The sequence below is a fragment of the Petaurus breviceps genome, unplaced genomic scaffold (genome assembly GCF_028583685.1).
Source record: "Petaurus breviceps papuanus isolate PSGF00001 unplaced genomic scaffold, PetGlider_PUasm1.0 37, whole genome shotgun sequence".
NCBI lineage: Eukaryota > Metazoa > Chordata > Mammalia > Diprotodontia > Petauridae > Petaurus > Petaurus breviceps.
In genome coordinates, this window is record NW_027186296.1 from 25,318,247 (window position 1) to 25,524,447 (window position 206,201).

General features: G+C 36.5%; 1 protein-coding gene and 1 pseudogene across 6 annotated transcripts; both read right to left on the reverse strand.

Annotated features, from left to right (window-relative positions):
• Positions 1 to 12,642: 12,642 nt before the first annotated feature.
• Positions 12,643 to 168,592, reverse strand: NEDD4 (NEDD4 E3 ubiquitin protein ligase). 6 transcript variants are annotated; one of them, XM_069098108.1, is made up of 29 exons: positions 168,169 to 168,592; positions 158,528 to 158,601; positions 151,064 to 151,142; positions 150,937 to 150,975; positions 119,787 to 119,840; positions 79,706 to 79,756; positions 77,636 to 77,697; positions 75,220 to 75,322; positions 70,188 to 70,354; positions 63,527 to 63,644; positions 63,231 to 63,398; positions 56,957 to 57,022; positions 54,684 to 54,803; positions 47,218 to 47,424; positions 44,223 to 44,300; positions 43,913 to 43,967; positions 43,766 to 43,824; positions 42,503 to 42,568; positions 28,293 to 28,522; positions 27,663 to 27,784; positions 27,509 to 27,579; positions 25,661 to 25,756; positions 25,275 to 25,348; positions 22,814 to 22,874; positions 21,730 to 21,789; positions 21,535 to 21,642; positions 20,491 to 20,587; positions 18,084 to 18,156; positions 12,643 to 15,407 (listed from the first exon to the last, which is right to left on the reverse strand). In XM_069098108.1, exons 1-29 carry the CDS (start codon positions 168,211 to 168,213, stop codon positions 15,305 to 15,307), a joined length of 2,706 nt encoding a protein of 901 aa, XP_068954209.1. In that variant the 5' UTR covers positions 168,214 to 168,592; the 3' UTR covers positions 12,643 to 15,304. The 6 variants fall into 6 exon arrangements, with proteins under 6 accessions (XP_068954209.1, XP_068954208.1, XP_068954210.1 ...); XM_069098107.1 differs by having other exon boundaries at positions 75,217 to 75,322; XM_069098109.1 differs by lacking the exon at positions 168,169 to 168,592 and adding an exon at positions 158,876 to 158,979 and having other exon boundaries at positions 47,218 to 47,364; positions 75,217 to 75,322.
• A 21,816-nt stretch (positions 168,593 to 190,408) lies between these two features.
• Positions 190,409 to 194,219, reverse strand: LOC138168503 (splicing factor, proline- and glutamine-rich pseudogene; annotated as a pseudogene).
• Positions 194,220 to 206,201: the final 11,982 nt, after the last annotated feature.

Here is a 206,201-nt window from a genome sequence, read left to right on the forward strand (position 1 = left end):
CACCTCCTGGCTTCCTTCAAGTCTCAGCTGAAGCCCAAGATTTCCCCTGTCCTCCTGATTCTTTTTTTTTTTTTTTGCTTTTTGGAGGGGAGGAGGTAGGGCAATTGGGGTCAAGTGACTTGCCCAAGGTCACACGACTAGTTTTTGTGTTAAGTATCTGAGGCTGGATTTGGACTCAAGTCCTCCTGACTCCAGGGCCAGTGCTCTATTCACTGCACCACCTAGCTGTCCCCATCCTGATTCTTAATAAATTTTTCTTCTTCCTCTTTTATTTCTAAACCAATATATCCTGTATGTCTGACTCTGGCTAGGAGTATTTAATAGGAATTGTTGACCACAAGTTCAATTTCACTGAATATACAAGTATTTCTAAAACAACATTTAAAAGGAAAAGGATTTTGAAAGACAAGTACTCATTACTTTGGTTTTACATATTAGTTAATATCTTTATAGAAGAATGGAAGGAATCCCAAGTTGAGTTAGATCAAAATATTCCACGCAGCTCAGTATTTATTCTCTCTCTCCCACTTAATAATTCATTCCTGGGCAAAAGAGTCACTGCTTTCTGAGTGAGTGACTTGCCTCCCTCAACCCTAGACCACATCCAACCCTCTAATTTTATTAGTTGTGAACAAATGACTGTATCATACATGGAATTGATGAATTACAAATAAGGTGGATTCTACCAAAAGTCAGAAGACTTGGGGCCCAAATAGGGAAGAGCCTTGGGCTCTCATAGGGCTCCATGGCACATTGTAAAAACCAATTAGTAATTGAGATCTTTAGGAGCTATTATACATTTGAGTACTTTATGGTTAAGCTAAGATGACTGACCAGTTGAAGACTTTATCAGTGATATTCCTCAGCTGTATACAGATTGTAAACCTAAATCCCCTCACACAAGTTTAATTGTGCAACAAAACAATCTGAAAGTAGTACCACAGCACAAGCCAGAGGAGGTAGGGAAAAGGGGAAGAAAACTCCATGTGGGGGAAGGCAAATACATGTAGGGTCAGAAGACTTGGGTTCAAATTTCATTTCTGCTACTTACTTTTTGAGTGATCTTAGGAAAGCTGCTTTATCTCTCTGGCTAGCAGTGTTCTCATCTATGAAATGAAGGCACTGGATTAGGAGGCTTCTGAGTCCCCTTCCAGTTCTAAATCTATGATCCTATGATTTTTGGAGGAGTCTCACTCTCTATTCCATTTTGCCCTTGAAATGTGGCCCTGAAGAATTCATCTAGCACAAGATGAGACATGGAACCTTGTGGCTAGATTGTTGTGGTCTCATTTCATCAGGATTTCTTAGATTAATAAATTTGTGTAAAGACACACCTCATTTTATTTGCCCTGAAACCATCTCTTTCAAGTATCAATGGTTACTTATCCATCCATTCTAAGCTGGAAGAGACCTCATAAACCATTTAATCCAAGCTCCTCCTTTTATACATGAGGACAATGAGGTCCAAAAGGTGAAATTACTTGCCCAAGACAGCATGGATTAAAGTAGGAAGAGTAGAAAATAGAGAAATTTAACATTGTTTTTTAATTCTGATACAAACACAAATATTCATATAAGATTTCTACTGCTCATGTTTTAGGATCTACAAGTGTATGGGACCTCAGAGGACATTTAGTCCAAATCCTTTCATTTTACAAATGAGGTAAGTGGGGCCCAAGGAAGCAAAGTGACTTGCAGAAGAACACAGAGATAGTAAGCTCTTGGAAGCAGGATTTGAATCCAGGTCCTCTGACTCCAAAGTCTATACTTTGTTCACTGTACCTTATTACCTCCTGCTTCCATTTTCAGAAAAAAAAATGTTGTGGAGTGACTGACATTTATTAAGCACTTAAATTTTTTCCACTTAATAGTATTTTTTTTTCCCAATTACATGTAAAGATAGTTTTTAACATTCATTTTAATAAGATTTTGGGTTTCAGATTTTTCTTCCTCCCCTTCCCAAGACAGGAAGCAATCTGATATAGGTTATACATTGTACATGTATAACATGTACAATCATGTTAAACATAGCACTTTAAAATTTGCAAAGCACATTCTGTGCTTCTCTTACAGGCCTCTTACTAGAGCCTCACAACATCACTGTGCCCATTTTTATAGTTGGAAGAAACTGATCTCAGAGAGTTTAAGGGACTTGCCCCGGATAACTCAACTAGTAAGTGTCAGTGGTGGGATATGAACCCAGGCTTTCCTGACTCCAAATCCAGCACTCTTACTGGCTACACCATGCTGCCTCTCAGAAAACAGCATAATAAAAAATAGCAGGGGCAAAATTATATGAGAAAGACAATCAAAATTCAGGCTTATCATTTTTGAAAACTAAAGAAATTTTTTTTGGGCCCTGACCTGTAACTTTGTCTTTTGTTTTTTTTTTTTAATCCCAGAATGGAAATTCCTTCCACTGATATAGATCCATAACTCATGCCTAATTTAGTCTTAGAGACTTGCCTGGGGTCCTGAGAAGTTAAATCAAATAGCTAGTCCGCATTGGAGACAAGAGCTAAATTCAAATTTTCCTGATTCTCAGGCTGATCTCCTATCTATCACACTAGGCTGCTTCTCTAAATGCAACATATGCAAAGGATAAAAAGTAAACTTGTAGTGGTTGAATTAAAAAGAATACTATAGTATTATTTCCAGAAGAATCACCACTTTCTGAAATTCTGTATTTAAATAAAGATGATAAAATTTAACTGTCTTGGAATTCAGTATGATTTCATTGTTTTCACTTGTGTTATGTAAATATGAAGAAAATGCATATTAAAAAAATTCATATCATTGAATACTATCAGTTACAGGAAGATGAAACAAAGATACCTCCTGAATTATGCTTTGAAGAAAGCTAGGGGTTTTTCTCTGTTTTCTGCTCGTGCTAAATTCAACATCAACATTTAATACATTTCTCTCATGTCTAGGATTGAATAAAACCAGTAGGCAATTGAACATTTGCCTCATGACAATTAATACAATTGTTGCAAATGGAGGAATTTTAATCAATCCCCTTGGATGTTCTATTGCAGTTATCTGACATTTTCCAGGAAAGATTCTTAGAATCTGTCCATTTTGCCCTACGAGGTTATCTGTATCCTTAGCTGGCAGGCAACCAGTGTTCTGTGGTTCAAGGTAGAGAAAACAATCATTCTGCTGTTCCATTGTTTCACCTGGTAAGACATTCACATAAACTCTAGTATTTTCATGAAACAACACATTAAAAAAACAAACCTACTTATATCTTTTTAGATCATAAAAGTTTTCCACTGTATCCCTTCTCCTCTCCTCTCCTCTCCCAGGGAACCATTCCATATAACAAATAATTTAAAATAAGAAAAAGAGGAAGAAGGAGGGGGACAGTAAAATTGATAAATGTTTTTCAAAAACCTGACAATACAGATATCTTAAGTGCTAATAGCTTAAAGTTTCACTGAAACTTTTGGAATATCATCTATATACAATGTACCATAGCCACAGACAGCTCTGCAAAGAAATGGGAGAATCACATTTTCTCATAAATATGTGTGTATGCATATGTGTGTATTATACATATATGTATGTATATATGTATACATATATAATCTTTGGGGCAAAACTTATTTTGTTTGTAATTTTTTAACATTGATCTTCAATTGTTTTGTGATGTTCATCCTTTTCATTTACATTGCCATATTCATTGTGAAGCTAGCTTCACTCAATTCATGAAGCTATCTTAAAAAAGTCACAACTTTTTGACTTTGTCACTTGACTAATCATCACAAGGAGACAATTTCACCCATTTCTTGTTGCAAAAACTTTAAGGTTTCTTGAAGTGTTTTAGGACTTTCATCAAATGAGATTTTTCCAAAGAAAATTTTAAATTTATACACGGTTTTAGGACAAATGGAACAATGGAGATAATACTGTTCAGCAATATACTCAATATTGATATTAAGTGAAGTGTTAAAAACAGAGACATATGCTCACCTAATCTTACCAATGCCATGTAAGGAGTTCTGATTTGCTGTTTTTCAGTTGTTTCAGTCACATCTGTTGTTTCATGACCCCATTTGGGATTTTCTTGGCAAAAATACTGGAGTGGTTTGACATTTCATTCCCCAGCTCATTTTACAGAGAAGGAAACTGAGGCAAAAAGGATTTAGTGACTTACGCAGGGTCACACAGCTAATAAGTACCTGAAGCTGGATTTCAACTCAGGAAGATGAATCTATCCATTGTGCCACCTAGCTGCCTGAGTTCTGATTAAAGTCAAATAAAACTATTCTTTATTGATGAAGAATTTTTCCAAATGTTCCTATTTGAAGATGAATGAACCATACTGATTGTTTATTTATTTATTTTTTAAAGTAATCAGGGTTAAGTAACTTGCTCAAGTTTACACGGCCAGTTATTTCTGGGTGTGGTGCTAAGTATCTGAACCCGCATTTGAACCCCAGGTCATTCCAACACTGGAGCCGGTGCTCTTACTTGCTGAGCCACCTGGCTGCACCTGAACTGTACTGATTGTGTTGAGTCACAGAATACCATAAAGCCTATCCAGTGTAACATGCAATAGTACAAAAGAAATTAGTAACATGTCATCATCACTTGGAAAACAAAGTGACTAGGCATGTGGCTTAGGCGTGCAGTCCCTGCAGATGGGGAGGCTGAGGGGGGCAGATCTCTTGAGCTCAGGAGCTCTGGATTGGTAAGGTATCAGTAGGATCAGTACGGTGACCCCTCAGGAGCAGGGGGCAACCAGGTTGCCTAAGGAGAGGTGAACTGAACTTGGTCAGAAAAATTGAGCTAAATAGTAGTAGGAATGGGGCTATGAATGATTGCTGCACTTCAGCCTGGGTGAGACAGGAAGTATCAGCCTCAAAACAAACCAACCAAGGTGTGTGAAAAATACATATTCCCTGACTTGAAGTTGGATGGGCAGACTGTTGGTATACATTTCTGGCAGAAGCACTAAGGACAAAAGAATTGGTGTGTTCATCATTGAATGGTAGAAAATGCAGAGACACTGAAACTGGGAAGTTTCTTATGCTTTCAATGATTCCAAATTGTTTTGCCACAAAAGCTCATCTCTTTACCATTGGTAAATCTCCTGATGATGTCATTCATCTACAAGTCATGGAATGTCATAATCTTAGAAGAATCTAAGACAGATCAAAGTAAGGGTCATGGTGGGCAAAAATAGACTACAGCATATTACCATCAATTACTTGTACAGAAAAAGTGGCTTAACTTTCCAAACTTTAATCATGTCCCTTTTTACCTTTCCTGATTTATGAATCATATTTTTTGTCCTACTGAAACCATGATCTATGAAAGCTTTGAGCAATAGTTATTCATGGAAGGATATATAAAAGTACATATACTTTTAAATACCTGTCAATTAAGAATATTGACATTTGGTCCTTTTAAAGTTTTTTTTAGTTTTGTTATGTTTTGCAATACAGTGAAAAATGATCCAGATTAGTAGGGCAAGCAATTGGGACACAGTGGGGAGAATGATGAAAATGGCATTTGACAAAAATCATGCTGGTAAATTGGTATAGGATGAGTGGATCTGGGGAAGTGGATCTGGAGTTGGGAGGTCAGGGGGCTATTATGGTATGAGAGTAACACCAAGGTGGTTTTTACATATCTTATCCCCTATGACGGAGGTTAGTAGAAAGTCTAGTGTTCCATAGATACCCACAAATGAAAATTTCTCAGGAGATACCTTAAAGTCCTATAGGGTTCTTTCTGTTCAGAGGCAGGGTTTTTTTTTTGTAGATGGTGGTAATGAGGAAGGGGTAAAGAGGGAAATGAACAGTAGTCTTTGTAGCATCTTCCTTATGTTGGAATTAAGGGATCATCAGTTGTGGCCTCAATGGAAGAAAAATTCATTGCTTCTGTAGTGAATGCTTTCTCCATCTGTTGACTTCTGCTACCCTAAGTAGAATCCTAACTCTCTTTGAGAATGAATTAGAGCAGATGTAATAAGTAAGTCCTTTGACTTGATTGGTGGAATAGTATAAAGTGAGAGAATGGACTCACATTATTGTGTTAATCTAGCTATGTATGTTGCAGATTGTTAAGCAATGTGATTAACAGAAACGGGGAAGGCAGGACTAGCTTTTAGGGGGAAAATAGACTGCTTTAAACATATGAAATTTTGGTGCTAACAGGACTTCCAAGTGGAAATGTCTAGCCAGTATTTGGGGAGGCTGGAATAGAGTTCAGAATAATGATCCAAGTAGTTAAAAAATAAGGTCGTTCAGAAGGGAAGGAACTAGCACTTTGGAGATCTGGGGAAGACCTTATGCAGAAGATACTGCTTAGGCTACATTTTAAAGAATAGAGGGATTCAATGAGGTGGAGGCAAGGAGAAAGTACATTCCAGGCATGGAGGACTGGCAAGTAAAAAGGCACAAGGCAGTGTCCTGTATGAGGAACAGAAAGAAAGTCAATTTGGGTAGAGCACAGAGTGTGACAGGGGAAGCAATGTCCAATGAGGCTAGAAAGATGGGTTGGAGCTGTTGTGTAAGGCTTTAAAAGCCAAATAGAGTTCACATTTGATCCTAGAGGCGATAAAAAGCCACTGTAGTTTAATGAGACTCACATGGTCAGCTCTAGCTTAAGGAAAATCACTTTGGCAGCAGTGTGTAGGATGGATCAGAGTAGTGAGACAGTATACCCAGTTATGAGTATATTGCAATGATCTAGGTGAGAGGCGATGAGGGTCTAAACTAAGATGGCAGCTTTGAGAATGGAGAGAATGGGTAAAAAGTGCGAGGCATTACGAAAATAGATATGTAAAAATGGGAAGTGCTTAGATATGTGGGATGAAAATGAGTGAGGATTCCAGGCTAATGGAGGGGGGAGGGGAAAGAGGAGGCCCTAGAACAGAATCTCAGGGAACACACCTACAGTTATGGGGTATGATATGGATGATGAGTGAGCAAAGGAAAATGAAGAATAATCAGCTATGGAAGAGGAGAATCAAGGAGCAAATTCACAAAAAATCCAGAGTTTCCAGGAGGAAAGCATGACAAACAGTCAAATGCAGCAGATAGGGGAAGGGAAGGGAAGAAACATTTATTAAACACCCATTATGTGTCAGGCATTATGCTAAGCACTTTACAAGCTATCATCTCATTTTATTCAGACAAGTTCCCTGTGAAGTGTGTTACTGTTACCCCAATTTACAGTTGGGGAAACTGAGGCAGACAGCAGTTAAGTAACTTTGCCCAGTGTCACATAGAAATAAGTTTATTTTATTTAATCTAAGAAGATACCTCTTCTCTTTAAAAATGGAATTATTTATTTTTAGTTTTCAACAATCACTTCCATAAGTTTTAAATTTTCTCCCCCTCCTTCCTCAAGACAGCATGCAATCTGATATGGGCTCTACACATACATTCCTATTAAACACATTTTCACATCAGTCATGTTGCATAGAAGAATTATAACAAGTGGGAAAAACCATGAGAAAGAAAAAAAAATAGTCTGCTTCCTTCTACATTCTTAGACATAAGTTTATAAGGCTGAATTTGAATCCATTTCTTGCTGACTTCAGGCCCAGGGCTCTATGAACCTAGTTGCTTATAATTAAGAAACCTGAAAAGGACTGAGAAGACTATCACTTTGACAATTAAGAAACCACTGTTTACTATGAAGAGAGCGCTGTCAGTGTGTTGAAATTGGAAGCCAGATTTCAAAGGGTTAAGGAGTGAGTGGAGAGGAGAGAATGTGCAGGCAGTGCTTATAGACAGCTTTTTCAAAGAATTTCAAAGGCTTTTTAAGGATAGGGGAATCTTGTGCATATCTGAAGGCAAAAGAGAACAAAAGAATTGATAGGGAGAAGTAGGAGACAGTAAGAGGAGGAGGATGATCGAAAATGCAACCTTTTGGACAACAGGAACGGGAGTTGGAAATGATGCTAAGGGTTTTGAGATTAACAGAAGGAGCTCACATCAAATGTCCTCAAAAATTTTTTTTTATTTCTTACTAAATTTAGAGGTAAAGTCCTTTGAGGTGTGGGAAGATTTGAGGAGGAAAAGCATAGACTAGTTAGCCTCTGTGGGACATGAGACAGGGAATCAATTAGGGAGGAATACCAGGATTTTCTGCATGCAGTCAGAGCCCCCAGAGGTTGGATAACATGAACCTGTAATGTAACCAGTCAGCAGAGTGTGAAATCATCTCCACTTGTATTTAGCAGCTTGTGAGCAAGAACTGAGGGGGCAGAAGGTGGCAATAATCCAACATTAAAAATTTGGAAAAAAATTAAATGTTGATAGGAGTGGAGAACAAAGCATAGTATAGTGCTAAAATGGCTCTTGGATTGAGTTTGGAGAGGGAGGAAAGTTATGCCAGAACAGGGATAATAATGGCCTGAGAAGGTACCAAGGCAGTAGAAGGAATGAGGTCTCCATGAAGGCAAAGACGATTTAGGAGGGATGAGGAATAGCAAAAGGTGGAATTCCAGGGGGCCATATTGGAGAATGTCCGAGTTTCTAATAAGATGTGGAATACTTGTGGGTAATCGTGACATTTTTTCCCCTTGTTACTTTTTTTCTTTTTAATATGCTGTATGTCTCTTAGTAATAGATTAATTAGAAATTTACATACCATTTTGCATAATATTTATGAGAACTTTATTTTCAGAGTTCTGGGACATTTATAAAACAAGAAATATATAAATGAAGAAATGGGGATGGAAAACAAAATGTAACAAAGATTGATTTCAGTTGCTAGCAGAACATATTAGTTTTTAAGCACAATTAAAACTTTCCCATGTAACTAATTACGATACCACCATTAGAATTTTTTGTTTTATGTTATCATTCTCTGGAAGAGAGATGGATACCTGGGATATCTATGATGATATAAAGAACAAAAAGATATCAATAAAAACTTAATTTTTAAAAAAGTATGCTATGGATATAAACTTTTTATCTTGTGTAGCTAAGTAGACTTTGTGTTTTTGCACTGTACTGTCTTTCCCCTTATCTCTCTTTCTGACTCTCCAAACTCTGCTGCCTTTTCAACCTGGAACTCCTCTCTCCACACCCACCCCCAATCCCTGATCTTTTTTCCCATTGGTGAATGCCTCCCACAGAATCTTTTGGGGGAGAAGCCAGCCTTCCTTCATTTCTCCCCACTATGCTTCTGATTCTCTGGACCTTGACATTCTCCCTCCTCTCCCATTTTCAGCTTCCTTTTGTATACTGTCCTCCTCCATTAAAATGTAAGCTGCTGGAGAGGAGGGAATATATTTTTGTTCTGTTTTGTTTTGGGGTTTTTTGATCTGGTATTAGGAAGAAAGGAAGCAGTTCCAGAATATAAAACTTTTTAAATTTGGCCCAGATTTTTAAAAAAAATCCTTTTACTTGGCCTGGTTAGTGACAGACTTAGCTGTTGTCTGACCACAGTTCTATATTCTTAGATCACTTTAAGAAGTGTTGTGAAATGTATATTCCACTGGCTAAAATTATCTCCATGCCTACAATGGTCTGGAAAACGGACTAAGAAAGGAGGTCAGTTCCCACATTACTGGAAGAATAAGTGGAGAGTATGTGGAAAGACGTGGAGTGAAAGGAAAATAAAATAGTTTAGAAATTACCTTGTTGATTCCTAGTGGCATATAAAAAGTGTTTTATACATAGCAGGGATTTAATAGATGTTAGACTTAAGAAAACTGACTAGTCATAGTCCCTTTTGGTGGGATAATCTGTGCATATAGACTGAAGGTATGAAAATGATCACTAACTTTGCAGTCTCTAAACAACTCAGCAGAGTAGAAAATGCTATTTTGGGGAATAAAACTCTGCACTTCAAGTGGTTATATACGGGCAAAATAATTTCAATGCAAGCAAGACTGGGTGCTTCTAATCCCAACCAAAAATATCTTTGTACCTATAGCTCAGAATTGAAATCTGGGTTTACTCTGAGTTTAATTTTGAGATCTCAGCAATTATACTTTATTAAATTTATGGCTGTATTCAGGATTTTCCCTGGGAATGTTAATCTCTGACTCATTTCTAGATCTTCAAGTCAAAGGACCCCTATGCACTTGGACTAGTGAGTTACTGAATATAGGACAGACTTTATTTTTGCCTGACAAAACAAGCAAAATACCGAAGGATTGGCACCCAAAAAACATAAATGGTCAAGACAATCCTCTCTCTCCATGGTGTGCTCCACCTCCTCAGAGAACTCTTTAATACTCCAGTCTTAAAATTCTACTCCCTGCCAGAAAACATTCAGCATTGCCAGAGAATCAGAACCCACTTTCCTCTAGATGTGGTACAGTGGGAACAGCAGTGTTCTTTTTCTGCATAGCCTACTGAAGGCTCCAAACTGGGCTACTCAGATGTTTTCGTTTTAGCATCTGTACAGCATGGTTATCACCCTCTCTGAAGAATACTGGAATTGCTCAAAAAGATTTGGAATTCGCACTTAGCATGTTCTCATGTAATGATTCCCCATCCTGTCTTGCTCTTGCTATGGAATTGTTTTCAAATGAATAAAATGAAAGCAAAGTTCCTTAACGTGACAGCACTAGCCAATGCAGAAGCCCTCACATAAATGGTCATTCAGTTGGAGATAATCCTTTCTAGATACTTTAGTGAGATGGCGCTGGTCCTTGAAAGATCCGGCTTGAACTGAAAACCCAGGAACCAGGTGGTGTGGTGAATAACGTGGCCTTTTTTCAGTTCTCATTCTTCTTGACCGTGGTAGCTTATAACACTGTTGATCACCCTCTTCTGGATACTCTCTTCTTTGTTGTTGTTGTTGTGATGCTGCTTTCTTCTGATTCTTCTACCTATTGGACTGCTCCTTCTAAGGCTGCTCTGCTTGATTTCCATCTAGGTTGTATCCACTAACTGTAGGTGTCTCCCAAAACTCTGTTCTAGGCCCTTTTCTCTTTTCCCTCTATGCTCTTTGGCTTGGTGATCTTTGTCAGTTCCCATGCATTCAATTATCATCTCCATGCAGATGATTATCAGATTCAATCCAGGACCTTTCAAACGTTATGTCCCATAGACATCTCAAACTCAAAATACCCCCAAAAGAACTTAGTATCTCCTTCTCCAAACCGTCTCTCCTTCTGAGCCTCCCTATTACTGTTGAGGGTACCACTACCTTCCCAGTCATCCATGTTCCCAATATTGTTATCCTTACTTCCTCACTTACACTCACCCCACATATCCAATCTGTTGTCACATCTTGTCATTTCTAACTTTATAGCTCTATAGAGAAGGGACACCCTTCTCTCCACTAACACAGCCAACACTCTGGTACAGGACACCCTTCCTCAGGTCTTTTTCCCCACTCGCCATCCTCCATTCAGCTACCAAAATGATATTCCTACAGGATAAGTCTGACCATGTCAGCTCCCTGCCCTCCTCTCCCCCTCCAGTAACTCCCAGTTACATCAAAGTTCAAATATAAAATCCTATTTCTCTTTTAAAAGCCACACACAGCTTGGATCCTTGCTATCTTTCCAGTCTTTTTACTCTTCATTTCTCTCTGTGTACTCTATGATCCAGTGACACTGGCCTCCTCGCTGTTCTTCACATACACTGTATCTCCCAACTCAGTGTCTTTTCACTAACTGTCCTCCATGCTTGCTTGGAATGTTTTCCCTCCTCTCCTCAGCCTCTTGGTTTCTCTAAAGATGCAGCCCAAATCTTACATACTGTAACCGGTCTTTCCTAGCGCTTCCCTCAATGTTGCTAGTGCCTTCTCTCTGAAATTACTTCCCAATGACACTATCTAACATGTACATAATTGTTTTCATGTTTGTCCCCTATCAGACTATGAGCTTTTTGGTACAGGGATCGTGTTTTTGTCTTTCTTTGCATCCCTTGTACTTAGCATAGTTGCCGGGCTGTTGCATTTCCTCATCTCTTCTCTAGTAGCCTCATGATTTAGAGGAAGGCCTCTAGAATATTGTTTGGAACCATGGAGGACACCATCAGACAAAAGTCAAATAGTATGAGAAGCCAGTACTCATAAAGTTAGATCCCAGGCCCATTTAAGTAATATAATATATTTAATGATGCTATTACAAATAGTATATATAATAATACTATTCATATACAATATGAATACAATAGGATTCATTTCTAATATTTAAAGGCATGTAAGGCAGCTAGGTGGCACAATGGATAAGAGTGCTAGACCTGGAGTCAGGAAGACATGAGCTAAAATTCAACTTTACTAGGTATAAGACCCTGGGTAAGTCACTTACCCTCTGTCTGCCTCACTTTCCTCATATGCAAAATGGATCTGATAACAGCACCTACTTCACAGGGCTGTTGTGAGGACAAAAGGAGAGGGTATTTGTAATGTGTTTTTTAAACCTTAAAGCAAAATATAAATGCTAGCTATCAGTATTATTATTAATAATAATATAATCTTAATTTCAATCTGTTGGTTTGCTATCATGCTAACTTTTGTTACATAACCTATTTATAAATTGGGGAATACCTTTGTTTATCTAAATCTGTGCATTCATGGTAGCATAAATGTGTTGAAAGATAATGCTTTGGTGAGAACTTTTCTCAATAGTTTAGTTTACATTTTGACTATGTTAAACTTGATAATTACACATACTACAATATTTCTTTGATCATTTTTAACTGGTACAAATTTTTCATTAAAAACAAATTATGGTTTATTAGAACAAATCTTTATTTCTCACATTGGGATTGAAAAAACTTACTATTTTATGTCACAAGTTCTGCTATACCAACTGATAGAGCTTTGCCATATCCCCAAATAAAAAAAGTTGCACATCAAATATCATGCAATAAAAGTGGCAGTTATTGTGTTTATTTTGATAATATTCACATGAACTGTCATTATGACAGTAGCCCAAAATACAAGTAGCACTTACATTTGTAGTATAATTATGTATTAAAGGTGTGGAAAACCTTTGCAGAGAAACAGAGGAAAATATAAGCTAGCATTATGTGCTTTAAATTCTTGGGAAAGAATGTATAAAGATGAGCCTACTCACCCAACATCAGAAGGATATACATGTTCCAATTTTTCTTTTAGAGGTGATGAGCTACAAAAAATATACAGTCCTCACTGATCAAATAATATGTAACTTTAAGATGGTTACCCAGGATTAAAGATAACTTGTGACTGTGGAAAAGAGTTGTCTGCAGGGTATTAATTGCCTTTTAAGTCTTGTAAACCTGACACCGCAACCTCATTAACACCATGCTCTTACAAACTGAGCTGTAGAAATTTTTAAATAAAAATCAGTTGGATAAATAAACTTTCTTTTTTTTCAATTATCAGTTTTTGACAGCCATAATTTCGCCAAACTTACATTTAAACTATGACCCCAAAAGTTGGTAGAAAATAATTTTAACGAAAATAACATTCAGGTCTTTATAGTGAAGCTATAGCCCATACTAATACTGCTTTGCTGATGTATATGAAATGAATGGACAAATCATACACTACATGTGTTCACAACAATCTGCCAATTGGCAACCAGTTTATTTAATGAAAAATTTTCCTTTTGGTGTTCTACTACTGAGTGTCTAAGTGTGCATGGTTTGGTAAAGAGTGCTAAGCCCTTGATTCCTGACCTGAATGGGGGGTGGGAGAAGCAGGCTATAAAATGATAGCGGTGGTTAGTGCAGAGGAAGCAGCTTCACTGCTCTGTGAATGACTACTGAGTAATGACTGAGAGGACAGGGTAGTCTCAAAATAATTGGTGTTGTTTTTATAATATATACAGCTCTCTAAGTTTTGAACATCTCTTTCATGAACTGAGTGGTATACTACAATTTTACCATCCTATCAGTCCTCTTAAGCCAATAGGAACAAGCACTTTTCCACGCAGACCTCAGTTTATAGAATCCCTCCAAAATAACATAACATTTTGAAATATATATTTGGTATACTTGAGTTCACTCAAATATAACTTTGACATAAGGAACAGATACAGGTAAAACTCTACTTTCACAGAAAATACAAATATTCTCTGTGACCCCACAGCAACAAGTTCCTTGCACACAAAAGATGGTAAAAAACATTCTGGATAATTAAATGAATAAGTTCATAGTCTCTCTTCAGGTTCATTAAAATAAGATACTACTTATAAAAATGTTTTGTTTACAATAAAATATCAGCATATTTTGATAGGTTTTTAAAAAGCATAAGAAATTTGGTAAATAACATATCTAAAACAAATTATACATTCTTGACTATGACTTTGGTTATATAGGATTTTAACAAATATTTGGTTTGTATACTAAAGCGAAGAAACAAGAAATATAAAAATGCAATGATAGAAACTAATGCAATAATAGGAACTAATTTGTAAACATAAGAAACTCTGTAAACACATATTTACTATATCACTTTGCAAGACTAAAGAATGAATAGTGAAACAAATTTCACTTAATTTTCCAAGGAACACGTGAAAAATGCTGCTTTGTTAATTTTTCCTTGGATGTTTGGAAAAGTGAATTTTCAGTTTTTGTTTTCAATTGGCAATTATAAAATTTAAAAATATTGTTCTGACTATTCACATGAACCATAGGACAAAAAAATAATATTTTTCATTCAATGCAGTTGAGAATATTAACTTTATATGCTAACTTATAAAAATACTATGTTTAATAAACTATATATTCCCAAAAAGTTAAAAACATATGTCTGAAAGAGCTTTTAAGATGAATAAGTAAAAAATTTACAACCCCACTAAATAACTACAAAATATAGGTAATACTTTCTAAAGTTTTCCAAATATGTTGAGTAGTAAGGTGCTATAGGCAAGGCCTCTTTAATAATAATAAATAGCTGAAAGCAGCACTGAATATATTATAAAAAAACTTAATATATTTAAGTTTTCAACAATTTTTTGTTTTCCTTCTTAGAATGCATCAATTCTTTACACTTGACTCTCTTTATATGAATATTTTCACAGTTACAATTTCAGTAGTCTAAGAACTGCCTGAAGAATACTGTAAAAGAGGTAATTATTGAGGGGGAAAATATTTTAGGCACAGAGGATTTAAATCCTGTAATCACAACTCAAAAGATATACTTTATCTTTAAGATATGAATAAAAGACTCATACAAGAATACTGTGTGTTATATTACTTTAAAAGTGAAGTAATTTTCAATGTAAAATTGTTTCAGTATTTATAGCTTCTTATGGTTTTACATCATTTATTCAATATTTATGAATAGCCAAGTTTGAAGTAGTTCCCTGGAGAATTTTAAGTCAAGATTTCATTTGTAAAATTGCAGCTGTAAAACAATATAATATATTGTTATTCATATTCTAATCAACCCCATCAAAACCCTGAGTGTTTTCAATTGCTATCTGAAGTTTATCCCATAAGTCTTCGAATGATTCATATGGAGGCAAATCCAAACGGTTAAAGCTGAAAGAACAGACAATGATAACAAACATATAAGAAGTTAAAACGAGAGAGTTATACTTCTATCCAATATAGATGCTATGTTCCAGTGACAAATTTTATGATCAGAAATATCTGTCATTACCAGAAAAAGAAGGGTGTTCTATGACATGGAAAGCTGTATCCCAGCTGCATCTTGGTGGGATATTTCTTCCTTTTGTCCTGATAAAAGAATATGAACCTCCAAGGTTTTCTCTCACTACCTCTACAATAGGGGTGAGGTGTTCCTATCCTGTCCCTTTGCACAGGGGCAAAGAAGTTATATGTGCAGTGGCCCACCTAAGCCATTGATATCCATCTCACATAGAAATGGGGCCCACTAATCCATACATAAGGATACCTGCAGGGTGCATACCAACTTAGTTTTAAAATGCATTATTATCTATGTTTTACTGAATTTTTATTAATCTTGTTTAAACATTTCCTATTTACATTTTTATTTAATTTTTTTTATTTTTGCTTTTTGGAGGGCATTTGGGGTTAAGTGACTTGCCCAAGGTCACATGGCTAGTTTTTGTGTTAAGTGTCTGAGGCCACATTTGAACTCAGGTCCTCCTGACTCCAGGGCCGGTGCTCTATTCACTGTGCCACCTAGCTGCCCCCCTATGTATGTTTTTATCTTGTTTGGGCCACACTTAAGAGTGTTGAGGGTGCGACCTACAGGTTGTGAGTTTGACATTTCTGGCCTAGATGACTAGGTCATTTGAGTCCTGAAATATGGACCTACCCCACAGATGGGCATGGGCCCTGGTTCATTTTCAAGAGGCTCGTATATGAGACACCACCATTGATCTCTTCATTGGCCACACATACCAGTTACCTAAGACCAAGGAGACTAAAATGTCTGTCAAGTCTCTCTAAGTCAATAATATGGCAGAAACTGGGTATAGACGAATATCTTGTATACCAAAATAAATGGGTGCATGATCTAGGTATAAAGGCTGATACTGTAAGCAATATGGGAGAGCAAGGAATAGTTTACCTGTCAAATTTATGGAGAAGGGAAGATTTTAGGACCAAACAAGAGTTAGAGAGCATTATGAAGTGCAAAATGGATAATTTTGATTACATTAAATTGAAAAGTTTTTATACAAATAAAGCCAATGTAACCAAGATTAGGAGGGAAGTGGTAAATTGGGAATTTTTACAACCAATGTCCCTGATAAAGGCCTCATTTCTAAAATATACAGAGAACTGAGTCAAATCTATAAGAATACAAGTCATTCCCCAATTGATAAATGGTCAAAACAGGCAGTTTTCAAAGGAAAAAATTAAAGATATCTGTAAGCATATGATAAAATGCTCTAAATCACTATTTTTTTTTAAAGCAATTGGGGTTAAGTAACTTGCTCAAGGTTACACGGCCAGTTATTATTTCTGGGTGTGGTGCTGAGTATCTGAGCCCGGATTTGATCCAGGTCATCCCGAAACTGGAGCCGGTGCTCTTACTCACTGAGCCACCTGGCCGCCCTTATAATAATAATATATATTTTTTAAGCAATTGGGGTTAAGTAACTTGCTCAAGGTTACACGGCCAGTTATTTCTGGGTGTGGTGCTAAGTGTCTGAGCCTGGATTCGATCCCCAGGTCATCCCGACACTGGAGCCGGTGTTCTTACTCACTGAGCCACCTGGCTGCCCCTTCTAAATCACTATTGACTAGAGAAATGTAAATCAAAACAACTCTGAGGTACCACATCTCACCAGTCAGATTGGTTAAGATGACAAAACAGGAAAATGATAAATGTTGGAGAGGATGTGGAAAAACTGGAACACTAATGCATTGTTGGTGGAGTTGTGAACTGATTCAACCATTCTGGAGAGCAATCTGGAACTATGCCTAAAGGGCTATAAAAAAGTGCATACACCCAGCAACACCACTTCTAGGGCTGTATCACAAAGAGATCACAGAAGTGGGAAAAGCACCTGTATGTACAAAAATATTTATAGCAGCTCTTTTTGTGGTGACAAAGAATTGGAAATCAAGGGGATGCCCATCAATTGGGGAATGGCTAAACAAGTTGTGGTATATGAATGTAATGGACTACTAGTGTGCTATAAGAAATGAGGAGCAGATGGACTTCATAATAATCTGGAGAGACTTATATAAACTGATGCTGAGCAAGGAGAGCAGAACCAGGAGAACTTTGTACACAAATATAGACACATCATATCTGTGACGACTCACTTTGATAAACTGGGCTCCTCTCAGCAATGCAAGGTTATAAGACAACTACAAAAGACTCATGATGGAAAGGGATATCCACATCCAGAGAAAGAACTATACAGTTTGAATGCAGATTGAAGCAAACTTTTTTGTGTTTTGTTTTGTTTCATCTCTTCTTTCTCATTGTTCACTCCATTGGTTATAACCCTTCTTTACCAACTTGACTGTTTAATGTGAAGGTATTGGTAGAACCTATATTTGACTGCATGCCGCCATGGTGGGAGGGGGGGGAGGGAGAGGAGAGGGAGAGGGAGAAAATGTGAAACTCAAGGGACTGTGGAACTGAATGTTGTAAACCAAAAGTAAATAAATAATTTTTAAAAAAGTCTCTCTAAGTCTAGACCATTTTTGCTAAATGTAGCTTTACTTGTAAGGGATTTGTTAACCAAAATACCACTGTGATAAAATACTTACCAGGTATGCGCTCTTGGTAATTTTTCAGGAGTACCCCATTGTTCCACTGTAAAAAACTGTGGTCCATTTGAACCTAATAAGGAAGCATAATTTTTGGTTTCATTCATTCTATACAAGAATCTCTCATTATAAAAAACACAACTTATTTTAACAGGGAACTAATTTTGCATGTCACAGTAAGTTTGAATTTATGGAGGTCTGCACTAAAATGTCTGACCATACTTTTTTGCATAGAGACAGGTCATCAAGTTTGATGTGGGAAAACCATAACTTGGAGAGAGCAGTGAGTGAACCATGCTGAGTGATCTGACATAACTAGATAGGCCTACTCCAAGGGTATGCGTGGGGATGTAGGGAAAGTACCACTGCCTTTCTTGCCACTTAAAACAATGTCTTGACAGCCTCATAAGAACTGATGGACATTTGAAACTAGGCAAGGACCTTCACAGGGCAGTGGTCATGCCAGTTTATTCTGATGTGGTCCTAGGCTTGCCTTTTTTCACTCTTATGAAGGTAGTTCCAGTAGCTAGACACTGTACCTGCCATTCTAACATATTCCTCTTGTCATTTCAATGATTCTGACCTCTGTAGATTGGCAATTTACATTCACTTATGGTTTCCAGCTTTCTGGAGGCCTGGAAACGATAGCACTAGGCATCACCTCTTTCATGGTTATTCAACAACAATTCAGTGTTTTAAAGCAACTTCTACTTAAATTTTAAAATACTAGGGGGCTTCTGGATAGATGCCAGTGATGGCAGAGCAGGAGGATGGAGTGTCCAGGCTTCTTTCCTGCGTACTGAGAATCGTTTTGTAGCTTCTGAACTGCTTAGTGGAGAACTGACTGTAGCCTTGAATGGTGGAAAAGTACACTTTGTAGAGTTTTTCAAGATAATTCTAAAGTATCCAGGACCCAGAGAAGTCCGATGCTTTAGGAAAACTGCAAGGTTGTGTGGAAGTTAAGATACTACATGAAGAAAACAAGTATCTGGCTTTTATCAGGTTCACACCAATAACATCTATCCCATTGCTCTCTCACAACTCTTATTGAACTTTGTGTATGAGTAAAACTTCAGGGGTCTTTGCCTTTCAAACACAAACTGGAAGTCTACCTTTCTGGTTTGGGAAAATGTTCTCTTTTGAAAAATGCTTAGAGGTACAAATATTAAACATAAGACCAGTATTAAACCCTGTTCCACAGAAGAAGATTTAAATAAGCAAATCAATAACAAGGAGGGAATAGCAGCTGCAATGGAGAGCCCCAACTTATAAGAAATTTTTGAACAGTGTGTCACTAAGCCTTATTAGCAGTTATTCCTAAAGTCTGTTGAATAGTAATCATTTGAAACATTTGTTTAAATTCTGCTTTTTCTCTTTTTGGGGGCATTGGTTATCAATTACTAATTTCCTTATCTTATCTTTATTATTCTGAGTAGTCACTGTCTGGTTACTGAAGCAGCTGCTTTCCTATAAGCTTTGTACAAATATAAATGAAGACTAAATGAGGATGCTAAGCTTCTTGGGAGAAGGGGGAAGGAGAAAATTTCACCATGCAGTACTACTTTGACTCTGAAAACTTAAAACCTATCCTGTCCAAATCTAGTCATGACTGCCAGCCTTGGAACAAATTATAATCCTTTTGTTTGCTATTACTGAGAGTGGGTTCTAATCCTAGCTAGCTTTTTTTTTTTGTAAAGACATTTTTTCTTCTTTTCATCTGTTAATGTAAACCAAATGTCACAGTTGCACTTCTTCCAAGGAACAGAACAAGCAATGTGGGCAAACTGTAACCTCTCACAGATAGAATATCAGGGGTTGGCAAAGTGTGCCCTTATTTTTATATGGACCATAAGCTAGGAATAACTTTTACATTTTTAAGGAAAGTTAAAATGTAAAGACCATTCTTAGCTCTCAGTCATACAAAAACAGGTGGTGGTTAGTCCTTAGGCTGTAGTTTGCCAACGATGGATAATAATCAATGAGAAAATGGGTTTTGACCTGTAAAATTTCACATTCTAGAGCCACCTTTTTATTTATATATCTACTCCAAACTTCCAGAGATACCTGTAAATTTTTCCTCTAAAATTTTGCAACAGGATTTATAATAAGAATTTGAAGAATAGTAAATGATTTATGGCACTTCAAAGTTTTCAGGATTTTTCCATTCTCATTTTCAATACCAACCAGTATACACAGAAATGTATTTTGGCTTACCCTTGATGTCTTACCTACATAGACCAGGAAAAATACCTATTTCATTTTATAAGATAAGTGTATATAGTTAACATTGCACACTTGAAACTTAATGCAAGCAGTAAAAAACTCCATACATAGTAGACAATTCCTTTTATTACTAATATCACTTAATTTATGTTTTCTGCTTATTTTATAAATGGAAAACCCTTACCATATAGTTCAGCAAATCCGTTCATGGGTACACGTGATGTGCCAGTGACAAACTGAAGCAATCTTATTCTTTTCTCTGAATCCATCATTAAAACAGCCTGAACAAGATTGAAAAAGAAACTTGTTTTATGAACACTTGAAAACTATCTCAGCTGTCAACAAGTTGCTATAGTCATTTTTTCCATGTGTATGTATAGGTTTCTTATATTTGCACACTATGCTAGTTGGGGTTGGCTGCTTGGATTTCTTTTATTTTTCTTAGTTAAATACATGTCTCCAAGATGTTCAAGTGATGTAAGAATTCCTAGAAATTAGGTTATAAGGTGATAAGGCTGAAAAAAACTTCTTATATATTTATCTTCTACTTTCTTTCATGTAATAGCTTTCCTGAATACAATACAAAATTTGGTTCCTTGCAAAAAGAAGGAACTGGATGATGCAGGACAAAGAGCACCAGAGTAGAAATTGAGTGATTTGGCTCTAGTCTCAGCTCGGCTGTTTAATAACTTTAACCCTATTCAATTGAGCTGAGCTTAGTTTCTCTATCTGTAAACTGGAGATAATAACGTCTATCTTGCCCAATAGGGCTAGTGTGAGGGTTAAATGAATGACATGACATACATGAAGGTGTTTTGAAAACTATAAAGTAATATATAAATGTGAGGTGTTGTTATTATTGTTCTTTTACTAGTAAAAATTTTAAGCAAACAATTGAATACATAAATATTGCCCTCGTGTCATCAAATTTTCTTTCTTCTTTCTTTATAAATTTGTATGAAAAACATCTTAATCATCTGAAAGGATTTTCTGCCTGATAACACCCATTTTGGTTCTAGGATTCAGAGATGTAGTTGGGCCAAGCTAGGGGGAAAGAATTAAGGGCATGAAGGTTGAGGTCTGGAATATTCCTTTCTGCATCCCAAAACAGAAAGATAAATGATGTTTTAGTTAGTACTTTTCAGCAAGTATGAAATGGACTCTGATTGATCACCATTATAGTAGATATACTCCAGATTATCTTACAAAAATCAGAACTTTTACTTGCCTTCCAAAACCACTGGATGACCTGATGATTGATGCTGTAGCCATTTTTGTATTTTGTGTGTTCCCTCCAGTCATTCACATCCACATCTCCCAGTCCACACATAAGTAACTATATAAATAAGAAATGTTAAACTGTACCATATTAAAATAATATGTATGGAATTTCTACTTAAAATGAAAAGATAACATGTTTTACCTCTAGTTCATTTTCATCAAAAATCTTGATGAGATCTTGTGGTATAAGTTCAAAAAAACCCTTACAAATAGAAGACATTTAAAATTAAGTTAGACAAATAAGGGATAGAGGCAATTACAAAAAGCTTTTTCACAACTTAATTATCATAGCTAAAGGAAATCGTCAACCAGGAAAAAAGTCTTTATATAAAATAATTCTGATAAGAGTTTGATAATCTAAGACACATATAAATAACAAAAATAAATAAGACCAGAAATGATTCTTGAACAATTAGATGTTAAAAGAATATGAAAAAACAGTTCTCAAAAGAAGCCTTGCAAACTAATATATCACTGGAAAGAATGCTCCAAATCATTAAAAATAGGAGGAAATGCAAATCAAAATAACTCTGAAGTAAAATAACCTCCTGCCATGCAAACTGGCAAAAATGACAAAAGATGGGAATTAGTCAATATTGACAGGCTTGTAAAGAGCTCGTTAATGCAGTGCTAGTGGAACTGTGAATTGATATAACCAGTGTGGAAAGCAATTTGGAATTATGCAAATAAAATTACTAAAATGTTCACACCCTCTGACCAAGAGGTCACTGCTAGGTATATACTCCAAGGAGGTCACTGACAAAAAGAAAAAAGATTTCATGTATGCCAAACTATTTTTAGTGGTACGTTTTATGGTAGCAAAGAACTAGAAACAAAGTATATGCTCATCATCTGGAGAATCGTTAAGCTGTGTACCTATCTATGAGGGAATATTAATGTACTGTAAGAAATGACAAATATGAAGAACATAGAGAAGTATGGAAATACATAAATTAATGTACGAGATATCACACCATATTTAGGAAGTAACAAGAATATAATAAATGATTAACGTATAGACATAACTTTAAAAACTATTAGCCTATTGTCTTCTTCCAGATCATAGCATATTTTTCCCTAAACTAAATTTCACACAGAAAAAAAATGAAACATTAAAAAAATTAAGACATGTACTTGATTTTTGTGGGAGTGATCAAGAGCAATATTACTAGAACTTAAGATGCATTCTGAAATTTTAGAAGAGCAGGTGAAAGTAAAATGAATACCTCTTTAAAAGCAGACATTTGCTTCTGGATTCGGTCTACAAATCGCCATTGTATGACAAGACTAAAGGAAAATGTAAAATATCAATATTTTACAATTAGTGTAGTAAAGAATGGCAAGCACAGATAAAACAAGAAGAAAATGCATAATTATCTCAGTAGGCTACAAACTTATTATGAATTAATAATATAGTACTATTGCTATAAAGCTATGCCATACTGGGATGTATAGTAAGAAAATTATAGCCTGAAAAAACATCAGGAAATGATCCTTTTGCCAGAAATCATGGAATATTTTAAGAGCTGGGAATAACCTTAAAAATCATCGAGTCTAATTTCCTGCCTGATGTAAGGATCCTCTCAATAGCATCCATGATAAGTGACCAAGCCTCTGGTGTTTGAACAGCTCACTGTAGCACATCTACTAGTTCATTGCTTCACAAGAATGCTATTTTTTGGAAAGCTCTAAAAGTTTAATTCAATTGAATAGGCATTTATTAAGTACCTACTATATATAGAGAGGACCTCGTGCAATGTACCTGAGATGCAAAATGACACTAAGTCTTACATTCCACTGGTGAATAAAACATTTGTACAAATAAAAACGGAAGATTTGAGGAGGCAGAGAGGACTAAAAACTAAAGGGATCAGAGAGTCTCCTGGAGGAAGGATGTGGTGCCTGAGCTAAGTCTTGAAGGATGGGAGAAAAAGGTTGCAAGGAGCAGTAAAGTTACAATGTCACATATGGAGAGTGGGAAACTGAAAATTCAGCTGAAGTTGTGTGAAAATTAATGTGAAATATGTCTGAGCAGGTAGTTTAAATAGTTGTAAAATTCCTCCTTTTGACTGAACCAAAACTTGACTCTCTATAATTCCTACCCATTCTCCTCCTTCTAACTCTCTGGATTCTTGTTGCTGTTCAGTCGTTTTTCAGCTGTCTCCAACTCTGTGACTCCATTTGGGGTTTCCTTGGTAAAGATGCTGGAGGGCTTGTCATTTCCTTCTCCAACTCATTTTATAGAAGAGGAAACTGAAGCAAATGGGGTTAAGTACACCGCTCAGGGTCACACAGCTAGTAGTATCTGAGGCCAAATTTGAAGTCACAAAGAGGAGTCTTCTTGACTCCAGACCTGGCACTCTATCCACTGTACCACCTAGCTGCCCTGACCTCTGGATTACACAGACTAAATCTAATTGTTCTTGTATGAGAGTTTTTCACTTATTTTATAACACCTATCATCACACCATCACATCCCTTCCTTGATTCCCTCACCTCTCCTCTATGATTTTCTTTTTATTAACAATTTTCTCAATAAATCTTTAAGTGATTCTGTTTATAGACCATTAACTTCATCTCCCTCCTTTGGACAGGCTCCAATTTGTCAATATTCCTTTTAAAATGTGGTGCCCTAAACTGACTATAATATGTTAAAATGACTGTTTAGTACAGAGTATAGTGCTATTATGTCCTATACTAGGCATTGCTCAGGCTAGAATACTATGTCAAATTTCTCTTTTTTACATTTTGTGGAAAAACTGGAAAGGGTCCAAAGTAGAATAACTAAAATAATTCAGAAACTGTGGAGAAAGATTAAAAAGAATTTGGTTAATAAGTCTTGAGAAAGGAAGGTTAGAGGTGATTGATAACTTATCTTTAAGTATATGAAGAATTATTACAAAGTTACCTACCAGATATACCCCATATGAACAAGGGATTAAATAAGAAGAAATGGGCTTACATTATACTAGGATAGTAGCTCAATCCAATGGGAGAAAATTTTACAATGAACACAGATAAACATTATAGCAACTATTTACAAAAACCGGAGCATCCTTAATCCCTGGAGACCTCTACAAACAGAATGGTTTAGACAGGGGTTCTAGTGAAGCCCCTGGGACCTTTCTCATAATAAACTTCTAAATGCATAAAACAAAATATATAAGCTTGCAAAGAGAGCAATTATATTGAAATAGTTTCCAAATATTTTAAAATCACAAATTCATGGACCCCCTTAAATCTACTGGTTTATGGAACTCAGGTTAAGAAACTTGGTTTAGTTAATGAACTACTGGAGCTAGAGGGATGAATCGGATGACCTCCTGAATCCTTCTGGGTTAGCTCTCATATCTTCACACTTCCCAGGAGATTTTGTCAGAGAAGGAAGTTAATAATTATGATAGCTAAAAGGAAAAATAGGACAATCCCCAAAAATTAATTACATAGTTATTTCAAGCTATTCTTTGGAGAGTTTCATTCAAACTTAATAATACTGATGAAAGGCAGAAAGGAAATAACAATTTATCATTATAATAAATCACTGATGCATAAAAATAACACAGAAACTGTTAAGAGATAAGGAGAATCCTATCCACATATATCAGGAAATAGGAATAGAGAGGTTTCATTTTTCTAGTTTGGGTTATTTAAAAAGAAGGATATGATTTGTAATAGTAAAATACTTACTGAATATATTCTTTTTTGTTTTTATTGGTAACAACTATTTCAGATCCACCGTTTTTTAATTCATGTTGATGTGTCTAAAAATAAACATAGTATATCTAAGTAGATTTAATTTTGTAAGAAAACAGATCACAAAATATGCATTTTAAGCTACATTATAGAGCTTTAAATTACTTTTTAAAAGCCAAAACTAAAGAAACTTAAGGTGTTAGATAAAACAACTTTGTACTTTCCTTTAGAAAGCTCTTTTTTTCACCTAAGAAAAGATATTATTAAGTAAAGGGGAAGGAGATTCCACAGAACACAGAAATGAATAGTATGTGTATCTTTTACTCTCTCTATATTTATTTTACAATTCATATTGTTTCACTTAATTAATATTTACAAACCTGCCCAAAGAGTTCTTCATCAACTGTAAACCGCAGGTCCAGTTCTGCTGGATCATTCTCAAGAATCCATTTTAGTGAATTATAATATTCGCTGTCCTTAAAGACAAATGATTGAATATTTAAAATGTATGTTTAAGAAAGCTTATCTGAAGTAATATTGCATAAGACTACTGGAATCCACATATAGATGTATATATCTATATCTATACACATATATACTTATAAAGCTGGGTGACAGGGTACTGTAGTGTAGAAGAAGATGAGGATTTATTATCTTTCTGCTTTTTGAATATAAATGGTCAATTACCTACAAAGTGTAATAATAGTTATGTATATAAGTTGAAGATTACTAAAACTTCAAACACCTTATTAAAGAAGTCTTCAAGAGCTAAATTCATGGTGGCAGGGGCTTTTAGAAGTGGCAAGACAGTATTAGAAACCTCATTATTCAGTTGTTGTGATAAAAGGCACTGGATATGTGCATTAGTTCGAAAAATTTTCCTATATATAAGTAGCTATTGTAAAAATTCAGGATGCTGCCTAAGAATTTTTGCCCTGTTCTAAGCCAAATGCTGCAATTAAAAATAAAATTTCATCTTACACATCCCCCCCTCCCAATTACTATATGATCTTTTTACTTTTGGTGAATTTTTTTCACTTATACATAACACGAAAGTAACAAAAAATGTACTTCATTGACTACAAAGGTCTTGGGATGTATTTACATACACACACACACACACACATTTTTTCCCCTTAAATGGTTGGTTAGCTCACCTGGTTTCAATTATGTCAAGGATAAGAATTTTATTCTTATGTGTTTGTTTTTCTATTTATGTGCCTCCAGTCTCTCACCTCTTCAATCAACCATTCTCTTACCTACCAAATTAACTTAATATACAGTTCTGATTCATGATATTCCCTTGCTCAAAAACATTTAGCGGTTACCTATTGTCCTTTGGACAAAATACAAACTTTTAACTTATCAATCAAGGTTCTCTACTATCTGGAATAAATTACAGCTACTGGGAAAATTCAGATTTCTATGGATCTTAATGATTTCTACCCTATCTCAGCCAAAAATATATACAATGGGTTTATGATTTTATTTTAGCTGCACAAATCCCAACCTTTTAAACCTTACTTTATATACTTTTCCCCTTTAATTAACTCTACTTTTTAGTCAAACTTGACTGTTAGTCATCATTCCCTGTTTTGTCTTTCACTCTCCCAACTCAGTGCACCTATTCAGGTTACCTCCCACATTTTTGGAATGCATGTTCTTCACTATTTGTTGAAATATTCCTCTTTTTTCAAGGCCCAGATCAAGTGCCATTTGAACTACAAAGGCTTTCTTGATTTATCCCATCCCTACCCTGGCTCCTTCCCCCTCCCCCCCAAGATGAAATTTCTCTTCAAATTTTCTTATATAATTGTTTGGCTCTCCCATGGTATTGATAACATTCTACTTTAGGTCATACTTATTTGTGTGCCTGTAATATCCCACTTTCGCGAGAGCAACCTCCTTGAGGGCCATAAACTATACTGTTTCTTGCCTTCATAGTCCCAGTGCTTATCAGTGAGCCTTGTACATAGATAGCTCTTAACAAAGGTTTGTTGAACTGAATTTAAGGACACAACCTAATTTTCCATCTTAAAGATGTATACCAATTATAATAAGAAATGTGTTAACAGATATGTTAACAGGAACTTTAAACTCCAGTAACTCCAACTCCCTAAAAACAAAGAACCCTAATATTCTTCATAATGTTCCATTTAAAATTAGTAATTATTTTGAAACTACTGTTCCAAAATGACAAATGACAAAAATAACTAAAATAGACTTACCACAGATTCCATATCATGAAGAGTTATTGGCTTATGCAACATCATTTTGTAAAATGGACGAATGAAAAAACCTTTCAAATAAGAGATTTAAAATAATTACTAACATGGAAAGAATGACACATTTTCTCAATATCAGGGTATCAATTATACTAACCATCTAAAAGTTTGCCGTGATAAACTGCCATTCCCGCTACACGGCCTATGAACTTGAAGTAGGAGAGGTGATCTTCATTACACAATCCAGAATTTGGATTTATCTGTAAGGTATAGTTATCCCTGTAAAGAAAATAATATTTTATGTATCCCCTATTTAAAAAAAGTTAATGGTACAATTGGAAGTTTTTTATAGCAATTTTTATCACCTTTACAAAGTCTTTTTTTTTTTTTAAAAGAGTAGACCAATTCTAAAATAGATTTTGTTGTATATTTCTTCTTTTCTGGCTTACCATGATACATTCTTTCCTTGGATAAAAAAAGGATATGAGACTTTCATGCTGAATAACACTACCAGCAGCTCTACTTAAGAAAAAATGGTGATATGTTTTTCACAGTAGAATCAATAATTTTTCAATTTCCAATAAAATAAAGCTTTCATTGTAATCAACCTTAGAGATTCAAACCATTGTTCCTTAAAAGACAGTGGTAGTTGGTTATTGTGTGTGTGTGTATTTTACAGTAAAATAATTCCTTTGTGAGAACATTCTTAATCTAAAGATTTACATTTTTTCTTTAAGGTATTATAATAGTGATGTTTTTCCTGTTTGTTTATTATAATGACACTTACGTAGCAGAATATTCAAACAACCCATAATAAGGGTTAAACATTTCTTTTGATAGTAGGAAGAACCATTCTCTGGCTACTCCTCCATAATCTAATCCTTTTTCACCATCAAACTCAATCCATAGCCTAGCTTTGAGGAAGTCTGCTCTCTTCACAGCTATGATTCTTCTGTAAGAATCTTCAAGAACTGTATCGCGGCGAAGTTTCATTTCAAATCGATTTGGAATGTCATTCTGAAAATCCAGAAAAAGCAATTTTAGCTTAAACTAAAATAAACATGAAAATAAAATTGCTACCCATGGAATTTCATAACAATTTAGGGTTCTGTTCTACTCTTTGCATAAGTAATAATACTAATGTTAATGTTAAGTTAACCAGAAAGGAAGACAGTGCCAGCAACACCCCCAAAATGCATATTTGTCGTTCAGTTGTTACAATTGTGTCCAACTCTTCATGACCCTATTTGAGATTTTCTTGGTAAAGACACTGGAGTGGTTTGCCATTTCCTTCTCCAGACCATTTTACAGATGAGGAAATGGAGACAAATAGGGTTAAGCCCCTGTCCAGGGTCACACAGTTAGGAAATGTCTAGGGCCAGATTTGAACTCAGGTAAATGAGTCTTCGTGATTCCAGGCCTGGGGCTCTACCTATGTTCCCCTCAAAATGCATATAAATCTACAGACTATTGTTCTTTAAGTATGATGATGAGAATTATATTGATGGTGAGAACTACACAGCATGTATACTCAGGAATGTCACAAATAGTCCTTTAAATATTATGTACATAGATCTCACTATTCTATGTTGATTCATTGCTTTTGACTCTGCCTTTTAAACTTGGTTAAATGGTGGCCTCAACCCAAAATGAATTATTCATTCTTAGCTGCATACAATGTTGGTCTGTCAGTTATTTTCCAGTAGTCCATATAGAGAATCAGAGAATCTTAGAAATGGGAGAGACCTTAGGTCATCTAATCCAACTACTGAAAAACATTACAAGAAATTAAACAGTATCTTCGTGAACAATTCTAGTGATAGGGAACTTACTATTTTGCCTAGAAGCTCATTTCTGGACATCTTTAATTGTTATCACACTCTTCCTGGCACTGAACTAAAATATGCCTACCCATTGTTCTTTGTTCCATCAGAGATCAAGAGGAGTTAGTATAACACCATGTGACAATCCTTCACATAATTTGAAGAAAGTGATCATTTTCCTTTCCAACCTTTAAGTTTGGTCTTACTCAGGGCAAACATTCCCAATTCATCAACTAATATTTAAATCACATGGTTTTTATCTCCTCATCATCCTGGGAGCTCTTCTCTAGATATGCTGTAACTTGTCATAATTATTTACTATATACTCAGTACTATAAAAGGAACTCTGGAGGATTAAAAAAATATAATACTAGCTTTCAGTTCTCAAAGAGCTTACTAGTTGGAAGGAAGAAAAGAATGACAAAAGCATGATAAAATTACAGAATAATATGTAACAGAAAGTAGTTGAGTGGTAAACTGTCAACCAGGCATTAAAAACTATGATTTCAGAGAACAGACAGATTACTTTGGGGAGGAATGAACAGGAAAGGTGTTACAGGGCAACACTGAAGGATGGGTAGGAATTGGACCACTGGAATAAAGGAGTTACTCTATGCAGGAAAGTTAAAATTAACAAAGGTACAAAGTAGGGAATAAACATGAGTGCAAAAGAAAATGAGAGGATCAAAGTAATTGGAGCTGAGGTCATAAAACAGGTGGTGGTAAGAAGGTTGGACAGGTAAAGCTTAGACAGTCTACATTTAGGAGGACCTCAAATTCTCAGATGAGTTTAGACTTGATGAAATGGGCAATATTCTCAAATACACAAAGGGGAGGACTATGCTTTGTTCTTTTTTTAAAAAATGTTTTATTGATGTCTTTTATTTTTAAATTAATCTTTGTAGACAGGCCCTTTCCCTGTGAGTTCATAAGCTTAATTAAAATGTTATTTTTTGTTTGTTTATTTTTTATCTTTTTGGAGGGGGGAAGGAAGAGCAACTGGGGTTAAGTGACTTGCCCAAGGTCACACAGCTACTAAGTGTTAAGTGTCTGAGGTCACATTTGAACTCAGGTCCTCCTGACTCTAAGGCCCATGCTCTACTCACTGCGCCACCTAGCTGTCCCTAAAGACAGTCTGAAATAAGTATTCAAGATGGTTTAGAGATGGGTAAACACTGGAATCAGTAAGAGTAGTGCTGCAAAAACATGTGTATAAGATAACGAGGGCATTATTAGGATGTTGTCAGTAGGAAGGGAGAATAAAGACAAAATTTGAAAGCAATTTTGAAAGGATAAATGATATAAAAGAAAATAGTCCTGGTGAGTATAGTGATATAAAGAGCAAAGAGATAAGTCAAACTTTATTATAATGTTTCAATTCTGGGTGAAAAGGAGAAAAGTAGTGTCACATCACTGTTATAAAATAAGGAATCTGGCAAAGGAAGCTGGATTTCTGTTGTTTTTTGAAAGGGAGTAGAGAGGAAAAGTCAGGAGGGGAAGATAATGAATTAAATTATAGTCAGTTGAATTTGAGGTGATGGGTTTTACAAATTGAGATGTGCAGCTGGAAATAAAAAGAGCTAACATTTAATATAGCACTTTAAAGTTTGCAAAGCACTTTAACAATATTAGCAAATTTGAAAAGATTTGAAATAAAGGACTTAAGTATAGCTGAGAAGTCAGTTGTTGATAAGAGATTTGGGAATCTTCAGAAGAAGAAGTGAAATCATAAAAGCATATTTGAGGGAATAAATTTAGAGGAAAAAAGGAATAGAATATCAAGTAAGAGGAGAAGGAAGAGAAACCAGGAAGGGAGAGGGAGAAAGAAGGAATAGTGGCTTAACATAATTAGTGGCGATGTGCAACTAATATACTGAAAAAGGAAGAGGTAGCTCTAGGGTTCTCATTCCACTTTTCTCCTTGGAAGCAGCACAGTGTAATGGACAGAATACCAGACTCAGAATCTGGAAACCACGGATCCATATCTCACCTCTGACAGCTGCTGGCTGTGTGACTTATCTGGGAATAAGGAATAACAATAACAGAAGTACTTATCTAGCAGAATTGCAGTGAAGCCCAAATGTGATTAGATACATTACTCTGTGAACTTAAAAATCTATCATCAGTTATATCTCTCAGTTGAGAGGTAGCATAGCATAGTAGATAGAGAGCTGGCCATGAAGCTATGAGGTCCTGGATTCCAATACTGCCCCACAAACTAGGTGACATAAGGCAAGTCACTTAACCTCTCAATGTTAATGTTTGAACAATGTTCTAGTGTTATAAAATGAGGGAAAGGGGGGTGGCCAGGTTGCGCAGTGAGTAAGAGCGCTGGCCCCAGCGTCAGGAGACTGGGGATTGGTTCTGACCTCAGATACTTAGCACCCACACAAAAAAATAACTGGCCGTGTAACCTTGAGCAAGTTACTTAACCCCAATTGCTTTAAAAAATAAAAATGTAGGAAAGGAATCAATCTGCATTGGTGGAGGGATAGTTTACTCATCTGGAAATTTTCTGTACCAGTGAAATCACAGATCCAGCCTCTCTCCCTATCCTTTATTAGACCTACTGTATTTACTCTCATAATTCTCTTCCCACAGCAGGGTGAAGCATTTTTCTTTTGGCACCTCTGTGTCAAAGCCTGTCAATACTCTTATCAGTCTGGGTTTCTTTTTACCTGCCTTTTTGGAAAAGATTCCTCTTACTTCTAGTTTACCTTACTATGCTTTCAGAGTTATGTAGTGGAAAGAACCACAAACCGAGAGGATACTAAGTCCTGGCTCGAATTCTTGATAGCTATGTTTTGGACAAGTCACCTAACCTTTTTGTTACAATTTTGGTTTCTTCATCTGTAATTGGGGATGATATCTGCACTATTTCCTCATAGAATTGTTATAAGAAAAGCAAATTGTAAAATGTAAAGTGCTATATAAATGTGAATTGTTATAATTTTATTAGTCTGGCTTTCTCTACTCTCTCCTGAATTTCTCTTTCTTTGTTTATCACAAAATCTCAGAAAATTAAAGTTCTCTAGAGTTTTACAAAGATTTAAATTACAATTTTACACAAATATATTTGAAGGCCTCCTAGCAATATTTTTACTTTTTTTTTTCAAAGAAAGTTCTGGCCTATCTCCCTCCCAAGTCTCTGCCCTCTTCCTCTAGCCCTGGGAAAGTAAGAAAATTGAAACATTGTTTACAAACATTTATAGTCAAGCAAAATAAATTCACACATTGCCTAACAATATATTAAATGTAAATATGCCCTCTGAAACTTTCTAGCAGATAACAATATTGTAAAAAATATGCAATCAAAATAGTGCCACCGGCGTCGGGAGACCCAGGATGGGTTCCGGTCTCAGATACTCAGCACCCACACAAAAATAACTGGCCGTGTAACCTTGAGCAAATTACTTAACCCTAATTGCTTTAAAAAAAAAATCATGCCACCTCATGAAAAAGATGATCAGGCTTCTGACAAGATCAAATTTACTATATAAATAAGAATGACATGACAAAATCATTACAAATAGAGGAAATGTAAATATTTTCCCATCACTTCTGCAAAATAATATCTTAGAAATGGTAATGGTAATATATTTAAGTATACTGGACACTAGGTGGCACAGTATAGATACATGCAATAGGTTTTTATCTTTTACAGTTTTGAAATGTTACTTTTCATAAAATATTTGAGTTCATCTCTACCTCATTATGTGGATGGGGTAATGGCCCTGGGAAGTAGCACTGGATATTGTTTGGTTGAACGGATCTGTTGGTTAGAGAGGCGTTGCTCCAGAAACAAATGGTGCCAAGGTGATGGATTCAAGAAACACGAGGCATATATTTTTGGATGTGGCCAATGTGGAAATTCATTTTGTTTAACTAGGTATCCTTATTATGAGGATTTTGTTTTTCTTTCTTTTGCTTTCACATTTTTTAAGGGTGGGGTAAAGCAGAGAAGAAGGAAATTTAAAAAAAAAGAAATTGAGGCTGGAACAAATGAAATAAACCCAGTCATCTATAAGTTATTTGAATCTGGCCATGGTTGATCATTTTTTATGTTATCATGACTACTACTACACATGATCATATAATCACATAATCAGATCTTATTCATATGACTGATGCAATTTGTTTTTTAAGAATTCCCAAATTACAGTTTGACAACACATAAAAACTGGAAAAGTTCTATCAAATGAGCTAAAACCTCTTTAAGCCCTAAAATTATAATTCAAGCAATTTACCTGCTCTAATTAGGGGTAGGAAATAACAAAAATGTTCACAATGAATGACTACTTGTGAAGTAGGAATAATTTTTTGTTTTTAGTTTTTGTCATTCTCCTTTTCTAAGCTGACCTCTTTTTCTAGCCTCCCTGGTATCCAGTAACATCCAACATCTCTCTCTGTGAAGCCTTGTCTGAGTTTGCTCCCCGTAATAGTGCCTAACGTTCCAGACTTGTTCCCCTTCACTTTTTAAGCTCAGAACTTAAAAAACATGCACATGCACATATACACACACACAATTTTTATATACATAGAACACAAAAGAGGATTGTAGATAAAATCAGTAATTTCCATTTCATACTTCTTGAAAGTATATAATAAATTATACATTACCCCTATAATATATATGATATAATATAATAAATTATATAAGAAATTCTACCTTACTTTCAGAACTGTCCTGCTTATTTGTGCTTCCTCTGAACTTCCTTCTTCTGTGCATTTAAAAAAAATGTTTCAATGGTCCTTTTTGGGCATCACTATTGGTAAACTCCCTTTTTTCCCTCCCATCCTCCGCTCAATTAAAAACAAAGAGAAAGGAGGAAAAAACACTGTAACAAATAAACACAGTTAAGCAAAACGAATCTACACTGCAGTCATGTCCAAAAAAGTGTATGTCTCTTTTTAACCAATGATTTCATCACCTCTCTTGGGAGATTAGTAACATGCTTCATTCATAGGTCTTCTGGAAATTGGGTTGGTCACTGAATTGATCAGAATGAAGTCTTTCAAATATGTTTTTCTTTACATTGCTGTCTGGATAGTATGAAGTGATGCAGAGTGAAGTGGCAGAACCGGGACACCAATTTATACAAAGACATAAGTTTGCTCTGAACTTATCTATTTCTTATGGCATAATAATATTCCATTATTTTCACATAGCATAATTTGTTCAGCCACTCCTCAAATGATGGGTACTCACTCACATTCTAGTACATTTCTTTTTTCCTTTTAATGCTTTCTTCATGATTAGGCAGATGAATTTGCTTGAAACTATATGCTTTCCAATATTATCATCTCTTATGTGCTATAATGTTAAGGAAATTTGAAGATCTTCCCTGTCCCTTAATAGGCCCATGTGATCTGCTTTGAGTTCTGGCCCAGCCCACAGATGAGTCACATGGAACTCAGTGCTTGGGAGGAGTTTACCCTAAAGAGCATGAGCAGAAAGCAGAGAGTCAAGCAGAGCGGAGAGAGAGGAGGGAGAGAGGCAGAGCAGCTAGCATGGGTGAGAAAGGGGCACTTTGCCTATGGGAGCTTGTTTGTGGGGAGGCCTGATGGAGGGAAGGCTTGGGGGATGGCAGTGCTCCTTGCATTGGTAATGTGCACCAACTTCTTTTTTATCATAGTGGATTTGGCTTTCTGGTATATGAATAAATAACTTGGTTTTGTCTTTGAAGAAGAGTTTATCTTGTGATTCAAACCTGGAAATATGCCTGCATATTCATAGCAGCTACTGTGGGTATCTCATTGGCAATACATATGCCTTTTGGGTTTGATTTATTTTTGCCCCAAACTGTGAGCACTTTCACATCTATGTGTCTTGTTAAAAAGAGTAAAGTTCTTCTGATGCCTGTTCACCTTATTCTTTCCCTCTTTCTTTATACTATTCTTACCATTCAAATTATGAGAAAGAACAAGTTCTTCTACTTTCTTCCTCCACTCTACAATAGTTCATTCCTTTTTTCCTTCCTTCTTTTTCCTGTCTTAAACCCTAAGAACAGAACCAATCTCTCCCAGGCCCCCTTTTTCTTACTTAATTCCCTCAATACTCCATGAAGACATTAAGGCTCCAAAGAGATACTAAAAGTTAGCACTACATTATCTATCATAGAGTTCCTTCCGATTGTTAAAATAAATTTAGCTTTCTAAGTTTCTCTTGATTCTTGTATTTGCATTTCAAAGTCTCTAGTCATCAGAAAAGTTTCAAAGTCCACACTGAAGGTCAGTTTTCCACGGTAATTTAGTTGTTTTTTTTTTTTTAAAGCAATTGGGATTAAGTAACTTGCTCAAGGTTACATGGCCAGGTGTTTCTGGGTGGGTGCTAAGTGTCTGAGCCCGGGATTCGATCTCCAGGTCATCCCAACACTGGAGCCGGTGCTCTTACTCACTGTGCTACCTGGCTGCCCCTACGCGGTAATTTAGTTGTAAGCCTATGTCTTTTACCTCCTGGAATATTGTCTTCCTAGGTATCTTCTTGTTTTTAGCAGAAGCTGCCAGTTTTATGTGATCTAGGTTATGGTTCCTTGATACTTCCACTGCTTTTTTTTGGCTCCCTGCAATAATCTTTCTTTGATGTGGGAGCTCTGGATTTTGGCTATGACATTCCCAGGATTTTTCTCTTTGGGGTGGTAATGGGTGGATTCTATCTTCACTTTGTCTTCTGATTCTAAAAGATCAGAACAGTTTTCATTTATGACTTCCTGAAATACAGTGTCTATCTAGGCTTTTTAAAAAATCATGATTTTTGAGGAATCTAATCAATGAGTCTTAAATGTTCTCTCCTTGACCTGTTTCCAAGGTTAGTTGTTTTTGATAGAAAAGAGCTTACATTTTCTTATATTTTTTTTCAATGTTTTGATTTTGTTCTAATATATCTTGTTATTTCATGGAATCATTGATTTCTATTTGGTCTATTCTAATTTTCAAGGACTCCATTACTTGAGTGAGGTCTGCCACTTTCCCTTCTGTAATGGTAATTTGAATCTGAAGATCCATTTATATATTGGTAAAGGTAACAGGTACTTAGCATTTAGTAATTAATGAAGCCTCTGTTAAAGAAACAGAAGCTATGAACCCCTGTTGCTGACTTAACAGGAAGGGGTTGGTTTAAACAGGAAGGAGCTAATGCTGTGTGTGTATACAAGGAGAAGTACCTGCTGGGTCAGACATACCTTCTTGGAGTAAGCTTTGTGGAGGCAGAAGCTTCTGCCACTGGGGAGGCTGAAGAGGAAAGGCCCTGTGTACCCTTTTCCTATTACCACCCCTGAGGTTCTGGCTAACGAATTTCTCATTGCACTTCTTGATCATTATTTGTTCTGTTTTAAATTTCAAGTTTTGTTGGAGTAGGTATAGGGCATAAGGGAGCTGGGCACTCTGGTCTGACCTAGGGGAGCCATCTCGGCCAGGTGTCCCTCCCTTCCTTGTCCTTTTAATGAAAACATGCCTAAACCATGTCCTGTTTCCAATGCAAAATAGAGCCCTGCTTGTCAGTGTTGATATCCCACTGCTTACACTTACTAGTGAAAAAACTTACACATGAGCAAGTCACTTACATTCAGCCTCATCTGCAAAATGGAGAAAACAATACCGATATTACCATAGTGTTGTTGAGGGTTCAAATGAGATCATGTATAAAAATGTAAATCACTATGTTAATTTTATGCAACTATGAGTTACTATAAACTAATCAAGGCCACTGTGCTAATGACTAATAATGATATAATGCCATCTAAAACATTTTTTTTTTGCTTTTTGGAGGGCAACTGGGATTGTGATTTACCCAAGGTCACATGGCTAGTTTTTGTGTTAAGTGTCTGAGGCCAAATTTGAACTTAGGTCCTTCAGACTCCAGGGCAGGTGCTCTATTCACTGTGCCACCTAGCTGCTCAAACATTTCATTTTTAATAAGGTATATTATGAAATACAGTGTTTTACCTTGAGCAAGTAGTTTGAGATGTAGTTTTCTACTAATAGTGGAAAGTTCAGGCAGCATTTAGTAAAATAGTTTTGTTATTTTTGATCATCAGAAATTTTTTGTTTCTTTCAAATCATACCAAGAGAACAACTATCTATTCCATTTATGGGCTAATACAACTGTCTTATATAAAATTGTTTCACTGTTCATGAAAAGTCTATTACTGGACAACAGAGTATGTTAAAATATAGCCTATCTGCTGCTGCTCAGTTAGGCTACAGTTAATCAGGGAGCTAAAAATTAACACAAAAAATAGAGCACAATTTAATATAATAAACAGCGACAAGCTAAATTAAATATAATAAATGTACTAGCATGTAATTCATGGAGAAAATAGGACTTGACATGGTCCTTTTAAGATGAATTTTTAAAAAGTAAGAAAGGGTATGAATTCATTCCATTTAATGATAGCAGCATGAGTTAAAGGATAGTGGCAAGACAGGATGCCATGAACAGGAGATAATATAGAGACCAGGATACCAAAGGGGAAAAAGTTGGATAGATTACTTCTCCTCCTATTCTTACTCCTCCTCTTCCTATGCACTTTAACAAAAATTTATTGCAAGTTTAATGTTTGGAAGGCATTGTTCAATCACAATTGAGTTTAGTGTTTTCACTCCATTGTTTCTGTGTCATGTATGTGTATGTGTGTATATATGGTACTATTATATAGTGTAACCTAGATGAAAATAATTTTATTTTTAATTTGTTATCCTATTGGAAGTGATAATTTGGCTTTGAACTATGTGACTACATTAAATTTTCTGAAGAAGGTAGTTCCTAAAATTGTTAAAGGGAACAAGAAAACCAGTGAATTAATTAAAATAGCTTTAGAAGTAAATTAATATACTTAGCTCCAAATGCCTGTGACACATTGTTTTTAATTAGGGATTAGTGAAAGATGCAGATGTCACATCTTAGGAAAGGGGTTAAGAACCTTTGGCAAATCACTAAACGTCTCAGCCTCAGTTTCCTCACCTGTAAAGTGAATGGGTTGGACTAGATAATCACTGAAGGCTCTTCCAGTTCTAAATACAATTTCCTATGAATCAGGAGTCACAAGTCATAAACAGCTGTTTAAGCAAAATTAATGAATGAATTTGTACCTGGGTTTACTTATCTCATTAATGTGTAATAGGTTTTACAGTATGACTTATGAAGCCCTAGTCTTGAAGGATAACAGTGCTTAGACCTAAAGCTGTCATGAGCCTTCCTCTCTCCCCTGTCTCCTGACTAAAGCAGAGCCCCACTTGGCTCTCTTCTCCTTATATATGACTCATAGGTACAGGGGGTAATAAAGTGCTTGGTCTGAGGGAAGGCCTTAATTCATCATAAATCCCCAGCCTTAGAGCATAAAAAGCATTAGGGAGAATCACTGCTTCTAGGGACTCAAATATTGGGAACTGAGTACCTCTGCAATTTTCAAGGTATGTTCTGGGTGAGCCTCATCATTATTATCTTAGTATGAAGTTCCCAGAAGGGAATCTGAGGTAGTGAGGCCTAAAATTAACTCTGCTTAGTCATCTCAGTACCTCAGAGAAGCCCCTATCAACTGGTCATTCTTCTATGCTATGGTGGCCAAATTCCCTTTTCCTTTTCTCTCTTTATCCCTGTTGAGGTTAGAATTACCACTCCTATCTTTTACTATAATTCATCTGTACCCATCTAACCCTACTCCTTCCCCAGTCCCAAAAGCCTATATCCTTCTCTGCCCTCCCATTCAATTGCATCCCCCCAAATGACCACTCTATTATTTACAATTCTCTTTTGTCTCAAATATCTTCACTTTACATTCTCTCCCAGAAAACAAGGAGGAGTGTGGTAGAATAGAAGGGGCTCTATATTTGAAGGACCTGTTAAAAGTTTAAATCACTACCATAACACTACTGCTTTGATTTTGAGCAAATCAGTTCAACTCTCCGGGCCTGTTTCCTTATTTGTAAAATGTAAGGGTAAGATTAAATAACCTCTAAGATCCCTTACAGCTCCAAAACTAGGATCCTATAAGATGGGATCCATTTAAGCTACTTTTCTAGTACTAGGCATTCCCTCTTTCACACCTCTCCCTCCCCTCCCCCTGCCCCCCTTAAGCACTGGCCAAGAGTAAAAACAGGCATATTCCTATCCCTCACTTTTCCAGATTGTTCCTTTGCCACCAAGCCCTTTCCATTTGAGGTTCGTTCCATTCATTTTCATCACCTACAAAATTCATCACAATCATTTACTTCCTTTTTCAAGAAGTTCAGTATTCCCATCTACTTGGACTTCTGCTTCTTAGAGACTTCAATCTACATGATAAGTTCTCTTTGAAAACTACCAGGTCTGTCTATTCATCAAATTCCCAAACTTCTTTGGTCTCTATTTTTATTCCATTTTAGCTTAACAACTAACTGTTTTACCTACACAATCCAGAATTCTTAAAATCCTTACAACTTCCTTTCCTTTAATTTTTTCCTCTGTCTTGTTCCTTCTAAACTCCTTGTCTATCAGTCTCTCATCATCATCCTGATTTTACTTTTCTCTTCGTATTCTTGACAAATTCAACCATACACTATCAGTTTCCCTTTAGTCCCTTGCCTTCATCTTTTCAAAATTCAGTCCAGGGTTACTTATACCATCAGCCTTCTTAACTGTTGTTACTCATGCGCTTTTGAATGCTGCTTAGAGAAAATGAGGCAACAAAAACAATTAGGTTCACTACAAAAGTGCAATTAGGCTCACTGCTGAAGAGTAATTCTTGCCTCTGACTTTCCATTACATCTACCATATAACAGCTACTCTAAATCTCTCTTCAAACTTTTCAAACTACTCCCTATCTGTAAAATGAGAAAGTTGGATTAGATGATCTTTCGGGTCCTGTCAAAGTCTAATCTATGACAACTCCACTGCCTCCCTATCACCTCTAGGATCAAATACAAAATCCGATACTTGGTGTTTAAAGTCTTTCATAACCTAGTCCCTTCCTACTTTTCCAGTCTTCTTATATACTACTTCCTGTCACATACTCTTTGTTCCAGGGACATTGGCCTCCTTGCCATTCCACAAAAAAGATACACCATCTCTTGGTTTGGGGCACTTTCACTTGCTGTCCTACATACCTGGCTCTCCCTTCTCATTTCCACCTCCTGGTTTCCCTGACTTCCTTTAAATTCCAATTAAAAACCAACTTTCCTCAGGAAGTCTTTCTCAGCCCCTCTTAATCATAACGAGTTTCTTATTTATTTCCTATTTATCTTGCATGTAATTTGTTTGTATATATTTGTTTACTTGTTATTTCCCCCATTTGACTATGAGCTCCTTGATGGGAGGAACAGTCTTAGTCTTTTTTTTAATCTCCATTTAGGATACACAGTGCTTGGCACATAGTAGGCACTTAATAAATGTTTACTGATTGAATGAATGACCTCTTTGAAGTTCTACAATTGAACGCTAAGCCTAACTCTGTCTCTAACTAATTTGGGGTCTTCTGGTTTCTGTATCTTTCTTTGATGGTGAAGAATGGATAGGAATGCATATCCCCTCTGCTCACATGTTCATTTTTCCCATAGTTTCTTTGACACTACATTGTCTTGATTATTCTGATCCCTATTATCTGAACAATCATTCTCATTCTCTTTTCCTATCTTTCTCCTGCTCAATAGTGTGGGAGTTCTAAGCTCTCTTCTCTTCTCCCCTTCCTCTCTTGGTGATCTCATCAGCTGTCATAAATTCAATTATCATCTTTATATATAGAAATCTATGTGTTCTAAATCTATATATCCAGGTACTTACATATCTAGCCCCAATCTTTCTCTTAACCTCTAGTCCCACTTCTCCAGTTGTCTGATGGTTGTTTCTCCAAGGATGTGCCTTGGGCATCTCAGATTTTAAAAATCCGAAATAGAAATCATTATATTGCTCTTCCAGCTGCATCTACATTTTAAATTCCACTATTTCTATTGAGGGCACCACATCCTTGAGTTATGTAGATTTGCATCCTTAGTCATTTTTGAATTTTTACTCTCTCACTTTCTATATTTGGATAGTTGACAAGTCTGGTTGATTTTATTTCCACAACATTTTCCACAACTACTCCCTCCTCTCCATTCACAATAACTCTACAATTCTGGATTTTATCATCTCTCATCTGCACTACTGCAGTTTACCTAACTGGTCTCCCTGCTTCCAGCCTCTCCAATCAGCAATCCATTATCCACACAGCTGCCAAACTGATATTTCCAAAATATAAATTATATCATGTCAACTCACTACTCGAAAATCTTCAGTGGTTCCCTCCTGGTTCTAGGATAAAATAAAAAATTTTCAGTCTGTCATTTAAGTCCTTCCACAGACTTTCACCACTATTCTTTTTCTCATTTCATACTATTCTACTCTATGCCCTCTTAATTACCAACGAATTGGCCTGCTCCCCTATATATGACATACCATTGCTTCCTGTCTCACAAGTTGCACAGTATTCCCTTATGTCTGGAATGGTCTTAATTCTTACCTGCTTCTTAAAATACCTAATTTTCTTTAAAACACAACTCAGGTACTGCTTTCTACACAAGGCTTTTCTCTGACCCATCATTTCATTCCATGACCCTGCCCCCTTCCCATGCTATCTCCTCCCTTGTTTCCAGTCACTAGTATTTTTCCCTCTTGTATTATTATTTGTATGAAATTATTTTGTATTTACTTATTATTTGTGTACTTCTTGTTTCCTCCCCAGTAAAATGTAAGCTTTTTGATAGCAGGAACTGTTTCCTCATTGTCTCTGTATACAGCATGGAGAAAAGTGTTTTGCACACAGCAAGCATTTAATTAATGTTCATTGAATTCAATGGGTCAGGATAACTTTATGGATTTTTTCTGGGATGGGAATTGAAAATGAGAGAGCATGGCAGTCAACTCCTAATTCCTTTATTTTCTTGGGTTATCAAGCTCTTCCCAAGGAACCATTAGCACTGGTGATTCAGGAAGAAAAAGTACCTACCCAAAGTTTAAGTTAACTAACAAATGGGCAAACTCAAAGGAACAAAACGAACCCTCCCACAACACTGCTCTTTTCTTTTACTTTTCTTCTTCCTCTTTAAAAAAAGAACTTTAAAATTCAACAACTAAAATTGCACTGTTTTTTTTCTTATGTACTGCCAGTTCCCACAATGTTTATTCTAACAAATGCAAATATTTATTATATGTGTTACTAACCTGCTTCTTCATCTTCTTTCTGAAGAATTCATACTTTCGTTTATAATCTCTGGAATAGGGTACAGCCTTTGGTTGAAAAATTTGGGAAATTAAAGTAAGTTTCATAATGTTCTCCTTTGAAATAACTTAGAATTTTACTTTTCCCCTATATTTTCTTTTCATAAATTCTATGTATTACATGTGGAAATTAAATTTTAAGAAAACCAAATGTAAAACACTGGTTTTAAAAATTAATATTTCTTGGGGCGGCTAGGTGGCACACTGACTAGAGCACTGGCCCTGGAGTCAGGAGGACCTAAGTTCAAATGTGGCCTCAGACACTTAACACAAAAACTAGCCATGTGACCTTGAGCAAGTCACTTAACCCCAAATGCCCTCCAAAAAGCAAATAAATAAATATTTATCTGCTTAAGATACAGTTGTGACCAGTAATTCTTATCATATTACAGATTTAGTAATGTAAAATTCTTAAAATAGAATGGCTAGATCTCGGGACTTTCTTTCATGGGATAGAAGTCTTAGAAATTAACATTTCCATTTTTAAACAAACTTTCAAAACTATTTTTCTATTAAACAGAAAAACATTTTTAAACTTTTATTTTTCTGTGCTGAAATAACTGCCCTTTTCAGAGCATTACTTGAAAGAAATAAATATCAAAACAGCACTTTCAAAGAAATTGCAACTTCAAATTCTACCTTGTTTGGGCAGTTAAAATCATAAAAACTACAACTTAAAAAATAACTATTTACAACTAATTATGTCCTATCACCAATTTGATTATACAATGAATGAGATAGAGGTACTGCTAAAACTAAACAGAGGGCAATCCAACAATCATTACACATCTTCATATTTACATTTCAATATAGGTGTATTTAATGTGAGAATTCACAATATTTCAACCAAAATAATCAAGACATGACTCAGGGGGAGCTAGAAAGTTGCCTACCTCCCCCATCTTGGCCTCTGTTGAACTTCTCCCTGTTGTGGAGTATTTCCACTCAGACTAATGCAAAGCACCAGCCTGAGCTTAGTTGTTCTTTCTTAGCGTCTGTTTGCTTCATACCTTCCCCTGGCTGTTAGGGAAGGGTGGGGATAACTAAGTATTTTGGTTTAAAAGGCCTTGTCTGGTAGCTGAGACTGAAGGTAGAAGCAATTTCATTTTTTTTTCTCTTTCAATGCCTACTAAGCTGCAAACAGATAATTTATGAGAGGATCACTCAGGGTTAATTGTATTTAGAAAAGTACAGACACATACTTACTGGTCTAGTTGTTGCTACATTCTGCAATCGAGGATCTTCCCATTGTGTTCTTTTTATATCTGAGGGGAAAAATGTATTCTTTTCCTTTCTCATGCATAAAATTAAATATAACAAAAATGTAATAATTGAAGATAACAATGTACATACTGTGATTTATGTAGAAGACTCTTCCATCTGTGTGAACTCTCTCTTCCCATCCTGGCTATAAAAAAGAAAGGATTTCAGTATTATTTGGGGGAACTTAAAGCTGCTTAGATAAGGAAATGTCAGTGGTACTATATTACATCTGATATAGCATGTTACATTTTTTTTGCAGCAAGAAGTCAGAATTAGTAATCAGGATTTGGGAGCATATTTTTAAAATACTAAAAAAATACAAGTTGATATATTACCATACATCAAAATCGAACATGTTCCATAGAATAAAGTTATATCTACAAGAGTTCCCAAAACTTACAGGTAAAGGTCCTAGATCGGTGGTATCAAGGGATGTCTTTCTTCTCAGATGAGCTGGAATTTTCAATCTTGGATCTTCCTTTTTTTGGTAGAGCAACAGAAAGAACAAAACCAAAAACCATATTTAAGCATGATGAAAACGATACTTTATTTTACCATACTGAATAACATTTCCAATTCCTTCCTTTAAATAAAAAGTACATTTGTAATTATAATTCTTCATAATTTGTGGGCTAGGGATGATTACTTCTCTTTGTACCACTCTTGTCAAGTCTATACTATCAAAAGAAGGGCTGACGATAATTTTTTTTTTCAGAGTGAGATCAATATTAACTGTCATCTCTTTTACGGAAATTATCTAGATTTAGTTACTGCTTTTCAAATGTAGGTTTTGTTTTTGGTGTTTTTGTCTACGTAGTATTTTCTTCTACACACTAATTTATGGAGAATTTAAGAATTAAGACTGAAATTTCAAGTCTCAAAAATCTGAATAAGTAGTAGGAAAAAATACTGGTTTTGATGTGAAAAGTTTTAGGTTTGAGTTTTGCACGTGACATTCATTAGCTATGTGACTATAAGCCAGTCTCTGGGATAATCATTTACATTAGAAAAAACAAGTAGCTGGAGAATGTTTACTGATTGCATTATAAAATGCAGTTGTGTGGACAACTTATAGAGCTTACCCAGAAGTATGTATATCTTGGACAGACATTGTAAATGAATGGACCCAGAATTAAAAAGGAGGAAAACAGTTTGCACTACCTTTGGGAAACTGCAGATTTCTTTTAATAAAGAACCACATTTTTAATACCAATATTCTACCAATGCTGTTGTATGGTTTTAAGTCATAGAACAGTATAAAACAAATATCACTCTGAGGGCAATGGAGAGGCACATTCACGGTGGGAGGTGAGTTGCTGCACCATATAACAAAAAAACTCTAAATCCATCTAATACTGGTCTCAATTTTTAAACTGATTTTCCTAGGTAAATTCCTTCTATAAAACACACAAAGCAGATTTTCTTCCTGAATTTTCCAGAGGAAAATTAATTCTTATAATGGTAGATAAAATAAAATGACATTTTCTGGAGAACTTTCATAAACTGTAAATTCTTTTTGAAAGAAGGTTAAATAGCAGTATCACCCTAGCTTATTGATAACAATATGACAATATGTCACAGAATACTGAGTCCCCAAATAGAATTAAGACTTGGAAGAAATTTAAAGATCATCCCCTCCAAAATTCTCACTTTCCAGATGAGAAAAATGAAGTCTAGTGAGGTCAGATGGCAAGTCCACACTCAGAGACCTAGGGTTTAAATCTAGGTCTGTTGACTCTAATTCATTCTATGCTGCTTTTCCCAGTAGTGCATGTATTATTATTCATCCTTAAAAATGATGAAACTATGGCTCTGGGAGGGTAATAATGGGGCCAGAACTCAGTCCCAGATCTTCTTGTTCTGATTCCAGTGTTTTTTCCACTATGTTATGGTGCCTCAATTTATCTGCACTGTCAAGTTTATCTGGTATTAAAATGAAATCTTTATCAAAAGATGTATTTTAGAAGAGTTTAAAAAGTCACCAATTTATCTTATTTATGTTACTTGAACTATTTATTTACATAAATTTATTTTATATGAAATATATTCCAATAATATTTTAACTCTCCCTAATGTATGTTATCAAGTCTGAAGCTACAAATATACTGGAGATGACATTATTATGTTGCACTAAAAATAAATCCTGTTTAAAATTTCCTTCCATTAACAGAGGATCAGCCTGCTGAAGCAAATGGAAGTCTAATAATTTTTCAATGCTCTCTCCTGTTTCTATGTCTTTGCAAAAGCCTGTTCTCCCTTTGAGTGTCAAGTATTACCTCCTTCAAGTCCTCTCTTGATTACCAGTCACAGTTAGAATGCCTCTAATTCCTGAAATAAGTTTGTATTTATTTTGTGCATATCCTATATTTACTCGTCTGTGAACATGCTATATTCCCCTAGGAGAAGTATCTTAAAAGTAGGAATAACGATGCTTTTGTATTTCTATCCATAGTGTCTAACACTTAAATAATACTTGTTGCTTGGTAATTACAAAATGCTTGTTGATTTATTCCATAGACTTTGGATGAAAACAGTTAAAATTTCATTGAACTTTTTTAAACACTCCATAATTGATTAAAAATATAGCATAAGGATGATTAAAGGAAAATCTAAGTTTTACACAGTGCGATTTTAAAAGAAATGTCTTTTTCATACAATGGAAAAAAGATTTAAATGATGTTTAGAAATTTTTAATTTTTGTTAAGCCTTTGGTGCATTCATATTTATGAGAGGGAAAAGAAAGAATATTGGCATCCCTTTCCCCTCATTATTTAAATAAAAGCAAATGCTTGCTCAAAATCATGATTAGTATAGTGGAGAATTTTTACTCTTTTGAAAAGCCTCCTTTGGGGGTCAAGAATGTTGGTCTCAATTTTTTGACACTAATATTTTATTACTTTCTTTTGCAACAGGGTTTCCATGAAAATTATCCACTTTCATCTTCTTAACCATGCTTAACTAGTATATGAAAGACCAAATTATTATTATTATTATTATTTTGCTTTTTGGAGGGGGGAGGGCAGGGGACTTAGGGTTAAGTGACTTGCCCAAGGTCACACAGCTAGTAAGTGTTAAGTGTCCAAGGTCGAATTTGAACTCAGATCCTCCTGACTCCAGGGCTGGTACTCTATTCACTGAGCCACCTAGCTGCCCCAAGAACAAATTATTATTTAAAAATTATAATTATATATAACAATAAGTATTAAGTGCCATAAAGACAATATCAAAAAAGTTTCAGTGACTTTAAAATGATAATGTAAAATAGAATATGAACAGTTTTAAAATTATTAACGTATTATTATTATTGTTAATTTAAAACATCTCCAACATCCAGTACACAGAATGCAACTGGTTAATAAAGGCTTATTAAATCAACCAAAAGTTATTAAAATTACCCAGGTAGTAGTTTTGGTATTGTGGTCAATGAAGAAAGGTCTCCCATTTGGTGCATGTCGGACTTCCCAGCCTTTAGGAAGAAATTTTTGCTCAAGTTGAGATTGTTGATTTAAGGAGGGTTGTGATGAATCACTTGTAGCTATGAGCTGTGGAGCAGATGTAGAAGAAGTTTGGGGTGATGATATCTGAATGTTCTCTATTGTTGCCTATAATGTATTAAAAATAGATTTTGTGGGTTAACTCACACTGCTACAGGACAAAGTGTGTTTATTTTATTTTTTAATTAAATATTTTATTATTTTCCCCAATTACATTTAAGAACAATTTTTAACATTCATTTTAAAGTTTTTTGAGTTCCAAATTCTCTCTGTCCCTTCTTTCATTGAGAAGGCAAGAAGTTTGATATAGGTGATACAGGTACAGTCATGGAAACCATATTTCCATATTGGTCATGTTGTAAAAGAAAACAGAGACCAAAAAAAAAAAACCCAAGAAAAATAAAAAGTGAAGAAAAAGTATGCTTTGATCTCTGCAATAAAAATCTATCAGTCCTTTCACTAGATATGGATAGCATTTTTCCTTTTAAGTGCTGAAGAAATGTCTTGGATCAATGTATTGTGGAGAACAGCTAAGTCTATCAGAGCTGGTCATCACACAGTGTTGCTGTTATTGTGTACAATGTTCTCCTGGTTCTGCTCACTTCTCTCAGCAACTGTTCTCCAGGTTTTTCTGAAATCTCCCCACTCATCATTTCTTTTTTTTTTTTTTTGGAGGGGGGAAGGCAGGGCAATTGGTGTTAAATGACTTGCCCAAGGTCACACGGCTAGTAAGTGTTTAAGTGTCTGAGTCTGGATTTGAACTCAGGTCCTCCTGACTCCAGGGCTGGTGCTCTATTCACTACACCACCAACCCACCCCCTCTCATCATTTCTTATAGCATAATATTGCATTCATATACTACAACTTATTCAGTCATTCCCCAATTGATTGGCATGCCCTCAATTTCCAATCCTTTGCCATCATTAAAGAACTGCTATAAATATTTTTGTATCCTTTTCCTTTTTGTTTTTTATCTCTTTGGGATACAGACTTAGTAGCCATATTTCTTGGTCAAAGGGTATGCAAGGTTTTATAACCCTTTTGGGCATAGTTCCAAATTGCTTTACTGAATGGTTGCATCAGTATACAACTTCACCAATAGTACAGTAGGGTCTCAATTTTCCCACATCCCCTCCAACATTTCTCATTTTCCTTTTCTGTCATATTAGCCAATCTGGCAGGTGTAGAGTGGCAGCTCAGAATTGTTTTAATTAGCATTTCTACAATTAATAATGATTTAGAGTATTTTTTCATATAATTATAGATAGCTTTAATTACTCATCTGAAAACTGCCTGACCATATCCTTTGACCATTTATCAACCGAGGAATGGCTCATTTCTATAAATTTGACTAAATTCTCTATGTTTTAAAGAAATGATGTATTTATTAGAGAAATTAATAGAAAATTTTTTATCACAGTTATGATTACTATGTATTTCTCTCCATCCTATTTTCTGCCTGTTTATCTTACTCTCACTCTCTCACCTTTCACCTTGTCCAATCTCAAAAGTGTTTTGCTTCTGACCTTTACCTTCCCCAATCCACTCTCTCTTCTATCAGAATTTCCCCTTCTCTTACCCCATTCTCTCCCTACTTTCCTGTATGGTAAGACAGGTTTCTATACCCAACTGGGTGTGTATGTTATTCCGTCTTTGAGTCAGCTCTGATAAGAGTAAGGTTCACATGCCTCCCCCTGCCTCCATCTTCCCTTCCACTATTAAAGCTTTCATGTCTCTTTATGTCAGATAATTTACTCCCATTTTACCTCTCCCTTTCCCCCTTCTCCCAGTGTATTCCTCTGTCTCATCGCTTAATTTTATTCTTAATCAAACCATCCTATTCAACTCCCGCTCATGCCATCTGTCTATGTATACTCTTTCTAAAATGCCTTAATAATTTGAAAGTTTTAAGAGCTAGAAGTGTCATTTTCCTATACAGGAATGTAAACAGTTTAACCAGATTGAAATCCCTTATGATTTCTCTTTCCTGTTTACTTCTTTATGCTTCTTTTGAGTCTTTAATTTGAAAATCAAATTTTCTATTCAGCTCTGATTTTTTTCATCAGGAATACTTGAAAGTCTTCTGTTTCATTGAATATTTATTTTTTCCCCTTAAAGGATTATACTCAGTTTTGTTGGGTGGGTGATTCTTGGTAGTAATCCTAGCTCTTTTAGTTTCCAAAATATCATCTTCTACGATATCTGAATTGTTTCTTTTTGGCTGCTTGCAGTATTTTCTCCTTGACCTGGGAGATCTGGAATTTGACTGTAGTTTTCATTTGGAATCTCTTTCAGGAGATCAGTGAATTCTTTTAATTTCTATTTTACCCTCTGGTTCTAGAATATCAGAATGTCAGAACAGTTTTCCTTGATAATTTCTTGGAAAATTATGTCAAGTTTCTTTTTCTGAACATGGCTTTTAGGGAGTCCAATAATTCTTAAACCATTTTTCCTTGATCTATTTTCCAAGTCAGTTGCTTTTCCATTGAACTACTTCATATTTCCTACTTTTTCATTCTTTGATTTTGTTTTTTTCTTGATATTTCATCAACTCATTAGCTTCTACTTGCCCAATTCTAATTGTTAAGAAATTATGTTTTTCAGTAAGCTTTTGCTTCTCCTTTTTCATTTGGCCAATTCTACTTTAAAAAAAATACTAATTAATTTATTTTTAGTTTTCAACATTCACTTCCATAAGATTTTGAGTTCCAAATTTTCTCTCCTTCCCTTGCTGTGCACCCCCTCCATCTCAAGATGGTGTGCAATCTGATATTGGCTCTACATATAAATTAACACTAAACATATTTTCACATTAGTCCTGTTGTAAAGAAGAATTAGAACAAAAGGAAAAAGCAAAACAAAAAAAGAAAATAGTCTGCTCTGATCAGCATTCAAACTCCATAGTTCTTTTTTTAGATGTGGATAGCATTTTCCATCATGAATCTTTTAGAGTTGTCTTACATCCTTGCATTGCTAAGAAGAGGTAAGATAATTAAAGTTAGTGACCATACAATGTTGCTGTTACTATGTAGAATGTTCTCCTGGTTCTGCTTACTTCATTCAGTATCAGTTCATAGAAGTCTTTCCAGGTTTTTCTGAAATCTGCCTGGTCACCATTTCTTATAGCACAATAGTATTCCATTACATTCATATTCCACAACTTGTTCAGTTATTCCCTAATTGATGGGCATCTCCTCAATTTCCAGTTCTTGGCCACCACAAAAAGAGTTGCTACAAATATTTTTGTACATGTGGGTCCTTTACTCATTTTTATGATCTTTTTGGGATACAGCCCTAGAAGTGGTATTGCTATATCAAAGGGTATGCACATTTTTGTAGCCCTTTGGACATAGTTCCAAATGGCTCTCCAGAATGGTTGGATCAGTTCACAGCTCCACCAACAATGAATTAGTATTCCATTTTTCCCACATCTTCTCCATCATTTATAATTTTTCTGTTCTGTCATGTTAGCCAATCTGATAGGTGTGATGTGGTACCTCAGTATTTTGATTTGCATTTCTCTAATCAACAGTGATTTAGAACATTTTTTTCTATGACTATAGATAGTTTTAATTTTTTCCTCTGAAAACTGCCTGTTCACATTCTTTTGACCATTTATCAATTGGGGAATGATTTGTACTCTTATAAATTTGACTTAGTTCTCTATATAGTTTAGAAATGGTGCTTTTATTGGAGACACTAGTTGTAAAAATGGATTCCCAGTTTTCTGTTTCTCTTCTAATCTTGGTTGCCTTTGCTTTGTTAGTGCAAAAACTTTACAATTTAATGTAATAAAAATTATCCATTTTGAATTTCATAATGTTCTCTACCTCTTGTTTGGTCACAAGTCCTTCCATTTTCCATAAATCTGACAGGTAAACTATTCCTTGCCTCCTAGTTTGCTTACAGTATCAGCCTTTATATCTAAATCATGTACCCATTTTGACTTTATCTTGGTATACTATGTAAGATGTTGGTCTATGCCTAATTTCTGTCATACTATTTTCCTGCTTTCCTAGTAGTTTTTTGTTAAATTGTGAGTTCTTATCCCAGCAGAGTCTTTCTGTTTATCAAACAATAGATTACTAAAGTCATTAACTACTGTGTCTTGTGTACCTATTCCATTGACCCACCACTCTATTTATTAGACAGTACCAAGAAGTTTTGATGATTGCTGCTTTATAATACAATTTAAGATCTGGTATGGCTAGGCCACCTTCCCTTGTATTTCTTTTCATTAATTCCCTTGATATTCTAGACCTTTTGTTCATCCAGATGAATACTGTTGGTATTTTTTCTAGGTCTATAAAATAATTTTTTGGTGGTCTGATTGGTATGACACTGAATAAGTAAATTAATTTAGGTAGAAATGTCATTTTTATTATATTAGCTTGGTCTATCCATGAGTAACATGCTTTTCCAAGTTACTTAGATCTGACTTTATTTGTGTGAAAAGTGCTTTGTAATTGTATTCATATAGTTCCTGGCTTTCTCTTGACAGGTAGACTCCCAAATATTTTATAATGTCTATGGTAACTTTAAATGGAATTTCTATTTCTATCTCTTGCTGTTGGGCTTCATTAGTAATACATAGAAATACTGATGATTTATGTGGGTTTATGTTATATCCTGCAATTTTGCTAAAGTTTATTACTTCAAGTAGTTTTTTTTGCTAGATTCTCTAAGTATACCATGATATATATCATCTGCAAAGAGTGAAAGTTTTGTTTCTTCTTTGCCTATTCTAATTCCTTAAATTTCTTTTTCTTCTCTTATTGCTAAAGCTAACATTTCTAGTACAGTATTGAATAACAGTGGTGATAATGGACATCCTTGTTTCATCCTCAATCTTACTGTAAATGATTCTAGCTTTTCCCAATCATATATAATAATTGCTGATGGTTTTAGATAGATGCTAGTTACCATTTTAAGGAAAACTCCATTTATTCTTATGCTTTCTAGTGTTTTTAATGGGAATGGGAGTTGTGTTTTATCAAGTTTTTTCTGCATCTGTACTTTGTGTGATTCCCTCTACTTCAAATGTGTTTCTTATAAACAATATACTGTAGGATTATGGTTTTTAATCCATTCTGCTATCCACTTCTGTTTTATGGGAGAGTTCATTCCATTCACATTCATAGTTATGATTACTATCTGTGTCTTTCTCTCCATCCAATTTTCTCCCATTTAGGCTTTTCTCTTTCCTTTCTCCCTTTCCCTCCTCACTAGAGCTTTGCTTCTGACCATTGCCTCCCTCGATCTGCCCCCCCTTCTATCAGTCCTCTCCCTTTTCTTTCCCCTCCTACTTCTTCCCTCCCTTCGATCTACCCCCTCCCCTTTCTTTTCCCTCCTACTTCCTATAGGATAAGTTAGATTTCTATACCTGAGTATGTTATTCCCTCTTTGAGACAAATCCTATGAAAGTAAGATTCAAACAATGCTCTTCTCCCTCTCTTCTTTCTACTGTAATAAGTCTTTGTGGGGGAAAGCCAAGAAAAAAAGTCTAGAGTCATGAGATGGATGATGAATACAGAGAAGCACAGAAAGATTTCATAAACAGATAAATGTAAATCAGAGTAACAGAGCCAAAAATAATATATGTAATGATAACATAAATAGAAAATGCTAGTTGAATGAGTGAATATATGCATGTGTGTATGTATTTCTGAACTACTCAGTAATGAAATTTATTCTATTATCTAAATTTATTGTTTTCACAATCTTCTCTAGAACGTGGAAGGGTCGGACGACTCTAACTTGATTAGTAAACTATCTAGTTCCATTAATCTTGGTGTGGGTATATCATAGAGATAAAAATACAAGATATTTAAACCACACATCTCAGTTTCTAATACGTAGTCCTTAGTTTCCAGACTCCAAATAACATTTATAATATGGAAAAGATAATGCTAAAAGCTTTTTAAGCACTAATGATGGAATTAAAAGGACTAAAATAATAATAATGATATCTGACTTTTATATAGTACTTTAAGACTTGCAAAGAGCTATTTTAGAATAGTTTAAATTATTTGGGCAACAAATAGTGGGAAAATATGACAGAATGCATTCACTACTGCCAAAAGAGAAAGACAAAACATTACAAAAATCGCTGGTGTCTTAAATTGTTATATGTCCCTCTGATAATTATACTCTTCCTTCCATTCATGTAAAAGTAATATCCTCCATTCATTAGTCAACTGTTATAAAGTACTGTGAGCAGTCTTCTGATGAGTCTCTTCAAACTTAGGTTAATTTTTGGATTGTAGACATAAAAATCCATCACTGTCACACATTTGAAGTGTCTCTAGCTTAATATGGTCTGTATGAGAACTGGTACCACTTTTAGGAATCCAAAGTCACCTTCAGTGATTGATGAAATACCAAAGTAAGATTTTAGTAGATCAAAAATGAAGTTATAAAAAAATTCACTAATGCTAATATCATTTATTCTATTTCTCAAAAATTAACTTGCAGAAAATATAAGCTGATCATATACTCCTTTTTCACTGTTGCTAGTGCTTCTCCACCCAAATTTTCTTATACTTATGTGTTTTTCCTCTCTCTGTTCTGACTCTGATTTCCTGGAATTTGTAGCTATGACTCAGCTTCCATTTCACCCTGGAAGTTCTCTCAATGTCTGTGGCCTCTTTTCTCCAATTCTCTGGCTTTATCACTGTGGAACATCCTTCTGACTCTGGCCTGCTTCTGCCACTGATGAGTTCCAATCTGAGGAACTCTTTCTTCTCCCACACTCACTTCTGACTTTTCAGTCTTTGCCACCACATTCCAACAAAGAAGTACTAATTCAGGTCCATCAACTTGGCAAATAAAACTAACCAACCAGAAAATAAAAAGCAAACCAATAATGGAATGTGAGTAGGCCTATAGTGGAACAAAGACACTCAACACTGCAAGCTGTGTACCTTTCTCTCCACCGCACTCCCATCAGCTTCCTTTTATGTGCTGTTTTCCTAGTTAGAATGTAAGCTCCTTGATAGTAGCGACTGTCTTTTCCTTGTTTTCTACCCCCAGAGGTTGGTACAGAGCTGGTACATAAGTAAGAACTTAATAAATGTTTGTTGGCTGATTTATTTTACTTATGTACATGTATCCTTTAATAGACTGTAAAGTTCCTAGAGGGAAAGAACCATTTTTTGGTCTTCCCAAGTTCCTAATGCACATAGTGGGTGTTTAGTAAATAACTGTTGAGCAACTGATGTACTACCTGTGATTGTCAAAAGTAGTATTAGTTTTTAGCACCAGTGTCAGCACATCAATAAATAAAATATGAAGGAAATATGAAATATCTCCTCCAAAGGAAATTAAACTCAATTAGAAAACAATTTTATACATGTGCTACAGGGTACCTGTGTAACAGGCTTCATCCATGTTGTAGTTCTGGAATTGTGATCTATGTAATATGATCTTCCTTTATCATCTTGTTTTTCTTCCCAGCCTGGTGGTAATCCAGAAGAAGTAGGCAAAAACTAAATAAAACATTAATAGGTGAAAAAATTATAAAAAATTTAAAGCTATCATTAATTAGAAGAAATATTTATCTTACTGATAGTTTTCTTTAAAAGAAACACAGGAAATATTTAAAGTACTTAAAGCAGTATACCAAATAAAATAGTAATTAAATTCACTGATGTACCATCATATTGAGTCAGGCAGATAATTTATGAGTTAACTTCTAGGTACAGACCAACCAACACGCAGATTATAGGGCTGAAATAATATAGGTCAGAGAAGATAAGCAGAGCACAACTCTAGACAAAAGCTGAAGACCAAGATCTACTACAGTCTGAGTTATATGGAAATCAATTCTTCCTAGGTCTTCTGTAAAACAGGCACTGAAATAATAGGTAAAATAGAGGTGCCAAACACATAGCTCACAATATTCCCAAGTATGACCTGAACAAGATTAAAATTTAATTGGGAAATATATAATAAAATCAGCAAAAATAAAATATAACAGGTTAACGTGTAGTTTTCTTTTTTTTTAAGGCAATTGGGGTTAAGTAACTTGCTCAAGGTTACACAGCCAGTTATTTCTGGGTGTGGTGCTGAGCATCTGAGCCCGGATTTGATCCAGGTCATCCCAACACTGGAGCCGGTGCTCTTACTCGCTGTGCTACCTGGCCGCCCCAAACGTGTAGTTTCCTATGTCAATATATGGCCCACAGGGATCCTTATGTATAGGCATGTTTCTATTTGAGTTTGATACTACCACTGTATGGTACTTAATCTCCAATATATAGATAGTAAAAGAATATAAACAAACAATTCACAAAAGATTAAACACAAACAGCATATATAAACACTTGAAAATGATGTCCTTAATAGTTAAAGAAACACAAGTTATAAAAACAAAGAAGTACTAACTCAGGAATATCAACTTGGCAAAATAAATAAATAAAATAATGTAAGTTGGAGCACTGGGGCAAAAGAGCTCTTATATAATGCAAATTGTACAATCTTTCTTAAAGGCAATCTGCCAATACATAGCAAGAGTCACAAAACTCTTTGAAATAGTAATCAACTACTTAGGACAGGAAATACAGAAAAAAACATTAACTATATTTTATGTAATTTTTAAAACGGCAAAAAATCTAAATGCTAAACAGTTGGGGAATAACTAAACAAACTGGTACATCAATGCAATGGAGTACCTACATAGTGATAACGATTGACAAAGATAAGTTGTATAAAGAAGTATCAAAAATATAAAAATAAAGTGACGAACATTGTATAGCATACACTACAAACAGTATTCAGAGGCTTTCTGGCATAGTGAATAAAGTACTGGCCTCAAAGTTAGGACAACTTAAATCTCAGTCCTCTCTGGCCCTTGGGCCATACATATCCAAGAATCCAAGTAGTAGAGCAGGTGCTGATCTACTTTTTTGGAGAAAGTCCCTTAACTTGGAGCTTCCTACTCCAAATGAAACCATAGATCTGTTAAAAGCAAAATAAAATAGAGCATATGCACAGACTAGAACTAGGTTCAAACAAAAAATTTGCATTTATGCAAATACATAATCATAAGAAGCCAGAAAAGTTAGCATATACTACTGATAAGTCTGGATCCTCACTGCTAAGTGAGTCTGTCAGGTGGCTCAAGACATCATTTTGATTTATTTCTCCTGCATCTGCTCACTAACCACCTTGCAGTTGGTTAATTGCTTACTCTTTGCATCCCTTTCTCATCTCCATGACTTTTCAGTTCTGGAACCATAATCTAATTAATAAGGCCAATGTTACTAGAAAGGGTATGTCAATTTATTCCCCTAAGGCTCCACTCATTGTGAATTTCTAAACCAAAATACCCTTCTTGGCCACCACTACCCCTATAAGAATGGGATAGTCAAGACTATCTTTGTTTTTGTATCAGAGTGTTTGACACATTATAAGAGCTTAATAAACACCCATTCATTCATCCATCCATCCATCCATCCATCCATCCATCCATCCATCCATCCATCCATCCATCCATCCATGCTATATCCTAAAGCCAACTTGGCCATGGAATACATCTGACTTGTATTTAGCTGACAGACTTGGAGTAATAGCACAACCTTTCAGGCTCAGTGATTTGAATAACATTGTTTTTTAATGACTTAAGAGAGGTCAAACTTACCACAGGAAGAGCAGGTTGTTCCTCAAAAGTATATGTTTGCAGACTCCCTCTTCTTTTAGGGTGGTTCTTAGAGTAAACATAAACACCAAATAACTTGAGATTTCTGACAAATCTTTGGCTTTGTCATCAGTATGTAATCAGAATTTATAGTTACATTTACAAGATAATATTCATTAAAATATAATGCTTATAAAACTGGTTTACATTTACTTGGCTCATGATTTAGATTCCTCCCTTTTGAACCATCTTCCACATTAGGGGTTGCTATTTGCCTAATGTAATAGTTGTTTGAATAGATTCTTCCTCTAAAGCAAAGGGTGTGACTTTGATACTAATTGAGCACTATGGGAAAGGTAGGATGTTTCACCAGGATTATCCCAAGTTTTAAACAGTACAGTGGGAGCACTCCAAGGGTAGCCTGAATGACTTGGGCAGGGTGAAGAATAGCAGCAGAGGGTCAGAAAGAAGCACAGTGATAGGCAGTTTGCAGCAAAGATGGCATAAATGGAGTCCCAAAGGGTAGCCAGGTTCTTCTGCTCCACATAGATGAGACATCAGCAACTATATTGGAACATAAGCCTGGGTTTGTGGACTTTCTGCCTCCTACCTGGAGAATCTACTATGTTGAGACAATATATCTTCCTCTACTTTCATTTTCTCTGTCTTCTCTGTTTGAAAGAACAGAGATCAAAATTCAAATTTCCTGTTTATTTTTTAAACAGATCTGTATTACCTCACTTGGTTTCTCTTGATAAAAGAGATTGTTCTCAAATGTCTTCTGGGCATATATATTTAATTGTGAACCAAGAACCCAGTAGGCAATAGTCTTGTGGCCTTTGGGAGCTTAATGTACTGAAGATACTGTCTTTTTTTACACTAATAATCTGGACAAATCTCTAAATTTTCAATATAATCTTTCTCTAGTCAATGGTCACAGGTAAGTACTGCTGTGGACCTTGTCTTTGTGGTGCTTCTACAAGTGTTCTTCATGGTTTTAGACCTTGACTGTCAGTTTTGTAACTCAAGGGTATTATTGTCTTCTGGCTTTATCATAACCTTGTTTAGCAATTGCTCTCTTTTTTTCTTCTTCTTCTGGTTGGCTATTTCCAGAAACAAGACTTTTTATAACATTATCAACCTCTTGATTGCTGGTACATTTTGATAATCTTTCAGTGTCACAGAGAAAAGTAGGTTGTTCATCTGATGAGATGGGATGATTTCTCATCTACTTATGTGCAGGCAATCTGAAAGGGAAGCACTTCTTCTGTTGCTGCTGGGGGACCCTGAGCCCGCTGCATTAGCTGCTGGCCTGTGGTCTAGACTTGGCTACATAAGAGTGCTTTCTGCGCTGCTTACTGTCAGGGAATTATTTTGGCTTATGCTGTAAGTAGATGTTAAAATAAATTAACCTAATTCTAGAGTTTTACTAGAACCCTGGGAATTGGGGCCCTAAGGAAAGGGTACAAATATTTCAGTATCACAAACCTATTAAGTCTGAGTGCATTCAAATCAACATCTCTTCTAATGAATTTCTTTAGAATACAGTAGTTAGAAATTTGAATCAAAGGGGCAGAGGCAAGATGTCAGAGTATAAGGAAGCAATGTAGCCCAGTTCTCAGCCACAAAACTCCTCTAAACAGATATAGAAAATGCACCAAAGCAAATCCTAATAGGGAAATACAGAACAAAGTCACAGGTCTTTTTCTGACCTAGGTTAATATACAGAGACAGAGAGAGAGAGAGAGAAGTCTGTTGACAATGGGGACTGGGTTGGGGCAAGATGGACCTCAGTGCCAAGGGAGAACTTGTGTAACAGGACAAAAAGAGGTTCCAGAAAGAATACACTGGTCACCTTCTGAAAGAAATCCCTAAATAAAAACTCCCAGGAACATCCCAGCTCAAATTCAGATCTTCACGGGTGGGGAAACTGTGGTCCCGAGGCCACATGTGACCCTCTAGGTCCTCAAGTGCAGCCCTTTGACTCCAAACTTCACAGTAATAATAATTATATATTAATAATACATAATTTAAAGAATATACACATATATAACAATATCTAAAAATAAAGGGTTTGTTCTGTGAAGTTTGGAGTCAGTCAAAGGGCTGCACTTGAGGACCTAGAGGGCCACATGTGGCCTCAAGGCCACATGCTCCCCTCTCTTCTAGGTTAAAGAAAAATACTGCAAGCAGTCAAAAAGAAAGAATTCAAGTACTGAGAAGCCACAGTAAGATTTATTATCCATGGTTTAGCAGTCACCACTATAAAGAAATTAGGAACTTAGGATATGATATTCTCGGAGACAAAGAATATAGGCTTTTATAGTCAAGAATAACTTAACCCAGTAAAACTGAGTATAATGCTAAAGAAAAAAATGAATCATTAATGAAATAGAGCATTCCTGATAAGAAGACCAAAGTTCAAATATAAGTTAGGAAAAACATAAGGTAAACATGAATGAACAATGAAAATTTACTAAAAAGGAAAAACTGGAGGGTGGAGCCAAGATGGTAGAATAGAAGCAGGACTTCCATGTGGCTCTTGTTTCCACCTTCTCCAATACATGTAAAAAATGGCTCTAAACAAACTTCAGAGCTACAGAACCCACAAAATGACAGAGAGAAACAAATTTCTCTTCAGCAGGAAGCCTGGCAGGCCGGCAGGAAGTAGGTCGCTGGGAGTTGAGCGCAGACCTGACTGAGCTATGGTTTTAGCCCCAGGGCGGGCCTGACCAGAAGCAGCTAGAGTGGACTTCAGGAGAGTAAATCACCAGCAGCTGTGGCAATTTCCAGACTTCTCAATCCACAAATGCCAAAAGTAAAAGGTCAGTGTGGAACTTTGTTCAAACAGGGAGAGCGCAGTCAGGCTGCTACCTCCAGAGGGAGAAGCAGAGGAGGTGCAGTGTCTACAGCCGCCGCCCAGTGGCTGCTTCCAGAGCTCCTGGCCTGCAGAGAGGGGGGACAAGTGACCATCCAGAGGGTAATCGCTCGTGCTTTTACCTGCTTGGATCTGAATTGCGGTCTTGGGTGGTGGTCCTGGGGTGTGTGACCAGTGAGCCAGAGCATATGGGGGTTGTAGAGAGGGTACCCATCTAATAGCTCCGGAAGCTGCAAAAACCCCAGTGATTTGGGACATAGCTCTCTCCATTTTGGAAGCAGAGTTCTACTGTGGCAAAGAGCTTAAAAGTCAAGTAATTGGCTGCCAATATGAGTAAGCAATGGAAGCACAAACAGACCAAGGAATCCTTTTCTGGGGCCAAAAAGGATCAAGGCATGGAGCGGGAGGAAGACACCTAAGTCAGAACTCCTGCATCAAAAGCCTCCAAGAAAAATGTGAATTGGTTACAGGCCATGGAGGAGCTCAAGAAGGATTCTGAAAATCAAGTAAGAGAAGTGGAGGAAAAACTGGAAAGAGAAATGAGAATGATGCAAGAAAATCATGAAAAGCGAGTCAACAGCCTGCTAAAGGAGACCCAAAAAAATACTGGAGAAAATAATACCTAAAAAGGAAAAACTGCTTACATTCTAACCTTATCATCATCAGGGGTCATTGAAGGCATCTAATTAGAAAAGGCCTGTGAGCAGTTACGTTTTGTCTTAATGATCATAAGAGAAGAGTGTAAAGAGAGGAATACACTGGTGGAGGCGGAGAGATGGCAGAGATGGGAAAAGGTTAGAGAAAATGATGTCACATAATGAGGGTGCAAGTAGACATCCATACACATAAGGAGGAAGTGGTGGGGGAAGTAGCTGACATGTCAGCCTCTCTGAACTGGTTGGAGGAAGGAAAAACACACACACAGAGCTGGGAACAGAAATGCACTTCATTCAACAGGGAAATAGGAGGGAAAGGGTTAAAGGGATGAAGGAGAATTTGAAGGAGGGCAGATTAAGGGAGGGATTAGTCCTAAGCAAAACAAATTCTAAAGATGTAGAAAAAAATTTATAGCTCTTTGGAGATAACAAAAACTGAGAATATGACAGGGTATCCATAAACTAGGGAATGGATGAACAAGTTCTGGTAAATAAATTTAGATAAAATACTACTGTGTTGTAAGAAACAATGAATGAGATGGCTTCAGAGAAACCTGGAAAGACTTGTATGAACTGCTATAGAATGAACAAAATTTAGGAAAACAATTTACATAATGACAACAATATGGTAAAGACAACTTTGAAAGAATTAGGAACTTTTATCAGTGTAATGATCAACTACAGTTTCAGATGAATAATGACATGCAACCCACCTTCTAACACAGAGTCAAAGGACTAAATGTAAAGAATTTGTAATGGGATTTATTTTTCTTAAGTTCTTGTGTGTGTGTGTGTGTGTGTGTGTGTGTGTTGTGGGCGCAGGGGGGGGGGGGGGGGATGTTTGGGATGCAAATGTATGTGAGAATGCAGGTTTTTGCTGATAAGAAAAAAAGTTAAAAGAGAAGGCTGACTGAAAGGCCAAGTCCATAGTACCTGGATCCTAGATCTAAAGACAACATGGTTCTATGGATTAGTAATTCTGGTCCTAATTATCCTAATCAGCCTTTTATATTTTTTTCCACTTCTAGTGGAACAATTTACTTAAGGCTCAAAGTAACATTTCAATGCTTTCCTGGCAGAAAGAGGAGTGGATTTCCTTTAGTGTTCCTATAGCTCAGAAGTAACAAACTTGTAGCTTGCAAAACTCCCTGGTGTGGTGGGAACCAGATTAAAAAAACTTGGTCAACGTTTAACAAAATAAATAAAAACATAATACAACATAGATTATGTTAATTTGTGGTTTTCTAAATTAATAAAAATTTCTATTTGAGCTTGACACTACTACTATAGATAGTAGCTACCAGATTTTTTTTTTTTTTACTATGATGGAAACACTTTTTTTCTTTTTTTTGGCTAATGCCTCTTGATACCAGTTTGATGACCTTTACATGAAAAGATGATATAAAAGATCTGATAAAAGTAAGTGGATTGAATCCTACTAAATTCATTTGCAGAGGTAAAATGTGAAGCATCAGATCCTCTTTACCCTCTTTATACAGAATAGTCTGCCCCTTAGTTGGCTGACTTCATTATTTTCTGTTTGTTTCATTTGACTTTCCCCAATCCTTGGTACTTCTCCTGTCCTCCACAATATTACAAAGTTCACTAACGGTACTTCTCCTGTCCTCCACAATATTACAAAGTTCACTAACTATATAACTCAGCCATCACATCCATAAGTTCTTTCAGAAGCCTAGGAAATGTTCATTTGTGCTGGGTGAATTGAATTCACTTCAGGCAGCTAGGTACTCTCTTACTTGAGGCCTTTCCTAATGTCCCCAAATTGTTAGTACTATATTCTCTCCTCAAATTACATATGTATTTTTTACTTGTCTATGCACATGCCATATTTGCCCTTAAGAACAGGGACTATTTAAATGTTGTCTTTATAACCTTAGTGTCTAGCAGTATATTAATTTTTTTTTATTCTCAAGTTGAAAAACGAAAACAAAGCATCTTTATACACACGAGAACCAAAAACTCAAAAAACTCTCCCTGAAACTGGGAATCTCCATTTCATATGATTTTTAAAATAAGTAGTATAAAACAAATTTTACACGTTATTTTCAAAAGCCTATCTGTGTTTCCTTTCATTCTTTTTTCCTGCATTTTGAAAAAAATATTTCTATAGTCCTTTTATTTTTGATATCATTACTGATATTCTTCTCCTCCCTCCAACTCAAAACTAAAAGAAAGAAAGGAAGGGGAAAAAAAAACCCTTGTAACATATAAACCTAGTCAAGCTAAATTAATTCACACAATAATCATGTTCAAAAATGTATGTATGTTTCTTTCTGCAACTTTTGCCCCTTACTTCTCTGTCAGGAGGTGGGTAACACGCTTCATAATAGGTCTTCCAGAGACATGATTGGTCATTCCATTCATTAGAATTCTTATGTCTTTCAAAATGGCTTTTCTTTATAGTGTTGCTGTTCATGTATAAAGTATTCTCCTGGTTCTGCTCACTTTACTCTATTCATACCTCCCAGGATTCTCTGAAATGCTCTCTATTATTTCTTACAGAGCAATAACATTTCATGACATTCACAAATCACATTTTGTTCAGTCATTCCCAAAGCATCTGAAAGGCAGTCTAAGGGACCCACCCCTTATATTAACTCCCTCAGTCTTACTCCCCACTGTTAGTATAGTATGAAGAACAAATTGAAGAATATTTGGGTTCCAAATTGAATTAGAGAGTAATTATTAATAACTAACTAAATAAAATCTAAGATTTCCTTACACAGTTGAATATTTGTTGTCCTGTAGCTGAATTTCCAGAGGTAGAGGGTCTGGAATTTGGTTCTCTTACAAAGTAAGTCTCAATATCAAAGTTACTTTGTGGCAAAAGTGACTGGAGATTTTGGTTGCTATATATGGTAGCTTCATCTTCTGTTATAATTTCCCAGCTCTGAAACAAAAAGAATTAGTTTAAACTACAAACTATTTTAATCAAAACGAGTTGAAGCAACAAGTGCTTCGTTAGTCAAAATGAAAAATGCGCATAAGACAATAGAAAAAAAGGAAATTCTTTTAAACCTCTGTAGCATCTCTGTTTTCAGAATTTTCTGTTTCTTCAGATATTTGCCTCCGTGAAGTAAATGCATGTTGCCCTTGCTGGTGAATGTTAGCATTCATAGCATCTTCTGTGTTGTCCCTGTACCAAAAACATGAGTCAAAATCTGTATTTTATAGAACTGGAAGTAAAAATAATTACAATAGTTTAATTTAATGCAGTGCTTTAAGATTTCTAAAGGACTTTACATGTATTACCTTACTTGATATTAACAACACTCTGAAATAGTTAGTTACTACAGGTGCCACTGTGCCTGTTTTAAAAATGAGGAAACTGAAACTGAGAGGGATTAAATATTTTTTCCATGTTCACACAGCTCAATGTTGGAAGTGAGACTGACAGAGTAAGAAGGGACTCTGGAGGTCATCTTAGCCACCAAAGAATTCTCTTTACAACATACCTGACAGGTGGTCATCTAGCCTTTGCTTGAATACCTCAGGATGATAGTACTAGGGGAACTCACTACCTCCCACGGCAACTCTTTCTAATGTTGGTCAGTTCAATTAGTCAGTAGGATGTCTTCCCTCCTATCAAACACAAATCCTGACTCCACATCCAATACGCTTTCCACTATATAGACAAAACTAAAATAAGGATTTTAAAGTAGATATCAGATTAATCATACTAATAATTATACATTTTATAATCACAGAGTATTCAACTTTATTACCTTTGTTCAAAGGTTATGGAATAATCTAGATGGTAAAAAATAAGCAGTTTCATTTTTTTTAAAGTCTAATACTTCACCATGTCAATTTAACCCCTTGTTGTTAATATGTTCTCCCTCCTCAAATTATACTGTATTTATTTATCTGTGCAGGCTGTGTCTACCCAGGAGAATATAAAGCCCTCAAGGCATAGACTTTTCATTTTGTCTTTATATTCCCAAAGTAATATATGCTGAAATGATTTATACTGTATTATCTAAAATAACTTTAAGCTCTGATTATCTAAATCTCTTCATGAAATTCTTATTTACTAGAATTGATCCAGAATTAATAAAACTACCTAAGGAACTTCTGACATGGACTGAGAAAGAGAAAGCAGAATTAAAGATGATCTATAAGATTGTTTTAGGATTCTGGATGTAGAGCTGGAAGGATTATAGAGGCCATCAAGTCCAAACTGAAGCCCAGGGTATGAAGTGACTCAAGGTCACAAAGTTGAGAAGCAACAGCATCAGAACTGAAAACTTTAATGGGCATGGTTTAAAAAGGGAAGTAGCAGGAGGTCACCGATGAAAAGCATACTCCCCACTTCCTGACAGAGGGACTCGGAGCAGAATGAGATATATATTTTTTTGGATACGGCCAATGTGGGAATTTGTTTCTCTTGGCTATTTGTCTTCCTCCTTTTTTAAAAAAATTAATTTGTTTGTTTCCTTTTAGTTTACAGGATTCAATTCCACAATTCCTTGAGTTTCACATTTTGTCCTCCTCCCTCCCCTCCCCCCACCCATGGCGGCTTATAGTCAAGTATAGGATCTGTAAATACTTATATTATATAATTATACATTTTATATATATATATAATTATACATTAATCAGGTTATAAGGACTGATTGTACCAGCTGGAATGAAAAATGGTAAAGAGGACAAAAACCAAATAAGAGAACGAAAAAGATCAGGTATTTTGCTTCCACCTGGAAATAAACTTAGTTCTTTCTAGTTCTTTCTCTGGATGCACATATTTCTCTCCATCATGAGTCTTTTGGGACTGACTTATATCACTGCATTGCTGAGAAGAGTCTAGTCTATCAAAGTTGGTCATCACACATACGTTGTGTCTGTAATTGTATACAAATTTCTCCTGGTTCTGCTCTTCTCACTCAGTATCAGTTCTTTTAAGCCTCTCCAGGTAAATATGAAGACCGTCTGCTCTTGTTTCTTATAGCACAATAGTATTCCATAACATGCATATACCACAATTTGTTCAGCCATTCCCCAATTGATGGGCACCCCCTTAATTTCCAATTCTTTGCTACCACAAAAAGAGCTGCTATAAACATTTTTGTACATATGGGTCTTTCTCTCATTTCTATGATCTCTTTGGGATATAACCCTAGGAGTGGTATTGCTGGATCAAAGGATATGAAAGTATTTATAGCCCTTTGGGCATAATTCCAGATTGCTCTCCAGAAAGGCTGGATCAATTCACAACTCCACCAGCAATGCATTAGTGTTCCAGTTTGCCTACATCCTCTCCAGCATTTGTCATTTTCCTGTTTTGTCATCTTAGCCAATCTGACTGGTGAGATGTGGTACCTCAGAGTTGTTTTGATTTGCATTTCTCTAATCAATAGTGAATTAGAGCATTTCTTCATGTGCTTATAGATAGCTTTAATTTCTTTCTCTGAAAACTGCCTGTTCATATCCTTTGACCATTTATCAATTGGGGAATGACTTGTATTCTTATAAATTTGACTCAATTCTCTGTATGTTTTAGAGATGAGTCCTTTGTCAGAGACATAGGTTGTAAGGATTCTTTCCCAATTTCCCACCTCCCTCTTAATCTTGGTTACATTGGCTTTGTTTGTACAGAAACTTTTCAATTTCATAGTAGTCAAAATTATCCATTTTACATTTCTTGACTACTTGTCATGAGAGATTTGTTTTTGTTTTCCCAGTGATGGAGGAAGGGAAAGGAGAAACAAATATATTTTTGTTAATTGAAAATATAAAACTGAATTTTAAGAAATTTCAAAAAAGAAAAAGGAGGCAATTCAGGAAACAAAAGAATTAAAAATTGGGACACTTGGATTCTGGCTCTCATTCTTCCTCTAGCCAGTGGTGTGGCCTTAGGCAAGTTACCTGACCTCTAAAAATTCCCTATGTATCCTAAAATGAAATGTGTTATTTTTGAATGTGGGCTCCTCCTTACAACAGGTCTTCAAGAAAAGGCCAAAAGACCATTTTTTTTTAGTGACGTAGCAGAAGAGATTGTTATTCAGCTAAAGGTTGAATTAGATGTCCTCTGAATATATTTCCAACTCTGAAACTCTAGGCCTCACTTTTCTCATCCATAAAATGTGGAGACTGGATGAGCTCTAAGGTTTCTTCTAACTTGAAAGTTCTATGGCACTATAAAAAGACTATCATAAAAGTCTGGCTGGGTTTGGGGAAAGTTAAGAATGATCTCAGAGAACGAGAGTTTTTAACCTGAGGTTCCATGGAATCTCAAGGTATCTGTGACCTTTAACTGCAAAAAAATTATATTGTTATTTTCACTAACCTCTAAATGAAATTTGGTATTTCCTTCAATTATGAATTAAAAGTAAATGCTCTATATATTTAATGAGGCTGCAAAAGAGGCCAAATACATAAAACAGGTAAAAACCACTGTTCTGGAAAATTTTATTGTGACTGCAATTAACTAAACCTTCTACTACACAAAAAAGGTGTTTATAGGATATTGCCAGCCTACTATACCAAATATTTTGATCAGGGATTAATGGCAGTCTGTAGAATGACAGAAGTAGCAATCGAAGACTCTGTAATACTAAAAACCTGACAGTCAGAAAAGTGTATTTTAATCAGGGGCAGCTAGGTGTTAGAACAGAGAGAGTACCAGGATTGAAGTCAGAAAGACTCATCTTCCAGAGTTCAAATCCAGCCTCATACACTTACTAGTTGTGTGACTCTGGGCAAGTTATTTTTTACCAAATTTTCCTCAGTTTCCTCATCTGTAAAATGAACTAGAGAAGGAAATGGCAAACCATTCCAGTATCTTTACCAAGAAAACCCCAAATGGGGTCATGAAGAGTGGGACATGATTGAAAAACGACTGAACAACAACATGTTTTAATAATCAACATGAATAATGAATGCAAAACTTTGTAAACACACAGGGATGTTGCTAATGGTAAAGGGAAAGTCTCAGTAAAACAAATAGGTCATAGGATCATTTTCATTCTTTGTTGAGAAAGTCAAAGACTGTGTCTACACTAATAAAATTCAATGAAAAATAATGCATGTTATGTGAATATCTTTTCTAGCTAAAGGAAAATTGTTCTATTTTTCCTTTCTATTTAGTAATGAGACAGGAAATTAAAAGAAAAGGTAATGGTGAGAAAAGAACAAAAACATTTTTTAAAAAAGTTATCTAGGGGCGGCTAGGTAGTACAGTGAATAGAGCACTGGCCCTGGAGTCAGGAGGATCTGAGACACTAAACTTAATCTGGCCTCAGACACTTAACACTTACTAGCCATGTGACCTTGGGCAAGTCACTTAACCCCAATTGCCCCTCCAAAAAAAGAGGAAAAAATTTATCTAGGAAGGTATAAAACCATATCTTTTTTTTAAATCAATACAACCCTGGAAGTATTTGCTTATTTAAAAAAAACTGGCTCTGGCTAAACAGAATCAGGTTGTATAATTCACTATAAATAGATATTTAATATGAAACCCATATTATTTGCTTTTATCACATTTTTATAAAGTTCTATAGAAATAGGTATTCTATTAAGTTGCAATAAAAACTGAAAAATATACCATATTGTATATACATATAATTTAAATTTTAAGAATTATTACTAAAACAGCTAATTAAATGTATAGTTTAAGGCTATCATGAGCAGGAAAATATGTAATTTTATACTTCCTCACTGAACGGAAAAATATATTTTTCATTGGCTTCAATTATAAGGAAGGGAAAGTTTATGAATCAGATAACATTAAATATCACCTAAATCACCATAAATAAAAAAGTGAATAAAGATCACAGAATTACAGAAACTCAATGCTGAAAAGGGTAATCAGAAGTCATCAATTTTAACTCCTATATAAATAGGATATGCATTAAACTATATATGAGAACAAGATATGGGCTGGACTGCTTAATTTTTTTTTTAAGCCGGTGAAAGTGTAAGAATGAGCCTTTTTTTTGGAGAGGTGAAGGCAGGGCAATTGGGGTTAAGTGACTTGTCCAAGGTCACACAGCTAATAAGTGTTACGTGTCTGAGACTGCATTTGAGCTCAGGTCCTCCTGACTCCAGGGCCAGTGCTCTATTCACTGCGCTACCTAGCTGCCCCTGGATACTTTATTCTTGACAAATGATCTACCTTTCTTCCCTTGTAAAGCTTTAATAAGATCATTACATCATGAGGCAGTTGATTTTGCTTTTGGACAGCTCTGTTAGGAAGTTTTTCTTTTTCTTAAATGGAAATGTTTCACTGTTGAACTTCCACCCATTTTACAAAGTTCTGCCATCATCATTTGCAAAGTTCTGCTAAGCAGAACAAATAGAATCTGCCTTCCACATAACAGCTATTAAGTATGTGAAAGGACAATAATTTTATCATATTTGTTGGAGTAAATAACTGGATTTGGTGTCAAGACTCGGTTCAAATCTTGGCTCTGCTACTGACTGCTGCATGACACTGAGCAAGGGCATTTAACTGCTCTAGTTCTCAAGTTCCTCCTCTGTAAAAGGAAGAGGAACAAGGAAGGATGGACAAGATGACCTCTGAAATTCCTTCCAGGACTAAAGTTCTTGTGATCCTCACCCCCAAATATCCTATTCTCCATTTCTTTCAACTGATTTTTACACGACATGCTTTCCTTTCACTAAGCTGTCACCCTCTTCTGTATTCTCTCCAGTCTATCAATTTGTCTGCTAAAATGTGACATGAAGAACTGAACAAAAAGCTCCAGATATTGTATGACTAAGGCAGAGTAGGACTGGACTATTATCTCATTGGTTTTGGACTCTATACTTCTATTACTCTAGCCCAATTTTTCTTTTTAAATTAAAAATTACTTTTGCCATAATTCAAATGTACTTAAATAAACATCTTATTGACCTAGAAAATTAGCATGGACCTACAAGACCAAGGCCTGAAAGAAACGAAGTGTAGCCCAAGATGATAGGAGTTTTTGTGGCTTCCATGTCATGTATTGGGCTTACTGGATAAGACTAGAACTTTTAGATCTTTTTCACAGGAAGTACTAGTCATTCCTCCTGTGTTTTCTACTAGTGAGGTTGATTTTTTTCTTAAACTCAACAATATTACTTTACATTTATCTCCACTAAATTTTATTTTAGTAGATTTGGTCCCTCATTCCCAACTGCTGAGATCTTCCTGGATCATGATTATGTGATTCAGCAAAATCAACTGTCCTTTTCTGATTTCTGTAGAATCTATATAAAATATGCATGCCATTTATGCTACCATCCAAGTCACTGAAAAACAACGATGATGTAAGAGGGCCAGCACAGAACCCTTGAACTTAGTGGCTTCATTTCACATCAAGCTGCTAAGGATCCATTTTATTTTTTGGATCCAGGAGTTCAACCAGTTCTGAATCTATCTGACTCTGCTGTCATCTGGCCCACATTTCTCTATAGAGTTCACAAGTTATAATGAAACACCGTCAAATGTTTTGCTAAAATCCAGTTAGGCCTTATTTATGGCATTATATCTACCAATGTTTCAGAAAAGGGAAATGAACTTAATGATTTCATTAGTACTAACCTGATTTTACTCAACCCAGGAGCATATGTAAAAATTTCAGTAAGCCTAGTTATCAGTCTCCAAATTATTTTGTTTCAGTAGTAAACATCAAAATGACAATTTCTAGTTATAATTATCTACAGTACAAACAAGGATGCTATCACCACATACTGAAGGGTTGGTCTTCTCCACTGTGTTCTTCTAGAGTCATGGTTTACATAATAGGTCCTTCCAAGGACATCTTGCCTTTCTTCCCAGCCTGGAGGCAGAGGAGAGTATTCCTGTCGCTGCTGCAAATGAGAAGCAGCATCTGGATGGTCCACAATAATCCAGCCAGGCTGAAAAACATAAATGTTTAATTTAATTGATGAAAGTAGATTTTTAAAAAAATATTCAAACCTTACATATTAAACAAAAAAGGGAAATTAAAAACTACATTGAGTATACAGTATTTAGACCTAGAAGTCATTCATTGAATAACTGTTTTGTCATATGACCTATAAAACCATAACTAAGTGATTTTTTGGTATTTAACTTAAGGTAATTTTACAAAATGAGGGATTACTACATTTATTATATATATATATATATTACATATATGTATATGAACTTTTATATAATTACTTTAAATAATTCGATCATATTCAAAAAGGAAAAAAGGCTGATATCTGTAGGAAAATGCCAAAGGTCTATATAAATCAAGAGTCTATTTAAAGTACAATTCCTGACTTTTTAGTAGAGATTTTTGCAAATGTACAGACACAGATAGGAAAGTAGTGAGTGATTTAGATATAATTGCCAGAGGAAAAATATTCTGATTAGAAGAAACTTTTTGGGTTTCCTGTCTTGTTTATTTTAAGCTTCCTATCCTGTGGATGGATACAAGAGAGACAGAGGTTATAAAAGTTTGGTTAAGCCCTGAAGCAGAGGAAAAATCACACGGTTTTCTCTGCCCTTCAGGTACTAGGGCCTAGTAGGAGACTATAAAATCCAACCTAGGATAACATAATAAGCAAGAAATTAACTGGGGTAGCAGTTTCTATACTAGAGCCCTCGAAGCAGCTGCAGCAGCAGAAAGAAATTTAGATACTAAAGCTATTTACAAAGCAAGAGAAATAGAGTGAAATGGCAAATAATTTTGGGGAAGGAATATCTGACATCTTAGTAAGTTAAAGCAAAGACGTTTCTGAGAACAGAAAATAAAGCCTAGGTTTATTTAAGTAGCTGTGTCTAGAGAAAATATAATATACTTAGGTATTTGTATTTGACAATTGTTCAATAATGCATCTTAGTGTTTGATTATATAAACTATTTTAATAAAGAGCTCTGTCTGTAGAAAAGCATACTTAAGTGTGAAGTTTCTAAGTCTTTTGTTTATTCATGTCAGGGGAGAGCCTAACAAGAAGGATGATATATAGTAACTCTTTCCCTGGTGACAGGACCAGAATTGTAGTCTTAGTGACTAGGAATAAATAAATGGCCTCTATAGCATTGGCTAAATTTTAAAATCTAACCTTAATTATTAAATAATTGCAGTGGAATTATAAGATCATAAACTTAGAACTGAAAGGCACTTTAAAGGTCATCCAGTTCAACTCTGCATTTTACAGCTAAGGATTATGTTGATAAAAATAAAGGACATTTATATAGGCTTTAATTTAAAGTTTACAAAGCACTCTACAAACATGAGCTTATCTTATTCTCACAACTACTCTGCCAGATAGATGCCATTTTTACTATTGTACAGATGAGTAAGTCAAGACTCTGAAAGGTTAAGGGACATGCCCAGAGTCAAACAACTAGTAGATGTTTGAAGAGGAATATGAATCCAGATCTTTGTGCTCTAAATCCAATGTAATATCTATCTACTAAGATACACTACCTTGCTTGCCCAAAGTCACACAGGTACTAAGATGCAGGATTCAAATCCAAATGATCTGACTTCAAATTCAGTGCTCTTTCTGAGTCTGAGTATTAAAAAGAAAACCTTCCTGAATATGTCTAAAGAAATTTACTATCTATAGCAGAAGATCTTAATGTATTTTTATAGAACGTTTTTGGATAAGGAAGAGAAGAAAACTGTATTTCCTTCACAAATCTAAAAGAATAGAAAAGGAAATTTGGATGAAATTGTTTTCTGTGCTTAAAAAGGGGGAATTCTACAAACATGCCTTGAAATCTAAATAAAAAAGGAAAAGCACTGGTTAAGGTTAAAATAAATTAGATTCAAACTAGCTTTGTATACATTTTTCAGATAATTCTCCTTTCAAGTCAACTGAATACTGAAGAGCTATAGCATAGTCTTTGAGGGTCTGTAATGAATGTTCACTTTTAAACTAAAAACAGGAACAGTGTCATACTGTTATACTTGCCAGTTCTTCTGCAATTCATAATCTACTTGAGGCCCTGAGAAGTTAAGTGATTTGCCCAGGGCATACAACCAAGAATTGTTAGTAGCAGAATCTGAACCCAGGTCTTCTTGACTTACAAAGCTGGCTCTTTATCAACTACACTATGATACCTAACATACCTTGGCAAATAAAATAAAGTTCAAATTGCCCCCTCTTTAAAATTGCTACTCTTTTCTCTATAAAGCAATATAATCTGTATAGTAGGATAACATGAGCCTCTTTTATAACCTATAACTATTTTATTTTTTTTTTACACTAAAGTGTTATATTTGCAGTCATGAACGAGAGACCAGAGGAAATGGCAAATGCTGTTCTGGTTACTGATTACACAAGGAATGAATATAAGCAGATATGTTTGCTTGGAATTCCTGAGGCCTCTCATAAATAAATGCCAATATGTTTACATCCACTGAAATTATAAGGTGCTTTCTAAAGGAGATCAGATGTCAACCCCTAAGACCACAAAATGAAGTGAAGCAAATCTTACCCACAATGTCTGAACTATGAGTAACATACCTATGAAAAAATCTGTTTGTGGGTAAAACTTGGAGCAGATTACTAAGTAATTAAAAACTATTAGGAATCATTTTTAAAACTACCTAAATAAACAGTTGTCTTTATTTACTGAGTAGTCATGCCCTATTTCAGACAAGATTCCATTGTTCAAGACACTTTCTACATAAAACTACTGAAGAAAGAAATCACTACCTAGTGATAAATGTACATTATATGAATATCCTCTTTTAAAAAATGGATTCTATGAAAATACAGGCAGAAATAAAAAATGTGGAGATATGAATGTGGATTAGATAAGGTAACATATATTTGCCATAGTAACAGGTCTTTCTATTGTAGAAGTATGGCTAATTCATACATTATAATCTGGAGAGGAGAATATATGCTAATCTATACTTCTAAAATAAGAATACAGACCAACAGCTCTACAATTTTTAGGGAGACTAGTAGCTAGAATATATTTTAAACCTTAAATTGCTTTATCTTTTTTTTGTTTTAAATTATATTTTTCCAATTATCTGTAAAAAACAAATTTTTTTTTTGCTTTTTTGGAGGGGAGGAGGGCAGGGCAATTGGGGTTAAGTGACTTGCCCGAGGTTACAAGGCTAGTAAGTGTTAAGTGTCTGAGGCCGTATTTGAACTCGGGTCCTCCTGACTCCAGGGCTGGTGCTCTATTCACTGTAGCACCTAGCCACTCCAAATAGTGAGTTCCTGTTCCAAAAGCTTCGATATTTAGGCTTATCAAACACTAGATTACCATGGTCATTTTACTACTGTGTACTGTGTATTTAATCTATTCCACAGACCCATCACTATATTTTTAAGCCAGTACCAGACTGTTTTGATATTACTGCTTTATAATATAGTTTGACATCTGGTACTGCTAGGTCATCTACCTTCACATTTTTTTTCATTAATTCCCTTGATAATCTTGACTGTTTGTTCTTCCAGGTGAGTTTTATTATTTTTTCTAGCTCTATAAAATAATTTTTGGTAGTTTGATTGGTATAGCCCTTGGAAATTGAAAGCTGTGAAAACTGTTGGAATGGAAAATCCCTTTATAGGGATTCAGTACCTTGTATGTACATAGTAGGCACTCAAATATTTGTCTCTTCTTTTCTATTCCAGCTGTCAAAATTCTCAGTCAGGCCTTTATTCCCTCTTACTTATCCACTGCTACATCCTAACTTATTCTTGTCTTCAAGTGCATTCTATATAATGTTGTGAGATTAAAGTTCTTAATACTGTCAACAGGCAATCATACCATGAGACTTATGTGAAAACCAGGTTTATTACAAGAGAAATGAACATTCATGTGGAACCCAAAGGATACCCGTTTTTTCAGAAGTTTATATTTTTATAATAACAGTACAAAGGAAGGAGGGAATACCAGGAAGGGGCATGATATGGAAGGGGGAATGATGTAGCAAAGGTGGGGAAAAAAGACAATACCATTCCCCATAGGAAGGAGCCAGGTGATGGCAAAAATCTCATTCTTTTCTCTTAGGAACTACTAGACTACGAGGATAGGAGGGGTCTGCTTATCTGCAAAGGACACCAGCTGCACAAGCCTTATCCCAGCCTGACAGAGACTGGCTGGTGCCTGTCTTGCCTCCCAAGGACACACAGAGAGGACAGTTTGAAAAAATAAATTATGTCAGCTCAGGGGGAGCTTCATCTTTGATACATCCTGCATGCTCTGGGTTCAGTGTTTCTGAAAAATATGGAAACTCAAAAAGACAAGTTCAAGGGACCCCTTAACATCCCTTAACCCCATAAAAGAAGCCATTTTATTTAATATGATATATATTTTTTTTTAAAATAGCCTTAAATAAATTTGAGAAAATTAAAGGAATAATAAATCTTGGGAAATAACTTACAATTTGTTGTTCTTTAAAGAAAAACATACAACTAAGATATATTAGGATTTGATACTGTTTTAATATAAGAGAACAGCCAGTTATAAAAAACCTTTTATAAAAACAAAAAATTGAATGTAATTTTATTTTTATAACTTAATTTTGGTAAATATTTTCATTTACATCTACTAGACCTTTCCTCATCACTGCATTAAAAAATTTAATCAGCAATGGCCATTCATACCAAATGGTACGCATAAGTACTTTATGGGACTTATGCATATTCGGAAAAAGTAAATCTATTTTTCAGATTAACCAATTTTCTTTCACACAAATTAAACTACTATGGTTTTTCTTTCTTGATTATGTAAAAGAATAAGAAATCTTATATTTTAACAAATTAAAATTTCTCACCACCTCTAACTCTTCAATCTGTTCTGTATTTTCATCTTCAGATCCATTGGCTTTAGGTATATAAGTCATTTTTAATCTAAGATAACCTTTAACTTTTGATTTGTGACTGTTAAAAAAAAGAAAAACACAATTAGACTAGAATACTATAAAGATCACACTTATTATAACCTTGTGTTACACATCAAAAGAGTTGAATGACTTGGAAAATCTAACTAACATTTCATGACTTCAGGAGAATTATTAGTTTTTCCTTTCCTTGCAAATGTAAATATAATAAAACCTCACTAGTTCAGTTCAGACTAAAAGAAAGCTTATGTGAATCAGTGAGTATCTAATAAGAGTAATAACAAAAATGATTTTATTGCTCTTGTACATCCTATAATTGAAACTGTCAATGATGCTTAGCAGAGCATCTGCTTTACTGAATAATATTATCTCACAATTATTCAGCTGTTTTAGGTGTAAAAAGCATCTTCCTCACAACTAAACTATGAGGTAGGTAATGGAGGTAATATCTCCACTTTACAGATGAAGAAACTAAGGCACCGAGACATTAAGTGACTTAAATAGAAAAAAATGTTTTCACACACACATCCTTGCTAGCCTATAAATTTACATCTGCTAAATGTATGTAGATACTTCCCAAGGGAACAAATTGCTTCTTGTCACTCAAGTAGGGACATTTTTCTGGAAATGTTATTTACATTATCTTTACTAAAATTTTTAAAATATAAATTTCAGCCCACTCTAAAACAACTTAAGGAGAGAAGTCTGAAGCGTAGTACGCATTTCCTTTTTTCTCCTCCTTTGTTACTTGTATTTGGGAGGTGAGTCTTTTGGGGATATAACTAAAAATTCTCATCTCACATTCAACTGGGTATCTTACCCTACCGGAAAGCAAGGGGGAAGGGAATAAGGGGGGGTGGGAATGATAGAAGAGAGGACAGACTGGGGGAGGGGATAGTCAGAAGCAAACACTTCTGAAAAGGGATTGGGCCAAAGGAGAAAAGAGAATAAGTGGGGGGGCAGGATAGGATGGAGGGAAATATAGTTAGTCTTTCACAGTATGACTATTATGGAAATATTTTGCATGACTACACATACATAACCTATATTGAATTGCTTGCCTTCTCAATGAGAGTGGGTGGGGAGGGAAGAAAGGAGAGAATTGGGAACTCAAAGTTTTAAAAACAAATGTTAAAAATTGTTTATATATGCAATTTGGAAATAAGATATACAGGCAATGAGGTTTGAAATCTTTCTTGCCCTACAAGAAAGTAAATGGGAGGAGGACAAGATGGGGGACGTGATAGAAGGGAGAGCAGACTAGGGGAACATATGCCATCTTGGGGTGGAGGAGGGGAGAGATGGGGAGAAAATGTGGAACTCAAAATCTTGAGGAAATGAATGTTGAAAACTAAAAATCAATTGATTATTTTTTTTTTAAAAAGAACATTTTCATCTCCCAGCATTTCTGGGTTGATGGCTCCCCTTTGCCCAAAAGCAAAAAGATAAATCATAGTAGACATTGGTGGGGCAATGCTACTTTGGAGCCTTTTTCCAATGCAGTGCTTTGTTTATTTCTATTTTGCTTCAGTAATTGCATTTAACTTTTATGCTAAATGAGATAATTTTTTTAGGTTCACACAAAAACGATGACTAATCTGTAAATTAACAAGTTTTTTATGTAAACTTTGTACATTTCCAATACACAGCATAATGATAGTTTAGAAGTAAAAAGAATTCATATTTTCTAAATTCCACTTTTATAAGAAAATATTTCCTGGGTTCCAATAAAATTTTTCTGTAATATTTAGAAAAGGAAAAAGTGTTATTTTTTTAGAAATGATTTTTCTGCTACACTTCAATATTTTCAACAGTCAATCAGTATACATCTTGGCCATATTTGCCTATGTGGTATAGAATATTGAAAGTGTTATTGGGGGGTTTAAATATAACCTCTTAGAAGAAAATCAAGAAATTTGATTTAGCAGTATAGTTATTAAATATGCTTTTTGGGTTTTAAATTTCTCTCTTTGCTTATGTTGCCTTCCATTATTTAAAATACAGTCAAGAGAAAGTACATATTTATTCTAGAAGACTGGTCTTATATCACATCATTTATTAGTTTGAAGACAAGCTGGTAAATGTGTTTGAAATATGGTATATTTCATTAAATAAGATTTAAATGTCAAATATATATAAGCATAAAGAATAATCCACTTGTCTCACTCAAAAATAATTTCTTTTTGTATAATTAAAAAATACTTTTGTAAAATCAACAATTAAAAATTAAATTATTTTTTGAAACAGCTTATTTGAAAGGGAATAAGCCCTGAACTCATACAGAACTGAACTGAACTGCAAGCTACAATGAAGACATGACTTAGTAACGTTTTCCTATTTGATATCTACTGACCTTCTTGGATGAAGAAGAAAATCCTTAAATGTGTATGGTCTTTCCATATTTGGATTTTCTGTCTAGAATAAAACAGTGAGTTTTCAATATACAGCTGTTATATAAAAATGTGCTTAAAAAGTTTGTGAATTATAATAAAAAATACAACTATAGATTTTTATGCACAAATAACCACTCCCACCCCCCTACAACAAACTGCACTAACCCCTTACCCATGTCAATTATAAATCTGTGGCTTAAGAATTGTTGTGAGTTGGAAATTAAAGATGAGAAGAACAAGGAAAGGGGATGTTTGCTTCAAGTCCGACTGATAAGCTAATAATAACAAATCATCTGGTAAGGTGAGAAATTGGCCACACTAGGTTATACCTGGTATTATACTTCCATAATCTTGGCTGGTACCCCAGTTAATAAAAAAAACAGCTGGCTTGGGTTGGGAATGGAGTGAGAGAGGGAAGAAAGTTATGGAAAGGTCAGGCTGTGTGTCAGGTAAGATGTTGGTTAACAGACAAACTAATAAATAGTTATTTTTGACATGGAAAAATAAAGAAAACCTCAAAGCAAGCAGAAGTAGGTTGATTTTTCTAAAGCAAAGAGCCTATACAAGGGAGACATTGGCTCTGTAGGTAAAGAAAGAGACATGGTTAGATGGCAAGGAGCCCAGAAGGGCAGGTTAAGCAGAATTGTATGAAATAACACAGGCTACAGGAAGTTACTTTAGAATTTCAGGGGACAGATTTAGGGGAAATGGTGTATGAGGTTATGGATTTTTCTACTTCTTATCAAATCTAAAAGGTCTCTCTGCTACTTTATCCTTTCAGACATCCGAGGTTTTAGGGCACTACTAGTTCCTTGGTCTTAAAATTCTGTCCTGAATTTCTATATCACTACAATATCTTGATTTCCTCTCAACTTCCCCTTCTGTCTCTTCTTTCTTCTTATTCTTTAAAGTTCTTTTTTTCAAAATGCAGTCCTTGGCTCTCTACTTTTCTCTCTACTCTCTCCCCTAGGAGGTCAACCATTTTTACAGTTTTGAAAACCATTTCTTTCTTTGTTGTTGTTCAGTCATTTCAGTTGTCTGACTCTTCATGACTCCATTTGGGGATTTCTTAGCAAAGACACTGAAGTGGTTTGCCATTTCTTTCTCCAGCTCATTTTACAGATGAAAAACCAACTCAAACAGGGTTATATTACCTGTACAGGGTCACACAGATAGCTGATTAAGTACTGAGACCAGATTTAAGTTCATGAAGAAAAATCTTCCTGATTCCAGGCCTGACACTCTATCCACTGTGCCACCTAGCTGCTCCATTTTTTATCTTAGTAACTTCCAAATGTCTCTCTAGAATTCTGACCTCGCCCACGCTCAAATCTTCTGCTTATAAGAAATGTTCACTTTAGGGGCGGTTAGGTAGCGCAGTAATAGAGCACCGGCCCTGGAATCAGGAGAACCTGAGTTCAAATCCGGCTTCAGACACTCAACACAAAAACTAGCCATGTGACCTTGGGCAAGTCACTTAAACCCAACTGCCTTCCAAAAAGCAAAAAAAAAAAAAAATGTTCACTTGGATGTCTTGTTATCAATTAAATTCAGTATATATAATTTCAAATTTATCTGAAACCAGTAGTCATCCATTCACTATTAATGATAATATTAGTGACCTTTTTCTTAAACTGACTCAAAATTTTTTGACTCACTATTTTTTCATTTTCCAGTCAGTCAACAAATGCTATGAATTTTTCCATCTCTTTGTCTCTTAAATCTATTCCTCCTTAACTTCCATGGCCACCATTGTAAACCTAGAACCTCATGCTATTTTATTATAAAAGTCTCCTTGCTGTATTACCCAATTCCAGGCTCTCCCCATTTATTTTAATCCTGCACCTTGCTATTAAACTAAGGATCATATATTTAGATAAAATTGAGGAGGCAGGTTGAGTTAATTTTTAAATAAACAATAGGTTCAAAGATCCAAAGTGGCAAGCTATTCAATAAGGTATATATTTACATAGATGATATTACTGATATGCAAGTATTTATTAAATAAAATAATGAAAGTTTGTACTAACCGGTAACTGGTAAAGAGGTACATCTACTTGACCTAGGAAATTATCTCTTGTCTAGAAGAAAGAGAAAAAAAAGTCAGACATAAAATATGCCCAAACCCTTTAGCAATTTCAAAGTCAACTGAATTAATTTTTTTTCAGAGAAAACTCTAAAGTTTCTGTCCCATGGAACAATGATGGCAAAATAATAGTTGACAGTTATGTATACAAGTTGCTGTCTCTTATTATCCATCTTGTGGACCATCCCTTTTCCACAATTTTTCATTCTTAGTCTTCACCAGGTAAAGACCTCATTATGTGAGTGAGGGAAGGGGGAAAGAGATGGACGAGAGGAAAGGAGGGGGCATTGCCTTTGTGCTAGTGTGTGAACTGGGGTACATTGAAGATCTGCTTAACCTTGGAAAGACATAAATGTTAGGCTCAGGGAGCCCAGGAATTCAGGGAACCACACTTCTCATGGCTGTTATTTATTGTTCACAACACATCTTCTAGCTGTCCTGAGGGTTCATGGGTCTAGAAAAATGAGGTGGAATAGGGTGATTCAATTCTACTACCATAGCTTGGCATAGTTGGAACTGTTACAGAGCTAAATTACAGAGATCTGTTTTTATCAGCACAATCCTATGGAGGGTCAGTTCTACACATAAATAAAGCTGACCTAAAATTTATCACAGTGAATAGCTACCACAATGAGGCCTATACCCCAAAGAGATCAAAATAAAAAGAAAAGGACCCATAAGTAAACACACACACACACACACACACACAAAATCACAGTTGTTTTTGTAGTGACAAATGAGTAACAACTTAAGGGGGTAAGCATCAATTAGGGAATGGCTAAACAATTATGGTATACAAATGTAAAGAAATAAGAAATGATGAAAAAGACAGGTTCAGAGAAACCTAGGGGGACTTATGTGAATTGATGCAGAGTAAAATGAGCAGAACCAAAACTATTTATTCAATAACGACAATACAAGGAAAAAGAACTTTGAAAGACTTTATTGATCAATGGAATGACCAATCTCAATTCCAGAAAACTGATGACTACCTCTTGACAAGAGAGAAATAAGATGGTAAACTACAGAATGAAACAAAAAATTTTGGACATGAGCAATGTGAAAATCTGTTTTGCTTGACTTTGCATATTGATTAAAAGGCTTTTTAAAAAATTTATTAATTTGTTTGTTTCCTTTTAGTTTACAGGATTCAATTCCACAATTCCTTGAATTTCACATTTTGTCCCCCTCCCTTTTCCCCCCTCCCCATGGTGGCTTATAGTCAAGTATAGGATCTGTAAATACTTTGACATTATACATTGGTCAGGTTATAAGGACGAATTGTACCAGCTGGAATGAAAAATGGTAAAGAGGACAAAAACCAAATAAGAGAACGAAAAAGATCAGGTATTTTGCTTCCACCTGGATATAAACTAAGTTCTTTCTAGTTCTTTCTCTGGAGGCACATATTTCTCTCCATCATGCGTCTTTTGGGATTGACTTATATCACTGCATTGCTGAGAAGAGTCCAGTCTATCAAAGTTGGTCATCACACATACATTGTGTCTGTAATTGTGTACAAATTTCTCCTGGTTCTACTCTTCTCACTCAGCATCAGTTCTTTTAAGCCTCTCCAGGTAAATATGAAGACTGCCTGCTCCTCGTTTCTTATAGCACAATAGTATTCCATAACATGCATTACCACAACTTGTTCAGCCATTCCCCAATTGATGGGCACCCCCTTAATTTCCAATTCTTTGCCACCACAAAAAAAGCTGCTATAAACATTTTTGTACATATGGGTCTTTCTCTCATTTCTATGATCTCTTTGGGATATAACCCTAGGAGTGGTATTGCTGGATCAAAGGGTATGAAAGTATTTATAGCCCTTTGGGCATAATTCCAGATTGCTCTCCAGAAAGGCTGGATCAGTTCACAACTCCACCAACAATGCATTAGTGTTCCAGTTTGCCTACATCCTCTCCAGCATTTGTCATTTTCCTGTTTTGTCATCTTAGCCAATCTGACTGGTGAGATGTGGTACCTCAGAGTTGTTTTGATTTTCATTTCTCTAATCAATAATGAATTATAGCATTTCTTCATGTGCTTATAGATAGCTTTAATTTCTTTCTCTGAAAACTGCCTGTTCATATCCTTTGACCATTTATCAATAAATCCTCAGCATTCCTATATATTTCTAATGAAATTCAACAGCAAGAAATAGAAAGAGAAATCCCATTTAAAGTTACTGCAGACATTATAAAATATTTGGGAATCTACCTGCCATAACAAACCCAGGACCTGTATGATCATAACTACAAAACACTTTTCACACAAATAAAGTCAGATCTAACTAATTGGAAAAATATCAATTGCTCATGGCTGGGTCGAGCTAATATAATAAAAATGACAATTTTACCTAAATTAAATTATACATTTAGTGCCATACCAATTAATTTACCAAAAAACTACTTTATAGAGCTAGAAAAAATAGTAACAAAATTCATTTGGAAGAATAAAACGGTCCAGAATATCAAGGGAATTAATGAAAAGAAATGCTAGGGAAGGTGGACTAGCTTTACCAGATTTCAATCTCTACTATAAAGCAGCAGTCATCAAAACTACTTGGTACTGGCTGAGGAATAGAGGAGTGGATCAATGGAACAGATTAGGCACACGAGATTCAGAAGCCAATGACTATAGTAATGTATTGTTTGATAAACCTCCAGACCCTGGTTTTGGGGATAAGAACTTACTATTTGACAAAAACTGCTGGGAAAACTGGAATATAGTTTGGCAGAAACTGGGCATAGACCATTATCTAACACCATATACCAAAATCAAGTCTAAATGGGTTCATGATCTAGGTATAAAAGTTGATACTGTAAGCAGTCTCCTAAAACAAGGAATAGTTTACCTATCAGACTTGTGGAGAGGGAAAGACTTTATGACTAAATAAGAATTAGAGAACATTATAAAATGTAAAATGGATAATTTTGTCTACATGAAATTGAAAAGTTTCTGTACAAACAAAGCCAATGTAACCAAGATTAAGAGGGAGGTGGGAAATTGGGAAAGAATCTTTACAACCTATGTCTCAGACAAAGGACTCATTTCTAAAATATACAGAGAATTGAGTCAAAGGCTTTGTTTTGTTTATTAACCCCAATGTTTGGGGAAAGAGAGGAGCTATGGATAGCATTTCTCCTCCCACTACATAAGAAGAGAACAGAAGGCTAAAGGGATCATAAACAAGTAGGACCGATTTGAATTACATGCTGAATTTTTACTTAAAAAAAAATAAAAACCAACCCTATCATAATGGTTAAATCAACCAGAGAAAGTAGGCTAGCCTGGGGCCTTAACTTCTGACAAATAACTTCAATTCTATATATTAGTTTGTCAGCATAATAGAGCAATGAAGTTAATTACTGATTCAACAAGCATTTATTAAGCACTTACTTAGCTATTGTGCTAAGTTCTGGGAAGAGAACTAAAAGCAGAAAGAAAAATGGCTCCTGGCCACAAGTATTTGTGTATCTAATACAGGAAGCAACACATAAAAGAGATACAAAAATTGATGGTAGTGAGGAGGGTTTGGAGGGAGGTGCATAGGGAAGAGAAGAGAAACTACTCAAGATGGGGTATGGTAGAGAAAGTCCTGTGGAGAAGTGGCAATGCTGAAGGACAAAAACACAGTTGTCATGGGTCTCCTCTTTAAATTGGAGGTTCTGGGAGGAACCAGCCAATCAGATCTAAATGAGGCCTCAAAGGCCACAGTACTTCAGGTATAAGAAGTAATCTAAAGGTAGAATGGGCTTCCAGAGCGAAATGGTTTCTATCACATGGCAATGAAAGACCTGTAGAGATGAAACTGTAGTGAAGCCTTGGGCAAGATGAAGGTGAAGAAGGGAGAGGATACAAAAACTGGTCTGAGTACATGCCAACCTTAGGCTACAGTGCCCCCCAAGAGAAGGGTGTGTGTGTGTGTGTGTGTGTGTGTGTGTGTGTGTGCGCACATGCATGTGCACGTGCGTGTGTGTGTTGTTAAAGAAATACACATTCCCTTTTTTTAAAAAAACCTAAAATTTGAAGACTGAAGAGTATTTTAATTAAATGAGATCTCAGGTCCTCCTAGAGGAAAATTTTTTATAGAAGAAGAACAAAAAGGATATCACCAGAGATGTGTGACCAGAACAGAAGAAGGTCATGTAGCAACCTTGAGAGATAACTGATGGAGAGCCCAAGAGCTTCCCTAGGGTCCACACTAAGTCAAGAGGTCTAGACTCTAGAGGACCTACTCTAGAGTAAGACCACAGGACAATAAGTTGTATATATTAGAGAGCAGGTAGGTAGCACAGCGGATAGAGTGCTGAGCCTGAAGTCAGGAAGATTCTTTTATTTTTTTTTTAGTTCAAATCTGGCTTCATACACTTATTAGTCATGTGACCATGGTCAAGTCACTTCATCCTGGTTGCCTCAGTTTCCTCATCTGTGAAATGAGTTGCAGAAGGAAATGGAAAACCCCAAAAGGGGCCATGGAGAATTGGACAAAATCAAAAAACGATTTAACAACAAACATGTTAGCATCATTTTGTCAACAGAATTTCAATTTCTTATTATTTTATGTCATATTTCTTTTGTATCTACCACAGTCCTTAACATGGTTATAGTCATTAGTGATTTTGCTTTGAGTTGACCTTTTACTTCTCAGTTCCTCTGGTATAGGGCTGGCATACAGTAAATGTTTAATAAATGCTCTAGACAGACAGATAGAGCATTTATTAAGCACCTAATATGTGCCAGATATTGGGCTAAGCACTGGAAATACAAATACCTAAAAAAATAAAAACAGTCACTGCCCTCAAAGAGCTTGCATTAGAGTGGGGAGGGGGAGACAAAGCGTAAAAGGAAGCAGAAAAAAGGGAATGGGGGGGAGGGGAGGTGAAGGAGGCAGAGGAGCCATAGGCTAAGCTTCCTCAAATGGAGGTTCAGGGTGAAACTCATCAATTGAAGGAAAAGGCCAAAGCAGTAAAGGTGATGTCTGGGTGAGGAGAAAGCTTCTGGGGCAGGGTTGGAAGGGAATTTGAAGTCTTTTTTTTTTTGATTGACTGGTTGACTAGTATATGATGGTGTGTGTGTGAAGTCTAGGTTTCATGTTCCACATTTCAGTTTTTAAAATGAGCTATTAAAATAAATTTTCTAACATCAGTTCATACTGCTACTACTATTATCACCATGATCATCATCAATGATAACTCACATTTAAGAAACGAGATAAGCAACAGTCTATGTAATAAAGCACTTAACAATAATAATAATAATAATGCAGTTACATTGCACTTTAAGGTTTGTAAAGTGCTTTACAAATATTACCTCATTTTATCCTGTCAACATACCCTGGGTGGTAAGTGCTACTATTACTCCATTTTACAAATAAAGAAACTGAGAAGACCAATGTTCAAGTGACATCTACAGTCAAATAGCTAGTAAGTGTTTGAGGCTAATTTGAAGTCAGGTGTTCCTGACTTTATGGTCTGCATTCTACCCAATATGTTGTCTGGCTGCTGTGTGGTGAAGGTGAATTTCCTGGTGACAGAGAGTGAGCAATTACAGTCACTTTTCCATTTACAAAAAAAAGGGAAAAAGAAAGTCTTAAATTCATTCCTAACAATGAATGCCAGTCAGTCTGTAATGTTCATTTGTTTCTCTAGTCAACTAATTATTTCATATTCAGCAAATCAAGCATTATTTAATAACAGTTATATCCCATATTAGAACTACATGAGTTCCTTCTGTAAAAGCAATTCTGTAGTTGGTAAAGCTTAACCCATTCAGGAACTCTCCTAAAAAAAGGAATTCAAGAAGGTTAGGCAATTTTTATTTTATTTTTGTTATATTTGTATTATCATAAAGTGTATGATACAACAAGGACCAGATAAGAATTGGTTAGGCAATTTTAAAATCGTCTTCTTTGAGATAAATATTCTGGTCAATTCAATTCAATATTCAACAATAATTTTTTTTCAAGTGGGGGCAAGGAGTAAATTTTTACAAAATTGATTACAGAACAACAACAAGTTATGTGAAAACAACTGCTAAAATATTGCCAAATTTTACAAAATCTTGACTACAGATACTAGTATCTCTAACTTAATGAGGTGGAAACTTTCTTGCTATTTCAGGGAAAGCTCTAAAGGAAAGCCTTACTTAAAAAAAAAAAACTTACAAGATTCTAAATACACACACATTTATTTAAAATAAGTTAAGGGGTGACTACTCAAATTACTGGGTTCTTGGACTCTATAAAAAAATTCTTCTGAATATTAAGTTCTACTTTTATTCATTTTGCAACAGTTCGATTCATATACACTTTCCAAGAATATATCTTGTGAATAAACATATAAATACTTTTAGAAGATTTATATCTTTGAAACAAAAAAACTAAAGGCATATCCAGAATTTTCCACTGGAATCCCAAAACTTTTACTTCAATTGTGTTTCTTAATGCTAGGAAAAAATATTTAATTTAAAATACAGAACCTAAAAATGAATACTAGTACAATACTGGTCTGGTTTTCAACTTTTAGAATTATTTTCCAATTCTTTTCTCTTATTTCCTGATCCTTATGATTTCTATTTTATTGTGGCAATAAAGACAATAAATTAGTTTCATATGGAAACACAGCAAAGATCTTAATGATGAAACAATATAGTAAAGAAGAAAAAATATTAAAGTGGTTTTTTTTGAAAAGCAATCTGTCCATCTGTCCAAATTGTTTCTGTCCATCATAAAATTAAAAGGTAGGTTATATATGCACTGGTGGTGTCATAATGCATAAATAGGCTACTAGTAAGTACTTCATATCCATAATATGACTATAACAATATATTATCTATCCAAATGTTAAATCATTGAATTGAGCTAAAATGGAACTCAGAAATCATTTATTGACTCTTCTTTATAGGTTACATATTTCTAAAGGAGGATATTATATAAAGCAATTTTACTTTTGAAGTTACTCCATTAGTAATGTATATTAGGGATAAGAAAGGAGTCAAGAAGGGAGATAAAATAGGAAACTGAATAATTCAACAAAAAGTAATTTTTTAAATATATACAGATCAATTGAGAGACTGAATTGGATTAAATAAAAAGTTCCTGCAGAGGCCATATCAAATGAAACCAAAATGAACTTTAATATTTACAATTATTAATGTTCAGTGAGAAATTTGAATTAGTTGTTACCCTGGGCAAGTCATTTAACCTCCATCTGCCTTAGTTTCCTCAATTGTAAAATGGAGATCACAATAGCACCTATCTAGACGGTTTATTGTGAGGATCAAATGAGATAATATTTGTAAAGTGCTTAGCACAGTAACTTGCACATAGTGGGCACTTAATATGGCACTTACTTACCTCTTTTCCTACTCTATAATGAAGATGCATTGACCTTATTGTTCCTCACTCATGATAATGTATCTTCATTTCTATGTCTTTGTATAAGTCTCCTGGAATGCACTTCCTCCTTACCTCTGCCTCAAAGATTTCTGTTCTTCCTTTAAGATGCAGCTCAGACATCACCTTTTACATGAAACTACTCCTGATCTCCCCAACCACTAGTGCCTTTACAAATGCAAGCATGACACACACACACACACACACACACACACACAATTTGTATGTATGTGTACACATATATACATATTTTAATTAACTTTACTTTTTATAGATACTTGTCTCCCTCAACGGAATGCAAGCTCATTTCTAGGAAGGGCTGTTTTTTTCTTTATAAATTTGTATTCTTGAGTCAAGCACAGTACATGGCACACAACACACACTTATTAGTATTTGTTGATTGATTGACCATAGAGGTGAAGGTCTTGTAATCAGCCCATAATAAAATCTTACCTATATATGATCAAGTTTTCTTTATGGACAGAAAACGAAATTCTTTAATTTGGCAATATTTTTCTACTAATGTTATATACTGTCATTAAAAAAAAAAACCTTAAGATGGGTTTTGGTGCATCAGTTATCACTAAAAAAATGTTTTTTAAAGTTCAAGACCCTCACAATTGGTAAAGAAATTAGAACCTATCTAAACTTTTCAAAAGCTTAACACTCTAAAGTCTAGATAATCTTATTGAGTTTAACCTTCTATGTTAAATCAGATAATGGTTTTAGCTCCAAAATGAGGAACAACAAAATTACCTAGCCTGTTTTTAGACCCTAGGAGTTTTCTAATGTCTGATAACTTTAACTCTGTATTACAACAGGGCTAAGGGTTATATACTTCTAGAATGTCAAATATTTTACAGCTACATAGCCACCTCTGCTAAATATGCTGACAGGTGTAGAAAGAAGAACAAAGGCATACTAGCAATTTTCAGAGAAATCCCATCTCCAGAATTACTGATATGTAAAATGCCAGTGATCTTCAGGCTCCTCTGCCAATATTTCAAATGCTGGGAGGCTATTAACACAGTCCATGACAGCAACTGATCTGTTGTAAAGTTTTTCTGTAGAAAACTATTTCTTCCAGAATTAATCCTCTGTTTCTTCTATGAAATACTGTTTCTTGCCTCTAGAAAGAAAAGAGTTGTATCCTTGCTCTGGACATAAAATGGGGATCCAGTGTGATTTCCTCTTTCAGATATGAGGATACCTTAAAGCCTGCACTGTGTTCTTTTCTTTCTTTTACTCCTAATTCTTGCAGACCCACCCTCTGACCTCAAATGACCAGTTTCATTCCATCCTGAAGATCATGGGACTTATTTATTAAATAAGTTTCTACAATATTCACTTCACAGTCTTCCTTTTCTCCTTTTACCTCCAATACAGATACCTCATGGACATCAGCAGGCAATCTGAAGGGATGGCTCCTCAGACAACAGATTTTTTGATGTCCTTCCTGAATCAGAGCATTATAAAGGCTAATCAAATGAGACATGATATCTGTAAAGAAGCTTAGACTTTGGTAGAGTTAGGAGACTTGGTTCTGACACTAGTGATGTGACCATGGACAAATCACTTAACTTCTCTGAGCTTTAGTCTTCTCACCTAAAAAAAACAGGAATAATGTTTTCACTCTCATATAGCATTATTAGGACCTGACATGTGAGTTGTGATTTTCTTGGACCACCTCCTTACCCTTTACTTGCTTTCGCAGCAATGTACCACCCTGATGTATGTTTTATAAATTCTGCAGCCATGTTTATTGTCCCCTGCTTGATGACTATGGATGTACCATTGTCTAAGGAGTTTAAAGGAATCCTGGAGAAAATGTTCAGGTTACTCAGTCATTGCCATTTTTCTACACCTATGAACACCTCCAAATAAAAGTTGGAAGGATCTTTTCCATTACCCTTCTTTGCATGGCTCCTAAATAGACTTCCCTACTTTGAAAAATAATGGATAGGCCCTACTGTCCTGATTGATGGTTTTTTGTGTAGTTTGCCTCCAAACATCCTCCAAAACAGTCACACTACCATCCCCTGTGTACTGTTCCTCCCCTCCCCTACTTCAGTTCTAGAATTATGATCAAATCAACTCTGTCACTGATCCTGGTAAGGGTATGTCAATCCACCCTATTCTACTCACTATGCCTGCAAATTTCCAAACTAAAATACCTGTCTTCTTTGACCACTACTCTCCTACTACATGTGTTTCCCTAGTAGAATGTAAGCTTTGGGGTGGCTAGGTGGTGCAGTGAACAGAGCACCAGCCCTGGAATCAGGAGGAGCTGAGTTCAAATTTGGTCTCAGACCCGTAACACAAAAAACTAGCCATGTGACTTTGAGCAATTCACTTAACCCCAAATACCTTCCCCCTCCAAAAAAGCAAAAACCCCAAACAAACAAACAAACAAAAAAGATGTAAGCTTCATGAGAGCTGGGACTGTCTTTGCTTTTGTATTTTTATCACCAATACTTAGCACAATGCTTGGCACATCATAAATCATAAGTTGGATTCAATAATTACTTTTCTATTCATTCATTTCTGAAACAGGTAAATTCAGTCATTAGTTCCCTATAAAAGAGTACCCCAAATATAGCCCAGAGGTTTTAGGTCAGCCAGTCAATAGGTATTTATTAAGGGTTTCCTACGTGACAAGCACTGTGTTCAACTCAAGAGATACAAAGGTAAAACATGGCTCCTGTCTTCAAGGAGTTCACATTCCAATGAGAAAAATAACATATAATTACATACATATAAGATACATACAGTATACAGAAGGTATTATCAGAGAGAAGTGGAATGGTCAAGAAGGGGATGTTGCAGATGGACTCTGAAATACCACCTGATGAAGGTGATGTTGTAAAGACAAAAAAAAAAACCCTCTAAGAGACTTAGGAACTCTAATCAACAAAATGACGAACCACAATTCTCAAAAAGCAATAATGAAATATGCTACCCATCTCTATATGGAGAGGTGATGGGTCTTGGGGAACAGATTGAGGCACTTTTTTGTGGACATGGCTAATGGAGGATTTTATTTTGCTTGGTTATAAATGTTTTAAAGTGTTCTGTTTCTCTTGCTTTCTCAATGAAGGAGATGGGTGGAAGGTAGAGAATTCAGAGCTAAAAATAAAATAAAATCGAATTAAAAATTTTTTTTCATTTTTAAAATTTTTCAAATGCTTTGTTAACTTCTGATTTACATCATTCATTTCCACCAGATTTTGAGTTGCAAATTTTCTCCCTGTTTTTCCCCTATCCACTGCCCCAAAATAGCAGTCCCACAGGATATCCCCTCCTCCAATCTGCTCTCTCCCATATCTTTTCCCATACCCCTTTGGACTTTTCCAGTAGGGCATGGTGGATCTCTATGCCCCTGTGCCTGTATATCTTATTTCCCAATTACATGTAAAATAGTATTAATAATAATAATATATATATTTAAACATTTGATTTTAAAACTTTGACTTCCAGATTCATTCCTTTCCTCCCTTGTCACCCACCCTTACTGGGAAGATAAGCAGTTCAGTAAAGGTTGTACATGCAAAACATTAACATTGTAATGCAAAACATTAACATAATAGATATATTGTGAAAGACTGACTATGTTTCCCTCCCTCCTATCCCACCTCCCATTTGTTCTATTCTCTACTTTTATCCCATCCCTTTTCAAAAGTGGGTGCTTCCAACTTCCCTCCCCCCCCCAGCCTGCCCTCACTTCCATCATCCCCCCTCTCATCCCCTTCCCTCCTACTCTCCTGTAGGGTGAGATACCCTATTTAGTGTGTATTTCATTCCCTCCCCAAGCCAAATTCAATGAGAATAAGTTAGACCCATTCCCTTTTGCCTTCCTATTCTTCCCCTCCATTGTAACCATTTTCCCTTGCCTCTGCTATATGAGATAGTTTACCCCATTCTGTCTCCCCATCTCCTCTCATTATATTCCTCTCTCACCTCTTAATTTCACCTTTTAAGTATCATCCCTTCCTATTAAATTGGTCCTGTGCCCTCTATCTATGTATACCCGTAAACATATATACACACATTCACATGTGTATTAATATGCCCATATACCCTCTGATATAGACATATATATATATATATATATATATACATATACACACACATATATATTTCTATTCCCTTCAACTATTTTCATACTGAGTAAAGTTTCATCAGTTACAATTATCATTTTTCCATGTAGGAATGTTAATAGTTCAACTTTGATAAGTTCCTTATGATTTCTTTTCCCTGTTTACCTTCTCAAGCTTCTCTTGCTTCTTGTATCTGAATGCCAAATTTTCTATTCAACTCTGTTTTTTTCATCAAGAATGCTTGAAAGTCCTCTGTTCCACTGAATGACCATATTTTCCCCTGAAACATGATACTCATGTTTTGCTGGGTAGGTGACTCTTGGTTTTAATCCCAGCTCCTTTGCCCTCTGGAATATCATATTCCAAGCCCTTTGATCCCTCAGTGTAGAAGCTGCCAGATCCTGGGTTATCCTGATTGTGTTTCCACAATATTAAAATTGTTTCTTCCTGGCTGCTTGTAATATTCTCTCCTTGATCTGGGAATTCGGGAACCTGGCTATAATGTTCCTAGGAGTTTTCTTTTTGGGATCTTTTTCAGGAGGTGATTGGTGGATTCTTTCAACCTCTATTTTGGCCTATGGTTCTAAAACATCAGGGAAGTTTTCCTTGAGGATTTCTTGGAGGATGATTTCTAGGTTCTTTCTTTGATCATGGCTTTCAGGTAGTCTGATAATTTTTAAATTATCTCTCCTGGATCTATTTTCCAGGTCAGTGGTTTTTCCCATGAGATATTTCACATTGCTTTCTATTCTTTCATTTGTTTGGATCTGTTTAACAGCATCTTGATTTCTCATAAAGTCATTAGCTTCCATTTGCTCCAATCTAATTCTGAAGGAATGATTCTCCTCAGTGAGCTTTTGAGATTCTTTTTCCATCTGGCAAATTCAACTTTTTAAGGCATTCTTCTTCTCATTGCCTTTTTGAGCCTCTTTTGTCTTTGAGTTAGTCTATTTTTTTAAGGTGGTATTTTCCTCAGTCAGGCTGTTGACTCTCATTTCGTAATTTTCTTGCACCGTTCTCATTTTTCTTCCCAATTTTTCATCCACTTCTCTTATCTGCTTCTTAAGGTTCTCTATGGCCTGTAACCGGTTCATATTTTCCTTTGAAGCTTTTTTTTTTCAGGAGTTCTGACTTCACTGTCTTCCTCCTGTTCCATGCTTTCATCCTTTTTGTCCCCAAAATAGGAGTCTAATGTTGGATTGCTTTGCTTGGTTTGCTTCCTTTGCCTGCTCATGTTGCCACTCAATTACTTGACTTTTGGGCTTTTGACACAGTAGTTCTCTGCTACCAGACAGGGAAGCTTCGTACTAAATGTTGGGGTATTCTCAGCTGCCCTCTCTGAAGCCTCCACACACTCTGGCAAGCTGGTCACACACCCCAGGACCTCCACCCTAGACCACAATCCAGATCCAAGTTGGTTAAAGCAAGAGCAATTACCCCTCAGATTGATCGATTGGTCCCCCTACACTCTGTAGGCCAGGAGCTGAAGCTACAATGTGGTGGCGGCTGCACTGCAGTCCTCAGAAGCTTCTCTCCCCTGGGGGCAAAAGCCAACACACTCCTAGCTACTGTGTCCCAAAGTCCACACTGCATTGACCTCTCACTTTGTCCTTAGCATCTATGTGTTGATAAATCTGGATCGCCACTGCTTCTGGTGATCTGGAGTCCCTTGGGCCAGCGGCTGATCAGGCCCGCTCTGCGGCTAAAAGCTCGGTGTGGGGCTAGGCTTGGCTCCCAGAGTGCTGTGCTGGCCGCTACCTGCTGGCCTGCCAGGCTGTCCTCGGCAGGAGGTTAGCTTCTCTGTGTTATTTTGTGGGTTCTGTAGCTCCAAAGTTTCTGCAGAGTCCCCTTTTACATGGATTGGAGGTGATGAGAGCCAGAGCTGCACGGAGGTCCTGTTTCTACTCTGCCATCTTGACTCCACCCAATAAAATTGAATTTTTAAAAGTCTTTCCCTTCTCCAATCTATGCTCCATTAAATAAACAAAGCAATTTCCTTAAAGCCCCACATCACTCACTCAGATATCTTCAGTGGGGGGCAGCTAGGTGGTGCAATGAATAGAGTACCAGCCCTGGAGTCAGGAGGACCTGAGTTCAAATCTGACCTCAGATGCTTAACACTTACTAGCCATGTGACCTTGAGCAAGTCACTTAACCCCAACTGCCCTGCCCTTACCCCTCCAAAAAGAAAGAAAGAAAGCTCCAGTGGCTTCCTATTTCTACTCAAGATCAAATATAAACTCCAATGTTGGCATTTACATTTCATCACACAACCATCAATTAATCAAAAACAAATGTTACAAAATCACAAAAGCAAGCACGGCTATAAAGAATACATATAAGAAGACACTTGTTTGCGCAAGGCAAAGAAGGAGATAGAACACCTTGTATGTACAATGACATATGGGTCCGTCAGGCTGCAACACAGATATCACAACAAACACTAGGGATACAAAGAAAAGTGAAGCAGGTCTTCTTCACGAGTTGCTTATACTCTTAAAGGAGAGATAACATATAAGTATGTGTATAGTGCATATAAAATAAATGCAAGGTAGTATTTGTAGAGGTGGCAGCTCTCTAAGTATGGCACACTGCACCCATTTTAAGACTTTTTAAATGGATTGTTTTGCTTATTTTTAAAATTTTTTCATTAAAAATATTATTTGCTACATAGAACAGTTTCTCAGAGGAGGAGGGAAAGGATATGGGGGAAAACTTTAAGTAGGAAAAAAACAATTTTATTAAAAAAAAAACAAATCTCCCAATATTGTTCAATATTACATTAGAAATGTTAACTATGGCACTAAGAGAAGAAAAAGAAACTGAAGGAATGAGAATGAGCAATGAGGTAAAACTATCTCTTTCTGAAGATGATACAATGCTGTACTTGGAAAATTCTAAAGATTCAACTAAAAAGTTGAAACGATAATTTTAGCAAAGTAGCAAGATATAAAATAAACCCACATAAATCATCAGCATTTCTTTATATCACCAATAAAACCCTACAAGAAGAGACAGCAAGTAATAAAATATTAGCAATTTATCATGAGAATAATACACTATGAGCAGGTGGGATTTATACTAGGAATATAGGGCTGGTTCAATATTAGGAAAACTATCAACATAACTGACCATATCAATAACAAAATTAACAGAAATCACATGACTCAATAGATACAGAAAAAGCTTTTGACAAAATACAACACCAATTCCTATCAAAAACAATAGAGAGCATAGGAATAAATGGAGTTTTCCTTAAAATGATAAGTAGTATCTAATTTAAATGATCAGCAAGCACTATATGTAATGGGGATAAGCTAGAAGCATTTCCAATAAGACTGGGGATGAAACAAGGATGTCCATTATCACCACTCTTTTTCAGCATTGTACCAGAAATGTTAGCTTTAGTAAAAAGAGAAGAGAAATTGAAGGAATTAGAAAATGCAATGAGGAAATAAAATTATTACTCTTTGCAGATGATATGATGGTATACTTAGAGAATACTAGAGGAGCAAGTAAAAAATTACTTGAGATAAATTCAGCAAAGTTTCAGAATATGAAATAAACCCACATAAATCTTCAACATTTCTATATAGTACTAATAAAGCCCAGCAAATTACAAAACACTTTTCACACAAATAAAGTCAGAGCTAAATAACTGGATGAATATCAGTTGCCCATAGGAAGGCTAAACTAATATAATAAAAATGAAAGTTCTACCTAAATTAATTTACTTATGCTATATCAATCAAACTACCAAAAAAAACTTAGTTTATAGAGCTAGAAAAAAAATAACAAAACAGAAAAAGAGTTGAAAAAAAGGTCAAGAACATTAGGAGAAATAATGAAAAGAAATGCAAGGGAAGGTGGCATAGCCGTATCAGATGTAAAACTATAATAAAAGTAGCAACCATCAAAACTGCTTGGTACTGGCTAAGAAATAGAATGGTGGATCAGTGGAATAGGTTAGGTATACAAGACACAGTAATCATAGTAAACTACTGTTTGATAAACCCAAAGACTTTGGCTTCTGGGATAAGAACTCATTATTTGACAAAAACTGTTGGGAAAACTGGAAAATAGTGGGCAGAAACTAGTTACAGACCAACATCTTAAATTGTATACCAAGATAAAGTCAAAATGGGTATGTGATTTATACATAAAGGGTAAGACTATAAGTAAATTAAAAGAGGAAGGAATAGTTTACCTATCAAATCTATAGAGAAAGGAAGAATTTATAACAAAACAAGAGACAGAGAACATTATGAAACGTAAAATGGACAATTCTGATTACATTAAATTAAAAAGATTTTGCACAAACAAAGCCAATGCAATCAAGATTAGAAGGGAAGCAGAAAGCTGGGAAACCATTTTTACAACCAGTATCTCTGATAAAGGCCTCATTCCTAAAATATATAGAGAACTACATCAAATTTATGAGTATAAGTCATTCCTCAATTGACAAAAGGTCAAAGGATATAAAGAGGCAATTTTCAGATGAAGACATTAAAGCTATCTATAGTCATATGAAAAACTGTTCCAAATCACTACTGATTAGAGAAATGCAAATTAAAACCACTCTGAAGTACCACATCACACCTATCAGATAGGCTAATATGACAAAACAGGAAAAGATAAATGTTGGAGATGTGGGAACACTAATGCATTGTTAGTGGAGTTGTGAACTGATCCAACCATTCCAGAGAGCAATTTGGAACTATGCTCAAAAAGCAATCAAACTGTGCATACCCTTTGATCCAGTAATATCACTACTAGGTCTATATCCCAAAGAGATCATAAAAAAGGAAAAAGGCCTACATGTAAAAAATTATTTATAGCAGTTCTTTTTGTGGTGGCCAAGAACTGGAAATTGAGGACATGCACATCAGCTGGGAAATGGCTCAACAAATTATGGTATATGAATGTAATGGAATAGTATTGTTTCATAAGAAATTATAAGTAGGACGCTCTCAGAAAAACCTGGAAAGACCTACATGAATTGATGCTGAGTGAAGTAAACAGAACCAAGACATTGTACACAGTAACAGCAACACTGTGAGATGACCAACTTAGATGGACTTAGCTCTTCTCGGCAATCTAAAACAATTCCAAAACATTCATGATGGAGAATGCTACCCACATCCAGAGAAAGAACTATGTAGTCTGAATTCAGATTGAAACATACTACTTTCTCTACTTTTTTTGTTTTTCCTCTTTCTTCTGATTCTTCTTTTATGACATGATTAATGTGGAAATATGTTTAATATGATTATACATCAGATTATATATCAAATTGCATAGTGTCTTGGGGAAAGGGGAGGAGAGGGAAAGGGAAAATTTTAGAACTCAATATATTATAAAAGTAAATGTTGAAAAGGAAAAATAAATTAATCTAAAAAAAGAAGAGGCAATAAGAGGTACACTATTTAAATAATCATAGATGCATAAAATACCTGGGAGTATATTTGCCAAGAAAAACCCAGCAACTATATGAACATAATTATTCAACACTTTTTATGCAAATAAAATCAGATTTAAATAGAGATATATTCATTGTTCATGGGTGGGCAGATTCAATACAATAAAAATGACAATTCTAGCTAAATTAATCTACTTATTCAATGCCAATACAATTAAATTACCTAAAAATTATTTATTTAGCCAGAAAAAATAATAACAAAATTCATTTGGAAGAACAAAAGGTCAAGAATATCAAATGAATTAATGAAAAAAATGTAAAGGAAGGAGATTTAGCACTACCAGATCTTAAACTGTATTATAACATGATAATTATCAAAACCATATGCTACTGTCTAAGAAAGAGAAAGATGGATCAGTGGAACAGTGTAGACATATAATTTACAGCAGTAAATGATTATAATAACCTTGTATTTGCCAAATGTAAAGAATTACCTTTTGGGGATAAGAATTCACTATTCGGTAAAAATTTCTGGGAAAACTGGAAAGCAGTCTGACAAAAACTGGGTACAGACCAATATCTGACACCATTTACCATGAAAAGGTCAAAATGGATACATAAAAGGGGAAATCACAAATAAATTAGAACACTGAGCATATTACCTATCAGACTTATGGATAGAAGAAATGACGAATGAACAAGAGATACCACTGTGAGATGTAAAATGGACATTTTTGATTATTATTAAATTTAAAAAGATTTTGCACAAACAAAACTGATGTAGCCAAGATTAGAAGGAAAGCAAAAAAAAATCAGTGGGGCAGGGAATTTTATACAGTTTCTCAGATAAAGGTCACAGAGAACTTTGTCAAATTTATAAGAATATGAGTCATTTCCCAATTGATAAATGGCCAAAGGATCCAAACAAGGAGTTTTGGGATCAAGAAACAAAGCTATCTATAGCCATGAAAAAATGCTCTAAATAATTACTGATTAGAAAAACACAAATTAAAACAACTTTGAGATAGCATCTCACTATCAACTATTAAAACAACTATTGAGATAGCCTATCTATCAGATAGGCTAAAACAACAGACAGGGAAAATGACAACTGTTGGAGAGGATGTGAAAAAACTGGGACATTAATATACTGTTAATTGAGCTGTGAACTGATCCACCCATTTTGGAGGGCAATCTTGGTACTATGCCCAAAGAATTATAAAACTGTGTATACTCTTTGACCCGGCAATACCACTATTAAGTCTGCTTCGCAGAGAAAAAGAAAAAGAACCCATATGGTCTAAATTATTTATAACCGCTTTCTGTGGTAGCAAAGAACTGGAAATTAAGTGGACTCCCATCAACTAAGGAATGGCTAAATAACTTGCAGTACATGATTCTGATAGAATATTGTAATGTGATTGTGATCTAAGACTATAAGAAATGATGAACAGGCTGATTTTAGAAAAACATGGAAAGATTTGCAAGAAATAACAAAGAGTATAATGAAGAGAACCAAGAGAACATTGTATACAGTAACAGTGATATTGTTCAAAGAATCATTGTGAATGACTAAGGTATTCTGAGCATTGTAAATACTCCAATCAATTCCAAAGGACCTGTGAAGGAACATGCTATCTAACTCCAAAGAAAGAACTGATAAAGAGAAGTATACATAACATGGTTTTACAAACACACATATTAAATGTGTAGATATACATACATCTGTGTTAAATGATGACCTCCTCTAGTAGAGGGTGGGGAGAGAGGCAGGAAGACAGCAATGAATCTCTTCTCAAACCAGTCTTTTTCTACCTTTCTAGTCCTCTTATGTATTACTCCTTTCTAGGAGTTCTGTGATCTGGCCATAGTTGTCTTCACACATTTATGCAAGGGTTGCCTACCCCTCTTGTTTATATTGTCTTTTACTTGGACACTCAGATTATGAGATAATTTTCCCACCCTACTTTTCTTCCAATGCCCAGTTTATTTCCCCTTTCTTTCCATACATCTTTTAAGACCATCAACACATAACCACTGCACACCATCCTTATTTAGTCCCTTATGATTGACTGCTTGCTTGTAGTCACTTTTTTGTGTATCTCTTGACCTGTGTATTTATATTTTAATGTTTCTACTCGACCCTGGTGTTTCTATCAGGAATGAATGGAAGTCTCCTACTTCATTTTAGGACCAATTATTTTCCCTCTTGCAAGATCATACTCAGTTTTGCTGGATAAGTTATTCTTGGCTGTAAGCAAGCCTACTTTTTATGCCTTCTGGAATACCATATTCCAAGCTATCTACTCCTTTATGTCAGTGGCTGCTAAGTTGTGTGTTACACTGACTGTGGCTCTTTGGCACTTGAATTTTTTCTTTCTGAATGCTTGCAATGCTTTTTTATTTGAACTGGAAGCTTTGGATTATGGCTCTACATTGCTGTAAGTTTTCAATTTGTGGTTTCTTTCAGGAAGTAACTAGTGGATTTTTTTTTCAATTTTCACTTTGCCCTTTGGTTCTAAGAGTTCTGTGCAGGTTTATTTTACAACTTCTGGAAATATGAAGTCTACGGTCTTTTTTCTGGTCATGACATTCAGGTAGTCCAATGATCATTACATAAAGTTTCTTTGACATATTTTCCAGGCCAGTTGTTTTTGTTATTAGTTACCTTTTAAAAAAATTAAGTCTTTTGACTCAGTTTTGAAATGTCTTGTTGTTAAAGTCTTTAAGTTCTACTTAAGCCTATCCTAATTTTCAAGGACTCTATTGCTTGTATAAGGTTATAAGTACATTTCTTTTCATATTCTTTCCTCTTGTGTTCTAACTTCATTTATAAAATAATTTTTAAAATTCTTGCTTCATTTCTTCTAGGAATTCTAGTAGAACTTGTATCTGAGCTCTATTTTTTCACTGAGACCTGGTTTATCGATTTTTTTCTTCATCTTCTGGGTTTATGCCTTGGGTACCACTACCATCATATCTCTTTACAGTGGAATTCTTATTGTTCATTTTTTTCTGCCCTATTTTTTGACTTTGGACCTTGGGGTAGGCAGGAAGAGAAAAAATGGAATAAGCACTGATTAAGATCTTACGATGCACCAGCCACTGTGCTAAGCATTGGCTGTACTTGTTTCATATTCTTGAGCCCTGTTTCTGCTTTCTCTGAGTACTGAGAATTATTATTTAGGGATCTCAGGGACAGCTCAGGCTGGGAACTACGAGCTTTGAGTATGACCAAAACAGTCTAATCAAGGGAGAAATCTGATACCCACTTTAATAGTCAGAGCTTTGTAAGCTCCTGATCTGGGTGTGGGTCAAAACAACAAAACTGTGGGCTTGCCTCTGGTTGAAGTTCCAGCAGATTTCTGCTAGACTCAACCAGTGTTAGCTAGCTGGAAGGCTGTACAGATCTGAAGCAACAGAGCTGAAACTCCCCTTGGAATGACCTCCTTATCCCAAAGCCACTACAGACTACAGAGTGGCCTGTGACAGACTGTATTTGAGACCTAGTTCTGCTCCTGAGATCAGAGCCACACAGCTGCTGCTTACTTCTGTTCCTGTTTCTTGACCAGTATATACTCTCTGGCCTGCTACCTCTCCTTGACATTGACCATTACTCTTAAGAGAACATCCCTCCTCAGTCTTCACTGAACCTGTGACTCAACTCTGGGGTGTAAGTGACAGAGCTGTGTTCCTCCTTGTATAGGGCTGGACCCCTCTGTGCTAAATAAGGGACTTCTTCTTGCTCTAGTACACAGTCACAGGCCCAGGTTCAGCTCTTGCATCATCCTGGCCAGACCTCGTTCCCAGTATCTGCAGACATGTCTGACTATTCTCCTATGCTACCTGAGCTGGAAAAATTACTTACTGGGATTTTTCCCCACTGAATTCCTCAATAAGAACTCAGTCTGGTGTGTTTTCTAAGTCTTTGTGTAGTTGTGATTGTGAGCTGGGTTGTACTAATTGCTCCTTCTCTGCCATCTTGATTGTTCTCTTCCAGAGATAGGATTTCAGCCACCAGGCTCAGGTAAACTACATCTCTGAGTACTGAAAAAACGGGCAGATGTAACTGGGGAGGCACTTTCAGTTATTATTCCCTATGTAGGGAACCAGTTCCTTAGTAGATAATTATTTAAAAGATATGAAGAAACAGTTCTCAGGAGAAGAATCACAAACTGTTAACAACCAAATAAAGGATGCTCCAAATCACTAATAAAATACTAAACAACCCTGAGATTTTGCTTCTCACCTTATGTACTGGGGAAGATGACAAAAAGTAGGAAAAGTCACTGTTGGAGGGGGTTACAGAAGACAGGTAGGCTAGTGTACAATTGGTGTACATAAGAATCAGTATAACTTGGGGAGCAATTTAGAATTATGAAAATAAAGTGACTTGAAAAATGTGCCTATCTTTTGACTCACAGATTCCTCTTTTAAGGGATATATCCCCAGAAGGTCAATGATAAGAAGGAGGTCCTCACAGACATCAAAATATTTATAACAGCACTTTTTTTTGTAGTAGCAAAGAAATGGAAACTTAGATTACGACTGACTGGGAAATATACTAAATAAGTTTTGGCATATGAATGTCATAGAATATTACTGTGCAATAAGAAATGACACATAGGATGAATACAGATAAGCACAGTAAGACTTACATGAACTGATCCATGTATAATTGATATATTGCCTGCCTCTTCCATAGGTGGGGGGGGTCAAGAGAGAGGAAGAGAATTTTGAACTCAAATTTTTTAAAAATGAATGTTAGATTTTTTAATGTAACTGGAAAATATTTAATGAAATAATATGCATTTTATCAATAACTTGGATAAAAGCATGGAGGGCATGCTTATCAAATTTGTGAATGGAATAAAACTTGGAGGAATAGCTAATACACTGGATGAAAAAGGATCCCAAAAGGTCTCAATAGACTAGAAAGATAGATTTAATCTAATGAGAAGAATTTTAATAGGAATATATTTAAAGTCTTACACTTGTGTCAATGAAAAATTCAACTTCCTAAGTTCTGAATGGGGAAGCTATATTTAGGTAGTAATTCACATGAAAAAGAACTGGGGGGCAGCTAGATGGTGCAATGAATAGAGCACTGGCCCTGGAGTCAGGAGGACCTGAGTTCAAATCCGGCTTCAAACACTTGACACACTTACTAGCTGTGTGACCTTGGGCAAGTCACTTAACCCCAATTGCCCCTCCAAAAAAAAAAAAAGAAAAAGGACTGGGAGTTTTTGTAGTCAACATCATAATTTGACTTCCAAAAAGGTAAACTATCCTAAGAAAGGCATAGTATAAAGTTCAAAGATTAAAAAAAAAGCTCCATTGTATTCTGTCTTTGTAAGATCAACTTTATGGTATTGTGTTCAGCTCTGGGAGTTGCATTTTATTGTATTTGATTTTATTTTTCAAGTTAAATGTGTTTTAGACAATATATATTGCACATTAAAAAAACAATTCCTCCACTCCAATAAATCAGTGTAAAAATAAATGATAAAACTCAGGATGAAATCAGGCTAAGTTTACCCCTTCAAGTCCCAGCATTGTAAAGATAGCAAATAAGCAATAGCCAGTTATGATGATATATAATCTAAAGCAATCAGTTGAATTTATTAATATTTTTCTATTTCTAAATCATCTTTAAGGAAAACAAAAAATAGGGTCACACCATCTTCACACAAGTCCAATAGAGCCACTATGCCTATCAAGAACTGCTAATTTTTTAAATGGGTAAAGATATGTTTGATTTGTTATCTGTAGCTCCTATAAAAAAAAAGGTTTTACTCTAATTTTAAGTCCATCTTTGCCTTTTTAAATAAGATTCTTTTGTGAAACTAGTTTCTTGCATATGATGATTCATTACCACGTCAATTGCAATGATCAGAGTGGCATCTAGTGCTCCATCCTCAGCACCTTGATCAGAGATATTTCTATTAATGAGTGAATCACTAATAGTAACCTTTGCCCTAATGACCATCTTTCTCTTCATCTTCTAGCACAGCAATCTCCAAGATCTTGTAGATGCTGAGGTCCCAGGATATGACCATGGTGGTAGAAAGGAGAAAGCAGCAGTCTGGAATTTTGAGCTCTGTGTAAGTTTTATATAGCTAAAGCAGGGCAAATGAAGGGTAAGTAGAAAAGTTGTGAGCTGAATTTTAGTAAGAAGACTGATAAGTGTTTAAAGGAGGGCAATCAAGATGATAAAGATTTTGTGATCAAAGTTTGCAATCAGTTAAAAGAAACTGGGATTTTAAAGAGTGGGGTAGAGAAAGTTGGGGGTGGAGTGGGAAGTATACGAAGGTTTATTATACAGAAAAGGGATTTGTTCTGCTTTGCTCCAGATGACAGAACTGATAACAACAAATTTAGGTTACAAAGAGATAAATTCTGTTTGAATGAAAGGAAGAATATCCTAAAAATTGGGTCTACTCAATAGCAGAATGGACTACCTCAGTAGATAGCAGGTTCCACTTTAAGTAATGGTCTGCCGACATTTTGGCTACCTTTGTATTATCTTATTCAGGCATTAGCTAGACTAAAATGCCTCTGGGGGCACTTTCAATTCTCAAATTCTGTGAGGCTGTGATTTAGATTAACAGACTGAAGGATGAAAGGGTAATGAGAAAGTAGAGGCCTCAATGCAAGCCACTGAGCAAAAGAGTGACAGGACATCATCCTGAAGTGATGGTGAGACCAGGAGATTTTTTTTATTTATAGCCAACAGGAGAGATCAGTTCATGTTTACAGGCTGAGAGGAAGAGAGAGTGACTAAAGATGCATAAAATACAAAGGATTACTGATAAAGCAAGGGGAAGAAGAGACAGGAGGGAACAGAAATGGGGGTACAAGTTGATGGGTCTTTGCTGAATCTGAAGGGTAAAAGGAAATGAGTAAGGACACTGAGTGGAATATATATTGAGTGGAAAAGAAACTTGAGAAACTATGTGATAAATTAATCTCCCTAAAGAGAAAAATTAGGTCCTTAATTATGTTAATTTTTAATATAAGTTCTAAAAAAAAAAAGATGCACATTTTCAAATATCCCTTAATATTTCTGATGAAAGGTTTCCAGATGTTAAGGAATTAACAAAATTCAAATCAGATGACCTTAACCTGTCACGAAATCACAAAAGTTGGTGAGGTCACCTGCTGAAAGTGAGATGGAAAGTAAAAGTATTGAGGGTTTGAGTAACAATCAGAGATCATCATGCCTCAGGCACTTGGGATAGCGGCTTGAATGGAGTATTAATCTATAAGAAATGAGCCAAAGAATTTAGAAATAAAAAAAAGATTTATTTTACTTAATTCTAATAGACTTTTTGTTTCCCTACTTCTAATGCTTCCTTTAAGCATATCCAAATCCTATAAATCCTTTTGGCATAGACCAAGTCTCACTTCTTCTATGATGACTTATCAGCCCTATGGTGTGTCCCTTAGACTACTCCAGTTTTCCCTAATCTCTATCTCAGGGGTATAGCATGCAGAGTCACAGAATGTTACAGCTTGGAAGGACCTTAAAGATCATACAATCTGACCCCCTCATTTGCTTAAGGAGGAAATTAATACTCAGAGAGGTAAGTAATTTACTCTACATCACTTAGCTAGTTACTGGCAAAGGGAGATCTAAGGGTTCCCAAGGGGGAGCCAAGATGGCAAAGTGGTAGGAATGATGCGGCCTTGAATCCTCTACACAAATCTCTGAATAGATCTAGAAAATGTACCTGACCAAATCCTGAAGAAATTCAGAAAAAGTCACAGGGAGTGAAAGCATCGACTTTGTAGGGCATCAAATGAAGTAGTATTTGTAAAATGCATTTAGCATAATACCTGGCACATAGTTAAGTACTTAATCTTTCCCTCTCCTGAGTCATTTCTCCAACCCAGGTTGGCAGAGAAAAAGATACTGGGGATGGGAATAGCGTTGAGCCAGGAGCATGCCAAACACGCAATGTATTGAGAAAGGAGTAAAATTCAACTCAGAAGCAACAAGCAGGGAGCCTAAAATGCTGTCCCTCTGAACCAACAGACCTTTCCAGCTGGCTGACAGGAGTTGAATCCAAAAGCAGTCTACTCTTGCCCAGACCCAAACTCAGGACAGAAACTTGCAGAGCTCAGACGGGAGTGGGAGAGGGGGGATACCAATCAGACTTTGCCCTGAATCATATCACACCAGGAACATTGGAGCTTGAAAGTCTCCAGCCTGTTCCTAAGATCCTGGAATAACATAATACTCAAGACCCCAAGAAAGCAACAACAGAATCAGCCCAGATCTTCTCTTCAAAAATACTGTAGAGCTTAGCACTAACATGAACTCTGATGTCAGAAAAAGGGCTGGAACATTGCATAAACAACAACAAAAAAAAAGGAATTCCATCATAAGGAATTAGGTATGGTGGCAGGGAAGATCAAGTTCCTAACCCCAAAGAGAATGATTCCAAAATATCTACAAACAATGTCTCAAAGAAAATACCCCATGTAAAAATAAAACTAGTATTTCTAGAAGAGATGAAACAAAAGCTTTTTAAAAGACTTAATTTTTAAATAAAATGAAATTGAGGGAAAATTGGAAAGAAGTGAGAACTATGGAAAGAAGAAAGAATTGGAAAGGGATCAACAAACCGCTTGGTACAAGAGGTACAAAATTTTACCTAAGGAACAAATTCCCTGAAAAGAGACTCAATACAGCAATAACAAATATTAAAATAAAGTCAAAAGGCTTGGGGAAGAAAGGAAATTTTAAGGTATCTCATAGCAAAAATGAATGACCTAGAAAACAGATCAAAGAGAAAAAAATTAATAATCATTGGACTATGAATGCCATGACCCCAACAAAGAGCCTTTACATCCTAAGAAAGTTTATAAGAAAACTGCCCAGTTCTCTTAGAACCAGAAGGCAAGGTAGAAATAGAAATCTACCAGTCACCTTCTGGAAGAAACCTCAAGATGAAAACCCAGTAACATAATAACCAAAATCCAGAGCTTCCAAGCTAAAAAAAATACTGCAAGCGGCCAGAAAGAAAGAATTTAATCACTGAGAAACTAGTCTGGATCACAGATGATTTTGCAGCCCTCGCTATAAAGAAGCAAAGAACCTGGAACACAACATTCCAGAAGGCAAAGGTATAGGCTTATAGCCAAGAATAACTTACCCAGAAAAACTGAGTATAATGCTACAGGGGAAAAGATGGATTTTTAATGAAATAGAAGACTTCTAAGCATTCCTAATGAAAAGACCAGAGCTGAACAGAATCTTTAAAGTTCAAACACAGGAGTAGAAAGAAACAAAAAGACAAACATGAATGAACAATGACAAGTGACTAAACAAGGACAAACTGTTTATATTCAAATATGTGGAGACAATAAATGTGTCCCCTTGGAACTTTATCATCATCAGGAATCACAGAGAGAGTTCATTTAGACAAGCCCTGGAAATGGAGTAGGGCATGGGAGGAGGGCCTGAAACTTGAACCTCTTTCTCATCTGAAATGGTCAACATGATGAAGAATATGCACATAGAGTTGGGTAAAGAAACACATTTCACTTAACAGGCAAATGGGAGAAGGAGGGAGAGGGAACTTGAGGAAGGGAAGATTATGAGAGGGATAAGTCCTTAGCAAAACAAACTCTAAGAATGAACAAAAATATTTATAGCTCTTTGAGGTGATAAAGAATGATAATTTGTGGGGGTACTCACAAATTGGGGAATGGAGGAACAAATTATGATACATAAATGTGATGGGATACTATTATGCTGATCTCTTATCAATGTAATGGCCAACCATGATTTGAGAGGACTAATGAAACATGCTACTCGCCTCCTGACAAGTGAAGTTGAGAATGCAGAATGAAATAAATATTTTTCAGGACATGGTCAAAGTGGAAATTTGTTTTGATTTACTATACATGTTTGTAATGGGTTTTATTTTTCTTATGTTCTCAATTGGGGTGATATAGGAAGGAGAGAAAACAATTTAGCTGATTAAAACAAATAAATATATTTTAAAAATGAAAGAGGTGAGCTAATATCCTCCTTTCAGTAAAAAAGTTGTAAATTAGGTATACAGAATACTACATATACAGTCAGATATGGTCATTGTGCTGGTTAGTTTTGCTTAACTATTTTTCTTTGTTATAACTGAAGGCTCAATGGGGGAGGGGTTATCTGGAAATGACTGATATAAAACAACAGATATTAATAATTAATGTTTTTGTCATTTAAAAAAACAGAATACTGGTCTCCTAACTCCTAGCCAAATGCTCTTTCTACATGACTACTGCTTCATGTATCTCATCTTCCTATTAAACTGTAAATTCCTAGAGGGCAAGAACCATGCGATTACTTTTTCATTATTCCCAAAAGTACCAACCACAGCAGTAGGCACATAATAAATGCACAATGAATAACTACTTATTTACCAAGTTAAGCAATCTCCTTTGTTCAACAGAGAACCTAGATTTCTCACATAGGCAATCTTTCCTTTTTATCATTTCTCTCTTTACAGATTCTCCTACTTTGCTTTAAAAGAGCTATTTGTATTTTACTCTTCATTGCATTAGTTCATCAATTTTTGAAAGGTCTTGGAAAAGGATCAGTTGGCATTCAACAAGCAGTTTGCTTATCAACAAGAGAGGAGAGTAAAACAGATTCTCAGAGATTAGACAACCTATTTATGCTAAGAAAAACTAATACAATACTTTGGTTGGAGCAGAAGGCTATGCTCAGACAGTACTGAAGGTTAAAAATACAAAGTAAACTAAAAGGAGTACAGGAGAGTCAGTGTGGTGGAAAGAGAACTGTTTTCATATCCAAGTTCTTACACTTATCACTTTTATCACCTTAGGTCCATGTAGGTTTGATGCAAACACCACTGATAGTTCTATACAGTTATAATATTTTCCTACAGAGAAACACGAAGGATTTTGAAACATTATCACAGTAATTAATGAAGCCTGATTAGATATTTCAATTCCAAAGTTTATATCTTATCATTGTATTTCTATTGTATTCAACATGTTATTAATTGTGTTCTTAGAACACTAGTCAATTTATTTCACCTAAGTCTCAGTTTCTTTATCTTTAAAAAGATAATAATATGTGTATTATTGGGAATTTTGTAAACAAAGCACTTTGTAAACCTGACTATGCTATATGAACATTTATTATCACTAATGAAATCAAAATCTTTTGGAAAATTTTAGTACGAGATAAAAAGTTCATATAAACTGTATGTAATGGGAATGCAGATTTGGAAGATCTTCCCTGCCCCTAGGCTAAAGTGCACCTGAAGCCTGGGGTGGGAGGCTTGTTTTTCAGTAGATACTTCTTGATTGGCCAGTGAGTCAATAAGGTTGTTACATTCTCTGAGCCAGGAGAAGGCTATATAAGCCCTGATGTGTAGCTTTGTTTTGGGACTCACTTTGAGAAGTGTTCTGTGATTTGATCTGAATTCTGGGAAGCCGTTGTTGAGAGTCCCCCGGCTTTGAAAAACCCAGATGTTGACTGGGTATGGATGTAATGGTTGGACAGTTTGGAAATCTGTCTACTTGATCTGTTTCTGTCTTGATAATTCTGCCTGTATGCTTTGAAGTTCGGGGTGCTGACCTTTTTCCCCTGAACAAGGTAAACGATATATGTCTGACTGATTAAAGTAAGCTTGTTAACCCATTTTGAGTTGCTTTCCTTTATCAAAGCAGATCCAAGAACCTGTATGGGTGGCAAACCCTGAGGACGCTTGGGGTGCTTGCTGCTACACTGTATTAATCAATAAAGGGAAAAAAACAAGGTTTTTATGACTGGTTTAACTTACAAAAAGAGACATTTTAAAACAAACTTTCAAATAAAAATGCACAAATGAGCAAATAAAGGAAAAAGTTCATGAAGCTGAAGCAAATGTTGAGATCTTTAAACAACATGGAAATTATATTTTTAAGTATCCATCAAAGCCTTGCCCTATTCTACAGAGAAAGACTGAGGAGTGACTTCTGTCAAGTGATTAGGAATTTTAGGACTTTTTTTTTTTTTAAAGCACAATTCTGAAAAATACTGAAAAAAAAAAATGGTTCATGATGCCAAAAAACATCTAATCCCTGACTTTTCTTAATATGTCTTTCCCAATATGTATTTTCTTTTTTGCTTTTTGGAGGGCAATTGTGGTTAAGTGACTTGCCCAAGGTCACACAGCTAGTTTTTGTGTTAAGTGTCTGAGGTCGGATTTGAACTTAGGTCCTCCTGACTCCAAGGCCAGTGCTCTATTCACTGCGCCACCTAGCTGCCCCACCAATATGTAATTTTTAAAGAATTATGAGTATAAAGTGTTAAAAAGCCTAAAGCACACACGCAAAAAAAATGGGGGGGCCAGGTGGCTCAGCGAGTAAGAGCACCGGCTCCAGTGTCGGGATGACTTGGGGGTCAAATCTGGGCTCAGATACTGAGCACCACACCCAGAAATAACTGGCCGTGTACCTTGAGAAAGTTACTTAACCCGATTGCTTAAAAAAAAAAAAAGCCCAAAGCACCTGAAATGATTGTATCCAAGTTAACATTTAGGTTGCAAAAGATAAACATTATCTTGCAAAATATGCCTGATTATTCCATATACAAATCGATTATAAAAATACTACAGGATAGATTCACAGGTATAGGTTAAATTTCTCAGTGAATTTTAAAAGCTAACCCATTAACAAGAGCTTGATTATGGAGAGTTAGAAACATGGTACTATGCTGCTGTAGACTGGTAACTTATTAGCTAAGTACATAAGAAATGAATGTATATAGTCCTTTCAGAGCTTTAAACACTATGGTCTTTTCACTTAAGCACTGATTTAATTTCATGACTTCCTTCTGCAAATAGCTGACATTACTAAATTTTACTTTAATATCAACTTGTTAAAAGTGAACACAGACTTAGGATATCAGAATACTTAGGCAACTAATTGGAGTCATGAGAAATATTCTGATCTCTTCTTATTTTTAAATGAGCTAGAATATATAATTAGTCACTGCTACATTCATAAGAACACTGATATTCTGCTTTTATACTAAGTCCCTGCCCTAACACTTCAAAAAGATCCAGCATAAATTGCCCTTAATTATCACAATGCTATTTGTAATTTTTTGATAAAAAAAAGAAAATTCATTTAATATTTAAAAGGAGATACTGTACAATATAAAGCTCTGGTGGGTTTTACAACTTTAAAATATTCTAAAATCAAATGTGTTACTCTGAAAATAAAATGGAAATGTTTGAGGTTACAGCAAAGATTTGTGTGTTCACTGTTTAAATGAAAACAAGTAATCAACATCAATTTCTGTATTTTGGTTCCTCAATCAATCCTTATAACAATGGGAGGTGAATTTCAGAAAACAATGCAAGAATTATATTAAAAAAATACAGAAAAACGAAACAAATTGAAAAATTACGTGGCTTCTACTAAATCAGGTGTTAGAAATGTTTCTAAGTTAACTTTCCTCTGTAGATCAAATAGAAATATAGAAAATGATATAAAATAAAAATATAATGGGATTAAGAAACTCCATATATTGATCTTATTTTACCACTTTAATTGCTTTCCTTTGGGGGGAAAAATGCTTATCTTTTCTCCTTCTCAGTGGTCTATAGATTCTAAGTAACACTATTTTTAATTTGTGGAAAGAATGAAAAAATATGCAAAAGAGTAAGGATAGTAACAAAAACTGTCTACAAGATATAAAAACAGAAGGGGAAAAATTCTGTAAGAACCTAATGGTTTACCTAATTGTTCAGATAAATAAATTTATTTTTCACTATCCATAATAGTTATTGGGAGTCATACGGCCATACCATAGACAGAAAAAAATTATCTTTGGAAAACTTATACTCTATCATCCAAAATTGTTTCTTACAGATTAAAAAAAAAAAGATGTATAAAATTTTCCAGGGTTTCAGTGTCTTCCAAGGGCAGAGTATTGTTTAATCTACTTTAATTCTCCTAATCTTAAAACACTCACACCAAGTAGTATGGAAAAGTCAAATAAACTTTAGCATCTTTTTGCTGTTAAATAAGTTAGGACAGAACAAAACACCAAAGGAAATTTATTAAGAAGATAACTAAGACATCACAGGAAATGCCTGCTATTCAAAAATCAGATCCAAAGAATTATAATTTAAAAAGCAATATTGTTGAAAGATTGAATTACAGTATAAAATAAAAGTGAGGCTGATCTAGTGAAAAGGGTGGAAACTTAAAATTCCTGTGGTTCCAGCTATGTGCAAATGTAAATACCATTTTATTATTTCTCTGTCATAAGTATGCAGTGCAGTACTTATTTAATCTATCATCTCTGTCATCTAATAAAGTCTTATTATATAAAAAATTAGGTCTACTTATCTTGAAATATTTAAGTCACTATTTTTATGCATCTAGATAATTTTTGCATTGCATAATTAAATGAAAAAACCATCAAGCTAGTATTTATGCTTTGCAAAGCAAAAGCTAAACCTGAGACCACAAGAATTATTATGCTACTATTGAAAGAAAAAAAATGTGACTGAAATAAGACTAAACTTGTCAATTATAATTTAAAAGCTTCTTTCATTTAAGCCATAAAAATCTTTATTACTTAAAATGCCAAGTTAAAAAAATACATCTATTTTTTCAAATAACATAAAATAGCACATAAAACTATTTTATATACACAAATACATATGTATATATTTCTGAATATAAACTTTCTCATGGAAAATTTGCTAAGCATAGAAACTATGAAAACTTTATTGAAATTCTAACATTGCTTTATTATAGATTAAATACAAGATATAAGAAACTCCCACATAAATATTCATGCCAACATTTAAAAATATACTTCAGTATCGAAAGGAAACTTACCTTACAACAGTGTTTCAAAGTATTAGACCATCCTTTTTTGAAATAGCTCTTGCTTTCTTTTGGAAAATTATTAACTTTGCCTTCATTTCCAGATGTGAACTGAATGTGTAAGTGAGATGGTCCTGCCATGGAACAACTGTGCTTAATGCTGGATAAACAGCAAGAAAGATTTGGATAAGTTCCTTCCAATGAAATACTTCTTTGTAAAGTGTGATGGGGTTTGCTTGTCTGTAAATTTAATCTTTCCAATTCTCTTTCAATATTTATCTGACAATCCACATTTGGGGTAGATGGCAGGCATGCAGATGTTCTACGGATCAACTTAATACACTTTGAACTAGAGTTGAGTTTAAACTTCACTGTTGACATTTCTGGTTTACAGAGCCCATTTGCTGTTTCACTCTTTAATAAAGATGCTCTTTGCTGGTTGAAATGCAGTGAAACACAAGAACAGCTGTCAGATGATTTTTCACAAAGCAACTGATTAGAACTATTATTTGAAGTAAAAATATTTTCTTCAAATGAATCATTCGCATGAAGTGGCCTAATGCGTCTAACTTCCCCTGGAGAACAAATGGATTTAGATAGCCGAAGTCCACTGACTGCTGTAGAAAGAAATCCTTTAGAAGCAGCACCATCTTCAATTTCTTCAAGCTCACTGGAAGAAATAAGGAACTGGTGTGAAGTTTGATAGGATCCTTTCCTTGGTAAAGTACTTGAGCTTATTGGAGAAGCTGGTGGCATACTAGAAGGGCTACTGGGGAAAATTAACAAAGATGAGCAACATTTTAGTGGAATTTTAGATTTCTTTCTCCCTGGCAATTTCATCATCTCTAATCCTTGCTCCAACCCATCCTGGTCAAAAGGAAGTATGCTTCTATTTGTTGAAATAATTTCACATGGGATAGTATTAATATTTGTCATACTTTTCTTGGTTGTGCCTTTACAGGATGAATTCCCACAGAAAAAAGAAGCATCACTTGGAGGAAAGGTACTACTATCACTGATGATACAGGTACACGAGTCATCAACACTTGTACTTGTACATGATCCATTATCACTACAATTGCTGCTGAAAGATTCATTATCCCAGGTTAAAACACTGCATGAGCTGTCACTGGTGGAAGGTATTCTTAACTGGCTGCCATCATTTATAGCACTCAATTTATCATTCTCTGTGGCTCCACTATAAATTCCTTCCTTTAAGACACAGGTAGATGTTGCATCTTCACCAGCAGTTACAACATTGCCTGACGTTGGACATATATTATGCCTTGCAGGCTGCAGTGAAATCTGTAGAAAGGTGCTCTTTTTGCTAATATTTTGAGATGAAGAAGGCTCAGATGTCCTTTCCTGAGACTTAGTATTTTCCTGTCTTTGAGGAGGTAAACTAGGAACCAGCTTCATGTGAATAATGTTAGATGCTGAAAGCTCTGTTGATCTTTTGAAGGACACGTGAACATTATTATCCAATTCATCTCCAGAGGTTTCCAAAAGCCGGCAAGTATTACTTCTGGCTGCAAAATGCAATTGTAACCTTTGTGCCATTTGTTCTCATTTCTAAACATGTTAGTAAGTCAAAGTCATAACAAAGATTTCTGTTTGAAGACAGGCTAGAAGCAGCTGTATCACATGTGAAGATTTGCAGTCTCATTTAAAAGAACTTTTAAATTGTAGCTTTTAAATCCGAAATAAAATAGTAGAAAACAGTCTATAAAGAAGCAAACGACTCATTCGAGAACCTGGAGTTTCAAAAAAGTCTCAAATTGCTAGTAGTCAAAACGCCTTCACTTACAAAGCACTTGAATTCCAGCGACCTTTAAGCTGAGCTCAGCTGCAGCCCTCTGCCTCAAACACAGCCAACCTTGTTTCAATTATACCTTCTCCCATTTGCATGAATGAGTAACACAAGAACAACAATCCACTAGCATTTCAAGTTTAAACAGTATTTTTCTCTCTGGCTACACTAAGTGAACTCTTTAACTGTTTGAATCAATGTGCTGAAACTTTCTCCAGAGGAGTTTAACCACTAATATTTTTACCCGAAGGTATAGAATTACAGGAAGTTGGTAGGAATGAAGTCCCATGTAATTGAGTATCAAATCAAGGATTGAATTTCCAAACAGTAACTATACTAGGAACGCAGTCAAGTTGGTTAATACAGAGAAATATTCACAGATTATAATTTTTAGATCCCCAAATGGAAAGTTTTAATAAGTCATGAATGCCAAAACAGTGGGGAAAACTAAATGTCTGTTTATTGATTCAAATAGGTAAAGATTTTATCTTCCAAATAACTCCATAAAGAGGTAAATTTAAGGTAAATTAGCCTAGCAAATTTTATTTATCACAAAAATTAAGGTCATCCTGTTAAAGATATTTTTAAAGAGGTTACCACTAGTTATTTTCTCCTGGAATTGGAATGCCTATTTCAGCCAAGTGGCACAGTTTTAAAATTATGCCAATTATATTCTGAATTTCAAAACTGCCAAGAAGAGGTCAAAGTAAATATTCCATAAAAATTCATATTTGACCCTCTCTCCCAAAAAAGCATTTATGCTTCCAACAGTTTCAACTCATAATATTTTATTCCATTAGTTCTCCAATCCACCCAGTTAAGAGTGTCCTGCTAAGTTAAGAAGCTGAAAAAGGACTTAACACTTCAAATAAACATATCTGAATGCCAAATGTCCTGACAGCCTGTAAAGAGCTCTTTGCTGGCCCCTAGTGGCACATGGAATCAGCAGGTTTTGCAGTCCAACATACATAAATACACATTATGCTGAATGTTTATTTTCATGAACAAAGGATACATTTGTTTACATCGGAGTACTAAGTACTGTACTACAGTAATGTGAAATTAATTGATGTAGTTTATAAAACTCAATATCCAAGAACATTAGACCATTTATCCTTTCAGAAGTTGTAATATATTATTTTCAGCTGTTTGTTTAATCTTTATTGTATTATGAGCCTAGTGGTAATAAATGTTTAAAATTTTACTACCTAAAAAGTCATAGATCGAGTTTATTATTTTACTCAAAAGAAAAAAATTCATTTTAAAAACAATACCCTAGAGTGCTTTTAAAATCTGTACCTGATTTTTACAATCAGAATGCCAGTAAATAAAAATATACTAAATCCTTAATAAGAAACAAAGAAGTAAAATACTTCAGTTTTTAAAAATATAGACTAATAAACCCATATCATATCTTTCTAAGTAGCCTATTCTAAGCAAATATATAAAACTTCAACATATTTTGTTTCAAAAACTACATAAGACATCCTTGAGTTTTTAAATAGTATTTTTAATCAAACAAACTATGGGGAAAAAAACCAAAAGATTATTTTAAAGTTACATTTCTACTACAACAATATAGTAACTTGTAGAATGGGTAAGAGTAAAAATGGTAAAGATAATTATTACATTATGATTTTGCTTTACATAAGCAACTCAACTTAGTATCACAAGTTGCTTTTATTAAATGTGATTATTTACTGTTTTCTAAGGTGTCATGCACTGAAATACGGGATTTCTTATGTGAATACTTTGAATGTAAATTCTTCTTTTTTTGCTTTTTGGAAGGGGGAAGGCAGGGCAGTTGGGGTTAAGTGACTTGTCCAAGGTCACAGGGCTAGTAAATGTTGTGTCTGAGTCTGCATTTGAACTCAGGTCCTCCTGACTCCTGGGCCAGTACTCTATTCACTGAACCATCTAGCCAGTCGTTGAATGTAAATTCCTAAGCAGCTGATCATCATCATAAATAAAGCTACTTAAGTGCTTAAGTAAAATCAAAACTAGAAGCTAATAATTCCATATTTTTGTTACTGTATTCTTCTACATTCATATTGATATCATCTTTTATTATAGCAATTTGAAGAAATAACTTACAAATATGTATTAAAGAGAAAGTGCAAGATTAACACTAGCAAGGATTTGTGGTTTTGATTAACATATTACCACCCATGGAAAAAGTGGAATGTCTGAGTGTACACTTTTTGAGTGTGGACCCCAAATCAATATCAAAATTCTAAATCAGTTAATTTTCTCAAAAGTAAAGAGTTCAGGGATAATTATCCTGCAGGCTTGATTCTCTGGTGTACAAAAAACTCTTTAGAAAGCAGCAAGTCTTGGACAAATAGTCAAAAGACTTTCTTTAAGTGTAATCAGGTATTTACCCTAAGAGAAGGAACTATGGGACCAAATATGTTCAAGTTAGCAAGGTAGTAAGTATATAAATGAGGGAAAATTTGTAGAGATTCAAATTAGTTTGACTCTAACAAAAGGCAAAATGTTTCCAGTTCTGGGCATAGACAGGCATTTCCATTGGTTTCCAAGTCACCTTTCCTTTTTGGGTTGGGTGGGAAGGAAAGGTAATTAAAGTCTAAAAATCTATCTTTTAAGGAAGTCACCTGTTAAGTAAAAGTACTAAGAACTTGTTGGAGAATGTGATTCTGATCCCGAGTAAAAAAAGACTGGGGTGACATCATGATCTAAAGAAAAATGGCCAGTCTTACTGCTAATAATAATTGACATTTATATATCAATTTAAGTAAAACTACATAATTTTATCAATAAGTGCTAAAAAGGCTTTTGACAAAATCTAGCATATGTTTATATTAAAAAAGCTAGGATTTGTAGGAATAAATGGACCTTTCCTTAATATAGTCAATAACAAGTACAGTCATCCCTCAACATATGTGGTTTTACATTGATGGTTTTGGTTATCTGCCCTCTGATAATCAAATGTGAATTTTTGGACATTTGTGGCATAATGCAGAAAATCACAGATAACACACACATGTAAAGAAAACTAAAAAATTTATTAAGCCATAAATGTATAAATACCATATATTATTAATCTATTTTATAATTTACTACCATAACTATACATACATAAATTTATTATAAACAGTTATGTTTGTTAGAAGTTTCAGTGTACTAAAGAACTATAGGCTACACACTCTCTTTGGGACCACCTCCTCATTGTCTCTCTACCATCCATACCCAGTCACATGATTTTCTCTCCCAGTGTTCATTGCATCTTGCTAGTAAGAGAAGGAAATCTGTGAACACTTGCTGTAGCTATACCTAAGGCAGCAAAGATTCTGCGTAACATATGAGATACTAATCTCTCACATAGAAACTGCAACTCTTTTATGGGTGCAGTATGTTGTTTTACTTGGTTTGTGTGTTAAATAATATGGTCAGAATTATTAAAAATATAATTTTAGATTGCAGACTAGAGTTATTTGAAGCCTTTCACATTCGTGAAGATTTCAAGGGATGACTGTATCTATATCCAAAAGCTAACATTATATATAATGGGGAAAAATTAAAGGTCTTTCCAATAAGACTTCGGGTAAAGTAATTATGCCCAATATTGCCACTACTATTTAACATAGTTCTAGAAACGTGAGCTACAGAAATAAAACAAGAGAATAAACAAGAAAACAAAATTATCATTTTTTTTGTATATATGATGGCATACTTAGAGAACTCCACAGTCAACCAAAAAATTCAATGAAACAATCAGTTCAGCAAAGGTACATGATATAAAATATATCCACATAAATCATCAGCATTCCCATTTATTACAAACAAAATCAAGCAAAAACAACTAGAGAGAAAATGCCATTTAAAATAACTAGAGAAGGCATAAAATATTTGGGAGCATATTTACCAAGATACACCCAGGAATCCAACTATAAAATGCTTTTTGGAGAAATAAAGACAGACCTAAATCATGTGAGAAACATTAATTGCTCATGGGTAGGTCAAATCAACATAATACAAATGACAATACTAGCTAAATTAATTGACTTATTTTGTGTTGTGCCAACCAAACTACCAATGGAATAATTTATAGGGCTAGAAAAATGATAAATGGAATTCATTTGGAAGAAAAATGTAAAGAAATCAATAAAGGGCAGATAAAGGTATAACATTTTTGAGGAATAGACAGTAATCCAATTTAACTGTAATGTAAAGTACATGGAATGGAATATTGTGGGAAAAGTGGCTCCAGACTATTTAAGGCACTGAAAATAAAAGGAATTAGAATTTTTATGCAGTGTACTATAGGGAACACTAAGATTTTTGACCAGAAAAGTAACATAAGCAGATCCATGTAAAGATTAGTCTGGCAGAAAAGTGAAGGCCGAATTACAAGAGGAAGACAACAGAAAGGGAAGATCTATTATAAGGCCATTATAACATTCCAAGTAAGCAGTAATGTCAATCTATGTAAGGGTGGTAGCAATAGGAAGCCAGAGAAGAGGAGAAAGGCAAGAGATGGTCTGGAGGTGGAAAGACAGAACTTACTAATGGATTCAAAGAGGAGAGGTGAGTGAGAACAAAGAGTCAAAGGTTAAGAAAAATGTTTCAAAAACAAGAGAATGGGTGAATGGTGGTGTTATGCTCAGGATAAAAAAAAGAAAGAGGACTAGATTTAGAAAGAGAGCAAATTTATTTTGATATTCTTTTTTTTTTTTCTTTATGGAGGTGGGAAGGTAGGACAATTGGGGTTAAATGACTTGCCCAAGGTCACATGGCTAGTTTTGTGTTAAGTGTCTGAGGTTGGATTTGAACTCAGGTCCTCCTGACTCCAGGGCCAGTACTCTATTCACTACACCACCTAGCTGCCCCACATTTTGGTATTCTTAAGTAAACATGGATCAATCTAATCTGTTACCTTGTAGGGGATAACATACTAAATAATACACTAACAAGATCAATTTATTTGATTATCATATTACTATCCTTAATGATCAGAGATCAGGATACATAAGTTTTTAAGCACAGAAAATGGCAAAGACAATTTAGCTGCACTGGAAAGAAGGCATTTTTTACACTGGGGACTCATAACACTGGGGAATAATACTTGTCCCATCTAGGAAAGAGCATTATGAAGTTAAGTTCCTTGCTTCTTCAGGCTGACTAGGATATTAAGGGGATATACACCTTCAAGCCTAAGTATATCTACAATTACAAGGACTTCCTGGTCTAGAATTGATTAGATACAGTTAGAGTTTTGCTCCAAAGTAAACAATTAGAAGTTCCCATTTCTTGAAGAGGAAAACTAACTTCTACTCCCATGCCTGCTCTTTTTTTTTTTTTTTTAAGCAATTGGGGTTAAGTAACTTGCTCAAGGTTACACGGCCAGGTGTTTCTGGGTGGGTGCTAAGCATCTGAGCCCGGGATTCGATCTCCAGGTCTTCTCAACCCTGGAACCGAAGCTCTTACTTGCTGTGCTACCTGGCCGCCCCGATGCCTGCTCTTTTTAAAAAAAATTAATCTTGACCAACAAGAACAGTACTACAAAGACTAGAAAAAGAGGATTGTATAAGAAACTTACGCTTTATTATGTTTTTAAGTATATGTTAAATTTGTCCATCTTCTATAAATACAAAAAGAAGTAACCAAGGACAGTCTGAAACAGGCTTACAAAATGACAAACTCTGGACAACTGAAGGATTTTAATATAGCATTTTAAGTTTTCAGGAATCATTGTAATCAATTAGTTATATTAAAATCATATCTTGGTTAAATTTTTCACCTGTCTTTCAAAGATAGCTGTCAAATCTTTATTTATTCACTTGTCACTAATAGTGATATTGAAAACTAGCCCATCTTTGCCAGAAGAAATAAGGAAATCAAGATAGGAAAAGAACTGTGGTTCTTCATTAAATTAAACCTCTTCAGTGAAACCAAAAAGTACTCCTCCTGACCCTTGGGCTCCTGAAAGCATACTGAATAAATGACTGGAAGGATGGTGAACACTACAGAAATGAGGATGGGACTTTAAAGATTATCTAGTCCAAAATGCTCATTTTTCAAAGGAAGAAAATGAAACTCAAAGAAACTCTTTCTCCAGCCCATATCCCTAGCCCTTTTATAATATACTCCTGGGTATATTGTAATAAACCTGTTAGATGTTAATCAACATAATTGAATACACCTAAGTCAGTATCTTAATACCATTTTATGTCTTAGCTAACAATTAGATAAAGAGTAAGAATCACATCCAAGATTTAAGTGTGCTGGGGCTCTATAACAGGGGTATAGGGGATTACGTAAGAACAGTGCCATCAACATACAAAATTGTCTCTCATATCATAAATTATGAAGTCCTTAACCTCAATTTTCTTAATGATCACTGCCTTTTTCTTTGTTGCTATCTGTTTTCATTCATGTTTCACACTTCCCTTACTCTAACAGAAAATAACTTACCAAACGGTTTTCATCAAACACTTCAAAAAGAAGCCAGTGATGATGAGGATGGACCTAAGTAATAAAAAACACAGAAAATTTATTTTAAAAAAAAGCAAGAAAAAACTCTTTGGTTTGAAGATATTTGACAAGTCAATGTTTTAAAATATTAAACATTTTATAACAATATCCTAATTAAGATATTGTTTTCCTAAGCATACTGAAAATTCAAAACTAGGCTATAGTATTTACACACAAGTATCAACAAGGTATATTATGAGACTCATATGATAAAAGGTAATTGTTTTAACAGCCACAGCAAACCAAAATTCATAATGTAGTTTAGGGATTATATTTTTAAATAAACAACTTACCTATATGATTACTTAATTTAAATTTCCATGCCCTCATTTTTCTTTTACCAGATAAAAAACAGATTTGGAAGTTAAAATAAATATTATGAAAATATCCACTAGCTTACTGACAGTACAGATTCATAAGGCCTCTTCTAAAAAAATGTCAAGAAAATTGTTAAAAAAAATATGGTAAACTTTTACTTTGAATTGCTGATTCTCATTTTAAGTGTTTATATTTGGTAGCATATGCTTTTTAAAGAGGATAACCAGTATTTCCTAGCTGAGGCATTAAGTTTAAATTTTTAAAGAATTTGCTTTCCTGAGCAAATGATCCAAAAGGACTAAATAATAACAACAATAAAAATAAAATAATAAAGCAAGGATAGGAAGGTTGCTCAGGGTAAATCCCTAATCATTTCCCCACAAGAAAAAATTCTAAATGATAATGATATTGTAGGACAAACACAAGAATGCTTTCTTATTAAATATTTATTTTCTAGGATAAAGGATATAAAAGATTAAGATTTGATCACTTTACTCTAAAATATCCTTTGAATCCTTAAGTGACAATTTAAGGATTAGTAAGATTTCTATAGGGGAAGAAGAGATGAAGGGAAACATCTAAATTAAAATATAGAGGTAGAATAAGTATTTGCTGTTTCAGAAAACAGCAGGAAGATATTAGGCTCAATTAAATTCAATAAACATTTATTATTCATAAGGTACGGTTCAAAATCCCAGGGTAATAACAAAGATCGAAAAACAACAACAAAAACTTTTAAGGAGTTTACAAAACTGGAGTATAATAAGTTGAATTAAAGTCATACAACTGAGAGCCTTAAAGTCTGGAAAGAGTTGCTCAAAGTTTAATTAAGTGGCAGAATGGATGGAATCAGGAAGAACCTCAGTTCAAATCCTGCCCCAGACACTTTTTCAACCTCAGTCCTCAGTGTAAATAGCACCACATATATAGGGTTTTGTGAGGCTCAAATGAGAGAAGAAATATAAGTGCCCTGCAAACTTTAGGCTTATTTGATTTTTTGGAAACATGGAGCCAGGGAAGTCCTTTACACACTGGAAACAAAGCACTTACGAAAATGTACTTAGGAATATTATGCTTGCAGGTGAGAAAGTCTGGAGTCAAGAAGACCAGAAAGATTGTTGTAGCATAATCCAGGCATAAGAAGTTGATGATAGAACCCAAGGTGATAACAATAGGAATGCAAAGGAAAAAATGAACAAAAGAAAAACTGTGATGCTAAAAAGTAAGTAATTGGTGACTGATTAAATAAAAGAACTTCAATAACATCTTGGGGAAAAAGGAGGATAAGTAACCCAAAAAGTGATCTATCAGTCAAATGTTTTTGATAAGGCCATGAGGATGGAGGACAAGTCACTTTCTCTAAACTTCCACATCCTCACAGTTCTCTCCACTGAGTAGGTAGGTGGCATAAACTGGGCCTGAAGTTAGGAACTTATCTTGATGAGTTCAAATCCAGCCTTAGATACCTCCTAGCTAGGCACTTAACCCTGTTTGCCTCAGTTTGCTCATCTGTAAAATGACCTGGAGATGGAAATGGCAAATCATTTCAGTATCTTTGCAAAGAAAGCCCCAAATGGGGTCACAAGGAGTCAGAAACAAATGAAAATGATTGAAAAATGTTAAGAATTAGGTAGATAAGATAAAGCAATTTCAGCTGCCAGTCTAAGACACTAAGAAATAACAGAACTAAATTGAACTAATGGCAAAGAGGGCTAATCCTTAATCTCTAATTCATTCACTAAGCAACCCCTTTTCTAAGAGCCACTACAATCAGCTACACAAACCAACTCACAGGTTGCAACAGAAGTCAGTTTTATCACCTCCTCTTCCCTTCCCCCCAACTCCCCACCACGGAAAATCAAAAGGCAGATGATCTGGGAGGTATTTTAGTGTGGCAGTAAAGTAAAAGGTAGATATTAAATAAGAGACATCCAAAACATTCCTAAAAAGTAAAACAGACCTAAAGAATTTGATTGCTTCTCCAACACCCAAGAAAACAATAAATACAAGAAAGGTAAACAAATACAGCAACCAAGACAAGAACAACAAAATAACAAGATTGAGTGTATCTGATAGACCATAAAGAGATTTAATTCCAAAGGCATAAAAGGAGACAAGGATGAAAGCAGAAGTCAAAGAAGTAATGGTGGAGATATAGGCCGGAAACATCAGCAAAATGTTACCACACACTGTCTACAAGTCAACCAATGCTTTTTGTGTGACAAGTTGATAAAGGAAGCAGGGGAGGAAGAAGATGGGAGAATATGTGATGCACTCTAATCAAGTCAAAGGCTAACAATGAAAAGGAAAATACTCTTGTAGTCTTTCAGCAGAAAAGAACCTACAGGAAAATGGGTGAAGAAACAAGTGGAGAGATGTAAAAAGAGGTAAAGGAAAGGGAAAACTGTTTTAGTGGTAGGAGAGGATACCAGTGATTGATGCTCCCATGGGAAAAGCAAGATATTCTATACAGTGATATCAGGACCTTTCAATGGGTATAATCTGTAGTATTTAGTACTCGAAGAGATCGCTCACACTCTCAGAAGTGGAAACAGCTCTTGGGGACAACTGACACCCAAAAGAGTTGGATGGCTTGGACCCAGAGATACTAAGCTAAGGAAGCTATTTGTCAAAATAATAGCAATAACAAGGAGGAATAAATGAAAGAAGGAGAAACTTTAAAAGATTACAAAGTCAGGCCTAAAACTGATGGTCATCAGGGCACAGAATATGTTTTCCTTACCACTGCCTACTAAAAGTAAGGGATACAGAAGACAAAAACTGATTTGCAAGAAAGCTAAAGAAGGTGGTGTTTGAGAATTCGGACTTCTGGATCACTTCCTAAAAATACAGGGAAGAAATAAATACTCCTGATTAGCACCTAACAAAGGCTAGTAAGTATGTATTTGCAGGGTACCTTGTAAATCTAGTCAAAAAGGCTTTAAACTAAAAAGGATAGAGAAAGAGTAGCTAGTTGGGGAAGGGGAATGAAGGGGGGGGAGAGTGAGTTCAGATACTCAGAAGTTCTGGAAGATAAAAATCCAATAAAAGAATCAGGAGGAAAACCTATGTCCCTGAAGGTCTCTAAATGGGAGTGGGGAGGAGGATGCAGTCCACCTCCTACTCTAGTTGGATCTTGCCTCAGAAGCAACTCCAGGTCGCCTTAGAGAAGTATTGTCTTCCTTAGCTCTCCTTAATCTCACTGCCTTCCCGGAGACAATCTCCAGTTTATCCTGTATACATCTTGTCTGTATATAGTCACTTTGGCACTGTTTCCCCTTTTAGATCATAAGCTCCCTGCAGGGACTGATTTTTCTTTAACCTTTCTTTGTATCTTGAGCACTTAGAGCAGTGCCTGGCACACAGCAGGCACTTAACAAATATTTACTTATCAAATAACAAGACCCATTCCATCTATTCTCCTCCTTCCTGTCTTGACCATCCTCTCGGTCTCCTTTGCTGGATCTTTGTCCAGATCGTGGCCAATAAAGGTCCCCTAGGGTTTAATCAAGGACCCTCTTTTCTTCTACTCCATAAAATTTCTCTTGATTACCACTTTCCACGGATTCAATTATTGTCTCTAAGCTGATGATTTCTGAACCAACTTGGCCAACCCTAACTCTCTCCTAAACTCCAGACTCATGTATCTCTAATTACCTAATGAACATCTCAAACTGGATGTCCTGTAGACATCTCAAATTCAACTTGTCCAGAATATGATTCCAGTGTTCTTCCAAACAGTGATATTCCTGTCAAGGGCATCACCATCCTCCCAGTCACCCAGGCCTGAAATCTATGTGTCATCTGACTCCTCCCTTTCCCTTATCCCCTACCCTCAATCTGTTGTCACACACCTTCTGATTCTATCTTAGAACCATTTCTCATAAATGTCCCTTCTCTCATCTGAAACTGCCACCATCCTGGTCCAGGTACAAACCCTCCTTAGCTCACATCTGGACTACTGCAACAACCTGTTCATTGATCTTCTTGACTCAAGTCTATCCCCATTCCAGTCCTGCCCATCTTCCACCTGGCTGTCAAATTATTTGCACGCACGCACTCACACACACATGCATGCATGAATGCACACACGTGCACACGCACACACATTTCAGTAGCTCCCTGTCACCTCTAGGATTAAATATAAAATATTCTCTTCAGTATTCAAAGCCCCTCACCTGATCCCCTTCCCCTTTGAAGTTTTTTATATTTTATTCCCCTCAATATAATTTGTGATCCAGTAACATCGGATTCCTTGTACTTTCTCAAACAAGACACTCCATCTCTAGATTGGGCATTTTCATTGACTTTTCCCCCCATGGCTGGAATATTTTACCTCCTATTTTACCTGCTTCTTGGATTCCTCCAAGTCTCAACTAAAATCCTATTTTCTATGAGAAGCCTTTTTTTGCAGTCTATATTTTATTTTTTCAAATTACATGCAAAGATATTTTTAACTTTTACTTTTTTAATATTTTGAGCTCTAAATTCTCCCCCTCTCTTTCTTCCCCTCAACCCTCCCTGAGATGGCAATTAGGTATCAATTATACATATGTAGTCATGCAAAACATATTTCCACATTAACCACATTGCAAAACATAGACCAAAACCCCCCCAAGAAAAATAAAGTTTTAAAAAGTAAGCTTCAATCTGCATTCAGATTCCATCAGTTCATTTTCTGGAAGTGAATAGCATTTTTTATCCTAAGTCCTTCAGAACTGATTTGGATCTTTATATTGCTGGGAATGGTTAAGTCATTCACAGTTGATTATACTATACTGTTGTTCCTGTGTACAATGTCCTCCTGGCTCTGCTTACTTTACTTCTCATCAGTAAGCCTTTCCAGGTTTTTCTGAAAGCATACAGCTCATCATTTCTGATAGCGCAATAGCATTCCATAAAAAGCATATACCACAACTTGTTCAGTCATTCCCCAACTGATGGGCATCCCCTCATTTTCCAATTTTTTTTACCACCACAAAAAGAGCTGCTGTAAATATTTTTGTACATATACAGTACTTTTCCCTTTTCTAAGACCTCTTTGGGCTGCAGACCTAGTAGTAGTATTGCTAAGTCAAAGGGTATGGACAGCTTTAGATCCCTCTGGGCATAGTTCCAAATAGCTCTCCATAATGGCTGGGTCACTTCACAACTCCACCAACAGTGAATTAGTGTTCCAATTTTTCCATATCCCCTCCAACATCTGTTATTTTCCTTTTCTGTCATATTAGACAATCTAAAATGTGTGAAGTGGTATCTCAGGGTTGTTTTAATTTTCATTTCTATAAACAATAGTGATTTAGAGCATTTTTTTCATAAGAATAGAGACAGCTTTGATTTCTTCAACTGAAAACTGTGTTCACAGCCTTTACCTATTTATCAACTGGGGAATGACCTGTATTCTGCTTTCCTTCTGATCCTGACTGCATTAGTTTTGTTTGTATAAAACCTTTTTAATTTAATGGAAGCAAAAGTATCCATTTTACAACTCATAATGCTCTCTATCTCGTGTGGTCATAAATTTTTCCCCCATCCATAGATCTGACAGACAAAATATTCCATGCTTCCTTAGTCTGTTATCATAAACATATCATATTATTTATATATATTTCAATATTATTTAGACTTTATGTCTAAATCAGGTACTCATTGTGACCCTATCTTGATACAGTGTGAGATTTTGGTCTATACCTAGTTTTTGCCAAACTGCATTCTACTTTTCCCAGCAATTTTTGTCAAATTACTGAATTCTTGTCCCAAAGCTTAGATCTTTGAGTTTAATAAACACTAAATTACTATGGTCATTTGCTATTGTGTATTTTGCACCTAATATACTGCACCAATCTATCATTCTATTTCATAGCTAGTGTAAATTTTTTTTTTTATGAATACCACTTTGTAATACTGTTTGAGTTCTGGTACTGTTAGGCCACCTTCCTTCACATTTTTTCCCACTGATTCCTCTGATAGTCTTGACCTTTTCTTCTTCCAGGTGAATTGTTACTATTATTTCTAGCTCTATAAAATAATTCTTTGAGAAAAGTAAACAATTCTTTGATATGACACTGAATAAATTAATTTAGGCAAAACTGTCATTTTAATTATATTGTTTCAGCCACCCACAAACAACTAATTATTCCAATTGTCTAGATCTGACTTTATGTGAAAAGTGTTTTGTAATTATGTTTGTATTAGTTCCTGGATTTGTCTCGGCAGGTAGTCTCCCAAGTATTTTATATTTGTCTACAGTTATTTCAAATGGAATTTCTCTATCTCTTGCTGCTGGACTTTGTTGGTAATGCTAATGATTTATGTGGGTTTCTTTTATATCCTGCAACTTTACTAAAGTTATTATTTCAACTAGTTTTTTAGTTGATTTTCTAGGACTCTCAAGGTATACCATAATATTACCTGCAAAGAGTACTAGTTTTATTTCCTCATGGTCTATTCTGATTCCTTCCATTTCTTTTTGTTGTTTTATTGCTATAGCTAACATTTCTTTTGTTTTTTTGGTTTTTTTGGAGGGGAGAAGGTAGGGCAATTGGGGTTAAGTGACTTGCCCAAGGTCACATGGCTAGTTTTGTATTAAGTGTCTGAGGCCACATTTGAACTCAGGTCCTCCTGACTCCAGGGCTGGTGCTCTAATCACTGTGCCACCTATCCACCCCTATAGCTAACATTTCTAATACAATATTAAAACACAGTGGTGATACCAGGCATCTTTGCTTCACCTCTCATCTTACTGGAAAGGTTTCTAGCTTATCCCATACTGATAATGGCTACTAGGGGAGGCTAGGTGGTGCAGTAGGGGTGGCTCAGTGAATAGAGCATGGACCCTGGAGTCAGGAGGCCCTGAGTTCAAATTCGACCTCAGACACTTAACACAAAAACTAGCCATGTGACCTTGGGCAAGTCATTTAGCCCCAATTGCCCTGCTCTCCTCCCTCCAAAAAGAAAAAAAAAAAAGGGTAACAATAATGGCTATTGATGATTTTTAGATAGGTTCTACTTATTTTAAAGAAACCTCCATTTATTCTTAGACTTTCTAGTGCTTTTAATGAGTGTTATCTCAAGAATTAAGGACAAACAACTTTTGTGAGTAAAAAGCGGTGCTATCCAATAGGGACCCAATTGGAACTGTTCAGTTGGGCAGCACAGATCCTTTCTTTTCTTTGTTTTTCCTTTCTCTGTCTGCATATGGTACCTGCAGGTGTTCTGCTCAAAGGAATGTAAATTTTAATCTCTGAAACCTTTTTTTTTGCTTTTTGTTTTGGAGGGCAATTGGGATTAAGTGACTTGCCCAAAGTCACATGGCTAGTAAGTGTGGCAAGTGTCTGAGGCCAAATTTGAACTCAGGTCCTCCTGACTCCAGGGCCAGTGCTCTATTTACTGCACCACCTAACCGCCCCTTGAAACTTTTTTCTTAAGGACCACACCTTAAACCCAAATCACTCTGGCTCTCATTGACTGGCAAACAACAGGTCCCAGGCCAAGCCCCACTTGGTCATTGTTTGGACCCTGATTGGCTGAGAGTGAACATAAACAGAAATTGTTTTAGTTCTGGCCAGAAACCCAGATAGTCTTTCCTGGATTGATTTTCAAAATTTCTTTTTTGACTATGTAAAGAGGCCATTCTCTCATTTCTTACTTAGCCTCAATCACTGGATGGGCATTGCCTTAGTCAAAGAGAGACCTGTTAAAGACCTTAGCTTAAAAAGGCCAAGGTCTCCCACAGCATCCCAGGCCATCTCTGACTGTCCTAATCTATATCTTACCACTGGACCCATATGGTTCTACAGGAGAAAGTAAGGCCATTAACTTTGCACAGCCCTCCCTCACTTAAATCCAATTCACTTGCTATCATGATATCACCTCCCAGATGTCATGGTACTCTTCAAGAATGAAGGAGAAATTATATTTAGTGCCATACCAATCCGTTTGCCAAAAATCTACTTTATATAGCTAGAAAAAATAGTAACAAAATTCATTTGGAAGAACAAAAGGTCCAGAATATCAAGGAAATTAACAAGAAGAAATGCAAGGGATGGTGGACTAGCTATACCAGATTTTAATCTGTACTATAAAGCAGCAGTCCTCAAAACTACTTGGTACTGGCTGAGGAACAGAGTAGTCGATCAGTGGAATAGACTGGGTACACAAGACTCAGCAGTCAATAACTATAGTAATCTACTGTTTGATAAACCCAAAGACCCCAGTTTTTGGGATAATAATTCACTATATGACAAAAACTGCTGGGAAAACTGGAATTATAGTATGGCAGAAACTAGGCATAGACCATTATCTAACACCATATACCAAAATAAAGTCTAAATGGGTGCATGATATAGGTATAAAGCCTGATACTATAAGCAGTCTGGGAGAGCAAGGAATAGTTTACCTGTCAGATTTGTAGAGAGGGGAAGACTTTATGACCAAACAAGAATTAGAGAGCATTATAAAATGCAAAATGGATAATTCTGATCACATTAAATTGAAAAGATTCTGTACAAACAAAGCCAATGTAACCAGTATTAGGAGGGAAGTGGAAAACTGGGAAAGAATTTTTACAACCTATGTCACTGATAAAGGGCTCATTTCTAAAATATACAGAGAATTGAATCAAATCTGTAAGAATACAAGTCATTCCCCAATTGATAAATGGTCAAAGGATATGAACAGGCAATTTTCAGAGGAAGAAATTAAAGATATTTATAAGCATATGAAAAAATGCTCTAAATTACTATTGATTAGAGAAATGTATATCAAAATAACTCTGAGGTACCACATCTCACCAGTCAAATTGGCTAAGATGACAAAACAGGAAAATGACAAATGCTGGAGAGGATGTGGACAAATTGGAACACTAATGCATTGCTGGTGGAGTTGTGAACTGATCCAACCATTCTGGAAAGCAATCTGGAATTATGCCCAAAGGGCTATAAATAATTTCATACCCTTTGACACAGCAATACCACTTCTAGGGTTGTATTCCAAAGAGATCATAGAAGTGGGAAAAAGACCCACATGTACAAAAATATTTATAGCAGCTCTTTGTGGTAGTAAAGAATTGGAATTAAGGGGGTGCCCATCAATTGGGGAATGGCTGAACAAGTGTGGTATATACATGTTATGGAATACTATTGTGCTATAAGAAACAAGGAGCAGATGGACTTCATACTTACCTGGAGAGGCTTACACGAACTGATGTTGAGTGAGAAGACTAGAGCCAGGAGGAATTTGTATACAATTACAGACACAACGTATGTGTGATGACCAACTTTGATAAACTGGACCCTTCTCAGCAATCCAGCATCATAAGTCAACCCCAAAAGACTCATTATGGAGAGAAATGTTTACATCCAGAGAAAGAAGTGAGTTTGAACCCAGATCGAAGCAAACTACCTGCTCTTTTTCTCTTTCTTGTTTGGTTTTGTTTCCTCTTTCATATTGTTCATTCCATCTGATACAATCCTTCTTTATAACCTGACTAATGCCTAATGTGAAAGTATTTGCAGATATTATACTTGATTGTATGCCACCAAGGGGGGTAGAGGGAGAGAAAATTTGAAACTCAAGGAATTGTGGTAATGAATCTTGTAAACTAAAAGTAAACAAATTAATAAAGACAAAAAAAATTTTTTTTAAAGTTGCCATGGGAGGAAGAATGAAGGAGAAATAACAATGAATATTGTACTTAGTCACAAACTTTTTCTGCCTCTACTGATATAATTTGATTTTTGTTGGTTTTATTATTGATAGTTTTCCTGATAGTTTTTTTTTTGCTGATAGTTTTCCTAACACTGAACTAGCTCTGAATTCCTATCATAAATCCCACCTAGTCATAGTGTATGATCTTTGTGATATATTGTTGTAACTCCTTGCTTGTTAGTATTTTACTTTACTTTTAAAAAATTATTTTTAGTTTATAACATTCAGTTCCACAAGCTTTTGAGTTTTAAATTTTCCCCCTTCTTTTCCTTTTCCCTCCCTAAGACAGAGTGCAATCTGATATAAGTTCTACACATACATTCACATTAAACATATTTTCACATAATCATGTTGCAAAGAATTATAACCAATGGAATGAACCACAAGAAAGAAGCAAAACAAAACAGAGAGGCTCACTAGTATTTTATATAAAAATTTTCCATCAATATTCATTAGGGAAATTGGTTTATAGGTTTCTTTCTCTGTTTTTGCTTTTCCAAGCTTAGTTATAAGCACCATCTTAGTGTTGTAAAAGGAATTTGGTATGATTCTTTGCTTATTTTTCCAACTCACTTATATAGTACTGGAATTAATTGTTCTTTAAATGTTTAGTAGAATTCACTTGTGAATCCATCTGGTCCTGGTGATTTTTTCAGAAGGAATTCATTTATTGTTTGTTCAATTTATTTTTCTAAGATAGAGTTAAGTATTCTATTTCCTCTTCTGGGAATCTAGACAATTTACCTGTTTGTAATGTTCATTAATTTTACTTAGATTTTCAGATTTATTGGCATGTAATTGGGAAAAATAGCTCTTAATAATCTTTAATTGGGGCGGCTAGGTGGCATAATGAGTAAGAGCACTAACCCCAGAGTTGGTTCTGGCCTCAGATACTTAACACCCACACAAAAAAACTGGCCATGTAACCTTGGGCAAGTTACTTAACCCCAATTGCTTTAAAAAAAATAATTACTGAAAGGTCTCAGGGCGGAGCCAAGATGGCGGAGTAGAAGCATGACCTTCCCACGGCTCCGGCTTCCACCCTCCCCAATCCATGTAAAAAGGGGACTCTAAACAAACTTTGGAGCTGCAGAACCCACAAAATGACACAGAAGCTAACCTCCCACTGAGGACAGCCCGGCAGGCCGGCAGGAATCGGCCAGCGCAGCGCTCTGGGAGCCGAGCCCAGCCCCACGCTGAGGCTTTAGCCCCTGGGCCGGCCTGACCAGCTGCCTCCCAGAGGGACTCCAGATCAGCAGCAGCTGTGGCCTTTCCAGATTTATCAATACATAGATGCGGACAAGGTGAGACACCAGTGCAGTCTGGACTTTGGGACCCAGGAAGTGGGAGTGCGTGGCTTTTACCCCCGGAGCGAGAAACCGCTGAGACGCCAGCACAGCCTGCCAGCACCACGTGGCAGCTTCAGCTCCTGGCCTGCAGAGTGTAGGGGGACCAAGCACCAGTCTGAGGGGTCATCGCTCTTGCTTTAACCTGCTTGGATCTGGATTGCAGTCTAGGGTGGAGGTCCTGGGGTGTGTGTCCAGCTTGCCAGAGCGTGTGGAGACCTCAGAGAGGGTACCCATCTAATACCTCTGGCAGCTGAGAAAACCCCAGCATTTGGGACGAAAACTCCCCTGTCTGGTGGCAGAGTACTACTGTGGCAAAAAGCCCAAAAGTCAAATCATTGAGTGGCAAAATGAGCAGGCAAAGGAAACAAAGCAGACAGAAGATTCCAACATTACACTCCTATTTTGGGGATAAGAAGGAGCAAGGCATGGAACAGGAGGAAAACAGTGAAGTCAGAACTCCTGCACCAAAAGCTTCAAAGGAAAATACAAGCTGGTTACAGGCCATAGAGGACCTTAAGAAGCAGATAAGAGAAGTGGAGGAAAAATTGGGAAGAGAAATGAGAACAATGCAAGAAAATTATGAAATGAGAGTCAACAGCTTGACTGAAGAAAATAATACCTTAAAAAACAGACTGACTCAAATGGCAAAGGAGGCTCAAAAAGGCAATGAGGAGAAGAATGCCTTAAAAAGTTGAATTTGCCATATGGAAAAAGAATCTCAAAAGCTCACTGAGGAGAATCATTGCTTCAGAATTAGATTGGAGCAAATGGAAGCTAATGACTTTATGAGAAATCAAGATGCCGTTAAACAGATCCAAACAAATGAAAGAATAGAAGGCAATGTGAAATATCTCATGGGAAAAACCACTGACCTGGAAAATAGATCTAGGAGAGATAATTTAAAAATTATTGGACTACCTGAAAGCCATGACCAAAGTAAGAACCTAGAAATCATCCTCCAAGAAATCCTCAAGGAAAACTAACCTGATGTTTTAGAACCAGAGGGCAAAATAGAGGTTGAAAGAATCCACCGATCACCTCCTGAAAAAGATCCCCAAAAGAAAACTCCTAGGAATATTATAGCCAGGTTCCAGAATTTCCAGATTAAGGAGAGAATATTACAAGCAGCCAGGAAGAAACAATTTGAATATTGTGGAAACAATCAGGATAACCCAGGATCTGGCAGCTTCTACACTGAGGGATCAAAGGGCTTGGAATATGATATTCCAGAGGGCAAAGGAACTGGGATTAAAACCAAGAGTCACCTACCCAGCAAAACTGAGTATCATGTTTCAGGGGAAAATATGGTCATTCAGTGGAATACAGGACTTTCAAGCATTCTTGCTGAAAAAACCAGAGTTGAATAGAAAATTTGACATTCAGATACAAGAAGCAAGAGAAGCATGAGAAGGTAAACAGGGAAAAGAAATCATAAGGAACTTATCAAAGTTGAACTATTTTTTTTTTTGAAGCAATCGGGGTTGAGTGGCATGTTCGGGGTTGCATGGCCAGTTTCTGGGTGTGGTGCTGGGTGTCTGGGCCCGGATTTGATCCGGGTCGTCCCGGCACTGGGGCTGGTGCTCTTGCTCGCTGAGCCACCTGGCCAAAGTTGAACTATTAACATTCCTACATGGAAAAACAATAATTGTAACCTATGAAACTTTTCTCAGTAGTTGAAGGGATTAGAAATATATATATATATATATATATATATATATATATATATATGTCTTTATATGAGGGTATGCGGGCATATGAATACATATGTGAATGTGTATATATACGTTAGAGGGCACGGGACCAATTTAACAGGAAGGGATGATACTTAAAAGGTGAAATTAAGAGGTGAGAGGAATATAATGAGAGGAGATGGGGAGAGACAGAGTGGGGCAAACTATCTCATACAGAAGAGGCAAGGGAAAATGGCTACAATGGAGGGGAAGAATAGGAAGGCAAAAGGGAATAGGTCAACCTTATTCCTATTGAATCTGGCTTGAGAAGGGAGGGAAATACACACTAAATAGGGGATCTCACCCTCCAGGAGAATAGGGGGGGAAGGGGATGTGAGGGGGGATGATGGAAGGGAGGGCAGGCTGGGGGGGAGGGAAGTTGGAAGCACCCACTTTTGAAAAGGGACAGGATCAAAGTAGAGAATAGAACAAGTGGGAGGCGGGATAGGAGGGAGGGAAATATAGTCAGTCTTTTACAATACATCTACTATGTTATTGTTTTGCATTAGCCACACATGTACAACCTATACTGAACTGCTTGTCCCCCCAGTGGGGGTGGGTGGCAGGGGGGGGGGAAGGGAATGAATCTGGAATTGAAAGTTTTAAAATCAAATATTCAAATATATATATGTGTGTGTGTGTGTGTGTATATATATATTATATATATATATATACTATTATTAATACCATCTTACATGTAATTAAGAAAAAAGATATACAGGCACTGAGGCATAGAGATCCACTGGAAAAGTTGAAACGGGTATGGGAGAAAATATGGGAGAGAGCAGATTGGAGGTGGGGATATCCTGTGGGACTGCTGTTTTGGGGGGATGGGTGGGGGAAAAACGGGGAGAAAATTTGTAACTCAAAATCTGGCGGAAACGAATGATGTAAATCAGCAGTTAATAAAGCATTTAAATTAAAAAAATAATTACTTTAATTTCCTCTTTACTGGTAGTGAATTCACTCTTTTCATTTTTGATACTGATAATTCAGTTTTCTTTCTTTTTTTTTAAATCAAATTAACCAATTGTATATCTCTTTCATTGTTTTCCATAAAACCTGCTCCTAACTTTATTAGTTCAATGGTTCTCTTACTTGCAATTTTATTAATCTCTCCTTTTATTTCCCAGATTTCCACTATGGTGTTCAACTGGGGGAAAAGACCCATATATACACAAATATCTACAACAGGTTTGTTTGGTTTTTGTAGCTGCAAAGAACAATAAGAGGGTGTCAATCTATTAAAAAATGGTTAAATTATGATATATGAATATAATGGAGTATTATTGTACAATAAAAAATTATAAAATATACTTTTTCAGAGAAAACTGGCAAGACCTGTATGAACCAATCCAGTTAAATGAGTAGAACCAGAAAAAGCTATACAATAACACTATAAAGAAACACAGCTTCGAAAGACTTGACAACTCTAACAATTCATCACAACTTGAAAGTACTGGTGATGAAATATACTATATACACCCACTTTCTGACAGTGAGTAAATGAATTCAAGATGTAAAAAAACCCAATATTTTCAGACATGATAAGTGTGGAAAACTACTTGGTTTAATTATTCATATTTACTACTAGGATTTTCCTTTCTTTCAATGGAGAAGGGGTAGGCAAGGGATAGGCAACCAGCATAGGTTACAAGATGTTAAAAAAAAAATCAAAAAAGAAAAAAAAGAGGCATGGGTCATTGAATCATTTGAAAAAAACACGAAAGAGAACAAAAGGATGATCAGCAGGAAATGTATGAGCAGTCTTCTTTTTCTGTTCTTTCCATATGTGAATGCTCATCTCATCAATCAATCAGCAAAGCTTCATTAAGCACCTACTATATGTTAGGCACTGTGCTAGGGGCTGGGAATACAAATACAAAAAAACCTCTTCAACTTGTGAAATGTTTACATTCTGATTGGGAAGACATCTGGCTGGGATTCAAAAAAGTTCATAAAGAAGATGGTACTTGTGCTGTGTCTGAAAGGAAGCAAGAAACTTGATGAGGCACATATAAAGAGGGAATGCATTCCAGGCATGAAAAATGGCCAGTAAAAAGGGATGGAAATGAAAAATAGAGTGATGTAATCTCACTGGTCAGATTGGTTAAGATGACAAAACAGGAAAATGATAAATGCTGAAGAGAGTGTGGAAAAATTGGAACACTAATGCATTGTTGGTGGAGTTGTGAACTGATCCAACCATTCTGGACAGCAATCTGGTACTATGCCCAAAGGGCTATAAAAAAGTGCATACCCTTTGACCTAGCAATACCACTATTAGGACTGTATCCCAAAAAGATCATAGAAGAGGGAAAAGGTCCCATATGTACAAAAATATTTATAGCAACTTTTTGTGGTAGCAAAGAATTAGAAATCAAGGGGATGCCCATCAACTGGGGAATGGCTAAACACATTGTGGTATATGAATGTAATGGAATACTATTGTGCTATAAGAAATGATAAGCAGACAGACTTCATAATAACCTGGAGAGACTTATATAAACTGATGCTGAATGAGGAGAACAGAACCAGGAGAACTTTGTACACAATTACAGACACAACATATCGTGACGACTAACTTTGATAGACTGGGCTATGCAATGCAAAGGTTAGAAGACAACTCCAAAAGACTCATGATGGAAAGAGATATTTACCTCCAGAGAAAGAACTACAGAGTCTGAATGCAGACTGAAGCAAACTACTTGCTCTCTCTCTTTTGTGTTTTGTTTCATTCCTTCTTTCTCCTTGTTCACTCCATTGGTTATAATTCTTTATAACTTGACTGATGTTTAATGTGTAGGTATTTGTAGAACCTATATCTGATTGCATGCCACCATGGGGAGCACAGGAGGGAGGAGAGGGAATAGAAGAAAATTTGGATCTCAAGGGATTGTGAAACTGAATGTTGTAATCTAAAAGTAAACAAATAAATTAAATTTAAAAAAAGAAAGAAAAATAGAGTGTTGTGTATTTAGAATAGAGAGAAGGGCCAATCTGGCTGGATAACAGAGTATACAAGGTAAGTAATGATCAATGAGGCAGGAAAGACAGGTTGGATACAGGTTATGTAGGGCTTTTAAAGCTAAAAAGATGAATTTATATTTGATCCTAGGGGCAACAGGAGGCCACTGGAAGTGACTGAGTAAGAAGTCATGAAGTCAGATCTCTGTTTAAGGAAAATTACTTTGGTAGCAATGTGTAATGTAATTAAGAGTGGGAAGAGCCTTAAGGCAAGGAGACCAATGAGTTAGCCAGTTACAATAATGTAGATGAGAACTGATGACAACCTGAATGAAACTGGTAACTGAATGGGTGGAGAGAAGGGCTCAGATATGAAACATTTTGTGGAGGTAGAAAAAGCAAGATTTTGCAAATGATTGTATATGGGGGTGGTGAGCAAGAATGAAAAGTTGTGAACAATACCAAAAAAATGAACCTGAGAGACTGAAGGATGGTACTGCCTTCAACAAACTAGGGAAGACTAAAAGAGGGAAGAATTCCAAAAGGAATGTAATGAATTCAATTTTGGATATCACAAGGTTAAGATTTCTTGGAGATAACCTGCTTGAAATGTCCCAAAGGCAACTAGTGATGCCGTAATGAATCTCAGGGGAAAGACTGGTGTTGAATATTAAGTTCAAATTAAAAAAAATCAAACTCAAAAATTCTAAAAACCACATTTAAAGAGGATAGAGAGCATCCAAACAAGGGTAACTAAAATGATAATGGGCCTTTAATTCATTTTATATGAACATTAATTGAAAGAACATGGGATGTTTAGCCTGGAGAAAAGAATTCTTGGAGGGGGGCATGAATATTCAGAGAATCATTCAAATGATAATATATTCTTTAAATATTTGAAGGTTTGTCATGTGGAAGAAAAATTAGACCAGTTCTGCTTTACCCTAGAGGGTCCAATCAGGAACAGGGTTTAGAAGTTGGAGAGTTAAATTCAGGCTTGATGTCAGAGAAAACTTCCTAACAGAACCTAAGTGCAAAGTGCAGTCTATAGAGGTGGTGGGATCATTGCAGTCTTATCAACTACCATGACCTATACTCTCCATCAACTACACAGGGATAGTCACACCCTTGTTTTCCATCACCTCGTGGTTCCACTTCCACAATCAAGAATTCTGAAATTCCTTTATTCAATTACAACCTTCTACCAACTGATGTCTCTCTACTCATAAACCTCATCTTAATTGACCTTTTTATGCAGGTCTCTCTTAGATCTTTATCTATATTCAACTTTAACCTCTCTCCTGTACTGTGGTGCTACACCACCTATATTGTGAAATGGATATCCCACAGACATCTTGAATCCAACATGTCCAAAATAGAATTCCTTATCTTTCACTCTCAAACTCACCTTTCCTCTGAACTTTTTTCCCTCGATGAACTACCATTCTTCCAGTCGGCCAGGCTCATAACTTCAGAGTAATCCCCGATTCCCCACTCTTCTTCAACCAACATATTCAATCAACTGAAAATTCTTGTCCTTTCTGCCTCCACATCTTGTTTCTACCCCATTCTTGCTCCTCAGTTTATGCAATCATTATTCTCATGGAGACTACCGGAATAATCTCTTAATTGGTCTCCCTTCCTCGATTCTCTTCTTTTTCTAATTCATCCTCCACAAAAACATTTTCCTTCAGTATTATTTCTCTACTATAGCTACCAATTGCCTCTAGAAGAAAATACAAACTCCTCTTTCATTTAAAACTCTTCACAATTAGGCCCTAATCTTCCTTTTCCAGCTTTAGAACCCATTTCTCCCCTTCTCAAAAACAATGTCCATTTAAATTGGCCTTCTTATATCTACACTCTCTATGCCTTTGCACTAGCTGTCTCCTAAGGTGGAGCTCATTCCCTCCTCAACTCCTATTCCTTGAATCCTGTTTCCTTCAAGGCTTAGCTCAAGCATCACCTACTCATGAAATTTTTGCTTATTTGCCCTCCCCCATTCCCAATTTGGTAGTTTCTTCCTTCCAAAATTATTTTTAGAGAGAAAAAAACACAGAGAGAGAAATGTTAATAGGAGTAGGAAAGAGAGTAAAGGCTGAAGAACAGTGGAGAGGAGAGAGGGATTATATATATATATATATATATATATATATATATATAGCTTCTCGTGCATTTGAATTCTTCATGTTCATCATTTCTTATGGCACAATAAAAATATGTTAAGGTATTTCCAAAATGATGAGCATCTATTTTGTTTCTACTTCTTTGCTACCACAAAAATGGCTGCTATGAATATTTCTGTCTATACTGGATTATTCTTTCTATCTTTGATCTCCTTGGAGTATATGTCTAACAGCAAGAGGTCTGGGTCAGAGTGTGGACAGCTGTCATAGATTTTTAGCATAAATATGAATTGCTTTCCAAAAATGGATGGACAAATTCACAGCCAGACCAACAGTGTATTAGTCAGTCAATCAATAAGCAATTATTACATAACAACTACATGTATTGTGCTAAATGCTGGGGATACAAAAAGAATTCAGAATGTAATGGGGAAGATAACAAGCAAACAACTATGTACAAACAAGCTATATACAGGATGAATAAGAAATAAGCAACAGAGGGAGGGCATTTAGCATTAAGAGGGACTGGGAATGGCTTCCTGTAGAAGGTGGAAATTTTACGGAGACTTGAAGGAAGCCAGGAATGCCAGGAGGCAGACACGAGGAGGGAGAACATTCCAAGAGGTCAGAAAGAGAAAATGTCCAGAACCAAGAGATAGAAATGTCTTGTTTGGAAATAAGAAGGAGGCGGGTGTCACTGGATTGAAGAATGTATAAGGTATAAAAAGACTGAAAATGTATGTGAGTACAAGGTCATGATGGGCCTTGAGAACCAGAGGATTTTGCATTTGATGCTAAAGGTCATAGGGAGCCTCTGGAATTTATTGAATAGGGGAGTGACATAGTATATTTATCTTTCCAAATTATCTTCAATATGAACTCATTTCTCTTCTTTAAAGGAAGAGAATTTGATTCTCTCTGACAACCTGGAGAACAAAGAGGCATTCTTCTAGCCCTTTCACTTTCTTTTCTAGGCAGTAGATCACTCTGCACTTTGTACATATGAAACCTGGTTCAAAATTCTCTTCTAGAAACACTATAAAACCATTACTATCTCTTTAAGAGCACAGAAGTTAAGAACTAAGATTTGTAAATTTCAGTCTTTTAAGTTCTTTTCCCTATGGACTCAGGATAATACTGAGTTTAACAATGCTCTGAGAAATTTGTGGAGAAGAAAGATAATAATAAGCTAGCTAGAGGACTTTAAAGTTTGCAAATAACTACCATATGTGCACCACATTTGATTCTCACAACCCTGGTAAGTAAATACTATTGTTATCCCCATTTTATAGGTGAAAGAAGGCAAGAAGAAACTTTTTTTTCCTTATTACAATCATCTTGTTATTTTATGAAGAAACAATATAAAGACAATTTTATGGGTAGAGATAGACTATTAAGAACAAGGGCTTGACATAAGTCAAAGATAATGTTTTCCTGTCATATCTAGAGAGAAACTGAAAAGAAAGAACAACATTATTGTTGTTGATGCAAGGATTGTAACCTTTTATCCCACAAAGAAAATGAATAGAATTCTTGCAAAGAGACTTAGTTATCCTGAGTGAACAAAGTAGAATGGAACTAATTTTTTTTTGACAAGTGAAAATAAGCCATTAGTCATTTTGGTCAAAGTTTGAGGTGACTGGCCATGACTATTCTCAGAGCTAAAATACTATAATTGTCTCTATTTTTATTTCATTGTTAATAAATTGTATATTCAGTAAATTTAATGCTTATTTAACACTAGAAGATTAAGAAATTTTATGTATAGAAATATGAATAACTACTATTGGGAAAGGAAGTTTCTCCAGTTTATTTAATAAATACTATTTAATATAATGAGGTGGGAGCTCTAGCTAACTGATTAATTAAAAATAATTTGCAACTTTAATAGTTAATAAGAAAATATCCTAACAAGCCTCTTGATTACCCAGGATCTTGGTGTGATGAGATTAAATATGAGAAGGAAGCAAAGGTAGCATCCTAAAGGATGAGTGTGGTCATCCTAGACTTTCACTACCTTATTACACACACACACACACACACACACACACACACACACAAAGAAAAAAGAGAGAGAACAATTACTTCACACTGACAAAAACAGAGTACATTCTGCAGAACCCTTTAAAATCCTTCTTGCTGGTAGCAAGTTTCTCTATTCTTTGTTGTTCTTAAAAGTAGTTCAACACTGAACTGCTCAGGCAAACTGCCTGCTGGGGCCCTGGAGGAAGGATTATTTATTTATTTATGGTAGTCTTACCTCTTTTTATCTAGAGTTGAAACCAACTTGCTCTGTAGTCCCCAGTAATTAGCAGCTTCCTGCCAAAATCCCAAGTAAAACAGAAGCTGAATATAGCCGTTTTGTGTAGAGTTCTCAAGATAATCCAATTACTAAGTGAACTGGATGTCTTATTCCCTTTCTAGCTGATCAAATTTTAGAAGCCTCTTCTTTATATGCTTCACTACTATGGCTCCCATGTTTCCATAAACCCTTAGCAAGTTTTATAAAAAATAATCTTCCTGACTATCTAATTTTCTCAAAGGTTAGTCCTTGAATGGCATTTGGAAACTTCTTGACAAATCTATACAAGCCACTGATCAGGGAAGTTGTATACTGGATTTATGCTTCAGGTAAGGGTTTATCTAGATAACATTTAATGTCCCTTTAATTCTAAGATTTTATGGTTCTATATAGAAAGAATAGAGGTTATGACATATAAAATGAAATATACTGTGTTTTCTAATGACACTAGGGTAACAGTCAAAAATAATTTCCCCAAAGCTCAGAAATTTGACAAAGATATATGAATGATAAGAAAATTAAAGGAAAGAAAAAATTAAAAATACACAGGGACAATGGAAGGTTGGGAAACTGCTTATCTTTCAAGATGTCAAAAACTGTGCTCAAAGGAAGGAGTAAAGCCAAAAATTTAAAAGGGTAAAACCAAAATTCAGTGAGAAAGTTGGATTTAAATTAAGGATGTAAGAACACCTCAACATTATGAAAACAAAGTAATTAAGAATATGAAAAATTTTAAAAGCAAAACCACAATTATCTCAACAGATGCAGAAAAAGTCTTTGACAAAGTACAACCCTCATTTATGCTAAAAACTCTACAAATTATAGGCAGAGAGGGATCTTTTTTATTATCATAAAAAGTATCTATCTAAAACCAAAAGCAAGCATCATATATAATTCAAACATGCTAGCTAGATACGCTTCATATAAATACAAGTGTAAAGCAAGGATGCCCACTCTCCTCACTATGATTTAATATAGTTCTGGAAATGCTAACAATAGTAATAAAATAGGAGAAAGAAATTAAAGGAATAAAGACAAGCAAAAAGGAAACAAAAGTAATACTATTTACTTATGATTTCATGGTTTACTTGGAAAATCACAGCCAATCAGCAAAGATGCTAACAATCAATTATTAGCTTCAGGAAAGTTGTGAAATAACAGCATTTTTACATCATAATAACAAAATGCAAAAGGCAACAATAAAAAGGTAAATCCCTTTACAAATAACAATAAAATGCATAAAATATTTGGGAGTCAAACTATCAAAGCACACTCAATACTTATATGGATTAAATTAAAAAATGTTCCTTAAAACAGAAAAAACAAAACAAACTTAAATAGCTGAACTCATGGCTTGAGGGCACAGAATACTCAGTCATGGATCAAAATGAACTGGTGCAGAAGGCCAATTGACTAAGCAAGCTGAAAGAAATGATGACATGGAAGCTCGCATGAAGTCTGTAATAGAGCAAAAATGTCATAGGAGTCTGTAGGTCATCCTGGAGGGTCATTTTAAGTATTGAGTAAAAGACAGAGGGTGCCGAAAAAGAATAACAGATAGCCTAAGATGACAGGAAAAACTGAAGCCAAGCTATCTATAATGATGTACTGTCTCTACTGAAAAAGTTATTAATCAATTCTTAAATGTCTCACAAGTAGAAAACAAAGTTTTCTATTTAAAAGGAGTCTAATATGATTATTTGGCTGAGGTTGCTGCTTGTTATTATAATAAATAGTAAAACTGATCTCAAAAGACACATTCTATAAGATTGTCTGGCCCTGAACTTGCGTGTTCTATTATGAGACCCTGAACTCATCAGTGTTCTTACCAAGCTCATTTCCCATCAAAAGACAGCCTTTGAAGAAGCCATTGCTCAGTGATACATCAAATGAAGAATCTTTTAAAAAATTTTTTTCCAAAAAATTTATTTATTTTTAGTTTTCAACATTCATTTCCACAAGACTTAGAGTAACAGATTCTCTCCCCGTCTTTCCCCTACCCCTACCCCAAAATAGCTAGCCTACTGAATACCCCTTTCTAGAATCTGTTTACTCTTATATCCTCCCCCATAACCTCCCTAACTTTATAGTAAGGCAAGGTGAATTTCTATACCCCGGTGCCTATGTATCTTATTTCCCAGTTGCATGGAAAAAAACAAAACAATTTTTTATACATATTTGTTTTTAAAACTTTGAGTTCCAAATTTTTTCCCTTCTTCCCTCCACACTCACTCCCACTGCGAAGACAAGCAATTCAATATAGGTTGTACATGTGTAGTTACACAAAACATTTCCACAGTAGGTATATTGTGAAAGACTAACTATATTTCCCTCTATCCTATCCCACCCCTCACTTACTCCATTTTCTTCTTTGACCCTATCCCTTTTCAAAAGTGTTTGCTTCTAACTACCCTCTCCCCCAATCTGCCCTCCCTTCTATCATCCCCCCCCTCGTCCCCTTCCCCCCTATTTTCCTATAGGGTAAGATACCCAATTGAGTGTATTATTCCCTCCTTAAGTCAAATTCAATGAGAGTAATGTTGTCCCATTCCCTTTTACCTTCCTGCTCTTCCCCTCCATTGTAACAGTGTTCTCTTGCCTCTTTTATATGAGATTATTTACCCTAATCTGTCTCTCCCTTTCTCCTCCCAATATATTCCTCTCTCACCTCTTAATTTTATTTTTTAGATATCATCCCTTCATATTCAACTCGTCTTGTGCCCTCTGTCTATGCATACAAGTACATACATATGCACACCCTCACATATATATTTATACATACCTACACCCTCCTATACACACACAACACACACACACATATTCCCTTCAACTGTCCTCATACTGAGAAAAGTCTTCAGTTACAATGATCATTTTTCCATGTAGGAATCTAAATAGTTCAACTTTAATAAGTTCCTTGAGATTTCTTTTCCCTGTTTACTTTCTCATGCTTATCTTGCTTCTTGTATTTGAAATTCAATTTTTTTGTTCAGCTCTGGTTTTTTCATCAAGAATGCTTGAAAATCCTCTATTTCACTGAATGACCATATTTTCCCCTGAAGCATTTATACTCAGTTTTGCTGGGTAGGAGATTCTTGGTTTTAATCCTAGCTCGTTTGATCTCCAGAATATCATATTCCAAGCCCTTCGATCCCTTCATGTAGAAGCTGCTAGGTCTTGTGTTATCCTGATTGTGTTTCAACAATACTCAATTTTTTTCTTCCTGACTGCTTGCAGTATTTTCTCCTTGACCTGGGAACTCTGGAATTTGGCTATAATATTCCTAGGAGTTTTCTTTTGGGGATCTTTTTCAGAGGCGATTGGTGAATTCTTTCAATTTCCATTTTGCCCTCTGGTTCAAGAATAGCAGGGCATTTTTGCTCGATTCTTTCTTTCTTTCCATTCTCTCTTTCTTTCTTTCTGGAGAGGGGAAGGCAGGGCAATTGTGGTTAAGGGACTTGCCCAAGGTCACAAGGCTAGTTTTTTTATGTTAAGTGTCTGAGGCCAGATTTGAACTCAGGTCCTCCTGACTCCAGGGTCGGTGCTCTATTCACTGCGCCACCTAGCTGCCCCTTGATAATTTCTTGAAAGATGGTATCTATGCTCTTTTTTGATCATGGCTTTCAGGTAGTCCAATAATTTTAAAATTATCTCTCCTGGATCTATTTTCCAAATTAGTGATTTTTCCAGTGAGATATTTCACAATGCTTTCTATTCTTTCATTTGTTTGGATCTGTTTTATAGTATCTTGATTTCTTATAAAGTCATTAGCTTCCATTTGCTCCAATCTAATTTTGAAGGAATTATTCTCTTCAGTGAGTTTTTGAAATTCCTTTTCCATCTGGCAAATTTGGCTCTTCCATCCACCTCTGTTCCAACAGAGTTCCACACTGACCTTTTACTTTGTCTTTGGCGTTTATAGGTGGAGAAGTCTGGAAACCGACACAGCTCTTGGTGCTTCACTCTCCTAAAGTCTGCTCAGGCTGCTGCTGATGGGGGCTGCCCTGGAGCCAAAATCACATGGCTCATGTGGGACTGGGCTCAGCTCCGGGCAATAGCCCCTTCCTGCCAGCCTGCCTTCAGTGGGAAATTTGTTTCTCTCTGTCACTTTGTGGATTCTGTAGCTCTAAAATTTGTTTAGAGTCATTTTTTACCCGAATTGGAGGAGGTGAAAGCCAGAGCTGCGGGGAAGTCCTGTTTCTACTCCGCCATCTTGGCTCTGCTCCCTGCTTAATCTAAATGAAGAATATTACACTAATAAGAGAAAACTTGATATTGTGGACATTAGAAACCCAAGAAGATGAAATTGAAACAGGAAGATCCCTGTCTGCCTCATTCTAAAATTTATACAGTAGATAATTTATCATTTACGCTGTCCTACAAAAAGCTTTTGTTTAAGATTTATAACAGGATCATATTACTTCTATTTGGGTTTCTGTATTTCCTGTGTAGTTTTTCCCATAAGTTTTTATGCTTAATTTTAGGGGGGTAGGGCCAAGTGACATTTAGGGAATTATCTATTTCCATCTGAGATAGCCAATCTGAGGATACATAATTTTTATACAAAATTTACATGTTTGGTATAGTACTTATTTTATATTGTGATTACACAAAGTCAGTGGTAAAACAGCTTCCACATCTAGTCTACATATTGGCCTGTCATGGTTAGAGGAAAAGGGAATAATCCATTCCAGCCACAGGTGTAGTTACTATAGGTACTTTAGAGTTGGAGTATTCATGACTATGGCAGAAACATATGTCCATTAGGTATTATATAGCATACTATATGTGTGTCATGTACATCTGTGTATTGCATAATCTCATCGTGTACACTTTATTGATTGCTGTTGCAAAACTGATCCTTGAGATGAAGTTTTAACCTAGACATTTTACTCTGGAGAAAGTAATAAGTGGTTCACATTACATTACTTGTAAAAATTACTTGCTATTTATTTTTATTTTTGCTATATTCATTTTATTTGTATTTAAATGGCTTAGGCAACCTAAGTAAAAGTTACAGGTGATCATGTAGTAAAAATGAATCTGATATTCATAAAGTCACAACTATAACAAGCATAGCAATAAAATTTTTAAAAATCCAGGTCTTAACTTTTTATGAGGTTTTTTAATGCTTGCCAAAGATGTATGTGCCATAAAAACTATTAACAGAAATAACCTGAAATGGTAGCTAGTTTTGTTTAATGTCTTATGAAATTTACATGAAAAATCCAAGCAAAATTTTTATGCCAATCAAAGTTATATATTTCACCAAATTCGATAAAATAACAACAAAAGTCACTTGGAGAAATAAAAGATATAGAATATCAAGAGGAAAAATGAAATGATTTTCATAAAGCTTATGTCCAACCATGTTATTACCCCCATATTCAATTGACACCAGTACTTCCTATTACCTCCAGGATCAAATATAAAATCCTCTGTTTGGCATTCAAAACCCTTTACATTCTGACCCCCTCCAAACTTTTCCAGTCTTCACACACCTTACTCCCCACTCTCCACATACTCTATAATCCAGTAACACTGGCCCCTTTCCTGTTCCATGTATAAGATACTACATTGACCAGTTCCTTGCACTGCTTGCCCTGCACTTCCTCTTCAACTCTTTTCCTTCTTATTTCTATTTCTTGGTTTCCCTGTCTTTCTTCACGTCTCAGCTAAAGTCCAACCTTTTGCAAGAAGACTTTCCCAGTCCTCACTCTTAGTGCCTTCCCTCTGAGAATACTTACTATTTATCCTGCAGATAGCTGACATTTACTAGCTGTGTGACCCTAGGCAAGTTACTTAACTTCTGTTTCCCCCTCTTTCTTCAACCATAGAATGGAGATAATAATAGCACTTATCTCAAAAGGTTGTTGTGAAAATCAAATGAGACAATATTTGTAAAGCTAAACTTAGCACAGTGCATGGTACATAAGAGGTACTATATAAATGCTTATTCCCCACCCTACCCCACCTTTCCTTCCCTTTTGCAGTCTCTTGGATTAAACTGTAGACTCCTTTTTGCCTTTTTTTGTAAATACTGACACATAGTAGGTGCTTAATAAATGCTTGTTGATTTGACTTAACAAGAGGGAGGGATGAAGGAGAAATAGCACTTTGAGACATCAAAAATATTCATTAATTTTCAATGAATTTTTAAAAAGTTTCTATAACTTCTTTATTAAAATTTCTATATAAAACCATTAACAAATTTTCATTGGTTTTGATTTACCAAGAAGCCAAGATGATAATAATCATAACTGACATTTATATAGTGCTTTGTGGCAAAGAAATATGTACATATACCTACCTATCTTATTTAATCCTGGCATCACCCCTTTTGAGGTAAGCCCTATAGGTATTATTATTTCCATTTTGGAAAAAAGGAAAGTGAGATTCAGTGAGGTCTAATGAGTTGCTCATGGTCACAAAGGTAATGTCAGAGTCAAGATTTGAACCCAGATCTTTCTTATTCCAAGTCTGTGTCACACTGCTTCTATACTACAAAATGTAAAGGTACAAGTTACCTTTGAATCACTGTTTAGCATAGATCTAAGTTTCCTTTTTGCTTTTAGGAAAACTCTGAACTTAAGCTGTGTAAGCTGCCTGCTCACTCTAATTGTGATTGATCCCCTGATCTATTTATAAATTCAAAGGAGCAATGATTGTCTTTTAACTTTCTATCTCTCTCTTTGACCTTTCTGTTCCAGTGCTTTTTTGTCTCTTCATACAGATTTTTCCCTTCCATTTGACTTTTTAGCCGCTCAAATGTGCAAAGCAGAAAGAAAAAAATATGGAGTTTTCACAAATGTAAAATGATTCCCTTATAAAGTCCTTGTCCCAATCAGTATTCTCTTCCTGGCAACCAAGGTTCTATATCACTCACTCCTCTAACTTTCTTTTTCTCTAATAATAACAACAATAATTGCTCACTTTAAAAAAAAAGTAGCACCTTTAAGTGCTGCCAAGTATTTTATACACAATAACACAGTGCAGTACATTCAGAGTGTAGGTGTTATTCTCATTTCAGAGACCACATGATGTAGAGGGGGAAAAATCCATAGGATGGTTTCAAAATTGAGTCTTGCTACATATTTCCTGTGGGACCCCTAGGCAAGTCACTCAACTTTTCTAGGTCTTAGTTTTCTTACCTGTAAAATGAGGAATTTAGACTAGGTAATCTCCAAGGTCCCTTCCCGTTCTAGACACTATTAAACTGTCAATGAAAGAAGCAGTAGTAATGATATTTTTAAAAGGAGAGACAAAGGATAATACAAACTAGAAACTAGCAACATTAATGAATATTAATTTTATCGTTCTCTAAAGGAATTTCAAAACACAAGTCAGCAAGAATAGCAGAAACAAAGATGTTTTTTTTAAAGGTGTAGCAGTAAGCTATATAGAAATGGGGGAAAATAGTTAATGAACTTAAAATATCATAGAATATCCTAAAAGATGGAGACGGTAACAATACTTTTGTGTTTAAGCAACATTTTTTTTTCAAACAAAGACTGCAAAGATTATAGATCCATAGAGGAATGTCACCTTACAGATCATGCAGCTGAACCCCTCAAAATTTTACAGAGAAGGATACTGACACTCACAGAGCAAAGCAACTGACTAAGGACATGAGGCTACAAGCCCAGGTCCTCTAACTCCAACTCCTGAGTTCTTCTCACTTTGCTGCTGTACCAATAAACAGTCAGGTAAGCTGGTGAGATACATGAGGATATTACACAGTAACATGACCAATGTCCACATGTTCATAATAAATGGGATGGAAAAAGAAATTAAATTGACTGAAAGAGTTAAGGAAGCCAGTCGATGTATTATCTTTCCATGTGTGAGGCCCATAAATTCTCAAGAAATCACATAATAATATAATCATTTAGTTTCAAGGCCATCTAGTCCAGAGGTGTCACTCATAGAGAAACTCCACAGAACCAGACTGAAATGTAATTGAGAAATGTTTAACAAGATAATTAAAATTACAATACCACACAGATAATGTTAATTTGTGATTTTATAAGTCTGTATGCAGTCTATAGGGATTCATTTTGATTTGAGTCTGATACCAGCAATCTAGTAAAATCCCTTTGTGAAGCAAAAATCCTCTCCTCCATATCCTCAGCAAGTGATCACCTAAGTGTCTACTTGAAACATTGCATGATAACCTGGCAAACATTTAAAGGCAACAGCGCTGCCTCAGAAGTCTTCTAGCCAGGCATGAAGAGAACCTGAAGAGCATGGCATGTGTGAAAGAGTGAGTTCGGAGCATCTCTCCGAAGAGATGGTCGGAAACTTAACAAGAGCTAAATGAAGCTGAAGAATAGAAAAGTCTATTGGATTTGACAATGAGGTGACCTTGAGAGACAACAGTTCCAATAGAATAATGTATTGAAAATTTGATTACAAGGAACATAAAGAAAAAGTTGGGATGGTAGCTGGAAAGGATAGAGAGGACTACAAAGAACTGAATATATTTGTAGGCAGAAGGGAAGGATCTTCTGACAAGGGAGAAATTGGAGATGCAAAAGAGAAAAGAGATAATTTCTAATCCAAAATCATAGCAGAGTTGAGTAAAGGCAGAATCAGAATAGAAGGATGAACCTTCCTGAGTGGAAGCATAAAGAGATAAGGATACTTGGAAAGCCTTGGGACTAGAGGAGGGGAACTGAGGGGGCTCACATTGGGCGGCTTCAATTATCTCCATGAAGTAGGATGCTAGCTTGTTAGCATGGAGGGCAGTGTTATTTAAGGGGGGCAAGAAGAGAGAAGAAAAGGTTTTGAAAAGCCAAATAAAGAAATAATATAGAATATATATATATATATATTCTATACAAAAATGTAGAATAAAATAAGGAATTGGTAAGGGAATAGCAAAAGTACTGTTCAAAAGCAGGTTACATAAATATAAAATGGGTAATATTAGCTCAATTTCTAGTCAGTAAGAGCAAGAGCAGAGAAATCAGATGGTGAAAGTTACCTAGGGATTAGGATTAATGGGGTCTGGAATAGTAAGCAGTCAAGGAAGCAAGTAACTCTAAGGCAGCAGCTAGTCCATTAAGAAGGCTACAGGTAAATTTACTGTTGACAGATTGCATTATCTTGAAGAATCTAAATAGCCTTGGTCTCTCTGAATGGAGGAGGGAACCATAAACACTTCAGTTTTAAGGAGAGGGGTCATGGGGCGCCCAGGTGGCTCAGCGAGTAAGAGCACCAGCGCCAGTGTGGGGATGACCTGGAGATCGAATCCCGGGCTCAGACACTTAGCACCCACCCAGAAACACCTGGCTGTGTGACCTTGAGCAAGTTACTTAGCCCCGATTGCTTTAAAAAAAAAAAAAAGGAGAGGGGTCAGAACAGATATTTCCTCATTTCCCACCTGACTACACTGAATTTTTGCTTCTTTGGTTTCTCTGGCAGCACTCTTTTTGGTCTTTGGCTTTCCCATAATATCCCTAGGCCAGGTACTTCCTCTAGGAAGAAGACTCCACTTTTCAGCTTTCTTTTGTCTGCTGTATTCTTCCATTAGATTGTAAGCTCCTTGAGGGGAGGGACTGTATTTTTAAAAATTTGCATACCCTGTGCAGTATCTGGCATATAGAAGGCACTACAATAAAGTTGAAAGGCAGGTCATCATGCCTCAAAATTGGGTACCTCTTTCAAGCCAGATCTATTTAAAGTCTTCTATAAACTGGCTCCCCCCAACTGTTTACTCATAATCTCTTTTACACTCTGTCCATTACAATAAAAATAATCTACAAGATGTGCCCTCTGTGCCACATTTCATCATTCACACCTGTATTCTTGCACAAATTGTGATGATGGAAACATCATTTCCTACTTCTGATCTCTTAGATTTCATGATCTCCAGAAATTTCATCATTCTACAAAATACAATCAATTCTGAAACTCACACCTCCTCAGTACTTGAAAAAATAAATATTAAGAGTTTATCTGTTTTTTCTTAAGTAAACTTATCTTAAACACTGTGATAACTAATGAACTGGTCAATTTTTTTCTTCATTTCTACCTACTAATTTTTGATAAGGTAGACCAAATACCAACAGGGGAAGTCATTAAAATTTTTCATAACGAATAAGGAATATTTCTTTATCTCTAAAACTAAATGGTTATTTAAAATAAAAGTAAGAAAGTGCCAGTTTTCCAGAGACAAGTGAATTTCTACTAAAGGCACACACATTCAAACTTTCTATGGTCACTTTAATCTGTAAACCACCAAATGAATCATTTTCAAGAGATATTTGCAAAATTGTTTAGAATTCTTTTTTTTGTCTTTTTTTTGGGGGGGAGGCAGGGTAATTGGAGTTAAGTGACTTGCCCAAGGTCACACAGCTAGTGTTACATGTCTGCGGCCAAATTTGAACTCAGGTCCTCCTGACTCCAGGACTGGTGTTCAATTCACTGTGGCATCTAGCTGCCCCTAGAATTCTTTAAAGTTAGAATTCCCAATTAATACCTATTAAAAGTATTACCTTCAGAATTGAAGATTATAATATTGGCCTGAAAAGGGTAAGAAAACCTTTGTAATTTTCTAATTCTAAGGAAACAAAATTCATTTATACTTACTCTGAATAATATCTCTTCATTCCACTTTGGATTCAAAGTCTAAAAGATAATAAAACAGTTAGAATTTTTCATATAGTATCATCAGAAAAAGTTAGTTTCAGACTCATTAAATACTTTTAAACCAAACCTTTTTAGCAGTTTTTGTTTGAACAGTATTTAGAATTCCATTCGTAGGGTCATACAGCGTTACTTTCACATAAGGATCACTGTTTAAAAAAAAAAAGACTGCTTTAACTATTGTTCTCTACAAATAAAGCACATTTTACTTTACAGAAAAAATGTAGAACTTTATGTATTATTTAAAATATTTCATCTAATACCCAAATGTCAATTTTTACTTCTTATGCTTGAAGACACGATTTCTTATGATGAAAATAATTCCCAAAGAAATCATATTAAGTTTTGGATTTTGTTCAAATCTATACTACTGTTTGTTTATTTGATATGTTTTTCCCATTGTTTTTGGAGTTCTTATTCCTAACAATTATTTGTATGATTTCATGACACCCTGTTCTACTTTCTCCTACGAGTGCTGCATTACAATTTTTTTTTTAATTTACCATATTAGAAAGGCTTCAGTAACATACTGCATCTGCTGTCTGAGAACTAACCAAGGTAAGTAGAGTGAAGCTCATCACCATTAGGCTGGCCTCTAGGTCATAATAGTTAATATTTGTTTAAGTTTTACAGTTTCCAAAAGTATTATGAGAGTTAAAGGTACCTTGGGCAAGTTACAGGTGCAGTTCACCTCAGTTTCCTCAACTATTAAAATAGAGCTAATAACAGCATCTACCTTTCAGGGTTGTTATGATAATAAGATACCTGTACAAAACTTAACACAATGCCTGGCATATAGCAGGCCCTACATAAATGCTAGCTATCATTATTTTTATTATTATAGTCCTGGATCTATTCAAGGTGAACCTCAATCAGTTTAATGAAATTTCTTAGTATGGATCTTTATGTCCCATGGTGATATACATGATTGTTTGCCTCCTTGCTAACAAAACATGGAAAACTTCCCTGATTCTCTTCCCAGCACTTCAGCAGTCTATGGGAATAGAGGGAATGCACTCCTATTAGTATGCATTGCCTATAAAAGGGAGTTGAGCTTCCTACCTCCTCCCCCATCCCCCCACATCCCATACTATCACACAAGAATGGGTGGCTGGTGTTGGGGGAAGCAGAGAGGGAGGATTTCCTCAACAACAGTGAAGGTGGCTTACAAGAGAAGCACATGGCAAAACTCAAAGAGGAATTCCTGAATCTCTAGTTGCTGGCTGTCTTCCATCTGTTCTCTTTTCTAGGAATAAGTCCTAGAGTCCATGAGAGTAGATTTCAAAGCAGGTTCAAGACTTCCTAAGCTTGAGAGCTCCTAAGTTCAAACATCTGGGCATCAGAACACACAAAGGGAGATTTCCTTAAGAGTGTGCTCTCCTCAAGGAGTAAGAGAAGCACCAACAAAATAAATTTCATTGTAACTGAAGTAAATTAATACCACGGGAGTTGAAGCAAAATATCTCACCACTCTTTCATTATTATGAGTTGTTTAGATGGTAAAGGTTCATGGTGAATGGGATGTATTTGTTCGTCAGTCCCCCTGCTAAGTGTCTTTATTTTTGCAAAAGTGCAGGCATTCTAATGGGTTTCTATTTGAACACTTTATAAAACTGTTTTTGTTCATGGTCCTTGGTGTCCTGTGCATTTTCTATGATTGGTGACATAAAGGTTATCACATATATGGGAATCAGAAACTGTTATATTGGGAGAAATCATATCTAAGGTTCATTTTGGAACAACTCTAGATGGGGGCAACAAGTCCCCAGATTCAACATGGTCCTTGTGAGTTCATAATCTTCAGGAGAAGAGGGTCCACAGATAATACATATATTATCTCATTTGAGCCTTACAATAACCTTGGGAGATAACTACTACCTTTTTTCATTATTCACATTTTAACAGTGAGAAAACTGACGCTCAAAGAGGCCAAGTAATTGACCCACAGTCACATAGCTATTAAGAATAAGAGGGAAAGTTCAAATATGTTCCTTCTGGACTCCAAGTTATCAGTCTATCCATTAAAACAAACTACCACTGATGAATATCACCCATGAAACAAATAGAAAATACAAAATACTTCTCAGTTCTACAAGGCTCCTGCAATAATGACAAAAATGGTGGGGAAAAAGAGTTGAGTATTAAGAATCACATATTTTTTAGGTTGTTTATAAACGTTATTTTAAACTTTTGGCACTTGGAATCTGATCTCCTCCTCCAAAAACCATTTAGTCAATATATTATTGTAGAAATAGTAACATTAATAGTAATGTTCTTGCTATAAAAGGAACCAGAACATATACAAGTTACACCTAAATAGAAAGATAGCACAGATACTGCTACAAAAGGAAAATTTTAAAATGGCAGAATATCTTCCATCCAAAGGCAAGAAGGAATATCATTTCCTAAGAAATCTGGTTATCTCACCTTCCTATAATCATGAAAAGTATAAATATACTCAGCTTAAGTTCCAACATCTGTTATAGAGGATGAAGAGGCAGAGAAATTATATGAAGGAATCATGAAGATTCTTCAAATTAACATATATATTGCAACTCACTGACTTTAATGCAAAGATGTGCAGAAGGGAAGATTGTAAAAAATATGCTCAGAGACCAACGGCTCATAGACTATACAGTAGCTTTATGACTATATGGCACAAAAATTTCCTTGAAAAAGAAAAGTTGGAAAGCACTGGACATGGGCAGTATCAAACTGATATCACAAAATGAAACTGACTGTATCTTGACAAGTGATGGCTGGTTACCAATTTCTGACCTAGCTCTCAATCCAAGTGTTCAATCTGTTAGAGAAAAGGTCAAAATCAACAGAAAATTAGAAGAGAAAGAAGACACACCAATATTCTAATGTGATCTCATCTTTGAGGGTATTCTCTCCAACCATACATATTACAACCCAAACATTCCCACCCAACTTTAAGACAACTGTTCTAAGTTCAACACAGAGCTCTCTCACCATGCTAGGACTTTCTTCATGTTTTCTTGATAGCTCAAGGATGAAGCACTCAGACCATCTATTATTTACCCTTTGCTCTTGTCATATAACCAGCTTATTATCTCTTTCATTCTTGTATTTCTTTGATGATACATTTTACATTGCTTTCTCCCCAAACTGCATGTTTTGAATGCACTGCTACCTGTTTGTACCTACAATGCAACTCTCCATTGCCCTTTGGATGATTCTCAATGTTAGTTCTTCAGAGACTGTCTTCTTCCATGACTTGAAGCTACTTAGGGGCACCAGAATAATCTTAAAAAAAAAAACTGTACCCACGATTTCACTGGTGTAGAAAACTCCTAGTAAGGAAATTCCTCCCCCAATGCGGACTAGCAACTATTATGCAATTTATCTACTTAGAGTAATCTGGGAACAATGAGAGATTAAGTAAATTGCTCAGGGTCTCATAATCGGAGGTAGGACTTGAACTAAGGTCTTCCTGACTCTGAGGATACCTATCTATCCACTACACCATGCTATCTGTTATCATAAGAACATTAGTTTGAAAATATGGGCTTTGTTTCAGGCAAAAGCTTTTAATCATTAGTCACAAAGTGAACAAATATTTATTAGGGGCTTTAACATATACCAGGCACTGTGATAAACACTTGGGATATAAAGAAAGGCAAAAGTTTAAGGCACACATTTGGGTTGGATTCTCTAAATTTGTGCACCTTGTGTTTCCTTTGAGCTACTTCAATTTTGCTTTGCCCATATTGTACAGCACCTTCTCTGATGAGGACATGACATGCTGAGCAGTCCTGTGCCAGTATCTCTCACATCACACAATCGATTCCAAAGTTCTTAAGAGAGACCTCGAGGGTCTTTGTATCACTTTTTCTGACTACCATGTGAACACCTGCCCTGTATGAGTTCTCCATAAAATAGTCTTCTTGGCAAGTTTATGTTTGGCATTCAAACAACGTGGCCAACTGATTGGCGTTGCCCTCTCTGCAGTAGAATTTGAATGCTTGGAAGTTTAGTTTAAGAGCAGAGTAGATAGAGTTTATTTGAAAGGGGAAAACATTAACAGCTGGGTTAGGGAAGGAGACTAAAACAAGCCTCCTGAAAATGAAATTTAAACTTAATCTTAAAGCAAGTCAGGAAAACTAAGAGGCAGAGGTAAGGAGACAGAGTATACCAAACATTGATGACAGCCAGTACAAAGGCATGGAAACAATGTTAAGTTCAAGGAAATGCAAGTGTCTAGATCACAGATTGAATAGAGATGAATAAGGTGTTAAGAACACTGGAAAGGTAGAAAGGTGCCAGGTTATGAAGAAATTTTCATAGCAACAGATTTCATATTAGATCCTAGAGTTAAAAGGGAGCCAGAAGAATTCACTTAACTAGTAGGATGACATGATCAGATCTATGATTTTGAAAAATTACTCTGGGAGTAATTTTGAGACAGGAAGGCTAATTATAATTAGGAGGTTACTGCAGTAGCCCTGGCAAGAGGTGAAGAGGACCAGAATAGGATCGTGACTAATGGAATAAAAGGAAAGCAACATATACAAGTGATGTTGTAAAGGTAGAAACGACATCCAATATGTGGGGTGAGTGAGATTGAGGAAAAAAGCATGAGACCAAGGTTGCAGTTCTGATGACTATGAAAATGATAGTGTGCTCAAAGGTAACAGGGACACTTGAGAAGTAAAAAACAGGAGAATGAGATGGTCAATCAATTAAGGAGGGACAGAATATTTGCCTAGCTGCAATGAAGGCCACAATGAGAACAGACAGCAAATTGTATTGGATCCAATCAGCACGGTTTCAGGATTTCCTCTAGATCTGTGCAGCAATATATCAATAGGGGTATGGGAAATTGATAGTGGGCATAAACCAGGGTTGGGGTTTGGCAAAGCATGATTCATAATTGGACAAGGGGGTGGCAAGGGAATCAACTGTGGAAGGAAACACTGAGTTGAGCTGGTTCACAAAACAGTAATAATATTAGTGGTCATAAGGTATGGGAAAAAAGATAATGATAGAAAATTACATTGATTAATGTACATGATAATGTACATAAGAACATGATTAATTATAGTTACAGGAATTTTAAAGTTCACAAACATAAAAGTTGAACAGTTGTGGGGGATGGCAAGATTTAGGGGTGGGAAACCTGCAATCTTGAGGCTACGTCACATGTGGCCTTCTGGGTCCTCAAGTACATTCCTTTGACTGAATCCAAACTTCACAGAACAAATCTTCTTAATAAACAGATTTCTTCTGTAAAGCTTGGACTAAGTCAAAAGTCTACACTCAAGGACCTAGAAGGTCACGTGCAGCTTTGAGGCCACAGGTCCTCCTCCTTTCCCCCTGGAACATGACCATCACCATTTGTAAGAGTTGGAAAACTGTTATAACATATACTATTATATATAGGGCTTGGGAAACCCCGAACTACTCCCTAAAAATATTTTTTAAAAATAATATTTTTCTGGTGATGTTATATTGTTCTCAATCATGGAATAACACAAACTCAAAAAAATAAAAACTATGGTTTACCCAAAGAACAATGGAGAAATGTATAGTGGGTGTAAATAAGAAGCAACATGGTACCAATGATATAGGGGTGGCTAGGCTGTACAATGAATAGAGCACCAGCCCTGAAATCAGAAGGACCTGAGTTCAAATCCGACCTCAGACACTTGACACACTTATTAGCCATGTGACCCTTGGGTAAGCCACTTAACCCCAATTGCCCAGCCTTCCACCCTCCAAAAAACAAAAAAAATTATATAAAAGATATTACTAAAGAAAAATATTCCTGGAAAAGGAAGTGGATCAGTATTATAGTGAGGGATTGCATGACAGCTCCTGCACTGTCCCAATACCCATGTAATATTAAAAGACTTAAGGAAGACCTCCAGAATAATGAGGAGGCTCCTATGAAAGATTCGTGGGAGAACATGATTAAGAATCTCATAGGACAAGAATGGAATAAAAGTTGCAGTGGAGAGAATACCCAAGCCAACCAGTTAGATCACAGATTCACTAAAATACTGAAGTATTTAACTAAAAAGTCAGGGTCATCTCAAATCCAAGATTGAGAATCACTGAACTAGCTAGTTTAACTCTTATTATTTCCTTATTTTATCAAACTTTGAAGAGAAAAAAAATTACTTGCTAAAAGAATATAGCACTGAATGAATACTCTCATTCAAAAAAGAATAGACAACATATATCGAGTTAAGGTTGTCAATATAACCTATAGCATTCAAGTGTTCAAGAAAAAAAATGATAGTCATTTATATCATACTTTAAAATATGGAAGTACTTTATATGTTATCTCTTTTAAGTCCTAGAGCAATACTGTTAGGTAACCAATACAGGTATTATTATTATTATTCCCTTTTTATAGATAAGAAAACTGAGGCTTCTCAAAGAGGTTAAGTGAGTCGTTAAGAATAGTCCAACTACCAAGTATGAGAACCTGGTATTCTTGACTCTTAAGTCTAGCACTCTATTCATTAAACTATAATTTCCCAAATTTATGTATTCCTTTTAGTAGCTAGAATATATAAATTATTAATTCTAAAATACTACAGTATAGTCAGGTTAACATAAAAATACCATTCAACTAATTGGTCATAAAAAAGCCATTTTACTATTTTAGTGATAATTAATGACAAAATAATTTGAAATTTTTCTTTTTTTCAACTTTTATTTTTCAAGTAGCAAGTATTTATTATCTTGTCCCTCTCATTATACCTGCATTGAGGAAATTTAAAAACAAAAAACAAATCCCTCAATGCTTATCTATATAATCTAGTAAAATAAATTCACACATTAACACTGTCCAAAATTATTTTTCCTGCATTTTAAGTTCAGCATCTGTGTCTGGTGAGTGCCATTTTTCATCTTCATTTTTTTACACTCATGGTTTATCACTGAATTGCCCAGAATTCTAAAAGAGTCTTTCAAAGTTTTCTTCCCCTATAATGTGATCATTATATAAATTGTGCTCCTAGTTCTGCTCACTTCATTCTTCAGTTCATACAAGTCTTCCTAGTTTCCTCTGAAATTGTCCATTTCATCATTTCTTATGGCACAATATTACATTATGTTAACATACTATAATCTGTTCACCCATTCTCTAATAGGAAACCACCTCCCTTATTTTCCATTTTTTTTTTTACTATCATGAAAAGAGCTGCTATCAATATATATGTACTTTTCCTCATTGATTTCTTTGGGCTATTGGTCTTAGTGCTGGAGTTGAGTCAAACGGTATGCACAGTTTAGAAACTCTCTGGGTACAGTTCCAAACTGCTCTCCAGAATGATTGGATCAATGCATAACACTACCAATGGTACACTAGTTTATCTGTTTTCCCAAATCTCCAACATATGAATATGATAATTTTCTAACTTAATAGTTCTTTAATAAGTACTAACTTACTGAATTCTAATCAGCATAAATATTTTATAATCATATCATTAATAGAAATTTATAAAAAGTTAATACATAAAATCTTTGAAAAATACCACCAAAATTTTTGTATACTTACCTAGCTCCCAAGAGATCCTTCTTCGCCAGACCTATTCCAGCTATAACTTTCACTCGCACGATTCGTGAATTTTCCTACAATAAAGTTAAAATTTAATTTCTCTATGTGGACTTAAAAAATCGAATAGTATATTTGTCAAATATCTGTAATAAAATAATTGAATTAAAACCACTGAGAAGTTTTATAAAATTACTGTGAATAAAAAGACGTTACTGACTCAGTAATTTTGTAATTGTTATAATTTTTCAATTTTCACCTCAGCAAATCAAATGAAACTATTACTGTCTGCAAACTTTACATGTCCCCTCTATAGTAATCTATTAATTGAAATATATATCTTATTCATACAAAGAGGCAGAATGCTATATAGTAGGTAGAAAACCAGGCTCGGGAAGATCTGGATTTAAGTCTCACCACAGACATAATGGCTGTGTAAACATGGGTCTGCAAGTCATTTACTCCTCCCCTCTTCTAGGAAACTGTGAAACTAAAAATTGCTGAGCTGCACTGCTATAAGGATTTTCTATACCATGCTATTCCTTATAGCAATGAAATCACAGATTCAGTTTCAATCTCTCTTCCAAAAGCAAACCAAAACAAAAACAGCCAAAAGATCACTAAACAGAATCAGACAATTAGCAAGGAAATGTCCAAATTACACAAAGAACAACCACTGTTAGTCAGATTTTAATCCCAAACTGAATCTATAGCATGAAATAAAATTTGTCAGTTAGACAGAGGTGTAAATTTCACCGTCTCCTAATATTTCCCTCAACTAGCCCAACTAATACCATTTGCTCATCCTAATTCCTTTCCTTAGTTTCCCTTTCCCTTTCTCTTCTCAGCAGTGATATAACTCTGATTACCTAGAATAACAAAAGATCACAGCAGAGATCACAAAATAAAGGCTAAATGGCAATATGGCTAATGATATGTGGTGAGATATCTTACAAAAACAAAAGAAAAAAAAACATCAATTTGGAAAGGCATCATAACAGCATAAATCAGTTTTAAGAGAACAAATGTTTTAATTTGGCATCTAGGATATATCTAAGTTCCAAGTTATAACAATTAATTATAAACGTAATATGACTATTGCCTTTGTTATTTCAAAACCAAAATTCTCTGTCTTTGGCAGATGGTTCAACCATTTTCCAGACCATTGTTGTTTTACGGTTTTTGTTTGCTCATTTGTGGGGAAGGGTGGTGCCCAGTACAAGTTAGCATTCATTACCTCTATTCAGCTGCTTCCTCAGCTGCTTCTTCAACCCCAACCCCTAGTCAACACCTGTTTTCTTTCCATCTTCAACTGAGCTACAGTGACTTAAATGCAAAGATTTCTGGTAACTGCCATAGACATGACTGACTAGGGAACAAAGCCACCTTTAAATCTTTTAGGGATGTTTTTTGGTCCTTTTCCCTTAGGATAAAAAGGCACTTAAAACTCCAATCTAAAATTCAAAAGCTATCTAAGGATCAATCACTATTTTATATTCACTTTACATCCCTCTTTCTATTTTGTCTATTTTACTAATGCTGACACAAAGACTCTAATCATCCCCCCACCACGAACAGAGATTTTCATTCTAAAATGTGCAGCTTTGATACTAGCTCATATACTAACAAAATTCTTCTCCTGTTCTACACTGCCCCACATTTTAAGAGTGAAAATTAGAGATCAAAGAAAGGGAGTTAATGTTAGTTAACAATAATGTTAATCATGTAACATAACAAAATCAAGTTATGAAATCTAGTTTCCTAATGCCTTTTTGGGTTAGTATTCAGTATTTCGGTGTGCATAAGATTTCATCAAAGTGGATGATCCTCACAATGAAGCAGATCACAAACCATTTACAACTTTTCTGTGTGACTTCTGGCCTTATTCAACAATAATTCCTCCCCAAATATGTACAGCTTCCTCTAGAACAGGGGTTCTTTTAAAAATATATTTATCTATTTCTTTTTCCTTTTTACTTTCAGTTCCACAAGCTTTTAAGTTCTAAATTGTCTCCTCCTCCCTCCTCTCCCCTCTCCCCAAGACAGTATGCAATCTGATATAGACTCTACATATACATTCACATTAAACATATTTTCACATTAGCCATACTGCAAAGAATCATAATGTAATGAAACACGAGAAAGAAGAAACAAAAAACATATCAAAAATGAGAGAGAGCAAATAGTATGCTTCGATCTGCATTCAGACTCTGTAATTTTTTCTCTAAATGTGGATAATATTTTCCATCATTAGCTTTTTGGAGTTGTCTTAGAGGCTGCAAAAATGAAATCAACAGGCCTTGGCAACAAACACTCTTGGACGGTATATGTCTACCTGTATATTGATACTAAGAAGATCACTGAACAACATCTTTGTGATTAACAATCTTTGTGATTATATCACAAAATTTTGTATTATTTTAACATATGTGTGGGAGACATCCTACCACCTAGACATAGTGACAGAGCTGGCCTCAGACCCAAGAAGACTGTCTGGGTTCATGTTCCACCTTTGACACATAAATAAATGTGGCTCTCTTTCCACTATACCATGAAAACATTACAAGAAAAACACAAAGATTTATTCCATTTCACATCTATTCATTTTCCTTCTTCAAGTTTCATCTTTGGGCTTTTTGCAGGCTCATTTTATCCTGAACTTATTTTCACTAATATTCCATCCTCCTCTGTGTTTTTCCCCAATGTTATTGATTCATTTTGCTTTTATATCACATTCATTTCCAAACATACCTTTCTCTTCTTCCTTCCACTATATGGAGCCCTCCAAAACAATTTTTAGGAAAGATTACCAAACTAACTGACACAGAGATGATGTCTGAGGGCATATGTAACACTTCATACTCCCTGCCAACCTCTCCAAAGAAAGCAGAGTATTTTAAAATTATTCTCTGGAAATATGTGGGAAAGTTGGAACACATAATTCATTGTTGGTGGAGCTGTGAGCTGATCCAACCATTCTGGAGAGCAATTTGGAAGTATGCACAAAGGGCTGTAAAAATGTGCATACCTTTGACCCAGCAATACTCCTAGGGTTGTATCCCAAAGAGATCATAAAAATGGGAAAAGGACCCACATGTACAAAAATATCTATAGCAGCTCTCTTTGTGGTGGCCAAGAACTGGAATTTGAGGGGATGCCCATCAATTGGGTAATGGCTGAACAAGTTGTAGAATATGAATGTAAGGGAATACTATCGTGCTGTAAGAAATGATGAACAGCAAACTTCCGAAAAACTGGAAAGATTTACATGAACTGATGCTGAGTGACGTGAGTAGAACCAGGAGAACATTGTACACAATAACAGCCAGTCTGTGATGACTGATTTTCATACTTAGCCCTTCTCAACAATGCAAGGGCCTAAAACACTTCCAAAGGACTCATAATGGAAAATGTCAGCCACATTCAGAGAAAGAACTATGGAATCTGAATGCAGGGTGAAGCAGTCTATTTTCTTGTTTTGTTTTTTCTTTCTCATGGTGTAATGGTAATGGGAATTTGAAGATCTTCCCTGCCCCCAATAAGCCGAATATAATCACGTGGAGCCTATGGTGGGAAGAGTTTGATGAAGGTTGAAGCAGAGCCCACAGGAAGCTGGGAGTCAGGGAAGTTAGAGCTGGAGGGAGGAGAGGATGCACCCAAGGAGACAGCTAGGCTTATGACTGTTTGTTTGCCCCTTGCTGTGACAGCTAGGCTTGTGAGCGTTTGTGCGAAGGCTAAAGAATGGTATGGCTCCCTGCTGTGCTATGGCGTATTAACTTCTTTGTTACTATGATGGATTCAGTTTCCTGGTGTTGGGATTTGGCTTTCTGGTGTCTGAATGTTTTTACTTCTGTCTTATATATGGAGAGTCTGTTATATTTTGCAATTGAAAACTATGTCAGCATATTCATAGTCGCCAGCAGTGCTATGATTATTGCATCGGCACTACACATGGTTTCTCCCATTCATTATAATTAATCTATACAACATGATTAATGTGAAAATGTTTAATAGGTATGTATATGTAGTGCCTAAATCAGACTGTAGGCCATCTTGGGGCAGGGGAAATTTAAAACTTATGGAAATAAATGTTGAAAATTAAAAATAAATAAACTAAAAAAATTATTCTTTGGGGTCAAGCTCAGTCTTTATAATGACACAACTATCAGTTTGATTTTATTGTTCTTTCCATTTACATTGCTGCAGTCAATCTGTATATTGTTTACCTAGTTCTGCTTACTTTACTCTGAACCAGTTAATATTTTATATGTATTCCTTTCTAATTCTTCTTCTTTGTTGTTTCTCGACTTTATTTCTTCTGCTTACAAAAATTTTGCTGACAGTTTCTAATCTATTGTTTCTATATGAAAGGCAGACACTTCTGCCACACAAGCACATTTTACCAAATTAACGTAGACAATTTTCTCTTTGGTAATTTATTCGGTCTCTTTGCTTGGCTATATAGATTGATTACAATTATGACTTGGAAACAAACCAAGCAATTTTTTTTCATCAACTTCCTCCCAATATAATCTGCTGTTTCTTGGCACAAACATACTACATACAAACAAACAACCTATGGTTGTTTTGTGATTTTTTTTTCTTTTTCCTACAAAATAGTATGTGACATACATGAGTAGCCAATACTGCTCTCATAAACTCATTCTTGAACTATAAATAGTTACAACCATTTTGAAGGTATACAGTCAAAATTCTTCTATAGAATCTCCTAGCAAAAGCATTTCAATTAATGTAATTATATTACTAACTATTCCATGCATATAATCTGTATTACTTTAAATTTCCCAATTCTGGGAAAATAGGTTTAAATCTGAGTCACTGCTTTAAGTTACACTTGAATATTTGGAAAAAAGTTCTGAAAACTATATTTTAGGTCAAATACTTTTATGAAAATTCTAAATAATCCAGGAGGCTCATCAGTCAGATTGGCTAGAATGACAAAACAGGAAAATGATAAATGCTGGAGAGGATGTGGAAAAATCGGAACACTAGTGCATTGTTGGTGGAGTAGTGAACTGATTCAACCATTCTGGAGAACAATCTGAAATTATGCCCAAAGGGCTATAAATAGGTGCATACCCTTTGACCCAGCAATACCACTCTAGGGTTGTAGCCCAAAGAGATCATAGAAGTGGGAAAAGGACCCGTATGTACAAAAATATTTACAGCAGCTCTTTTTGTGTAGGCAGAGAATTGAAAATCAAGGAGATGCCCATCAATTGGGGAATGGCTAAACAAGTTGTGGTATATGAATGTAATGGACTACTAGTGTGCTATAAGAAATGAGGAGCAGATGGACTTCATAGTAACCTGGAGAGACTTATATAAACTGATGCTTACTGAGAAGAGCAGAACCAGGAGAACTTTGTACACAATTACAGACACAACGTATGTGTGACAACTAACTTTGATAGACTGGGCTCCTCTCAGCAATGCAAGGTTATAAGACAACTCAAAAAGACTCATGATGGAAAGAGATGTCCACATCCAGAGAAAGAACTAGAGTCTGAATGTAGACTAAAGCAAACTACTTGCTCTCTTTCTTTTTTGTTTCCTCTTTCCCATTGTTCCCTCCAATGGTTATAATCCTTCTTTACAACCTGACTAATGTTTAATGTGAAGGTATTTGTAGATCCTATATTTGATTGCATGCCACCATGAGGGGGGAGGTTGAAAATTTGAAACTCAAGGGATTGTGGAACTAAATGTTGTAAACTAAAAGTAAATAAATAAATTTAAAAAAATAATCTAGGAGACTAAAACAAAACAATTACAAGGAAAACTGATAGTTCTTAAAGAGGAGACAGAAATTTGCAAAACATATCCTGCATCTTAAAATGTTTAGCAGCAACCACTTATGAAGTTAAATGTCTATTTTTAAAACCACTTCTTAAACTTTTTTGTTATACTCTCTGTTTTTACTCAAAAAAAAGAACTTCCTACACAAAAGAGGCTCTAATTATCTTCCCTCAGGATATTTTTTCACCTTGTGCCTTTCCATTACTTCATTAACCTCTGTAGATTTGAGATACATATTCAAAAGTATTTTAAGTTTAGGGAATAGTCAGCTCAAGAACTTTTATTTAACTATTCTACTCCTTATTTCTTATTATTTCTAGACTATTCCAACCCTAAGCCCTCTTTTTTCCTGTGTACAAGAACTTGCTAAAAGAGATGAGAATTAATACAGTTTATCCAATTTCCAGGTACTTCTTTAAGCATTACACTCATGGACACAAATGTACAGTTGAGAAATGAAATTAATCATCTCTTTCATACTAAAGAGTTTATTTAACAATTACTAATCACTGGTACTCTTATTGTGAAGTGATTTTTTTTTAATCTTTCAAAATCATCTGGAAAGGAAATTCTGGGAGTCCCACAAAACTAGGCCCCTAAAAAATTAGCCAATGGCCTACTTGTGATTATTTATAAAACTTTCTATTTTTAAAAGAAAAATGTCTTCAAAAGTTTTCAAATTATTTTTAAATTATGTCTAATAACTGATGTTTATCCACTCTAGTTACTTCATTTTTCTCCAATGAATACACAGCCTCCTCTAAATAGACCTACAGAAACCTTGGACGAGTTTCTAGGATCAAGGGTGAGTCAGCTGCAGCCCTCCCTTTCCCTGTACAGATCAGTCCCTCCTACCCCATCGCTTCCTAGAGTTCAACTAGACAGTTGCTGTAGCAACAAGTACAACCTCATCATCAGCATTTTGAACTGAAATAATTTTATTAAAATCACATTGAATAAGATGTACTGAGTGTTTTGGTTCATATAAAAAAGAAAAGAAAAACAAACTTCAAATCACACAAGAGGAGGCTAAAGTGTTGGTACTACTAAAGTAAAGAATCACCACAGCTTCCTGTAGCTGTCTACAGCACTGGAGAAAAGAAGCTCCTCACATGGTTCTGGTATTCTATCACTAGGTAATGAGAGAAAAGCAAGCAGCCCCTTTCTCAGTCTTAATCTCTTGTGCTTATTCTCAGTACAATGGAAAGAGGAACAGGTTCATAGCCAGATCTCTCTTTTTCCCTGTGATATAGTAATTCAGGAGTATAAAGGAAATAGAGGCATTTGGAATCTTAGCAGGGCAAAAGTCAGACCTCCACCTTACCAGTTAGGGTGATCTCTAAATGTATGTGGCTGTCTACTCCATGAAATTTGTTGTGGGGTCTGGAAGTCTTAAATTCAAGAACTGAGACTTCTCGTCTCGGCTGCCCACTGCTTGAGACAATGGGTTACTCTGCCCAACTATACTACATAAGTGTAAAAAGGCATGGGGAGCAAATTAAATTAGCCTTTGCTAACCCACTGAGGCATGCAGTGGCAGGCACCTGGAACAAGGCCAGGTATATTCCAAGTTTGGGGTTTTTTAATTGCTCTAGGGAGGAAATAACTAACCAGAAAAAAGCAGACATTGCCAATGATATACCAAGAGTCAGCAGAAAAGGTAAGGAACACTAGAAAAGGGGAGTTAAGTTTTTCAAACATTTTGCCAAGGACTTATTCTGTTCCTGAGATTTTCCTTTAGAGATCTGACATACAGTAAGAGGGGGAGAACAAGTAAAAAATTCAGTGCATCAGAATTTGAACAACACAGAAGAGTCCCAAGCCTGCCTAGATGCAATGTATATCTACCTCAGAATTGCCTCTAAGTATTGAACTGACAGAACTACGAGAGGGATATTCTTTCTCGTGATCTTCAGAAAAAGACAAAATGATCAAAGGCATGGTGTTATCCTCTTCTTGTTGAAATACCAGCCAAAAATTAATGTAGCTATAATCTAGCATATAGTATAATACACATATACTATATATATATATACACATATACACACGTACACACATATTTTTAGTACCTACAGGAGTAACAGTGAATAATTTCCATCAGAAATTTTCTTCTATCAGCATATATAACTATCATATGAAATAAAATTTTGTTATTCAGTGGTGTTGACTCTTTGTGACCCTATGGACCATAGCACAGCCAGTCTCTTATATCCTTCACTATTTCCTTTAGTCTGTTCAAGCTCATGTTTGTTGCTTCCATGACACCATCTATCCATCTTATTCTCTGCCTTTTGCCTTCAATCATTCCTAATAAATAATTCTCCTTTAATCAAATTCTATTTAAAAGGAATTAAAGGCATTGTTCTTTATCAGGACACACCAAACTAATATTACTAGGGATAGGGACTGCATCTGTGATTTTATTGGTATAGAGAACTTCCAAATACAAAACTCCTGCCAAGGTAGGTGTGGACCTTCCCTCCAATTTCTAGTCTTAGAGAATTGCTTAGAGTACTTTGAGTTTAAGTGTTTTGCCCAATAAGTGTCAAAAAAGTAATTTGAACTCAATTCTTCTGGGTTCCAAGGCTCACACACTAGCCAGCATGCTAATGAATATTGTTTTATAAAGGATCTGTGTAGGGGAAGATAGGAGACACATAGCAAGAAACTAAGCTGGGATGAGAAGAATGTCTCTTTCTACAAAATATACCCTCTATTAAAAAATTTCTGAAAGATATCTAATCTCCTCAGTTAATTGGTTTCGATATATGTTGGTAGCTATTAACACAGGTATATAATGATTCATCTAGGGCTAAATCTGAATCTATCACATAGCAAGTATAGCCTCTCAATCTTAGCAGATGTGCATTTACGTTCCTGAGATTGAATACCTTTAGGAGTCATACTTCTTCATATAAAATTTTACGACTTTTTTTCCATTGCCTCTTTCAGGGAGAATAAAACCTAGCTGGCCTTAGCATAATATAACATAACAGCAGCGGGAATATATAACATCAACACTCAGGTCACACAGAATTGACAAAAACAATTTACTTTTTAAATAGATTCAGATGAAGAGGACATAAAGATCTGCTTAAACTATGACAACATTCTAAATAAAAGGTTTCATTTCAGTAAGTGTAATTTCTGTAAAGTAAGTTTCAGGGGCTTTAATTTCAGCAAAATTCAAATAAAAAAATAAATAAAGGAGCAAAAGAGTTTTCCACATTTACACGGGTTATTAAATTCTCTATATGGCCAAGTAATCACTACCGCCCCGAAACCGAAAAAGAAAGGTTTCAGATAAAGAAAACAAAGAACGAAGACGAACGAAGACGTCTCGGGGTATGGTACTCGCTCAGGTTTAACGTCTAACAATCGGCTGCCCGAGTGCCAAGTCCATAGAGAGCAATGCCCTCCCGGTCTCGGGCGGGGCCCGGTTACCTACTGGGATGCTGGAGGTGATGCGCGAGGCATCCCTGAACTCCCAGCGAATCTTCCCCCGCCCCCACTGTCACGCGGGAGAACTTCCCGGTGGGGGGGAGGGGTGCGCGAGGCGCCCGCGCTCGCCCGGACCCCCCACATTTCGCGGCTAAAAAGGGGGCTGTTGTGGGAGGGGGTGCAGATTAGGATGGCTGTGGCACGGTGCCCAGCTGCCCACTCTAACTCTCAAGAACCGGCCCTCCGCGGGCCCCGCCCCCTCCCCAACCCGGCAGAGCAGGCGAGCCCAGGGGAGGGGAGGGGAGTGATCCTCGAGCCGGGGCCGCGACCTCGCTCGGGTGCTGGGGGTGAGGGGGATGGCAGGGACCAGCGGGACCCCTTACCTCATCCTCCAGAAGGCCGAACACCTCCACTGGAGAAGTTGCCATGTCCCAGTGAGGCCGAATAGCTTCTGGACTCGTTCGATTCCCTCACACCCCGGCCCGGAATCGTAGCGGGAAAGGGAAAGGAGGCAGAAGGGAGGAGGAGGAGCGAGAGAAAGGGGAGGAGGAGAAGGCGGAGAAGCCGCGGCAGCGCCACCTGCCGAGGGGGAGAAGAGGAGGAAGAAGGGGCTGCTTCTGGTGCTCCTCCGCTGTCCGTGCGCGCGCTGGGCTGGATCGGAGCGCGCGCCTGAAGCGGGGCGCCCTCAGGCCTCGAAGAAGCCTCTAGGAAGACGGACTGGGAAGGTTTAAGGCGAGGGCAGGGAGTTCCCCAGGACCGAAGGCTGGGTGGAACCAAGCCGAGGGAAAGTCTTCGGAAGGGCTGGGCGAGGAGCTATTCGATTCGCCCGGGCTTGAGAGAGGCGGGGGTGGGAATCGCTCGAACCTCCGCCCACCGAGACCGGGAAGAGTCTGGGAACCGAGTTGCGGCAGTGCCAGGGCTGGTGACAGGGACTGACGCGCCTGGGCTCTACATTGTGCAGAGTGCCCGGGGCAGCCTCGGGGGGTGGGGGTGGGGGGTGCCCCTTGTGTTAGCCAAGCTTTGCAAGCCCACTCTTCCTTTTTGTGCAATTTTCTGAGCCACGCCCGTTTCCTGACGTTATCCCAAGCTCTCGTTCTAACCCCTCTTTAGAGCCTGTTTTGGTTTTAGCCTTTTTATTCCTATACCTACTGAGTACTCTCGAGTTGGAATTTAAACTCAGGTTTCCTGGCTCCCATTGGTCATGTGACCCCACTCACAAATTAACAATAATATTGCCTCGTTAAATCCATTTAAGTTTCTGTGCTTCTGGTGGTTTGTAAAGAAACACTTCTAAAAGGTTCCCAATCATATCCTATTGAGTCAAGGGGGAGAAATAATGCCCCATTTTTGTTATTTGCAAAATTTCCATACTGGGTCATCCTAAAACAAAATGATGGATTTTAAAACGAGCTGCCCCTCCTTTTATGAACGAACATTGTAGGCATTTCCCCAGCGTGTTTTACCTGCTAAAAGCAGTGATCCAGATATCTAGTGGTCTCGTATCTAAATTCTTTAGTCAACTTCATATCATGTCTGGACAAATTAATCAATGTGATTTAAAGTGATAGCTCCTTTATTCCAACTTAAAATTTAATAAATGGAAGAAAACTACACACATCAAAAAATAAAAAGCCATCTATCCACTTCCTCGCCCCATTAGCCACCCATTCCTCATCTTCATCCCTCCTCCATTTCTGGAACCATAAACTGTAATCAGTTAAATTCTGTCAGTTCCGTAGAGTGTCAGTCTACTCACTCACATCACTTTCTAAGACTAAAGTGACCTCTTGCCTCTATGTACATCCTTTCCTCTATTAGAATGTAAGATCCTTTAGGTCAGGTCTACAAGCATTTATTAAGTGCTTACTATAGTCTGTGCATTGTGCTAAATGCTGGAAATGCAAATACAAACAAAAAGAAATAGTCCTAATGTTCAGGTTTAAACCCAGGGACGCCAAAAACTGTTGAGGTGGGGGCTTTGCCCACCCAAAAACTGTTTGGATTTCATGATGTGTTGTGGTGAAACCCTCTCAAAGAATTCAGAGTCTGACCACCTCTAATCCAAGTATAGGCATTTTTTGAGATTGATACCTCTCATGAAGTGGGCTCAAATTACAAGAGAAACCAGCAACTTTAGAGAAAGCAAGATGGATTTTTATAGGGTAAAGATGCAATTACACAACAGAAATGTACATAGAATAGAGGAACATCATAAATATTAAAAAGGCAGGGGGAGTTTGTTAAGGGATTAGGTAATGGAGAAGGGGGTCCCATCTATGGTTCTGTGGTTAAACATTCTGGTCATTCTGCCCTCCAACTGGCTAGCTACTGGGTCCTGTCTTGGGCTAGATGGATGATGTGATTGTGATTGAATACAGTAACACACCTGTTTCTGTGGGAATGGGTCTGGGGGCAGTGACCAAGTAGAGGCAGTATCTAGGTTCCCATCATATAGACACACCTGCTGTTTCTGTGGGAACTAAAGAGTTCAGAGACACACCTGTTGTTCTAGTGAGCAGTGAGGTATATACAAAGAAGTTAGGACGTTGGGGGCAGGGTGGGGGGAGGCCCAGGGCTAGGTAGGTGCAGTAGGCCTGCTGTTCAGTAGGGCCAGGCCTATAATGAAGTTAGAATATTGGGGCTGGGGGCAGCTTTATTAGGATCTCATCACTAATGTCAAGGAGCTTACATTCTAAAGGGGGAAGAGTCACATAAAAGGGGGCTGAAAGGTATTGGGGAATACTCAGTGAGGGGCAGAGTATCAAAGTCCCATAGAGTCATAACAATTCCTCCAGTAGAGGAACAAAGGATGACTGGCTTGGGCCTTTCTTCCAAATGGAGGGAATGGAAGAAAGAAGTTCAGAGTAAGAAGGCCACAGATGCTGAGAGACTTGGATGTTTTTTATCTGTATCCCCAGAATTTAGCATAGAGCTTGACACTACTATAGTAAGCACTTAATAAATGCTTTTACATTCATTAATGATCACATTATAGTTAAGCTTTTTGAAAGTTAACATAAAATACAGTAAGTTATAGTGATAATGGTCATATCACCTACCCACCTCTATTCCTGCTTCTTTCTAGTCTCGAAATCAAAGGGACTTACCAGTGAGGCCACCCAAAGAGTATGTCAGATTAGGGCAATTACCTTGGGTCCAGCGTTTTGGGGTACCCTGCCTAGCTAGGCCAGACAGGCCAAAATGAATGGAGGGCACAGCAGACTAGCAAAGAGGCAGGGCCTGAGAATGGGTGCCCTTGACTAGGGCACTCAAAGATAACATGACAATATGTATACAGTATGTATGCATATGGGATTTTAACTTTGAGTTGGTTTAAATATCCTTTTAAGGCGTTCTTAACCTGGATCCATAGAACCTTATAGATTTAAGGAGATTTTGTAAACTTGGATGGGGAAAAAAGTTGCATCTTTGTTTTTATTAACCTCTGGTTTCCTTTGTATCATATTTTATTTTATGCATTTAAAAATTCTGAGAAGGGGTCCATAAGCTTCATCAGACTGCTAAAGTGATACATAACGAAAAAAGATCAAGAATTCCTGCTTGAGAGCTACTCAGCCAACCCCTACTCTCACTGGAAAGCTAGGTCCTGAGAGCAAGGTATCTTCATTTCCGCTCATGGCCCTAGAGGACCCAGAGTGGCCAGGTGGTTGGTGGTTTTCAAATGCAATAGCTCATAAGCTGAAACTGGGGCTTTTCTCCTTCCCCATCTGTACCTCAACAAGTGATTCTTTTTAAAGGGCTTTACCAGAAGGCTTTTACCCTACAATTTTATATACTCAAATACCTGACTCCAAACTAGCCTTCTGGTTTTATATAAGCCCCACAGAGCATGACCACATCATTCAGCTTATCTGAACAGACTTCTTATTTCACCTAGTTGAAATGCTTTGCTTGAATAGAGATGTCCACACTTTCCAACTCTGTGACCCTGGGCTTAACTCTGTTTGCCTCAGTTTCTTCATCTATAAAGTAAAGGCTGGAAAAGGAAATAGCAAAGCATTCCAGTATATTTACCAAGAATACTCCAAATGGGGTCATGAAGAATTAGACATGACTTAACCAAATGAACAAGAAATGATCCAGGGATAACTAGTGAGGGTCTTGAACTAGGGCAGTGTCTGTGAGTGGAGGGAAAGGGATGGATATGAAACATGTTGTAGATATAGAAGAGCCAGTTGCCAATTAGCAATTGATTATAATACGGAAAGTCAAAGTTGTGAGCCTGAAGCAATGAGTAGTGCCCTCAACAAAAATTGGAAAATTTGGAAAAGAGTTATAAGTAAGTGGGAAGACATTTTACACATACGAAGTCTGAGATATTTACATCTCCCAGTGAGTTAACTATCAGGTAGTTTGTGACTGGAGACTAGAGTTTAGGAGAAAGATAAAGGTTGATTTGGGAGTTGTCTGTTTATAGACAATAATTGAAACCAAGAGAGTGATATAGAAATAAGAGAAGGATCAGGACAATGCTTTGGGGGCATACATTTATTTAAGGGTCATAAATAGATATGTCCCACAAAGGAGACTGAGAAACAGTAAAACAAGAAGAACCAAGAGAGTGCAGTGTGGACACCAAAGGAGGAACAAGTATTTAGAGGAGGGCAGTTGGTAAGTGGTGTCAAGAGAGGCAGAGGGGTCAAAAAGGATGAGGATTGAGGAAAGGCCACAGAATTTAGCTGTTAAGAGATAGATCATTCATAACCTTGGAGAGATCCCCTTCAGTAGAGTTGTGGTGTCTGAAACCTGGTTTCAAGGGGTTGAGAAGTAAGTTGGGAGATGAAGAAGTAAAAACAGAAAGTACAGATTTTGTCTTTTATAAGTTTGTTTATGAAAGGGAGAAGGTATAGAGAATGCAGCTTATGGAACCTGGCAGGTCCAAATGAAGGTTTTTAAAGAATGATAGTAACAATATGAGGTGCTTTACAAGCATCATCTCATTTTATCCTTACAACAACCTTGACAGATCGGTGCTATTATTATTCCCATTTTATAGTTGAGGAAACTGGGATAAATAAAGGCTATGTGATTTGCCCAGCACAGCTAGTGAATGTAAGAGACTGAATCTGAATTCAGATCTTCCTGACTACAAGTCCTATGCTCTATCCACTGTGCTACCTAGCTGCTAATAATAACTGATAGCATTTATATAGTCCTACTGTGTGCCAGGCACTGTGCTAAGCATTTTATAGGTTTTTGTTTTGTTTTTTTTTTAGCAATCGGGGCTAAGTAACTTGCTCAAGGTTACACGGCCAGCCATTTCTGGGTGTGGTGCCGAGTGTCTGAGCCTGGGATTCGATCTCCAGGTCATCCTGACACTGGAGCTGGTGCTCTTACTCACTGAGCCACCTGGCCACCCCTTATAGTTATTTTTTTTTAATCTTAGCTGCCTAATGTTTGAAGATAATGAGGGAAGGGAGAGATTGAAAATCTCTCTAGGGGGAGGGATGATTAATCAGTCAATAAGCATTTATTATACACCTATTATATATCAGGTATTATGCTCTACAAATACAAATAACAAAGCAATATGAATTCATAAGGAGCTTACATTCTAGTGGGGGAAATAACGAGTACACAGATAAATATAAAATAGTTAAATACAAGGTATTTTAGGAAGGAGACCACTAGTAGTAGGAGGAAAGTGGAGCTGAGGAAAGATGTCTTCGTAGAAGATGGTGTTTAAGGTGAGTTGAAGGAAGAGAGGGAGTCTGTGAAGCAGAGAAGAAGACATGCATTGCAGGGCCTGGGGTGGGGGGGAAGGGGGAGGCACAGCCTGGAAATGGACTGTTCTGCGTGAGGAGCTAGATGGCTAATTTGATTAGATTACAGAGTGTGGGAGGGGGACTAATATATAATGAGGCTGAAAGTATAGATTGGGTTCAAATTGTGAAGGGCTTTAAAAGCCGCAAGAGGAGCTTATGTTCTATTCTACAGGCCATTGAGAGCCACAGGAGTTCAAGGAGCAGGGGAGTGGCATGGCTCAAGTGACATCTATGCTTAAGGAAAATCACTTTGGCATCAGTGTGAGGGATGGACTGGAGTGGAAAAGGATATTAGCCAGGAGAGGAATTACGAGGCCACTGGAATAACTTCTTGTTCAGTCATTTCAGTCATGCCCTACTCTTCATGACCCCACCTGTAGTTTCCTGGTCTAAGATACCCGGGTGATCTGCCATTTCCTTCTCCAGTTCATTTTACAGATAAGGAACCGAGGCAAACAGGGCTAAGTGACTTGCCCAGGGTCGCACAGGTAATAAGTGTCTGGGACTGGATTTGAACTCATAAGCATGAACCTTCCTGATTCCTAGCCCTGTGCTCTATCCAGTGTACCACCTAGCTGCCCATTGCAATAACTAACAGGGAAGTTATTGAACTAAGATGGTACTTGTGTGAATTAAGAGAAGGGATCTGATGAGAGACATCATGGAGTTAGAAAGAGCAAAATTTCACAGGTTTATTGGATGTGGGGTGAGGGAAAGTGAGGCATCAATTTTTTTTTCAAATGCTTTATTAACTTCTGATTTACATCATTCATTTCCGCAAATTTTGAGTTACAAATTTTCTCCCTGTTTTTCTCCCACCCACTGCCCCAAAATAGCAGTCCCACAGGATATCCCCTCCTCCAATCTGCTCCCTCCCATATTTTCTCCCATACCCCTTTTGATTATTCTGGTGGATCTCTATGCCCCACTGCCTGTATATCTTATTTCCCAATTACATGTAAAATAGTATTAATAATAGTGTGTATATAGATTTAAATATTTGATTTTAAAACTTTGAATTACAGATTCATTCCCTTCCTCCCTTGTCACCCATCCTTACTGGGAAGATAAGCAGTTCAGTATAGATTGTACATGTGTGGCTAATGCAAAACAATAATGTAGTAGATATATTGTAAAAGACTGACTATATTTCCCTCCCTCCTATCCCACCTCCCACTTGTTCTATTCTCTACTTTGATCCCCATCCCTTTTCAAAAGTGGGTGCTTCCAACTTCCCTCCACCCCAGGCTGCCCTCCCTTCCATTATACCCCCTCTCATCCCCTTCCCCCCCTACTCTCCTGGAGGGTAAGATACCCTATTTAGTTTGTATTTCATTCCCTCTTCAAGCCAAATTCAATGGGAATAAGGTGGACCCATTGCCTTTTGCCTTCCTATTCTTCCCCCCCATTGCAACCATTTTCCCTTGCCTCTTCTGTATAAGATAGTTTACCCCATTCTGTCTCTCCCCATCTCCTCTCACTATCTTCTTCTCTCACCTCTTAATTTCACCTTTTAAGTATCATCCCTTCCTGTTAAATTGGTCCTGTGCCCTCTATCTATGTATACCTGTAAACATGTATACACACATTCACATATGTAGTCATATGCCCATGTACCCTCATATATAGACATATATATATATATATATATATATATATATATTTCTATTCCCTTCAACTACTGAGAAAAGTTTCATAAGTTACAAATATTGTTTTTCCATGTAGGAATGTCAGCAGTTCAACCTTGATAAGTTCCCTATGATTTCCCCTCCCCGTTCACCTTCTCATGTATCTCTTGCCTCTTGTGTCTGAATGTCAAATTTTCTATTCAACTCTGGTTTTTTCAGCAAGAATGCTTGAAAGTCCTCTATTCCACTGCATGACTATATTTTCCCCTGAAACATGATACTCAGTTTTGCTGGGTAGTTGACTCTTGGTTTTAATCCCAGCTCCTTTAACCTCTGGAATATCATATTCTAAGCCCTTTGATCCCTCAGTGTAGAAGCTGCCAGATCCTGGGTTATCCTGATTTTGTTTCCACAATATTCAAATTGTTTCTTCCTGGCTGCTTGTAATATTCTCTCCTTAATCTGGGAATTCCGGAACCTAGCTATAACATTCCTAGGAGTTTTCTTTTTGGGATCTTTTTCAGGAGGTGATCGGTGGATTCTTTCAACCTCTATTTTGCCCTCTGGTTCTAAAACATCAGGGTAGTCTTTGAGAACTTCCTGGAGGATGCTTTCTAGGTTCTTACTTTGGTCATGGCTTTCAGGTAGTCCAAAAATTTTTAAGTTATCTCTCCTTGATCTATTTTCCAGGTCAGTTGTTTTTTCCCATGAGGTATTTCACATTGCCTCTTCTATTCTTTCATTTGTTTGGATCTGTTTAACAGCATCTTGATTTCTCATCAAGTCATTAGCTTCCATTTGCTCCAATCTAATTCTGAATAAATGATTCTCCTCAGTGAGCTTTTGAGATTCTTTTTCCATCTGGCAAATTTGGCTTTTTAAGGCATTCTTCTCCTCATTGCCTTTTTGAGCCTCTTTTGGCATTTGAGTTAGTCTATTTTTTAAGGTATTATTTTCCTCAGTCAGGCTGTTGACTCTCATTTTGTAATTTTCTTGCATCATTCTCATTTCTCTTCCCAGTTTTTCTTCCACTTCTTTTATCTGCTTCTTAAGGTCCTCTATGGCTTGTAACCAGCTCATATTTTCCTTTGAAGCTTTTGATGCAGGAGTTCTGACTTCACTGTCTTCCTCCTGTTCCATGCTTTGATCCTTTTTGTCCCCAAAATAGGAGTCTACTGTTGGAATCTTCTGTCTGCTTTGTTTCCTTTGCCTGGTCATGTCGCCTCTCAGTCACTTGACCCCTGGGCTTTTTGCCACAGTAGGACTCTGCCACCAGACAGGGAAGCTTTCATCCCAAACGCTGAGGTTTTCTCAGCTGCTGGAAATATTAGATGGGTGCCCTCTCTGAGGTCTCCACATGCTCTGACAAGCCAGACACACATCCCAGGACCTCCACCCTAGACTGCAATCCAGATCCAAGAAGGTTAAAGCAATAGCTTTAACCCCTCAGACTGGTGCTTGGTCCCCCTACCCTCTGCAGGCCAGGAGCTGAAGCTGCCACGTGGAGCTGGCTGGCTGTGCTGGTGTCTCAGCGGCTTCTCTCCCCGGGGGCAAAAGCCATGCACTCCCACTTACTGGGTCCCAAAGTCCCGACTGCACTGACCGCTCACTTTGTCCTTCACATCTGTGTGTTGATAATTCTGGAAACAGCCACATCTGCTGCTGATCTGGAGTCCCTCTGGCCAGCGGCTGGTCAGGCCCTCCCTGGGCCTAAAGCCTGGGGCATGGGGCTGGGCTCGGCTTCCAGAGCACTGCACTGGCCAATTCCTGCTGGCCTGCAGGGCTGTCCTCAGTGGGAAGTTAGCTTCTCTGTGTCATTTTGTGGGTTCTGTAGCTCCAAAGTTTGTTTAGAGTCCCCTTTTTACATGGATTTGGGAAGGTGGAAACTGGAGCAACAGGGAGGTCCTGCTTCTACTCTGCCATCTTGACTCTGCCCCTGGCATCAATTAAAGAAGCAAGCTATTGGTGGAATACTAGGGCTGCCCTTGTTTGAGGGGACACATCAGCATATACCATATCAATATATACACTGAAATGAGGACAGAGGTTGGGGCAGAAAGGAAGACTATGATCTTATATATGATATGAAGACTATGTAGTGAACTCCCTGAGAAAGGAGTAAGAGCCACCTGGAGGCCTATAGAAAGTACCACAAGGATGACTGAACAGTATGATAAGGACACAGTGAAATATACAGATGGAGTAGACTTCCAAAGGCAGACTGTTGAGTAATGACAGTGGAGGGAAGTTTTGTAAGGGGAAGCTAAGTGGTGTAGTAGAGGGCTGGGACTGGAATCAGGAACATTCATCTTCCTGAGTTCAAATCCAGCCTCAGGTCCTTTATAGATATGTGACCCTGGGCAAGTTACTTAACCCTGTTTGCCTTAGTTTTCTCATCTGTAAAATGAGTTGGAGAAAGAAATAGCTAACCACCCCAATATCTCTGCCAAGAAAACCCGAAATGGGTCACAGAGTCGGACAACAACTGAAAATGACTGAACAAGTGCAAAGCTGGGAATATTTCTATTTCTTCCTCCCTGGCCCAGTATATGTACATGTAAAGTGAGGGAACATCCAGTATTAGAGAAGGGGCATCCAACACTAGAAGGTGACAATTGGTCAATATATTCAGTCGGGTGGGGAGAGAGCTTTCTGTAAGAACAAGAAGGTACAAGAAGTGCGATAAGAAGAGGTTTAAGATCAAGGAGGTTTGTTAAAGACAAACTAGGTAGAGATGGTGTGATAGAAGGGTCAGGCATAGACCTTGTGACCCTGGACAAGTCAGTCCTTGGACCTCAGTTGCTTCACTGCATAATGAAGAGATTGGAATAGCTGACCTCTGGGAATCCTTCCATTTCTTGACCTTTGATTCTATGATTTAATGGGACATTGTAGCATCCTCCAGATATTTGAAGGGCTATTCTGTGGAAGAAGTATTAGCTTTGTTCTACTTGGCATCAGATGGGGGAACTAGAATTAGAAAGTGGAATTTTACGTGGAAAATTTAACCCTGCTTGTTTAAGAAAATAAATTACTGTGAAAGCAGATTTGAGAGTTGTACGCCCGCCATCTAGTGGCAAAATTTGGTCATCACACCAGTTTGGTTTTCCATTTTGAATACTTTAAAAATTGCAACTGTTTAAGTTAAATAAAATAAAAGACAAGCAATATTTAGTAACAACTACTCATATTCATTTGTTGAGGTTTGCAGAGCTCTTTCCTTACAACAATTCTGTGAGGTAGATAATGTCTGGCTAGAATACTGGCCTTGAAGTTGGAAAGATTTCAGTTCAAATTTTGCCTTAGTTATCTAAGAGCTTTGTGATAATGTACAGTAATTTTTCTAAGCCTCAGTTTCTTCCTAAGTAGGATATAGATAATAAATAGCACTGACTTTGCAGTGTTACTATGAATAACAAATGAGATAAAATAAATAAATTGCTTTGCTACCTATATAAAGTCTATGTAAATAGGATCTGTTTATTCTTTTAAATTTCCATTCATGTCTTTTTTATATCATCAAAACTTCCCTCAGTATCCTTGAATCCTTTTCCCAAAGAATTATCGTATTATAACAAATAATATTTTTAAAGACAAAGAGAGGGAGAAAGAAGAGGGAAAAACAGCAAAACTGATCAATACCTCAAGAGTCCTGAAAATAAGTTCAATGTACCACACTTGGATTTCCCACCTTTACAAAGTGGAGAGGGGGGTAGAGTCAATGTAATTGCTGATATCCTCTTTTGGAGACATGCATCTGCTTTGTAATTTTGCAACATTCACTTTGAAAAAATACATACTTTAACATTTTTTTTAAATTTTTAGTTCCAAGTTCTCTTCCTCCCTCCTGCCCTTCCTCCAATTGGGAAGGCAAGCAATATGAAATCAATTACACCTATCTAATTAATATTTTGATTTTATAATCATCAGTGCTGAGAATGCTGCTTCACATAAATACATGGTATAAAATAACAGAAGTATGTTTAGGGCCATTTCAGAAACTGTTGGAAATTCTGTCCTAATCTTGAGCCAAAATTCATTTAATGATTTTCTAGGAAACTCAAGTTTTAAACGTGTGTCAGTTGATAACTCAGCAAATTCTTCTTGAATTTTTAATGGCACAGGACTGACATTTTTATTTCAATTGAGTATGGTTTATGATCCTAATGTACTTTTTTAAGATCAAAATTTGAAGGGAAGTATTTCTGAAACTGTGTCTCCAGGCACTTCAGATGATCAATTATAACTCTTAGAATTAAATCGTTGGCAAGGTTATTTTCAGTTATAAGATCATCTGTAGTTATAAACATTTCTAAAGAACTATTTTCTACCCTTTTGTTCCATATATTAACTTTTTTTGTAAAACTTTCAAATTTATCTTTTAACATAAATATGTTAAAATTTTTCCTTGAAGCTATATATTTAAATGGTTGAGTTTTCCAAAAATATCCAACAAATAACACAGTTATGAAAGTGTTAAGTCATTATAAAAAATTAACAAAATCATATTTCTGCTTAGCCAAAAATATAGCAACTTCATCTTTCATTTTCAATAATCTGTTTAAACTTCACCTTCTTGAGGGCCACCTTACCTCTGCACATAGCAAGCTTTTGTAATTGGAGTCCATGTCTTTCCAAAGGTTTGAAAACAAACAACTGTTAAGGGGGCATAACTTTTAATGAAGTTAATGATTTTGATAAATTGTGAAGCACAGGGGCAGCCAGGTGGCTCAGCGAGTAGGAGCACAGGCTCCAGTGTTGGGATGACCTGGAGATCAAATCCCGGGCTCAGACACTCAGCACCACATCCAGAAATAGCTGGCCATGTAGCCTTGAGCAAATTACTTAACCCCAACTGCTTTAAAAAGAAAAAATTGTGACGCACATCTGACTCTGGTGATGGTTTTTTTGGCTACAACTGCCTCCTGATGGATCATGTAGTGAGTAAAAGTGATGTGTTCAGTGCCCCCAGCTTTAACTTTTGCTACAAATCCAACGTTCTCACCTATCATTGCTCCAACACTGTCTATACAGACTCCAATGCAATTTTTCCACTGTAAACCATTTGTGAAAAATTCATTGACTTTAAAATATATGTGTATGGATACATATATATGCATGTATACACTCATATATACATACATATATATATATATATATATCTTCCCCTCTTATGTACCCTTCCAAAGGGTGACAAAACAATGATTCTTCATTTATGCTTCCTTCATATACATATCTTTACATAAAATAACAACTGTGCCATGTTAGAAATATCAGTTGTTTCTTCTAACTGAATTGCAAACTTTAGACTATCCTTAAGTCTGGTAATAAGCTGGTCATTACTAAATGGTCATTACTAATTTCAGAAATTCTTTTGGAAACAGTATCATTCAATAAAGGAATTTTATTAATTTCTTTCCCATACTTCTTCCCATGAACTACTTCTGACATTTTAATAGCAGCAGGCAACACAAGATCTTCTCCTATCACATAGGGTTTTTTAGTTTTTGCAACTGAGTAAGAAGTTTCATAAGATGCAAGTCAATACTTTTTGTTGACAATAACAACTTTCTCAAAACATTTTATTTTTTTGAAGATTTTTAAGTCATTCAAAATATTCCTTTGGTTTTAATGCATGCTGGTTTATTGCAAGCTGTATGCTTGGTATTAAAGATGTCATTTGTTGGTTTGGCTGGTTTCATACTTTCTGCAACCAAAACTTCATTATAAATTAAACAAAGAGGTTTTTCCCACACTATCATCATTATTAGAAAGTAAATCTATATCGTAAAAATGATTCAACATATTTTCTTTTTCTTGTCAATTTAGGTGTGCTGCAACCTGGTAGCAAAGACTTCCACATTGTCATCAGTATTTTTTTATCTCTTTTGTCTAAATTTAGCACTTATCTATAACCAAAAAATATTTTTGTCCTAAAATATAAATAAATATTGCTAATGATTTCTCAAATAAATACTGGCTTTAGTGTACAAAATTACATTTGTTTGTGCTTAATTTGAAAAATTGACGCTCACACTTACATACACATACAGTAGTGATGGTGGAGAAATATTAAAGGGCTTTTGTCTTTACTTGGTGTAATTAAACACTTGTGTTTCTGCAAAAGAAATTTTAAAAATCAAAAATACAAACACAATATAATCCAAAGATATTCTAATTTAATACTTACATTCTAAAGGAATGATAGTAGGAAAATATTAAAAGTCTTTATTTTTTGTAATGAAATGATTATGTTTCTGTAAGAGCAGAAAACTTTGTATGTACAGAAAGAACGTTGCAATTCATAACATACAATAGCCGAGGTGTTTCTGGCATTGTTTGTTGGTGTTGTGTGGTGTGACGACGGCACATGCAGTGCAAAGTGAGCATGTTGTGTGCTCAGAACCAAGGCTGCAGTAAAGTCATGTGATGTAATGTGGGAAAGTGCTGCCAGAAACTCCTCAGATTTATTACATGTTTGATTTTGAATTAATTTCTGGTCATTGTGTGTTCAGAAACCTTTTTCTGTTGCCAAATTTTTCACAACCCCCTCATTCAGTTACACAACCCCATATGGGGTCACAACCCACAGTTTAAGAAGCACTGCCCTAAATTATATGAGTGAATAGTTCTTTTAGATAACAATTTTAGGAATCGGGGAAAAGATGAAAATTCTGTGGGAAAGGGGCAAACACAAATCAAGAAAATTAATAATTTTGATGGGGTTAAATTATACTATGAATTATATAGAAACCTTGGCTGAAACACCTAGGGTGATGCTAGGTTCTGTGCATGCTGTATTGGTAGTTAGCCAATTACTTAAAAGTGGGCAGCTCAACCTTGAACTACCACCTGGTAGTATGCACAGATATTGTCCCCTGAATAACATCTAGTTACCATCCCTTTGTACCTGTATAAGCAAGTGCTACTCTCAACAAGGCATATATCTTTTACATATTTATGGCAATCTTTTTCCAGACCATACCCATGGCCATGATCAAAGGTAGATAACACTGGTCCCTTAGTCTAGCAGTTTACCTATATTTATGTTGAACTAGAGTCACTTCCTTACAGTCTCAAATGCTCAAATGGAACTGCCACCTCACCAGTTTGGGAACATCCATGCCTGTCCATTCTGTGTCATTCACTGACTTTTGTCTCTGTTCTCCACAGACAAAAGTTCACCACACGCATCCACCCCATGTAGTAGAGACTTTCCTTGTTTTACCTCATGGGGTCCCAGTGAAACAATCTTGCTTTTCATCCATCATCCCTCACTCCATCTGTCATCCCCACTTAACTTTTCTTCTGTTCCAGCAATTCCTTAATGATGTTCTTTACTCCAATTCTTTTTTAGAGTTTCTTGTTAAGTTTTACAGCCCACTGACAGTCACTTTATATGATACTCTTATCTTTAGACCTTTGAAAAAAATGGTGTTCCAGGTCCTGTTATTATATAGAAACATCAGTAAAACCCGAATTTAAGTTCTGCCACACATACTTCCTTAATTGTGTAATCCTGGACAAGTCACTTACTTAGCTTTTCTCAGTCTCATTTTCCTCATCTGTAAAATGAGTAAAATAATAGCACCCACCTCAGAGATGCTAGGAAGATTAAATGAGATAACATGTAAAGTGTTTGAAAACCATAAGATGCAATATAAATGCTAGTTATTATAATGCCATCTTTAAACATGAGTATCTGGGAGACCTCACCATCTACAGCAATTTTTTCATCACGTTGAATAATGTAGTGGAACTCATCCTTTATACTGATGATTACCTTTGACTAACATATAACCCTATGCACCTGGAATTATGGCCAGAAATTTTTGTGGCTAATTTTAATTAGTATTCACTAATAACAGTTCCAGCAGAAAAAAGTTTCTATACAATCTATTCCTATACAATATGCAATTTTTAAGATAGAGGTCAAAGACAGATTGGAATTTAACCTTATATCTTTTTTTTTTTGCTTTTTGGAGGGCAATTGGGGTTAAGTAACTTGCCCAAGGTCACATGGCTAATTTTTGTGTTAAGTGTTTGAGACGGGATCTGAACTCATGTCCTCCTGACTACAGGGCCAGTGCTCTATTCATTGCCCCACCTAGCCACCCACTTAACCTTAGATCTTGAAACTTTAGCATAGAACTCAAATTTGGAGGCTATTGCCACTCTTCTTCATGGAGAAGCAAAATATAATTTAGATGTTGTCTGACTGAGATCTGAGGAATAGGAGTAAATGGATTAAGTTTTCTCTGTATTACTAAGCTAATTTTTCAATGTCTACACCTTTCCTGCTATTTTTGGGAACTACATTTTATTTTATTTACTCTATCTAGGAGTTTTGGGATGTCATCTAAGCCTCATTTGTAATATCTTCTTCAAGGAAGTAATCTAGAGCTTATTTGGATTTTGTATGTTGTCTGTAATAGACCTTTGGGGTACAGATTAATTTCTGGAACTTTGCCTACAAAGTAGGTTTCTATAAAGTAAATAATTTTCTCATTGACATCTATTATAATTTTAGAGACATAGTTCTACATCTCCTGCTGTTCTTCCTTCTGTTGATTTCAGTTTAAGGTAGGGAGAAGGAAAAAGTAGAAGTGCTTATAAGCATTGTCAACTTCTCTTGAATTGGGGCTTAAGTCAGGTATCTGATACAATTAGAACCTGTTCTTTGACAATACTGAGCAAAAGCAAACAGAACAGGAGTTTGCTGCAATGGATGCCTATCTCATGCTGACAGTTGCTCCTGTCTCCTACCATTCTAATCTGGCTCAGATGATAATTCTTAGAAGCTGCTGTTCTGCTTTCATATTCTAATTAATAAGAGGTTTTGAGAATGAGAAATAATTTTTATTTTCTGTTTTTCTATTTCCTTTATGACATATTTCAAGGAAATGAAACACTATAAACTGGGGCATACATATATTCGAAATATTATGTGTCTTAATGAGCTGTACATATTCAAAGTCACCATGATTCCTGGAAGACAATGAAAAAAAATCAGTGTCAGTACTATTTCTATTTAGGAAGTGTTCATTGAGTGTTTACTATATTTTTAGAATTTTGGGGATGCAAAAGAAAAATAAAATATACTTCTTGCCTTCAAGGAGTTAATAATGTCAGTGAAGAGACAAATACACATGAAATAATTCATTCAAGAACAATATATGGAGGGAGGAGTCAAGATGGCAGAGAAGAAGCAGGACCTTCCTGCTGTTCTGGCTTCCACCTTCCCCAATCCATGTAAAAAGGGGACTCTAAACAAACTTTGGAGCTGCAGAACCCACAAAATGACACAGAGAAGCTAACCTCCTGCTGAGGTCAGCCCTGCAGGTCAGCAGGAATCAGCCAGGGCTCTGGGAGCCAAGCCCAGCCCCATGCCCCAGGCTTTAGCCCCAGGGCAGGCCTGACCAGCCCCAGGCCAAAGGGACTCCAGATAAGCAGCAGCTGTGGCCGTTTCCAGAATTATCAACACACAGATGAGAAGGACAAAGTGAGAGCTCAGTGCAGTCTGGACTTTGGGACCCAGTAAGTGGGAGTACATGGCTTTTATCCCCAGGGCAAGAAGCCTCTGAGACACCGCACAGCCAGCCAGCGCCACGTGGCAGCTTCAGCTCCTGGCCTGCAGAGGGTAGGGGGAACAAGCACCAGTCTGAGGGGTAATCACTCTTGCTTTAACCTTCTTGGATCTGGATTGTAGTCTAGGGTGGAGGTCCTGGGGTGTGTGTCTAGCTTGCCAGAGAGTGTGGAGACCTCAGAGAGGGCACCCATCTAATACCTCCGGCAGCTGAGAAAACCTCAGTGTTTGGGATGAAAGCCCCCATGTCTGGTGGCAGAGTCCTACTGTAGCAAAAAGCCCAGGGGTAAAGTGACTGAGGGGTGACATGACCAGGCAAAGGAAACAAAGCAGACAGAAGATTCCAACAGTAGACTCCTATTTTGGGGACAAAAAGGATCAAAGCATGGAACAGGAGGAAGACAGTGAAGTGAGAACTTCTGCACCAAACGCTTCAAAGGAAAATATGAGCTGGTTATAGGCCATAGAGGACCTTAAGAAGCAGATAAAAGAAGTGGAAGAAAAACTGGGAAGAGAAATGAGAATGATGCAAGAAAATTACAAAATGAGAGTCAACAGCCTGACTGAGGAAAATAATACCTTAAAAAATAGACTGACTCAAATGGCAAAGGAGGCTCAAAAAGGCAATGAGGAGAAGAATGCCTTAAAAAGCCAAAATTGCCAGATGGAAAAAGAATCTCAAAAGCTCAATGAGGAGAATCATTCCTTCAGAATTAGATTGGAGCAAATGGAAGCTAATGACTTGATGAGAAATCAAGATGCTGTTAAACAGATCCAAACAAATTAAAGAATAGAAGGCAATGTGAAATATCTCATGGGAAAAACCACTGACCTGGAAAATAGATCCAGGAGAAATAATTTAAAAATTATTGGACTACCTGAAAGCCATGATCAAAGTAAGAACCTAGAAATCATCCTCCAGGAAGTTCTCAAAGAAAACTACCCTGATGTTTTAGAACCAGAGGGCAAAATAGAGGTTGAAAGAGTCCACCAATCACCTCCTGAAAAAGATCCCAAAACGAAAACTCCTAAGAATATTATAGCCAGGTTCCAGAATTCCCAGATTAAGGAGAGAATATTACAAGCAGTCAGGAAGAAGCAATTTGAATAATGTGGAAACACAATCAGGATAACTCAGGATCTGTCAGCTTCTACACTGAGGGATCGAAGGGCTTGGAATATGATATTCTGGACGTCAAAGGAGCTGGGATTAAAACCAAGAGTCACCTACCCAGCAAAACTGAGTATCATGTTTCATGGGAAAATATAGTCATTCAGTGGAATAGAGGACTTTCAAACATTCTTGCTGAAAAAACCAGAGTTGAATAGAAAATGTGACATTCAGATACAAGAAGCAAGAGAAGCATGAGAAGGTAAACAGGGAAAAGAAATCATAAGGAACTTATCAAAGTTGAACTATTAACATTCCTACATGGAAAAACAATATTTGTAACTCATGAAACTTTTCTCAGTAGTTGAAGGGAATAGAAATATATATATATATATATATATATATATGTCTATGTATGAGGGTATATGGGCATATGAATACATATGTGAATGTGTGTGTATATATGTTTACAGGTATACATAGATAGAGGGCACAGGACCAATTTAACAGGAAGAAATGATACTTAAAAGGTGAAATTAAGAGGTAAGAGAGGAATATAATAAGAGGAGATGAGGAGAGACAGAATGGGGTAAACTACCTCATATAGAAAAGGCAAGGGAAAATGGTTACAATGGAGGGGAAGAATAGGAAGGCAAAAGGGAATGGGTCAACCTTATTCCCATTGAATTTGGCTTGAGGAGGGAATGAAATACACACTAAATAGGGTATCTCACCCTCCAGGAGAGTAGGGGGGAAGGGGATGAGAGGGGGGATGGTGGAAGGGAGGGCAGGCTGGGGGGGGAGGGAAGTTGGAAGTACCCACTTTTGAAAAGGGATGGGATCAAAGTAGAGACCAGAACAAGTGGGAGGTATGATAGGAGGGAAGGAAATATAGTCAGTCTTTTACAATATATCTACTATGTTAGTGTTTTGCATTAGCCACACATGTACAACCTATACTGAACTTCTTATCTTCCCAGTAAGGGTGGGTGACAAGGGAGGAAGGGAGTGAATCTGGAATTCAAAGTTTTATAATCAAATACTCAAATATATATATAATATATACTATTATCAATACTATTTTATATGTAATTGGGAAATAAGATATACAGGCAATGGGGCATAGAGATCCACTGGAAAAGTCGAAAGGGGTATGGTACAAAATATGGGAGAGAGCAGATTGGAGGAGGGTATCCTGTGGGACTGCTATTTTGGGGCGATGGGTAGGGGAAAAATGGGGAGAAAATTTGTAACTCAAAATCTGGCGGAAACGAATGATGTAAATCAGATGTTAATAAAGCATTTGAAAAAAAAAAAACCAAAAAGAACAATATATGGTCAAAATGTTATTCTGACAAAGCACAAATATTACCCATTACATGACAAACTACAGTGGCTCCCTATTACTTTCAGGATCAAATATAAAATTCTTTGTTTATCAATTAAAGCTCTTTATAACCTGGCCCCTACCTTTCTTGCCTTACTCCTCTCTAAGCATACAGCTACACAGGCCTGCTTGTTCAAGACACTCTTTTTCTCAATTCTGCTTTTATATTGACTGTTGCCTACACCTGGAATGCTTTCTCTTCTTTATCTCTGACTACTAGTTTCCCTGAATTCCTTCAAAACTCAGCTTATACTCCACCTTCTGGAGGAAGTTTTTCCTGGTTCAGTACCACCATTGACCAAGTCCCTTTCCTCTATGATTACCTTCCTTCCATTTACACTGCACATATCTTCCATATATTTACTTGTTTTTTTACTTGTTTTCTTCTTCACTAGAATGTAAGCTCCTCAAGAACAGGGACTATGTTTTTGCCTTTCTTTGTATCTGTGGAACTTAGCACAGTTAAGTACTTAACAACTTGCTGACTAACAATAAATGTTGTCAATTTATTAGATTATAAAGAAGGAAGAAGTCATCGTGACCAAGACTATATTCTGGACTGGGATGCATAAAATATTTTTTAAAAATAGAGGGAAACCTGTATCATGTTGGGTAGATCTTCAATGGAGTGTTTATATTAAAATATTGGCTAAAATTACAGATCACGAGATGACATATAATCTGCATTGTTGGAGAAAGTATTCTTGCCAGTGAAATCATAAATTCATTGAGGTATCAGAGTAAATAAGATAGTATCTTGAGATGCCAAAAGAATCAAATTCTAGAATTTTGTGCATGAAATATGAAGAGGAGAAGAGGAAGGACTCCAGTAGTTTTGATGGTATGAGGAAATATGGACAAGAATTGCACAGGACAAGAAGTCATGGCAATAGTTGGACTTGCACTGGTGAAGGGAATACTCACAGCAGTGAAATTCAAAGTGTCAGAAGAAGGGAGGTCATTGTGGTTGGAAAGATCTGGGAAGGCATCATGTGGGGATATTTCTATAGCTACCATATAGAGTGAAGATACTACAAAGTTGTCTAAACTTAAGAGTTACAGACAGATAACCACATGAAGAAACTACCATGGTCTATTGACAGCACATGTGAATCAAGTTTAGTGTTGTAATCAAATAAAACTTACACTAAATTTCATTTGGCACGCTTATAACATATGGTCATTATTACGCTGCATGACAATTATACATGAAAGAAATTACTCAGAGATAACTTTCTCTACTTCACAATTTTGTCCAAGGCCAGTCCTGACAACCCAACTACTCTGATCCTAATCCATCTCCCAAGAGATAAGACATTTGTCATGGTACCCACCCAAAGTGGGGTTAGGACCAGAGATGCCTATTTTGGGCAATACTCTGCAGAAGCAGAGGTCTACTCAAATACCAGAGTCTTCCTGGATGACAAGTGTTGAGGAGTCTCTACTAGGAACCATGTCTTCTAGGAAAAGGTAATTCAAGCTCCTGCACCACCTTAGAACCTTGGGATTGGGAAAGAGATAGTCTATCCCTGTGACAATAGGGTGAAATCTCCTTGGGCTCAAGACCACAAGCTTTACTGGAAGAGGAAGTGTCTAGCCCCTGAGATGCTCCCTTTCTAGAACCTGACTTATACTGTTAACAAAGTGCCACAATAGACCTATTCCTCTCAATGTCTTTCTGTCCTCTTACAGGAATGGAGATCAGACTTCCCCAAGGAACACTGCTTCCTTAGCGACCCTCTCAACATATATTGGGCATTTTTTTTCTCTCATATATGCTGACCCACTGGATTAGGAGACAGATTTAGTTTTTGCTCTTCACTCTCACTTCCAGACTCTTTCTCTCATTCAATAACTCAACAATCACTCTTCCTATGAGGTTCAAAACACATACCTCTATCATATCCACATGCTTATCTCTGTCATCCATCAGTCTATGTAATTTTCTCTTCTTTCTCAAGGAATTTAGCATCTGACTCATGGTCTTCCTCTTTTGGGATCTGTTTGCCTCAATTTCCTCAACTGTAAAATGGGGATAAGACTAATACCTACTTCCCAGGGTTGTTATGAGGATCAAATGAGATATTTGTAAAGTGCTTAGCACAGTGCCTGGCACATAGTAGGTACCATATAAATATTATTTTAAAAATATATTATTATTATTATACATGTCAACATACCATTTTCAGTGTGCCTCCTAGTTCATCAACTTCCTCCACTTCCATGATATGTAACTACACCCCACCTCTGTTACACAAAAGCATAATCATATCTTTAACTTCGCTATACCACAATTGTTCATTTGACATCATCTAGTAGTCTGAAATCTCTCTTGAACCAATCTTTTATCCTTCTATTCTTGTTTCTCTTCCAAAATCCAAACTTTAGCCTTACTATGATCTCCAGTCACTCCATTCCATCCTACTTTCCCAACTTCACTCTCCCTACTCTTGTCTCACTTTCTTACCCTCCCAGTCTTGACCCAGTAGTTCTTTTTTTTCCCCCACAGTATTTGAACATAATACTCACTAGTCTAAGATTAGGAAAGAACAAAAGAGGCAGCACAAACTCAGACTCAGGCTTGCTTTGGCAGGACATATGCTTTAGATGGCATGTGCTCATTGGCTTCAAGGGAGCCAAAAATTAGCTCAAAACAGTACTAACTTAATTCCCACTTGAAAATGAAGAAATGGTAGCTTCATTTTTGTCTCTAGTTCCAGTACAAACCCAGAGTAATTCTTTTCAAATAATATGTTCTTCCTCAAGTAATTTATGCAGTTTGGTTTATCAGATCTTGAATTACTAAATTACTAAAAATCAGTAGTTTTGATTTTTGCTTATTGTTTCTTTTCTATTTTTCTGTTTCAAACCAGCACCAAAAACTTTTGATAATTACTGCTTTATAGCACAGAGTTCTAAGTTTATTCCCCTTTTAGTGTTACTTAAAAAAATATTTCCCTTGAGATTCTAGGGAAATACACGTCTTTATTTTGTAATAAATGATTTAAAATTTTTCTTTATGCTGCATAAAATATCTTCTTGTCAGTGTGATTGCTTCATTTGTTAAATCTACAAATTATTTATGTAGTATCATTTTTGTTATATTGGTGTGGCTCAACCATGGGTACTGAATGTCTCTCTAATTAGTAAAATCATTGTTAATTTCTCTAAAGAAAAAAAGTAATTTTACTCAGGCAGGTCTTGAGTCTGCTCAAGACTGAATCGTAGAGAAGCAGAAAGTTGGGAAAGGATTTTTATAACTAATGTCTTTCATTAGAAATGGCCTCATTTCTAAAATACATAGAGAACTGAGTTAAATATACAAGAATACAAGTCATTCCCCAATTGACAAATTGTTAAAGGATATGAACAGGCAGTTTTCAGAGGAAGAAATTATAGCTATTTATAGTCATATGAAAAACTGCTCTAAATCACTATTGATGAGAGATACAAATCAAAACAACTCTGAGTTACCATATCACATCTATCAGATTAGCTAACATGACAAAACAGGAAAATGATAAACGCTGGAGATGTGGGAAAGTTGGAACACTAATTCATTGTTCATGGAGCTGTGAGCTGATCCAACTGCTCTGGAGAGCAATTTGGAACTATGCCCAAAGGGCTATAGCAATGTGCATGCCCTTTGGCCCAGGAATACCCCTTCTAGGGCTGTATCCCAAAGAGATCATAAAAATCTGACAGCTCTCTTTGTGGTGGCCAAGAACTGGAACTTGAGGGGATGCCCATCAATTGGGGAATGGCTGAACAAGGTGTGGTATGTGAATGTAATGGAATGCTATTGTGCTTTAAGAAATGATGAGCAGGATGTCTTCAGAAAAGCCTGGAAAGATTTGTATGAACTGATGCTGAGTGAAGTGAGCAGAACGAGGAGAACATTGTACACAGTAACAGCCACAGTCTGTGATGACTGATTTTGATAGATTAAGCCCTTCTGAGCAATGCAAGGACCTAAAACATTTCCAAAGGACTCATAATGAAAATGCCATCCACATCTAGAGAAAGAACTATGGAATCTGAATGCAGAGCAGACTATTTTGTTTTTTCTTTCTCATGGTTTCTCCCATTTGTGATAATGCTTCTGTACAACATGATTCAATGAAAAAATGTTTAATAGAAATGTATATGTGAAGCCTATATCAGATATCAGGCTGTCTTGGGAGGGGGAAAGGGGAAAAAATTTAAAAATTATGGAAGTAAATGTTGAAAACTAAAAATAAATAAATTAAAAAAAACCTTTATATACATTTGCACTTATTATAAGTGTAGGCATCTCTGATTATTTTACAAGATTTACATTATTTTATTATTAATATATAAAAATGTTATTTTTATTGTGCTGAAGCTATTGTTTCAATGAGTTTCTTTGCTCACTTTTTAGGATTTTCTAAGTAAACCATCAAACTATTAGCAAATTGAGATTATTCCCTCTTACTATCATTAGCACTTCTGGAACTATGTTAAATGATAGTGGGGAATGGGGGTTGGCATCCTTACTTTATTCTTGCATTTACTGAAAAAGGATTTAGATACATACTTTAGAATCATATTTTGAAGGTCCTTCTATGCTTATGCTTTGTAAAGTTGTTGGGTTTCTTTTTTTTTTTAGCATGAGTATTGCACTTTGTCAAAGAGTTTTTCAGAATCTGTTGATACAATCATATGGTTTTCAATAATGGTTTTTTTTTTTTTTTAGCTTTTTTTATTTATTTGAAGCAAAAAAAAAAAAGCTAGATTTTCTCCCTTTTAGAAACACTGAATTACATAATTTTACTTGCCCAAACAGACCATTTACAAATATTAGGTCAATAAATTTCTAACATCCATAAAAATGTAGCTTTCTTACTAAAATGCAAAAATTAAAAAGATCAGTGTCTAAACAAGAAAAGACAAAAAACAAACTGCAATGAAAGCCTAGATATCACTTTTTGTTTGGGCCTTCATATTCTTCTCTCCCTCTACCACATGCTGTTGGAGTTCCAGGTCCCATTCTTCTAGGCCCCCCCCCCCCCCCCCCCAGGCCTAGCTCCTCCCTGCCCAAAGTGCTCAGTATGCATGTCACTTCCCATCATGCAACCAACCACTCAGGGCTGTTGGTGGAACTCCAGGGCTGGCTTCATAACCTATAACACCACCACCTAAAGGTGGAAATTTCTGGCTTCCTGAGCCATAGTGATCTCTCATGTTCATTGTTCCTGCACCCATTCTTATCTCTCTCTTGTGGATCCATTTATCCCATCCGACTGTAACTTTCTTCTCTTTGGCGTCTCATTTGCTCTTCCATCTCACGTTGGCGAATCATCATTTCTTCTCCTCTTCTATGTCGTTCTTCCTCTTGTCTTTACGTTTCTGCATTTCTTGATTATGAAGTTCCTCTATCCATCTCAGCTCTTCTAGACGCCTCATTAGATCCTGGCGCAAAAGATTTGCCTGATGCTCATGATATGCATCTTCCATTTCACTTTCCAGTTTGTCTTTTGCATCTTTCATGTTTTTCTCAACCTGTTCCCTTTGCTGCTTTTCCATTTCATCTAAAGACTTCCATCTCTGGGAATATTCAAACTCAAAGGTGCCGTGCTGAGCAAAACGTGGAGGGTTCTCGCTCTCCTTTTGATACATTGGATTCTTCCGTGCAAGGTTTTCAGGAAAACCATCTTCATCATCTAGTTGCTCAAGTGGTTCCACAATGACTGGAGCAGATGTTGTCAACAAAAACACTCCACTGCATCGTTCAAATGCTTTTCTTGCAGCTGGCTTACAAGCAAATTCAACAATGCCTTTTCTGGTAGATTTTCCTCGATCATCAACAATTACGACAGCCCTTTCAATAGGTCCAAATTGGCTGAATGCTTCTTCCAATAGTTCACTGGAAACAGAGGGCTAAAGATTTCGTACAGAGAGGGCAGTGGCATGTGTGGCAGAAAGAACACAAGTTGTCGCCCTCTCACGGGTGTATCACCAAGTTCTACTTTTGCAATTTCTGCCAGGGTTCTAGATTCCAGTTTGATGAAACCGAATCCTTTGCCCCTGTTGATAAAGACTTCGCCAGGCTCTCCATATTTAGCAAATAACCTTTTAGAGTCTTTGTCTGTAATATCAGCTGGCAGATTTCCAATAAATAATCTACATCGCTGTGTATGTTTTTTCTCCAGGCCTCCTCAACAGAGACAAATTTGCTTTAAAGCCCTCCGAATCTTCTCTTCGCTTCGGCCGGGCCAGCCTGGCGAGGGGCACTGGTGATACGGTGAATGGTGCTGCCGGCCCCCTCAGGGCTCCCTGCATCCCCCCCCCCCCCCCACCCCCAGGTGGCGGCTTCGGGTGTCCTCCAGGAGGAGTGAGGCCCGGCCTGCCAGGCTTCGGCCCTTCGGGCATCTTGCCACCAGGCCTCAGACCCCGCTTAGGCCCCATGGCGCCCCGGGGCGGGCCCCCGCTCGAGCCAGAGGACACCGAGGCTGGCATTGAAGAGGTCTGCTGGGGCCGCCCAGGAGGGGCCAACGGTCGGGTGAGGCCTAGGTGGCCCCAGAGCCTGGACCTGAAAGCTCCCCCGAGCCGGGGGCGGCGCGGACACAGCGGAGACAGAAGCCCATGCGGCGGTGCCCACCGTGGGTCCAGGACTGCTGCTAGGAGGGAGGCCTGGCTTCGGTGGGTCTGGCGACGACGCCTGTTGCTGCTGTGCCGCCGCGGCCTACTGTTGCTGCGCCAGTACCTGTGCTAGAGGGGCGGGATGGAGGGCTTAGGCCAGGTCTGGACGGGGCCTGGCCTCAGTGGCCCTCGACTCTGGCTCAGGCCCATGCCCGGCGCAGGTAAGCGGAAATCATGGCTTAGGCCATCGCCTCGCCAGCGCCCGCCGCCGCCCCCGCACCGGTGGAAGCTGCCGCAGCCGCCCCTGTGACTCTGGAACCCGTCCTGGGACATGTCCATGATCAGTGGGCGGGCGAGGCAAAAGTGGAGAAGTCGCTTGGAACGTGGAGGCCACCTTGCTGATCACAAAACGGTAGGGACACAATGTTTATAAAGAGGTTACATTTCTTCATCCCAAACCACATTTTCCAAGATATTTTTCACTGCCTTCCATCTTCACATTGATATCACTGTCTCAATGCTTGTATTTAAGTATTTATTATATTGTATTTAAGTAATTTTAAGGAGCTTGTTTTTGTATCATCACTTAACCCTCTACAACAGACTGACACAAGCTACAATTATCCTTGTGGTGATCGTTCTGCTCATTGTGAGTATTTTCTTGTTGCTTTTGCGTAGACAGTGAATCCAGTTCTGCCATTTCCTTTACTCATATCTGAGGAAAGCCTATGTGCTGTCCTTCCAGTGTTTCATTTGAAGTTGCTGCTGTTGGTTTGTCCTTTGTTTTGGAAGAGGACCAATCACGTCGCGGGATTCTGTCTTGGCTCATATATGAATTAGATTAAAGTGAGGCACAGATGCACAAAGTCATCAGCCTCACTCTTCCAGAATCACAAGTCCTGTGGCAAGACCAAAGTCAATACAACTGGCAATGGCCCAGGATGCAGGGATGCCCTTAATGTCTTTGGTATCTGATCAAGTTCTCAGTGCTCTACAACACCTGCTTCAGCCACCTTCATGGCTGCTGGAACAAACTGTTCTCATCTGCCCATTCTACTGGGGGAAGTCTTCACATTTTGGGGGTAGACATCCCCCTAACTCACCAATGGCTTTGAGGCCCAACATGGTTTAGCCTGTTAGTTGAAAGAGTTGACTGGGGTGTGGCTGCTGAACATACCATAGCTTCTTGGAGTCACAGGTGAGAGTTGAGTGCCAGGTAGATACCAAGGTGAGTGAGCAGCCCAGAAAAGTGCTCAGCAAGTCCTCACATCAGAGATGCCAGTCCTCTTTGAACATTCCATACATTAATATGGATATGGTTCAATTGATCTAGTAGTTTTATCAGCTTGCTGAGAATTAGAAAAGATTGCATTATTAGTAATACCAGTTAAAATGATGCTTATTAGGTAACCTAACAGTTGTGTGATCTTAGCAACCCTTTCTTGACACCTTTCACCATTATTACATAAGGGAACTTGATGTGACTAGGTGGCATAACGAATAGAGTACCGCCCTGGAGTCAGGAGGACCTGAGTTCAAATCTGCCCTCAGACACTTGACACACTTACTAGCCTTGTGACTTTGGGCAAGTCACTTAACCCCAACTGCCCTCCAAAAAGCCAAAAAAAAAAAAGGCTGGTTGTATAATCAAACAGGAACAGGTTATAGAAACTAATAATTACATACTTTAGCATCACATGATTTTCCTAACTTTTGATGGAGTGTGATTGTATTGATATAGGGAACTCACAATCAGAAAACAACTAACGAATAAAAAATTGTTCTGAAATTTACAGTCTTAGAGGGGTGCCTTGATAGACTAGCCCACAAAACACAGCTCTTTAAAGTGAATTCTGAAAAAAAAAATTGGTATGTCATGCTAAATCAAGTCAATAAACATTTACTTTATGTCTATTATGTACCAAGCACTGTACTAGGGTGTGGTGATATAGAGAAAGGCAAAAATAAGTCATAATCCCATTAATTATTATGGTCATCACAGTGACTGCTTATGTGATGAATGAATTTATTTAAATGTGCACAATGTCTGGTGCGATATTGGACATTACTATCCTTCTAGAAAGTTTGCAATTTAAAACTACTGGTTTTATACAGTCCCTACTCTAAAGAAGCTAAAAGAATTAATTTTCTTTTCAAACTGTCTTGGAGGTACAAATGTCCAGTATTTTGCTTAAACCAATATTAAAACTCAATTAAGAAATTCATTTATTCATCCCATAAGAAATCACTTTGATAATAATAATGATTAATATAACCATGTTTCATGGTATAAATAAGCAAATATTAAAAACCAACAGTTCCCTTCCTTCCACTTCCAAAAAACAAAAAAACAAAAAAACTAGAGGGTAGAGTTGTCTTCTAGAAAAGCATTGGTTTTTTTTTTAAACAAACAAACAAAAAAAAACAACAACCCTGAAATACAATCCCCAGGCTCTTTACTTCCTGTCCCTCAACCCTTGCAATGTCACCAGTTCAAGCCATGCCAGAAAGACTGTACACTGATGTCAAGTAGTCTGAATATATAAGAGAATAGCTATTAAATTTATATATTACTTAGATTATGAAGACTATTTCCCCTTGCACACCAACAATACGATAATGACTTATCAGACGTTTAGTGCAATGCAAATATTTGGCTTTCTACCAAAATGACCATAAGGTTACTGTCAAATCAGTTAAATTTCTGTTCCCAGTAGTAAGGACTGGCCATCTGCTATGGCTGGCAAAGATATTTACATATTTCATGATGTTAACAAACTACAGATTCACACTATAAAACTGAAGAAATGATATTTCAGATGTAGATTCTCTAGATGTAAAGCAATGATCTCAATCGCAAAGTGTGATTTTAGGGTTAATATTTAGAAATTGGGCTCAGCTAATACCTAGCAACTATAAAAAGGCAATAGCTTTTAGCAAATTCCTTTATTTGGGTTAAAAAAAATGTCTATTGCAAAAAATAACAATTCATTACCTTAGGCAAGACCCTGTACCATCTGGGTCTTCTCTGGGTCATTCTGTATGTAAATAATATATTGCTTGAGGATGGAGCCCAATTAGCGAATATAAAATATGTTCAATCCACAATGATTATGATTGAAACTGATAAATTCTTTTTTTTTTTAAAGCAATCGGGGTTAAGTAACTTGCTCAAGGTTACACGGCCAATTATTTCTGGGTGTGGTGCTGAGTGTCTGAGCCCCGGATTCGATCTCCAGGTCATCCCAACACTGGAGCTGGGGCTCTTAGTTGCTGAGCCACCTGGCTGCCCCTCAGATAAATTCTTTTTTTTTTTTAATGCTTTATTAACTTCTGATTTACATCATCCGTTTCCACCAGATTTTGAGTTACAAATTTTCTCCCCATTTCTCCCCCACCCACAGCCCCAAAATAGCAGTCCCACAGGATATCCCCTCCTCCAATCTGCTCTCTCCCACATTTTCCCCCATACCTTTTTCCACTTTTACAGTGGATCTCTATGCCTCAGTGCCTGCACATCCCATTTCCCAATTACATGTAAGATGGTATTAATAATAGTATATATATATATAAACATATATACATACACATATGTACATATTTGAATATTTGATTTCAAAACTTTCAATTCCAGATTCATTCCCCTCCTACCCCCTCACTACCCCTACTGGGAAGATACGAAATTCAGTATAGGTTGCACGTGTGGCTAATGCAAAAAAATAACATAGTAGATACATTGTAAAAGACTGATTACACTTCCCTCCCTCCCATCCCACCTCCCACCGCCTCTACTCTCCACTTTGATCCCGTCTATTTTCAAAAGTGAGTGCTTCCAACCTCCCTCCCCCCCAGCCTACCCTCCCTTCTATTACCCCCCTTCTCATCCCCTCCCCCCCCATTCTTCTGGAGGGTGAGATACCCTATTTAGTGTGTATTTCACTCCCTCCTCGAGCCAAATTCAATGGGAATAAGGTTGACCCATTCCTTTTTGCCTTCCTATTCTTCCCCTCCATTGTAACCATTTTCCCTTGCCTCTTCTGTATGAGATAGTTTACCCCAATCTGTCTCTCCCCATCTCCTCTCATTATATTCCTCTCTCACCTCTTAATTTCACCTTTTAAGTGTCATTCCTTCCTGTTAAATTGGACCTGTGTGCTCTATGTATACCTGTAAACATATATACACACATTCACATATGTATTCATATGCCCATATACCATCTTATACACAAATATATATATTTCTATTCCCTTCAACTACTGAGAAAAGTTTCATAAGTTACAATTATTGTTTTTCCATGTAGGAATGTTAAGAGTTCAACTTTGATAAGTTCCTTATGATTTCTTTTCCCTGTTTACCTTCTCATGCTTCTCTTGCTTCTTGTATCTGAATGTCAAATTTTCTATTCAACTCTGGTTTTTTCAGCAAGAATGCTTGAAAGTCCTCTATTCCACTGAATGACCATATTTCCCCCTGAAACATGATACTTAGTTTTGCTGGGTAGGTGACTCTTGGTTTTAATCCCAGCTCCTTTGCCCTCCGGAATATCATATTCCAAGCCCTTGGATCCCTCAGTGTAGAAGCTGCCAGATCCTGGGTTATCCTGATTGTATTTCCACAATATTCAAATTGTTTCTTCCTGGCTGCTTGTAATATTCTCTCTTTAATCTGGGAATTCCAGAACCTGGCTATAATATTCCTACGAGTTTTCTTTTTGGGATCTTTTTCAGGAGGTGATCGGTGGATTCTTTCAACCTCTATTTTGCCCTCTGGTACTAAAACATCAGGGTAGTTTTCTTTGAGAACTTCCTGGAGGATGATTTCTAGGTTCTTACTTTGGTCATGGCTTTCAGGCAGTCCAATAATTTTTAAATTTTCTCTCCTTGATCTATTTTCCAGGTCAGTGGTTTTTCCCATGAGATATTTCACATTGCCTTCTATTCTTTCATTTGTTTCCCTTACTGGGAAGATAAGCAGTTCAGTATAGGATGTATAAGTGTGGCTAATGCAAAACAGTAACATAGTAGATATATTGTAAAAGACTGACTATATTTCCCTCCCTCCTATCCCACCTCCCACTTGTTCTATTCTCTACTTTGATCCCCATCCCTTTTCAGAATTGGGTGCTTCCAACTTCCCTCCCCTCCAGGCTGCCCTCCCTTCCATCATCCCCCCTCTCATCCCCTTCCAGGAGCCCCACTCTCCTGGAGGGTGAGATACCCTATTTAGTGTGTATTTCATTCCCTTCTCAAGTCAAATCCAATGGGAATAAGGCTGACCCATTCCCTTTTGCCTTCCTATTCTTCCCCTCCATTGTAACCATTTCCCCTTGCCTCTTCTGTATGAGATATTTTACCCCATTCTGTCTCTCCCCATCTCCTCTCATTATATTCTTCTCTCACCTCTTAATTTCACCTTTTAAGTGTCGTCCCTTCCTGTTAAATTGGTCCTGTGCCCTCTATGTATACCTGTATACATATATATACACACACACATATATATATACACATTCACATATGTATTCATATGCCCATATACCCTCATATACATATATGTGTGTGTGTATATATATATATATATATAAGTTTCATAAGTTACAATTATTATTTTTCCATGTAGGAATGTTAATAATTCAACTCTGATAAGTTCCTTATGATTTCTTTTCCCTGTTTACCTTCTCATGCTTCTCTTGCTTCTTGTATCTGAATGTCACATTTTCTGTTCAACTCTGGTTTTTTCAGCAAGAATGCTTGAAAGTCCTCTATTCCACTGAATGACCATATTTCCCCCTGAAACATGATACTTAGTTTTGCTGGGTAGGTGACTCTCGGTTTTAATCCCAGCTCCTTTGTCCTCTGGAATATCATATTCCAAGCCCTTGGATCCCTCAGTGTAGAAGCTGCCAGATCCTGGGTTATCCTGATTGTGTTTCCACAATATTCAAATCGTTTCTTCCTGGCTGCTTGTAATATTCTCGCCTTAATCTGGGAATTCCAGAACCTGGCTATAATATTCCTAGTTTTCTTTTTGGGATCTTTTTCAGGAGGTGATTGGTGGATTTGTTCAACCTCTATTTTGCCCTCTGATTCTAAAATATCAGGGCAGTTTTCTTGGAGAACTTCCTGGAGGATGATTTCTAGGTTCTTACTTTGATTATGGCTTTCAGGTAGTCCAATTATTTTTAAATGATCTCTCCTGGATCTATTTTCCAGGTCAGTGGTTTTTCCCATGAGATATTTCACATTGCCTTCTATTCCTTCATTTGTCTGGATCTGTTGAACAGCATCTTGATTTCTCATCAAGTCATTAGCTTCCATTTGCTCCAGTCTAATTCTGAAGCAATGATTCTCCTCAGTGAGCTTTTGAGATTCTTTTTCCAACTGGCAAATTCAGCTTTTTAAGGCTTTCTTCTCCTCATTGCCTTTTTGAGCCTCTTTTCCCATTTGAGTCAGTCTGTTTTTTAAAGTGTTATTTTCCTCACTCAGGCTTTTGACTCTCATGTCATAATTTTCTTGCATTGTTCTCATTTCTCTTCCCAATTTTTCCTCCACTTCTCTTATCTGCTTCTTAAGGTCCTCTATGGCCTGTAACCAGCTCGTATTTTCCTTTGAAGCTTTTGGTGCAGGAGTTCTGACTTCACTGTCTTCCTCCTGTTCCATGCTTTGATCCTTTTTGTCCCCAAAATAGGAGTCTACTGTTGGAATCTTCTGTCTGCTTTGTTTCCTTTGCCTGGTCATGTCGCCCCTCAGTCACTTGACCCCTGGGCTTTTTGCCACAGTAGGACTCTGCCACCAGACAGGGGAGCTTTTGTCCCAAACTCTGGGGTTTTCTTAGTTGCCAGAGGGTATTAGATGAGTACCTTCTCTGAGGTCTCCACACGCTCTGGCAAGCTGGACACACACCCCAGGACCTCCACCCTAGACTGCAATCCAGATCCAAGCAGGTTAAAGAGCAATTACCCCTCAGACTGGTGCTTAGTCCCCCTACACTCTGCAGGCCAGGAGCTGTAGCTGCCGCATGGCACTGGCTGGCTGTGCCGGAGTCTTAGTGGCTTCTCGCCCCAGGGGGCAAAAGCCTGGCACTCTCACTTACTGCTCCCAAAGTCCATACTGCACTGACCTCTCACTTTGCCCTTCACATCTGTGTTGATAAATCTGGAAATGGCCACAGCTGCTGCTGATCTGGAGTCCCTCTGGCAGTGGCTGGTCAGGCCTGCCCTAGGGCTAAAGCCTCAGTCTGGGGCTGGGCTCGGCTCCCAGAGCGCTGGCCAATTCTTGCCAGCCTGCCGGGCTGTTCTCAGCGGGAGGTTAGCTTCTCTGTGTCATTTTGTGGTTCTGCAGCTCCGAAGTTTGTTTAGAGTCCCCTTTTTACATGGATTGGGGAAGGTGGAGGCAGGAGCAGCGGGGAGGTCCTGCTTCTACTCTGCCATCTTCCACCTCGACCTTTTCACACTTACTAAGCACATTACTAGCTTCCCTGGCTGGTTTTCTCACCTATAAAATAAAGGGGTTGGCCCTTCTAGTTTCAACATTCTTGTTCCTTGGTTCTCTTAGCAATACTTATTATTCCCCAATAGAGAAATTAAAGTGAAGGCCAGTGAGAGATAATAAGAAAATTAAATTATATTGATTTTTGTCATTTCTTTCTCGAAGTAACAGGGCCATTTAGAATAATTTTATTACTAAACATGTGCAAGGCTTTTAGTAAAATTTATACTACACAAACAGTCCCATTTCCCACAGTATTCCAGTGACATACTATCAGACAGAAATATACTCCTGATTTTTACCCTAGGGTGGCTTTTACACTTTGCTAAGAAATTTTGCTAAAATAGAACTTAAAAGTCATTTTACATTCATAATAGTTGGCACGAGGGGTCCTGGAGTCCCCTGAAGCCCTTTATATTATATAAATATAATCTTTATGATAGATAAAGTAAAGGAGGCATACAGGAAGTATAAATAAATGCTTATACTTCTTTGCTCAATCAAACCTAATGGAAATATAGGGTGGCTAGCCATTGGTTGGCTGAAAAATCATCCATGTTACTGGTGACCTCTAAAAAGTAAGCTTAAAAAAATAAAATAAAATGGGGATAATGATAGCAAAAAAAAGAAAAAGCTTACTAGCTCCAGAGCCAATGAAGACAGGAGAAGTTCTGGAGTCTAGAAGCCATCTCTGGCAGCTGAGAAAAGAGCCAGTTACGTAGTCATCCCCTAGGAATGCAACCTACAAGTGTGAGTGGGGTTAGCCATAGAGGGAAAGCTACAATTAAATATAGAATCTCTTTTCTTTAAAAAGTTGGACACCACAAATGATACCAACAGGGAGTTTTCAGACAAAGAAATTGAAGCTATCTATATTCATATTCTGTTTGTCCTTCATTTTCGAAGAGGTCCATGACATCAGGGACATGGCTTGCAGTTTACTTTGATTTGTGTGAAGGAAGGCTGTGCAAGATCACCAATCTCACTTCTTCCTCCAGAGCCCTCTGGGTCCAGTGGCCAGATATTCAGCAAGATGACTGGAGATGGGCCAGGATGCAATGGGACACCCTGGCCCTTTCAGGCTAAGATCTTTTCAGGTTCTCATTTCCAGAGGGATAATGCCCATCCAGTGAATAGGTCTCTTTAAGAAGTGAGTGAAGGCATGGCTCCCTCTAATCTACCACCAAAAAAAAAAAAAAAGAAATCAAACTGGGAGGGGAAGACCCTTAGGGCTGCTGGAGAAAAGAGAAATAGTTACCATGAACATGGTGCTTGGGCAGGCACCTAATGTCCAATCTATGAGTTCCATAGTCAAATGGGTTTAAGGTTTGGTCTTTGAGGAAAAGCAGTAAGAAATTTGGGGTTTACTGGCTAGATTTCTTTATTCCTTCATTCTCTCCTGCTTTCTTTCTTTCTGTCTTTCCTCAGCCACATAAAAAACCGCTCTAAATCACTACTGATTAGAGGAATATAAATTAAAACAACTCTCATACCTATCAGATTGGGTATATGACAAAAAAAAAAGGAAAATGATAAATTTTAAAAGGGATGTGGAAAAAATTAGAACACTGCTGCACTGCTGGTGGAGTTGTGAACTGATGCAACCATTCTGAAGAGCAATTTGGAACTATGCCCAAAGGGCTATAAAACCATGCATACCCTTTGATCCAGCAGCACCACTAAGTCTATATCCTAAAGACATAACAAAAAAGGGGAAAGGATCTATTTGTATAAAAAATATTTAGGGGCGGCTAGGTGGCGCAGTAAGAGCGCCAGCCCTGGAGTCAGGAGGACCCGATTGGTGCCGGCCTCAGATACTTAACACCCACACAAAAAAACTGGTTGTGTAACCTTGGGCAAGTTACTTAACACCAATTGCTTTAAAAAAAATTATATCAGCTCTTTTTGTGGTCACAAAGATTTGGAAATTGAGGGGATGCCCATCAATTGGGAAATGGTTGAACAAGTTGTGGTACATGATTGTGATGAAATATTATCATATTATAAGAAAAGACAAGCAGGGGGGTGGCTAGTGGCGCAGTGAATAGAGCACCAGCCCTGGAGTTAGGAGGACCTGAATTTAAATGTGACCTCATACAAAAACTAGCCATGTGACTTTGGGCAAGTCACTTAACCCCAATTGCCCTCCAAAAAGAAAAAGAAAAAAATGACAAGCAGGATGATTTCAGAAAAACCTTAAAAGACTTACATGAATTGACAGAAAGTGAAGTGAGCAGAACCAGGAGCACACTGTACACAGCAACAACAATATTATACAATGAAGAACTGTGAATGACAGCTATTTTCAGCCACATAATAATCCAAGATAATCCGAAAGGACTCATGATGAAATATGTTATATCTGCTTCCAGAGAAAGAACTGATGTTTTCTGAATACAAACTGAAGCGATTGTTTTTCGCTTTTTTTTTTTTGTTGGAGCCTTCTCATACAAAATTAATCATCTGGAAATGTTTTACATTAAAAAATTACAAGCTGGACATCTGGTACTTGGTTACCTATTATTATAAAAACTGTTATTGTTTCTGTGGGAAAATTATATTTGATTTAAGAGTTCATTTTCTAGGATTCTGATCTACATAAAATATGGTCTACCTGTTGAATCTGCTTAAATTTCAAGAATTTCATAAAGTTAATTAGCTAACCTTCTCTACTGTAACCAATTTGAGGTACAAATTATATGTCAGGGCTCAACAAAGTTTGAGGGGTACAAATTTTTCAAGAATAACAAAAAAGAACAGCTGGATTACAGCTAATATACATTTTTTTTTTAAAAGCTATGTAACAGAAAATAGAAATCGAGAGAATTCACCGGACGCCTGCTGTAAGAGATCCCAAACTGAAAAATCCTCAAAATGTTGTGGCCAAACTCCAGAACTACCAGATAAAAGAGAAAATACTTCAAGTGGCCAGAAAGAAATAATTCAAATATCGAGAGTCCACAGTGAGGATTGCACAGGATTTGTCAGCCTCTACACTGAAAGATCGGAGGCAGTGGAATACAATTTTCAGGAAGGCAAAAGAGCTCGGATTACAACCAAGGATCACATACCCAGCGAGACTGAGCATATTCTTCCAGGCAAAGAGATGGTCATTCAATGATATAACAGAGTTCCAGACCTTCTTGATAAAAAAGCCAGAACTCAATGGAAAATTCAACCTCCAATTACGAGATGCAACAGTGACTTAGAAAGGTAAACAAGGATAACACACACACACACACACACCCTGTTATTTGATAAGAGCAAACTGGTTATAGACAAGTAGAGGGTATGAGTATAAAATACACAAAATGACGATTTTTAAAAAATCTTGTTAAGGGCTACAAGGGGACTGGGTGAAGTGGAAAAGGGTAAATTATGCCACTCATAGAGGCATAAAAACTGTATAGCAGAGGAAAAAAAGTGAGGGTGTTGAGAAGCATATGAGCTTTTCCCTCATTGGTTCTGGTACAAGGAGGGAATAACAACCAGTTAAGCATAGGACGCTATAGAGAAGGAATGCAAAAAGAATCATTTTAGAGTGAAAGAGGGGAGGGAGAGGAGCTTCACATGAGATCTGTTCCTGTCATTCTTGATGCGAAGAAAAAATAGCATACTTCATTAAGTATAACAATATCCTACAGGCAGTAGGAGGGGGGAAAGGGTTACAAAAGGGGGGTGGGAGTGGTTTGTAGGGAGGGAAGTAGTAAGGGGAAAAGGGGAGGAAAAGGGAGGGGGGCCGAAAAGGGAACACTGAGGGAGGCGGTGGTCAAAAGGAAAACTATTAAGGGGGGGAAGGGAGAAGGGAGGGAAAATATGAACATTAACAGGGGCAGGAATAGGATGAGGGGAAAGAAACAGATAACAATCATAACTGTAAATGTGAATGGAATGAACTCTCCTATAAAACGGAGACGGATAGCAGAATGGATTAGAAATCATAATCCTACAATATGCTGTTTACAAGAAACACATCTGAAACAGAGGGATACACACAAGGTAAAGGTAAAAGGTTGGAGTAAAATATATCATGCCTCAGCTAAAGTAAAAAAAGCAGGGGTAGCAATCCTTATCTCAGATAAAGCAAATGCAAAAATTGACTTAATTAAAAGAGATAAGGAAGGAAACTATATCCTGTTAAAAGGCACCATCGAGAATGAAGCAATATCACTACTTAACATATATGCACCAAGTGGTGTAGCATACAAATTCCTAGAGGTGAAGGTAAAGGAATTAGAGGAAGAAACAGATAGCAAAACTATACTAGTGGGAGACCTTAATCTCCCCCTATCTGAACTTGATAAATCCAACCTCAAAATAAACAAGAAAGAAGTTAAGGAGGTGAACAGGATTTTAGAGAGGATAGGTATGATAGATCTCTGGAGAAAACTGAATGGGGATAAAAAGGAATATACTTTCTTCTCAGCGGTTCATGGCACATAATCAAAAATTGACCATGTTCTAGGGCATAAAAACCTCACAATTCTATGCAGTAAGGCAGAAATATTAAATGCATTGTTCTCAGATCATGATGCAATAAAAATTATATGCAATAAAGGGCCAGGGAAAGACTAAAAACTAACTGGAAATTAAGCAATTTAATCCTAAAGAATGAGTGGGTCAAACAAGAAATTATAGAAACAATCAGTAATTTCATTCAAGAGAATGATAATAATGAGACAACATACCAAAATCTGTGGGATGCATTAAAGGCAGTTCTTAGGGGAAGTTTTATATCCCTGAGTGCATACTTGATTAAATTAGAGAAAAGGGAGCTCAACAAATTGGGCATGTAATTAAAAAACCTAGAAAAAGAACAAATTCAAAA

Excerpts from the sequence above, each read along its gene's own strand:
- NEDD4 (XM_069098111.1), bottom strand. The coding sequence starts at position 113,101 with ATGGCACAAAGGTTACAATTGCATTTTGCAGCCAGAAGTAATACTTGC. Across the intron at positions 47,425-54,683 it reads GGATGAAGCCTGTTACACAG|GCAACAATAGAGAACATTCA; the intron begins GTACCCTGTAGC and ends AATACATTATAG. Across the intron at positions 44,301-47,217 it reads ATACCAAAACTACTACCTGG|GAAGATCCAAGATTGAAAAT; the intron begins GTAATTTTAATA and ends TACCAAAAAAAG.